Consider the following 288,358-nt stretch of genomic DNA (forward strand, 5'->3'; position numbering starts at 1 on the left):
GTGCAGTGGCTATCCAAGTGGTTGCCCGAATATATCCAACATCCTTAGAAGTTAATGAAAAATGTAAAATCTACATAAAGGGCAAAGAGAAGAAAAAGAAAGTAAGGGATCAGTTATTACAGGAATGGCAGAAGATCTGCAATCTGCATAACGGGTAAGCCAAAACCTTCATGTAGGCTCCGAAGGGCATAGCAGAGAGGGGGAAGAGATAAACTACTTTGTGACGCAAGCGCTGACTAGGCATCCAGTTTTTGGGATGTACCGATATGGGATCTGAAGGACGAGGTCTAGTGGATGCTGATATTGTGTGCCGGACGACGATTCAGAACACATAATCTTACTATGCGAAAGGTTCAAAGAATCGGGAACAAAGCAGCCTTTGCTTCGTTCCTGACTGAATGCGGAAATGTAGAACAACGGTTAACGGCAACAACGTATCGTCGCTATTATTAAAAGATAAAAGGACCGAAAATACTAGAAGAAATCATGAATGAAAAGAATGAGAAAGAAAACAAACAAAAAAAGTAAAATAAAACCGGAAGGATTTCCCCGGCTTCATTTGCATTAGAGTTGAAGCAACAAATCTGAAAATCCCGATCAACTGATTTTTTGCGGTTAAAAAATACCACAATTAATAATAAATAAAAATTCGCATTTCGATTAAGTTTCACCTTTGTTTCTATCAGAATACTTGTCAAAATCCAGTGACAAAAATCAGACCCAGTTCTTTGAGCATTGTGAGAATGTGGCAATGCCCATAGTGACGCTACGAAAATATCGAGCTCATATTGTTGCAAGAAAAAGAAGAAAATTCGATTAATAATTTGCGCTAATTAAATTTTGAATTCGTGTCTGGTAAAATTGATTGTAATACGTTGAGAGAAATTCTGAAAAACCTGCATGGAATTCCACAATGAAACTTCACAATGACTATTATTTAATACAAAAGTCTGCCAGAAAATATTAAATAGAAAGCGCTTAATCGCATAATAATTAAAGTGAAAGATTTTTTGTAGGAAAAATGTAACAATAAAAGCAAAAAAGCCAATGCGGTTATCTCAAATGGCCAAATTAAGCTCGTTTATCAGTAAAGCTTTTCGGAGCCAAATTTAATTTAAAATTCCTTGTCAAGATTAGTATTAAAAAAATTGAAGAAAACGAGCTTTGAACGTTTGAAGTCGATAATACCTTCCTACAGAGATTTTTTGGGTAAACATTTTTATATTATGTATTCTCGGAATTCGGGTAAAGTTCTTATCAGGAGATTTTTTGCAGCCCAACAACGGCCATCTAAAATCCTAAATTAACAATAAGGTAAATGTCGTTGCTCAGTGACATTTCAATTATTGGTAAGTGAGAACACTTGTCAAAATTCAATGACATAATATGGGCCTCGCAGCCTATGTGTTTCTTAAGGCAAAAAAGTGAAAATGTGGCAACCTCCAGTCCAGAGAGTAGTACTACGAAGATGTCTAATTCACATTGATACATATACCTCGTTAGAAGGTTATTATTTAATTTTCCTTCTCTAACACGGGCCAAAATTTTAAGACAAACAACTTTAAGGAAACTTTTCCCTACGTGGTGAGTTACAAATGAACCAGCATTAAAATACCCACTTACAGTTTACAGCGAAATCTTAAGCTTTGGACGGAAACTTTCGAAAACACTTTCTTGAAAAGAAGTGTGTGTCATACACCAACGAATTGTTAACACAGAATTTTATGTCCTACTAAGATCGGAACTTTGTGCATTTCTACTGCACCCGAGGAAGTTAATAGTTTGAAACTGATCCTTGTCAATAAGAAGACTACGAAAAATTTAATTTTCTCTGGAGCTCTTCTTTTAATAAGTGATTTTACTGGAGTGTTGTTCTACATTGAAGTAGATGAATATTATTGCGAGAAATTGGAAACGTTGTCGTTAAAAGGAAAATACTATATTACGTTTTCTTAGAAAGAGATTGCAGTCGAGCCATTTTAAGTGGCAGTTTACATGCTCACGAAAGTCCCAATTTACCCCGTAAACTCCCAGCAATCAACCGATTAAAGTACGGACACCTAGAACTTTAACCCCTCGATATTTCCACATTATCTAGATTAACTTTCATGTAATTCGGAAATTAAATTGCAGCATTGCCATATTGCATCGGCAACAATATTACTTTCAGCTTTTCACGTCACACGATGGATTCACGTGTTATTTATCCTGTTATATCGCAATGCCATTATGTCGTTACGATTTATATGCGGATATTAACGTCAGTGTGCATAATTGATCTCTGTACGAAATAGTTCAACTAATTTTACTCTTAACGAGTGCTCTAGCAGAGTTATGTTGTTCATTTGCTCGCGATACTCGCGAGTTCAATTGTCCAAGAGAAAAGCGAATAACACATTTCGCATGTAAAAACGTTTAAAAAATTAATTCGAAAATGATGGTTCACTAATGAAAATTTAGCTTTCCTTTGATAAATAGTTCCGTTAACGGATTGCGAATTCAGGCATCTGCGCCAAGGAATTCTGCAGGAAGATGTGGCCTTCATTGGACAGCTGCAGGCTGGCTTCATTGGACAACCAATTTCGTTCTCACTCGCACATATTCCTGTAAATCGGGCCCCAGGAACCTTGTTCTTTAGAAACACGTGAGAGTCGTAATAAAATTTCTGTCCAATAAATTTCCTTCTTGCTCTCACATGTTGCTATAGAGTTATAGACCCGTGTGGCAAAATGACCGACTCTTCCTTTGTCCGTGTTTTATGTCAATTTTCAAAAACGTTATCGCTCTAAGATTTTGACGATTTTTTGAAATTTTATGCAGTTTACAGAATATTCTAAGTTTTTGAAAATCTCCTCAAATTAAATAGCCTGTAAATTTTTTACAATTTTGGGCATTTTTGATAATATTCCAGATTCTTAATTTTTTTAAAATTTTTTAAAATCCTGTCACTTCAAGTATATTGTCAATTGTTGAAAATGTTACAATTTATGAAAAATTTGCAGCTTTCGATGATTTTGCACATTTTTAATAACGTTTCGCAACACGTGATATATTGAAAAACGTTGATAATGTAAACAGAGAAAGAATTCGACGGTAAATTTAATCGAGAAAACCAAACCCAATGGCTGACCAATAAATAATAATTAAGATCATTCCTGCTCCGTCTTGAATTTTATCTCAAGAAAATTGAATAGAATTGAATTTGTGGTTATTCCATTGGTTGCAGTTGACTATTACAAATAAAGAGAGAAACAAATTGAGCTTAAACATCCACGGAATGACGCATATAATTGCAGAAACGGTGCAAAAAATGAAATTAAGTTCTGAAATGTGAGCCAGTCAACATATGAAACAATTAGAAAAAATGACGCCTGTTTGTGCTAATTCCGCTGATGCCACATTTCCACATTTGCGAACTGACCAACATAAACCGTTGTTAACAATTAAAGAGATATCTGGACGCAGCAAAAAAACTGTCGACATCACTTTTTAAAAGGAAAATCGCCATGTATTAGAATCCTTATGGCGTCATTTAGACGTTAGAGATGCGTCACGCCCTGACACAGTGGTCAATACGTGATTAAGATGAAAGATGTCAGAGTGAGGTGAATTCCTCGGATTTCCTCGCCACAGATTAGTGCTTAATTGGCCACAAAGGGGAGATAAAACAATGCTATACTGGGTTTTTCTAGATAGATGGTGTCACCGAATGCGCCAAATTTATAAAGTACGAAAATGGAATTGTGGCAACGTTGAGAGTGATAGCATAGCAAACGGACTCCATTTTTTAGATGCTTGATGGATTTCAATATTTTGTTAATTCATTTCCTAAGTAAATGGACTGTAGCCAGGCTTCAAGGGCAGATCCTATTAGCATTGATTCCCTTCGCAAACCTTCGGAGATCACTGAAATGTTATTTGAGTCATTAGTGAAATTAATTCTTTATACACTGCGCTTCGGCCTGAAGCTGGAAGCTCTCTGATGGTCGTCGATATAAATGGCGGCAATTAATAATTAAACTAGGGGAAGGTCGTTAAAGAGGCACGTGACGTTGGATGAAAAATTCATCCACTGCAGGATCACTGTATTTGTACATTACACACATACAGGGTGTTTGATAGAGCGATTAAAAATTTTCAATGGTAGATAGATTGGGTTATTTGGAATCTCTACAGGGTGTAACAAATTCGAGTCTATGTATGGGGATCTCGGAAACGGTAAGAGATACAAGGTCGGTTGGAAGGAAATTTCAAAAATTAACCGTCGAGTAAAAATGCCGATCACACCAGTAGAAGCCCAGACAAAAAGTGGTCTTTATATATAATGTGTCATTATCAACTTTCTTCGAATAATGGTTTTCGAATTTTTTGAGAAAAACGAAAATCCAATTTTTCGGTTTTCATCTAATTTTTTAAATTCGCAAATAGGTTATTGTTAAGCGCCAAAATATGCAACTTTGTTTACATTTAACGGACTTTGAATCTCTTACCGTTTCCGACATCCCCATATATAAATTTGAATGTGTTACATCCTGTATAACAAATCTGCCCTTGCTTAGTAATACGCCTACGACCACTTCTAGGTCTATCTTGCAGAGAGTTAGTCTCTAAATAACGATTCCATGTGCGGGAAACGTCGTTTTGAGAAATGCCTATTCACTCAGCTACAAATCTCTGCAAATGCCCTTCTTCCACTAAAGTCACTATTCCTGTACGATCAATTTTTGGTATCACTTGGTGACTCATGGTTTTGCTTTGAAGTCTAAAAAAGCACTAGCCCATACCATCAAAATAAACCTTGAATTTTTTATTTAAGAAAAACATATTGAAAAAAAAACTTTTATCGATGCAAAAAGGGTACCAAGGTTAATGATAAACCATAAATATGAAGGTGAAATTCTTTTAAAACAGAAAAATCAGGTGATGGCAAAACTTTTGAAGCTATGTGTACTTTGGTACCTATCTGATTTGCAAGTTGCTTTGCAGAAATATACTGAATCTTTCTTCCAAACATCAACACTCCAATTTATCATATCCTGCCTGTAAATATTTTTCTTTATATCGACCATCACTCTTTAGTTCATCCCATTTCAGATTGTGGTTTCCTGCATAAGGCTGTTTACACAGGGTGTTTGATTTAAAGTGACGCAAGCTATTATCTTCGAAACCAAATTTAAAATTTAAAAAAGTTCCAAACAAACATTGCTTGTTTTGAAAGAGGATGTCCAACCCACATAAGCCAATTTCTACTCAAGGACATTTAAAAGACATTTCAATACCAACTTTGTTTTTTAATGGAACACACATTCTTTTCGGCAAATTTACAAAGAGCTTAAGAAATTTAGTATTTTTTGTTGGAAAAGGTTTTTTCTTTAAATTTGTCGTTTTCCACATATCAACAAAAATTGAAGTGGCACATTTAAAATGACACATGACTTAAATTACAAAAAAACTTTATTAATGGAAAATAAAAATTCATCGAATCTAAAAATTAATCCAAAATCATAGTAAAAATTATTTTTAAACATTTATCAGTTGAACAAATGCTCAAAATGTTCACCTTCTGCATCAAGAGAGATTCCAACTCTCATGGTAAATAATCTCGAAGTATTTTCAAGCATTTCTTCAGTGATTGCTTCACACATTGCTTTGATGCAGTTTTTCATATCATTTGGGGTTGTTAGAACTTACATCTAGAGCTGTACCCTTTTCTTAAAAATAACCCCAAAAAACGAGTCTAGTGGGGTCAAGTTAGGGGATCTGGATGGCCAGTTCACTGAACCATTAAATTCTATCCATTTTTCAGGAAAACCCCGTGGATCGTGAAAGTGGATTCGTCGGGAAAAAGCACATTGAAGAATAAGTTTTCGATCAAATCTAATTTTTCCCTTGCCCAAGTACGAAATTGCACCCACTTTTCAATATCGTTGCCATGTAATTCTTAGTGAAGGGAAATATGATATGGATGCAACTTATTCAATTTTAAAATGCGATGCACACTAGTCAGGAAAATGTCCGAATCTTTTGACAATTGACGGCAACTTTCATGGGGATCAACAGTTAGAGCTGCTAAAACAGCTATTTGGTTGTGTTCATTAGTGGCGTTTCTTACGACGATTTTTTTATTTGTTTCCACGTTGCCATTTTCAAGAAGTTTCTTATTTGCTAAAAACTTCAACAAAGTGCTCTTTCTTCAGTGAACCTTTGCACATAAATCCGATAAGATTCAATGCCGTTTTGACCCCTTTCTCCTTTAGCTGACACCATTTGAATTTTGTTTTCTTTAAAAAAGTTTTCTATTTTTCGCTTTTAAATTAACAACTCTAGCGGAGAAACAAATATTTAACTTTGTCTTAAAGGTTCCTTTGAAATTTATAAGCAAACTCGATATCCAAAAAACAAAATTTACGAGTACTTTCTAGTGAAAACATGGCTTTTTTGTTCGACTGATTAATATTTAAAAATAATTTTTACCATGATTTTTTATTAATTTTTATTTTCCAATAATTAAGTTATTTTCGCTTCTGATATTTTAAATGTGCCACTTTAATTTTTGTTGATATACGGAAAACGGGAAGTTCTAGAAAAAAACTTTTCCAGCAAAAAATACTTTATTTTTTAAACTCTTTGCCAAAATATGGTTTTCTATTAAAAAAAAACGAAGTTGGCCTTTAATGTCCTTTAAATGGGTAAAAATTTGCTTATGTGCGTTGGGCGTCCCCTTCCATAACAAGCAATGTTTGTTTGAAACTTTTTTTTTTTTTAATTTAGCTCCAGAGATAATAGGTTGCATCACTTTAAATGAAACACCCTGTATACAGGGTGGAAGAGCCAAATAGAATAAATTCAATATCTACATATTTCAACATATATGAAAAAAATACCGAACTTCGTGAATGCTAAATTCTGAAATTACATTTTGCGACGTAAAAATTTCATTCCTTAATTCAACCCCCTTTGTGTAACAATTGCAACTCCAAAATTTTTGACATTGGAAGTATTTTATTACTCCTTATTGAAAAAGTCTTTTTATTCTTTATTCAAAGCTGCTATAGTTTTAAACTTTATTGCAAAAAATAATAGAATAAAAATTCATGTAATTGACAAAATTCTCTATAACAAACTAAAAACTTAATAACTTATATCATTTCCTTGTTGATAACGTAATAAAATAGCAAAACAAATCAATCTCAACGTACTATGAGATGTCCAAAATGCATTTCTCGAACCTCTTAAACTCTTGAAAAATGTTTAAATTAACCAAACAACACATTTAAAAAAACAAAATAACGTTTTATTGGGTTTTTACTTTCAATTTGTACTGAATTTTTTCCACAATATCAAGAAAACAGATTTTGTTAGTTTTGTTGAAAACGTCGAGTGCAGTTTAGAAACATGGTTTGTTTAACACAAATGCATTAAATAACAATTTTATCGAAGATTAGTCATGGAAATCAAACACGATCACAGGCCGAAGTTGCTCATCTATCTCAAGAAAAATTTCCAGCTCTTCCAGCTATATCCCAAGATACAGTGAGTAAAAGTGAAAAGCAGTTTCGTGAACGTGGGCATGTAAGGCAGATAAAAAAAGAATCTTTCAATGCAATGAATAACGATACCAAATTTGATATAATGCTTGGTTTTATAGAAAACCCACATAATTCTAGTTGAGAATCATCTTTAGAATTCGATGTTCGTCACATCTCGATTCTTCGCGTACTGAAAGAAAATAATAATATCAACTCCGGAGCCTCAAGAAGACGATTTTGATAAAAGAATGTACTTTTATGAACAAACGATGCAAAGGTTGGATAACGATGTTACCCAACACGAATATGTTATGTTTTCTGATGAGCACATTTACACTTCATGGCTACGTTAATCGTCAAAGTGGTTATTTCTGGCCTGAAGATAATCCTTACTGGATTAGAGAATTACACACACAAAACCCCACAAAGGTTAATATTTGGGCAGGGATAATTAGAGATCAAATCATAGGTCCTTTCTTCGTTGATGAAAACTTGAATGGAGATAATTATTTAGCACTACTCCAATATAACATCGTACCAACTTCGGCCAACTTATATCCTGATCAACCGAGCCAACAATACTCGGCTAATTGAGCTCCACAGTAATTAATGTCCGACAGTACCTCGATTTAACTTTTCCAAATCGATAGGTAGGGTGACGAGGATCTCTGTGTGGCCAGCACGATTACCTGATCTTACTCCATTCGACTTCTTATAGGGGGATGTATGAAGAGTATAGTGTACAAAACTAAACCACGCGATTTTGCTGACATAAGAAGACATGCTTCAAATGTTGATTAACGTTAGAAGACATTTTTATTTACGATTAATGACGTGCTTCAGTATTTTTTTCATGTCTGTGGAAATATGCAGATGTTGAATTAGTTCCATTTGGTTGCTCCACCCTGTATGTCGCATAATCACTGTTGTGAGTCGTTCGTGGTCAATATCCAAGAGAAATTATCAAACTTTGCGAGTTGTAGCGGTAGTTGAACCCTTGAAACTTGGGGTAGTAAAAACAACTGCTCCCCAATACACTGGTCCTTGTTATTATTTCTCTCTCTCGCACATACATAAATGCATGATATTGATAATGCATAAAACAAAGATAAAATATACATTTTAGTTAGGTAATTAAATTCATTAAGAAGCTAAAGTACGTGTGTCACCAGGATTATCCTTTGGAAATCTTGCCATCCCGGTCCAGGTAAATCGTTGATCCAAGTTTTCGTTTCACCTTCCTGTAGCAACCTTCATCAAACGACACCTTTAATGGAAATCCACAAATCCCCTTGGGAGGTTTTTGTATTGAATTGTTGCTTGCGAGGCCCATTCGTGGGTGTTTCTTGCTTATATCTAAAACACAATAACAAATTGCCGATTTTTCCGTTAGAGATAATATGTAGTGGATTATTCGCCGAAGCACGCTAAATTGCTAATTTTGTATTACCAAGAGCTTTCATAATTAATTAATCAAAAACTTGATAAAGCTCGATAAAGGGACGTCGAAAACTGAAGAAGAAAATCGTAATTTCGGTAAATTGAATGGGCAAGACGCGTAAAAAATTAATCAAATATTTGTAAGTGGATTTCTTTTCCTTTTGCCATTTTGCATCAATAATCTCCTTGAGTGCAGCATTTCATAAAGCACGATGATTGTGGAGAAACATTAATCTTTCAAGGAATTACTTTAATCTAAATTTAAGGACAAAACAAAAAACCTTTTGTAACGTTTAATGTATAAAATGTCTGATTTGAACTAAGCTTTCTCCAAAGATTTAAATTTGCAGCTCTGCCATAAAATGAATTTTCGTTCCAGGGATGAAAAGTGAATTTGGCAAGAGCAATAAATTGAACATGAAATAAAAATTGGTCCCTTTAGGTCAAATAGCAAGTTCCTTTTGCAGAACAAAAGGGAAAAGGGGTTTACCCGAGCATCGTGAACTAGGTATATGTCTCCGACTGGATTGAATTTTCGGCTGGGAATATGATTTGCTCGCCAAGCACGGAAACTTCAGAAATTGCCATTATCCTATTTAGGAGACTTTCCTTCGATCTCTGTTTCTGATACCATAGAGTTTTATGTTGTATTAAGTATATCTCCTCCTTTATAATCCCTTGAAAAGGGACAGAAGAAAGGAAGAAGAGAATAATAAAAAAATGCGAAAGAAAAAACATTGATCAAAAAGTTGCACGGAGACACGTTTTTGCCACTGCAGCAAGGATGAAAAATTCCGTTATTTCACGTGCGCAACTCGCCCTTTGTTTCTAATACCACATAGGTTCATTTTGGACCAAATGTATTTTTGTAAAGAGAATAAACAGCAAAAAAAAAAGAAAAGAAAAACAAGAAAAAAAGAAGGAGAAAAGAAAAAATGAAAATGGAAAAAAATTAAATAAAAAGTTGCATGGATACCTTTTTTTTGTCACTTCAGCTAGGCTGAAAAATTCCGTTATTTCATGTGAGCGATTCGCTTCCTGTTCCAATCGTTGTTCCTAATACCAAATAGGTTCCTTTTGAACCAAATGTATTCTTGAAAGAGTTTAAATAGAGAAAAAAATGAAAAGAAGGAAAAGGAAAAAAGAAAAAGAAATAGAAAATAAAGAAATCACAAAAGAAAAAAATTTAATGGAAATTTCCATGGACACCTGTTTTTTTTGTCACTTCCGCCAGGCTGAAAAATTCTGTTATTTCATGTGAGCGACTCGCGCCCTTTTCACGTTTAAATATTTGATTAGGGGATTTATTTTTATACTTGATTCTTCTTGAAAAAGGGACGCTTTTAGTCAGCTCCCAGCTGCCTGCTTTCCGCCCGAAATCCGTCCGGATATAAAAAGATCTATGCTAAATCCTTTTCGTCCGATGTCCATTTTGTTGTTTTGGAAGTCTCATAAACTTTTTTAACTTATATCACTTTTGCATAAAGAGTATTAAAGTAGCTGCAATAAGTCAGGAAACTATTAAAGTTTCTAAAGAATAAATCTCCATTTCTGGTTGTTATGAAATCTCAGCTCAGCGAATTGTTCTGACATACTGAAATTCCCAATGATTAATACGTTGGCAAGTTAAGATGGAGATTCTATGGTAATTATGTGGAACTTGGCCTATATTAATAGCCATTAAGCACCTCTCGCCCTTAAATTGAAATGTTTATTCCGTACTCAATAACGTATAGAATTACTTGCTCAAAGCAATCTTTCACAATTTTTAAGATTAATAGCGTAGAAAACCTTACAAGAGAAAAAGTGGCTGGTTATTTTTAAGACCCTTTTTCCAAATAATATTATATTTTTCTTATTTTTCATTTTTTTTTACTTTAAAAAGCATGAAGAAAATGGCGCTTGCTATTTGCACCTACCTCGACATTGCCGCATTTCCAACTTCAAAGACCCTCAAGCCAGGATTTAGCATTGTTTCAAGGTAGGGTTTGTGACAAGTTATAATCTGCCTTGGAATTCTTTAAACCACATGTTGCGACATCCTGCAACGTTACAAGGTTGACCTCGCACTTTTGGTGGCTTCCTCTCCACTGATCCACAAAATCCAATTTCGGATCCAAAATCGATGGGCCGCGAAAATGGAAATGTGGCAACGTTAAAATTAGAATAAACGGACGCCATTTTTTCGAATTATTCGTCGATATCCTTGAAGATGATAAGCATGATTACTATGATCTTAATCCGTAATCCGCTATTGGGGCCAATTTTTCCAGGCTAAATCTTTGACATAAAGACATTTGCCACAAATCCCTCTAAAATATTCCGTCGACTTTCTCAAGTAAGCTGCTAGCATATTTCCTCGATCGCCCTTGCATGCATCAGGCAGTATTAGGTTTCCTTCGACATTTTTATTAAAGAATTCACGTTGGAGACGTGTTTAGACACATCAATATCCCTTTGCGACCATTAAAATGTCAACTCGAGTCTTATAAATTAAATATACAGGGTAGCACAACTTCGCGAGAACGTATGGCGCTCTCCTAAACCGTAACCGAAACAGAATCGATTAGATTAAAGCAAATATGCGCAATTCGATGCTCATTTAAGATCTGCTTTAAGATCGGAAATATTTCGAGTACCTGAGTGCTTTCAGGCACATCCGATTAAGGATTTTACCAGTCGTCCAAGTCGATCAATGTAGACCCCAGTCGTTCAGATCCGACTCTCACATCCCGGCCCTCCATATGCTAATATGGAGCCCAGTCCTCCAAATCCTACCTGGACATGCCAGTCGCTCACACCCAAAAGGGCGAACCTGGCCGTTCAAGTCCGAAAGTGGGAACCCAACATATAAGGTCCGAAGAAAAGACCTCCAAGACCTACCTAACGTTTACGTAACCGATCCAGTATCTCTTGTGGTTTAAAAGATGCCATGCATTTCCGCAATTTGCAACTTAACAACGCCCTGTATGATATGCGGTGTCACGCATAAAGTACGCATCGTTTGGGAGTTTTCTACTTATATAAATTTTTACTTCGTCTTGGGGCTCTACTTCGGAATGACGAGAAATGACATTCACATCAAAAGACAAATGACTATCTGTAACTGTCAAATTGCAATTTTTCTAGAAAAAATTAAAAAATTGTCTTTTTTTTTGAAAATTTTGAAAAACCACCATGAAATTTGACTGGATGTTACTGAAATGCAGAAATTCGGAAAAAAAAACAAAAATTCAAAATCGCCTGAATAACGTGAAAATTTGTGAATGAACGGAAAATCAGAAGTTAAGAAACTTTTCCCTTTGTGGTTTTTCCAAGTTCTGAGAAGTAATAGAAAATTTTGAAATTTCTTCTAAAAAAAATTGCAATTTCACAGTTGTAGTAATTTATTTTTCAAATTCGTTAGTAATAAATTCCCCATATGATGCGCAGTTTATGGGCGATATCTGTACATAGCTGTCTCAACGAATGTTGATTTAAATGGCAGCTTGAACTCCTGAGAAAGTCCTGGAGCGTGGAAAATCCTTTCAAAGGATCCTTTAGCTGCTTATGCAATTTTGTTGTTCCCAGAAGCTAGATTTCTCAAATCGCAGCGTTAAGACTCGTTTTCTTTATTGAGAACTAATAAGAGCTAAAAACAAACGTTCGACTGATAAAAACACTTAAATTGCGTCCCAATTTCCTCGCCTCAACTGAACTCCGATAATGATTAACTATCAGCCTCGCAGCTCTTCTCATTTAAATAATCCAGCTCGTTCTCAAAATATCGTATTTCAAAAAGTTATTTGGCCTCCATCCAACCGGTTCAAAGGCACGTCTTCAGATATATGCGGCCTAGAAATGATGGAAGTAAAATTACGAGATGTGCGTTGATTAAATCTTTCATTAAAGAAGGACTTGCTCGGCTAGATCGTATTCCTGTATAATATTTTAAATGTATGATGAGAGTCAGAAATGGCTGCTTATCGTCTTCTATAATGCCGAGGTGAGACCGCGGACAATGATGTATACGCTAATTCCACGCCAGACAGGGGCTGAATGGATGATGAATAAGGGCGAAGTGTCACAGGTCGAGTAACACTATACGTGTGGCTAAATTGGAAGTCATTAATATTCATCTTCAGCTTAGATACATAGAGGACTTATATATCTATTAGGCTCCTTACAAACAAGTTTGGAAATTGATCTAAAATCAGGTTTAGGATATATATCTAATGTCTAGAGAAGGAGGATGTCAATTTCCAATTTGCCAAGGAAATAATGACAAATATAAATAGACCATAAAGGATTCGAATAATACTGCTGAGAAAGTGGCCGCTTCAGAACAGCTCTACAATTACGAGATGGCCGCCCATCATTGTAATCTCGATGTTGCCATATCTCCAATGTCATGACTTGCATTATGGTAGGCGCTCAAAGACAGTTATTTCATGCATTTGTCAGAATGACAGTGAATTGGCCAATTTGGGCCTCAATACTAAACGGCTTTATGACAGGCAGGCAGCTGTACATAAAATCAACAAAATAGGATAATATTCAACTCCATTGTTAAATAATTACGTCATATGATATTGTTATCCTGCTGGACATTTATCCAACAGACAGAGATCGGTTAGGGAATATTCAGTTTGACCTTTCTTCATGTTAAGTCACTGTTCAATTTTTGAAATTTGTCACTTCCATACTTCCAACATTACTCTCATGTATGGTGGGTTGCGTTTAAGCCTCTCTCTCAGACTTTCATATCTAGGGCCGAAAATTAGCACTATGGAATATTTTGTCTTTAAAGATAAAAATTACATTTTCGGTTAGAGTAAAGTATGACGGAACGTGTTTTTTTTAACGTAAGGGAAACTATTATAAAGAATATCTGCTGAAAATACCAGTTTAGCACCCAGTAATCTACATATCTGGAAAGCGGCCAAAATAGAAATGTGGCAACGTGGAGATTGCAACAAACGAGCGCCATTAGTATTAGTATTTCTACTCAATTTGGTATACTGAAAGCCAATTATTCAACGCGTAGCAACGCTTTAAATAACGTTTTGCTCCCTAGTGATTTAAAAAAATGCAATCCGTTGACACCACCAACAGTAATAAACTCATGACATTTTTTTTGGTTGGCCAAAAAATTTAATTGACAACGTTGGTTGATCAAAAAATGCCATTCTCGTTCTCATATGGTCCTATAACTGGGCCCCAAGAAATTATCTAGAATCTTTCTGGGATCGATTATAAAACGACACGCCAAAATTCAGTGCTTTGGACCATAGCCGTCTATAGTTTGGTAGGTGACGAAAGGGGAAGTGTGGCAACGTGAAGATTGGATCAAATCAGCGCCATTTTATTTAATAAATTTGATTATATGGTTTTAACGTGCGAAAAAGCATCCAGCAAATTTGCTAAAAAATCAATAGCGAGGATCAATGGACTATAAAGGATTTTGAATAATATTATTGTGAACGTATCAGAGGGCCTTTTGTTTGGCCCAGCACTGGCTATAATCGGTCAATGCAGCTCCAGACGCCCCAATAAATTAATCTGTGGCAACTCTATAAGCTGAAACTAAAGTTTACTGGAACGGCGTTGATCTGGTTTTGAGACCCATCAAGGGCCGTAATCGGTTATCAATTATTACATTGTTTAATAGAGATTAATCCGCTAGAAGATCGAACATTGAATAAATGTATTCCGTTTGTTACAGATAACTGGGATTGGAATTCGAGGACCTTCTGCTGTCAAGCGGACGGCTGCAATTCGGCGACTCACCTTCGTCAAACGCGCATTAGCTTTGCGCTGGTAATACTCGGCACAGGCGCAGCAGCTCTTCAGTTACTATTCAACAGAGTTCACTGAAAATTGCACATTTAATTTAGTCTTAAACGATTCAACTCGGGCTGCGATTTGAAATGGTCATTTTATTGTAGGAATCGCAATCTTTCGTAGCTCTATTTTGATATTTAGATTCAGTTGGACAATCTTGGATATAATGTCGGTTCAGCTAAATCCGATCGGTATGCAGAACTTCTGTCAAGCTACTTTTATTTATGGGGTGATTCAAGTGCCAGTGGGGTTTAGCTGAGCCGGTTTTTGGACCTCGAGTGCACTGCTGGGTCTCAGTCACAGAACTTTAATGTTAAGAAAGCAAATACGTCACGTGCTTAATTATTCAATAAAACTTTAATGATAATCTTGGGCAAGTGGTGACTTGGGGACACCAATTAACCAAATCTGGTGGTCATAAATCATCACTTCACTGGCAAATGACAAAATGCAGGTACAGTGGAGAAATCTCGCCCAATTAGGGTTTTTGGCCGCAATAAATTCCAGTGCGCCAGCTGCACCGCATGAAACGACACAATTTAGGCCGATTTTGATCAAAGTTACGGTCTTTATGAGAAATTGGGAAAAGGTCATTTGCTTTAATTGCAAATTATTGGTGTTGTAATAAAGTATTTTGAATTATTTACGTGTGCATTCCAACAATAAAATTACACTCAAAAAGCGAGCTTTTCACACAACAAGAGGTAATATTAATAAAATACCACAGATTTTTTTTTAATCCATGGTTCATGCTACCTACACACAACAACATTTCTTGCGTTTTAAGTCGGAAACGGTAATATTCGTGGTATTTTATTAAAAATATCAATCGAAGATGTAAGTACAGTACATGAAAAATTCTAAATTGTTCTTAAAAACACATAAAATAGCGTTAAGTTAGTCTTCTTTAAAAATTGCTTATATTACTGTATGTATGTGTGTCACAAAATCTTTAAAGCACCGTTTATTTATCATTTAGCAAAAAGAATTATGCTCCACTTTAGGTATTTACTAATAAGATATGATATGCATTTTGAATTTAACTCTAAATTTACTTAAAAAGTGTTCGCCGTCACATTAGTTCAGTCAGTTCTCCCAATATGTAGCTGAAAATTTGACTTTATTTATAAGCAGTAGAAGACGTAGGTTACTAGTTATAAGTAAAGTGCGGATGTATCAGCAAAAAAAAATTAAATACGCGCTTAAAAAGCAAATAATAAAAAAAAATTTTTTAAACTAAAGTTTTCTTCGAAGCAATATCGATCACAGTTACTTCGAACAACTGACAGTTGCTATATGCTTCCAACGTAATTTTCTAAGCAGCTACGTTCCTAATTTCGAAATCAACGATGTTCCAAAATTGCTACTAAAAAAACCGTTTTCTCTTAAAACTAATTGTATTGAAATTTTATTTCGGTCCTCTATGGACGAGGCAGATCAATTTTAAAATTTGGAGCCTTCAAAAGGGACCGTTCCAATAATCAATAATCAGAAAAACTGTTTTGTTTTCCCTGCTTGACTAATTTGCTTTTTTACATTATCCTCCATTTTAGTTGCAATAATAACAAATAACTACAAATTTATATTTTGCCAGAAAAAGTCGAAATTTAGAACACATTCATCTGAAACAATTCGCAGCTGCCGTATAACGTAAATTAATCATCGGCTATGATCCTCTATTATTTTTTTGCTTTTACAATTAATTTCTCCTTTTAATCTTTTAATGACGAACACTACAAATCGAATTGTGACTAATGCTGCAGGTGCTCGAAGGTGCAGGGCCTTGCAGCGAGGAGCTATTTTAAGTGAAGATAGAAGCCGTTGGATGGTATCTTACTCAGCATAGGGTGATGGAAGTAGAAGATATTCTGAATTTCGAAATCATCAATCTCCCAGAAACTGACAAGAAAAGTCTGAACTACCTTTATAAATGCATCTGCTAGAAATCCGCGCTTTAGTTATAAATTTTGAATATTTTTCGTTTTTTAATTGTCCTGATAATGGATCAAATTAACGCAATATACCAAGTGGATGATTTGTTCAGTGTTTTATGCATAGATGAAATATATGATATGTACACAAGTAATAATTGTAAGCCATAATCTGTACAACCATTTAATACGATGATTATTGCATTCATTAATAATTGATTTATTACGTTAAACTCTATACATACCACAGATACCATCAATGTCCAAAGTTACTTAAGTACTATTGTTGAATTTAAACAAACCAGTTACTCGTGTTCTTGTCGATGTATTATGTGGTATTGCTACGCTTTAAAATTATTCTATTTTCAACACATACGCCATAGAATAAGAAGAAATATTACAGAAGCGCAACACATCCATTTGTATAATTTCGCACAATATATACACGACTAACACACTTAAGCATTAATGCACTGGACTCCCATAACTCTTCCTTATTCTATGTCTCAACTAATGTACCTAGTTTTTGGGCAGCTTTTTCTATAGTATACTTTAATTGAATTTCATTATTGTGTAAGAATATCAAGCTCAACGACTATATTATGGATATAAAAAAGGAGATATATCGATAGCGTTCTGTAACAATTAAAGATCACTATTAAATAAACCATAAGTTTACAAATTATATATGTTTTTAATTGATTTATTGTGCACCTAATTATGTAGAATATCGTGAATTGCAATTGTGAAACTATCATTGTGTATTTCAGCTAAATATTTCAAAATCTCCGCCAAAAAAGTACCACGTGATCAATATTTTTTTATTTTTTTATCTTTAACAAGAGATAAAGAAGTGCAATGGGTCATTTTAGAAAATAATCATCTAATCTTGACAGATTGGTGGCCAAATATTAAGTAATGAGCTACTTTTTTGCGAAAGATATAGGCTATTTTCTACATATACTGTGTAAATTTAAGGGAATACTTCTTACATAAAAATAAGAAAAAAAGGTTCTATAAACATATGTCCACAATCGCGTCATTTCCGAAATACAGTTTTACAACGTGCAAACCTTTTTAGGAATGCTGCTGATTTAAGAGAAATCAGTAGATGTGACGTTTTGTAGGAAAATCTTCAGGGTTTTAAACTCTAGAAAGCCAATAGCGCACCTTTTTCCAAAAAGATGATGAAAATTCCAGAAAGAAAGTTTCTAGTTTAGGACCGCTAGGAATTTCCAAAGAAGCTCAGAAAATGCAAGTATATTGTTAAAGTTTGTCATTATGCAAACTATAGTATGATTTTAAAAAAAACAGGTGGCAAATTTCAGATTTTGTAGGAGAATTTTTAGTTTCATGTTTAAGTTTCAACTTTTTAATGGAGTCAGTGGCGCACCAAGATTTGCAGAAATTTCAACAAGAAAGTCTTCATGTTTCTTTTAATGTTTGCCAAATTTCAAGTTTTTTAAAAATAATCCTACCGGTTGTACCAAACAAGTGTCTTGTTGCGTTTCCCAACTGGACAACTTTTCCCTACTAATTTTCAAATTCTCTGTAAAATCTCGATTTTTCAGAAAAATATCAAGTCTTGTGCAAAATCTCAAATTTTGTTCAAATTCTCAAGTTTTTTGCAATAATATCAAGTTTTGTGCAAAATCCAAAGTTGTGTACAGTCTTAAGCATTGTGCAATATCTCAAGTATCTTGCAAAATCTCAAGTTTTGAACAAGAATTTTCATAGTTTCTAATTGATACTAAAGATAGTAGCGTGCCTTGTTAGTAAAATTACCTGAAATTTCAAGGAGAATGTTCGTTCGATCTAAACGAATTTTATTTTATAATGAAGAGAAATTGCACCTCAAACGTGACGGATGATACTGGATTTTAAAATCTGGAAGCATTTGGGTTACTGCACTTCAAGCATCTGATTTGATTTCCCTCCTGCGGAAATGATATTTCCCTTGGCAGCTTTAACAAAAGAGATTTTCTAAAAGATGTGATGGGATTATTTAATGTTTTCTGTGGGTTTATTGCATGGCAAGTGTTGAGCAAAAAAATAATTTATGAAAAAGTAAAGAAATCTAATTTGGGTAATGTCAGGTTTAGAATCTGTATACGCTTTGTTGTTGAAATTTAATCACGAAGCATATGGATTCTGGCACTGAACGTACTCCTTTGTCCCAGAAACGTCCCGATTCTTCGTCGAACTTTAAAGATAAAAATTATAGTTTTAACTGAAACGAGTTCAAGGCACGAATCACCAACAAGATTTATTGATTAAGTAAATGACGAAACATCTTTGTCTCCTTTATAATCAGCAAACTTAATATAATCGCGCAAGTTTCTTTCAGATGAGACTTGCATCTAAACAACCGCGCAACATTGAACAAACTTTAAAGCAACTTTTGTGTTACGTGACTGGCAAGAAAAATAGAATTAACCACGGATATTTAGCTAATTAATAATTATTCTGGCCCCATTACTTAACGGACGGCTCCGAGCCACTTTCCTCCCTTGCAGCCTGACATTAAACCCAATAAATTCGAACAACTCATGATTGCAGGAGGAGCATCAATTTCCTCAACTGCACGTACAGGGTGGCCCATTTCTGATGGTTTTCGCCGGAATAGTGAAAACGGTTTACGTAATAGTGTGCTATTTTTATGTGAAACAAATCGTGCTGCTGACAAAACTTTCATAGTTTTTGAACTACAGGGTGATTTTGAAAAAAGAGCCGTTTTGGGACTCCCTCGTATTTTCTTTACTATCCAGCTTTTGAAAACGGAACAAATGGATTCTTAGGTAGAATTTTTCATAGAATTTAGAGCAGTAGTTAGTTTTTTTTTCTATACGTTATAGTTGTTTAGTTATTGACTAAAGTTGGGTTTTTCTGATGGAACACCCTGTATATTTTTCCTTAATAAAATTCTGCTTGTTATTCTGTTTTAGGAAATTTACAGTGTGGCCCATTTGTTTCGGGGTCAATCTGTAGAAAATTTATTAATTGTGCGATTTAGCGCGGATTTTTTTTAATTGTAGAGCTTGATAAACTGCACATTTTCAGCAAAAATGGCATGGTTGATATAAAATCCAAGGTCTACTATGACAGTTTCCAAAAGCAAAATTTTAATAAACCAGATTAGCGATTTTTTAAGGAAAAATCTGTGCACGCCACTGGATTGAGCACCCCTCAAAATCGGCCTTTACAACATTTTATCGAACAATTTTAAGTAATAACGATTTCGTAAAAGAATTAAAAATCCACATTATACATGTATATTTTAATGGATTTATACATGTACAGTGTGGAAGCTTTGGACGGAACAGTCCTATGTAAGATACCGAACACATGCAGCCAAAATCCTCGGACACGTCGATTTTTATTTTTTCTTGAGGTTTTTTTTATGGTAAATTTATGTATACAGGGTAGTCCAAAAAACAGATAAGACTACCAACTTTGTTTCTTGAAATGGAAACATCTGTTTTTTCATTTCATTTTTGAATTCTACGTAAAATTCTAAGTGTGTTTCATGTACCGTGTCCTATGCCTAAACGCAACAGATCTCGAGAAACTTACGATTGAACATATCAAAAACAAAAACTTTTGATTTCTTTTAAAATGTCTTCGGTTCTAAAAAGGACAGTTTCAATTTAAGTGAAATAGTATATGCATATTCCACTTGAATTGAAACCTCTCGCAGCCCACAAAAAAGCATCGGAATAGCTTAAAAAATTCCGCATATTCGTTAAATTTGAATAGCTATTTTTGTGGCAGTTCATTTCAAATGAAAATATCTTAAGAAAATATGTCGCTGTGTGTTGAAATATGCGCACATAAAGACAATAAAAACGAGAGCGTACAGGATCATCCACGATAGATGGGCTCATGGGCTACCGGGCGTTGTTGACAAAGTATCAAAGTTACACAAAACATCACCCAAATATATTTCTATTTTTAACCAAATTTTTCTAAGAAAACTACCGATTAAAGAAAAAAATATCGAAAATACATAAAATGCGTATATTTAGTGAAGAATCGGAAAAAGCATACATCATTTTGCTATATGGGAAGCACCGACGAAAAACGATAAATTTCCCGTTTAATTACAATAAAAGCAGTGGCGTGACGGGTGAAATTTTTAAGTAATAAACTACCACTGGCAGGAGCCACAATTATTCAACATTATGTAGCCATGTACCAGGATTAATACATAAAACAGCAAAGGGTTTATACGCCTACACATTATACCTATTTAAAGTTGGCATATCCGATTTCCCAATGCGGATAACAGGATTTTAAGCCCATCAACCGGATATTCGCCTCCTTTTCGGAATGAATTATTTATGTTTTACTTTAAACTCCGAATGGCCACATCTCCTCAATATCCCGGAGATTTGGACAACCGCTTTCGAATTCTGGTCAGAGATGCATCCGAAACTGGATGAACGGTATAATGTTTGTTGGGTTCAGGACACGTACTTGTTTAGGAATGTACAGGGTGTTTCTGAGTTACTGGGCGATTAAAAAATATATCGTTTTTATTTCAAAACTGTCGAAGATTCTCGGACTAGATTCGATATGTAGAATGCGCTCATGAAGTGCCACAACACGCCACAATACGCAGTACAGCGTGTTGAGCACTAATAATTCGATAAAAAGCACCAATATGCAACGGAAAAAAGAAAAATGAGCCGAAGGGCCCTTGATATTTTTCTGTCCTTTCCACCGTTTTGCCGTAAATTTGATTTATGTGATTTATCGTCCTTGAGCCAGATGCATTGGACTGTGAATCACTGGTAAATATATCACAGATGTGATATACGTCACGGATATAATAGAAATTAGGTTGAAATATTTGACGATTACATGACACGTGCATTTTTCAATTAAAAAAATAATTTCAAGTGCACCAGTGGCGCGCGCATTCAATACTGAATGACTGTCATTAAATATTTTTAAAGAAAAAAATAGTATGTCACGGCTTTTTAGGAAAATAAAAATAGTGTTTAGGTTCCCTGTTTAGCCCTGAGAAGAAAGCACCGTTGATTTTTTTCGTGGTGCACCTTTTTCCTTGCAAAAAATTAAAAACCATTTTAGAGTTCGTCACTAACTTAATCTAAATGCATCGGGAATGTCAGAACGACTAATAAGAATAGCATATAACAAAAACGTCAAAACGGCATATGAAATGAATGTGCTGATGAGAACATTCACAGCATATGCTATAGCCGTACTGTATGAAGGTGCTTTAAAGAATATAATACACACTTGTTTCTTACTAACAACTTTGCTTTTATTAAACAAAACAACCTAATATACATAATAAAATGAGCAAAATCAAACCAGGTACAAGTCGAACAACAACACACATGATGCCTTATTCATGCGCATATGGCACAAACCTTAAGTACTAAACGGGCTTCGCGAGATCACTGGTTTTATGAATATGTCACTTTTGTGCCTATAAAATAAAATTATCAGGTAAAACAAATAAATTGATTTATGACAAGCTCACCCTTTGGTATTCGTCTAAGTCTATGTCTGGCTACAGCTATGTAGTGATCTTTTTGCATTTCTTGCCGCTCCAAGGGAGTCCCTTCATGTTTTTGTTCAAATTTTTCTGCGATTTACTGAAACCGCTATCACAACGTCGATCTAAATTATTTAAGAAGAGTAAAACCACAACCACCTTAAAATGCAACTCAGTTGAATTTCCTGCGGCTTATGAGATTCCAAAACTTACTAGAATACCTATAATGAAATAGGTATAAGACTGCCAAGGAGAGAGAGGCATTTCTTCCAATTCTTTCAACAATTTTAGGGCAGGTTCGTACCCTGGATGCAGGTCCAAGGTGTGCCTGAAATGCACTTGAGCCTCCTGATAATGCCCATAGGCTTTGAAAATTTCCCCTTCGAATAAAAATTTGATAATACACGAATTAGGTAGGGCTAAATGTTCGTGTTTACCTAAAGTGAAATACTGCTGCCAAGCCCCTTTCTCCGGAGAGGCCACTTCCAGCGACCTACGCGTGAGGTATATGGCGTCGTCCAGGTACTGAAGGTGAAATAAAACTTTGGCTAAGTTGAGCAGGATTTCGGCGTTGTGAGGAGAAGTTGCCAGTGCTACAATTAAATTAATTATTTATTAGAGAATTTAAGTATCGACGTGGAGAAATATTGCTTGCCTCTTCGGAAGCATTCTATTGCCCTTCGGGGATCTCCTTTTATCCTCCAGAAATTCCCTAGTTGTTGCAACGTACTAACTGATTTGGGCTTCTAGAAAATCCATTTGCCTTTCAGTACTTCATTGTTTAGATTTGGACTATTGCACTTTTAAATTCATGCAAACAAAATTATTTATCGGCAAAGTTAAGTGGAAACGTATCACTGATCGACACCAAAATGTGATGTTCCAATTTTAATAGCATACCTGACTAAATGGAGATGACTAATGGCTTGCCGCACGTCAACAGCGCAGTACTGGGTATCGAATGTTCAACCATCACATACCCAGCAGAAGAGATTATTGTTTAATCATGAAATTTATCAACGAAATAAATGTAGTAAATAAACCGTAAACAACATCTAATTGTAGAGAATTCACTATGCATATCAATTTAGAAAAAAATGGCATGCGCCAATTTGTTTAGGGATATTTTCAGAGTATTTAAATAAATATTATTTATATTCCAACTATAATTCACAGCGCTAAATATAGTTGTCTTCGGATTGTCCGGGGAGGTTTAAATCACGCAATCTTCAACAATCCTTCTATTGTCCCTTCTTTCCTGCTATTGTCAAGAAAAAATCCGGGTTGGACGAAGTATAAAGATTTTTCTTGATAATGGCGAACAGAACTATCCTTTTATAAAACACGCATTTTTGCACTAATCATTATTAACCCCAAAAGATGGATGTGCACTAAAAAGACAATTCTCATCTTAAACCCTAACTTTATAATCATTTAACAAGTTGCGCAAGTATTTTTATAGAACTTTGAAATTACATCAACATTCAAATCAGTCATAATTGGGTCGCCATCCAAGCCCGATAAAGCAAATTTAATCCTTGTTTATTACAATCAATTTCACCAACATTAGTTTTAAGTGTCTCAAGTGATACAGACATGGGTTTTATTATTCACGACGCGCTGTTATCGTTGATAATACTGTTATTACAATACTCCAGGATCAATACCTTAAGTTGCTCAAACAACACCTTGGTACTGTCTCATGTGATTTTTCGGCACGGAGACCGAACTCCATCTAAAGCGGGATTGTGGCCAAGCAATCCTTATTACAATGAAAGTTTCTACGATCCGTACGGATACTCACAACTGACTAATGAAGGAAAAATGAGAGAGTATCAATTAGGAATCAATCTACGGCAACGCTATAGCAATCTTTTGAAGGAAACTTGGAATATTAAGGCGTATGAGGCCTGGTCTACCGACTATGACAGAACGAAGATGTCTTTGCAGCTGGTATTAGGAGGCTTATTCCCGCCCAATGAACCGGTGAATTGGAACGAGAACATCTTGTGGCAGCCAATTCCTTATAAGTATTTACCAATAGAACAGGATAAAGAATTGTCCTCTTGGGCTTGTCCAACAACCGTTCCTTTAATCTACGCTGATGCGTCAAATATGGCCCGACTACAGTCTTATGACGGACTGATTAAGACCCTTCAGGAAAATATCGGGGAAGACGTGGATTACATTTCCGCCTTGGATTTATACTTTGGAATGCGCATACAAGAAGAACTGGGTTTACCTTTGGAAAACTGGACTAAAGCTATATACCCCGAGCCATTAAAAAGATACACAGTGGACTTTTATTACATAGAAACTAGCACTAAGGAGCTAAAAACAGTGATAGCCGGATATATTTTGAAGAAAATCGTCTCAGACACCCTCAACAAAATAAATGGTAACCTTAATCCTCCAGAGAGGAAAATATTCCTATATTCAGGGCATGAAGTGAATGTTGCTACTGTTTTAACGGCATTGCAGCTTTACAAGCTGATAGATCCACCACCTTATGCTTCATACTTATCATTTGAAATCCACAATTTGAATGGAGTATATGGAGTTAAGATGTATTACGAGGATTACTCTGGCAAACAACCGCATTTACTCACATTACCGGGGTGTGACACCTTTTGTCCTATTGACGATTTTGTCACTCTTATTACAGATATAATACCGAAATCCGAAACGGAGTGTTACGGTGAAAATGAAATAATACCTCCTTTTTAATCTGCCGCAGTTTGTTTTCGATTAGACCCAAATCAAAGGTTTTCCCAACTTTAAATTTATAACGTCTAATGAACTCCATCATTGCTTCAGGCTCGACTATCGCCGGATGCTTCTCCCTGAAAAATTCCCCAAGAACAATTCATTGTCTACACAACTAAATACTGTAAAATAACAAATTTCCTACCTATTCACAACACCTACAAGATTGTCATAAAAGGTAAAATTAACGGGCTTTCCACAGGAGAGCTCATGATCGTTTTCCAATGAGTGCTTTTGCTGGATTATTCTTATATCTAAGCTTGTGTTATTTCCTTTTAGTTTTCTGGAAGATAATCAAAGTGGTAATATAATGCATTAAATAATGCCTATTTAATAAATTTGTGGAATACTGACAAAACAATAGCAGATGAATAAAATCATAGTTTTCTTACTTTCAATTGCACATTCTTTAGTCTGTTTTCAAGAGAAAATTAATGATATGTTACTTCCAGGGTACTTTTTAAATTCTTCTATTTGGACTCATCACCGTATCTTGATTATTATAGAAGATAGAACAAAAGATCAAATAGCACTTTTTTAGAGATTTTGAGTTAAAATTGTATGAGGTGCAATCATTATATAACTTATTCATGGTATAATTTCTTTGAATTTACAAAAATAGTCCTAGAAAACACCTTTCACATTGTTGGCATTACCAAGACCTGGGTGGAACGGCCTCAATGCACAGGAAGATGTAGTTATTAGAGGCTAAAAATTTTACAGGAGGGGTGAAGATTTGGAAAAGTCAGGATTTAGATATACATGCATATACATAAACATCTGCATATTGAGGGTTTCCAATACCTTATTACAATAGAAACTTTGTGCCTGTAGGAGCAATCTATTGAATGAAAAGTGATATTTTTGTGTGCATTTGATCTTATGATTTTACTTTCTTGAGAAGTGGATTCCACTAAAAAAGTGCCTTAAGAAAGTATTAATCATTTGCTGATTTCATCTTGAGTTGCCAAGTTATAGGGGTCAAGAACAATTTTTGAAAAAACCCTCGTAGCAAGAGAACTAAAAACCATAAAAAAATGTAATTTAGCCAATTAAATATCCTTTTGAAAATCAAGTCTAGAGAATATATATTAGTTTTCTAATCTCTTCCAGATCCTGAGAAAAACTTAAGTCCTATCGAAATTGGACCAGGTGTCTTAGATATTACATGTAGATTGAAATGGTTAAAACTAAAGTTCAAATAAACTTCCCAATACTTACTTTCCTTCTCCCACTTTTCTACCCTCACACTCACTGCACAGCCCTTCAGTTTTATACTTGATCCAAGTGCCTTTATAGCATTTAGTTGAGGCAATTATGTTGAAAATTGAGTCTTGGGTACATGGAAATTTAGTAGCTTCATTGTCAGACACAGGATTCCCAGTGAAGTCACTGAGTTCGCCCTCAACAATTTTTGTGCGATCCTCATTTAATTTCCACAGTGTGGAAGTGCGAGAATTGGTTGAGAGAGATTCGAAACATATTACATAGAAGATTGCTGCAAAATCAGATGTTTTATTAGAGAGCCCTGTTGTATTGAAATGTTGAATTAACCAATTGGGTGCAAAGTTATCTAATGCCTTACCAAGAAAATTAAAGGGAATTTTTGGTGAGAGTTTCATGACTAGGAACTAAGAAATATTTATGTATGAGTATTAGGAGGAAATCTTTTATTTAAGAAATATTTATGTATAACTACATAATGTGCAGTGATACTGGAGTGTCCATTAATTCTACAAGTTTATTTTCAGATTTTTCCTTTGGTTGGAAGCACAGAAAGAATGAAAATACTGGAAATTCGAAAATATAAACAAACTGGTACACCTGTCACCATTGTCAGGTCTTTCAGATCTAGTACTGCGTTCGGTTTTATAATCGGACGACTCCGATTGCTCGGTCATTTGACGCATTCAAAATGCCGTCCATCAGTTCTGATTGGGCTTCGAAGTGCTCCATAATAGCTTGTTGTGATTGGAACTTACAGAACAAGCGACCGCCCGGGTGTGTAAGTTGACATAGCCAAAACTTATAAATTACAGCAACCCTGTACACAGTTTGTTAGTCATATAGTGTAAAAGAGCGTTTTCTCTTAAGTTGCATCAAAATAAGAGAAATAACGTTTTACTTTGTCAACTTTTTGTCCTATTATTTTTTTGGGGTTTATTTCTAAATCTTTAGAAGCATAAATCGTTCTTCAAGTATCGAAAGGGTACTATAAATAGTAGTATTACTAAAAGTAAAACTCTTTGAGTTAAGCCCAGAAATTGAAGGCTTTACTAGCCAAAGCACAACCAAAATTTTTTACTTTGAGTAACATGTACTATTTTTTCCAAACAAATTTTTAATGAGCGTTAATTATATAAACCTTTTACTTTACAATAACATCAAGAACTTTTCTAAATTTGCGTTTTAGAAAATAAAAACTTAATTTAATTAAATATTTTCAATTCAGAATTCAAATGCCTTGCTTTCTGCAAGCTTTTAATTGACTTTAACAAAATACTAGGTAATATCAGTTTTGTTAACGAGACGCCCTCGAATTATTAAATAGTGCGATAGTGATTAAATAATTATTCACGTGGTAGACGAGAATTAATATGAAGATACCTCTACGGCCTTGTAATTAAATTTCAATTCAATTGTAAATATTTCAAGAATGAGATAATTCAGTCCCAACAACACCCTTACAAGGGTTCGAGTCCCACGTCAAATAGTACCAAACCAGGGGTGTAAGAAAAGTATAAATACCATTATAAAAAAAGAAATAACGTTCCAATGCGATTAAATCGAAAAAATTAAAATTTTACTCCACTTGTCAAAGATATATATATAAAATACAAATCTATATAACCAACCACTACGAAAACATATACACCTAAACTCTATCAACAGCCATACTGTAAATATAACAAGTCAATACTTTTTGTAATACTACTTGTGGTCACCAAAACAGACTTAATTCCAAGTTGAAAAACTTTCGTCAAAATGATTTTCGCATATTCCTGCATCACAGGAACCAACTCGGAAAGCTTTTCCAATAAATTTGTAACGACGTTCCCGTTTTCCGAATCCAGGCACGATAAAATGGCCGGTAACGCCTCATTTGCAGCTTTAGGATTGTATTTCAACCACCGAACAATTAACAGCAATACTAAATTGCGAACATGACCATTGGGTGACTCTAAAAGGGCGTACAAGTCTTGTGCCACATTTTCTAAAAGTTGCGGACGTTTATTGGTTATCTGATCGATTTCCTGCAATGAATTAAAACTGTCTTGGGTTTGTAGAGCACTTTTTAATTGTACCCAACGATCTGGGTAAGATTCTGGTATTGGCGGATTTACAGATCCTACAAGGATATCTGAGGGGGAATCTTGATCCGAAACTGGCAGAGATACACTGGAAAGCAGAGGCCGGACTGATGGATGGCTAAATTGAATATCACTGAAATTTACATTCTAGCTAGGAGAGATTCATTATGAAATAATTGTCAGAAAACTTACTTAAGAATTCCACCATTCTTTTGTAAAAATTTGGATCCTCCTGTAACGTCATGCACCATCCAATTCAAAATGAACGTCACAATTCTTTTAACTAAAACGCTTAACTCGGATCTTTGGCCATGAAAGTTCAACAGTGAAAAGAAGGACACCAACAATTCGTTTGTAGTGGAATTTCCATCTGTCTGATGAAACACATAAGGTTGTAATAGCTCCATTAGACCTAGCACTTGCCCGAAAAGAGTAAGGTGCCCTCTGTTTTTAAGCACCACCCATTCGTACTGTGCTCGGCCCTTCAATCCACCCGCCAGCATGGGAAGATGCCGTAACACCAACATTGGATGGGTGGCGGCCAGTTTTCTGGCGCACAACTCTAAATCTAAACTTTTCCTCGGCCAATCTTTGCTCCTGGGAGTAGAGGATAATGCGCTTAAGAGAGTGTGCGCAATTTTATCTATAGCGCTCGAACAGTTCATGCATGATATTTCCAAGGTAGTCTCAGGTTTCAGAACCACCTCAGCCTGTCCTGCTGAAGGCAGAGACATGTAAGTCATTAGTAGAAGTTCCCTACTATAGATATCACTTTCCGCGTCACGGCATAGGCTTTTTATGATTGTGGGTGCATGTGTTCCGACACATTTGAGTAACAATTGAAGTCGAGATTCCATTTTGGGTTTCCAATTTTCGGAATTGATTCGCGATTCTTCGATGATGTAATTGACAACACACGTGACCTAAAGGTTCGTACACGTAAATATTTATATGGTAGGTAAGACTTTGCGTACCTGTTTGTCATTTAGGCTTAAAACATCTTCAAAATGTGCATGTTTTGGAACAGCCTTGTCCCGTCCTTGCCATAATTTCGTATTCTTTGTCAATGCATTTAGATAATCCAGTACTGATACTGGGCACACAGCACCAGAATTCTTTGATAATAAATATGTTACTAAATTGCAGAGACTTTGCCAACTTGCTCTTTGTAAAAGCAGCGAAATTAGCAGCGGACGAAAATGGAGATTTCTCTTTGAGAAAAGTAGGTCCACCTTAAAATTAACATTCCGGTATAATCATTAAACTTATTGAGGGACAAATTATTGATGTCCTGTTGTAATTGGCTTATGTTCACGGAAACTGTGATCCTGATAAAGCCACCAGGACCTCAATAATTTAATCAATAAACCCACCTGCAACTTATCGCTATCAGAACTGGCAATTTCCAGTTCCAAAGCCGCTAACCAATCCACCAATAAACCGGTTTTTTCTGACTCTGGTTCATCGTCAAGTAATAATTTCCCCAATTTATCTCCCAAATTTTCAGGGAGGCTGAGTACGTGTTCGGATTTAATAGCAGTAATCAATGACTCATTGTTAACAACATCCAGGAGTTCTGTCATGGGCTTTATGTCTACATCACCCTTGATGACTTTAGATTTTAAATAATGCGACAAAACATTGGCGGCGCAGCAGTCGTTCGGCAACAATGGCAACAGTTTGATGGCAAACAGCTCCTTTTCTTTGTTAAATGCATCACTTGAAAATATTTGGCTCAATAAAGTAGAAAATGAATTATGGTCAATCATGGGGATTATGAGTAGGTGGGTGGGTACAGCTTTAATAAAATCGAAGAGTACATCTTTCAGCAACTTCTTGGGACTCAAACTCTGTAAAATAAATTAGAAAATGTAGAGTTCACTCAAGTCTTTGTTCGTAACGTATTCGAATCGACTCAAATAATGGAAATTTGCTTCACCTAAGGATAAGTGGGCGACAGGACGAAGCACGAAAGTGCACGATCATACAGGGTGGCGCACTTCACCTCCCGTCTCCTATAGCTCGGTTATCATTGACAGTAGGATTTCGATATTTTGTACACTTTACCTGTGTCTTAGGACGTACTCCAGGAAAATATTTTCAATTATACAGGGTGTCTCAAAAAAGTGTGACGATACCGAACTTTTTTTTTTTTAATTAAACACCCTATTTTTTTTTCACATTTAAATGCTTTCTATGATTGTCTACATATTCCTAAAATTTTGTTGAGATCGGTTAAATAATACCGGCGAAAAAAATATAAAACTGAAAAAAATTACATTTGCGCCTTTAGCTTGAAAAAATAATAAAAAATAGAGATAATGTCTATGTAAAGAAACTACTCAAGATGCTTATTAAGCATGGTTTAATAGTTTTATTAAAAAAGTTTCGATGATCGATATTGTACAGGGTCTCCAAAATTTAGCGTCACATTTTTCAAACTTCAAAGTGTTTTATTTTTCTTATTTTAAATTGGGACCCCCGTATATTTTAATTTAGTTCGATGCAGAATTCAATAACAAACATTTTTCGAATTACATGTCTGTCGCAATCCCTAACACTTCGAGAGTTGTTCGCGGAAAACCATTCCAATAGTAATTAAATTTATTTAAAAACTACGGTTGCTATGACAAACGAATTATTTATAGGACTTATTTTATAATTACAATTATCTTACAACCATTACACATCTAAAGTATGTGTTCGAAATGTCCTCCGTTCGGTTGAAGACACAAATTAAGACGACTATGGAAGGTCTTGTAACCTTCTGCAATTCATAAAAAAATCGAAGGTGGCTTTGAACAAATTTCAAATTATTTCCATTTTTATCACATTGTCAAACATTATTAGCACCATATTATTAATTAGTTAAGTTGACACGACCTACCGAAATCGGTGGATTGGAAGAGGAGGTCCAATTAAATGGCCTCCACGTTCACCAGATCTAACTAAAATGGACTTTTTTTTATGGGGCTTTGTTAAAGAAATGGTTTATAAGGAACCTCCAACCACGCCAGAAAACATGCAAGAAAGAATTATAAATGCATTTCAATGCATCACACCCGATATGTTACGAAGAGTTGCAAGATCGTTCCATAGTCGTCTTAATTTATGTCTTCAAGAGAACGGAGGACATTTCGAACACATACTTTAGATGTGTAATGGTTGTAAGATAATTGTAATTATAAAATAAGTCCTATAAATAATTCGTTTGTCATAGCAACCGTAGTTTTTAAATAAATTTAATTACTATTGGAATGGTTTTCCGCGAACAACTCTCGAAGTGTTAGGGATTGCGACAGACATGTAATTCGAAAAATGTTTGTTATTGAATTCTGCATCGAACTAAATTAAAATATACGGGGGTCCCAATTTAAAATAAGAAAAATAAAACACTTTGAAGTTTGAAAAATGTGACGCTAAATTTTGGAGACCCTGTACAATATCGATCATCGAAACTTTTTTAATAAAACTATTAAACCATGCTTAATAAGCATCTTGAGTAGTTTCTTTACATAGACATTATCTCTATTTTTTATTATTTTTTCAAGCTAAAGGCGCAAATGTAATTTTTTTCAGTTTTATATTTTTTTCGCCGGTATTATTTAACCGATCTCAACAAAATTTTAGGAATATGTAGACAATCATAGAAAGCATTTAAATGTGAAAAAAAAATAGGGTGTTTAATTAAAAAAAAAAAAGTTCGGTATCGTCACACTTTTTTGAGACACCCTGTATAATTGAAAATATTTTCCTGGAGTACGTCCTAAGACACAGGTAAAGTGTACAAAATATCGAAATCCTACTGTCAATGATAACCGAGCTATAGGAGACGGGAGGTGAAGTGCGCCACCTTGTATATTGCATTTTTTATTACCATCAAAAAGGGATAATATTAATGATACTTGCAAAATAATACCTCAAAACGTTTAAATCTTCGGCATGAGTAAATATGTTCACTATAATCTCAAGAAGGTTTAAGTTAATTTGAATTCTTTACGTTTAGATCAAAGAATTTATAAGCAGAGTTTCTAAAACTAATACGACCGAGAAGACGGATAAAGTCTTATTGATTACAAAAATACCATTAACTACAAGGAAATCTAACCACACTGTTTTATTCTATGCAGAAGTAACCATCAAGTTGAGACTCAATGGACAACGCCTTACATGAACGAAAGGGATTATTTGCGTTGTAATATATTGTTATTTTAATGACACAAAGATATTTAAAAAGAAATAAAATAGAAAACTTACCTTAATTAAACTTAAAATAATTTTGTCCTTGTCCCCCTTGAAATGTGGATTAAACAATAAGCTCAAATTATCCAAGATCGCCTTTTCTGTATGAGTTACAACATTGCCACTTTGATTTATTACCGGCAGCGCCCCTTTATTGTCCACGTCAACTGCCACATCCATATCTTGTGATGGGGGCAGCTGCATCTCTATAGCTTTCACGAAAATATCTCCCCCGACTGCTCCCCTTTTATTCTGCACTTCTACCAACTGAATCATGTAGGTTTTATCCAATACCGAATCCACCACCAGTTTCTGATCTAATATCGTGGCTTTATCTAAAGTATTCAAAAGTTTACTTATGGAACTTGTAGGTATGCCAAAAGACTGAATAAAGAGCACCAACTTCGGGGGTTCGAGTTTTTCAATTGCTGCATCGACCAGCCTAGGAACATTCGATCTGATCATTCTTAATTTCATCCAATCAGGTAAATAGGAAGTAGTTTCTGATGTGTCCAGAGAATAGGCTCGTGGATGGTCCATGTTAACGGGAAACCACACATTGAGAAGAGCATTGAAGGGCTCGAACATCCCCAAAGGGCCGTAGGTTAAAAGCACTATAGAGGCGTGTATAACTAACGGTTGCATGGCGCATTGCTCTCCAGTGCCCCATGAAACAATCACATACTCATTGTTATATGATTGATGCACGCTATAAGACTCCTCCACATTCTCTTTGGCTTTCATGGTGTAGAGCCCAAACAATTGCAGTAGATTTTTCAAAGTCGCACTATCTTCTCCGGGCAAAACATATGAGGCCACACTATGCCGCTCTATTATCACAGAAGACAAATCCGTAATCAAGTCATTAAGATCTGAGAAAGATTCATAGCAATCTTGAGTGCCTAAAAAGTTAATGTAGCTCGATACTATCACAGGATTAGTCTCGATTTGCAAAGCTTGCCGAAGAAACTGCACCAAAACCGGTTTAATCAACGCAAAGTGCGCGAAATGCTTTATATACTGAGATAACCAGTTCGAGTAACCATCAACTCCAACGTCAGAGTCCTCGGAAGGAGACAGAATCAGGCCTAATCCTTTCGTGGCCTGCACTCTGCTGGCGCCGTGATCTGAAGTCAACCTCCGAAAAAGGTATTCCAGTACTTCACAAGCAGATTGCGGGTCGGGACCATTCACTACTGCCCTCAAATGGGCTAAAAGTTGGCCATGTTTTGTAAGTTTTTCTGCAGGCGCTGTGGACAGTAAATATTCGCACAAACACTGTACAGGTAAGTGAGATAAGACTCCCTCCGAGCTGTGGACTAGTTCGGCCAGCCAAGGCATGTGAGCTGTACCTGAAATCGGAATTTGAAAACATCATTTATATAATATACATTTATATATAAAATAACATGATAGTAATAACAATAATAATAATTTTTATTCCAAATTCTGAATAGAGCTGAAATTCCTTTTCATGTTAATTTCACCCAATTTAAACAAGTCTGTACTCAAAAAAGTCTAATACGAAATCTCTAATAATATACAATGCCTCGACTTTTCCGTCCCAGACTAGCTTCTATACAAACATCCTGTGTATCCATAAAACTTGAAATCGAAATACTTTTTCATTTCAGCGTCATTTTTGAAGAAAAACCCTTCATTAAAGCAAGGTTTTTCCACAATTAAAAATAATCAAAAGAAAATCATCTTACCTCCTTGACGAGACATGATATCGAGCAGAAAATCCGGATGTCTGGATTTGCACAATAAGTGTCCGAGCCTATGAGAATTGTTAAGTGCCTGCAATTGGTCCAACACTGGAGGAGGAGGCCTTCTGGCATCACCAAAGGGATTCAGTTCCATTAACTGAGGCAAAAGCAGGCTGGTTTGCTCGTTAATTTCTGCCTTGGTACTGGCTGCGGCCAAATGAGATTCAAATTCTAGGATAGTTTGTTTTTCTAAGGCCAAAACTTGGAGTTCTTTACTAGCAAAGTCTTCTTCCACGGATATCATTGTAGGCGGAGGAAATTGAAAGTAACTAAAACATTTTTTTTAAGAAGGCTTGTCTTTACACTTAGACGATAAAGACCACATCCAGAAATGACACTTGAGTGTGATGTCGCATTCAAACAACATTCAATTGAACTCTTTGACAATTGTCCTATGTATTTAAATGGGAAAGAAACGTTGAATTCATATCCACACTTAGGTATCGTCTTTAAATTAAAATATTTCTACGTACTTTGTAATGCACATTTCCATAAACATTCTCAAAGTGGGATATTTATTCCAAGCCAAACTTCCGATAGCTAAAGGGTTGTGCGCCGCCAATATCAACAGCATCAACCACACTTTCCAATACATATTCGAAATGGCCAATTTAGGTGGCAGATAGCCATGTGGCAGCGTGATATTTTCAGGATAATTGTAGCTGCATAAGTTGAAGAAGAAGTCGAGAATTTCTACCTTGTCCACTAGTAAAGTCGGGCCGCAGTCTTGGGGCAAATTTGCCGCTCTTTTAATCAGCTGTTCAACGATGTCAGTAATTTCGGTGGGCGTAATAGGATGCTCTTTGGATATTCCTATTAGCAAGATTCGTAGCAGAGTGGCTTGCAAGAGGGGCACCTCACTTGCTAATCTCAGAAAGAGGTTGCGTTCGTTTTCGCCCGGCCAAGAGTCTACTTTGTAATAGTGTTCCGATTGTTCCAAAAATAAGACCTTAAAAAAATACATGTTATACCTCTACTTTTTTACCAATCAAATGGAAAATTTTATTGATTATTCACCATATGTGAGAGATCATTGACACCAAAAATCACTGGTGTAAAGTGATTATTGGAGTGGCGATAACATTTTTGAAGGTTTGTTCATTTTGTTTACTTCTTGAAATTAATATTTTCGTAACTTCAAATGGATCTCCACTACGCCATCTTTTTTCAATTAAGTTCAATTTTCAATTTCATCAAGTTTCAATTTATTAAAAAAATATATTTTCCAATTGACCAAGAATACGACTTTAAAATTCGTGAAAACTGGAGTACCGATACCACGAAACTGAACTCCGTTAAACCACCTTTCCCATAATACTCACCTTTAATAAGGCGTGATGAAAATCCGGAACACTCGGCCTAAACACCCTCAAGGCGGAGTCTTGAAGCCACGTGACGCACTCCCTCTGGATATTGGAAACTTGCATTTTAAATGCTTTTAAAACCGAAACGTCCCGTTTGCTTTGTGTGGCTGCGTCTCGCACTTGCGGACTAACGCATAACAACATGCACATCGACACCAGGTCAACTAGAGACAAGAACATACGTTCTCTGAATTCGTGGTCTCGTATGGCAGGCATCAAGTCCTTTCTTTCACGCAATAATGAGTGAACTACACTCAAAAGATTGAAATCGTGACGCAGAACTCTGTTAATTTCTTTGAGAAGCGCGCGTAACGAGCGCAAGTAGTCGTCTTTGTTCAGTAAGAGTTCCTGAAATATTTCAAAAGTAAAAATGTATCATGGGTTGATAAAAAGGGCTCTCTGATGACTACGTACGAGACAAATATCTGCTAAGGCATCAGCGGCATGATCAGGTTTGACTTGAAACAACGCTCCAACAACAATCAAATTATTAGGATTCCTCGCATTACTGAGCTCGTTGTAGATGGTATATTTTAATAAAGGGTATAAATTTTCCTGGAATGACACTACCATTTCCCTAAGACAGTTATTGAAGTAATTCACCATTGGTTTGTTCTTCAAACGCAGTTTGCTCAATTGCGCTATAACCTCTACATCACGTTGAGAACTGGCAGAACAATTGTAACATAGATATGCCAACAATTCCTGAGCAGGTTTCATTAATTTGTGGTTGTGTAACCAGGCTTCAATACGAGATACGCCTATTATTCTTATTTCGTTCAAACCACATGCCGTACTCAATAGACGGACGAAATTTTTGCTTATAGTTTCTGGCTGCTGTCTGCGAGCTAAGAGCTCTTTGATTGCTTCTAATACTATTTGTTCCACTTTTTCTTGCGCATGAGTGTACCTTGGAACGGTTTTTATATGCCAATTTTCCACCAGCGCTTTTTGCTCATTTGCAGCTGAAAAAAATTTAATTACTTAATATAAGAGTTTTGCATCTAGAATAAAAACGTACAGTCATCTTCATCTAAACTATTGATGGTTAAGGGGCTAGAAGTGTCTCTAGCTGCACTTGTCCAAGTTTCCAGTTTTAAAAGAGAGGAAGGTGGTGTTTTGGTATGAAATGCTGTAGTTACATTGTCTATGAATGGTTTGGCAAAAGGGCTGTCAATGATGATTCGGTCGCCTATTGCATCTTCCACATACATCTGAGAAAATAATAATAAATTATTATATTGTTGCTTATATTTTAAAACATTGATATACCTTGATAAAGGCCTCTGGCCAGTCATCCTTATCAGCGAAGGTGTGGCATATTAAATTGAGAAACAGTGGATTGATATGAATATTATTTTTATGTACTCCCTTTAAGCCTGCACTAATATCTCGTCTTAACACATTAACCATTGCATTAACTACATGCTCACTGACAAAAATATCTGGCTTAAGACTAGCGACTGATAATAGGGTCGACCATATCATTTTACATGGCTTTGATTTTATTGCTCGCAACCCTTTGATGACACCCAAAACATAGCCAATCTGAAATTATATATATTGATATATCTCATCTCATGTAAAATGTATTGAAACTTACTGCTTTGTCCATATTGCCTAATTGAACATTTTGCAAAACTTTGTCGAACACTTCTCCAATTTCACATTCAGTGGCTAAAGCTTCCCAAGGTTCCACACTGGAGGATCCACCAGGCATACGGTCAATTGGTAATAAACTTGAGCCAGCAGTTCCTCCTATTCCAGGCCTAGATACACCTGGTATGCTCACTTTTATTTTTTTTGAAGGAGGAACTGCTAAACTTGCTGAACTTGCATCTCTTTTAAGTTTATCAACAGGTGCTTTAAAAAATAAGTTTACACACAATTATGATTTATATATACCTGGCATACACAAACCTATAATGGCAAAGATTAGACTGACAAATTGCATTAGTGTTAATTTGGACAGATATCATTGCTTCTATATATTAGATGCCTAACAAAATGGTTAAATTCTAAAAACTTTGCATATTTAGGAGTGGATGGTAAATTTTGAACAATGCATTCAGTTATTAGAAAATTTAGTGAGTTTATCATATCTTTGATTACAAATTTGAATACAAAATTGGGCACCTCATCCACACTGGAAGAAAATTTATTAGGTAGGCTCATAATGATGCTAAAAACTTCACTGGGATAAGTTGGTTTAAAAAAAAGGGTGAGGATGTCAAAGGTTGTAATAATTTATATTTTGTGAGTATCTTAAGGTTTTAGAAAGTTACTTAGAAAAACATCAGAAATTTGAAATAGATGTGTTATTAAGATTCCATTAATGTTGAATGATATATATTACCTAGTTTTAAAATACGTTAAGCATGTTTAAGGGCCTCTATTCACCAATTTCTATGCTGATATATTTGCTATAATAATCGGAAATTAGTGTAATATGAATAGTAAATTTAATTTGAATGGTATTTATGTTAGAAAATATACTATCCAATTCTTATAATAGAGAGAGCTCTATCCAAGTGTAACTCAGTAAATTGAAAACCTTTTTCATCCTTTAGCATTTTATGGACTTCCCATATCATAATATCAGTTGAAACATATTACAATAAATGAAATCAATTCATTTTAAACAATTTGTCAGTCCCGTCCATGCTGGTGCAGATTCATAAGTGCCAAGTATACTTGGGATCCCATAAAAACAGCTTCCACTTATAACTTAATAAAATTTTATTCTAAGTTTTTAAATATTTGAAAATGATTCTACATTTCTCTAGGGTGCTGGCATTAAGCTTGAATCTAAATGTTTTCTTTGGAATGAAAAAAATTTACTTACCAGTGCTTGATGGTCCTGTTGAGTTTTTAGGTAAAGGAATGGCTCTTTTCGGATCATCCCTAGAAGTTCCTGGTTTCGCTCCAAGGGCGATAAATGAATCCGGCAACTGTTGAGTAATTTTGGCTTTGGGGCCTCTGGTACCCTGGGTAGATTTTGCTCGGTCCATACTCAGATAATAGTGGTTGTTACAGATAACTACCGAACCAATTAATAAACTTATTTACATACATTTAATTTATTTTATTTGCTAATTTTTACAATTTTACTATAAAATAAATTTGACTCAATGGGGAACAGAAAAATTAAAAATTGTAAACACTGACAGCTAAAAAACAAATGAAATAGCTTTGACAATGACATAAATCACAAATATCCCAGAAAGCATTGTCCGATTATTGACCCTTTTATTCACAAAGATACTTTTTTAATAATTTAAGGATTTTATTTAAGAATTATTTAGTTTCCTAATATCTTGAAAAAAACAAAAATTACAGAGGAATAATAAATAACGGGATTTGAGGTATAATGTGGACAAGTCATGTATGAAATCGCTCTGTATAATATAAAGTACTTTTGTATCAAAACAATATAGTGGATTCTCAGAACTACTAGCGACGTTGCCGTATTTCTAATTAGACTTATTCACAGAAGAAATGCTTGGCAAAAAATGAGGTTATGTTATATTTTACATCTTTAAAATATATTATATTTAAAAACTATTATAAATATGATTTAATTCATTAATTAATTGTAAAGTGCCACTTAAATTTCAAATACACAAACATGAAGGTTCTTACATGTAGAGGCCCCTTAAAGTACGGTTTTCTACCATTCCTATCTGAATTGTGGAGTAACGACAAATTGGCAAATGCAACATTAACAGAGCAAAAGGCAGCGCTTGAACCAAGTGTTCAATCTGAAACTGGATGGGACCGAATAAAACGAATGTTTCAATTTGAGTAAGCAGCAAATAACTCTAACATGCTTCTATTTTACATGTGTCCAAATAAAGTCCTTAACAGGGGTATTTTTTAGCGAATTTGGCAATGTTACTCATGAACTTCACACTGTGATGCAAGCTGCCTCATTGAGTATGCTGATTGGAGTGATATATGGTGGAACAAGGCAGGGTCGACATGCCTATGAGCAATTCATTAAAAATAATGAAGCAACAACATTTAGTACACCTTTAGAAGCAAAGGTATGTAAGTTTAAATCTCAAAAAATGAACTGTTCATGTGATTCTCTAGAAAAAACTCCAAGATGCTGTGAGTATTGGATTTGGTAAAGGCTCATTCAAGTGGGGTTGGAGGTTAACTTTGTTCACTACTACCTTTGTGTAAGTAGTTTAGTACTTTTTAAATTTCTTAGGGCATTAGATAAATTACTTCCAGAGGTGTATCAACTATTATTCAAGTCTACAGAAATAAGTATGGGGTATTAGACTATGTGTGTGCAGGGGCGATAACTGGGTCTCTATATAAATTTAATTCAGGTCCTAGAGGCTGGATTGTTGGAAGTGCCTTAGGTATTAGTAATATTAATAAATTATTCAAAAATGACAAATTTTTCTTCAGGATCAGTATTGGGGTTGATTTGTGGTAGTGTCACAATGGGCATTTTATACACAACAGGATTAACAATAGAAGAAACTAGATACTGGCAGTCAAAATTTAAGACAACTCGCGATGAACATTTCAAAAAAGGCTTAGAGCTGATGCGTGAAGAGGAAGATTTAGCAGTACTCAAGTTGCATAATGATGAGGTGGGAGAAGCAGGAAAAAGTTTAGATAATTTAGAAAAGCAAGATGATAGAAAGCATGTTGCAATAGTCAGAAAATAATGTTTTGTTTTTGTTTGTAAATAGAATAATATGAAACGCTTTGTATTGTTTTGAATTGAACAGAATTAGTAGTCCCCTAATATGTTCAGATCCCTAATGAATGTGAATATCTCTCTCCTCTCTGAGTGATATTTTCTTTGGGTTGTCTGGTAATTGCTAGACATATGCACAGAATATGATCTTATGAAAACACAGCTGGCTTACCAATTCCTCAGAAATGGCAATTCTAGCTAAGTAGCCTGAGACCACCATAGCAATTCTTTTGTATTGCTTGCTTAATCATATAAGAGATTAAGCTTTTTTTTTCTTTGGTTCTGTCAAGAAGTGCTTCTGGAATCTCGACTCTATCTCTAGTGTTCGACTTTTACCAAATAGTAAGATATCTTCAGTATTGGTTCAGGTTCCATAAAATCAATATAAGATCTCATCTGATCTTTATTATTATTTCATGTAATACAGTGTATATTTTGCTGTTCACATGTGAAATATTGTATGAATATCACCAATAAACACATACATAGAATAACAAATGCAATTCAGAAATCAACTGTGTTGTATTTACTTTCAGGCCAAAAAAAGTAAACTTAAATCAACTAAACTTTCAAATGGATTTGATTCAAATAGCTTTCACATTAACAGTAACCATTAAGAAACACACTAGCTGGGCATAATATAATAGTAGAAAAATACAATAAAGCTACAACAGCAAGAACATGGTCATATTTGAGCGCACATAATACTTCACCACATCAATAATCACCAACAACCAGTTGGTTGCTGATTTTATCACTTCAGAGTCATTACTGATTTTTTGTTAGTCGTTTAGGTCCTCTGCTGGGAGGGCCTTTTGGCTTGGCAAATTTAGGTTTATGTAAATTGTTTGTTGGATGCAGTTCTTCATACAAAAATTGTTCTGTTAGTTCTGCAGCTGTGTCAATTTCAATCTAAAAAAGTTTAGGGAATTAAATTATTGAATGTAAAAATAGGCGTTTTTATGCCTTCTTATTTATGTCCAAACCCAGATTGGCAATGCTAACAGTGAGTGGGTTTTTGCAGCTGGAGTACAACATTCTCTCTTTGACTGCACAATTGTACCCTGGCATAGAATATATGAATACTAAAATGTTAAATGTCATATGTTACTTAAAAATTCATTAATTACAATAGGTTTATTCACCAATGCTCTCTATATAATCTCCTTCATATGTGTGTTTAAATTTGTACAAATGATATCTGCCCATATCTGAGGGGATCTTTGAAGGCAATTTTTCAATAGAAATATTCTCTGCACAAACCAGGTGAATTGTTTCTTCAGGAATATCTATTCGCAACTGCAAGTAATTATAAGACCCCCTGGCCATATCTGCAATAGCTTGTTTAACTGCTTCTGTTAGAGGAAATGCCACTCCCCCTAGCGTTTGTTGTTTTGTGCTGATACTGATTTCAGTATTAACCTCTGTTTTTCTCAGCTCTTGCATTTCTTCCTCCCTCATGGATAAAGGAGCGGGAGCGGCGACACTTTTTTTATGTTTTTTGTAACCCATTAAAGTCACATCAGACTGAACCAACCAAAAATCAGGTGAAAATGTCCCAATTTAACTATTAACTCACCAGAGATGTACCATGCAATTCATCTTTGATTTGAGATGTGCCAAATTCCTGTTTTAAGGTGGCTTTAGTGGAGGCATAGAGCATTTTTTGACGAACTGCAGCTGAGTCTGGGGACCAGCTTATGAATAGCCATTCATATCCTAAGGAATTCTTATTGTCTAGTCTAGGAAAGTTAAAATTATGTTGCAAGTTTCATTTATTGCAATTAGGAGGTTATAGAACCTGTACAAGATGTAACAAGGCTGGTTTTCTTCAATCAAAGGTATCACATATTTATCATAATCTTTCTCCCAATTGTGTTTCTCATTGTGTTGGTCCTTTAACACTAATTGTTCTGTCGCAATAAGCGTTTTAAAAGAAATTGATGTTGATCACAAAATGTAATACATACCACTTTCTATGGAAACTTTGAAAACTCTAACTTTTCCATCTTTGCATTTTGAAAAGAACTTTTTAAGCTCTTCGTTGGCTAAAATTGATAATATTCTGCTAATAATAATCAGGCTACAAATTAGAAATTCTTACCTTTTATGCCAGTTTGGTGCGACATCGTTCCAGAAACAAAAAGATTAGACAGTGCAGTTTTACGCCTACAATAAAGCTCTATAAATAAACGTTCGGACGAATTTTTGAGGTTGGTTTTATAGTACTAATCTTTGATTTTTTCGTTATTTATGTGTTTATTTGCTCAGACTAATGTTGGTTTAGGTTTACTACACCTACTAAATTTTGAAAAAATCCAACTTTTTTTACGTGGCGAGTACTGACGTAAACATGTCACTGTCAGGATCAATTGTTTTTAGAATGAGCAGCGCCCACCACGGTTCAGTAACAAACACGGTAGTGTAAGGTTGAAAATTGTAATTATGAGTTCAGGGCTCATTCTTTACGCGATTAATTGAAAATATGTTTCTCAGGCAATAATTAGTCTAAAAATTTTATACTACATGACATATTTTTTATTTAAATTTTTACCGAAACAAATAGATTATTTAGCCGCCCTACTAGCACCATAGCCATATTTCCAATTTCCTTTACCGATAATTAATTAAATAACAATAATCATTAAACCGTCACTGTCAACTGACATTGGATGATAAACACAAGAAAAGAAGTAAATAAAGACTTTCATACAAATGTAAAATTAAAAATCATATGATAAGAAGACAAAAAGGCTGTCCTTTACATTGAGGTATGAATAAATAGCCTAACATCACAACTCAAAATAGTCTTGAACATCTCGAACATGGAAAACACTAGTTCCGCCGTCCTAAAAGTAGTTTCAGAGCCCAAAGAAGTCTCTCCGTTAGTCTTAAAAGAAAATTCCAAGGACTTTGACCATTCCAGTGTATGCAGTGGATCAACCTTTGATAACGACAATAATTCATTAGTAACGCAGCTGTTTTTGTAAGCGATAATTGCTTGAGACAAGTATTTAATTTGCAGGTACAGTCTCCAAGCATTGAAAGCTTTTGGAGTATACATGACATTGAAAATTTGTCTGAACTCAACATGGATGAGAACTCAGATCTATGTGTTAAGATTGATAATCCTGAGAAGAATTTGGAAACTATGGAAACTTACATTACATTTCGTGTCACTACTCGGGTAGCTAGGATAGAGTTTCCTAATCATGAGTATGTGGTAAGAAGGAGGTACAATGACTTTCTCTGGTTGAGGCAAAAGTTAATGGAATGTCATCAATTTTGTATTATACCTGTAAGTGTTCCATGTTATTTTTACTACTAATTTTATTATTTGTGCTCAAATTATTTACTAGCCACTCCCAGGAAAACACTCATTAATAGGACAGCTAGATAGGTACTCCAAAGACTTTATTTTAGCAAGGATGAAATCTCTTAACATGTTTATAGCAAGGGTTTGCCAACATCCCATCCTCAGTTGCAATGAGAATTTTAAAATTTTCTTAACTGCTTCACCCCCAGTAAGTTTATTATCCCAATTTTGTTAATTAATCATTATCTATCCCTTCCAAAAGGACTTTGCTACATATAAGAAAAAAAGAAGCTCTATTACAAGTAGCAATGGTAATCTAGCAACAATTAGCCAAGGAAATTCCTCTCATTCCCTTTTAAAAAACCGACACATAGAATTTGATAAAATGAAATTGTACCTCTCAATACTCACAGATAAACTATCTGCAATAGAGCGAATATCCAGTAGAATTAACAAAGAACACACAGATTTAATATCAGAGTTAAACAATTACTATCCTATATTCACCAAATGGGCGAACTTGGAGCCCCAGCTGTGCACAATGTTGGAGAATATTGGAAATGCTCATGAAAGGAGCATGGCTGCACAAAGTGCCTTAGTTCATTGCTACAATGGCATCATGGGAGTGCCTATTAGAGAGTTTTTGCAATACATTGAGGTAGTTCAGGAGACTCTCAAGAAACGGGAATCCTATCAGTATACCTATGAGTCATCATTGGATGAACTGAATAAGAGGCACAATGAAAAAGACAAGGTTTGTTGCTATATGTAGTTTGTATTGTTTTCTACATATCATTTCTCTTCTTTAGTTGTTAGCAATGTCCCAGGATGCACCAGCTCAAAATTCAAGTGGATTCACTATATGGAAACAACCAAGCAACGATGACAAACTAGAAAAACTAGGTGCGTGCATTCCACAATTGCTTAAGAGAGTGGAAATGTCACAAGATAGCCTGGAAATGGCCAATGAATGTCTGCGTAGTGACCTCAATGGCTGGCAGCCAGAAAAAAAACAATGTATTAAGAAAATCCTTTTAGATTTTGTTAATAAGCAGATAAATTACTACGAAGCTAGTGTTAATGCCTGGGAACATGTTACAAATGAAATGGTGACTGATCAGGGGTCTACAAGAAAGCAGAATAGCGCAAATACTAAATGATATAAAAAATGAGTTTTGTTTCATAAAATTTAAATTTTAGATCTCTTCTACATTCCAATTTTTATTTATTTATTTTTCATTATTATTTATAATTAATAATAGAGGAGTTAAAGGGCAAATGTGCCTTCTGATATAAACAAAAAATGGTTTATTTGTCTCAATTTTGTAAGTCAAGCAAATATACAGTTTTACTCTCGAAGTGATATGTTTTTTAGATTTTGTTGAATTGCATTATTTGTAGAGTTTATTAGTCCAATCATCATTTCTATTATTTTGTTATTGTTTCTTATGGTATATATAAATAAATACGGGTACCTACCGATTTCTATTTCATTTTTGAACGATACAATCGCATATTAGTTCCATTTTTTGAAACTTTTATATAAGAATAGGGTTCAACATATAATTGTGGAATATTGTTATAATTTTCTCATTTCTTTAACAAAAATGAAGTTTTATACTGAAATGGAAAAACATATAATTTTTTATGGACCATTCTTTACTTTTAGACAAAAGAAGCTTAATATTTTCATTTGAACGACCAGAATAAGATCTTATGTCACACAGTATGTCTTATTTCACTTACTGTGTCATTGTTAAATGGCATATTGTTCTTCTGAGTGGAGCTCTTCAATCAGGATATGAGATGGAAAGAATAGTAGTGATAGAAGAGAGTTTTCTGCGCATACTTGAGGCCTTCAACGTCTCCCAAAATTTTCTATTTTTCTATTTTGATATAAAACTTTATTTTTGGCAGTTTTCAAGGAAATTACGAAATTATAAAAATATTTCAATGCTGGGTATATGTTCCCGCGCCCATTATATTATGTATTATGGTATAAAAATAATAATGCTCTTCATATACTCTTTATTGTAAATGTAGAATATATTTACTGTTATTTCTTTAAAAATAATTTGGTTTATGTAAGTATGAAATCTCTGATAAATATATTAAATCAAAACTTTTGTCTTTATATTTTTTATTCTATACTGTTCGATTTCAAAACAATGTTTCTCAAAAAAAGGTGAACGTAAATTTGTCTATATTTGGTAATGTGTAAATTGGCCTTGTAGGTTGTTTCGCTTAGCAACATGCCGATATGCGCCCAGGAAACGAATATTATATTATCTTATACCATAATGATGCTAAGCGAAGCAACCTTGCCGGACATTAATTTTAACATTAACAAATGTAGACAAGTTTGTATTCGCCATATTTTTAAGAAACGTTGCACTATATTAGAAAGTACACAGATGTATGGTACATCGAAAATTACAGTACTTAATACTGTAATGTTCCTAAACAAAGGTACTTTGTTGTTTTGATTTTATCATTAACAAATGTAGACAAATTTGCATTCGCCATATTTTCAAGAAATACTGTTCTAGTAAGTAAACATTTCACCTTATAAAATACAATAATTATTTCATCAAGACATTCCAAATATTCTTTGCTAAATGTATAGTCATTACTGACAAGACTAGCAACAGTAAGTATACTAACTTTTATTTCTTATTCACTGGGGTAATCAGACCGAGGGCGCCACACACGTGGTTTTGTGGCCAGTGACGGTAAAGATATAACGCATGAGTTAAATATCAGTCAGCGTCAATACCATTTCGATTGAGAATATTAAATCACGAGCGAAGCCAGTTTCTTTTTTGGCCCCCATCAACTTTGTTTTTTCTTATGCGCGCCATCTTGGATGTTCGCATTTTTTAATTCAGCTCTTGTTTCTGACTATGATGATGCATCACATGGCGTATGCAAGACTAATTACGATGATGCATTACAAAATTCATCAATCAGTCTTGCGGTTTAGCGCAAATATCAAAAATCTTGTTTCTGCAAAGAGTGTCCTGGGAATAAGATCCAGTCTTTTGTTAAAACTTTTTTAACAATTCAAAGGATTAATGTCCATCCAAACAGTCAAAAGGAATGCATAAAATTACGGTTTAATTATTCCCAGCCCCATTCGCGAATCTCCAACCCGTATCTCATTTAAATGAATTTTTTTCAAAAAGAAAATCGCCAAGGAAACCAACTTACCTTATCGGTTTAAGACAGCGAAAGCCTGTCGAAGTTTAAAGGAACACGCCCAAGTGCGCTTGTGCTGACAACTGTCACTAGTCATCCCTGACAGGTTCAAGTTTTTGTTTATTATTATTATTATTTGTATTTATTGTAATGTTTAATAATAATAAAAAAAAGTGTAGGGAATATTGAGAGAAAAATCCAAGAAGACGTCTAGAAGGACACAAAAATGTACCAGAAGCAGTTAGAGTTTTTATTCAGGGACAATTATTCTTGAGGAAATAGCTGATAGTCCCTTAATGAATTTTAATTCAAACAGTATTAACAATTATTTGCTTAAACTCAAATGTTTAATGCAGCCAAACATACAGACCGTCAGATCTGAGGATTAACTACTAAATTTCTTCTAATTATTAGTTTTTAAATCAAATCAATTCAGTTTTGATCAAAACCCCTCAAGTTTTAAGTTGTAAAACCGTAATTGAAAAAAATTGCTTAAATGGTTTTATATTTTCAATATTGTTTCCGGAACTGGATATTTCATCTTCATGGGATGTTATAATGGTAAGTGCAAATTATAATTTATTATTCCATGCTACCATATCTGTAATGTATACACTTCAAGTTAGGTTTCAAGGTAAAAGGATCATACAGTGTTTTTTTTTCAACCTCCAATATAGGATTTTACATAGTAAATTTTAAATGATATGTTGAAGTTTGTTTTCTTAAAGTTATGAAGCTATATTTGCCAATAAAATCACAAAAGCTTAGCAAAAGTAAAAAATGCTTAAAATAATTATTTGTTTGGGGCACCAATTAGTTACAAATGGAGGTCATTTGGAAAGATAAATCTAAAATAAGTTTAGTAATGTCTACTTTGGTTATAAAGGGTGCTTTATGATATTTTCTTAAGACCATAAGCTTATTCATTATCGTTCAAGGGCAATAAAGCAGGTGCATTTTTCATCTTAGTAGAATAAAGCTGGGAAAATGTATTTACTGTAGATCTGTAGTAAGTAAATTTTTACCCAAGTAGTGTAACTCAACAACAATCTCAAATATAACCTTGCTTGCAAATGTTTGAGTGGTATTCTCCATGTTCCAAAGGAAAATATAATTATAAATTTGTTTCAATTTACAAGAAACTATCTATTAACTCGACTGTGCTGTTTGAGTTGTCAATATGAAGTTTTTTAAGTGTTAATACTTGAGTGTTCCAGATAATGAGCAATAAATAAATGCTTCCAATACCTCAAAGTAGTCTAAGTCCTCGATTCAAATGTGTGAATGTAATATATAAATATGTCAAAGAATTTTGGGACTGAGTGAGATAATTAAATCATCTTCAATTCATCCATACTCAAGATATACAGTGAAATCATTTATCTAATTATTTTGACACATTCTTCAGCCTATTATTGAAACAAACCAAATTTAATTATTATTTTGGAACATCTCACTTAAATAATGAATGCAAATCTGTGTTTCAAACCTGTTTATCCTGAAAAAAAAAAAAAAAAATTCATTATATAAAAAGTAGGGAAATGATTGGAAGTGTTTTTCTTCTAGATTTGAGTGGGTATAATCAAATATAATCTAAACCTGTACTACTTTCATTATGAAAGGGCCTTGCCCCATAAGTCTTTTCCTGGGAGTATTAATTTGGGGTGGAGTGGCAGTGACACAGCCAGGGCCATGTGATCGTAGCAGAAGAGTACTTAGTGCCCCAAGAGGTGTGCTGAGCACGGGACCTGCAGGAGCTAACTATACACAGGTAATAAATGCTGTGCTGTTGTTTTCTGTGTTGTATGGATCCTAAAATAGGGCTAAGTTTATTTGAATTTTGCTGTTTTAGGATAGCCACTGTGAGTGGCTTATAAAGTCTAACAGTTCAACAGAACGATTTATTTCTCTAACATTCCGAACCATGGGGACTGAGTGTGCTTATGATTATGTGTTTGTGTATGATGGATCTTCTTTTGCGGCCCCACTTTTAGGTAGTTTCAGTGGACGCACTGCTCCTCCAAAAGTCACTGCCTCATCTGGCAGCATGCTATTACTTCTGTACAGGTAAGCAAACTAAACAGTTACCAAATGTAGTTTCCTTGTTTATCTACACATTTAAAATGATGAAGGGCTGAAATGGTATAGTTTTAATAACCGAATAAACGATGTACATAATTGTTATTTATGCATAGCGGCCGTAATTTGGCGTTAATAATGCTTTCTAATGTCAATCACGGTCCTAGATAAGCGCTGCCTGAAAAACGCACGAATGTAAAATATATGAACAACTTTTTATAGTCGTCGCTATGTTAAGGCATCGCTCTCCTAGCAAATCCTAGTTTAGAAAGTAAACAAATAAACGCATCTCATTTCATGTCTTCGTGCCAATGAATGGGCATTCGACACTCATAATACCGCTGTGAGTATTAAAGATACAATAACATACTTTGGTGTTAAGCTATAATACTAAAATAACGATATCGTAGGACATAAAATGATTTTCGGATGATTCTTAAGTTCTCGGAGTGATATGGGGTTGTACTTTTCCCCTGTATATGCAATAAGAAATGGCAAAGACCGTATTTGACAAATTACTAAAGACACACACAGGTTGTTATTTTATGAAAGTACCTTGGTGGGGGCAGAATAACTAGTGATGTCTTTCATTGGTGGTTTTTAATTGAATGCATATTTTTTTATAATAGTTTTTGTATAAAAATGTAACTTTTTCATCTTTTCTGATAATATTTTGTTGAGTACTACACCCAGTGATCTTTCAGTGACACAAACTACGTGTTGGATGGTTTCCGAGCCGAATACACTATATCAGCCTGTCCTGGGAACTGCACTGGCAGGGGCTACTGTCTCAAAGGAAGATGTGTATGTAATGGAGCAGAATGGGGAGGTGCAGATTGTTCAAGACGACTGTGTCCCAATGGTTAGTTTTACTAGAGTAATAGACTTTTAATAACGATTCATAAAAACACTCACAGTTCAGCTTTGCCTTAAAATAATGCCCACTTAGGAAATTCAGAATATATATTTTTAAATAAATCTGCTGCATTAAAATTTCAGCGGATTGACCAAAATACGTCGATAAAACTATGGTATTCAAGCTCTTGAATATTTGTTAAATGTAAGGACTCATGTTATTACTTAAATATTGACGCATTGTGATCCTGCTGTTAAAGTCTTCCTCATTAGTAGATTTTTAATTTAATTTTATTGGCATAGATTGCGGCCGTCACGATCGGCCTGTTCGTGGTCATTGCAAGAAAGGGCGTTGTCTGTGCCGATCTGGATATTCGGGTCGGGCTTGTTCTCTTCCTGAAAAAGATCCTCAAGGGAACCGGTGGCATTTTTTGGCCCAATCCGGAGAAGGTCTTCGGCCACGAGCTGCACACTCAGCGGTCTACGTCGAACTTACAGATTCGCTGTATGTGTTCGGGGGATATGATTTGAATCATGTTTTGGGAGATTTAGTGGTGGGTTTAGATTTGAATTGTACTACTAGTGTTTTTCAAGCAAATAAGGTTTTGAAAATAGTTCTTAAAAAGCACCCATGTTTCGTAACTTTTTTTCAATTGGCGCGAGGGTAGCTATTATTAAAACACTCTGTGGTAATCCTAAATTGAAATACCGGCAAAACAATAATTGAAAAAAATATTTTATTTTCTTCAAGTCTATTCAAATATTTGATGCTGAATTTTTAGGTCTACAACTTCCAAAGCAGTAGTTGGAGGGATTTAGATGGAAACGAGCTTATGGACTGGGAATCCGTCGATCGGGTTGAACCTTCTGAGGCCGCCGATTTTATTGCACAGCAAGGTTAGGTCTAATCACATAATATTAAAGTTATTAAGGAAATTTCACTCAAACTAGCACGTAGAACGTGATGGGATTTCCAAATCTCAATATTCGATATTCCACATCTTAAGCAATGTATCCTAGTCATATTTCTGCATTTTAGGTTTCGAAACGTTGGGTCTTCCACGAAAATCCTTATTGGGAAACATCTTTTATGCCGTGGGTGACAATTCCAGTCGGTTTATGCGGCGACAAAGGCATAGCGGTAGAGGCTCTGGAAATGAAATACCTCTGGGACCTCCAGGAAGGTATGGACATGCGGCTTGTGCCGTTGCCAACGGCTTTGTACTATTTGGAGGCAAACTTGAGGATGGAAATTTGGCCAACGATTTATGGTAAATATGTTATGCATTTATATGCATGATATGATATATGTATGCCTTTCAGGTATTACAACGTCCAGACACGTCTATGGCACTTAAGAGGACAATTTTCTACCGAAAGTCCACCTTCGCTTACAAGACATACTTTGACTTGCGTGAACGACACTATCTATCTCTTTGGCGGTAGCACTCCTGATGGGGAGTTTTCGTCTCAGCTTTGGAGAGTAAAACTAAGACCGGACGATACCGAGCAGTGGGAAAAAGTTAAAGCTCGAGGAGGTAACACACATCAATAACATAACCAACCTGAAAATCGCAGATTGCAAACTGTCAGTACGACATACGAGTAGTTCTGGCGTCCTTTAAAAATTGTGCGTTCACCATATTTTCAAGAAACGTTATTTTAATCTGTAACAAATTCTTTGTAAATTAGGCGAGAAATAAAATAATATACAATGGGTATCCATTAGATATTGTTACAGTACTCGTTGACACTTTACAGACTTGGCAACTGAAATTGTCTAGTCTTTGTTAAATAGTATTGTAACAAGTCATTTATGGACTTCTGACTTAAATAGCTAATTCTGTTAGGAAAGCAGCTGGACATCAGAGTAGTAGCTCATACGACAGTTTATCACAATGCAACGAATTCTTTAATAGTCTACGGCGGAATTGTGGCGGGAGTGGCCCGATTCTCCAAGCTTTCTGACAGAACGTTTGCCTTCCAACTAGATCATAAGCACTGGACTGAAATACATTACACACGAGAACACTTTAGGGATAAATACGTTCCGAGAGAGAGAGCTTTTCATTCGGCTAATGTCTTTGGAAATTATCTCATTATTTTCGGAGGATATTCGCACAGGCATAATAAAGAAGAAATATGCTATGATAATCAGATGTATTTGTACCACTTGGGATGCCATACCTGGGTTAATACAGATATATTAGGCAACAACAATGATTCAAGGTAAAATCACGGTTTGTAAGCAACTGTTAAAAGAAATGATACCCGTCAGTCAATATTTAGTAATTCACTGCTATGACGGAATACAATGTTAGTTATTCTTACCTGTAACGGGACTATAACAGGTAAGGGTAAGTAAGCTGACTGACGCGGTAGCCTCGTCTTAGTTGATTTTGGCTCTCCTCAGTAAATACTGATTCAATTAATTTACTATCTCACTCTTTGTTTGCCAGGTATCCGAAGCAACAAGGTGTATTTGCTCACGCCTCCAGTGTTCGTAATTCGAATACTTTAATTCTCGTGGGTGGTTATCACGGCAACGTAAATAGTGACCTTTTGGCTTGGACTGCACCCTTGGCTTTACGGGGGATTCCACCGAAAGCGTGCACTCTTCATCAGTCGTTTGGCGAATGTGCTGCAGATCCGGAGTGCGGATGGTGCAGTGCTGATGACCGCTGTTATGGCAGAACCGTAGGAGCCAACTGCACAACTAACTTACAGACCGCCAGATGTCCAGGCGTATGTCCGGCGTTGCAGGACTGCCATTCATGTTTGATTCATGGACATTTACATGGTGGAGAAGAGGAAGTGGTACCCTTCTCTGCGTCTTATCGACTAGGTCAGTTTTTTGGGGCTTTTGCGAAATTATAATTCATAAATCTCGAAGTTGTGTAATAGATTTGTTCACCAAAAAAGCACTTCATCACATCTTAGTAACACCATGAAGTTAGGATTAGTACTATTGAGAGTGTCCCAGAAACATTGGTACAAAAGAGTATAGCGTACCAGCGGATAAAAATATATATAGAGGGTGTCAGTTTCTCGAGTTTAATCATCTCGGTAATCATAGAAGATACGAGCCTGATCAAATTGAGGCAAAATTGCGTAATTAGGAGTTCAATAATGTGTAAAAGTAGTAAAGCTATCTGCTGTAATAAAAATAATCAAAATATTAAGTAAAAGATTATCTTTAAGGTCTTGGTGAATGTGCATGGTGTGTTCAAAATGCACGATGCCATACTAGAGACGATCCTCATGGAACTTGTGGATCTCAAGTGGATAGTCCTAGCCAAACTTTGGGTTGGTGGGGTTCCCAAGGTCAAGAAATAAAAAAACCGTTAGACTGCGCTAATTTGGATCGTCGACCGGGCCTTACTTATATTAAGTATAATCATCCTCCGAATTATACCCAACCAGACAGTGTGACCACATTGAATGCCACAACCATTGGTAAGTAATATTGGACTGGATGCATTTTTTCGTATTAAATAGGGGGCGTTTAATTTTTTTGCAATTAATTTTTATTGTACGGGGTATAAAAGAGTTCTAAGGTCTGCCACATTTCCCAAATCCTTGATTATACATTTGAAGTATTTTACAGCTATAATTTCACACATTGTACATTTCCAACGAGAAGGAAAACACTTTACATCCCAAGAAATGTTTGGAACCTCTGGTTCAATCGATTGATTCGTAGATCATAGCGCGTTTGGTTAAATGGTAGGCGACCAAACCATACCATTATTATAAACAGTTTAATCCCACGCCAATCACCCTGTACATAATTTATGTTTAATTTAGATTACAACGGGGTCTTAAGCGTTTCACCAAGGAGCGACAGTATTACTGGCAAAATGGTTGCAACCTTAACCGGCTATCTTAGATTACCAGCTGCATGGAGTGAATCTATTAAAGTGTGCTCAAGTTATTCTTCAGCAACTGTAACTTTAGGAGAAACTAATGTAGCGAATTTTTCTACAGAACTGAAAGTTTGTCGGTAAGCACCAATCTACTTTAATTTTGCGCAATGTTCATTTTTCTCCGGTGATCACTTGGTTCATTTGAAAAATATAATGAAGTTAGGAGTAGTATATAAGAATGATTTTTAGAGATTCACCGTGGCCTGAAGGATTGCCAGAAGAACGCATTCCAGTTGATTTCCTCAGTATAAAAACTTTAGGACCTTTGTACAACCCTCATCAACTAAGCAGGATGGAGTTGCAACATTTTAAGCCTGATGAGACTCCAAAGGTTAGACATTATTTGCGCCATACAGGAATATTGAGTAAAAACACATACTTTTTGAACAAAGGTTTTTACCTTCGAATATCTGGAACCTTACGCCAATGGATCTTGTTCCCAATATGCAAACTGTTTGCACTGTTTGACGGATTCACAATGCGGTTGGTGTGAACTAACGTCTAGTTGCCAGTCTCGCAATGATAACGAGCAAGAAACGTGTAAAATGGACGGCGATTGGCGGTATTTAACTTTGATACCAGGCATGTGTCCGAACTGCAGCAACTTTATAAGTTGCACTTCGTGTGTCCAAACACAGTTATGTGAATGGTAAGTTAGTAATATTTTCACCAGGTGAGGATTCATCAGTATGTCGCATACTTATTTTTCTAAGGGGAATCTATCTGTATAGTGTGACACTAACATTTTAAATATAAAGAACATACACAATGTCCCTTTCTTTACAGGTGGGTGGAAGAGGCTCGCTGTACAAGAATGGGGCAGAGACCGGGATCTGTGGTGCGAATGGAACAATGTCCTACTCCCTGCTACCGAAGAAGTGGTTGTGATGAGTGTTTAGATCAAAAGGGAAGATGTGTCTGGTGTCAGGCTACACAGAAATGCTTTAGGTAATTAAAATGTTTCTATAGCCTGTCTAATCATTGTTGACTATTGTATCACCGTTTCTGAACTCATTTTTTTAACGTTCATTCTACTTTGATATTGATACTACAAACATATTCTGATATAAAATTAAAATACACACCTCATCTATGTTGAAATAGCTGTTTATGTAACTAGTTAAGAAATACATAATTATAAGTTAAATGACTTGTGATTGTTGCAAAACTTAGGACTATAAGTTGTGTCATCCTACGTGACGAACAGTCTAGCATCTTGGCTACTATTAACCGGTACATTTTTTTCTAGCTTCTCAGTATATACGAGTGAATACCAATTTGGACTTTGTCGCGAGTGGCTTGACCAAGCCTTTCCGTTGATAACCGCCCATGAAAATAGTTCTTTGACTCCGAAACCTCAAGAACGGTGCAAAGCTTGTACGGCATATACAAATTGTTCATCGTGCTTAAGCGCTCTAAGTTGCGGATGGTGCCATGACGTCAATAATCCAATGTCAGGAATGTGTGTGAGGGGAGACTTTCAACAACCGCACGTTGAATGCTCTGTGGCCCTTGGAGGGCGCGAAGCCAAATGGGCTTATGCACAATGTCCCGATGTCGACGAGTGCGGTTTGGGTTTACACGACTGTCACTCTCAAGCAGAGTGCACTAATACAGATGGGTCGTTTAGTTGCCATTGCAGAAAAGGGTAAGCTGTTGTGTCTACATCTGCAATGCTTACATAAAATACTACATTGATTGATTATAATTTTAAGGTTTAATTTGTCATGAAAAATGTCATACTTTTCAGGTACATTGGTGATGGAAGATCGTCTTGCGTCAGAACCTGCTACAATGTATGTGTTCATGGGACATGCCAAGGAGAACCCGATTACAAGTGCATATGCGACGTTGGATGGTACGGAGACGATTGCTCAAAAAACTGTGGTTGTAACAAACATTCAGCGTGTCCTGAAGGGTACCAAATTTGTGAGGAGTGCCAGGACAATACTATGGGAAAGTTTTGTCAGTACTGTCGGCCTGGTAGTTACGGCAACGCCACAACAGATATTGGGTATGAGAATGATAGTATATTGTGGTGATTAGAAACAAGATGAATGCAATCAGTTGATATACGTAATCAGCTTTGCTCATTGCTATTTTTCCATAACATCCGATATTTTTCATATATCAAAACTTAATTTTTTTGCTACAAATAGCGGAACTTTTACTGAATTCAACCATCGCTTACCGTTTCCTAGATATCAATAACACTACTTGAATATCCTGTATACTGACACAATTTGTTAAACTGGATAATGAACTTATCACTTTAGGTGCAAAAAATGCGAATGCAATGGGCATGGCGATGTAGATAATGGGGAATGCGATATTGAGACAGGAGAATGTTTCTGTCAAGATAATACTGAAGGCCAGCACTGCGAGAGATGTAGGCCAAACTATTCCGGAGATCCTAGGAATGGGCAACAGTGTTATTATCAATGCGAGGCCAGAGGGGTTCTGACAGAACCGAAGGTAGTGTGAAATCGCATGTTACAACATTTTCTATGTCTCCGCATTTAAATTCATTCATGTCCGCTTTGTTTTGTTTTGTGCATGAATCGTATCTTGAATTAGTATATATTTTTAATAAGAAATTCAACACAGATTTGAAGTTTAATCATGTAGATGATTCATTGATCGTGTATCATACAATCATATTTTCGCTTTTCCAACTTTTACCCTTCTAGGCATAGGTCCAATCTTTTTACTAGCTAAGATTTTCGATATCGTATTTCAGGGTCAAGGCATCAGTTCTCTACAAAACTATTTGCCCCCAAGAGGTGGTCCGCCCATTCGCGAGTGTCTGTGGATTATCAAACCAGATGTCGATTACGGCACACCAATAATTCAGTTACAAATTAATGCTACTCAACTAAACGTAACATGCGGTGAGAACGCAGTGTATGTCTATGATGGATTGCCAGAATTGGTAGATATGGGCAGTCAGAGTGCTTTAACCGCTGTTTTTTGTACTGAGGAAGCTACACCTACAGCCATCGTGGAGTCAAGAACAGGTAAATGGATTCTTAGTTGAGTATCTTGAGATCCTCTGCTGTAATACTAGAGCTGTTGCAGCTGACGTGAATTTTCAATTTGCAAAATTTGATCACAATTCATATTTTACATTCTCCTGAAAAGTGTGCGGAATTTGCGAAAATTCGTGGGTAAAACAAGACGAGGGTTATTTCAAAACTTGACTGGACTTCGTATGTTATTTCAGGGCACCTCACTGTTCATTATAAACAAGGCCCACCAAATGAAAGTTTCAGTGCTTTGTATAAAGTGCTGAGCTGCGATTCTTGCAGTGCTCCAAGGGTATGTCGCGAGGGACAATGTTTGTGCCAAGAAGGCTTTGTAGGGTCCTCTTGCGAGCAACAAATCTGCCCGGATAACTGTAGTTACGCTCTGGGGCGCGGCAGCTGTGACAAAAATTATGGCAGGTGTTTGTGTTCGGATGGCTGGACTGGGCCTGCTTGTAACATAACGTAAGTGTTCTTATTTAATTTACTTACAGGATGACACACTCCTGTAAGTTCTGTATATTTGGAAGTCGAGATGTTAGCTAAAGGAAAATAGTTAACGGCCAGTTTTATAAGTCACGTTTACTTACTTGGTTTCAGTTAAGCATTATTAGTTGACGATATTATCTCGTTTTACCCGTCACCGTTACTGACAATCAAAAGCTTAACCTTGACGCATGCCTGTGACACATCGCATCTTAAGGTTATTTGAATCTTAACATTAGATAAGTTAAATTTGGTTTCCCAATCAGTTATTTAAAATAATCTTACCTTTGTTCAAACGTACCGTATCGGTTCCTTATAAAACGCTATTTTTCTAATGCCGCCTCAGGTTTCACCTGTGGACTAGATTCGAATTTTTGTAAGTCACAACGTCGAGAACTAAGATCACGGTACTCATCTCTTTGTAACTTGCTTTAGGGAGACAAAATTGCAACTGGTGTTCATAGAACTTTTCAATACCGAACGGCTGTCAGATGGCTTTGATCATTTAAGAAAAACCCTTCCGCGTTTTGGTCATTCATTAGTTTCCGATAGAAGAGGTTCGCTGTGGATGTTTGGAGGATATTCTCTCAGCCACGGACCTTTGAATGACATTCGAATGTTTGATACCAAAAATATTAGTTGGATTCAGGTGATATATCGTAGCTCTTTGGGTTTATTAGAAGTTATTGATTTAATTAAATAATAGGTTACTGTGGAGTCCACTGCAGATGCCAGGATGCCTCAAGGGCGGTACTTTCATGGTGCAGACATCGTCCACTCGAAACAATCGATATTTGTTTTTGGCGGATTGACTAAACCTCATAAGAATGTAAAGAATAGGTACATATTGGTAAACTTTAAATGCTGTTTCATTTATGGGAAGTTTCGTTTTTCTCAGAACGCTTAACGATTTCTGGCAATTTGACATTCAAAATCAGCGTTGGAGCGAGGTAGAATCGCCTTACAGTCACTTAAAATCTATTTCCCCGTATTGGACAACAGACAAGTGGCCTCCGACACTCTACGGGCACACGTTGACCTTTTATAGAAATGCAGATAGAGAAGAATTCTTCATTTTAATTGGCGGAGACTCTCCTTATTATGGGTTTTTAAACACCGTATGGGAGTATACGATTGAAAGTAATACTTGGAGACCAGTGTCTACTAAAGGTAAAGAAATTTGGCTGCTACCTGCATAATAATTTAAATTTCACGTATACCTCACAGGAAAGGGCCCCCCAGGAGTTTTTGGCCACACCACCGTATTTCATTCTCAAACTAACAGTCTCTACGTATTTGGAGGCTATGTGTATGACAAGCAAGTAAGCGTAATGTCGAATAGTCTTTATCGTTTGGAATATGAAACAAAAACCTGGATTGAGTTAACCGGTAGTAATTTTCGGAACGTGGTAAGTAAACTTTCGACCTCTTTCCTCTCGTACATTCCTTTAAAGTTATGCACTGCTTTAGCCAAAGCCGAGATTTTTCCATTCCGCGGTCAGCATTGATCAATACATGCTGGTCTTAGGAGGACGGATTTACCCCTGGAATGCTACAGATGCTGTCTACGCCTTTTCGTACACTTGCAATCAATGGATAAACTTGATGACTAGCGGTGAGTTAGAGAATAGTTACTGTTTAAATTGCACTAAACAGGAACTCTTCCTTTGTTCAGCAGTTGAGAAGATAGGCCCTTTGCCCAGGCAAACTTATGCCCAAGCAATGACTGTGGAGCCCGATGGTGATGCTGCATATGTAATTGGAGGTTGGGGATTTGACTCTGAAGCCACTGTATTAAAAATTGGTTAGTTTACGAACAACAGTAATTTCTTTTAAAAAGGATACATCTTAGGGAAACTTCCATCTTTTTCTTTAATTATAAGTTCTGGAAACGGCATGCTTTTATAGCATTTCTATCTCTTACCTACATAGAATTGCCTGTCGATATTTGCAATCTCTTCTCTACCAAGTCGACCTGTCTAAGAGTTCCAGGTTGCGGCTACTGCGCAAATCAACTTAATAACGCCACTATATCTCAGATATGTCACAAAAACACACTGGAGTGCCCTCTTGATAGTGGGAATGGTAAAATTGTTTCTATGAAAAAGTAAGCATATCAACTGTAGTATTCCCTCATTTTATTTCCAAGGATCTCGTCTTTCGAATACCGGACATGTCTGCGAAGGTGCCGTTCAATATCCAAGTGGAAATTGTTCTTCCATCACCGATTGTGCCACATGTAGTCTTACTCCCGGTTGTGTTTTTTGTAACGGTACCAACTCGTGCGTTACTTCTATGGAGACGGAGTGTGCCTCTCAGGTATAAATTGTCTAAATTAATTACACTAAACGACGTTGCGAACGATACAAATTGGTTTAGGTATGTCCATTTAGTAGATGCGTAGCAACAGACTGCATACAATGCCATCAACTGCCTGGCTGCGAATGGAATATTTCTAGAAAGAAATGCGAAGTTTGTAAGTTGCCATTTATGCAATGCTCAGTGACAAGTTATCGAAGAATTTCTTTCCTTTCAGCTATTACAAACCACGAATCAACAAGTCAGGCAACGCCCATTATAGGTGTTTGTCCTGCTGCCTGCACCTCGCACCAAACATGTGTTGATTGTCTTACGGCTCCTGGTTGCCATTGGTCAACTCATTTGCGTGAATGTATAAGTTCCGCCTCTCAATCGGCTTATTGTGCGGGAGGTGTGTGTGGATTGGTTCTTGAAGAGAACGATTCTTCTCATTGTCCAGAGCCATGTCATGCATTCACTCAGTGCGCCAGCTGTTTACGGCACGGCCCCTGCGGATGGTGTGCAGCACCCGGAGAAGGCGGGGAAGGAATATGCGCGGAAGGAAACAGCCAAAGACCCATGAAAGGGGATTGTTTTAAGGTTATGGACGAGAATCAGAATTTGCTGGTAAGTTATATTTTGATGTTGTGATTGTTATTTTTACGATTGATATGCTTCGTAGGAAAGTGAAGCTGAACAAGACGACATAATTGTTAATGTTACTCTACAATATTCTTGGCATTATGTGAAGTGTCCCAAGGAAAACGAGTGCTTAAATGGACACCACAACTGTGCTGATGAATCAGAGATTTGCGTAGATTTAGACGACGGTTATGAATGCAAATGTGGGGAAGGTTACAAAGCTGGACCTGCAGGGTGCGAGCCGGTTTGCTTGCAAGGTGAGTTATATATTTTAGTTGTCAGTTGATTAATGAAGACATTTATTTTATAAGGCTTTCATTTCCTAATATGTAATTGATATACCTACTTGAGGTTATTTTACTCATTATTCTTTACTCATGTTGAAGCCAATAAGTAAAGTTTTAAATTTTGATATAACTATGTAGGTTGTGTTCGTGGTCGATGTGTCGCACCTTCCCAATGTGAGTGCGATTTTGGATACGTTGGCGCTAATTGCTCCATTCAATGTCTCTGCAATGGGCATTCAAACTGTGAAGGACCCGATAAGTTGGACTCTTGCATTGAGTGCTATAATAATACTATGGTAAATTAACCGTTTGATTGATACTCAATTTGCATTCAAAATTATGTACTTTCCAGGGTGACCGTTGTCAATATTGTAAGCCATTATTCGTCGGCGATCCTGCTAATAGAACGCCATGCGTGCCATGCATGGAGTATTGTCATGACCATTCAGCATATTGTGTTGACCCAGCCGACGGTATTCAACCCAGTGACTATGTTGACAAGGAAACATTACTCGCAACTTTGACTGTAGGACCGAAGACTGTGGCCCGGTGTTTAAGGTATGACCCAAATCTTGAACAAATTATTGCTAGTTCTATGCTGATTATTCGGCCTCATTTATTCTCAAAAAAGAGTATTTAAGACAAACTAAGGCTGCAAACTTGTAATATTGAAGATGGTAAATTTGATTATAGTATCGAGTTTCAATATTGTAAATTGTCGGCCTTGGCTTGCTATAAATCGTCCATGATCGGATAGGTGATTTCGGTCTGATTTTATATATAGTTTAAATAGTTTATTTTGCTGTGACATTCCTCAGTTTCGTCAGTCAACAATGACATTTTTTTAATATCTTTAGATGTTCCAATAATACCACCGGAGAAAGGTGCGAAAAATGCATCCCGGGAAATTTCAGGGGTTCGGAAGAACTTCGTGGTCCCTGCCGCCCCTGCGACTGCCACGGACATGGTTCCATCTGTGACGCAGTTACCGGAGATCAGTGCGATTGTCAGAATAACACTGTTAGCGATGAATGCGGCCAGGGCAGAAATTTGGCTCAGCCCTGCTGGCAGGTAAGGATGTTCCATGTTTTGACTTTTTCCATTAAATATTTCTTTAATTCTTAATCCTTAGTTAATTAAGAGTTAGAAAATATTATGTTTTTAACTTCTTAATGATTGATAAATAATAATTAAGGATAAAGAAGTTGGATAAACACAGCCTTGTATCCGAAATCTGTAGAAAGTCTTAGACACATGACATATTCATACAGGTATTTTCGAAGTAACGTCAAGGGAAAATCAAGTATTTTTACAGCTAAATGGTGTTCTATACTGTAAAAGCATTGGGCGAGGTGAAAAATCAGTTTCCTTCAAAAGTTTGAACAATAATTCCATTCGTATGGCATCAATACACTCATAAAAAAACAAAAATTACTTGGAGCTTTCGTGCTTTCAATTTACTTATTTCATTTCAATTTACAAATAAACGTACGGCATACTTTCTCTCGGACCGCATTACACAAGAGTCTATTACCTTTTAGGTCCAGTGCTCTAGGTGTCGAGAAGGGTTCTTGGGCACCCCGACTAGAGGCCGCCAATGTTATAGGCAAATGTCAGTTGACAATAAGATGTGTTTCGATGCCAAATCTATCGGTAAGTTGAATACTTAGTTTAAGTTCTATTATACTTTATTAAGGGCCAAACTACTAATATTTTGTTAAATTTAACATGAAACTAATGTTCATAGAAACCAAGCACATGAACAACATCCAGGCTTTATTCCAAAATTTCTCTGGAAATTAACCGGTAGTTAAAGTTGACAGCATATTAATAATTTACCTCTTAATGGTCAAAGTATTAACGTGCTGTTAACTTCAACTTCATACTAATTTTCGTAGAAATATTGAAATAAAATTTTAGCGTTAGTGAGATTCTTTGTTTCTATGAAAACTAGGGTGAAGTTCAAGTTGAACGGCATACTAGTAATATGGTTTTAATAAAAAAATCATACTGAAATAAGATTAATAAGATACTAACACTAAAATTTTATTTAAACTTTTCAGATGAATGCAAAAGTCCGAAACCACTAAACCCAGGGGAATTAGTATTTTTTGTCATTCAGCCTCGGTTCATGAACGTAGACATTCGAATCGTTATTGATGTGACATTTGGTAAACTAAATGTTTTTATGAGCACCCACGACGATACTTATGTGGCGTTCCCGAATGTGACCACTGGATTAAATGACATCCGTTTGAATGAGAATTACAGGTTGGTATTATTAATAGTAAATTTCAATTCTTTTGAATCAATTCCCTTCTAGGGCCTTTGAAAATGGTACACTGAGATCCGAGGACCTTCACATAAGTAAAGAAGCCACGGGGCTTCGTACTTACATCACAATCGTTCAACCTCGAACTATTTTGACAGTTACGAGTCTGGAGGCCAGATTGGTTATTACATTGCCTGAGGTGTGATACATGTAAATTATGAAATACGCTACTGTTCTGACCACTTACATTACTCCCGATACTAAGGCTTTTGCGCACATAATTAAAAGTAGCCTTCAGGAACTGACTGAAACATATCCCAATATGTCAATTTGGCTTTAAAGCGAAAAACCAACTGCTCTTTTGACCAACGACATACTACTAACACAACTAAACGGTAGAAGATCAGCAAGTATATTTATGTATGTTAATGAGGCATTTGAAAGTGTCTGATATAGAGGTTTACTTTCCGAATTATACAAACTTCAAATGCCAAAATACCTATTTTGTATAATCAAAAATGTATTGAAGAACACACAACTATATAGAAATAGGAATTCACGACTCTTCTTGTCTTTTTTTCGTCCAAACAAGTGTTCAGGGATTGTCGGGTTAACCTTTCCTTTATACTGTATACTGTCATAGTACATACAACCGTAGCTTAAAGATCAACAAACATATATACTAAACAGCATACACATTGCAATATGCAGACGATATTGCACTCATTGCACATGACAAAACAACAGAGAAAGCGGTAAAAAGATTTTAGACACTAACAGACAACACAATTACATGGTTCTGTTAATTGATGTTATATTATATATTAGTCATATACAGGGTGTTAGGAAAAGTTGGTACAAAATTTAAGATCAATGTAGTCAAAAAACAGTAAAAAAAGTTCCTATCAATATTGGTTTGACAGAGCACCGTTACTGAGATATGGCCCTCCAAAGGACTTTTAGTATTTGGATATTTGATAAAATAACTTTCTGGTTAAGATAATGAAATTAAAAATTCTCAGTAACGGTGCTCAGTCGGACCAATATTGATAGGAACTTTTTTTACTATTTTTGGCTATACATTAATCTCTTTAGTTTTATATCAACTTTTTTAAACACCCTGTATACGTATACAGGTATGAAAAGTTCAAATAGAAACATAAGGACTGCACAAGTTTTAAAATGCCTCCAACAAAAACCAACGAAGTGGGCAGAGCCAATCAGATCAGCGTCTTCACTTTGATGATTAGATTAGTATCGATTTCGCTGCTTTCGCGACAACGAAATTTTTTTTAAATATTACAGTCAAAAAGCAGCAATGTAAATAAATTAAAAAAAAAATTAATCCATCACTAGAATTTATGTTAGTAAAAATTCTGAAACGGTAAAAGATCTGGTAACACAGGACTGACGTCGCTCACGTCAACCACTAACCTTGCAACCCGCTTCGTCGGTCTTTGTCGGAGGCATATTATACCTTACGCAGTCATTCCACTTGCACAATCTCTATGTTTCCACTTGAACTGGTGATACTTGTATACATATATCACTTAGCGGAAAATTGTGTTTAGGAAAATCACAAGCTGGAAACTACACGTTTCTTCCTGATCCTGCAATCGGCTGATGATCAGCAAGCATCCTATGGTGTTGTGTTTTCGCGACAAGATCAGCTGCATATCGACTTATTCGTCTTTTTCTCTGTTTTCTTTTCCGTTTTCTTCCTCTTTCTGGCTGCCTGCGTGGTCGCCTGGAAGGCCAAACAGGCGGCTGATGCACGACATGCTCGCCGTCGCCACGTTGTTGAGATGCTCCACATGGCTAAACGTCCCTTCGCCTGCGCCACGTTGGACCTCAACACTAGGATGCCCAGTGGCAAGAAGAATGCCCATTATGACGTCAGACCCGTTGCCATCGAACCCACAGGTTCGTAGTTTAATCTTAAATTTAAGTGCTGGGGAAAACATGCAAGACAAACATACTTTTGGATGATTTTTGAAGCAAGATATTCTTGAAATGTGACGAAGACGTTTGGATTATTCATGGTGATGTGATAAACAACAAGAACTAACGTTCTTGTTAGTTCAGATTTCTACCCTACGTTCAGGCCATCAAATCACACTGAACAACTACGCTGACGTTTTGGTTGTTTAGAAGGCTGTAGACTACATGGGTAGACGCTTCCAAAAGTGCTACGGTCACGTCAATCTTTCAACTTTGATTTGTCATTTGAGATGTGAAGATCGAGAAGTTTGTTAACTGAGACAAAATAACGTCGTTTCTAAAGGCGCTATTAACTGCTGTAACTGCTAACGAAGATGTTTCCTAAAATAACTATAAGCTAACCCGAAAGCGTGTGGTTCTCCTTTAAGAGGGATCAACTGTGATTGTTTACAACTGCATGTGATCTCGGAAAATTCGCCCTTATCACATAACCATGAATGGTTTTGGTGATAATAAGTGCAATCTAAGTATTCTTGTGTGTGACTAATAATTAACGATTAATTAATGCTCAATTTCCTCGGTAGAGAAGTGTGCATCACGGGCAAAGCCAGTGGCGCATCTCTTAAGAGGATAATTCACATTATATCCAAGTACAATACTGTATTTTGTTCATGGCTAAACATCTGTATTTATTTTGTAGGCGATGGGGTAGCCGCTGTAGCGACTGTCTTCGTGAGTCTCCCCGGAGGACAAAATCTCCCTGTAAAGTTAGCTCTAGCTTCTTCCTTGATATTGTTAGTCCGACAATTTCCAACAAGTAGTCGAATATTTTTGAGGAGGCGATCTTTACACGCCATCCCTCCCACCTAGATATACTCATGGCATGTATATGTTTGTCCATATTATTATTATTTTAAGGTTTTGTTATTATTTATAAGAATTATACATCTGTTTTTATAAATCGAGATGGTTTTATTTTCCCACTCACAAATGAGCACACTGCTCGTTTGCACTGACATATTAAAGGGTCGCTTAATTTTAATGGAATTAAATCTTCAAATTTGTTGCATCGATATATAAGTTGATGTATTTTGCTTGCTGGCAGGTATCCATAGTTTCAAAGTTAGAATTTCAGAAACTAATGTTAATCATATTTTCTAAACTATTTCACATCATTGTGGCCAAATTTAACTCTTTGCGTGCAAGAACATGAGAGACCTCTTCAACCTCTAAGTTTCATTGGATATCAATCGGTTTGGATTTATTGTCCACATTTACTATTACTAAACAAATATTTACTCTTTGAAGGGTTTTGGGTGTCGCTGATTTGACTGATTTTGAGATCCCTTTTTATCGTGCCGTTCCTGACAACCAACCAAAAGCTCCTACTTGCAGAGCAATACCGCTCTTAGTGTCAGGTTTTCCACTACATAAAGCTTTTAATGCAACTTGGCTGTATAACCCCATGGTGGGGATGCATATGTGAGCTGTGGTTGAATGACGGTCTTAATGACCGTGATTTTGTTCCTCGTGGTCGGTTTGAAGTTTCTTTTTATCATGGGAAAAGCTTCGCCGTTATGTTCAGACTTGTATCTGCTCTTTGTGCCTTGTTCCTGGTCTTTTCTATGTGCTTTTGCCTCAGTAGTTTCTTATCCAAGTCTTGTCCTAGGCACGTTACCGTATTGCTTCATTGTGTGTCCTTGATTTCCACTTCATCTTTGACTCTCATCTTCCTCCTCCATTTGAAGGCGTGGTCTGGGTCTTTTCCGCCTTGACATCGATCTTCTACTTTGAGACCATTTTTCTAGTGTGGTAATTTCCTCCTGGAAGTACCTAACTAGCATCTATGGCCAATATTGCTGTGTTATATGCATATAGTGTGTCAAACTTTGGATTGCTTATAACTTTGAAGATTGAACATTTTTTAGAACATTCAAAAACCGCTTCGATAGAATGGATAGGGAACCAGTTTAATGGTGGTTACAAGTTTCTACGTGTACTCCTAAGGAAAGTAGTTACCGTAACTCTAAAATTTTAAATTGCAACATCTATCATGTGATATCTCATTTGAAAGGTCTTTGTAAACTGCGTATAAAAAAACTAGTTTCAATTAAAAAAAATAATTTTTGAGAAGTTATGGTATTTTTAATATAGAAATATCATATTTAAAAAATATTTTTAAAAACTGTTCAAAATATCCACCTCTATGTTTAGAATGCGTTTCCAATACTTTGAGAGATATTTGGGAAATGGTATCGAAGTTATCGAAAGTTTTTTTCTTCCTCCTAGAACTTCCAACAAATACCTGTGTCGTCTAAGAAACGAATTTAGACGCATTCCGGCACCACAGCCCCTTCATTCTCCCATTTGCGCAGGATCGCATCAATGAGCCCTAATGCAACAAGGTTTATAGTGAGAGTACCTCATAAGTTAGTGCATTCATCAAGTGATCTTAGAGCCTTCAAATGCTTTGATAAGTCATCAGAAAATTCACGTAATCCTGTGATAGATTCATGTGGACTTTTCTTTAAATTGAGCAGTGCTGCGACATGATTATGCGCTAATGCTTTATTATTGTTAAACCTATTCTTGATCAAATATCAGGCACACTACCCCCAATTGGGGGTAATGAGCTATTTGAATGTATGGGTGAGTCGAATGTGTCACGAAACTCGGTCCATTTATCATATTCCCCATGAAAATACGGAATCTGAATGGGAGGCAGTCGCAAACTGTTCATGCAAATGGTTGATATCAACGGATTGATTTGAGGTATCTAACAAACTGAGCTGTAGTAATGGTCCTGTTAAACGAACCTGCTAGTAGCGAACTTCTGGGTACGATTAAATAATTGGAAAGTACCAACCAAAGTGCAAGTGGTACAGGTTCATTTATGAGTGCAAGTAGCTCTTCAATATTTGTATTTCGATTTTTTCCGAAAGAGGTGTGTGCACCTGCAATGTCTTTTGCCCTGTACGTGTGGGCGAACGATTTCGGGAAATCCCCTGCACACTCGGTGAATTAACGATTCAAGTTCGCTACAACCGGAAAGTTTTACCATCATATAACACAAGAGACAAAAAAGTTCAAAATTTCAAAGTAAAGTTTCAAAATAAAGTCGGCTTGTAGCAGAGACAATATTAAAGTCATTGATACAGGGGGTAACAAAAATACAAACTTTTATCTACGAACTCCGCGCCACTTTTAATACTTTCCCGCACTAAAAAAAGATCCCGCTTACGTGAAAACGCGCTAATTTATGCAGTGCAGTTTAGTTCCAAAAATAGTGAAAATCGATAAAAGAAGGTATTTCGAAAAAACTATGTTCGTTTGAGAAATTCGGCGCCCTGCAGCGGCAAAACGAAGCAATATTGGATATAGATAGGTTTGCCTAGAACGCCTTCTTGGTCAAGAATTGTACGGTCATTTTTTCAGGGACACTCCGTATATCCCGTTCCCATTTCAAATCCGCCTGGTAATTTATTCTATAGAGAAACTGACCCGTATGCACCAGCGAATACGGCATCCAGTTGCCTGCATGTGCTCATTTACCCGTGCCGTGTACAAACGGCCACTTCTATTAATATGGGAACTTTTCATTTCAGCCTGTCTTCATCATCACCGATGCAGTTTCACAACCAGACGCAGGAAACTCGATTTTTCCCATTTAGGTCGCGGCCACAGCTGCTGAATTCTTAAAGTCAATGAATCTCCATGAACCCTATAAGAACTGCAGTCAATACACTTAATCATTTTTTCAGCCTGGAAGATGGACAGCCGCTTCACCACTCCCTGAATTCAACTTGCTCTTGTCCTGATAGAAGCAGTACCGAATAAATTATGGGTATAAATAATGGGTTTCTTGTGATGAGGTGACTCGGTCCATGCTGATGACTGCAAGATTTCCACTATCGCTTCATGAGGCCTAAGGGAATCGATTCGTTTTCAAGCAAGCAGTAGAGGGACCCGATGATGCTCTCAATGGACACCAGTGACACAAAATCTGAACAGACCATTATTTTTTTATCGTGATTGAGTATTATTTCTCGCAGTGAAATCGACGTCAAAATGATCCAATTTAACTATTACAGGTTTGAGTAAATAATTGATTAGATAAGAAAAGTTTTCGCGAATTCGATAAATTTGTTAGTCGTTTTAGTCTATGATCATATCGAGTTCGGTTACAACGTTCACGGTTATTCAAAATTAATGCGGGTCGCAGATGCGAAGTATTTAGGTGAACTTCTGCCGATAAGAACTATTCGCGCTCCCTTTTCCTGCTTAAAATATGTTAATGGCTTAGAGACGTTACCAAGGCATACAGGTATGTATGAAGAGGGCTTATCTTATCGTGTTTGCTAAAATTCCTTGTACCGACTTAACAGTGACCAATAACAAACGAGCAAAATTAAAACGTTCCGGATTTCCAGGAAGCTACTGATTGATTTGTATCATCAAATTAACCATCGAGGGGCATTACGTCACTTTGCGCTCCTAAGGCACAAAAAACGCGAAATTATCCCTCTTTTCCCGGCTGCCTTCATTAACCCCATTTATTTCTCTTAATTCCTCTTTCTTGCGTCCACTTTCCTTCTCGTTCCTACCCAGTTTTACCTTTCTCTCTGGTTTCACCGATTTCATTTCAATTCTAGATCGTTTGCTTGTGAAATTCAGAAAGTGGCTCTATTTTGCGGAACGATGTTGGATCACCTCAATACTCTTAGCCAATTTTTATTATATAGTGTACTTTATAAGGCCGAGAAGTGGTCTTTTGCAAGACGAGGTGTCGGTTTGAAGACCTGGTCTGTTAAGTCCCCGGATTGATGAAATTCAGAGACGTTCATGACGTGTCTGATGTATACTGTTTATTGAATATCAGTGAAATATTATGGCAAAAAACAGACTTTCGCTTAAAAATCTGGAATAATACATTCGTTTTACAACGTCGTGACATAATTTGGTTTTTTTCTTCCTCCGCCATTGATCTGGGTTCGAACCACTGAACTATTCGTGTTCAGTACGGAAATTGATCATTTTCAGGTCGGTCCAGAGATCTTCGATACGACGATAAACGATCATTCACGATTGCTTAAATGATTGAATTGTTTTCAACCATCATGGCGGTTCACGGCCACCTTTGGCACAAATGCCAAATAATCTGTACACAAAACTGAACTTGTTTGCGAAATATGGCGGTTTAGGGATTGGCACATGATGCATCGTTTTAAAGGACGTTTCATTCCCTTTCGTCGTAATAGCATTCATTTTGATTCACTTTTTCTATGTGGGACAACTTAGCAGACCTTTCGGAAACAATCAACCTTCGAAATTTCTGCTCTTCGTGAATTTAAATCTCGTTGTACCAGGTTATATCAGGGCCTTATTCCGATCGAAAAACTAAGGGTTCTAATTAATATTTCGGAAAGACCCGTATAGGAGTTATTAAGCAGAAATGATCAAAAAGAAATAGCAAACTACTTTTTGATACGGAATGTTTTCAATAATGGTGGAGGGTAAAGAAATAGAACTATTCAGCTAAGCTTGCCTCATACAAATGTTCCTTGTTTTCATTTTACAGGGTGCCAATTCTTTGAATTCGGCAAATTAGGAATGATAAGAGGTTTCTAAGTAAAATAAATTCATTTTAAAAATGGGTTTCTTCTTTATCAGTACCGATAACTTGAATATTTTTATGAATTTTGATGTTTTTTTAAACCCTTTTATATCACAAATAAATTCTGCGAAAAAAATTGCATTTCTAACCGTTTTCGAGATATTTTTAGTTAAGCGATTCTGCGTATTTTCACTTTTTTGCTAATATTATTTTTGTGGTACAATATGAAAATTTATTTGAACTAGGAGGCCTACTTACATAATCAATAAATTAAACGCAAGTTTTTAACTTTTTGGCCAGATTTTGAAGGTTTTCATTCCACCGTAGTTCCACGATGATCGCCCGTGAGATGGACAATAGAAGAAGGGACAAACTATCTCCTCTTTCACTAATATCAATTAGTTTCTTCTTTTTGAGTTAATTTCCAGGCCTTTATTTAACCGTTTTTGCATGGTTGTCATACAGTGGCAACAAATCCTAAACATTTGTGGGTCAAAGAAATATTCTTTAAAATAAGCTAAAATTCTTCTCAAAGGTCTGGAAAATTTGTTATGAGAGATGTTACCAAATTCTATTGGAACGTTCTGGAAATTGCTGTGACCATTTAAAGAATTAGAGATACGAAATCTTTCTAAATAAGCCACATTGATTAATCTAGCACCTTTTGAGATTGTTCTGGAAAATCCTGGAAGTGCTACATCTAAGAGATTATCTTTACAGTGTAATGAGAGGCAGATATTGCTCTATGTCACCTTTTTGAAACTAAGAATGATTTTTGTCTAATTTGCCGAAGTTAATGGAATCATACGTATAGGAAAAATTTTCTGATTTTAATACAAACCTTTCGGGCACTGCTGGTTTGAACATCTTCCATATATTGTATGCTATTTTACATAAAAACCTATCCAGCCTTCCACTTACAGAACTGAATTTTAGGCTCTAAATCTGCTACTACTCCTTTAATTCCCTGATAAATAAACCAATACAAAAACTTTCCCAAATTAATCAAAAGTCTATGTGCCCAGTTTTTCAGGGAATTGTCCCTTCTCTGGGCTTTTGTACTCAGAGAACGTTACCTGGTAAGTTCAATGCGAATCAACATTGTGAAAATACGAATTCTAAAGTTATACATTCAGTTTAGCCCAAATTACTTAGCTACTATTTATTACATTCCCAGTTAGTTTCAATTAAGCATAATATATAATTCCAGCTTTACACTTGTATATGAGGTCTTACTCCCAAATAGAATAGAAGAGAAATAGTAGATACAATATCGTCATAAAACTTTATTTATTATGTACGCCACTGACCTAACAAGCCACTGAACTTTTCACGCTCAAATAGGAAATCTCGATTCGATCATCATTTTTAGTGTGATCTAGAGACCTTCGATATGACGATAAACGAACATTCACGATCGCTTAAATGATTGAATTGTTTTCAACCATCATGGCGATTCATGGCCACCTTGGGTAAAAATGCCAAAATAATTCATACACAAACCTGATTTTGTTTAAATATTTATTACATATTGTTTAAATATGGCGGTTTAGGGATGGGAAGATGATCTGTCGTTTTAAAGGGAATTTGATTGTTTTCAGTGCATTTGCTAATCTACAGAGTGTTTTATTTAAAAAAAACGAAGGCAACGGTTAAAGCGTAATGGCATAGATATACAGAGTGTTCCAGAAACGTTGATGCCAATAACCGTAGTGTGCTAGCGGATAAAACAATAAAGCGATTGAGGTTGCTCCTTTTAAAAGTTGCTTGTTTTTATTCTGTAAATGTGTCAAAGTAATCATTGAATTCTGGGAATTGGAAATAAATGGAAAAATTTCTGAGTACGATAAATCCATTTAAAATATCTGTTTCTTCTTTATCAGCGCCGATAATTTCAATATTTGTGTGAATTTCTGCCCTCTACACTGTTCTACTACGTCAAAATAATATTCTGTGAAAAAACTTATGTCTCTATCTGTTTCCGATATTTGAATGGAGTTTGGACCTGGTCTTCAAGGCGTTTAAAATAGAGATAATTGTTTATAATTATAAAAAGAAATAACTTCTCTCATTGGTGTAATGAGTAAATTCTATGCAAATAGCTCGATACAATCAATTCACTAATATTGAGATAAGAAATTTGATTTGTATTCATGAGCAAACAAATTTTAGAAGTCGTCGTGCTGTGAAAATAATCGGAGTTCCAAATACAAATTGAGTGAGACTGGTTCGTTTTGTGCAATTCCGAATAATAGAATACCAAAACTTCTCATTGTGAACCAAGAAAGGAAAATCCAGATGTTCACGCCGAACGTACATGTGAAGCGGCGGAAGGTGTCGATGGTTGGCGTAAAGAACATCTATAGCCACCACGAAATCCTGATTTAGACCCATTAGACTTTTTTTTTTAAATCATTACTATACAAATCTTAATTAACAGCGCCGCAGAGCGACACAATTTTAGTTTAAGACTTGGAAAATGTAATAGTCTAGATCATCGACATGTCGAAAATTTGCTTTAGTATTATAATTCTTTTGTAACTTTCAAGGTGCATATTAACGAATGGATGGAATGAATGGAATGCATGGAACCACTCAATAGAAGATATCTCGAAAACTGGTAGAGATAAGAGTTTTAAATGAATTTATCGTTCCTAAAAATCCCCCGAGGAGCAATTTCAAGCCGGTAAATTAAAAATTGTTAGATAATTCCCGATTTACAGTACTGAAAAAATACTTTGACACCTTGTAGAGTGAAAACAAGCAACTTTTGCATAAGGCACGTTGAGCTGAATTGCTCTATTTTTTACTGTATACTCATTTGAATTATTGTTTCAGGGACACTCTGTATAGAAAACGCTGTTATTTAATTGGTTTCCGAAATTTTGCAGTTCATACAACACATTCACAAGTACGCTTTTTTTCCAAATGAAATCAATTTGTGACACATGTACTTTTTTGATGATTTACTGACTGTGAATAGAAAAGTAAAACTTGCAAGGAATAAATTAATCTACGTGCTGGACGATTAAAAAAAATAGTGGATTACACATGCAGGTGGAAAGTATAATACTTCTTTTCACCTGTCGTTTATTTATTTCCTTCTACCTCTTCTGTTTTTATTTATTCTTTTCTGCCTCTTCTGTCGTTTATTTATTACTCTTTTTAATTCTTTATTTCAGGAGACCTCTTTTGAAAGCCCAAGAAGGCAAACCCCAAAGGTATCACAATCCGACTTCCGCCTGGACGAACAGACATGGAAACTGGATACTTCTGTTTAATGTTATTAATTATTACAATCTCAACTGGCCATGCCCTAACAATTGAGAACAGGACTGCCAAATTTGAAAAGACCACCAACATTGAACTCAACGCATCAATAGAATACATATTAATTTACCCCGATTCTGCGGTGAGACCTGGCTCTAAAAAATACGAAAAAAAAACCATGATTACTTCATTAGGTCGTGAATCCATACACAGTTAAAGCATGGTCGACAAACGCCGACAAAGACTTGCCGATCCTGCTGGTGGTCAGGCAAGCCCGGCAAGTGTCTTCCTGGACCATCCCAGAAACCGTTGAAACTAGCCAAAAGAACAAAACTTTAGTGTTCCACAACACTTCTAAAACTCTGTGCCATGACAATATGGAGCATATTATTAACGCTGATAATTCCGGTATTCTATTACTGGTGCAGATCTAACTCACAATGCAATTATAATATTAATTTTCAGTGTTCAACGTCAACCCTCTACAGATCTCTCAAACCTTCATAGTGGCGATCTCCACATCATCGCCCAGAAATGTGACGATCAGCATCGTGTTAGCTGAAGAGAAAGATTTTTTCATGGATAAAGACACCAATTACACGGTGATGGTCTCGCCATCTCAATCCAGATATAAGTTCTTCAATTTTAATAAGAATGTGTCGGACACCGTCGTTATCGAAGTGGACTCGAATGACGACGTTTGCTTGACCGTGTCTGTACAGGACAGTAGGGTAAGCATGTTAGTCCTTGGATTTCGGTATCAAATGCAGTGCTAGTACGTCCCTAGTGCCCGGTCATGGACTCGAACAAAGACATTAAGTATGAGGGCACTTACCAGACGGTGAATAAAAAAGGCGCCATTACTATTGCCGTGAGTAAAGTGTTAATCATTTGGGGAAGACTCATGCTTTTATTTAATTTTACAGAAGAGGAAATTTCCTACGGGGTTTTTTCTAGTGATCGTTGCAAAGTCGGACGACTACGATTGCAGTCAAGAGAATTCTGTAATTCCAATTCTCAGATATAACATGATCACCGAAAATTCTATTGTTTCTAAAGTCTCATTTATGGTAAGGGACAGCATCAGCATATACCAGTACCTCATAGGTTGCTTGGCCACCTTGTCGGCGGTATTAGCTTTTGGGATCGTGTTTACTGGGATTACCATCGCGTTCAATAAATATGGCACGATATCTAAGTTTGAAGTCAAAGGTATGTGAGAATTGTTCTATAAAATTCTTCATTTTCAATCGAAGGAAAAACAGCTATAATGTGATTAAATCAAATTAAATTAAATTAAATTAATTCTTTCTCCCAGCAATCACAGTACGGGACTACATTGAACCAATTACCGAAGATGAAGTAAATGAAATTCTCTTATCAAAGAACCTTACAGTGAATACTTTCGCCAAGTATCCAAAGAGGATTAAACAAAGAGCATTCAATTATCTATCGCATACAGCCAGCATCGCTCTCTTTTACAGCATTCCTGTAATTCAGTTGGTGGTCACTTACCAAAGAGTAAATTAAATCGACATTTTTGCCTTTTACATAACTTATGTACACTTTATGTACTTCAGGTGGTAAACTTGACTGGGAATCAGGATATGTGTTACTACAACTTCTTGTGTGCTCATCCGGCACTTGGCTTCAGCGATTTTAACCATATTATTTCTAATATAGGTTACCTGATAATAGGGTTGTTTTTCATTATTGGAGTGATGGACAGACAGTATAAAATAAGAATTACTAAGGTAAAGAACTGTATAGGTATCAATTAGAAGTAATTTTTACCTAGTTCAAGATCTTAAAAGCCTCTTACCTACCCAATTCTTGTCAGCACCGGGTATCTATTGGCCAAACGTTGCTTTTGGCAGAAGATTGCTTTTTACACTGTTTTTAGGACCCTGGAAGTGATCATTATACATAGCGTTTAAATTTACCGTAGGATAATGGAATTCCAGTACATTATGGTTTGTTCTATGCTATGGGCCTTGCCTTAACAATAGAGGGACTTCTCTCTGCCTGTTATCATATCTGTCCCAGTCAATCTAATTATCAATTTGGTGAGTAATATTATAGATTGCAGTGAGAGTTAATAATTTATTTACTACCTCAATAATGGATTGTTAAATGTTGAATTTTTGATCAAAATAAATCTGGAATAGCCCGAAAAAATTCCACTTTTTAGACACCAGTTTCATGTATGTTATGGCAGTACTTATTATGGTGAAACTGTACCAAAATCGACATCCCGACATCAATGCTACTGCATACGCTACATTTAGTGTCATAGGAATAGCGATATTTATAGGTAAGTTAAAGAATTTGAGAGAAAAATGCTACAGGTAACTATTGCGTTTCCATAATATCCAAAGTGCAGCATGGATTGATCATCGTCATGATTGAATGAATGGAGGGGAGCTGGGAAGTGTCTACTAATGCATAGGCGTAGCCAAAGGAGTGGGGGCTAGAAGTGTTTGAACTTCTCTCCAATTTGGGGAGAAGAGGAGGATTTAGGCGTCCCCCAAGTTGTGGGGTCGAACATCTCAAGGGAATTCCTCACCAGTGTTGCGATATTCACCAAAATTGGCTGAAACCTCAACTCTCCCTGGATATTTTCAAATTGGAAAGGGTTCAAACACTTCAAACCTCTCCCCGATTAATCCGACATGGCATGATATTTTTTCTTAATTTGGTTTCTCATTCAAAGAAAAATTATTTTTTAAATATTTCCTACTAAAATCTAGGAAACTAAAAACAATTTGACAACGTTCGTATTAAAAGTCTCCAAAAATTCACAAATTTTTTACATTGGACCGATTTCGTTACTCTCACCGTTTCGGAAATACTAATAGTAGGCACACCTCAGTTCAACATCCTGCTGAGGTAAAGATTTTCCCTTAAGATTTTCTTCTCATTTCGAAAATGAAAAATCAATAGTACTCAGTTCAGGTTAGTTTAGTGGCATGTATGTATATCCTACAGTAGTGGTATATAGATCGCTAATAAGATAGGCCCACGTCGAGAGGGAAAATGATTAAATGGAGGTTTGCACAGTTTAGGCAATCTTCCTTTTAAGTTCAATTTGGTCTCAGGTACTCACAGTTCCATAACACAAGAAGATGTCTCGCATGACTTGTGGCTCGTCTTCTTTTTGAGAAGATGACTTTTGCTCTTTTCTCAGTGAGGTTGACAATGAACAAATTAAGCTTGTTAAAGCAGTGGTCAAGCCGAAGCTTTTTCCTTACAACTCACACTTTCATGCTTAATCTGTTGGTTTAGCCATGTGCTCGACCATAGGTCAAAAATATATTAAACTTGTAATTCTCCATAAACGGATTGTGTCAGTTTCCAAAGGCAAATTCTCTATAGTAATTTGCTGTTGTATTACGGGTCTCCAAAAAACTTAAAAACTGTTAATTTCGATAACAATATTTAACATTTTTATTCGTCAAGTATCGAAGGCATCGCCTGGGTGGCTGATATAAAAAAAATCATGCACAGATGTGTAACAACGAAGTAGTAATTTTGACTGCGATAGTTCTAGATCGAGTCCAAGTAGGGTAAAACTTAAAAAAAAATTGTATATAGTCCATAGTCGTGGGAAAAATAGAAATATAACTCGCAAGAAAGTTTCTTAATGCAAGATCTTGCGTGAAATCGTGCCCATGGGCCGCTGGCGGAAGCGACAATCACGCGAAGCCTAAAGTCAGCGAGTAATTAACATGCTAAAATTTTAATCCCTTAACTGAAATGGTTGTTTCAATAACAAGCGAAAAAACTCTTATCACACGAACGTGAAATGTTGCGCAGGAGCCTCAGTCGAGAGCGACAATCACACGAGTGAGTTAAGAAACTTTCGCTCGTTCACTTCTGTACTCGCGTGATTGCCGCCTTCGCCTGCGGCGAGTGGGCACGATTTTACACTCGTGCGGTTAGAGTTCCTTAGCTCGTTATATAAATAACTATGTCGGTCAAGGGGTTTCTAGGAAATATGGATTAAGTGGGGAATATGATTTAGATTGTTTTGAAAGATTGTTCCTCACACATTGAAGCAAATTTAACTCGAGCGACCGCTGGAACTGCCCTTAGCTTAGTGAAAGCGGCTGCCTTAGCCATCTTTTCAGATTATCAAACGTATGAGAACAAATGGAGGAATGTCACACTTATTGAAGCACTTAAGTCCCCTCTAACCTGAACTAACCTGAACTCATATCATCCATTGTACCATGCAGCTCGTTTTCCGCAACTGTTCGTTATCCGTTCAATTTTTCAATTCCAGCAATGGTGGGCATTTTAGACGGATCGCTTCTTATTTGGGTGATATTTCTAGTGGGATATTTTGTTCTAATTGTAATATTATCCCTGAAAATATACTACTTGAACTTTGCAGTGGAAGGAATAAAACAGTTTTATCACTCCATGCAGAAATCTGGATTCTGTAAAGACACTTTCTTTCCCTTGAAAAAAGGTACGTATACTTGTGCATACTAATTGAAAAAGCTTCATTAGGTGTGCTTACATAAGTCTTTCATTTCTAGCTCGCTTTGTTCTAGTCATCTTAGCGAATATCGCAAATTTCAGTATTCTCGGGGTCGGAGTGTTTGTTTACATTAACAATGTCACCGATTTCGGAACATTCCTCCTAGGCTTACTCCTGGCTAACACAGTCCTCCACATCTCCTTTTACACAATTATGAAAGTATGTATATGACCGTAATCAGGTTTCAGTTTATTAATACTGAGAGAATTCAGATAATCTATCACGAGAAAATATGCATAGAGTCATTCATCTTCGGGTTTTTGGGCTTGGGCTTCTGGATAACGTCCACGATCTTCTTTTTAGATGCAGCAACATTATGGACGGTGAGTTTTCGTTCCAGCAAAATTGATTCGAAATAATTCTCGATTTTCTTGTTTAATAAAGGTGACTCCTGCGGAATCTCGTCAGTGGAACCAAGGATGCATTTTCATGAGTTTCTATGACAAACATGACGTTTGGCATCTTCTTAGCGCCCCAGCATTGTATTTCACGTTTTTGTATCTCATGTACTTGGATGACGACCTGTGCGATAAGGCTCAGAAAGAAATCATAGTATTTTGATGACTTATTAGGAGTATTCATATTTAATTCAGAAGATTAAATTAAACTAGAGAAGAAGCAAAATCTGGCAAATGCCTTCTTTGCCTCCCTTAGTAGGAATCGACAAATACTTTAATGACACTTTGATAATGCAAAAATTGAGGTTTGCAGGTTATAGAGAATAAGGTAATATATATATTTTTTCATAATCATTAAGATTTTTGAATTTCATTTATGTTAAGAAATTTCAAACGTTGTGGAACTAACAGTCTCTAAATTTGGCTTTAGAACGTAGTTAATGACAAATTTACATTGTCGGTATGGGGCTTATGTCAATTGTTTCACGCGACTGCGTTCCAAATTTACTGTTGACATCACGTTTATAGAAGTAAATTTAAAAAATGACAAAGCCGTTTTATATGATCCAAGTCCTGGATTTATACCAACGTTTTGAAAATATACTTTAGTTGACTTTTGGCAATTTTCGAGATGTAGGTAAGGTTCTTAGTCCGCTGAGGATGTTATTTATTTCTTTAGATAAGCACGCATGTTTTATATCTAACCGTTTTAATTACATTTTTTGCAAAACTAAAAGTTTTTCTCTAAAAACCATAATTTTAATTGAAACACCAAAAAGTTTCACATATAAGTGCTTTATGTATGATGAGGGGAATTCTTTGGGGGAGTTTAACAACTTATTAATGCATGCCAAGTGTCGTCATAAGACATGGGTGTGATTCCTTATTTGCGACCTTCGCGGTACATTTTCTGAGTCTCCTCGGAGCTCATCATAGCGTTGGTCACTTCAGAGTTGCGTTTGCCATTATGCACTGGCAGACGATAGGGAATTACTGGGATTTCAACTGGTGGTACCAACTCCTTTGGGCGTAGTTGTGAAGCTAACCAACTGGCCAGTTGATGGGCACCTGGGCTGGCATACTGCAAGACAAATAATAAACGTTATTTTATCGTTCACAGTATTCATTAAAAATAATGGTGATCTTTGACCAACAGACAGGATGTCCGTTTCTGGGTCTTCACCATGAGGATCTCGGTAACCGTAAAAAATATGAAATCGGTTAAATTGAGGTAAAATTGCACAATTCGGAGTTCAAGAATGCGTTGTTTTAATTTTTTTTAAAATTCAATGAGTTTTGGATGCATTCAAAAAAACTTATGGTGGGAAAGATGTTTTTATTTTTTTCTCGGTTTATTTGACAAGGTAATTCAAAATGATTGGCATTTCATCGCTTCAACCTTTTCTCTTCAATTGCGTAGTGCCATATTTAAAATCTGACGTTTCGATTTTCGACCACCATCATCAATTTTGTTTTTTCATTACGGGAGGCATTTTGGATTTGCATATTTCTGAATTTAGTTCTTTTTTTAATTATGGCGATGTGTCACGCTTTGTCAAGACATCAGAAATTTTTTTGAAAATCAAAAAAAATTCCAAAGGAGGGAGGTTTTATCTGTGTTTTATCATTATTGAAACTTCGAATGCGTGTACTTCGACAACACGTGGAGTAATAAAAAAAAATTCAAATTAATTATCTCTATGAATTATAATTTTACAGCCCCCCCCACCCCCCCCACCCCCTCCCCCCCCCCCTATCATTTTACACAATCTAATTTGCAAAATTTCTTTTAGCTTTTGAGATACCGGGTCACATTAGTGCCCATTTTCGCGACTTTGAATGTGCTGTAATCTTGTACCTTATTAAGACGAGACCGCTACGACGTTAAGGCTTAAAAGCCACTGAATAAAAAACCACTCAAGTTAATTGGGTCACTTAAGATAGGTACTTACTTACATCTCTCTCAATAAGTTTATAATCTTCGCTAGAGGTTGGATAGGCCTTGGCGTAGGAGGTCGTTAGCGTGGACAAGCACAACATAAACAGCATGCTTTCTCTGATCATATTTGATCAAGGGGTAGGCCTGAAACATTATTTTGATCATCGATCCGTATATAATTTGTTCTCTTTTAGGCAGGCATGGGCAGCTTGGAAACGGAAAACCCTGGGAATAAACGTGTCCTATACGTTTGAGAAGATTGGTACTTTTTTTGGCAATGGTGCCTCAGAAAGGGCGAAATTGCACACTATCCTCAGTTAAAACAATTTGAGAATAATATTCATCCCTTGCTAAGGGCGCGGACGAGCACTCTTGTTAACGTTTCGGCGATAAATCAGTTCAGAATCTAGGAAAAATTAGTAAAAGTCATGTTGGTGATTAAGGTAAGTGGTTCTAAGGTTCTGAGGGCAGTAGCAGATTTGGCACCAAAGTGGTAATAAGGGGGCTGGTCCGAGCCCTTAGTAAGAGGTGAATGTTATTCCCAATTCATTTTAACTGAGGACAGTATGCAATTCCAGCGCTCCACCAACTCCTACTGGTGTGTGAGGCTTATTTATTAATATTTTATAAGTTATGCAATTCTTTAGCAGATGAAAAGACATTGACTGATCTATTCTCAACTAAATTTTAATATCCAAGGGATTCGAACTTCAAATTTCTTTTTCCTCAAAACATCCCCAGTTTCTGAGGTCGAAAGCTGCCCAATCAAAACTTTTGAAAAATTCTACTTTTTCTATTAAGCTGTTCAGAGTATTTCTGTCCACTATTGCCATGTCCACGTATCGCCTTTTTAGCAGGTCCGCTAAATTAATTCCACAATCATAAGCGTGATTGAAGGATTTAAAATCTTAAACTAAATAATGAAGAAATCGTGTTAATTTTTGTAGCTATCATTACGCATAGGTGACTGGCCCGTCGACTTAAGTGGCTGTGGAAGACATGCCAATGGCAGGACAGAAATCGGAGTGGAAAATCTCAAGTTTTTCGTACAGAGAACGCTAATTTTCACAAAGAAAAAATCGGATACATAAGAAACAACAAGCGCTCACCACAAAAATTCAAAATTTTCGTAAATCCCAGTCTCCACACTATGAATTGACTAAATATCACCCTAAAACTATCGCCAAACTCGCTCAGTCTCTATATAAATACACCCCCAGTCCCCTGCTACCCCTTCAGTAATATCTGTCCCTGCTCCGGACATTATTTCTAGGAGACACCCAGCAACGTCCGCAAATGCAAATTTTATAAGCATAAATTCGATTACGGAGCTTATTCCCTGAATTTGTCAGAGCAATTTCAGGGCTTCGCCACATTAATGATGCGAAGTCTCTTTTTTAAACGAATTTGCTCAGAGAGGTGGAAGATCTGATTCAATCGCTCCAAGCGAAACGTGAATGACCACGTGAGATTTTAGCTAAAGGACTGAAATAGCATTGACATATTCATGCTGCAAAACCGTTTATTGCCTTCATTATGCTAACTAAGAAACAATAAGTTGAATAAATTCCAGATCAACCCTCCTTATACTGGTTGATGTCGGACATAAACCTCATAACGTCTCTGGAGAATTCCGGATTTCGCTTATTCCCATTCAATTTTCCCAATCCGTATAGTTGCATAAGGGCACTGCTCAGTTCAGCGTTTCTTGTGCTCACAGAAATTGGAACTTCTTCCGGGGTCTCAGGGAGAACTTGGGGTTCTGAGGGGTAGCTGTAATGGAGTAGTTGCTTCCAACAGAGATCGGCTTCTCTGTTGTGCGAATCCTGGAAAATGTCGATGTCACAATGGAAAACAAATACGTGAAAGAAACTTACGATTAAATCACATCTTAATACTGTTGCGCTCAGCGTTGAAGTTAAACTGGCCATGAAAATCAATGGAACTATTGTTATCATCTAGAATCGTTATTTGATTATTAAATTTTTATTTAATTAGGCAAAAGTTGCTTACCTTAAATGAATAGAGGATGGAAACTACACTGTCGCCCCAGAGTTCTTATATTTGGGCCATAAGTTTTGCGATTTGGGCTTAAATACAGTCGGTTTCTGACGTGTGGATAAATTGGGTGGTAATTTATTGTACGTAAATACCCTCTTAGATCCTTCTACAAACAGCTATGAAGCATCAATAAATTATTATAATGATACTGAAATGGTAGGCGGGGCAGGATATTTGAATATTCCTTTAATAATGAACATGAAAAGGGTCATATAACGTTACATGCAATAATTAGAATCCCGATTATTTCGTGGGTTTTAGAACTGAACAATAAAATTTTATGCTACCTAGGCCTTAAGGGAGGTCGCCCAGAAGAACATGGACAAAATGAAGACCATAAAAATATAATAAAATAATCCACTTTTGCTTTGTAGAGAAATTTCATTTGACACTCAAGAATGTGCAGTCAAATTTCGCTACTCTGTTTGCCTAGAATTCTCCAAACTGTACAGGGTTGGTCCGTATATTTAGACAATTGTCTCCCACTTTCGTCATAAAAAAACGAAAAATTTTAAATCGAAAAGTTGTAGGGTTTATCGTAAATCGCCAGAAAATGTTACGTAACACAACAGGTGACTACTGTAAAGTTAAAAAAGGACACAAAACCGATAAATTTATAATGGAACATCCTGTATATTTCATATAAAAGTGTTGACAGTTGATTTAGCTGTTTTCGCAGTATTTGCACTTAAATATCGGGATTATATGTATTGTTTTTCCAAATCATAGTTAACATGAATCAATAAATGGACCGAATTAGTAATTATTACTTATTCGGCTGCCACATTTTTTTCATTTCGTCGGGGTTGTACGGAAGAGGAAAAGTTATAAATAATAAAGCCTATAAAGAAAGAAGTCAAAATTTGGAGGATTTAAGAGAAAAGATCCAAACAAGTATCGATTTATTAAATGAACATCCTGAGTTAAAAAAAAATGTATCGAACATAACGGCGGACACATTCAGCACTTGTGAATTTTGAATTTTCGTAAAATATTTATTTAAAAAAATGTTTATCTTGATATCATGGTGTTAAAACGCAATTTGCTTATTTTAGTTTTAAATTCATTTATTATTTCCAAGATAAAAATAATAAATTAATAAACAATAATTACTAATGACGGTCCATTTGTTTATTCATGGTAACTGCAATTTGGAAAAACAATATAATTCCTATTTTTAAATGCAAATATTGCGAAAAATGTTAACACGTTACACATCTACATTTTTATATAAAATCTACAGGATGTTCCCTTATAAATTTACCAGGTTTGAGTGCTTTTTTATCTTTACAATATTGATTTATTGTATTACGTAACATTTTCTGGCGATTTAAGATAAATCTTATAACTTTTGTATTTCAAGTTTTTTTTCTAATAAAAGTAACAGACGCTATGTAAATATACAGACCAACCCGGTACATTTTTCTTAAATAAACAATTCAATAGGCATGACTCCAAATACTGAAACGATTAACAATCCACATTTAGTAAGAGAAGTGCGGTCCCAGTATTTGGTAAAAATAAATATTTGGGCTCGAATTCTAGGCAATCACATTGTTGGACAGTATTTGTATCAATAAAATTTGGAGAAGGTTATTTACAACTATTACTAGAAGCTTTCCCTATAACTGAAGTTTTTGAAGGGTATGAAGATCTTACGGAAGGTGAATTAGTACGAGTATTTCAGCAAGACGGAGCTTCTCGTTTTTATGTAGAAGTTTGCTGCTTTATAAATATAATTTTTCCTGATCGCTGGATTGGTAGAAGAGGTCCTCTTGAATGGCCATCAAGGTTTCCCGACCTAGCCTCCATGGATTTTTTTATATGAGGGCATTTTAAATCTCAGATTTCTATGACTAGACCTGAATCCATTGAAGTTTTATGTCAATGAATTGTGTTAGAATATCACCCTCTTACCCCCGATGTATTTTCAAATGTTAGGGAACAATTTCAAAATAGACTGTATTATTCTTATTAGTTTATGGTGGTCATTTTGAATAATACATAAAATAAAATTAGTTGCATATTTTAATTTCACTTTTTCGTGCTGTGAATAATAAAAAAGGTCGCTTTAGCAAATACAGTCATCAAAATAAATCATCGTTATTTAAGCTGTTGAATACCTTTCTGAACAATACACCACTTGACCCTATTTCCTATTTAAGTTTTTTAATGGTGTGTATTAACATGTCCTACCGAATTTTCATAAATTCCATAATAAGCACGTTATTCGGGGTGTCTAGTTTCTGCTGGGTCACCCTGTATATCCTGTTCATCAGGAATGTTTTTTTTGCTAAAGTGTGACTTAAATTCAACAATACATCGTCTCTAATCCCGTTAATGTTAACTACGGCATTGACACCAACTACAAGCAATTCGTTCTATTTTGGATTGTTCACCGGGTAGAACAGATATTAACATGGGAATAAAACGTTAACACATAAAATCCCACGGTAAAGTTTAAAAACACACTGTATATTCTACCCAACAGGAGCTTGTTTTTTCAACAATCATTCTAAATCGTGATTTGAATTCGACAAAACATTGTCACTAATCCCGTTAACGTTAATTACAACGTTAACATCAACCACAAACAATTCAATCCGCTTCGGATTGTCCACCTACACGGTCAATCTTAAAATAATCGACTATCGAGTTCGATGCTACCACTTCTTGTTCCTATCGGTTATAAAAATATCAATAAATTAACCGATACTTGTCTTCCGAAGTTCAAGGCCATTCATTGCCATTTCAAAGATGCACCTCGTGAAATTCAGCCCGAATCCTGTATAAAATGAGCAAAAAAGTATTTAAAAGCGACTTTTCGGGGAGCAAGTTTTGTGTTTTGATGAGTACTGTTTAATATGTAAAGCAGACCAATCCACTCGCAGCAGCAAAAAAACTACTTTGTAGCGTCTTCTTTGGTATAAGAGCCGCTCTTCGGGACTTCTTACGCATTTTGCTCCTGCGACACTGACATTGAAGGTACTGCCTCCAGTACCACCGGGTGATTTGTTTTGGTATGTGCGTGTGCAAGTGCAATTTGTACGGGTCTCGTAATATTTGACGGCGTCGAAGGTTAGTGTACCTGCTTGTTTTAATTAACCATGTCTGCTCTGTTGCTGTCAGCTTTAACAAGGAACTTTATTTTTCGTTTATTTTACGGCAAATAACAGAATTTGTGTTACAATTTAGGGAATCCATAGTTTGTGTAACGAGTGGGACTCTGCGAGGTGAGCGGTGCCAGGTCCCTCAGTTCCGCACGAGTTACACAAAAATGAATTTTCTAACGAGATTCATAGATTTTTTCTTATTTCACAGTAGGACAAGGAAATTACAAAAAAATTGCATAAATTCTAACATATTCAAGTTTCGCTAAGTATTTGTAGAATCAGCTACCACTGAGTCACATTTTTTAACTAAACTCTGGAGTGAGGTACGTACTCCTATTATATAACTAGCTACGAAATGAAACACGTTTAGTCACGGGTTTCGTTTACACAAAACTCTAACTTAACTGGCCAAAAATAATGTTACACTTCATTAAGGAATATTTGGGCTAAAACCGACGTCAGCTCCGATTTGAATCTGTTTAAAGAGCAGCGTATCATTCAGCAAAAATATCAACAGTTGCACAACTATTGACTCGGCTGAAGCCGGTCAATGTAGGTAAAGCTCTGGAGCAATTTGTTACATATTTGTTATTTTGTCGATTCCTGTGCCGAGAGCTTGACACCAAAACTTTTGAAAATATTACAGTAATGTTACATAGGGTGTCCTGAAAAAAAGGTCAATTCGTTAACTACGCGTTCTTGTTTTCTTTCTTCAAAAATAAAAGGCAGCAAATTGGATTCCTGATTTTTTCCGAATTTCTTTTAACAGGGTATTAAATTTCTGTCATCTTTTTTCCTCACAGCTCCTTCAGTTTTTGAGATGTTAAGATGAAATTTACGATTTTTTCTATATTAATGATATCAAATGCATAAATTTGAAATATCTGTGCAGGAACAGCCCTGTTGCGGAATAAGGAACATTCTCTCTCGCATTGCGAGCAAAACCTGGACCTACCTGAAACAATAACTTTTGCGACTTCAAGACACGCCGGAAAGTGTCGCTTCTACAGGGGTGCAGAAGAAGTAGTTGCCCAAATTTTTATGGATTTTTTATTTATTATTATATATTTATTATATATATGGATTTAAATTATAGAGGTTGGGGAAATGCTCTTTTTCGTGATGGTAACATCTTAGTCAGTCTGGGAGTATGGAATTCGCGCAGATATAGGGAGTGACGTCTACTCACTAAAATCTCTTTCCTCACTTCAACTGGTGTTTCCCCCTAGAATCTCCGAATTATCATTAGTTCAAAGGAGGAGTTATTTCTATTGTTTCTTCTCATTTGCGAGTTTTACGCCTTGTTGTTCCGTTGTCAGTCGCTACATTCCTATTCTTCCAGGTACAATTGATTTCAGACTATTTCTATAGAGTGTTCCCTATTTTCTCTCTCCGACTATCTCTCTACGTTATTTCGGTCCTCGCGAATTGATGTTTGACACGTTTTTTTTTATAGTAGTATGGTCACTGCTTGACCCCTATTTGCGTAACGTGTTAACTCCTTGATCGATATATCCGCCTGGGGAAGATCAGGAATATTGATTCTCAATGCAATTTTTATGTCCCATTTCGTGGCGGACGCGTCATGTCTCTTATGAAAATTATGATTTTATTCTGTTTTGCTTTTAGGAGTTTCTTATGTTGCTGCCTAGGCCCTTTAATGCTGCTGAACCTCCCTTTTTTATATAGAAGTTAAGGAAATACTCTTTTACGCATGTTAGATGATTGGTAATAAGATTTTGTTCAGTCTGGTAATAGTACCCCCACTAAAAGCTTTTTTCTCTCTTCGTTCGGAGAGACGGTCAGATTACCATGACTTAAAGGGGGGCAGGAGAGTTGTAACTTAATTTTATTTTTTTGTTTGTACGTTTCGTTCGACTGTCTATCTACACTTTCTCTTCCTCCTTCTCTATTTCTAGTTTTCGAACAACGTCTTTCCTTCCTCTCCTTCTAATTCTTTTTTTCTTCATTATTTGTTGCAGTTCAAGGTTCTCCGGTACCACAAATGTTATGTCAGTATGTCCTGGGCAATAAAAAAAAAAGGTGCTTTAGTAAAGCTCTAAGTTCACAATACCAACATTTTGTTATTTTCTCTGTTGTTGATTGTTTTCAGGTATCTGTCGAACACCCCGTGACTGGTTGCTTGTGTGGTATAAAAATTAATTGCTGCTACAAGGCTAAAACCGTTCCTTCTGTAACAAAAGTGATGGCGTCAGTTTTTTGGAATGGAGGTGGGATAATTTTAATTGAATATTTCCCTCAAGAAAAAATAATTAACAGAGAATATTATACAAATTTATTGCAGCACTTGAGCGAAGAGATTAGGAAAAAGCGACCCCATTTGGCAAAAAAAATTTTGTTTCATCAAAACAGCGCATCAGTCAACACTTCCGTCACCACGATGGCTAAAATCAATTAACTTGATTTGGAACTTTTTTTTCAGCCACTTTATTCGCCAGATTTAGCCCCCTCAGATTATTCTCTATTTTCTAATTCGAAAAAATGACTTGGTGGAAAGAAATTTGCCACTAATGAAGAGGTGGAGCCCGAGGTTGATGCTTACATTAAAACATTTAAAGCTTCTTATTATAAACAGGGTATAAAAGCCATAGAACATCTCTAGGAAAAGTGTGTCACTCTCAAAGGAGACTATGTTGACAAATAATGTAATATTTTCCAATTTTTTTTCTTTAAGTGTTAGATCGGGTACTTTTGGGACTATCATCGTCCGGGGCAACGCCACTCTTTCTTCTTCCAATCACTTTGTCTATACTCTTCTGATATCCTATCGCGTTGTCACCAATCCTGATGTAGACATTCGAAAGAGGTGTTTTTTCTTCAGCAACGGAATTGTTCCTGCATATTTGCGTTTTCTGCTGAGATACTTCTTTTGTAACATCCATACGTGTATAGCCATCCTTGAGTGTTTGATCCCCTCGTCTTTTCGACATGATCTTCTATGGCCTTTCTTGTCGTGTTTGCCCCCATATCTGACGTTGCAATAGGTCGTTCTTTCGACAGACCAGGCACTCCCCAGTGTTTCCCATCGAACATTCATCGTTCTGCTTCCCACGTCTGCTATCTTTCTCACCCTCCTCCGGGGTTGGTTAGCCGGACTCAGGGGAGCAGGCATCCAGAAGTCACCACGTGGAGGTACGGATAGGCCTACAAACTGTTTCTCTCTCCGGTCTTTGACCCCCAAACTAGATTGTTTTTTCTCACGACGTGAAATCTTTCTCAGACATCCGGCTTGGTATTCTGTCCACTGGGTGGTGTGGTGCTGGCCCTCTTCGCCGTCGCGTCTTCGCCTATTGCGGCGAAGGCAAGAGCCCTACTGAGTACACCTACTCATTGCACGGCGCCCTTGTCTCCCATTAGGAACCGCCTTAAAGATTGACTTCTGAGCCCCCGAACTAACCTGAACTAACCTGAAACAAGCGCGTTTTCCTTCGTCGATTTATCGGTATAAAAACCGTCGAGTAGCGATAAAACTTGTCCCGCTTACGCAGCCATACGCAGCGCAAACCACTAATTAGTCACCTGAAATCCGAAGACAAGATTGAGCTATTAATTTCAAATCAAACATCAAGGCGTCAATAAACCACGATGCTAATGAGTTAATAATAGACCCTTCGAAAGTCTTTATGACAATCGAATGTTGGTGTCGTTGAACCGAAATTAACACAATATGAATCGCCAAAATATGTTGCTCATTAACATATCATTTATTTCTGCGGAATGCTGAACTTATCTCAAACCAGTTCAATGTATTGTTAATATGAATTATTCTTATTTCAGTCTCTTGGCTGAACCCGTCACCCTCCTACCTCACAAATTAACATTTTGATTCTCTTAGCGTTATCTGGTATGTTAACAAGATATCGAGTGCGAGTTCTGCCGGTCTATGTTAGTTTAATGCCACGCTAACGATACGTTATCTCCAGATCTAGTCACTTTTCTAACAAAGTACTAAGCCTCGTCCCATCCTCCTTATCTTGTCCGCCTCGTCTCCACCTTTACTCACAGTCAAATCTCAATTTCCTGCGACTGTGAGTCATTGGCAGGAAAACATAGCCGCAAATTTGCACACAAGGGCCGAAACCAAAGACTCATTTTTTAGTCTGCTTATCTTCCCTTGAGTTGTCGCCAAGTTCGTTGGCGTATCTAGCAGAATTAACGACTTAACGCACCCAATTGATATTCTGAATCGTCTTCAGTCTTCAAAAAATGTTGGTCAGTGGCACTCACGTTCCAAGTTCGTCATTCGATATTTTTTGGTTTGTATTTGATTCGCACGCATTTCAGATAGTTTTGGATTTTTCAGAGGGTGACTGTAGATGTGAACAACACTGATGTTCTGTGATAAGAAGATAATGTGCTGATAAGATAGAAGAGTAATTGTTTTCCATGATGGGGAGGCCATGTAGAGTGGTAAGTGCTAACGATGAGACTTATTCTGGCACTACTTTAGAAGTCCAAAAGTCTCGCATAAATTCGTTAAAAATTGAAGGAAATATTTTTCATGAAAATGCTGAAACACGTCAAATATTGCTTTGAGTTGTGCATTTTTCGACGTAACAGACTTGTACACGGAGTTACCCATGTAGTAGATGAATGTACTGTTTCACTTTTTTTTATGAAACCCCGTATATATTATGACATTTTTGAGTTCTTTGAAAAATTCTGAATATATTCATGTAACTCACCCATGTCTAAATTCAACAGTTTTCGAAAAAAATTACAAAAAAAGAAATTACGATAGAACTATTATTACTTACAAAATAACAGCATAAACTACTATAATGTAATGTAACTGTGCCCGTTGAGCTAACCCTATCCTGAACTAACCTGGCAGTGAGCAAGCCGCAATTCAAAATCCTCAAGAACTTTTCCTGTTATTTGAGGAGGTATTTGTTGAACTTTTCAAGTAATTTTATTTTTTAACTCTTCTATATTGTTGGGCTTATTTAAATACGCCCTGTTTCGGATAACGTCATAAAAAAGTCTATATGGGTGAGGTCAGGCGATATAGCAGGCCACTCTAATTGCCATAGTGTGCAAATATTTCAACAATTATTAAATTTAGACCTGAGTATGCTACATACAATATGTTTAGAATTTGCCATATAACTCAAAAACGTCATACTATACACGGGGTTCCATAAGAAAAAAAATGAAAAAATAAATTTATCTACTCATGTAGGAAATACAGGTAACAGGGTAACCCTGTATACAAGTCAGTTACATCAAAAAATAGATAACTAAAAACAATATTTCACTGTTCCAGCATTTTCATGAAAAATATTTCCCTTAATTTTTAACAAGTTTATGCGGGACTTTTGGCTCTCTATGTACAGGGCGACCGTTTGAAAGTGAAACACGCTCAGTTCTAAACAGCTAATAGAATTTATGGAAAAACGCTCGGACACGTAAAATAAATTTATTTTTGAGGGAGAAATATTTTAGGCTAATTCGAACTTTCCTATTTGCAACCTCTTAAGCGGGAAAGTGTTCATCTCAAAAATCTTCAATGGAAAAGGGATCGAGTGATACCTCATTCTGAAGATAATTTAATGTACTTTATAACCCCTTAGAGTCAAGTCTCTACTGTCAACGCAATCAAGATAGCGGCTTCCCAAAGATGCGCTAATTAAGTTATTTATGTTCAGTTATTTTACCTGTTTAACTTTACTACGGCAACAAAAAATTTTCGGGCCAAAGTTAAATAATATAGTAGAAAACAGTGGTCTTTACGCATGCTCAATAAAAATGCATTTAACAATTTACGACAATTTTACTTAACTTTAATTAGATTATAACGCAAAAATAGAAATTGTGTTGTACATTTTGTAAGTAAAAGTAAAGTTACTACTCCCATCGTTCGGAAATAAGTGTCCGATTTCGAATTTCTTTTTTGTCTAGAAATAAGTGCCCAATTTTGCCAAATATATTTATTAAATGTTTAAATGATTCAATAAACCTGAAATACTTAGTGTATTAAACTATTCCATCGCTAAGTACTCCTACCACTCATATTTCGTTTTTCGGTAATTTGATTTTTAAGTGATAAAAAAAAGTCTAATGAACTTAAGTCTGGAGAACGCGGAGGCCACTTCATGGGCCCTCTTCTGCCAATCCATTGCCCAGAAAATATTTGATCTAAATACTGACGAACAGTCAGTGCATAATGAAGTGCTGCACTGTCTTGCTGTAATATTAAATTGTTTTCCATGCATTAGTTATCGTTTCCAATTATCTCTATTAATGCCGGATAAATAACGTTTTCCAATAACTAAAGATACATTTCCCCTGTCAAATTTTCAGGTTAAAAATATGGACCTATCAGACAGTCACTTAATATTCCCGCCCCAACGTTCAATTTTTGCGGATATTATGTATGTACTTTGTGAATAATTGCAGGATTATCATCAGACCAGTAACAAGTTAAGAGAGAAACAGAGTGGTGCCGATTCACAATACCGTTCAAGAAGAAAGATCATTCGTTTGATACATTAAAAAGAAACTGTTGATCATTTAGAACCTGTTCTGATCTGTTTTTTTGTCAAAATCATCTTTATTAAGCTTTTACACTAGATGTATGATATATGGATGTAATTTTTATTTTTTTAAAATTCCTCGAATGCTCTTACGCTTGACACCACGTACCGCCTAACGGTAACTTTCTTGTACTTAATGCAGGGTATTGAAAGACTTGTCCCAAAATCACCACCTCAGTAATGTCATTTACTACCGCGTTTTCAACTTTTTGTTACCTGCCGACCAAGTTTTTCGAAATTTTTGCACTAACTGCAAAACGTATTTTGAATTCGCATGACGAATGGTGGTCTTGATATAATTGATTGAAGATTTGAGGTTTTATTATTGTAGTATATTGATTTTTCAAAAAAAAAATTAAATTATTCGCACCCTTTCAGCAATTGAGTATTCCATAATTGTTACTTTCCTTTCAATTTTATTAAGTACCACTTAAAATTTAGAACGCAGCGAAATAATATCCCTCTTTTTTCGACGATATTATTAATACTAAAATGTGTCGAAGTTATATTTTCCAATCAATAATAAAAAAATCAATAGTCATGTTTTTCTAGTACTTAGAAAAAATCCTTTTTTTAGCGTAATAAAAACAAGGTACAAAAAATGCCATTCAATTTACCGTAGTAAAGTACAACAGGTAAAATAAATGAACATAAATAACTTAATCTGCGCATGTTTGGGAAACCGCCATCTTGATTCTATTGACAGCAGAGATTTGACACACAGGGATTATAAACGACATTAAATTACCTTCAAAATGGGGTGTCACTCGACCCCCTTTTCCATTTAAAATTTTCGAGATAACCAGTCTCCTGCTTAAGGGGTTGCAGATAGGGGAATCCGAATTAGCCTGAAATGTTTCCTTCTCAAAAATAAGTTTTACCTGTCCGAGCGTTTTTTAAATAAATTCTTTTAGCTGTTAAGAACTGCGCGTGTTTCGTTTTAAAACAGCCACCCTGTATGAAGGTGCGTTGCTCAAAGTAATTTACTCTTCATCGGAGCAACTTTTCCTCTTGAATAGCGCGATGTCATATTTGAAATCCGACGTTTGGATTTTCCACAAGCATCATTAACTTTGTTGTTTCTTGACATCTAGGATTTTCAGTTCATCAATATAGTTCCTTTTCTGATTACAGTCAAGAGTTCCATGGAAATAAAAAAATAAGAACAAGTAAACAAAAAATATTAAAAGAGGCGATCGAAGGGCGCGCACCCTGGACTTTGAAGCCCCGCTCTCTGCGTTTTTTTTTTCAATTCTGCATTGATCTTAAAACGTCCCTACTTCTTATTTTGGACCTTAAAGTTCTGTTGATCTTAACGATTTTCGCGGCTCATTACAGATTAATAAATGAAGCCTTTGCTAGGCTCCCATAAATAATAATCTAATAGGGTAATATTTGGTGAACGTGCCGGCCAACGCATATCTCCATTGTTTTAAATGAATCTAGCGGGAAATATTTCAGACAAATAATCAGCCACTCTCCTGGCGGCGTGTGGTGGAGCACTACTTTGTTGGAACCAAAGTTTATTCAAGCTATTGAGGAAAATGTTGTTATCGATGTAAACGTAAGGTAAGTTCTTGAGGGATGGAAATACCCATCTGCCGGCCCCTATAGGTCCACATCTTTAGCCTCAAAGGTGTTTGTAGTCGACATCCTTAGTGTTCTTGTGGATTTTCAGTGGACCACACATGTTCGTTGTAACGATTGGACATACCTGAGTTGCTAGATTTACACTCATCACTGAATATCACGTTAAAGAGAAAATGGGAATTTTGTTGCAACAGTACCGTGATAATTCCCAAAGTCACTGGAATATTTTTAATTTTCAAACAGCATTTTCTTGAACTCCAAATTGCACAAAATGGCCCTAATTCAACCGATCTCGTATCTTTTATGGTTACCGAGATCCCTGAGCTAGAGAAACAGATGTGGAAGTAGGTCTGGATCGCATCATTGTAATCATGAAAAAATATTAATTAAAAAATGTGAAAATTTAAGATGGCGCCTATAAGAAAAAACAAAGTTGATGATGGTTGTCGAAAATTGAAACGTCGAATTTCAGATATGACGTAGCCGCGTTGCAGAAGACGAAGAGTTGCCCTGCACTAGCAGTCTACAAAAATTTTAAAGTTGTTTGATCTAGGTGTGTCTCCTCCTCCTCCTCGTATCCTTCACTTCAGAAGCTCAAGTTCAGCGACATGCCTCCAATAGTTTTAAAAGAAACCAACATATCCCGCCCCTTGACGCACCCACATTTAGAAGAAACGCTGTGGAACACATTCCAGAAGCCGTCAGCATGAAGTCGTCGTACATGGTTCTGGAACCTTACGGCAGTAAAAGCTTGCCATTGAGAGCTGCTGTTGAGAGGGTACTTGAAGTGTAAGTTTAGAGTTAAGACACTTTAATAAGAGAGGAGTGCAGTGTTGAAATATTCGTATTGGGAGAACTAGATGAGCGATAAGGCTAATACATGTGTGACTCAATATTTTCCTTAATGTGGCATAACGTGCATTAAATTTTGTAGCAGTGAGACCAGCAAAAGGCTTCCTTTGAGAGACGCTGTTGAAAAACGGCCATTACCAGAAAAATACCGAGACCAACCGTACTCCCAGAAGAAATTCCAATTGCAGCAACCGCTGCATCCAAACACTCAAAACAGTTGGGCCTACCAATCCTTTCACTTATTCCTTCAGCCAGCTCCTTTAGCGTATACCCCAGCGACTCAATATCGGAACGTCATCGCCCCTTATAGAGTCTCCAGTGGCTACCAGCAGCTGAGACCAACGCCGCTTGGGTTCCATCAGGGCCGAAATTTAAATTACGGTACTGAGTCACACATTTTCAATTGAAGTTCTTTAAGTCGTTCCTTTAGTCGTCCTTAATCCAACTGAAGAAAAGAAGGTGGTCTGCTACTTTCAAGCAGCTGCAGTTTATAGGAGAGAACCTCTCAAATTCACGGCCGAAGACATGGAACCAAGGTTGTGCACTCATATCATTTACGCTTTTGCTTCTTTAGATCCGGAGCACTTTAGTGTGGTTTCAAACGACGAGGAATATGATATCATTCAAGGCATGTAGCACGTAATAAACCACCATTGATTTCTACACAAACCAATTTATAGGAGGATACAAGTCGATCATTGCTCTGAAGCGATTCAACAGGTCCCTGAAGGTCCTTCTATCAGTAGGAGGCCCAAGGGATGGGACTTCCAATAGGTTTTCTAGGATGATTTCCAGTGCTAACAGGAGGAGAGATTTTATTCGCAGCGCTTTTAGTGTCGTAAAGCTCTATGGTTTCGATGGTATAGAAATCCACTGGGAGTATCCAGGTACTTCAAATTGGACAAAATTCCTTAACATGCATATGCGTAGAATTTTATTGTGGAAAAATTGATTTAAATCTTGGAAACTGCAAGAGTTGCGAGGTTGATCAAATGGAAAAGGTTCTGGGAAATTATTGATGAGTGGTGTATGTTCCCATGTGATTGTGTTCTCCAAGCTGCAGCAGGACGTTGATGGTAGAGGGCTTCAAGATCTTTCTTAAAACTCGTTTTTCCGCAATTTGTCCTACGCCCTCACCTACCTTGTATGTGATCGACTGAAAATGAGCCGAACTGGAAGTACTTAATAGACTCCAAGTCTGATATCATGTTTCAATCGATCGCATACACATGTAAATGTTTCACGTTCTGTAATTGATGAATTGTAGCCATGGAGGAAAACAGTCAAAACTACGAGAAAGAGCACTTTCAACTTCTATTGGAGGAACTTTCCGAGGTGTTTAAGAAATCTGGTCTCCTGGTGGCTCTTGCAGCGCCAGCTTCGAGATTTCACATAGAAGATGGGTACTACCCGTCCAGGCTAAATGACATTCTAGATTTTGTTAACATCCAAACCTACGACTTCCACAAGGAGAGAGAAGCTGTGGCTGACCATCACGCTAGCTTAAACGCTAGACCTACCGATGAGGGACTGGATATCTTCCTCAACGCTGTATGAATCTGTTCAATGGCAAATAAAAAAATTTGCGATATCACAATTCTTCCAGGATTATGCAGTTAAATTCTGGCTCAAAAATGGTTTATCCAGCGACAAACTGATCCTAGGAATTCCATTTTTCGGGCGCTCATTTACCTTGCAGTACTCCAATAACACTGGAATAGGTGCTCCTACGAAAGGTTTAGGTCGTGAGGGATACTATACCCAGAGGCCTGGATTTTTGGCCTATTTTGAGATATGCGATATGGTAGTGAATGAGGGTTGGTTCCAAGGGGAAGATTCCGATGGTTCTCCCTATATTGTCAGCGGAGATCAGTGGGTGGGGTACGATGATGAGGGGAGCATTAGAAAGAAGGTAGGAATGGACATTTTGTCTGGAACGCTTTTTATAGGGCTGCGGTTAAGTTTTGTTGAATAGCGAATGAACGGAGTATGAAGGTGATTCGTCCTCTCAGAGAGGAAATTCATTAACTCTTTTATCTCCTTCTATAGTTGAATGAAAGCATGTTTTCCATATAGAAAAAAGACATTTAGTTTGTTCGCAAATCACGCATTTTGTTGCAATTTTGACCAGGCTGCCATGAGGTCCACAGGAAGGTAATAAATCAGTTAGAAAATGATTAGCATGTCATTAGCTCTTGTCCATCATTACTCAACGGGCGTTAAAATATCAGAGGCGAATTGTAGCAAAATACTTGCGACCCAATCAAATGCATTGTGCAGATCCGTTAAACACAAATCCGCCACCATTTGCAAGTTCTTGATAATAACTCTTCTGGAGACATCCTGCTTATCTGAGTCTGCGTTTTCCCCTTAGATCTCCTACGTAAAGAAGCACAATCTTGGTGGGGTTTCCGCATGGGCAGTTGACCTGGACGACTTTAAAGGGCTTTGTGGAGATAGATGGCCCCTCCTAAGCTCTATCAATAGAAACCTTAAAGGTATTCCATCTATTGAATCACTCAGCAACTCTCCAGCTCAAACGCATTTTAGGAACATCCCCCTCCCTAATAACGGACCCCCAATCTCCAGTTAAACCCTACGGGAAATGTGAATCTGAGGGCTATTACAGCGATCCTAAAAACTGCGCTGCTTATTATATCTGCAAAAACTCCCTCAGCTACCATCTTTCATGCGGGAATAATTTAATGTTTGACCCGGCTACTGCTAAGTGCACTCCGATGCAGACCGATAAGTGCAAACCTGGAGAAATGGTTTATACTCCTCAAAGGCTTAAGAGTGTCAATGAGGAGGTGTATAGGGAGTCTCTCAGAAATGACGAGGTCAAAGTACGCAGCGAAAGTATCTATGATAAGAACTTGGTATTCATGAGGGTTCTTTCTCTTCAGGTAGTATGTTACGTCACCAATTGGGCCTTCTACCGAAAGGCTGAGGGGAAATTCGTACCAGAACACGTTGATCAGCGTCTTTGCACTCACATCATATACGCATTTTCCAGCCTGGATCCTGAAACTTTGCTTTTAAAGGAATTCGATTCCTGGGCTGACTTGGACAACAGTAAGAACGCTTCACACTTTATGCAGTTTAAGAAATTCCAAACTTATCGCGATTCCAGACCTCTATGAGCGAATTACTTCCCTAAAAGACTCCAAAGTGCTTCTTTCCCTCGGAGGATGGACAGACTCGGCAGGCGAAAAATACTCACGACTCGTCAGTGATGGGTCTGCACGTAGGAGGTTTGTAGTGGGCACCGTGAGCTTCCTGAGAAGACATGGGTTCAGTGGCCTCCATTTCGACTGGAATTACCCTATTTGCTGGCAAAGCAACTGCAAGAAGGGGCCAGCGTCTGATAAACCCAACTTCACTAAACTTTTGCAGGTAAATCTCTGATCACTGCTCAGGCTCTAGAACATTTTTTTTTTGTACTAGGAGCTGCAAAGTGAGTTTGCGAAACAGAGCCCTTCGTTGATATTGGCTGCCTCAGTGTCGGGTTACAAAGAGGTGATTGATGTTGCCTATGATTTGCCTGCTGTAGGCCAAGCGTTAGATTTCATCTCAGTGATGTCCTACGATTACCACGGAGCTTGGGAAGGCCAAACTGGGCATGTCAGTCCCCTGTATAGCCAACCGTCCAGTAAACACCCCCAATACAGCATTGTAAGTCTTTTGCTTACAGATTACAATTTTCTTCCTGCTCATAAAGAATTATAGAACTTTACCATGGAATATCTGGTCGCCAAAGGGGCTCCGCGACAAAAACTCCTCGTAGGGGTCCCGTTCTATGGTCAAAGTTTCACTCTCGCCAAAACAAATTCGCATGCAGAGGAAACCCCATCCAGTGGTCCAGGACAACCTGGAAAATATACCAAGCAACCAGGAATGTTGGCTTATTACGAAATTTGTGATAAAATAAAAAACCAAAATTGGGTGCACAATGCAGGCGCGTTCGGTTCGGGCCCTTATGCTTATTTGAAGGACCAGTGGGTCGGTTATGAGGATATTGAGTCTATTAAGGAAAAGGTCTGTTTATAAAGCATATCTGTGTAGAGAGTTGTTAATGCCACTTCGTTTGCAGGCAAATTACATCAGAACAGCTGGATTTGCTGGAGCTGTCGCTTGGACTATTGACCTGGATGATTTCAATAATAAATGTTGCACCGGAAGTTTTCCCCTTCTTCACAGCCTGAATGAAGCTTTGGGGCGAATCTCGGCTAGTCCTCCACGTGGAGATTGCACTAAACCTCCGTCACCTTCAACCCCAGCACCTCCTGAAACCACTACTGGTGTCGATTCTGGTAAAATATATCACAGTGGTTTGGTGGTTCCTAATTGACATTTAAAAGGGTCTGCAACATCTGAACATAATCATCATCATACGCAATGGACTACGAAGAGGACTACCACGTCTAATTGGTGGACAACAACAAAATCGACAACAGCAAAGCCTACAGCTGTATCAGTGTGGTGGACACCTGATGCTAGTAAACCAACCGTGTCTGCATGGTGGACACCTGAAACTACTAAATCAACTACTTCTGCGTGGTGGACCACGCAGTCCACTTGGTGGAGCACTAGTACGACTACTAAGAAACCGCAGACTACTCCTTGGTGGGAAGCTAACAGACCATCTACAACAAAGTAATGATTTAGGTTCAAATTCGTCTTATCTTCTGCATTTTTTTTCTTCACAGAACCACAACAACCACAACGATGAAGCCTAGTACATCAACAGAAGATCCGTTGGTACCTCCTCCTGCGGTTGTTAGGCCTGAGGGCGAGACACCTATAAAGAGCTGCGAACCAGGAGAGTACTTGGGGGATACCAACAATTGTAATTCGTTTTATAGGTGAGGATTTGGGGTTTCGCGGAACCCGAAAAACAGGCAAAAGGAAACGTGCCAAGTGCGTTTTAGCCTCAAATTTGTTAATGGAGAAAATTTTGAAATGCTCTTGGTTCCATTCCCAGAGTTCCCAGGAAAAATCAAGGAAAGAAAAAAGGGGTAATATCCCCATATCCATTCCGATTTACTTAAGTACATAACTTACAGGGGCATCAGAACTTCCCAGGAAAGGAAGATAATGTTCCCATCTCCATTTTTGGAATACATAAGTTATAAGCGCATTAAAACTTCCTTCCTAGGAAAGGAAGATAACATCCTTGTTGATTGGATTAAGTTACTCCCATTTGAGGGGACACTGAACTTTCGTGGTGGCAGTGGTTGTACTGATGTTGAATGTGAGGAGAAATGGTGTTGTTGTATCCTTGTCGTTGTTGTTTTTATCGTTGGCTTAGTTGCTGTTTTTTTACTGTGTGTATCATCACTAGCTATTGTTTCCTCCAATGCTAGTCTATTTTTCTGTTGGTAGATGTGATAGGAATAGTAGAGATAGAATTAGGCTTCTTACATCTTTCCCTTGTTTTGGGCATTTGAAAGCCATCCTCAGGAGTTTAGCCCGATTCAGACTTTTGCAAACTTCCAGGAGAAATGTTTAGTGTCGATACTTAGAATTTTTTACCAGTTTTATACAAGGTGATTCATCAATAATGGGCCAACTGAAAATTGGAGATGATACACGTTAAATGGTGGCGATTGGAGAAAATGTGCTTTATCCGAAAGTTGATAGTTTCAAATATATACAGGGTGTTGAAAGTTAAAATAAATTCATTTTTTTGTCACTAATTTGAAAATATTTCGGTTAGATATTTGGAAATGTGTAAATCTTTGTTTTTTTAGGTGACGAATAAGATGCGTTTTGCAATTTCCGCGTTGTTAATAGAAGGCGCCATTTATGATCAATTTTAGAAAATTTCCATTTCCATCCAACAGAATAACGATTGGAAGGTACGCCTACTTAATCATTTCGAAGAATTTTGATGCATTCAAATAACTAATAAACAAACAGATGGGGCGTGAAGGGCCTAAAGGGAGAAGCAATCAAATTTTAGGCGTTAGATTATTACTGGTCGTTTGTTCGGTTGCTAGTTATGTTTTTTTAATAATGTTTCAACGCCCTATTTTTATGACCACATAATTATTTTGTTTTCATTGTTTCTATTGAAAAGTTTTATTCATTTTTCGGTAAATTATGTTTTTGTAGATTGTTTTATTTATTATTAGATATGTTCTAATTTTTTTGCTATAATTTTTTTAACTCTGTATTGACACAAATAAAAAATTAAAATTTTTGAAGTGGTCCTATTTCTACGGACACCATTTATTACTCATTTATTATTATACCATTTATTTACCAATTTGATATTATTTTTTCACGTGGATTATGCCGTTAAGGTTGGATTAATTTTGGGGCACCCTGTATATTCGAAAGTATCGACTTTCGGATAAGACACATTTTCTCCAATCGTCACCAATTGACGTGTAGTATTTCCGGCTGTTGGTTGTCCCATTGTTAATGAATCACCTTGTAGACACGAACTGATAAAAGTCTTTATACCGGGTGATTCACGGTCGATGGTAGGTTAGACATTTCCGGAAGACTGATATCACGATCTTTCTGAAAATTTGCATAAGTAGACAAATGAACTTGCTCTATCAACTTAAAATATTTTTAGTAATGCAACGTTGCCGGTTCTGTCAGAAAGTACTAACATCTCCGATATTTTAAATGGAACACCCCGTATATTTTTTCATTTTTAGGCTCTATATTTCGTTCCAATATATATCCAATATATCGATGTTATCTGCACCGAGATTGGTGCAAGCCTCTCTATCCATATGAATATGCCCTAAAAACTATATTCCCTGTCGCTTAGCCAGCTGCTTATAAAAATGAGATTCCATCACTCTGAAAATGTTTGTCCTTAACATAGGTGCGTCGGAGGCGAACTGAAGAAACAGCACTGTGCTGGAGGACTACACTGGAATAAGGATCAGCACATATGCGACTGGCCAAGCTCCGCGAAATGCAAAGATTTGTGTAAGTATCCCTTTGACCAACTAGCGTCTTCCGGAACACTTTGCACCTGAAACCTCTTAGGCGTCTCTCACCCAAGACCTTTTACAAATTTACAGCTTATTCGTCCCTTACAAGCACCCGGAAGCCTGTCACACCAACCTTCAGCAATTACTACGAAATTGCATCTCCAACCACTCCCCTGTCTTCGATCCCAGACTTGGATTCATCATCATGCATGGACGGTGCATATTACCCACACGAACAGTGCAATCTGTTCTACGTTTGTTTGAACGGCCATTTGGTGGCCCAAAACTGTGCCCCAGGCCTCAATTGGGACCCAAATAGAGGAATGTGTGACTGGAAATTCAAAGTGCAGTGTGCAGATAGAAGAAGGCTCGCTGATAAGTTCACCGCGATGCATGCCTTGGCTGCCTCCAGTAAGAAGCTGAATTCCACAAGGAGTTTCGAGTTTTATTATTTTTGTGCATTTAGGACCTCAGCCCTATTCCAGCTGTCAGCGAAATGCCTTTGCCCCATTCCCAGGGGATTGTGGTCAGTATATGCAGTGCCTGTGGGGGAAGTTCGAGGTGTTTCATTGCGGGCCTGGCCTGTATTGGAACAGCGTAAGTCCTCGGTGTCTCAATTTTGAAGTTTTAATAAATTGCCATTAAAAGGAGATGAATATCTGCGACTGGCCGAAGGGCTCTCACTGCGACGACACCCAAAACGAAATAGACAACTCCGCCGATGGGTCAGAACATCTCCCATACGTTCCACCAACTACCTCCAAACCAGCGTCTACAACTCAATGGGAATGGAAGCCGCCAACCACAAGCGAGCCAGGAGAGAACCCTTGGGAGTGGCATCCTCCAATACCCCCTACCTCAGAACAGCCCCCCCTTTCGGAGCCCCTTAAACCAAAATCCGACTATTTCAAAATAGTTTGCTACTTCACCAATTGGGCTTGGTACCGGCAGGGCATCGGAAAATACCTGCCCGAGGACATAGACCCGGAATTGTGCACTCACATAGTGTATGGATTTGCGGTTCTAGATTTCTCAAATTTAATCATCAAGGCCCATGATTCTTGGGCTGATTTTGACAATCGTACGTAGCCTTCGCATTTCCAGGGGATGTTCGGCAGGTTCTTATTTTCTAGAGTTCTACAAGAGAGTGATCGGCTACAAATCCAAGGGCGTAAAAGTATCCATTGCTATTGGAGGCTGGAATGACTCCCAAGGAGACAAATACTCGAGGCTGGTCAACAATCCCTCGGCTAGAAGGCGCTTTATCGAGCACATTGTCAAGTTCTTGGATAAATGGGGTTTCGATGGATTGGACTTGGATTGGGAGTATCCCAAATGCTGGCAGGTTAATTCTATCCGTCTCGAACCATCACGAACCATCTTTAAAGGGAAACATTTAGGTTGACTGCAAAAAAGGCCCTGACTCCGATAAAGCAGCCTTCTCAGCCTTCGTCAAAGAACTAAAAGAAGCTTTCAGGCCTAAGGGCTATTTGCTGTCATCTGCAGTTTCCCCAAGCAAAACCGTAATCGATGCCGGCTATGACGTGCCCGTCTTAGGCGAATACCTTGATTGGGTGGCTGTTATGACCTATGACTTCCACGGTCAATGGGACAAGCAAACTGGACATGTAGCCCCATTATTCTATCACCCCAAGGACGAAGTGGCCTGGTTTAATTCGGTAAGATCGCACAGCCTGGAACCTTTCCGTTGAAAATTTAACAAATTTCAGAACTTCTCGATTCATTACTGGATTTCCGAGGGTATCCCAAGAAGGAATATCGTTATGGGTATGCCACTGTATGGTCAGGCATTTAGGTTGGAAAATGCCACAGAAAATGGGCTAAATGCCCCAGCTCCAGGACCGGGAGAAGCTGGCGAATTTACGAGAGCTGCAGGATTTTTGGCTTACTACGAAATATGTGATAATATTCAAAATAAGGGATGGAAGGTCGTGCAAGATCCCAAGAGAAGAATGGGGCCCTACGCCTATCAGGGTAACCAATGGGTAAGATTTTGTGATTACCTGCAAATGGTTTCTATAAATTTACACATTAGGTGTCATTTGATGACAAAGAAATGATCAGAATAAAATCTGAATATATCAGAAGAATGGACCTTGGAGGAGGCATGATTTGGGCCCTTGACCTCGACGACTTCAAGAACAGATGCGGAGGAGGGCGGCATCCCTTACTCACCACCATTAGAAACGTGCTTGCTGATGAAGGTATCATTAAATATACAGGGTGTCCGGAAAAGCACACTAATCTATTAACTATCGATTCTATGAGCTTTAAACAGTGCGAGCTTTAAGCAAATGTGATTCCTCAATTTCTTAAGCTCCAATTTACAGGATGATTTTTAAGTTGATACATTTTTTTAACTGTGTTTAGAAGTTAGTAAAACAAACAATATTTTCAATATAACTTAAAAATGAGAAAATTACATCAATTAAAAAGTCAACGCTTGGGAAGAAACTTATAAAAACGAATTTATTAGGTCATTTTTTTTTGGAAGAAAATTTAATTAGTGAACTGTATCTGAACCTTTTACAAAATACGATAGACCCTCTTCTCATCCAATTTCTGGAAAATCAAATTGATGAGAATGGTACCTAGGAACTTAATGAACACAATATGCATTCCCAATAAGATAGAAGACCCTCCTCACTATGCCTTAGTAGTTCAAAAATGGCTCATTAAACGATTTCTGGAAAAGTGGATTGACAGAGAAGGTTCATTAGAATGGCCAGCATAATCTCCAGATCTCAGTCAACTAGACTTTTTCCTAATGGGTTATTTAAAAAGTAAAAACTTCACTTGAAAGTATTCAAGAATTGATAAATAGAATTTTCCGGAATGTAAAAGTATTACTGGACAAACTTCGACCAATGTTCGTAAAGAATTTGAAAACGAACTTTATTATTGCTTCGCTGATAACGGCTTATATTTTGAGCTTTTAATAAAATGAATTATTGTACCTCAATAAGCTATTTGCATTAGGACACATTTTTCCTTCTAACTTCCGCCTCCATTAACCGATTTCAGTTTTCTTGGTACAGTTACATAGCAAATTGAATTCCGCTTGCAATAATGTGCCACTCGATAAGGGGTGCCATTTGAAATATCAAAGTGAGGATAGCAGGGGGGTGTGAGGGTGACTGATACAATTACCTCTAATGTCAAATGACAACTTCCCCCTAACTAGCCAAATACAGTTTTTTTTATTATTTAAAATTTTCCTCCCAATTAAGAGATATTTCTGGTGGTCCGTTTTTAAATTAACATCTTGTATAACGTCGTGCATTACACACAGGAAGTGTTAGAACCAATAGCTACACCATACATTTAATGTATTGGAAACGTGTTTTTCCAACAAGGCAATGCACGGCCACATATTCCTCGTATAATTATGGCTCATCTACAAGGTCGCAATATTAATGTGCTTCCTTGGCCTCCACGCTCTCCTGATCTTTCCTCCATTGAACACGTATGGGACATGACAGGAAGAAGAGTCACTGTACTGAGAACCCATGACGTTTTTTAAGAGAGTTACAAAATGCAATTCAAGTTACCTGGAATACACTTCCTCCAGAAAAAATTGACCATTTGCTTAGAAGCATACCCAGTCAAGTTTCTGAGGTGTAAATTCACAGGATGGTTATTCACATTATTCGAATTTTAAAGTCTTTCTGGAGAGAGGTTCACTCACAAGTTACAATATTTATTTTATACAGTGTTGTCAATGTATTTACAAAGTTTCATTAAAATACGCACATTATTTCTAGGTGTTGCAATTTTTATGATAAGTAGTATATTCATTGAAGAACCGCTTTACAGGCACCGGTCAGCCACAGCCAATTCCAGAAATCGATAACAGCGACGAGACGCCACCAGGGGAAATAGAGCCTGTTGAGGCAGTAGATGAAGAGTGGAACCCGCCAACTCACCAAGCCTCCACCATCGACCAAGCAGCCAATTCAGGGCCACAAACTACAGCCCACCCAATTGTAGACACCAACAGTGAATTCAAAGTGGTGTGCTACTTCACCAATTGGGCTTGGTACCGGCAAGGACGGGGCAAGTATTTGCCCTCAAATATTGATCCCGACTTGTGCACACACATCATCTATGGATTTGCCGTGTTAAACGGGGATGAGCTCATCATTAAACCTCATGATACCTGGGCGGATTTTGACAATAGTAAGCCTGATCTTCAATTTATTAAATCATAGCTCGTTGACCTGGTTTCCAGAATTTTATGAGAAGGTGACTAAGCTGAAAACTAAAGGTATTAAGGTGCTGATAGCTATCGGTGGATGGAACGATTCGGCGGGAGATAAATATTCTAGATTGGTGAACAACCCTGCAGCAAGGAGGAAATTTATTGCGCATGTTGTGGACTTCATAGAGGCGAACAACTTTGATGGTTTGGATTTAGACTGGGAGTACCCGAAGTGCTGGCAGGTAAACTGGTCGCAAAATTTGTAGTACCCTCAGAGGTAACAATGCTTTATTTCAGGTCGACTGCAACAAAGGTCCGGTTACGGACAAGCCCGCTTTTGCAGAACTTGTAAAAGAGCTTTATCAAGCCTTCAAGCCTAAAGGCTGGCTTCTTTCAGCCGCAGTGTCCCCTAGCAAACGGGTGATCGATGCAGGTTACGATGTAAAAGTTCTGTCTACATATCTCAGCTGGATTGCTGTGATGACTTACGACTACCATGGCCAATGGGACAAAATCACTGGGCATGTGGCTCCTATGTACACTCATCCAGATGACATTGACGCCACATTTAATACTGTAGTTTCTGAGATATCTATTTAGCAGCAAGTCTTCACGTCTAATTTACAGAATTTTACCATAAATTACTGGATCAAACAAGGCGCCAGCAGAAAAAAAATTGTCATGGGAATGCCCCTGTATGGGCAATCATTTTCTTTGGCCGACAATAAGGACAATGGTCTAAATGCTCCGACTTACGGAGGAGGAGAAGCTGGAGAAGATACTCGCGCTAGAGGGTTCTTGGCTTATTACGAGGTACCTCATAATTAGGCACTTGAATTAAACTGAGTTTTGACTTGCTATTGTTGAAGATTTGTACAAACATCATCAAAAAAGAATGGAAGATAGTTAGAGATAGACAGGGCAGAATAGGCCCCTACGCCTACTTAAGAGACCAGTGGGTCTCCTTCGACGATATAGGGATGATCAGGCACAAATCGGAATACATTAAAGCAATGGGGCTGGGGGGCGGCATGGTATGGGCTTTGGATCTGGACGACTTCAAGAATGAATGTGGCTGTGAAGAATATCCTCTGTTGAGAACCATCAATAGGGTGCTTAGGGGTTACGCTGTCCCTGACCCGAAGTGTGTTTTGGGCAAAGGTATGAGGCACATGGAATGCCTATAAAATTACTCGAACAAACAGGAAATTCTTTAATAGAATGTTACTTTCAGGCCAAGAAAAACCTCCTGCAAAACCAATTTCCAGCACGCAGAAACCTCCAAATTGGACAACAACGGCTTCGGTATCCCAGAAACCCACGATCAAACCTCCTACGTCCATGCCATGCCATGGAAATGCCTTTTTGCCGGACTCTAAAAACTGCAATCAGTATTATTTGTGCAATCAAGGTGATGAGGAACCGATCAGATAATAAATGGTACTACATGTGATGTATGCTATTTTAGGCCAATACACATTGCAGTCCTGCCCTAGCGGCCTGTTCTGGAGTAATCATAATTGCGACTGGCCGGAGAACACTCCTTGCCACCCAGATAGTACTACCCCTGAAAAACCCCTGGATACAGAGGAAACTACTGTTCTTGCCGTAGCTTCAAGCACCAGTTTTGCTCCCTCGATTCCATCTAGCACGCAAATATATCCAGAATATTCTGGGGAATATAAGGTGGTTTGCTATTTTACTAACTGGGCTTGGTATAGGTAAGTATACTGCATGCATGTGTTTAACTCTGCACTAACAGGGGTGTTTCAGGCAAGGGGACGGCAAATATTTACCCTCAGACATCGACCCCTCCTTGTGCACTCACATCAATTATGGATTTGCAGTCTTGGACTCGAGCACCTTAACCATAAAACCCCATGACTCATGGGCAGATATTGACAACGGTCCGAGAACGATATGCATTGGCCGAACCGTATTTCACAGAGTTATGGTTTTTCAGAATTCTACACGAAAGTCGTCGCTTTCAAATCGAAGGGCGTTAAGGTGTTGATTGCCATTGGAGGGTGGAATGATTCTCTCGGTGATAAATATTCCAGGCTTGTCAATGATCCAGAAGCCAGGGCAAAATTTATCGCTAACGTCATCGGATTCATCGAAAAGTGGGGCTTTGATGGGCTAGATCTGGACTGGGAGTACCCTAAATGTTGGCAGGTAGGCTATGAGAAAGCGGATTAGACAGGAAGTTACATCCTCACGGAGGAATTGTGGCCTTTACTTTTGATCTCAACGCTTCCAGGTTGATTGTAACAAAGGCCCTGATTCGGACAAACAAGGCTTCGCCTCCCTTGTACGAGAGCTCAGCGCTGCTTTTAAGCCTAGAGGACTTCTATTATCTGCAGCCGTATCTCCAAGCAAAGCTGTCATAGACGCTGGATATGACGTTCCAACCCTCAGCCAGTATTTCGACTGGATCGCCATTATGACTTATGACTTCCACGGCCACTGGGACAAGCAAACAGGACATGTGGCCCCGCTCTACTACTATCCAGACGACGTATATGACTATTTTAATGCTGTAAGAACCAGTCTAACTGCGCAGAGCTGAGATGATTTCATTTGATTCTTAGAATTTCTCAATTCATTACTGGATCGAAAAGGGCGCTGCTCCGAAGAAGTTGGTAATGGGAGTGCCTCTCTATGGTCAGTCTTTCAGCTTGGCCGATAGTTCCAAGCACGGGCTCAATGAGCCCTCGTATGGCCCAGGAGAAGCGGGAGAATCTACTAGAGCTGGAGGATTTTTGGCATTTTATGAGGTAACAATCAGTAATATCAACTAAATCACTGATTTCAGAAATTGAAGTCCATTTTTGACATATTTAAGTTAGACACGGAATGACGATATATAGAGTGTTTCAGAACTATGGGGTCAGGCTTCTAAGGATTGTTCAATGCAACAATAGAAAACATCTGAGTATAAGAACCCGTGTCCGCAAATGTCTGCCTAAGGCACTATGGCCTTATGACGCTTTAAGACATTTATGTGCAAAAATATGTTTTATCAAGTTTTAATACGTTTTATTTTAATTTGTCTGTTCAAAATAACACTACAGTAACTATTCAAAATGTCGTCCTTGAACTTCGTCAGTTCCAACAATATTGGACTGGCAGAGGTGGCTCAGTTTCGTAGCCTCCTAGGTCACCCGATCTAACACCTTTAGATTTCTTTCTGTGGGAACATGTGAAGTCTCTGGTTTATGAAATACCAGTGAAAACAGAGCAAAACCTAATTGCACGAATCACTGCGACATTTGAAGTCGTTCAAAACGATGATCAAATTTGTAACAAGTCCGCGGAAACCCTTTGCGTCGTTTAAACAGGAGCGATGAAGAAAACAGAGTTTAGAAATCCAATTTAGTTTTTTGTTATTATCTCAAAACTTGTTATTTGTGACTTAGGGTATTTCTGAAATCAGTCATTAAATTGATGAATTTTTGCATGGTCATTTGCTTTGGTTGAAGGTTTGTGAAAGAGTTAATACCAGAAGTTGGACAGTCAAAAGAGACCCTCTAGGGCGAATTGGTCCTTATGCCTATATGAATAATCAGTGGGTGTCTTACGATGACATAGCCGAAGTTAAGAGAAAGGTCAGTGATATGTTTTAATACATGATGAGATTAATTGTTGAATTTCCATACAGTCGCAGTTAATTAAGTCTTTGGGCCTGGGAGGAGGAATGATTTGGGCTCTGGATTTGGATGATTTTAGCAATAAGTGCGGATGCGGAAAACATCCTCTTTTGAAAACTTTGAATAGCGAGCTGCGAGGAACATCAACGGACATTGCAATGGAAAATTGCACTTAATTAATGTGATATTGACTATTAATGACGTTAACAATGCTGGGACCATTGATGAATCGACTTTCTTACTTAATATTTGAAGTGTGTTTTTGATTGGTTAATGGTGTTTATACAGAAAGATGCTGCGTGTTCGTTTGAATCCGCAGTTTCTTTACTGAGGGATTCAGTATGGCTTTTAGGGCTTTCCATTAAGATATTACAATTTTTAGGGTATTTAATTAATGGTTCTTTTAGAAAATTCATGGTGCTGTAAGCAGCCACGTGCTGATTATTTAGGGATTAATTTAATTTGCTTTAGAGCTTTTAGAAGTTAATAAAATGTGTATACGAATCCAGCACTATTTCTGTTGCACCAACACATGTCCAACATTATTAGAGCCAGTGTGGGAATCTTAAAAGCAGCAGGAGATTCAGATTTGATTGAAAAGTTGTGCAAATAAAAAACTAGCAAAATTGCTCCCGAGCCAACACATAAGATACGGCCGGCTGGAAAACGCAAAAGTTAATGCAATAAGTGGAATGCGACATAGGCGACGTAAAACAACATTTTATGAATTTCTTAAGTGATTTTTTCCAGTTTGACGGCACGTTAATAACATTTTTAAAGTGTATAAGAGGCGCACGCGTGCTTTTAACGCACGCCCTCAACGCATTGCAAGACATGACGCGCAGCAAAATGTTTTGCCGGGCTCTTATACACGAATATCATACATTTTTTTTAATACATCAGAGTTACAACTAATTGACTTTCTTAGGCATCGAAAAGTGTTACAAATCTGTCAAAGTGTTTAGACATGCGGGAATTGAACGTTCTAAGATTGTATCCCTAGCAACTGTATTGACCTTACGTGTATCGTGAAGACTGTTTTACGCACGCTGCAGCGTGCCTAAAATTTAGGTTACAAAGCATGCGTGATATAAAGAAATCCTGAGATACTTTTGAACATATTCAAGCTGATCTCCAGCAACTATTGTTGTTCGCACACCAGTGGTAAAAGTTCTTTACCTAATGAGCCGTTATGAATTTTCAGGTGTTCGAATGTTCAGAATTTTCGGTGTTACCACACATTTATGGAGGAATTAAATACCATCTGCTATTCTAAATGCTCATGCAATGTGGTAAAGAAATTAAGGTTCGTTTTTTTTTATTAAAAAAAATTGAATGAATAAAAAAGTGGATGAAAAAGTGCCTTAAGGAAGTACTGTTAGTTTTTGCAAGAAAATGCTAAAAAAATAAATAATGACTAATAAAAGCTGTAAAAAAATAATAAAAACGAAATTAGATTTTTTGGCTCCACATCAACGGGTACAATAAAACTCGACGTTGAATGCTATGGCAGTCTTTAATACATTCATTTTCGCTTAAAATACAACAACTTAGTCATTCAGATCCTCTTATCATTCATACCTAGTGACCTTGCGAGTAATAATTAAAATCGATATGTCAATAAACGTTAAAAAAAATCATCTTTAAACAAGCGCTATCATAAACAGATATCCAAAATTTTACAGGGTAATTCACCAACAAATCTACAGGGTAATTCATAGCAGTCCATGGCATATTGCCCATTCTTTATGTGCACTTGTTAGATAATGTCCTTTAATACATTAATGATGCTGCTGTTGTTTTCCACAACAAATCACCCTATAGGTGGTATATTTCTGGTCCTCTGGGATTATTAATGGTAAATTAATAACTAATAGATGTTGAAGATAACGCTTTGGAATAAAAGGGGTATGACTAATAAAACTGTTAGGTACGCTCATAGTTAAGTTTTTCTACTACTAGCTTTAAAAAATACCATTATTGAGTATGTAGAACGACTGGCACGTATGTATATGACTCATTATTTACCTAGGAAGCTAATGGCAAAGTCGGCTATACTCCCATTGTTGTTTCGTGTGGGATTGCCATGGTAATGAACACTAAATTGAAATGTGACCGTTAATGTTATGATTCAAGATGAGTTGCGTTTTCATGTTTCGGATTTAATTTATGGATAATTTAAGTGAGTTTATTGTCATTTTATCAAATCTCTTGGCAGAAAGTCGCTATAAATCTCGATTAATTGAAGAGTGGCGATGATAATTAAATTAGGATTTAAAGAAATGTCATTTGAAATTTAGGAAATTCGAACTAGTTTCGAAAATATCGGGAAAAATCTATTTTTTTCTGAAACAGCGTCCATTTTTTCCTGGACTATTTCATGAGTTAATTAAAAGTAATTGACACTATGTCAAAGCAGTTTTTTGTCCTCTAGATATGACAATTTGATGACGACATTGTCAGATTTAAAATTTCGCGTTTCTGTCAACGTTTAAATCTGACAATCTGTCATACAATTGACATTAAATATCGGATTCTAAGTATTCTTTTTATTGTGAACTCCGTAATATACGAAACTTAAACATGTTATTAGTTTCTATTAGATGTTGGTATGATTATTTATTAGCAGTAGTAGATACGAAATCAAAACTGTACTTGATTTGTAAATTTTCATTTTCATGAATTTTTTGTGCTTTAGGTGATGGTGACTAGGGCAAGAAAAAATGAATGCTTAAAATCCAATTTTTTAAATCCAGAACCGTACGTAAAAAATATAAGTTGGTGAGCGATTTTTTCTGTTATTTTCGGAACAAGCCGGAATTTTCTCAATTTCAAAACAACACATTGTTAAACTCCAAGCTACATCTTCTCCTCATATAACCGACCTCGTATCTCTTCAAATAACCCAGAACTCCTTGTATAAAGTCAAAAAACCTTCTATACACCAGGATTGTGAACTATTTATGATCGTTAGGCCTCAGCGCTGAGCTATTTCGGATTTAAACCTGACTTTCAGTCAAAATAATGCATTTCACAACCTTAGTGCATAATACACTATTATTATGTTAAGGTTAAAGGTACAATGTTATTAAACTGTCTAAAACAGCCAAAATTGCAGGTGACAATAGTATGATAAAATGTTAAAAGGGCACCTTAAAATTAGTATTTTTCATATATCGGAAATATCCCTACTTCATATGTTAATACTGCTAAAAGTTACAGACTGCTGTAGGTACACATTTAATATTGTCATTGAGTCGGTAGTAGAAATAGCAAAAAACAGCAAACAGCCACTATCTTTCGACACACCAAACCCTTCCACTCATTCTAAAATGGGCTTAAAACCTTGACATAAAGTAGTTGTGGAATACAAACTAAAAAATATTATTGTCAGAAATACTTACTGTCACCAAGACCAGCCTATCAACTTGAGATTTCCCTTACTTTAGGGGAAAACCAGTGACACACATACAATTTCCCCAAATTTAATAGTTTATTATTATTAGTATTTTACGTATTGCATCTGAGCAAGATAGGATATGACTACTTTTAAACATGCACCGGTATAAGCTTACAAGGACATTCCCGGGAATTCACCGATGACTAAAGCACTGTAGACAATTCGACGTCGTGCTGAAAATATCTCGCTAATATCGCAGTTCCAGCCGACGAAAATACAGGGTGTTTCTAAAAGACCTGTACAAAATTCTACCACTGATTTCTGAGGTGAAAACGTGGTGGTTTAACTCGATTTACTTTAGCCCAAAAGTGGACGAGTTTCAAAATGCAGGATGTTAAAGTTTAAATTAAAAAAAGGAAAAAAAAATTAGTTCGTTTGTAATGTTACTACCTGAGCAAAATATGCCATCGGGGGATTTTTAGCGACAAGAAATCAGAATCCGTTTACATTTCTGATACACATTATAACGCACGCTGTCAGCGTTAGGTGAACTCTCTTTAAAGAGGCATAATTTTTTATCACCCGGTATAAAATTTATTTAACTTTAAAGTACATATTTCTTGGTACAGGTGAAACTAAAAAAGTCAAAACATTCAATTAATCTTCAATTCTTATCAATTTTTCTAAATCTTCATGTTTTTATTTGACTATATCAATGTTTTATTTTTTATTTTGCTTGAATGAAATTGTACCTACTCAACCCTATTGAGTATAGGTATTTTTGACATTAAAGGTTCTTCAAACTTGGTGATAAATTTCAAAGTTTTGTGCCCTTTTAATTTCTAAAATGGCCGAAACATACACAAATATAGAAACAACAGACATGTTATTAGTTTATGGATTTTATTAAATAAAAAGCGGCGATAGTGTTGGGGTGTACAAGATGGTTCACATTCAAGGCATTGGTATCGCGGAAACTATAAGAGATACAAGGTTGCTGAATTTTTGTCAATTGTGCAACTTTGCCCCAATAACGACCTCGTATCTCTTATAGTTTCCGAGATCTCAATGATACGTCTCGCATTAGTACCACATTTCACTATACATGTCCGCAATCATTTACATTAATAGTACCTACGCAGATGGATCGGGCGAAGGAATGATGCTCCGGTAACCAAGCCACCGCAATCACTGGATTTAACTTCTATGGATTATTCTTTATGGGGATCTTTAAAAATTATGGTATACTCCATGGTCATAAATATGAAGAATTATAGTGATTAATTCAAAATTAAGTAAACAATTTAAAGAACGATGAGGAGTTGATGAATAGAGTATATTTTAACTTTTTACGTCGGATTAATCTTTGAATACAGGTTAACGGAGGTTACTTCGAACATGTACTAAAAGCGTAATTTTTTACACAATTAAATTTACGTTTTTAAATAGTTTGTAACATGTTTTTAAGTTTTGTTTTTTTCGTTGGAACTGGACGAATAAATACGTATGTACTTTAAAGTTATTTTTCAAGATCCACAGCGAAGTTTTAACTTTAAATATTCCAAGAAGGAATGTCCGTAGGGATTTGTACTAAGATACCTTTTTTTCACAAAATATATAGGAAAATACAAATTTATTCATAAATAAATTTTATACTGGGTGATAAATTTGTGGTGGAATTTTGTACAGACTTTTTAGAGACACTCTATATACGAGGACGGTGCTTCGTAGATTGGTTAGTTTAGACGCTGTAGTGAAATATCTACACAATACAAGGCAAAATAGTTCAAACCATTGTTTAAGCAATTCGCATGTTATTTATTGCGGATCTTATGATTAAATAAAGTTCGCTGAGCATCGCAAAGTATGAGAAGTAGTGTCGCTTATCGTCGACCCATGACCCATAAACCCATGAGTGTAATGCTATGATGTAGGTAGTGGTAGGTCCTGCAACTACACAAAACGGCGTTTTCTGATCGTTCCCAGCTTTGCACAACAAGATTACATCGAATTTAAGTATGTACGCATGTGTGGATGTGTATACAGGGTGTCTGGAAATTAGGAAAGCGAAACTAAACGTAAAAAAATATGCTACATAAACTATATTCTAAAACTAATTCGTTGCCAAAACACAAGATGTTAAAATTTTCAGATTATTTCAAATTTCACTTTACGAGCCTTTCAGTTCTTGAGATATCAACTTTTTTAAATTTTGTACGTTCACTGTTTTTTAGAATTTTCATGACTGCAATTCACAATTCAAAAAATGTTGTCAAAATCTACAGGGGGCTGGACTTTTCTGACGGGCAGCATTTCTTTAGCCACTCCAAGCTTGTGTTGCAAGCTGCTGACCGTCCCGTCTCTTATCTGAAAGTTCTTCAATTTTTATTGTTCACCATGAATCTTTTCCGCAACAATTTTCCATTTATTTGCAAAAATATTAAGGAATGCGTGAAAAAGACCAACCTATTTGTACCATAATTTATTATTTATTCAAATGGCAACGTATGGAATATACGCATTTCTCACAGGAGACTCGTGGGCATTCTTGGACGTTTTTGAAAATAAATAGTAAAATAATTGATTTTTTTCTAAAATAATAGGAAGCTTCAAGGTTTGGAAAACGGACGATAAGTGACATTTTAAAATCTTCGAGTGGTAAAAAGGTCGCTAACCATTGAAAAATTATAACCCTGTAGATTTTGACGACGAATTGTAAATCGTAGTCACGTAAATTCCAAAGAAACAAAACTGGATGTCTCAAAAACTAAAGGGACTGAAACGTAAAATTTTTTAAAATTGAAAATTTGAGTTTGGCTACCCAATATTAGAACACCCTGTATAACATGTATATCAAGTTTACACAAACCGACGAGGCTATTGGGAGGGTTAACTGCAATGCGCGTAAATTCCACTTTTCGACAAAAATGAGTGAAATTACATTAAATGTGTTTAATATTACTTTTCGTGCCGGGTAAAATGACGCAAAAGCTCACTTTCTCGTGCCTGAAATCACAAATTTGGAAGCACATGTAATTTTACTCGTTTTTCTTTTAACCCCCTCAAAACAAGCACATCATGGAAGAATGCTGGGAAATAATTACTTTTTTCCCAAGGAAAAAATGGTAAATTTATTGCCGCTGCATATTTATAACCCAGTTGAAGACGAGGCTGTAAAGGAAGCTAAGGCAAAAAATCTACCTTTTCGCTCAGTAAAACTCAAGATTCCTTCTCTGATCGGTACCCATCGGTTAAATACATTTTTCATTTTATTTTTGAGTATTTTTTTACATCCATTTGGATTTTTTATTTTTACTGCCTAGGCAGTAAAAAGCCTTTGTTGTCGCGTATCAATCAAATTTCCAGTGATTGAAAGACTTTACTGCCTAAGAATGAAAAATGACACTTTACATCCAATTTTATGTCACTAAAAGCTCGCTTTTCCTGCCAACTGGAGAAAAATAATATTTATTTAAAAATTTACATATCAAAACTATCTCATTTGACCCAAACCTAAAATGACTGTAATATATAATGCATTTCCTGTATTTGGCCATAACATAACTGATGCAATTGCGGACTTTTCAACCATCGAGGTATGTAAAAATGCTACTAAGAACGATTAAATTCCCTGCCAAAAGAACTCACTCGGTACATTAGACATCTGATTTTCTGGATTTGCCAACCACGACCAACAACTTCTGTAGAAACATAGTCATAGAACATAAAGCACTTTGAAAATAGACTGGTTTCGTAGTCCATGCGACACACAAGTAGTACACAGGAACTGAAGAGAGTATCATTAATACTCCCATGCCAGTTTCGTATGGGCTGGCAACCATTGGGACCACGGTGACGAAGATGGTAGCTAGGATATACGCCACGGGCCAGAAGAGGTTCACTTTAATTGGTCGTTCCAGGTTTGGTTGTTTCCAGCGCAACCAGGGAAGACAGAGAACGGACACACCAATGCTTAGCTAAGAAAATTTAATATTAATTAATAAATCAGTCGAAAATTTCTTAATTAACGAATACATTTATACAGGATCAACAACGCAATCCGTTTATTAGAAAATGTTTGATTTCCCACTATCACAGCCCAATCAAATTTGGTTTCTGGCCAGAATCTACTTCCGGTTCAACCGGAACTGACGCCATTTTGAAGATATTTTTCTTGGATTCAAAATGGTCAATTTTAGACTGAAACCAAATTTCATTGGGCTACGATAGTGGGAAGTCAAAAATGTTTTAATGAACTGGTTACGTGGATTAACCTGTATACAGTGTGGAACAGCCAGTTGGAATCAATTTAATGTCTACGATTTTCGACATATGTGAAAAAATATCGAAAAATGTCGATATTTGCATTTTGAAATTTCATCCTGCAACGTAAAAATTTCATCCCTCAATTCAACCCCTCCCTGGGTGACGTGACAATCTCCAAATTATTAAATTGGAAGTATAGGTTTATGATACCTTATTTGAAAGATCTCTTCATTCTATATTCAAAAATGATATGGTTATAAACTTTATTGCAGAGGATATTAGAAAAAAAAAATTAATTGACGAAATTTTCGACGACAAAGAAAAAACTTAATAACTAATACCATTTCGTTACTGATAATGCATGTTTTTGTAGAAAATGTTTGATTTTGTAGAACACCTCCAAGATTCTAGTCGACAATCATTTTTATAATCCAATATTAGTTATATCTCGACTTTTCGCATATTGAAAGAAAATAAAATGCATCGTCATGAAATGATACCAACTCAGGAACTTCATGAAATTAATTTTGATAGAAGGTATTTTGGGAATAAATGATGCAAAGGTTAGATTAACTATGTTATCCAACAAGAAAATGCTATGTTTTCTGATGAGTCCACATTTATGGTATACTTCATGGCTATGTTAATTATCAAAACTGTTATTTTTGACCTGAAGACAATCCTCATTGGATGAGAGAATTACATACACAAAACCCCGCAAAGATTAATGTTTGGGCAGGAATAATTGAAGACCATATCATAAGTCATTTTTTCATTGATACAAATTTGAATGGAGATAGTTATTTAGCATTAGTCCAAATAATGTATCAACTTTAGCAATCTTATATCCTGATCAAGCAAACCCATAAGTACTCCAACTTAACTTTTCCAAATAGGTGGATAGGGAAACGAAAATCGCTTGGATGGCCAGCACGATTATCCGATTTTACTCCTTTAGATTCCTTGGGGGGATATCTGAAGAGTATGTTGTACAACACTAAACCACTCAATTTTGGTTGTTGGCTTAAGAAGAAAGTATATGTTTAAATGTTGATTAACATTAGTAAGAAATGTATGTTTACGATTAGGATATTGCAAAAGATTCAAGGCATGCATTTTGAGTATTTTATATTACATTGAGATTAATTTGTTTTGTTATTTTATTACATCACCAATAACGAAAAAGTATTAATTATTGAGTTTTTAGTTTGTTATAAAGAATTTCGTCAATTACATGATTTTTCCTATTATTCTTTGCAATAAAGTTTAAAACCATAACAATTTTGATTGGAGAATGAAAAGATCTTTCAAACAAGGTACCACAAACCCATACTTCCAATTTAGAAATTTGGGGGTGGCGACTCTCACCTAAAAGGGGTTGAAATTTTTATAATACATTGCACGATGTAATTTCTGAATCTAGAATTAACATTTTTCGATATTTTTTCACATATGTATGTCGAAATATGCAGATGTGGATTTTATTCTATTTGGTTGTTCCACACTGTCTACAACTAGCGTTTCTCACTGGCTCAACCGCAATAAATTCTCTTTCAAGCTAAGATTGACTTCAAATGTAAGAAATATCGCTATCAAGGTCCAGCTAACTTTACCAAGATTACCACTATACTTTTAGGACGAAATTATAGGACATTTGCAACCTTTATATGGAATTTATCTTCTAGGTAAAGTTGCTTAGTACTTTGATGAATAAGTCCTCACCCATGTAGCAAATCCAACGTAATTAATTAGGGCATCGATGTCTGATACTGTTAGATAGAGCATGGATAGTAGCGCCTGGAACGTAAATAAAATGAAACTTTATTACTGCACTTTCATCAGGCATGAAGTTCTAAATAAGTCTCGCCGCCTTTTTATCTAAACTTTTAAAAATTTTCCATGATCATTTAGAGTCGCGTTATGTTAAAAAAAATAAAAATATATTATTAAATATACTGCGTGACATAGAAAAGAGAACACCCCGTAAAAATGATTTGATTTAAATAATTTTTGGTATGCATGTTGTTTACACCAAAACAAATACTTCATTAAAAAGTTGAACAAATTTAATTGTTAAAAACTAAAAAAAATTTAATAATTTGTCGGTCCTCCGCGGTGTCTTATACATTCCTGTACACGTCTAGGCATGGATCTAATGAGGTGATTGATGTCCTCTTGGGGGATCTCATTCCAGGCTAACTGGACAGCATGACACAACATCGCTAGGGTTTGCGGGGGATGGGGTAAATTATGCAACCTTCTACCTATAATATCCCATACATGTTCGATCGGTGAGAGGTCTGGAGATCGAGGTGACCAAGGTAGCAAATTGACTGCATTTTGTTGGAAGAAGTCCATAGTCACTCTAGCCACATGTGGTCGTGCATTGTCTTGTTGGAAAACTGGATCAACAAGAGTTTCCAGATAAGGCACAAGATGAGGTTCCAGGACTTCTTGGATGTATCGCTGGGCTGTCATACTGCTTCTGACGAAAACTAAAGGTGACCTGCTACCATATGCAATGGCACCCCAAACCATTACCCCAACAGTCTGATGGACATGCCTCTGTATTACAAACTGAGGATCCCATGTTTCACCCCGTCTCCTTCGTATTCTTGCCCGACCATCATGCATACCGAAACAGAATCTGGATTCGTCACTAAACACGATATTATCCCATTCCAGAGTCCAATGTATCCGTTCTTGGCACCACTGTAGTCGATTTTGACGATGATTTAAGGTGAGGGGTAACACGAGATAGGGACGGTAGGAAATCAATCCAAAACTTCTTATGCGGCGATAAATGGTTCGTATCCCAATGGGCCTTCCATACTCAGCGAACCACTGATCCGCCAGCGTCCTCGACGAGACGAACCTATCTCTTAGGGCCATAATTCGGAGTCGGCGATCTTGGCGTTCTGTAGTTCTTCGAGGTCGTCCAGTACCTGTTCTTCTGCCTGTTTGCCCTTCTTCGAACCATCCCTGACAGCATCTCACTATAGTGTTTACACTACGGTTCAATCTAGTGGCGATTTCCCTAAATGACAGACCAGCCTCTCGTAGACCCACTATTCGACCCCTCTCAAACTCGCTCAATTGATGAAAATTTCGCTCTATTCTGGTTCTAGGCATATCTCTACGCAGTTTCTAAGCACACTACACTCCAATAAATGTTATTTTCCAGTTGTATTGTTGATATTTTATTGCAATTTTTATATTTAAAAAAAACCTAAAATTCCGAATAACTCGTTAATACGTAGATAAATATGAGTGAAATTTAGATCGTTTCTGCTATACATATAAACAAACATGCATACCAAAAATTATTTAAATTAAACCATTTTTACGGGGTGTTCTCTTTTCTATGTCACGCAGTGTACTTGAGGAATGATGTAAGGTGGATATATAAAGGTGTTGAGGCTGGTTACTTCACTAATACACGCGAAAAAGAGCTCTAAAAAACTGAAAAGTTGAAATATCGCTGATTTCGGAACCGCATAAAAAACTGACTTCGAACGCCGGTATCTCGGCAACACGTGGAGCAATTGCCTTAAAATAGCTAAAATTAATCGCATCTATGCGCTCTATGTTGCCGTACAAACAGATTTGTAAAATCTCTTTTGGTTTCTCAGATACGGGGTCATATCAGTACCCATTTTTTCGATTTTGAAGACGTTGTAACGACGGTCTCTAAAAATGTTTTTTCAAGGCTCCATGAATTCAATTGAGATGTTCAGGATCAATGTGGAACCCATATCACTCCATTAAGCCGAAAAACGGAATATTGAAATTCTTGAAATTTTTTTTCTAAAATTTCCAAAAGGTGGATTTCCTCACTTTTGCCACTTTTCAAATTTCGAGCGCCGATATCTTGAAAAGACATGGAGCGACAGAGAGAGAGACATTTCCGTAAAAAATATTTCAAATTAGCCGCTTCTATGCACTCTATATTCCTAGAAAAAACGCATAATTCTTTTGGTTTTTCAGACACAGGGTCACATCATGACCTGTAGCTTATCAAGTTTTAACAGAACGTAAACTATTTAGTTACTGAGTGATCTGCAAGAAATCTGAAAATGATATTAGATACAGGGTAGTCAAATTTTAAAATAAAATATCAATTTTTACATCATTTTTTCAAATTGGCTACTTTATTGTGTGCCATTTCTGGTGAATTTCATCCTCTATCTACCTGCTATAATCGATTGCAACTAGTGCAATGGCAGATTTTCTCACAAATTTCCGTTATGTAAATTTTATATTATTTACTTCATATTTGAATGATTTTATTGACTGATTAATTTATTTTTGAAAAATATGTCTTTCAATTGTTTCAATCGTCTGCATTTTGCCGATTGCAAACCGCCAATGAAACAATAAAAAAAAACCTTTTAACGAGGTTGTATACCAACCATTGCCAAGACGGAAGGTGCGGGAGTTAATCTTTGAGCCTGAATCATTGTGAGGATTTCCGGCATTTGTCCTTCGCAAGCTCCAGCATAGAAGAGCCTGAAAAATTATACTTTGCTGTGCGATTCTCATGACATGTTATACAGTGCGGCTCTAAATTGTCCCCTCCCCTTGTTAACTTTTGAACAAATTATTTTTTTTTTTTAATTCAAAAGTAGCATTAAATAAGACAAAAAATATTATTTTTTAATTATTACTTACGTCGCCGGTAGCGCAAAATGGGCGATTTTTTTAAATTAAAATGTGGGTCGTGATACTTTAAATTAAAGATCTTTCAAAACTAAATTCAATGGCGTATTGCGATTCAAAATCTATCAATTCGTTTTTGAGGAAAACAGCTATTTTGGTAAAAAATTCAATACAAACCTAGTTAAACAGTACGTAAACAGTGAAAAAACTTGTTTGTTCATAGGGAATTGGTTTGTTTTCGATTTTATGGTTACAAACAGTCTTTGGTTATTTTTATTATTTTTTTAATTAAAACGTTTTTTGTTTACCAAAAACCGTTTGTGAACACAAAATAAAACAAACCAATTTGCTATCAACACACAAGTTTTTTCATTGTTTATGCACTGTTTAACTGAGTTCGTATTGCATTTTTTACCAAATTTATAGCTATTTTTCTTAAAAACGAATCGATCAATTTTGAAATGCATTACACCATTAAATGCAATTTTAAAAGACCTTTAATTTGAGGTGTTACTTAATCCATGTTTCAATTTAAAAAAATCATCCATTTCATGCTACCGATGACATAAGCAACATTAAAAAATTAAAAATGGCAAAAGATAATATTTTTTATTCTATTTAATGCTGCCTTTGAATTTTTTTAAAAATAATAATTTGTTAAAAAGTTAACTGGGACAGAGAGGGGGGGGGCGACAATTTAGAGCCTCACAGTAGAATACTTGCCTTGAAGAAGTGAGTAGGATTCCGTTTACGGCTCCGAATGTTGATAATGCCACGAATACTGGAATGGACAAGGCAAAAGGGCCGAAGACCCTGTTGGCAAACGATACAGCTACGGCTTTAGATTCCAAAATTTCTTCAGGCGAAAGGGTGGTGTAAAATGCTACGTTAGTCAAGACGTAGACAACTGTTACTAATGTGCATGATATGCCAATAGCCAACGGAAGATTTCTAAAATCAATCAATTAATTGTCCTGTTTTTGGAAAGAATATAGAAATGTTCGTACCTTACAGGGTCTTTTAGCTCCTCAATGATGAAATTAAGATAGTTCCTGGAGAGAAAATCTCACAATGCACATAAAACTATCTAAGGCACAAAAAACTTACCATCCATTGTAAGCAAAAAGTCCTGAGTAAAATGACAAGGCCAAGGACGTGACTTCTGATTTCGTATTGTCGAAGGAAAAATGAGAAGTTTGACCTGATAAAATAAAGAAAACAATTAGATGTTCAGTGGCCCTTTCTTGTACGTTTTGTGAATAATGCCCCCAATACTTCAATAGGAGATGTAGGAGCAGTGGAATTACATCCTTCAGTCAAAACTATACTGGAATATGAAATTAACCAGACACTTAGATTTTTCCAGAAAAAAAAACATAAAAAAATATTTACAGTGTTACTAGTTGAAAGTTTAATAAAATTGAATCTTGAGAAGTTAAAATTTTTCATGCGATAAGAAAATAATGGAAAGAAAATCCACAAATCTGCTAACAAAAAAAAAATTTTTTTTCGCGTAAAAATGTTTTAAATAAAAAACAACACATTTAGTAATGTGTAGTAATGCCTCCGCTAACTCTAATCACGGCGTCCATGCAATTGGACATGCTACAGATCAACACAGCAAATTCTTTCTGGGGCATTTGGTCCCACTCGTCATAAAGTGCTTGTTCTAAGTCATTTATGGATTGAAACTTAGAATGATTACAACGAAGATGTCGGCCCAGAATATCCCATTCATGTTTTATCGAGTTCAAGTCTGGATTCCTCGGGGGCCATAGTAGACAAAGAGGATGTACGCCGGTAAGTCTATGAGGTCATAATATTAGCACCTATCATTTTCTCACTCGTTGATTTTCGAAGTAGCTGCAGAACACCCTGTGACCAGTAATTGCCCATTTTTCAACACTTTATGAAGACAGTATCGTTGTATTGTTCCCAGCGCATCTGCCATTTCCTGGATAGATTCTGCTTGACCTATGTTCTGTACTTTCTGCCTGGTTTGTAGATGCCGTTCTCTCTGCCATTGCCATGTCTATAGAAGGTATTCTTACCGTAACTATAAGTCTTGGATTAGGAATCTTTTTTTATAGAGGCTAGGGAAATACTCATTTACGCACACCAGACCGTTGGTAATAAGGTGTTATTCGTTCTTGTTTCTTCTCTTCATCCTGTTGTCCACTCCGAAAACCGCCCCAAGCAATATTTCTCGTGAGAATTGGTGACCTAAACTAATCTGAATTGATTTGAATCAAAACGAATGAAAGGTTAATAATTAAATTTTGTAAAAGTTCCTCTTCTCGATGGCTGAGGAATGAGAGTTTTGTTGATATGAGTCATGCCATCATTCAGTAAATATTATTCTCAGTTAGTTTTAGCTGAGAGTACAACGTGTCTCAAAAATATACCGACAAACTTTAAAGGGTAATAGGAGACATCAATATAAACTTCTGTTCTTGAACAAACACATGCCCGCAAATGAGTCGTTTGAGCAAAAAAAGGCAATACAGTTTTGGTCTTTATAATCACTTTTTGTTCGTGTTAAACGTTGTTTTATTGATAAATAAACGATGACTTACAGAAATTGTTCAAAATGTTGACCATTCGCTTCAATACGAAGCTTGTACCGTCGGTTCATTGACTCGCGGACCTTATAGAACATTCCTGGAATAGCTTCTAGATATGTGCAACTGGCCATTATTCCTGATGAGAGATCTTCCTCGTTACGAATAGGCGTTTCATAGACCAGTAATTTGAGATAAGGAAAAGTCCAGGGTGTTGAGATCAGGAGAACGCGCGGGCCAAGCTACAGGACCTCCTCTTCCAATCGATCGGTGCTTATCGGTAAGTTCTTGAAATGAGAAATTAACGTATTTTTTGTTTTGCGGCCGCATGTTTATTAAAGAAAACAAGTTTATGTTAATGTCCCCCACTATCCTGTAAAATTCGTCGGTATATTTTTGGATCATCCTGTAGTGTGTAATTCCATCTCTCCAACAACCTCTACTGGTGTGTGGGACGTTATTGTCCAAAGAAATTAACATTGTACCTCAAAGGTATAGAACGTATTTATGTTCAGTGATGTTCGCAAGAAACAGATAAAGTACCTTTATATAACTGGTAAATCCCTGCTGCAATAATAATAAACAGTGCTACTAATTTAGCATAAGTAAACACATCTTGCACCCTGGTGGCCCATCTAACATCGTAGCAGTTGACGAATGTCAGGATACCTTTAAAAAAGCACCTAATTACTTAAGCTCAATTAAATCAGGAATTTGTAACATAAGACTGCGTACTAAGTCTATAGATGTTCTTAAGGCTCAGTTGTTCAATTATGACTCAAGTTCTGTTCGTCTAAACCCACCATTCGTTAATTCTCATGTCCATAAGAAACGCATTGCTGTTCCAGTTCCAGTAATCTAACAAATAAATTTCTTATGGGTATTCCTGACACGTGAGGATCAGGTTCAGGAAAATCGAGCTTGAGTCGTGATTCAACAACTCAGCTTAAATAAATCATCACCCACTTTAAGACTTACAAATACAGCAGACTGCCAGCAGCCTCGCAGCATTGTCTGGTGGCTCGCAGTCTACGAACATGGGCTTCATGACATACTGACTAAAAGTTAGGGCCACGATGGCTTGGGAACAGGGTCTGACTATCATGCACTCGATCCAGAGTCTCATGAAAGCCAAGATAGGGCCGAAAGTTTCCATGATGTAGGCGTAATCGGCTCCACTTTTCCTAATCATTGTTCCCAATTCGGCATAGCAGTAAGCCCCCACCTAGAGAATAAAGAACGGAAATTATGGGAAAATATTTCGGGTGTCAATACCTGTTCGTTTGAGAAGCAAAAGAGTTAAGTCAGGTTAGTTCAGGTCAGCAAGAAATTTCCGGCATATTTTCAAAAAATATATATATTTTTATTACCCTGTATGCATCTACATATAAGCTAATTCAGTACAAAATCATTGGTATAGAGCTGTATTTCATAATAATTTACATTGACATGTTTTTTGGAAAATAAATCAATAAAAGCTTAAATCATCCATTAATTCAGCTTAATTGCTTAATAAACTTTAGAATTTTGGCCGCACGCAAGATTTCGGTGGTTTTCAAAAGTTTGCACTCTTTGTTGGTTGGGCTGTATAGTGGAAGTTTAGCACCCTGTTTAAATGAGGTAAATTAAACCTAAAATTTATGGAATACTAAAAATATAAAAGAAGTTCAGGCCGGCAAAAGTCAACCCACGGACCCAGTGCAAAGAAATTAAGAGTTTCTACAAGAGTTGGTGGGACTATATGATGATATTCATGTAGAACTAGATTCTAATTGAAAAAAATCTCAGTTCAAAAATGTGAAAATTTGAGATGGATACTGTACGGAAAAACAAAGTTGATGATGGTTGTCGAAAATCGAAACGTCGGACTTCAATTATAACATCGCCACGTTGAAGAAGAGGAAAACATACATATAAGAGACTTGGTTTCATTGTATCATCATTTTTTTTCTCAATGCGACCCTGGTAAGTTTTATAGCAAATATCAAAAACAGGATTTTCTCTCTTTGCACCAAACTGCATGACTGAACCGTAACATATGATGCATCATCGTAATAAAAAGAAAAGCTGAATTCAGAAATATGAAAATTCAAAATGGCGCCCATTAGAAAAAACAAAGTTAATGATGGTTGTCAAAAATCGAAACGTCAGATTTCAAATATGAAATCGCCACATTGTAGAAGAGGAAAAGTTGCAACGATGGAGTGTCAATTATTTTGAATAATTTCGCCAAATAACTGAGGAAAAATAAAAACGTTTTTCCAAAATTTTGTTTTTTTAATACCTCCAAAAGTTATCGAAATATTTCAAATTTTGGAAAAGCTTTTTTGAACTTCAAATTACTCAAGTTTTTCCTACCTCAACCGACCTAATTTCTTTTAGAGTGGCTGAGGTCCCCATGGTTGAGTTCCAAAAACAAAGGCCTATATTCAAACGCAGCGGAAACAAATTATTTAGTTTATATACCCCTCGACTTTCATGTTTTATCACATAAAACCTGCATTGGTATATTTCTTACAAAATTTCGCTTTGGGGTAAATCGTGAATTAAATAATTCCTAAAAAGACATTTATTCTCGACCATTTTTCGAGCAAAAGCTTGCGGAAACCACCTACGCAGATGTCACTTAATTAAACATGAAGGTCTCGTAACTTGCGAGAAAAAAACGAAGAAACCCATCCCTTACTGAGCGCCATAAAAATACGAAGGTGGCTTTTACGAAACGAGTCACGTCTTAGTCCGAGGAGTGGCTTTCAGTGATTTTTTAGACGAAAATAGTTCAATCTGAATGGACCAGATGATTGGATTTACTACTGGCACAACTTAAAAAGAAAAGAACTATTCTTTTCCCAGCGCCAACGCAGTGAAGGTTCGGTTATGACTTAGGTAGGGTTTTCTTTCAATGGTTCGACAATATCGTTTTTTAATGAAGTAAAATGAAACCCAAATTTATGCATCAGTATAAAGACAACCTTTTGCCCGTTGGTGACTTTTTGGCAATTACATTTTCCAGCCGGATAATGCTCTAATTCATATGACTCGTATAACAAAACTATGGTTTTCCGACCACATCCATATGATGTAATGTCCCACAAAGAGTCCAGATCTAAACCCAATGGAGAATTTATGAGAATATTTAACTTTCAAGGTTTAAGATCAGGGACGGCGCCAGCATTGAGAACTTGAAGAAAAAAATTGCTGAAGAGTGGTATGGCATGAAATTCTTCAAGGAGAAATCGAAAGTATGAAGGGCCGTGTTGTAAATGTCATACATAGGAAAAGGGAAACCATACGATCGTGAAGGTGTTTTAATCAAAAATTTACGTGGTCTCAAATTTTTGGACGGGAATTTTTCATTTTGCCGTTATAAAAAATTTAAATTATAAAATAATCCAAAATCTATCAATTATTTGGGCATATTCGTTGGTTTCAAGCCCGTTCAAATAAATAACATTTGTTAAAAATTCGTTCTATTAACCTTATGAAAAAAATTAAGGGTGGTCCTATACTTTTTGGACGCACCTTATATGATAAAAATACTGCTTTTATCAAAGCTGAGAACACTTTATTCAGTAATAGATTGATACAATTGGCGAAAAATCGAACGTTTCTAAGTGATTCTAAGGAGGGCATTTGTCAGTGAATGAGTGCCTAAACCAAGCGAAACCTCTCGTAAGTAAATTCCCATGAAAGGAAGTACCTCCAAAAACCGTTTCGATCCAAGAAGCGAAAAAATTACAATGAACTTCTAGAAGCGGAATTGAAACTTACCATTGAAAAAATCCCAGAAATCGTCCAAACTAACAACGAAACGTTAACACTACCGGTATTTTTCAGCACCCCCGAAGGGGAGACAAAAATCCCCGAACCTATGATACTTCCCACAATCACCGTAATCCCATTCAGCAACGTCATTTTCGGTTTAAGGGTTATTTCCTCGTCTTGCTTCTTTTCGTTATCCATTTTTAAGACTTAACACTCGTCCACGTGCACACCTTGTTGGACGACGTAGATTCCCACAGGAAGAAACGGGAACACGTATTTGGGCGAATACGCGCTTCAAACAGACGATCAATACTGGACCATTGTGGAGACGCAGCAGGGCCCTTCTGGAAGGGTAAAGTTCAAAGACAAGGAGATTCCTCGCACAACTTATAATGATGTCTACCTAATTGGAAGATCTTACGTAACACACTGATGGTCTAGTGAGCTACATTTCAGCCGGTTATTATGCCCATTCAGCTCTTAGAATTGAGCAATTTCCTTTTCGTAATTTTCTATAGTTAAGCAAATTACTTATGTAGCCCAGACGCAAATTATCTTAAACTCGCGTTTAGGTTTGGGGATTTTACACAGGAAACTGCTAAATGGCAAGTGAATTTGATGCGAGCGGGTTGAAGGAAACCTTAGTCGAATGGGATTTAAGGGGTAAAGTTGCATTTGAACCGGGAAATGCGGATATAAACCAAGTCAACGGCATCATGTTCTAATTTGACTGTGATGGTGTAATACGGGGTGTTGTATTTTTCCAAAATTTAACCATGATTTTTTTTTTTTTGACCATGACTTTTGCCACGACTTTAGCCATGCCCAAAAACGCCTACTTTTGTCATTTAGCAGTTGCACCCTTTAGTTTGCTGAAGCTAAAGGAAACAAATTTGTTGCTTTCGCTGCTTTCAGCGCATGCGCTGAGCAAGAAGTGGAAGCAGTTGAGTTAACAAGGGCGCATTTGGACATTCAACTAAGTAAACTCTTTATTACAAATTCGATATTGTGTAAAAAAGTAACAAGTGATACTTTTGGATGTACGTTTAGGAACATAAATTTAGAACAAAAATAATATGTCTGATTTGAGATATCTACTCTCATTTAGAAAATGTGATAGTAAAAAATGTCCATCTAAATTGTAATAATAAACTTAACAAGCGATTTTTATTAAAGAATTGCGCAAAACGATAACAGCCAAAATTGATGATTCTAAAATATGCAAAATATATGAAGAAAAGGTAACACAATTAATATCTCGTATAATACATTTTTTTCTTTAATGACATCTACATCTTTTGGGCACGGAATCAATCAATTTTCTAATGTAGTCTCCATTTAATTCGTTCCAAGCAGATTCGATACCGGCAAAGGATACATCAGTATTACTGTTAGCTTCCGATTTAATTTTGGTGTCAATATAATGCCATAGCTTCTCAATTGGATATAAATCCGGAGACTGAGGAGGCCAGGCCATTATACTTAATATGTATTTTCATTAGTAATCCATTCTTCAACAAGGTTGGATCGTCATCGTGTTGAAATATGGCTGCCAGTGGCATCACTTATATGAAACGATCTATATTTCCAGTTATTGAAACAAGAGGACACATTCCAAAAGAAGAGAAGTAGCCTCACACCATAATGTTTTTTCCTCCATATTTCACGGTAGGGCAAATGTGCGAGTATATTTTATTCGGTCTTTTTCCACTAGGTCTTCTCACCTATTCCATCATTATTAGATGAATTGTATATAGATTAATCGCTAAAAACCACTTTTTCCAATCATCAACAGATTAGTAAACATGCGCGTGTAGAAATTGAAATCGGGCCTTTACATTCTTTTTTAAAAGCAAAGGTTTCTTGGCAAGATGACGTGCAGATAATTGGCATGAAGCAATTTTCGTCTTACTGTAGTCGAACTAATATTTACCGCACCCATTTCTTCTATCATAAGTTCGATAAAATTTTAGATCACAAAAATAATAAATTTTCTTTTGAGATTCGCAGCAATAATCTGGACATTCTGGGGGTGTTTTTTTGAGTCTTCCTGGCATGGTCTCTGGTTCAAATTCGCCAGAGAGTCTAAACTTCTTGATTCGGCTAACAATAGACTTATGAGGTTCTTCGCAATATAACATAGCCTTGTGCCGTCTTAAAATTGCTCTATCACTATTCTTTTAACTTCACGAGAGAAAGTTTTTGTTAGAATTATTTTAGAGCGAATAAAAATTTATATATTGTTAACTTATCAAGCAGAAAAATCAGATTTAATCAAGGCGACAAGTGTGGAATATAAAAGTTGCTATTTTTATGCATTCAAGGAGATTAAAAAAAATACGGTATACGTTCGGTGATATAAATAATTGGGCTCTCTTACTTCACAGATCCCGTAAGGAACAGGTTAGAATGTGCCGTACGTTATTCCAATGCTTCTGGCAGTGGGATAAATCCAATGCTGCTTTAGACACCACCGAAGAACCCACTTATATTTCAAATTGCTCTTTATGGCAAGTTGTCAAATCAAATGATGTTAAGAACGAAATTTTGCTCCAAGATTTCAGAAAACACAAAAATACAACACAAGGAGAAGAGAAAAGAATGCCATAACACAAAACTTACAAAATCAAAAGGATTTGAGTAAAAGAATTTTAATTTATGTTTAAATACAAATTTCAAATTTAAAAACATTATTTGAAAAAGAAGTGAATACACTTTTTTTTTAAGGTTTTATTAAAAAATTCTAGACCTGATTACATTTTCAAATCCAACCGAAATCTTTCGATTTTTTTAAAAATTAATTACTTTATGTTTTGTGTAGTTATATCGACGGACTGGTAGGGACAGGAGCACCAGCTCTTAAGAATCTACCCTGGATCCGAATGATCACAAACACAAATCGCAATGGTTTCGGCAATTAGTCTGGTTCGGACTTACCTTCATCCGGGTGAGTCGGAACACTGGTAGAAAGGAAGGTTCTTGTCTCCCTCTTCAATAGCCACGAAGATTACGTGGACAAGCAACGACAATGCACTATTAACGAAGTATGAGCGGCACAAATGGCTGACTATACTAGTTGTTATCGAGTCGTGCCGTGGACGAGAGACAAAGTAGAAGTGTCTTGAGAACGATATGGAGCATCAGAAGGTAAAAAAAGAAATGTAGGACACGCAGGAGCAAAAAAGGACAGTATTAAGGGGTCTAAAACAGAACATCAACGGCCCCCTTGCAACCACAATATCGGCCCCTAGAAGGAAACGCTCCGTGACGCAACACTACGTTTTATCATCTTTACGTTGTTTTTTTTTTAAGAAAAAACCTTTTCGTTTACTTGTAAATGAAAATAATCATTGCGATTTTATTATTTTATAATAGACTTTAAAAGAAATATACACTGTTCAAAAAACCATAGACCCCAAATCATGCTTTCAGTGTGGACATATGAGTGAATTCTAGAATGCACGCTAGAGAACTCGACATATCACAAATCCTATGGCCTGAAATATTCCAAAGCTGAAGATCCATCACTGCACAAACGACCTCTGGTTTCATAAATAATTTCCTCAATCGCAATAGCATATTTTCACATAATTTTAATAAACAATCAAAATAATTTAATCATACGTAGTATTACACTGAAAATTATCATTTATTCAATCATCATTGTAGCGCAATATGCATGAATGAAATTTGGGACAAAGAAAGCACTCGTGCACGTAATTCGTAGTGCACGAGTGCTATTTCTCTTCTCCAAGCTGCATGAGAGCATATGGACTTAAAATTATTTACAATTTTCGATGCTTGAGGTATATTCAGAGGAGAATTTTATGGACCAAATTTGCGACATATCTGTAGAATTCGGATTACAAGCATCTATAGAAATTTGATCGCGATAAAATTCGTCAGTGTCTATTACTGTGGTAATAATCGACACATGAGGACTTTTACCGAAAAATAGGTGATGAATGAAATTCTCACGAAAATAGGTCATTATCGTTATGCCCCGCTTAATATTAAGTGCCACTGCCTAACAATACACTTTAATAACAATTTGAACGATAAATTTACTCCTTAGTCTCACACGTTCGTTCATCGACGGCAGCAACCTCCACAGGCTTCAGCTCCTCAACAATACACTCAGGACTGGCTGCCATGACGCTAACTTCTTCATCGATCTCAAATCCCATCGTAGCCCCAATCTTCATGGAAGCCTGCTTGAAAGTATCACTCAGCTTAGCTTGGACTACATTAATGCACATGGACATCAAAGCCAATCCGAACACCAAATATATTATAGACCCGATCATGAACACCGGATCTCTAGGAACGTAATCACCGAATCCTATGGTGGACATAGATATAAATACAAAGTAAAAAGCTTCGAAGAAGTTCCATTTTTCGATGACCATGTACATTACCGCCCCGCAGAAGATGTAGGCCACCAAGATGAAGAGGGCTACGGAGATTGGAAGGTTAAATTCGTCGTCGATTTCGAAGTTCGAAATTGCGGGTGTTGTAGGTGTATCAGCCTGCTGTTGGCTCTCTGACTCTGCAACTTGAGGACTACTTGGGTCAAAGAGGGATGGCCTCCTGAACGTGGCGTAGTCGTACAGGTTTTGCGCTCCTTTGAAGATGTCCTGCAAAGTTACTCTGTTAAAATAAAATTTGGTGTTTCTTATGAGTGTCCCAAGCTAGAAATACTAAGGTTAAGGCTAAACTATAATACTACGTGCGTTAAACTGAGCATGAAACTCCTAGGAAAAACAGATCATTAGCATATTCCATTACAAGCCCGGAAAACAGCATTGTGTCGTGCGGATGTGACAGTTATCCGTGAGAAAGTGTGTGCGCACGGGAAAATGCGTTTCGGGTCTGTGACCACCGATGCCTTTCATTATTTAACCCTAAAGACGATTTTGAATTGAGTTACTTGCTGCAGAGGTAGACTTTTTTTGGGTTTGCAAACAAGAAAATCTTGCCGTTTTCTAAAAGCTCGTAGAAATCGACTCTATAAAGCGGAAAGTTTCGTTAAATTGCCTTTTGAGATGGATAAATAGCAATCTCGTTAATACAACCTTGTACGTTCTTTCCTTCTTGTCTTATTAACCTTTAGAGCTCACTTTTTTGGTTTACCTCCTGAATATTAAGGTGACAACCTCACATTCAAGGAATACCTCCAGATATTTGCTTGAATTTTGAAAACGATGGGCAAATTATAGTAAAGAAAATGTTTCTTGAATCTGAAAAAGGAACCGTGCACTTACGGAAACGACGCATTTTCCCGTACCTTTCCGGAAAAGTGTATTTTTCATTCAGTTATCTAACTGTAAAAACTCATTTTTAGTGTCGTATAATGAAAATATAATTTTCACGAAACAGTCAAAATTCACATTATCCTCACATCAACTCCCGAAGTTTTCCTCACTCTCCTGCAGCTCCCGGTATAGTAGAGTCGGCGTACAAAAGACCAAACGAATTTAATAGCTCTAGTGAAGAGCTTCCCAAAATCAGTGAGGGCTATCAGGAAGAGGGGGATTCCGATTAGGGCGTAAACTATAGTAAGAGCTCTTCCGTAGTCGGTTTTGGGGAACATGTGACCGTATCCTGAAAGCAAAAAGTTTTTCCATTTGAAATACATATGAAGGTGATTTGAATTTATGAGCGTGTTTAGCCTTATGGTGAGTAGAGATGAATTCAATTTTGCTCGAGAGGTCCTTGAATACACACCACAAAATAGGAAAAACTGCAAAAATTTGATGGTATTCATTAATTTTTAAATCTGATAACTATTAGAATATGGAGAGTGTGGAAATGGGGTTTCACAATTTCAAGGTACTAAAGGTCGCCATCTGCACATCCCCCTGATTTTTACCCCGAATTGGGGTTTATATGTATATTGTGCTTGGTACCTCAACTGGCCTAAAAACACACATAGGTGCGATTTTCTTGCCCCCAGCAGATTTTGGCTCAGAAAAGCGAAGTCTTTAGTTTCCCAAACAACCAAAGGTCACAGAAAATATTTACTCCACTTTCGTTTCAAAGACAACAGGAAATATGGCCTCTCCGGCACATAAACGACAGGAAATGAAATGTAAATAGACTAAAAATCCAATATTTTCGCACCAGACCTCTTATAACACATTGTTGGTTTTTTTTAGGGCTACAATAGAATTAATTAAATAATGGAACTCTAGTGCTGCGGTTAATTGTCCAAGTGCACTTTGTAGTGCAGGGTGTAACTTAAGTAATGCCAATAGTTTTAAGGGATGATTCCTTGTCATATTTTATGAAAAAATGTTCACATAAACATGTGTCCTAACTTGCATCGTTTTCGAGATACAGGGAGTCAAAGTTTTATTAAAAAATCGATTTTTTATTAATTATTCAAAAAGTTTTGCGTCGATTTTGATGAAACTTGGCATGTTTGTTAGCATTAATAAGGGGCTACGTTTGATGTTATTACATTTTAAATAGTAATTCCAGTGGCGCCGCCAATGGTTACCTGATTGATATTTATGGTGTGATTATTGTAAGCCACCGTTTTTTTCTGAATTTGATATTTGTATCAGATTAAACAATTAAAAATACAACTTTCTTGTCCTTTGACTTTTTTTGTAACTCGCTTAATTTTTGTGAAAAAAATTAAAATATCAAAGTACTATTTTTGTGACAGGTATTTTCTATTATTTTAAAAATTTAATTTTACTAAAATTTGAGGCAACTAAGAAATTCTTATTGGTATTTTTAAGATTTAAGATCAAAACAAGTTTTGTTTGTGGAATAAAAAGAAATTCCTGTGATAAGAAAATTCCGATGATTTTTCACATATTACTTCGATATTTTTATTTTTAAAAAACTTCAGGGCCAGATAACAACCCTCGGAAATCATTAAGCACAATGCAATCAATTCGTATTGCCATGAATTATATCTTAATTGAAGGGAAATTTCCGGAAATCTGGAAAAAGGCAAAATTGGTTCTAGTAGGAAAGCCAAAAAACCAAAGTGACACAATAACGTATGGGCCTATCTTCCTAATGTGTACACTGGGTAAGCTACTCGAAGCTCTGATAGAGGAGAGAATAATGAAAATAACGTAATGAAATAAACGCATTTCTGCGTTTTATTAAATATTATGAAAAAATCTTGGCATTATACCTATACATATATAAAATACAGAGAATCCAAGATAAGAATAAATATCGTTTATGCATTTAAAACGGATTGTTGATCCGTTCTTTCATTTTGGGAAAGAAATTGAGAGTATGAAAAAACAAAAAAAAAACGAAAAGTGTGATTTTTCTAATTTACTTCTCATACATTTCTTTCTTCTATTCTTTCTATTTTTTCTGTACTTTTTTTCTAGGTTCTGAGGACGGTGAGTAGGCGGTGAACATAAACAGGAGTGTTAGCCCTTTACTAAGAGCCCGATATTATCTCCGACTCTCCTCCATGACCAATCCATCTTCCTGGATAATTAATCTTGTTTGTAGGGCATACTGTGGTGGAGCACCAACCAATTAAAGATGTAAAAGATTTTCATTTAGTTACAGGTCGTTATCGATAGAGTTGGGGTACCTACCCCTCTTACGGGTACACGAAAAAACTTGCAACCTCTATTAAACTGGTTCTCCCTCCATTCTACCGAAACTGTTTTTCAATGTTCTAAAAAAATTTGAATCTTCGAAGTTATAATAAATCCAAAGTTTTAAAATTGATACACTGTATATGAATCTATAGTACAAATCACATAACTTTTTGTTCATGTCACAGGCTTCATATCAGCATTGATGCGATATATTTTCAAAATTAATATGTTGCAGTAATCTGTCAGGTATTGGTGCAACGCTATCAGTATTTAGCAGTATTGTTAGATTCAGAGCAAGTAATTATCATTACAGTAAACAAAAACGTAATAATAATAATTTTTATTGCTAAAAAATTAACAAGCTCCTTACACCGACTGTTTAAGAACTTGGGCATTGTATCAACAATAACAATAACAACACCGACAATAAATAACCAGGAGCACTAATTTAGTTCTCAAAAGAACAAATTTTTACCATAAAAATTTATGAACAAAGAAAACGAGGGTTTAAAACACCAAAAGCAACAAAAATTAATGAAAATTGATGCTTTCAGAATATCAGCTGTCAAAAACGTCAACAAAAATAGTGTTATGTTTAGACATTCAAATGTTTCTTTTTTTAGCATATTAAATTTATATGACTTGTCATTTTGGGTAAGGCAACTCTCAATTGTTATATTTGGTGACGTGAATAAAAAGTTACGTCACCGTTTACGAGATCCTCATGCGGATCATTTTTACCATGAGCACATTGTATTTATCACTATCGACGACCAAAATAAGATGAAATCAACTCGCTCGAAAAGCCGTCCAAATTCGCCAAAAACCGCATTGGAAAGCGGTTTTTGGGCGTAAAAATTTTAACAAAAGCTGAAGAGTGGGTGTTCAGGGTAAAACTGCTACCATCAGTTGGATTTGAAAGAAAGAAGGAAATCATCGGGATTATTTTTTCGGTAATTCCATCCCTCTTGTGGGGCTTTTATACATTTTGGAAATATTCAACGTGCCCCAAGTTTTGGTGGATTGATGTTTTAATCCACACTTTATCGCAAGGTATCAACATTATCACCAAGACAGGAACTTACCAATAGTCGTCACAATCGTCAAGCTATACACGATCCCATTTAGGAAACTCCAAGATCTCATTCCGCTATACTCCTTCATGCCTGCCTCGTGGGCACTGTGCAGCTCCTCCTCAAACTGCCTCAGCCTTCTTCGGGCAAAAGACTTCCAGTCATCTTCTCTGAAATTGTGACTCTTCGTCCATAATAAATCGATAAAGTCTCTTTTCACTCGTTTGACTCCACATTTGTAGTACGACTCAAAAGAGCCCTCTGTGAACTTGAACATGACGCCTCCTAGGCCGCAAAAGAGAATTATTAAGAAGAGTTCAAAGCAGCATTTGCGGAATGTAATTTTAATCTCTCTGTAGTCTCTGTGAAACTGTTTCTTGTGTAATTGGAAGTTTTTGAAGAAGTCTCTCACGCCCCCGGTTTTTAATTTTTTAACTTTTAAAGCGATTTCTTTAGCCCTCCCTGAGGCATCTATCGTCTTCCTCTGGACCACGTCGGAAGTTTTAGGATCCAGGACCTCGATTATTTTAGGAGAAGTAAACGAATCACTACTGAACGTCCTCCTGTGTCGGAGCGTCGGAGGCTGAAGGCTCGAGGAGCGAAACGATCCATTCATAGAAATGTTGAAGTCAGAATCCGAGAATTTCCTCCTCAATGTATAGTCGTCGTGTTGCACCTTCTCCAAGCTTTCCTGCAGCTGCTCCACAAACTTGTAAGGAGCCGACTGGCTTCTTTTAACCAACTTTTGTTCATACTTCCTGAACCTCTCCCGCCCCCTTTGAGCGGCAGAGCTTAAGGATTTTTTAGTTTTATTAAATATTGATACAAGATCGAGGTGAGCTAATTCTGAGAGACTTCCTTTGCTGTTTTCTGCGGGCTTCTTGAAACTACCTTGACGGCTTACGTTCTGGAATACAGAGGGTATAGGTGAAGCGAAGAGTGGGTGGTATTAGTGCTAAGGCCGGCGCCGCACCAGAGATGCATGAAACATGAGACATGCAACGTGAGATAATGTTGAACATGAGATATGTAGTAAATGCTGCTTTGGATGCATGATGGAGCAGGCCAATTGAATTTAACCGAATTTCGCATGAATTATCGCAAGCCAGGGCACCACTTGGGTGAGTTGCTCTGATTGGTGATATTTAATGCGATATCAATTTCCATTGGTTTGAGGTATTGTACCGCCGACGCAGTATGTACTGCGTATCTTATGTCTAATGTTGCATGTCTTATATCTCATGTTGGATGTTTTTTGTCTAATGTTGCATGTCTTATAGCTCATGTTGGATATTTTCTGTCTAATGTTGCATGTATTGTGTCTCATGTTGGATGTTTTCTGTCTAATGTTGCATGTGTTATGTCTCATGTTGGACGTCTTTTGACTTAAGTCTCATGTTGTATGTCTTATGTCTAATGTCGCATATCTTTTTTCTAATGTTGCATGTCTCACGCCTCATTCAGTTCTGGTGTGTGGCCTTGATAAAACAATTACCTCACTAGTACTGCTGGAAGAGTGTTCTTTGCCGTTTGTTGGAGGTTTACTGGTAGCGTTCTCTGAGGTTTTCGCCGTGTTAACACCCAAATCATCTCCCAGCATCCTAATTGGGGTGAGCTCTCTCTTAACCCCTCCATGAATTTTTCTCTTCGGCTTTGGTTTCTTTCTAGCAACTTTTTCTGGTATGTCGCTTGTTTCTGTTGTTACAGCTTTGATGTTTTTATCCAGAATCCGATCACCCTCCTCCTGTCCAGCGGATTGTAACCCTTCAAGGAGACCGACAACTTCTTCTACTTTTATGGGCATCGTTTCTTCATCGCTTACGTTACTGCTATTCACACTTCTACCACTATTCTCTTCTTTCTTATCTTGACACACTGATTCAGATTCCATTGCTCAAACACTAAATTTTATCGCGGGTTTCGTCGGCGGATATTTTTAGTAAAAGTTAAAAATAAATATAAGCTCGAGCATTATTGGTGACGACTTACCATGGCTGAGTAGGACGATGAGGTTTCGGGTTATGGCGAAATCGATAATTAACTAAGAGTCCCAATTACTTTTTTCTTACCTATAGTGGTGTAAATGGTGGCGCAAAACACTATGGAGTTCCATATTGTCCACACTTTGTCTCCTCTGTTAGCCTCGATAAATGCCTCAATTCTCTTGTCTTCAATGACTTGTCCAAAGAAGTCGTAAATCCTTTTAGTTGCCTCACCATTCCATTCTTCAGTTTGGTTCGACGAGGGCATCAACCTGGACAGTTTCGTTACTTCTTCTATCAGTGTGTATCTCAATGCTCGCAAATCGGGTCGCTCAACGCTCCCTTCATTCGGCTCTAAATTAAAAATTAAAATGAGTTTATTAATTTGTTGCTTAATAATACCCTCGAGTAAACATCGAGTTATATGGGATCATGAGTTGATTAGGAACTCGCGCATGAATAGACGAAAAATACTGGTGAGGTTCTACTTTGAGGTGGAATAAGAAAAGAACCTGCGATTAAACTCCTGAAGGGGAAATTTAGCACAAAAATGTGGAGTTACAAATTGGCCGAGGGAAACCTGGGGAAAATTGCATCCAGTGAATCGAGCCGTTTTATGGACAAAAATGATAATTCCAGAAAATTTAGAGTTGACCCTCTTTAGCTGCCCATCACACAAGTAGCTCTAATATTCAAATAATAGCCTCCGAAGGCAACTTAAAGTAGAATGTTGGCATGACAAAATCACTTAAAGGAACATGAGAAAAACAGCGTACAGTGGTCTAACAGCTCGGTAACGAAATTTTAGGCAAAAATTCAACAAATTTAAAATTTTCTCTTGGGCCGCTTACAGCTGGCGTTCTTTAATTTCGAAAATCTTTCAAAGAGGTAATCTGAAATAGAAATATAGGGCTCCAAGGTAACTTAGCGAAACACAGTGAAAATTTGTACCTAGTAAGGAAAAATTGAACAAATTTTGGATTTTCCCCCTTCAGTCGTTTGGAACTCGCTTGATTCAAAATTCCAAATAAACATTGTGGTAATTTGAAGCATAAATCTGAGGCTATAAAATGAAGTTGATAAACTTTGGGAAATTTGCTCAAAATAACCTTAATAGTTACTTAACTATAATAGTTTCCACCAGGATTCAGGCTTTTACACTTTTCGATATTTTATGTATTGTTTTTGCTGCTTCAAATATTCCTTATACATGTATTTGGTAATATATAGGATGTTTTATTGAAAGTAACCCACGCAATTATCTACGAACCAAATTTAAAATCAGAAAAAGTTTCAAACAAACATTGTTTGTTAAAAAAAGGAACGTCTAACGCACATTAAGCAAATTTTTATTCAAGGATATTTTAAGGCCAACTTTTTTTTTAAAAGATCACATTTCTTTTGGCAAATTTTCAAGGGACTTAAAAAATTTAGTCTTTTTTGCTGGAAAAGTTTTTTTCTAAAATTTCTCTTTTTCCAAATATCAACAAAAATTAAAGTGGCACATTTAAAATAACACATGATTTAATGACTATGAAAATGAAGATTCACAAATCCCAAAAATTAAGCCAAAAGTATAGTAAAAATTATTTTTAAATATTTATCAGTCGGACAAATATTCAAAATGATGACCTTTCGAATCAGGATATTTTCCAATTCTCAAGGTAAAAAATCTCAAAACATTTTTAAGCATTTTTTCAGTGATTGCTTCACAAGTTGCTCTGAGGCGGTTTTTCATATTACCCGGAATTGTTAGGACTTAAACGTAGACTTTTTCTTTAAGATAACTCCAAAAAAAAAGTCTAATGGGGTCGAGTCAGATGATCTGGGTGGTCAGTTCACTAGACCATTACGTCCTATCCATTTTTCAGGAAATCCTATAGATCGCGAAAGTGATTTCGTCCGAGAAAAACACATTAAAGAAAGAGTTTTTATTCAAATCTAATTTTTCCCTTGCCTAAGTACAAAATTGCACTAGTTTTTCAATATCGTTGCCATGTAATTCTTAATGAAGGGAATCGTAATGCGGATGCAACTTACTCAATTTTAAGATGCCATGCACACTGACCAGCGAAATGCTCGAATCATTTGACAGCTGATGGCAACTTACATAGCGATTAACAGTTACAGCTGCTAAAATAGCTATTTGGTTGTGCTCATTGGTGATACTTCTTACGCGTTTTTTGTTACTTGTATTACTACTTTCAAGAAATTTTTTGATTATTTGATAAAAACTTCGACGACTAGATACTCTTTCTTCAAGGAATCTTTACACATAAATCCGATAAACTTCAGCGCCGTTTTGACCACTTTCTCCGTAAACTAACACCATTTGAATTTTGTTTTCTTTAGAAAAGTTCTCCATTTTTTACTTTTAAATTAACAACTTTAGTTAAAAAAACAAATAACTACATTTTAAAGGTATCTTTGAAATTTATAAATAAATTCGATACCCCAAAAAACAATTACGAGCACATTCTATTGTAGTAAAAATATGGCTTTTTTGACTGATAAATGTTTAAAAGTAATTTTTACTATGATTTTGGATTAATTGTTAGAATTCGTGAATTTTTATTTTCCATTAATGAAGTTTTTTTCGTAATTTAAGTCATGTGTTATTTTAAATGTGCTACTTCAATTTTTGTTGATATCTGGAAAACGTGAAGTCTTAGAAAAAACTTTGGCACTAAAAATATTTAACTTTTTAAGCTTTTTACAAATTTATCAAAAAAAAATTATTTTCCCTCTAGAAAAAAAAACAAAGTTGGTCTTGAAGTGTTCTTTAAGTGACTGAATAAAAATTTGCTTATGTGCGTTAGACGTTCCATTTCATAACAAGTAATGTTTGTTTGAAACTTTTTTTAATTTTTAACTTGGTTTTGGAGACAATGGTTTGTCACTTTCAATAAAATACCCTGTATGTCGGCATCAACGGTTTATTGGAGATTTTGATTGAATTTTGTTGAGTTGGTATTATCACCAGTAGGTACACGAATTCGGCATTCCATGCCACAATCCGATCGGCATGATGTTTTTAAAGCGCGGCCACTCAAGGGTTAAACAGGAGTAAAAGCGAAAACACCGAAATATTTAGAAACAATTTAATTAAAATTACATTAGAGTGCAAAATTAACCGGACACTTAAATTTTTATATATTTTTTGCCACAAAAATGAAATTTTTCTAAAATCTCGTTTATGTTTTATTAGCCATAACGTTTTTTATTGTTTCAACTTGTTCAGATTACTTTTGCCTGTATAGTCCAGAAAAACTCAAAGTGTTAAAATTTGTTGAATATCAAGACAAAATAAACATCTCAAATTAAATACCATTATTTCAAGTTTTTATATCATTTTCGGTTTCAAAAAGTTTGCTTCTAGTGAAAATACAGTTTTCAGTTTCTTATTCTTTCAATAAAAAATTATGACATCTGAACAAGTAGCGTAAGCTGCTGTTCTGCAAGATGATGGACGAATTTTTACATCGCAAATATCTTAGGAATCCCTCGGAGGACCGTCTCAAATACATTACAACGATTCCGGAAAACAGGACAACTTCACCAAAAGGCCAGAAGAAGATAGACCAAGAACCAAAAGTTTAATTGAAGATCGCGTCACCACAATGCAGGTGTTACTCGACCGTGCATTGTTAGCTTCAGCCCTTGTCCAACAATTAAATGAGGACCATAGAAATGTCGTTTCCATTTATACATTTCATAGGCACTTAAATGAATCCGGAATAAACTCCAGATGCCCTACCACGGGATCTCTATTAATTGTAGATCACCGACAACAACGTTTTTTCACGCGAACATCTTCATTGGGGGGTTGAGAAATGAGGTGTAATACTCCTCGCGGATGAATCCAGATTGAACATATACTTATTTGATGAGTGATATAGAATTTGAAGAAAAGCTGATGAACGTTTTGCAGAATGTTATTTTCCCCCTAGAGTTCAACTTGGCGGCGATGATTTAATGGTGTGGGCAGGCATTTCCTTAAAAACACATATAGAACTTGTCACAATTCGTGGTGGTACTTTAAATGCTGAACGATACATTGAACAATGTTTGGAATGACATGTGATGCCATTTGCCGGTGAAAATGTTTGTTTATTGCACGACAATAGTCGTCCACACATTGTAAAAACAACGTGAGCAGATTTGAATGAAGTTGGTATTTTTTAATTATTGTGGCCTCCGAGGAGTCCAGACTTGCACCTGATAGAACATGCATGGGATATTCTGAGCTGACTTCTTTGTCGTAATCATACTAAATTTCAATCCATAAATGACTTAAAACAAGCCCTTTATGACGAATGGGAGAAAATCTCCTTAGGAAGAATTTGTCGCGTTGATCTGTAATATGCCCAATCACATTGGCCCCCTGATTTGGGCTCGCGGAGGCAATATACGTTACTAAACGTGTTGTTTTTCGTTTAAAACATTTTTACGTAAAAAAATTTTTTTCTCTTGTTAGATTATTTGTGAATTTTCTTTTTTTTTGTAATGTTTTCTTTTTTTTCCTTTTCATTTTTTCTTACTGAATAAAAAATGTTTACTTGTAAAGATTCAGTTTTATTGAACTTTCTACTAGTAACACTATAAATATTTTTTCAACGTTTGCTTTCTGGAAAATCTAAGTGCCCGGTAGATTCTGCACTCCAATGCACTTTGAATTGCGTTTTTACAGTTACGCGCAAGCGCTGGTATGTATTTTTTAGTCGCGACCACCCAAGGTTTAAACAGGAGTAAAACCAAATATACCGAAAAATTTGGGAACAAATCGATTATAATTACTTTAAGTGCATTTTTGCAATTGCACACGACCGCTGGTGTAACTTTTTAAGGCGCGACTGCCCAAGGACTAAACAGTAGTAATATCCAAAAAGATGAAAAGTTTAGATAGAATTTACATAAGAAACATCGACATGTTGAAAACTGAGGAGTGAGATGCTTTCAGTTACCTTCCAAAGCCTTGAAACTAATAGCGCCTCCGATAGTATAAATAATCAACACTATAGTCAAAAAACAATGAGTAAACCACTTCCTGCTGAGCACCTTCACCTTGTTATACAACCAATACGCGCACTTTTCACCAAATCCTAAACTACTCTTCGCAGTGCTTAATCCTAAATCCCTCAGCTGGTTAATCTGGTTAAACATAAATCGCGATGTCTTCCTTCCATAAGACAATTCTGGAGATTGGATCGGAACGGTTAAATGAGCTGACGGGGGTTTTACAAACACTTGAGGGGGAGGAATGATCAAAGTCGGTCTTTTAAACCCGACTTTTTTCTCAGCACTGGGAGTACTGGGCACCGTAACATCTGGTGGTGATGGCGTCACGGGCACGGATTTGTTACTTTCCATTTTACGAGTATAAACAATTTATGTTAACGGCTCTATAATTATTACGATAGCTAAAGTAAAATGAATCCAAATAGTATTTGCTGACCGGTTTTTTATTTTTGGAACGTGGCGCATCACGGGCTGAAATGGACGCGACTGGACCGCGGTTAACGCGCTCTTTTTTCACAAATATTAGTAAACAGGTTATAAATATTGTTTTGGGCGAAACTGAAAGCTTTCGGCGGCCACTCTTGCCTAATGCTATTCGGAGAAGTTCCAGTAGTAGAGAACATCACGTATCTATTCATTTAAAAACAAAAACACCTATCACAGCATAATTCATGGTTTTATATTTATTAGAGATATCTTATTTCTTTAGAATAACTCTATGGAGATGTGTTTAATTTAAATTACAAAAATACATAAATTACAAAGTGTCCATTATTTTCTAAACACAGCTAACACCCCCTGATTGTTGCAGCTAAAACTTTAAATAACATATTTGGTGTTACAGTTTCAAAAGCTTCAAGAACTCTTCTTTATAGTCGTTCTTACGCCTCAACAATATGGCAATAAATATGATTTTTGATGAAGTTCCAAAGAAAAAAATCTAACGAGGTCATGTCCGGAGAACAGACTGGCCAAGGATGTTGTGAATAAATACTTGTCCATTTACAAGAAATCTATGTGAAAGACGTTCCTACAGTTCTTGTATTATGTGCTGGTGCGCCATCTCGTTAGAGCCAACACTTATGTGTTAAAACCAATGAGAGATTATCCTCCAAATTCCTTTCAAGTAAGATGCGATAGCGTTCGCTATTAGGGGTTGTAGAAGAAAATACCACTAATTATTTGAGTGTTAAATATTCTTACTCACTTTTTAAATCTAAAGTGATATTGATGATCTTGTAGGAACGCGGTTCTCCCTGGACTGGTGATGTCTGTTTCTTCCACTGAAAATTACATTGTTTCTCACTTGACTCTCATCTAACTAAATCATTTTAAGTGGAAAATATTTGCCAGTTGCACATTTCCGTGTGAACCAAAATATTCTTTGCTTTTCATCGTTACCAGGTCGGAATCCTTGACAAATTCTAAATTTAAAGTAATTGACACGTACGCATACGTACTTTCACAATAAAATAAAGTACAATTAAGCGCTAGCATTTTCCACTATCTAAAAGGAGACAATGGGACTTATCATAACGTTATGTTTCGCCAAAATTGTCAAACCAAGCAAAGTATTTTTTTTTAAATCCACATACAGATTAAAGGCCGCATAGGTAATGGTATATAGCTGAATCACAGATTTAAAAGCTCATAATTATTTGTACCGCATTGTGTACGCATTTTGAGAACAAAACATTTTCTAGAAACAACTACAATATTGGAAAACAAACAAAATTCCTTTATTATATTAGAAAATATATATACATACTATGTGTGATTTCCAATCAATAAGTTAGAACCATACAGTAGAGTAATTACTAAGACGCAGTATCTGTGAGCTACTTCTCTGAAGATGCACTGGGTGGCTGAGAATTACGTATTGTGGCATTCAGGTCTTGTTCACAGTTAGCATATGCCATACCAATACCAAAACCTCCTCCCATCAGAATTGGCCACCTTTTTCGTTTGAAGAAGAGCAGCGAAAATACTGAGCCTATGACAATGCCACCGCCTGAAAGGGAAAAAATATTTACATATTATTTTGGACTTGTGTGGAGGTGCTAACTGCAAAACATAACAAACTGTAATGAAGATGAATGCACATAGTAGTAGAATAAACCTAAGAAAATTCAAGCTTATTGGGATTTCATGCCTAATTCCCATTCAATTAACTGAAGTACCTCAAAGATCAATTTGGATCCTACTAGATCTCATCAGTTGACTCAAGACCTATGATTGTTTACATATTTCAATGCAAAAAGAGGGCTAGCATCAGTCAGATCATGGGTGAGTTGCTTATAGGTAAGACATTACTAAAATATTAGAGTATTTAAATATTTCTATTTCTGATTAACAAAAAAAATAACAGATTTTGTAATCCAAACAGATGATTAAAAGGGCTTCTTTTAGCAATTAGTGACGTAATGAAATCAAGTACCTTCATATCATAACTGAGTTAATAAATGCTTTGCTTCTCTGGTAACATCCCATTCCTGGCAGAAAATTATGCACTTCCTAACTAACTACACAAATGTCTATTTTATATCTGACCAGCATATCAGGCAATTTTTATTTAAAAGGTTTTGTGAAGCTTGAAAAATCAGATCTATTTCTTGCTCATATCCATTTTAATGTCTTGTACTTTGATCATATTATCTTTCCCCAAGCTTTCATCCATTACCATCATTATTGCTTCTGAACACATTGTGGACATTGTAGAAAAAATGTTCATGTAAAGAATAACATTGAGGGAAACAGACAGTACCAATAAAAAACAAATTGCATTCTTCATCACTAAAATTAAGGTTCTTGAAGGTGAAGCTTTTGAGTTGAACAGATTGTTATAGTGAATTGTTCCACAATTATCTGATCCTGAAGAGTTCTGAGAGACCAAAGATTAATGAAGAAAAGAATGCAAAGAACTGGTTTGTAAGACACTAGAAGTGACGATTCTCTGCTAGAGCTAATAAATCTATTCTCACTTAGTGTTTCTAAGTATCTCCTCACATGTTTGTGATGACATAACAAGGTATATTAATTAAAAAAACGCAAGCAAAATTACTTACCGAATTTTATAGCAGAGTCTGATATACACCTATCCCATTTCCTTCCCAATTCCTCTTCAATATACAGAGGTGCACTCATTTTTGGTGGTCAAAAAGGCTAATTTCCTTACTTAATTAAGGTTGTATGTTAACTGCTGTTTCTTTTCGATTTGGCGGTGATGAAACAATTTTGAAGCACAAATTTGCCGAAAAAATTATGATCTTGTTAATTAACACTTGAAACCACCGAATACCCTTCCAAATTTTAACAAAACCGCTAGATTTCCCCTGACCTCAGTTTATGATTTTTTCCCTTTTGGTGACATCAACTTGACAAGTTGACCGTCACTAAGAGCATTTTCGTTTCGCAGGTGGTTCTGGTTACTTTTGACAAATGACTAATCAGATGTCGACACGTTTGCGCAGTCAATGCGACAATACGGTGAACTTTGCCAATTGTCCTTGTTTTGTTATGACATTCGATTAAGTTGTCCCGCTGTCGAGGTCTGGAAGTACTAGGCGTTTTCCATTGGGTGTCAGAAATAGGATTGCTACACCAAACTCGTCAAACAGGAACGTGATGTGTTTTATTAATCAACTTAGAATAAACTTATTTCTACTGTGTACAGAGTATGATTGTTACCAGTTGGAGTACATGTGGAGGGTGCGAGGCCCGGAAGAGAAAAGAGACCGTTGGTGATGTGATCAACGGTTTTATATGGTTTGGATCGAACTATCCAGAATGTATTTCCGGAAACCGTTACGGAAAATGTTTTCCCGCCGTTGTTTTAGTTCTCTACAGAACCGAGATACTGCTCTGGTTCGCAGTGCACTGTCACTGTCATTATTAGACGAGTGACACTGCACGCGCTGCTGGCTCCGCCACAAGTAGCAGGAGCGGAAATAGCGAAAGGGTTGGTTAGATATATAAACCCAAAAAGACCCTTAAAATATCTCTTACACACTTAGTCTCTCATACTCTTAAGCTCTTATACCCAAAAGCTCTTCAGCTCTTAAACTCTTATACTCTTACTCTCAGCTCTATCGAGGTAACGTACCACGATTATTACCCTCGGTATAGTACATACAGACTGTGATAATAAACGTAGCACTAGTTTTGTATAAATAAAGATAGTCGAGCAGTATCAGCGCGTATTTTGTATCTAGAACTAGTATCTTTGCCGGGTTAGAATACTGGTCCCTTCAGCGTGCTCACCTCGTGATGGAAAAACAGATCACCCCGTTAGCACCAACAACACGCCGCGTTACTACGAATCCCATCGGTAAACGCAAACACTTATAAACCCGACACCACTTAAGAACGTCGTGGTATTAGTGACCTCGCTCGTCAATGCTTTTTCTTAAGAAGGCTGTCAGCCTGCCCTTCATCTTATTGTCTCTTCTAATATTACATTTACAGAACTAAAAAAAAACTAATAAATCTCCGACATATTCATAGTTAATTTGACAACAAAGAAGTTTTATTTTTAAAAGATAATTTTTTTTTATCTTTTAAAAATATGATTAAAAATATTCAATTTAGACAAACAAAAAAGCAAAGTCCAATTACGAACTTTATTATAAACTCTTGCTGCACTCTAACGGTAATAACATGTATCACACATTGGATCACAAAGCAGCAACCGCACTGTGAGATTTCTGTTTTCTATTATGTGAGGTTATGTGTGTTTCCTTGACTCCTTTTGTGCAGTGTCGTCTAATAATATTGTTCATCTAATGTTTCCAGAGAATATTTCACTGAAAAGTAAAATTTGGTCAGTCGCTGCCGGTATTTATGTGTTCAAAAAGTACATTTGCTTTTTTATGATCTGTTTTGCAAGAAACTGAATGTCAAAGATGAGTAGCGATGGTGATAAACGTGTAGAAGCAGAGGTATGTTTTAATTGTATCTAAATGTACCGATCGTTATTAAATATTACGTTTCCTTTTTAGAAATTAACCAGGTTGTCGTTTCATTTTGGTACATCTGATTTTGATCAAGTCGTAACATCCTCAGCGTTTGTTGACAAAACATTGTTAGTAGAGGAAATTATAAACAATGACGAAATGATATTAATTACTGCACCTCGTCGCTTTGGGAAGAGCACCAATATGCACATGCTGAAGACGTTCCTCGAGATACAGGTGGACGAAAATGGACAGGCCATTGATCCTAAGGCTTCGATTAATTACAACATTTTCAAAAACAACAATTTATTAATTTTTCAACAAGTCAACTTTTTCGAAAAACATTTTGGCAAATATCCGGTAATACATACTAGTTTTAAATGTGTAGATGGCAGTAGCTATAATGCTATTCTGGATGATTTCAAAGAAGCGTTGCGCGACACTTTTATAAAACACAAGTATTTGTTGAAATCAAATAAGTTAGATAAGAGCCAAAAGAAAATATTTGATCTCTATTGTGATGCTGTAAAGTGTGAAAATTTAACTGAAAAACAAATTAAGTATGGTTTAAGCTTTTTATCAGAATATCTTTATAAACATTTTAATAAAAAAGTATTTGTTTTGATTGACGAATATGATGCGCCAATAAATAATGCTTTATTTGAAACAAACGTTGATATAAAGAAACTTAACAAATTGCTTTGTTCAATATTCTCTAATACACTAAAAGGTAATGATTATGTCTGTCGAGCCTTGCTTACTGGAATATCTTATTTTGCTACTGTCGGTTTATCTGGAGCCAATAACATTGAAAAGTTTATGTTTTTAAATGATCATCCGTTTGTTAAATTTTATGGTTTAACTGAGACAGAAGTAAATGATCTGTTACAAAAATTTTCTATAAATGAACAAGAAAGTGAACAAGTTAAATTAAAATATAATGGTTATTTTAGCTTGAGCGAAATAAAATTATATTCTTTATGGTCAATCCTGCATTATTTAAAGTACAAAAGGCTAGATAATTATTGGCAAAAATCTGGTATAGTAACAGAACTTGGTGATATTTTAAAAATTCCAATAATAAGATATTCAATTGAAATAATGTATGATACAAAACGATCTTATAAGTGTATACTTCTAAACACGATAGAATTGGAACATGTACAAAAATTAAAAAGAGTTATTTTAGAACCTACTGACTCACAACAACTAAGTCTTACTAATCCTTCTATATATCTTACGTTTCTTTTACAACAGGGGTATATCACGTATGTGAAAGAAGTGAGTGAATGCGAATGTGAAATAAAGATTCCGAATTTAGAAATTGCAAGGGAATTTCAAAACCACTTAGTAACTTTTTACGATGAGTCACTGAATCAAAGTATTGATAGTTGCGCAAGTGCAATTAACGTATTATCTCCAAATGCCGAAAAATCAAAGTTTGAACAATTCGTAAAGTCGTTTCAAAAAGTGATCGCTGCATCAAACCATAAGCATGAAAAAAACAATGAGAATACTTTTCATTGTTTGTTATTCAATGTTCTGCATAAAACCCACTTTAGATTTGATACAGAATATACTTTTGCTAATGGGAGACCCGACTTAATTTTGCATTGTGGTAATTTAGGTGTTATTTTTGAGTTGAAATTTAAGAAAACTTCTAAAGAAGCGCTAAAACAAATTATTGATAAAGAGTATTTTAATGTATATAAAACGAAACCATGTTTTGGTAAGGTTGAAGATCATATTTATGTAGGATTAAATGTAGAAACGACTCTAGATGTTAAGATAAGTTACCTTTGTAACAGCACTATCTTAGATCAGGTTGAACATATTTAATTTCTAAGAATTTGTAAAATTAAGTATTTAAATAATATACTAAGTATGTATTTTTTTTTTAGGCAAAATTTTCAAAAGATATCTAGCCTGTTGTCGCGGCGGCTGGATAGTGTGGGATTCGCCTACTACGCCTACCCACTAAAAAATCTCGGATTCCACGTATCCTGCGCCGACCCGGAACCGTCGTCCCGAGGGATATAACGTCGATGTCGGCGAAGGTTTCGGTGTCTTCGTTTCGTTTCCTGACGCGGTAGTTAGTTACGTAAATTGACTCGCGGAAAGAAGAACGAAAGAAAGCGGTTTCATTAGACTTTCCCCTGCTTATTTTTTGCAAATTCTTCCATTAATCAGCGCCAAAAGTTTTTTTTTTATATAACTTCGCCAATCGGATCATTTCACCCACGCCCTGTAATTTCTACTTCTTACTTGACTTGCCGAACACTTTCTCCAAGCTGTTTTTCCAGTTTTGCCTCAGCGAAAAGTCTTGGCTCCGCTGACCGGTTTCAGCCCCTTCCGATTTCGAGGTCCTGCCACGTTCTCCCTAAATTTTTAGGAAATTCCTGGTTCCAGTTTGACCCCTTCTAGAATCTCGCAATTAACTAACCTGAACTAATCCTTTAAAATCAAGTGTAATCTCAAAATTGCATAGAAACATCAAAAACTATTATAAATATTCTAAATAACCCGAAAATTATCTAATAATCCTAGAAAACCTGAGAAATGTCTACTTTCCTTAAAAAAAATAAATAGAAATGTCTAAAACTTCTAAAAATATCAATATTTCTGTATAATCATCAATAATTACCTTTACAATATCTAACTATTCTAATAGTAATCTATCCTATACTTATCTATAATCATCTCAAAATAAAGTAATATCAATACTTTCCTTAAAATACTTAAAATCTTACTATTTTCTTAATAATCTAATCTATATACAGGGTGAGTTTTTTAAGTGTGTCACGTAAATATCTGAAGTTATGAGTTTTAGAAAAAAAAGTTTCAAATAAAAAAGGGATTATATGAAAGGGAAAAACTTCTGGCATCATCACTGTTTCGATTCAAGGTCATCTTCAGGCTCTAATCAAGGTCAACTTTGTTTTTTCAAATGGAAACCCCACATTTTTTTGACAGATTCTGATTTGTTCAAAACAAACATGTTTTTACTTGAAACATTTTTTAAATTTATTTGATAGTTTTAGCACAAATTGACATTTTTAAAGAATTTTGTTCTAACGAAAATGCTTGTATCGATACATTCAAGAGAAGAAATTAAAAAAAAAAAACATAATTTTTAAACAATTTAATCAAATACGTGTTCAAAATGATTTCCTTCTACTTCAAGGCATTTAGCGATCCTCATTTTGAATGACTGTTGGATATTCCAATATGTTTCTGGTGGAATGTTACGACAAGCTACTCTTATTCTTTCTTTCCCGTTTTCAGCAGTTTTTGGCACTTCAGCGTAGATAATTTCTTTTAAGTACCCCCAAAGAAAGAAATCTGTAGATGTTAAGTCTGGTGAACGTGCTGGCCAGTTAACATAACCACCACGACCAATCCAATTTTTCCCGAACAACTGTTGCATAATGAGCTGGGCACCCATCATGTTGATACTACATGGTCGATTTAGATTTACTTCTTCCAGAAGTATTGGCAACTCATGTGCTAAAAAATCGAGATACTTTGCAGCACTAAGATTTCCATCGATAAAAAAAGGGCCAATTAAATGTTCTCCTACACAATGCCACACCAAATATTTACAGTCCATGGATACTGGTTTTCCACCTCTTGCAACCAATAGGGATTTTCAACAGCCCAGTAATGCATGTTGTGTCTGTTAACTTGCCCATGGTTTGTGAATCCAGACTCGTCCGAAAATAACACATTCGAGAAAAAATCATTTTGTCTGATTTTTCTTTGAGCCCAAGTACAAAAGGTAACTCGGTTTTGAAAATCGTCATCATTTAGTTCTTGATGAAGATAGAAGTAGTAAGGATGAAACTTATGATTTTTTAAAATTTTACAAACACTACTTTGTGAAATACCAGGCTCTTCAGCCAGCTGGCGAGTACTTACATAAGGATCAAGTGCAATGGCAGCTAAAATATCAATTTGATTGTCTTCATTTCCAACAACAGTCTTTGAGCGTGCTCTTTTTTGTGTTTCGACACTTCCTGTTGCTCGAAATAAACTAACAATTTTATTGACAAAAGTCCGTGATGGAAGTACGTTTTGTGGGAAATGCTCGGCATAACGCTGCACCGTTGCAGTAGGACTTTTACCTGATTCGCCATAAGCAAAAATAATTTCAATTTTTTCGTCTTTTGAAAATCGCATTGCTATTTTACAATATTTATTATTCTAAAACTGAATTAAAACTGTAAGCGAGTAGGGCTGTGGGTTCTCCTTGTTTACAAATTGATAAAACATCTATTTATTACGTTTTTTATTCTTTCTTTATTCGACCAGAAACATATTGGAATATCCAACAGTCATTCAAAATGAGAATCGCTAAATGCCTTGAAGTAGAAGAAAATCATTTTGAACACTTATTTGATTGAATTGTTTAAAAATTATGTTTTTTTTTTTTTTAATTTCTTCTCTTGAATGTATCGATACAAGCATTTTCGTTAGAACAAAATTCTTTAAAAATGTCAATTTGTGCCAAAACTATCAAATGAATAAAAAAATGTTTCAAGTAAAAACATGTTTGTTTTGAACAACAAATCAGAATCTGTCAAAAAATGTGGGGTTTCCATTTGAAAAAACAAAGTTGACCTTGATTAGAGCCTGAAGATGACCTTAAATCGAAACAGTGATGATGCCAAAAGTTTTCCCCTTTCATATAATCCCTTTTTTATTTGAAACTTTTTTTTCTAAAACTCATAACTTCAGATATTTACGTGACACACTTAAAAAACTCACTCTGTATATCTCTACTTATTTTCTAATATTTTACAATATCCATAATCATCAATATACAAGGTGTTACAAATAGTAGGCCAATCCGCTAACCACAGATTCTTTGAGCGAAAATAAGTCGACTTTCCTTATGCAACTTTTTTCTTTGGCGTTTTATACTTTCTATACAGAGTGTTAAAGTTATTAAAAAATTAATTTATTTGGTTAATAACTTCGGTACTTCTTATCGTAATTTAATGAAATCTTGTAGTTATGCACATTTCAAGGAGGCGTTCTTTTCCTATAATTTAGGTAAAAAAAATTAAACCGGAAAAGGGAAATTGGGGGTCACGGACACGTCCCCCCCCTTAAACTTTTTTTTGCGCGCGCCAATGGTGAACGTGTTTAATTTTTTAAACTAAATATTCTTTTATCTTAATTTTTTCATTCTTGTAAAATCTTGATTTACCACTTACTTTAGAAGATATTCCAGCATATTGTCTCTCAATACATGGTACCCATTTTTTATTTATGTATATCGGGAACTTATCGATTATTTATTCTGGTACAAAATGTACGTTGTGTTACTATTGAAAAATCTAGTAGATATCTGTGATGATGCGTCAGGTTACCAAGGCAACGATTAGCTTTTATTTATTAAACATTATTGAGAGTAACTTTTAATCTTTCTTGAAAATAAATTTATATTCTTACATTTATATTAACTATACAAAGGCAAATGGCTAATCGGGAAGGATTTTTATCATTTTCAGAAATGACTGATATGGTCTTAATAATGGGTATGTAGTCAAAACAAAAAAATTAGCAATAGTAATAATTTTTGATACTGTGGTAAATGATTTTTTATTTATAGGAAAATGCAGTTCTAATGCTAGTTTAGCAGCTAGATGTTATGCAGATACATTTCCTAATCGGTACCATCCAAAAAGAAAATTCTTCTCCAATTTAGTTAATCGTTTGAGGGAATCGGGAAAACTTAAGCAACAGAGGACAGGGCAATGTGGACGGTCTCGTTAGCTACAACCAAATCAAGAAAAACATATTCTTCAAATAGCGGAAGCAAACCCGGGCAAAAGTACTAGACTAATGGCTACAGAAATAAATGGGATGAACGAAAATGCACACGTTAACCTTGTTGATGTCCATAGAGTTTTAAGACAAAATTTATTATACCCATATCATGTTCAGAAAGTCCATGCGCTTCTACCACCAGACTTTTTAGCAAGAGTTACTTTTTGTAATTGGCTTTGCCAGCAGAATAACCATGACGTTAGGTTTCTTAGATTTATTTTATTTTCGGATGAAGCCACATTTACGCGTAATGGATTTACGAATATGCACAATACCCACGTATGGGCAGAAGATAATCCAAAAACTATTGTAGAGTGAAATCGTCAAGTAAATTTTCGTTTAAATGTCTGGGCAGGAATAGTTGACAATTTTCTCTTAGGTCCAGTTTTCATGCCTCCGCGATTAAATGCTGAACACATTTTTTTTAAGAAATTCATTTAGAGATTTACTAGATGATTTTCCCTTAAATGTACGTCAAAATATGTGGGTTCAATTGGATGGTGCTCCACCACATTACGGTCGAAATGTTAGGAACCATCTAAACATAGTTTTTAATAATCACTGGATTGGCCGGGGACAAACACCTATTCATTGGCCAGCTCGTTCTCCCGATCTCAATCCATTAGATTTTTGTTTTTGGGGATTTATGAAAGATTTCGTTTATATGGTTCCGATACTACATGAACAACATTTACGAGAAAGAATCATAGAAGGCGCAGAACAATTTAAGTTAAAACCTCAAATTTTTCAAAATATTCGTATCTCAGTAATAAAAAGAGCTCGGATGTGTATTGAAGAAGAGAGCAATTATATTGAACATTTAATTTAGATTCGTTCAATCCATTTAGTTGTAGTATTATTATTTATTTTTAACTTTTCAAAATCGTTGTCCGTTTGTTGAAATTTCTCAATTCACATAAAATTGAATAAAATCTAGCAGAAATACTTAGGAAAAGGTCTGTTTTACTTATAACATTTAAGATAAGTATGTAACAATATATCGTGTATTTAAAGATACGTTTCCGATATACTAAACGAAAAATAGTTACGATGTATTGAAAGGTAACATGCTGGAATATCTTCTAAAGTAAGCGGTAAATCAAAATTTTACAAGAATGAAAAAATTAAGATAAAAGAATATTTAGTTTAAAAAATTAAACACGTTCACCATTGGCGCGCGCAAAAAAAAGTTTGGGGGGGGACGTGTCCGTGACCCCCAATTTCGGTTTTCCGGTTTAATTTTTTTTTACCTAAATTATAGGAAAAGAACGCCTCCTTGCAATGTGCATAACTACAAGATTTCATTAAATTACGATAAGAAGTACCGAAGTTATTAACCAAATAAATTAATTTTTTAATAACTTTAACACTCTGTATAGAAAGTATAAAACGCCAAAGAAAAAAGTTGCATAAGGAAAGTCGACTTATTTTCGCTCAAAAAATCTGTGGTTAGCAGATTGGCCTACTAATTTGTAACACCCTGTATATTATTGTTCATTTGTCAATGTCAATTATATTAATTTAATTATTATTGTCATTTGCTCCCAGTACACTAGATAATTTATGATTTTATTTCAAATTTATATCATATTTTCGGACAGAAGGAGTATCATTTTGTAGACCTGTGTAATTAATATTCCAGCCTCTTTCCCACGGGTACCAAACCCTTCACCATTTTTCTCTCACCTACGTTGAAGGAATTCGTAAACAACTCTCTATCTTTTTCTCACGTCTATGTTAGGAGGAATTTATAGCCAAATTCTGTATCATTTTCACATAATATTAGTGAATTATCTTAACATAAATAAGGAATGCTCACATACAGGGTGTACCATTGAAAACTTTGCACCCGGCTTATTTTGAACCACGTTCCAAAATGTTAAAATTGCCGCGACACGTCCATCTTGTTTTCGAGGGGGACACATTTTAACATTAGATACAGACTCGCCAGAACAACCCCCTTCGCGGGGGCGCATTCAACTTTAGAATCTTAAATGGCACTCTAGGTCGAGTGACACCTCATTCGAAAGGGTTTTTAATTCTGGTTGTCATCATGTAATTTTTCTTTTCAATTTTAGTTCATCTGTTGTTGGAAAAACATTTTTACTTATGCTTAGAAATAAAAGGCAATTTTGTATTAATCATTTAATTAATTGTTTAAAATGCCAAAGGGAAAACTAAGAAAAATTTGAATTTATTGTCACTGTAAAAACTGCTTGTTTACAAATAAACGGTATTTTGAATAATGGGAAAAAATTGGTACTGATAACAAATTTACCAGTCAATATCTTTTAGTCGCTAGTCAGTTCTCAAAGAAAACTATTTAGTAGAAGTGTGTGTGTTTAGTAATTATTAATTCTAAAAATGACTTATTCGAAAGACGAAAGGGTGGAAATAATTTCTCTCTATTTTAAAAACAATGATAATGCACGGCTCACGGCAAGAATTTTTAATGAGCGTCACCCAAATACACGCACCTCCGATGTTTACGTCGCCAGTTTGGTTCAAAAGTTCTGTGAAACAGGATCAGTGGAAAATAAAAACGACAATTTCGAAACCCTGTTAGAAATGAAGTTATCGAAATTGCCGTTCTTGGTGATGTGGAAGTGGATCATAATTTAAGCATTCGTAAGCTATCTGAAATTTCGGGAGTTTCTAGCACACATTGTCAACGCATTTTAAAAACTTATAAATACCATCCTTATCAACTACAATTAGTTCAAGAACTGAATGAAGACGATCTTGACCGTCGTTTGCAGTTTGCGGAAGAGATGACTAACCGACTAGCAAACGATCAAAATTTTTTATATTCAACATGTTTTTCCGACGAATGCACTTTTTATCTGAATGGCTTGGTAAATCGTCATAACTGCCGTTATTGGAGTGACACCAATCCGACATTATTTAGAGAGGAACATACTCAACATCCGGAAAAACTTAATGTGTGGGCAGGAATTCTCGGAAATAAAATCATTGGACCATATTTTCTGCCAGGAAATCTTAATGGGGATATATATCTTGAGCTTTTGAATGACTACATTTATCCAAAGATTGTTGATACTATGGAAAACGATGACAACATTTTAGAAGACAATGTTTGGTTGCAACAAGATGGCGCACCTCCACATTTTACCGTTGCAGTTCGTCAGTTTTTGAATGAAAATTTTCCAAATCAATGGATAGGTCGCCGCGGACCTATTGAGTGGCCACCCAGATCACCTGATCTGACACCACTCGATTTTTTTTTTATGGGGACATTTAAAGTCTAAAATTTATGCCACTCAGCCGCAGTCTCTAGAAGAACTCAGGCGGCGTATCATTGAAGAATGCCACCTAATTACCCCCGATATTCTTAACAATGTTCGACGAAATGTTGAACAACGTTTTTATTATTGCATGGAAGTGGGAGGTGGGCATTTTGAACAATTAATTAAATGATTAATACAAAATTGCCTTTTATTTCTAAGCATAAGTAAAATTTTTTTTCCAACAACAGATGAACTAAAATTGAAAAGAAAATTACATGATGACAACCAGAATTAAAAACCCCTTCGAATGAGGTGTCACTCGACCTAGAGTGCCATTTAAGATTCTAAAGTTGAATGCGCCCCCGCGAAGGGGGTTGTTCTGGCGAGTCTATATCTAACGTTAAAATGTGTCCCCCTCGAAAACAAGACGGACGTGTCGCGGCAATTTTAACATTTTGGAACGTGGTTCAAAATAAGCCGGGTGAAAAGTTTTCAATGGTACACCCTGTACATCAGTCTATTCTATTAAAATCGAGTTTTTTGCGATTTGACTGAGATTGAGGAAAAAATTCATTGACGTTCAACAAAAAGGAATACGAATACATTTTTAATTGTTAATTTTTAATTTTTAACCTCCCAAAAAAATCGATTTTGGAAAACCATTAAATTTTTTTTTTCTATATTCGATAAAAATTGACATTCCTAATATAGTGTGTGGTGTGATGACTTGGCTAGTATAAACTAAATTAATCTTAAATTAGAGGCAATCGTTCTGAAATTAAGTACATGTCTCTTCTAAACAGCTTATATTAATAAGATAATAAATATGATGATGAAGATCATATACAGTGTGACCCATTTGTTTTGGGGTCAGTCTGTAAAAAGTTTATTAATTGTGCGATTTAGCCCGGATTTTTTTTTTAATTATAGAGCTTGAAGAACTACACATTTTCAGCAAAATTGGCCTGGTTGATATAAAATCCAAGGCCTACTATGGCAAGCTACTACAAGCAAAATTTTAATAAATCATATTAGCGATTTTTTAGAAAAAATCTGTGCACGCCACTGGATTGAGCACCCTTCAAAACGGGCCTGTACAAAATTTCATAGAAAATTTTTAGGTAATAACGATTTTGTAGAATAATTAAAAATGCACACCAGGTACTTATTTATTTTCAAAAATTCATAGTTGGCTATGGAAAACAATTGAAGTGTTTATATTAACTGTCAAACACATAAAGTCTAAATCGATATTAGAACTTGTTTGCACTTAATACAAATTAAATTATTAATTATTATAATTATGGAAAATTTAAGTGTAAGAGAAAAAACAGAAATTGTTCGTCTTGTTGGCGACAACGTGCGCTCAGCAGCAGAAGCTGCGGCAGAATTCAACATCAGACATCCAGATAGACCAGTAAGTCGAAGTACTGTGCAACGCATAAATAATACTTTCGATGAAACTGGATCAGTTTCCAAAAATTTGCTTAAAACGAGGCAAAATGGACGTCGTGGACTTTTTCAAAATAACAATCAAATTTTGCAATATTTTAACGACAATCCCCGAAATAGTATTAGAACGGCTAGTTTGGACCTTAATATACCCAGAGAAAGTATAAGAAGATGCCTGAGACAAAACAAAATAAAAGCTTTTAAGCCAAAATTTTTGCATACGTTGGAACCAGGAGATGAAGAAAGAAGATTAGAATTTTGCTATTGGCTGCAAGGAAAATATCTAAACAATGATAACTTTTTAAACGAAATTTTATTCACCGACGAAGCCACCTTTACCACAAATGGGGTGGTTTCGAGTCAAAATTGTCGTCACTGGTCAGCTCAAAATCAAGAATTCACAATAAATGCAAGGAGACAATATTTTCAAAAAATTAACGTTTGGTGTGGAATAATATGCGACAGAATAGTTGGTCCCTTTTTCTTTGACGGTAATTTGAATGCGGTTGGGTTTTTTAATTTTCTTGAAAATGAGTTTAGGAACGCATTAGATGATTTACCATTAAGGCATCGCCTTAATTTAAAGTTACAGTTAGATGGTAGTCCTATTCATAATGCTCGTTTGATAAAAAACTGGCTAAATGAAAATTTCGAAAACTCTTGGATAGGGCGAAACAGTCCTTTCTGTGAGTGGCCACCGAGATCCCCGGACTTAACCCCGTTAGATTTTTTTCTTTGGGGTTTACTTAAAGAAAAAGTGTATAAGTCAAGACCCCAAAATTTACAAGGACTACAAGCTAGGATAATCCGTGCTTGTGTGGAAATTACTCCACAGCAAATACGAAATGTAATTTTGAACATACGCAAAAGGAATGATAAGTGCATTGGAGAAAATGGTGGCTTGGTAGAAGTGGCATAAATGTAGTTGTTTCTTGTGATGTAATTTTCATTTTTGTTTTGTTTTATTTGTTCTGTATAAGCCTAAGACTATAACGAAATTGTTTAATGTTACAATTTGTTTTTCCATAGCCAACTATGAATTTTTGAAAATAAATAAGTACCTGGTGTGCATTTTTAATTATTCTACAAAATCGTTATTACCTAAAAATTTTCGATGAAATTTTGTACAGGCCCGTTTTGAAGGGTGCTCAATCCAGTGGCGTGCACAGATTTTTTCTAAAAAAATCGCTAATATGATTTATTAAAATTTTGCTTGTAGTAGCTTGCCATAGTAGGCCTTGGATTTTATATCAACCAGGCCAATTTTGCTGAAAATGTGTAGTTCTTCAAGCTCTATAATTAAAAAAAATCCGGGTTAAATCGCACAATTAATAAACTTTTTACAGACTGACCCCAAAACAAATGAGTCATACTGTATAAATGTGTGTAAATGTATGTAAATATGTATGTTAGCAGAATGTCAAAGCATATCGGTAATACATGCTCTGATCATGTTTCAATGCTATTTCGTAAGAAATCTAAAATATGAAAGAGAAAGTTTAGAATGTTAACATATCATATCAAATATCTGAGAATGTATATGGGGCTGAACCTCATGTGAGAGGATTGAAAATTATTTCTATACATGGTTCTCTTTTGGTTCCTGACACAATCCTTGTAAGGAAAATTACAAATTTCATGTATTTTTGGAAAAAAACCTGACATTGTAAAAATATTTTCAACCCGATATGACTTTGACCAAACCGGAAATTGATCCTTACTTGATTTTTAAAAAATAGAACATAGCAGTTTTTCTTATGAAAATGGGTTTTTTGTCGAAAATAAACATACATTTCATAATACAACATAATACCGATTCTTAACTGTTTTTTATTTTTATAACTTTTTCGATACTTTTAGAGGTTTACTTCAACTCAATTATTGACAAAACTGTTTTACATAAATTAATGAAGTAAATTTTAAATTACTGGAAATTAACAAATGTTTATAAACAATTAAAGAATTAAGAAATTTTGTTAAGACTGTAACTAGTCGCATCGGACTATTTCCTTAATTAAGATACCCGATGCTACGCCCCTGTATTTGTAATTTCGTTTTAGTTCCCGAATCCTACTAGGTTTTTTTTCTGTAAGTTAGTTTAGTAATAGTCACGTGCATTCAAGGAATTCTCAGCGTTAGCACCCATCATCTCCAGATGGTGGTTGTTTTATGATTGGGATTTCTAGCAATGTTCTTTGTCGGAGCCATACTGTCCGTCCAATTTAAACGCCGCTCCGCCGGCCTGGCCAACGAAGGCCCAGTCGGCTATTCATCTGGACGTTGCGCGTTAACACGATGAGTAGCCGGGAAGCCGACAATTGCTTCTAAGTTAGGGGTACGTCTATGAGTACCGGCCCTTAACTCTATTATTTAAGACCCAAAAAATGTAGAAATCTCTCTCTCATCTATCATCTCTCAGTGCAACAACATCACGACCAAGAGACTGTGAGATCCTCAGCTACCTCGCGCACCCCTTTCCGACTTGTAATACCCACTCCGGGCGTGAATTATTAAGTTAGTTAAGTGCATTACTTCGTGTATTGTTCAATAGTGCAATAAATGAATTGTAAAGTACTCCCGAGTTCATTGTCCGCGAGTCACGAGATCCTGTAAAATATTCACGAGGGTGGTACTCGCGCCAATCGAGGAACGAACCCCCTAACCCGAACAAATTTTTTTTTTTTAATTATAGAAATTTAAAATTCTTAAAATCAAAAAAAGTCTTTTTTTTTTTCAAATAGCACCCTACAATTATTTTTACACTATTAGACCAGTAGAAATAAATTAACAAATAGTATATGCATCGTAAGCATAAAAAGTTAATACTTTTTGAGTAAATTGAAAAAAATTATTTTATACTGCATAAGCAATAAATATTTCAGCGCACTTTTACATAATCATGTTGTTTAATGTTTTTTTTTTGTTTTTTTGCAATGTCAGGTTTTTCCACAAAACAAAAATACAAACTTCAAAAATATATTAAACTTGTAATTTTCCATATATGAATTGTATCAACTCTTAAAGGCGAACCCTGTATATGTATGCAGTGTGTCCGGGTTAAGGACTTACCATCCTTGTAAAATTTTTATGTCTTGGCCAATTTTAAAGTTTTTCTTTAATTAGGTATTCAAAATGCGCATTTGTCTAGTAGATACTCTCCACCTATAGTCATGGCCAACTGCATGCATTTTTATGGGATCAAATTTCAAAAAGTGCTATTAGAGCTTTTTTTAGAATAAAAATGAAGACAGATTCTCAGATAAAATGAACTAAAACTCACTTTTACTGATTTTCATTTTTCTGCTATACAAATTGTTCGAGATAGTCAATAAAACATGTAAAAAAAGTGGCAAGAAACGTTTTAAACCATAATTTCTTCATATACTTGAAGCTGAAGATCAAAATCTAAAAATGGAGTTTTGTTTATGGCTGCAGGGTATGTACCAAGAAGATCCTAACTTTTCAAAAAACGCCTCATACACCGATGAACTTACGTTTACGATAAATGTTGTGTGTCGACACAAAATACTTTGAAATCCAGTTATAACAATATTGGAGGGACCGTGGCTATTAGGTCGTTATAGCCGTTGGTTGTTATATTCGAAAATAAATTTTATTAAAGTCACATATATAAAAATGCTGTCTTTTTATACAATACATACTTACTTATTTTATTTAACACACAACTTACATAAATGTGTATTGCATACAAAATTATAAAGTCTTAAAAAAATTATTTATTTTACATTGTTTTGCGCATTTACAATTTTCAAAATAGGAATTCTCAAGTTTTTGATCAATAACAGAAATGCTTTTTAATAATTGTTAGTAATCAAAGCCTTCACAAGTAACAAACTTTTTTATTAATGAAACTGCTTCTAAGGCCTTGATGCATGATGAATTGCGTTTACCCCTTCTTTATTATCACTCTCTTCTATTGCTTCAATTGTATCAGTGTCAATGCTTTTGACAATGTCAGCCTCATTTAAATCTTACCAGGTTTTTAATTTGTTATCAATGTTTGTAAATTCAAGCAATCCGTTATCTGTTAATATTGAAGCAGGATTGATAAGTTGCATAAGTTGTGCTAAGAGAATGTTGTCTTCATCATCGGAATCATTTTCATCATTTGTACTGTTTTTTCCTAAGACTTGCATGTCGAAAACAACTTTAAATAGTTTCAGGAGGGACTTTCTCCCAGGCCACAGTATCATAAGAATAACATTTAAAAGTGCTACAGTGACTTCTTCTCCTAGTTCTATTTTTTTAATCATCTCCAAAAGTTGCATTTTACGGTAATGAGTCTTGAGTGGATTAATAACATCTTAATTCAAAGATTGTAAAATGGAAGTGCAATTTGCAGGTAAAAAATATAACTTAATTGACTTTAAATTTTCAACTTTTGGATGAGTAGGACAGTTATCTACAATTAACAAAATTTTGTTGGCAATTTCCTAAGTTCACTCCCGAAGAAATTTTGTAAACAATTCACTTGTTATCCATGATTTTTTGTTATGTTCGTATACAACCAGTAAATTTTTCATATTCTTGAAACGTCTCGAATTTTTGCATTTTCTTATAACAATCAATTTTCGTTTCTCACTTCCAGTCATGTTTGCCGCAATCATTATAGTTATCCTTTCCTTGGACATTTTCCCTCCAGAAAATGTTTCTCTTTTAAATCTTAACCTTTTGTCTTACGTCATTTTATGAAAAAGATCCGTTTCATCAGCATTAAAGGTTTCATTATCATCATATTTATAATTTTTTGAAAAACATTTTTAGCCATGATTCTGGAATAGTTTTATTGACGCTTCCTGCTTCTCCGAATATTTTTTCAAACACAATGTTATTACGGGCTCGGAATCGGTTTATGCATGCATTCTTTGGAACATTGGTAGTTTTTTTGTTCAATAAAGCTCCAAACTCATTTGCTTTTTGCTTTAGAATAGGACCGGTTATAGGCACGTTTTTGCTACGCTAATTTTCAAAGCACTCCAACAGGCACTAATTCAAATCATCATGACGAACGCTGCGAAGTTTCTTTCTTTTCAGAATGTTCTTGTTATATGCTTTCTTAATTTTATCTTCATTTTTCTACATTCTTGAAATTATGGAATGTACCACTCCGAACTCCATTGCTAATTACGTATTGCTTCCTCTATTTTCTAATTGACTTGCCATAGCTCCTTTTTTTTTCAAATAAAAATCATTTCCTTTTTCATTTAGGCGTTGAAATTGATGCCATTTTATAATGCTTTGGGCTTATAGAATGTACCTAAAATTGTTCGAAAATAAATCGAAAGAAATGAATGAAATTACTTTTACCTGCAGTTTCAGGTGTACATACATATACAGGGTAGTCATTTAGTGCGGTCTCGGAAGATTACGGCTAAATAATTTAATATTTTGAATTTCTTTTTTTTGCGTTGCATAGAACTCGATTATGGGTAGATTCTAAAATTGTTTTCGTTTTATACAGGGTGTTCTAAATAAGTGAAAAATATCAAAGTTATGTTTTTTTAAATAGAACACCCCATATATTAATATCGTTTTAGATTTCTTGAGAAAAATAAATGTAAGTTTCATTAAGGTTTATTTGTCCTAAATCTTAAGGATTTCGAAATAATTAAGTTTTTTTAAAAAAATCATGCAATTTTAAAAACTTTGTTTTGAAGCAAGTTTAAACTGGAGTTAATCGAAATTCATACCAAACCTTAGATATGAGACGTATTTTATGCCAGAATTATTAAAATTGAAATATCTCATACAGTGCGTCCAAAAAATAACATGAAAATTGCATTCTCTTTGAAGGGAAATAACTTGCTTAATTTAAATAGGACACCCTATATTTTATTACTTGAAATAAGAGATAAACATATAACTAATCAAAAATTGTTACACCTTCCTATTCCTAAATGTACAGGTTTTCTTCGAAAAATAAGATTTAAGAAAAAGTAGCAAAATTAATAACCGCACTACCTATTTTTATTTAATTTAAATGAATCTCTTTTAATGAACACTTAATTACAAACAATTTTCAATATATCCTCCATTCTGATCAATGCAAGCTTGAAGTCGAGTAACATTTCCACGACAAACATTTTCCAGAATATCCCTATTTGCTCTAATAGAGTCAAAAACATAGCGGATTCTGATTTTCATATTATCTCTTGTTGTTGGAGGTGTACTATAAATAATATTTTTAACATAACCCCACAAAAAAAAATCTAGTGGGGTAAGATCGGGCGACCTGGGGGCCCAGGATACAGCTCCTCCTCGACCAATCCATTTATTTGGATACTCTTGATTTAGGAAAGTCCTCACTATACCACTATAATGAGAAGGAGCTCCATCATGTTGGAACCATATGGAACGAATAATGTTTAAAGGTATGGTTTCCAACAAATCTGGCATTTCATGTTCTAAAAAATGTCTATACATCATTCCCGTCAGATTTTCATTAAAAAAATGTGGTCCAATTAAATGTGTTCCAAGTATTCCCGCCCACACATTGAGGGACCAACGATGCTGATTGTCTAATGACCTTATTAGATGAGGATTTACATTATCATAGTAATGAAAATTGTGACGATTGATAATACCATTTTTGTGAAATGTAGCCTCATCGGTGAACAAAACCGTCTTGAAAAAATTGTTATTTTGATTGTATTTGTTCACACCCCATTCAGCAAATTCTCTGCGTTTTGCAAAATCTCTTGCATCGAGTTCTTGATGCAATTGGTAGTGATAAAGATGAAATCTATTTTTTTTTTCAAAATATTGTGAACTGATGTTTTGGATATTCCAAATTCCTTGCTAATTTTTCTTTGGCTGGCGTTGGGGTCTTCAATCACATGTGCGAGAACTTGAAAGTTATTTTCTTCATTATTTACGGTTTTGTTTCGTTCATTTTTTTTTATAGGCGAGAGAGCCAGTTTCATTGAATCTTTGATATAATTTCAAAAATGATTTTTGAGTTGGGTGTCGTCGATCAGGAAATCGTTCAGCATAAAGTCTTGAGGCAAGCAAAGGATTTTCCTCTGCTCTTCCCAAAGTATAAATCATATCAACCATTTCGTTCATAGGAAAATTCATTTTAATGTTATACTAAAATTTAAAAAAAATGTAGCAAAGCTATAATTAAAGTTAAAATACATACCTGTAAATAAAAAATAATCATTAATCAAGTTTTGACATCGACTTAAATAAAGGAAATTGTAAATATGTTGCCATTTTGGAGGTAACCATATCAACCGATATAAAAAGTAATAAAATTTACTACCTTTTCTTAAATCTTATTTTTCGAAGAAAACCTGTACATTTAGGAATAGGAAGGTGTAACAATTTTTGATTAGTTATATGTTTATCTCTTATTTCAAGTAATAAAATATAGGGTGTCCTATTTAAATTAAGCAAGTTATTTCCCTTCAAAGAGAATGCAATTTTCATGTTATTTTTTGGACGCACTGTATGAGATATTTCAATTTTAATAATTCTGGCATAAAATACGTCTCATATCTAAGGTTTGGTATGAATTTCGATTAACTCCAGTTTAAACTTGCTTCAAAACAAAGTTTTTAAAATTGCATGATTTTTTTAAAAAAACTTAATTATTTCGAAATCCTTAAGATTTAGGACAAATAAACCTTAATGAAACTTACATTTATTTTTCTCAAGAAATCTAAAACGATATTAATATATGGGGTGTTCTATTTAAAAAAACATAACTTTGATATTTTTCACTTATTTAGAACACCCTGTATAAAACGAAAACAATTTTAGAATCTACCCATAATCGAGTTCTATGCAACGCAAAAAAAAGAAATTCAAAATATTAAATTATTTAGCCGTAATCTTCCGAGACCGCACTAAATGACCACCCTGTATAAAATTTGGGGAATTCCTTAGTAGCACTCGGGTATTCACCAAATTTCCCGTTACGATATTGGCCAAAATTTGTCGATCTTGTTACTGGACAGTCTTTATAATCGGAGAAAAATGCAGCACAACCTGAAGATTTTCAGTCGTTATAACTGATTTTGCCGTTACAAACGAAGTCCTATCCGAATATTTTTATGTTCATTTACATGTAATTCCAAACAACTGACCAACATTTGGTTGCTACACCCGAATTTTCGTTATAAACGGATTTTACTGTAGTAGAAAGTGGAGTGATCATAATCCGAATTGGATGATCGAATGTAAACGACAATACTCCTAAAGAGTAAACATTTTCTGTGGTGTTGTACCAGGTATACCGGTATGAAGTGAGCGTCAGGATATAAATGTCTCGATATAGGGCATTTGTTGTAAACAAACTTTTTTTTTGTTTGCTTGGTTGATATACAAACTGACAAACATATTTAGTACAAATCAAGTCCTTGAACAAATAACACTATATTATTTCATTGTGCCAAAAATGTCGAATTTTGTACCACAAAATGATGATTTGCGGAAAACATTAATTTTTTGCTTTCATTTGAAGAAAAGTGCTGCAGAGTCGCATCGAATGCTTGTCGAGGCATATGGTGATTATGCTTTATCAGAAGCAACATGCAAAAGATGGTTTCAACGATTCAGAAATAACAATTTTGATATGCAAACTTTAGAACGTGGCAGACCACCAAAAAAATTTGAAGACGCCGAACTGCAATCAATATTGGATGAAGATGACACTTTAAGTCAAAAGCAAATGGCAGAAATGTTAAGTGTTGCACAACAAACAATTTCTGATCGTTTAAAAGCTATGGAAAAGATCCAAAAATGTGGAAAATGGGTGCCGCATGAATTGAATGTAAGACAGATGGAGAACCGAAAAAACATCTGTGAAATTTTGCTTCAAAGGCACGAAAGGAAATCAGTTTTGCATCGAATTGTTACTGGAGATGAAAAATGGATTTATTTTCAAAATCCTAAACGGAAAAAATCATGGGTTGATCCGGGACAACCATCAACATCGACTGCAAAATCTGATCGATTCGGTAAGAAGGCAATGCTGTGTGTTTGGTGGGATCAGAAAGGTGTGGTGCACCACGAGCTTTTAAAACCTGGTGAAACCGTTAATACTATTCGCTACCGACAACAATTGATTAATTTAAACAATACGTTGATCGAAAAACGATCAGAATGGACCAGAAGACACGGGAAGGTAATTTTGCTCCATGACAACGCACCTCCACACAAAGCAACACCGGTTCAGGATACCATCAAAACACTTGGCTGGGAGTTGCTACCCCATCCGCCGTATTCACCAGACTTGGCTCCTTCGGACTACCATTTGTTTTCATCGATGGAACACGCATTGGTTGAGCAGCACTTCGATTCCTACGAAGAAGTAGAAAATTGGATGTCTAATTGGTTTGATGCCAAAAAGGCACATTTCTATTGGCGTGGTATCCGTAAATTGCCAGAAAGGTGGTCAAAATATATAGAAAACAATGGTCAATATTTTGAATAAATTTTATTTTTCTTTCCTTGTTAAAATTGGTGTTTTATTTTCACAAAATAGCGCTTATTTCATACCGGTAGATCTGGTATATCAAAAGAATATTGAGCCATATTTTTTCAACGAAAATTTGAATACAGCTCGTTTTTTGAAATCTCTACAAAATGAATTTATTGACGTACTCGATGAGCTTCCTCTTGATTATCGCTACAGTTTACATTTCCAACTTGCAACAAATGATAATTTTCTCAAACGCTGGATCGGACGAAATTTTATTTGTTGGCCGCCGCGATCTGCGGATTTACGCCTATAGACTTTTTCTTTGGGAAACAATAAAAATAAAGCTTATGCGACAAGATCCCGGACCCGCGTAAAGCTTTGTGGGCACATTAAACAAACTTGTTGGACTATAACTCGACATCAACTAAGTAAAGTATTGAGAAATACTCATCGACGTATTGAAAAATGTATAAGAGAATTTGGGGGGTTAATTGAAAATGCTAATGTTTAATTCAAAAAACTGTTTTGTCCCAGTTATTAATTGATTATTCTAAATTTAATTGAAATTAACATTAACTTATTGCCGCAAGGTTAGTTTTTAGTACTTAAATAGTACAAAATTCTTTAGTACTAGTAATACATTTTTTCTTGAACAACTGCCAATCATTTTTATTGTTAAAATAATTTTTTGCCAATTTTAAAACTTGTTTACATAAAAAAACATGCTTTATTAATTTTCTCGAACATCCTGTATAGCAGAAAAATGAAAATTGCTACAGGAGGGTCATTCTAATTGAGAATCTAGCTTCACCTTGATCTTAAAACAAGCCCTAATAGTACTTTTTGAAATTTGATCCTATTAAAATGCACGCAGTAAGCCATGATTATGAGTGAAGAGTCATCGTACCCATTAGACAAATATGTATTTTATATATCTAATTAACAAAAAAAAACTTTAAATCGGCGAAGAAATTAAGATTTACGAAGGCGGTAAGTCCTTAACCCGAACACACTGTATATAGGCGTTACAAAAGCCATTACAGTATTAATAAAAATACACGGAGATGTTGCAGAGTCGGACAACCAAAAAAATCTGCTTTAGAAGAGCATGCGCTTTCGGTTGGCCATAGTAAGATTCAACATTCACTTCAAAAAGTCAAGAGGTGATTCCATTAAACCACGGCTTAAATAACTGGAAAATATTTCCAATTGTATTTTGACCGGCGATGAAGACCTTCGCAGTCTAATAAATTGTGAATGATACACTTTTTAAGACGCCCTGTATATAACTTCAAAATATGTGCAGCACTTCTTTCTACAACTCTCGTGTTTAACTTTTTTACTCTAACTCTAATTTTAAAAGAAATGTCGACCTTTGTCACTATTGGATCACACTATGAATCTTGATTAATCTGTTTTAGTTATTCTTCCGGTATGTTTACTAATTTTTTGGTCCCTTGTATATTAAATGTAGTTCCCGAATGAATATGTTAACCATTAATTTAGGGTATAAATGCTGTATGTCCTTTTAAAGTTATTCTGATTGAGCTAAGTAATAATTGAAACAAACGACTACTTACCTAGTTAAAAAAAAAATTCAACAATTTGTCCAAATTTAATATAGTTTAATAAAAAATATATATTTTAATGTCGATCTTAATTATTAATCTTATATACTATATATGAATAAACATTTCTAGTAATTTTTTATAATATCATAAATTAAACTGGATAATAGTTGAAACGTGAATTTTTAGTACTTAAGTGTGAAACTACGGGCTACGTAGGTCTTTTAAGAGGAAGCCGTTAACAGATTATTCTTTATGTTAATTCTTGAATTGTACGCCATGCCCTTATGCAAAAATGCGTGGACGGGCGAAATATATGCTGTACATGCTTCTCTTTTAGGTACCTATCGTTATTTGGTCGACTCTTTGCCAACTAAAGTAAGTTTCTTATGCAGTTCAAAATCATGAAGCAATGTTTTAACTATTGTCCAATTTACATATAGGTATATATTAAAAACTAGTGTATATTATTTGACAATCAAAATAATCGCTGCTCCATTAGTAATACACATTGCAATTTGAAGTATTATCAGTGGAGAAGGAATATAGCCTTCAGGTATTGTAATTTTCAAATCAAATATTTTAATTGATTTTCTAAATTATTCTTAAACGAAACAGTTTTGATCCAAAGGTTATATTCCCTATCTAACGTAAAAAACGCTCAAAAGGGTGAATTTGATTGTGTGATCGTCTCGGCCATATTATACTTGAGTTTTGTGACATAGTATTGTAAACTATAAATTACTGGCCAAAAAAGAGGTTTTTTGCCGTTGTGCTCGGCCCAATTTTTATATATTCCTCTGTAAATTGCCATGCAAAAAACAAATGCATTGCATCAAAATTGAGAATATCAGCGTTTGTGTATTCTTCCATTTTGATTCAAAGTTTCACATTAATTTTGCTACTAACAGCCACCGAAAAACAAAAACGTACAATAACTATCATTATTAACAAATAACTGTCATTATTTCTTTTCCACGGCCAACTACGCGAATACTAAAAATTTACCAGAATGAATATCTACTATTAGTTTCACATAAACTTAATTATTTCGAAAAAAGTTTGGAATAGGTAACCCTAACACAGTTCGATAAAGAATTACATTTTCCACTTGACACTGCTTAAAGTTATAGGGTGTCCCATTTAAAAAAACAACTTTTGCAACTTCAAAAATGTAAATGTTAGGAGCTGAATTTTGGACACCCTGTATAATACTAAGCCATATAACTTGTGAAAGTGTGAACCTAGACTATGTATTGACATTCTGCAAAATATGGAGATTATGTCTTTAATAACTGCGGAGATATGCAATTTTAAAATTGGTCATTACAGAGGGACGTTTTTCATTCAAGGTCAAATATCTCAAAAACGGTAAGAACTAAGTATAGAACATTATACAGAAAATGTACCTAAAATATTATATAGAATCTAAAAATAAAATAATATACTGGGGGTTCTATTTGAAATAAGCAAGTTACAGCTATTTCCGGTTAAACCGGAAGCGACAGCAAGTTGAAAATATTTTTTAAAAATAGTATATGTCGAACTCCAAATTTTCAAATTCGTATCACTATTCAGATCCTAGTACACTTCTAATGAACGGTTTGGGTGAATAACCCTGTATATTACTCGCCCTTGGAAAAATGTGGTAATTTCTTTATAAAAATTCTGTAAGAGCACAAAAAGTTATAATAAAGTAAAAAATTTAATTAATTTGCCTCGAAATGTTTGGAAAATAATAGTAATAAAAAACCATCCTCAGGAATCAACTTTCCACACCCTGTATATAGAAAACAAAGCCCCTTTTGATATACCTTTATATGAAGTTTTTGTCATATTTTGGGGCCTAGAATACGTGGTTGAATTTATGGTACTATGTTCAGTGACATCTTGTATAATAACATCTCTTTATTGATGAGAGATGGAAAGTGTTATACAGATACATACTTCAAGAAAAAAATTTTATTATAAATAAATTACAATATAAAAACGACTAGATAACACTTATTAATACTAACTACCAAAGGAATTCTAAGGTATATAACATTTCGTAAACACCAGCTCAATAACTAAAAAATAAAATAATTCAGGATTATCATAAGGAAACAGTCAAAGGTCTTACAATTGTCCACCGCCGCCTGCATTTACCAAAGCCTGCGCCTGGGCCTGAGAAATTGTCGCAGAAAATGGATCGAACCCAAAGGAAGCCGACTGAGATTGAGCTTGGGATATTGCACTAACTCCTCCATGTCCGCCTGCAATCGCTCCCGCTTGAGCTATCAAACGGTTTTATTAATTAAAGAAATTCGCAAATTACCTAACTTCGCAACATTTTGGGAATTTTGTCATGAAACATAACATTTTCAGCAATAAAAGTGAAATGACATTGATGCTTACCTTGTGCCTGAGCTTGTCCGCTATACCCCCCTGGATGTCCTCTGTATCCTATATTGTATCCTCCTATCGGGTATCCCCCATGACCTCCGTAGTTCCCTTCATACCCATGACCTCCGTACCCACCTAGAATTCCGTTAAAAAGTGGGTTTCCCCCGTGTTTCTTCAAATGGTGGGGAGATGCTTAACGAGGTAATCTGTTGAGCTCTGAGAATACGAAGATAGTGGCATGAAGTTGTTTGTTGTCTACGTGAAATATACAATGCGTGCATAAAGTATGGAATAACTTAATTTTCTCGGTTTGGAATTAAAATAATAAAGATTGCTTGGGCAAGGCGACTTCAGTTTAAAATTGAACATCTTTTGGTTGGATAACATTAGTTGTGACGTCATCATCGTTTCAGATGTGACGCCAGTGTTACATTTTTTATGGTTTTTAACAACTTTATGAAAAAGGGTGCACTTTTTTCCAATTAGAACATAAACTATTTTATTATGTTCCATAACAGATTTTTTGATAAATTTTCAAAAACATATTTTTTAACCGGATATTTGTAGTTAAATAAAACACACATCTCCCGTTGTTCGCACTCTATCATCATAGCCGATCATCATAACAATTTCTATTCTTTGTTATGGTAAACGCATTGTAATAAAATTTTTATTTGAAATTAAACCTTCACGAAGTCAGACCAAAATTAACAAATAGGAAAATTTAAACATTATTGGAATGTTGTGCATTAAATGAATAAAAATGCATTTTCTATGAAAATAAGTAAACAAGTCTACCAAATAAATCAACAAAAGATTACCCTGATTCATTTAGTGGATGTCTATCTTTCATAACGATAAAAGAAGTTGCGGTACCTAACAAGCTACCGCAAAGAAAAATATGATTTTGAGAATTTTTAAAAAAATCAGTTATGTAACGTAGTAAAAAAGTTTAAATCTTATGCGTAAAAAACGACACCATTTCACATAAAATTATCAAAAATCATTAAGAAAATTTAATACTGATGTCATATCTAGAACAATGATGACGTCATAGCTAATATTATCTAACCAAAACATGTAAAATATTAAGCTGAAGTCCACGCGTCCAAAAGTTTATTTTTATTTTAATTCCAGATTGAGAAAATTAATTTGTTTCGTGCTTTATGTACAGGATGTTTCAATTTAAAGTATTTTGACAAGAAAAACTTATTTATTGAGTAGATAGAAGAAAAGTGATTTAGGTGTCATGGATTCGATTTTCGAGAAATGTTTAATGTCAGAAACCATTTCCCGATATCGTCACAGCCCACTTAGATATAGAAGGTTTTTCGATTTTTGGCCATTTTGAAAACCACCAATAACTTTCTTATTTATTAAAGTATTGGAATTGCGTAAAAAACATAATTATTTTTTGAGAGGAATCTAATGGAGTGCTCAAATTTTTTCTGCTGTTCACTGTTTTCCTACAAATTGCTACAACCTCATTTTTTCAAATATAAATCATATGTAGCCTTGGTACACAACATAACAGCAACAGCAATTTTTATAGAAAACTTATGTTAAAAAAACTAATACGTTGTATTTTCAAAATAGTTAAAAATTGAAAAACCTTCTATACCTTGGTGAGCTGTAACGATGTCGAGAAACGGTTTTTGACATGAAACATTTCTCAAAAATTGAGCCTGTGACATCTAAATTAATTTTTTCTATCTAATCAAAAAATAGGCTTTTCCTATTGAAACACCCTTGACACACTAAATGTATGACTACTATGAGGGCTGTTATACCCCACACCCCAAAATACCCTATTTGGCACCTATTCCCAAATCATATTCCCTTTACCCTCAGATACCTACCTACCCCCAATCACCACCAAAAAATACACTGCACTAATCTTTTTGCCTCACCCAAATCATCGGAAAAACTTTTAAGCAAAAACCTTCTCAAACCTCCATGTAGGTACCTGGGGAAAATTAAATAAATTTATTCAGAATTTTTTTTTTATTTAGAAATTTGAAATTGATTTAGAAATTTAAAATAAAAATACGTAATTCAAAATAATATTTTATTGTTCTCATACTTCTTCATTTGAATTATTACTGCTATTACCACTACTACTTGTTTCTATATTACTATCACTACTACTCGGTGGTGAGGGTAAATTTCCAATTTCCTCTCTGAAAAAACATTAAAGAATTAATGTGGACATTTCGTACCAAAAAGTCAGAAGAGACTTTTTAAAAGTATTATATGTATATAAAATGTTACTATCACGTTGCCTTATTACCTTAAAAAATGTTCTAATTTCCTTAAGGCAGCTGTATAATAAACATGTGTTGAAAATCTAAGTACAGCTTGCCTTTGATCTCTATATGTTATTTCTATTGTACCTTCTTGTTGGTTGGATGTATAGCCATTTATTTGTTCTAATAATATTGTATACTGAAGTTGATTATCGGTACAAGAAAACACTATTTTTTGTTCTCCTTGTGTTACAAATTTTAAATTAGCATCAATGGCTAATATGGGATTCGATAATTCTAGTCTGCATGGATGGTTCATTTTCAGTCTCTTTTTTAGTTTACCCAACTGGAACCTTTTCCACTCTTCTACTAAGATTTCGTCTGAAAATGAAAAGATTATTTTGTGTTCAAAAGGTGTTCATTATAATTACTTTTCATCATAATGATTATAAAAAATCACTTCAGATAAGTTAAAGGTTAGTGTTATTGTTTAATGTGAAATGTCAAAATAAGGGCGTGCGTAGCGTTGGCCAGAATTTTATTATTGATTGATGCAGCAAACTGTAAGGTAGGGAAGTTATTCTTATGTAGTATATCTTTTTGCCATAAGATGGCGCGACCATATTGAAAATATACGTAAAAAGTTGGAAGAACGAATAAAGGAGTATTTATAATGAATTCATTAATGCAATTTACTGTGTAGATTTGTCTCGTCAGCTTGTCAATATCTCTGGCTTCAAAAACAAAATTATTCTTCATGTGGATTTTAGTAAAACTGTCACTACTCCAACGGGCGCCTCAGAAGGAACGAAATAGATAGATACACATAACTATTGTTTCAAATCTAAGTTTTCATCACGATGTACTAATAAATACTCTAAAAGAGGAAATTTCATGTTTTAAAGTGAGTTTAATCTGTTATATTACTGTTACACTTACGTCACACGATTATATTGTTAATGTTTTGGTTATGTTATAAAATTTTCGATATGCTTTTGTTAACATAAAATAGGTAGAACACGTGGTTGAATTATGGCACTATGTTCACAGACACTGTTTAGTATTTTTTTTTAAATTATAATTAAGTATGTTAGTGTATCCCGATGCTGCATCAGCAGTTTACGTTGGGAATCACATCAATTTCTTTATTGGCCAAACATCCGAGTTTAATTGTTGACCGCTTCGCCGGCAATAACTAAAAGGAATCATTGTCCAGTAATCTAAGCCGTCAGGCGCTAAGGTGACTCATGACTGAGTAGCCAAAATTGCCATGCTTATCAAGGGTACGCCTATTAACAGCGTATACACAGTTTATTTTTTAATCCCTGTAAAATATGATTATGAAGATCAATATACTTTGAGTTTATGAACCGATAAGTTGTGGCTGGTACTGAAGCCAGCTATGTTGTTTCAATTCTTAAATACTACAAGTATTTAACAGACACCTTGTGTAGGATGTCTCATTAAAAAAATTATAATTATAATTTATTGTGACAAAAACTAGAATTCAAATTCATGTGTTGGATAATGCTTTCTTTCATAAGGCAAAATTTATGAAAGTATCATTTCCATCAGACACATAAATTATTTTTCGATAGATATGTTTGGTCTAGTCCCTCCAGGATTATATATATAAACACACAGGTTTGATGTGTGGGTGTCTGGAGCGATGCTTGAAAAATTGACTCTTAATTTACGTCTTGATACAACAAGACACTCTTTTAAAATCTATCGGACCGCGCACATCAGAAAATAGAAAATCATTAGTAATTAGTGTGTTTTCTTTAATCCTCATAACCCAATAGGTTATGGGCCCAGGTGTAACGCCGAAAAAAAATTATATTAAAAAAAAAGGGGGAAGAACTAGTAAACAGGTGTTTCAAAAATTTTGTGCAGTTTAGTGATTGATAATAAGAACGATGCAAAACTTTAAAGTGAAACGTTACATTAAAGCCTTTGATGGAGACCGATACAGTGTTTGGAAATTCAGAATACGTGAATTATTAACTGAACTTGATGTGATTAGTGTTATCGACGAAGAAATCCCAGAAGAACCTACTGAGGACTGGAACGAGGCTAACTTAACTGCAAGAGGTACTATTGTCGAATTTTTATCCGACTCTTTCCTCAGTTTTGCTCAACCTACAAAAACTGCAAGAGAAATAATACAGAGCTTAGATGCGATCTATGCTCGAAAAAGCGTTGCCACTCAACTTACTCTCCGGAAAAGGTTAATAAGTTTGAAACTAAATGCAGACATTCCATTAATCAAGCACTTTTCGATTTTTGATGACTTAATAACGGAATTACTGGCTGCTGGAGCAAAACTGGAAGAAAGTGATAAAGTATCACATTTGCTCATTACATTACCCACATCATATGATGGTGTGATTACAGCAATAGAGACTTTATCAGAAGAAAACCTTACCTTAGCATTTGTTAAAACTAGACTATTTGACCAAGAAATAAAGATAAAATAGCAAAGTGCCGATACCAGTGCGAAAATATTACATGCTGAAAGGAACAACAGCAAAGAACAAAAGAAAACAAAATATTTTCGCACTGAAGCATACAAAACAAAATTTCCAAATAAACATCAAAATTCGAAAAGACTAAAGTGTTATCAGTGTGGTAGAATTGGTCACGTTAAAAAGGATTGTTACCACTACAAAAGGCAAATCCAACGTCGGGAAACTATCAATAAACAAATAACAATACAATCAGTCCAATTAGAGGCCCCAACAACATCTCACGATGGTTTTGCATTTATGGCGGGCAACCATGGATCACCACATGACGAAAACAAAATCTCATTTCTTGTGGATTCGGGAGCTTCAGACCATATTATCAACAGGAGTGATTTATTTTCCAGTTCCTCTGACTTGATGACTCCAATAAAGATATCGGTAGCAAAAGCCGGATCTTATATAAAAGCTACAAAAAGAGGAACTGTTAACGTCATCAGTAATATGGGAATTGAAGGAATTCTGGAAGACGTTTTATATTGTCCAGAAGCACCTCACAATCTTTTATCAGTGTCCAAAATGCAAAATTCCGGAATGACAGTTGTCTTCAATCAGCAAGGAGTTGAAGTATACAAGAATGGCAAACTGATACTAAGGGGTAAAGTATTGAATAATCTATTTATTGTAGTTTTTGATATGTCTTCAAACTCTGAGACTTTTAGTAAAGAAATAAACAGTGTGGGAATTAAAGAATTCTATAAATTATGGCATCAAAGGTTGGGCCATATTGGTAAATTTAAGTTTAATGAACTAAAAGGTAAACAAATGTTTGAGGACACAAATTGTATATTAAATGTGATACCCGATGACGATATATGTGAGGCCTGTATTAAAGGTAAACAAACACGGTTACCTTTTAAAAAGGCAAAGGACAAGAAACACATAAATCGTCCATTATTTGTTGTGCACTCTGATGTTTGCGGATCAATAACACCCTCCACATTAAATAGCAAAAACTATTATATTACGTTCATAGATGACTATACTCACTATTGCGTAACTTATTTGATTGCATACAAATCTGAAGTTTTTGCTATGTTTCAAGATTTCGTTTCAAAGAATGAATCTCATTTCAATTCAAAGTTAGTGCACTTATATTGCGATAATGGTAGAGAGTACCTGTCAAATGAAATGAAAGAATTTTGTGTTCAAAAAGGTATTTCTTATCACTTAACAGTCCCAAGAACCCCACAGTTAAATGGCGTATCTGAAAGAATGAATAGGACGATAGCTGAAAAAGGGCGAGCTCTAATGAACACTGCTCAATTAGAAAAAGTGTTTTGGGGAGAAGCCGTTTTAACAGCTACCTACCTAATTAATATATCACCGACTAAAGCACTTAAAGAAGCCAAAACACCATATGAAATGTGGCATGGCAAGAAGCGACAGTTAAAATATTTAAGGGAGTTTGGTTCGACAGTTTTTGTTCATAACAAGATATTAAAAACAAAATTTGATGATAAATCTTGGAAAGGAATTTTATTAGGGTACGAACCAAACAGTTATAGAGTGTGGGATGTGAGAACTGAAAAGTTTGCAACAGTTCGGGACGTAATAGTAGATGAGACTAATTTTTTGGTATCTAGACCTATGAAGACAGGGTCTAAAGGGGTTGGTATTGAAAACTCCAGGTTTGAAACTGATGATGGGTTAGAAACATCAGTAGAGTCTCTGAAATCTGATACATATAATAAATCAGATGTACTGGAACCTAGTTCTAGTAAAAAAGGAAAATTAGACAGCGAGTCTAAGGAACCGCAAATGACGGTCGATAAAAGCCTTAATAAGGATGATAAAAATGAGTCCTGCGAACTCAGAAGGAGTGAAAGACTTAAGTCTATTCATCCTGTGTCATATGATGAAGAATCTATTGACAAAAATTATTTATTATGTGCACAAGTTTATGTATGCCAAGTTCCTAGTTCATATCAGGAGATTAAAGAAAGATGTGACAGGGTTTATTGGGAACAAGCAATCAGAGATGAAATTGATTCACTTACAATTAATAAAACATGGACTTTAGTGCCAACACCTGTAAATAAAAATATAGTTGATTGCAAGTGGATATTTACAATTAAAAACGATGAATTTGGTAACCCATCAAAGTATAAAGCTCGATTAGTTGCTCGGGGTTTCAGTCAAAAATATCTAATAGATTATGATGAAGTTTTTGCACCAGTTGCAAGAATTTCAAGTTCTAGATTCATGCTGGCTCTTGCAAATGAGTATAATCTATTAATACATCATATGGATGTAAGAAAAAATATTTCCTTCAAAAAAAAAATTAAAAAAAACACGAATTTAAGCAAGATTTCTTTATTCGACCAAGGTTGGGAAGAGAATGCCCTCCCATACAAGGTGTCGGAGTCATCCCCGCGCATCTGTTTATCTTCAAAAACAACCGCTAAACCTTCCACATTCTTCCCACGCTTACATCCCTTAATCATTCTCTTCACACCCCTATATGATAAAACAGACCCTCTTTATCTTTTAAGGCAACGATCTACTTTAACTAGTACAAGTTTAGTCAATCTCCATTGGGCACTCATAGGTGTCTGTGACATACCACATATGCCCAGGGATAAGACGTAGCACCATCCTTGTAAGATAACAGGTTTATTGCTCTTGCCTTAAATGAACTAATAACCAACCCCTGTATCACTTTCATTAAGAAAGCTCACATGGACGTAAAGACAGCATTTCTAAATGGAAAATTGAATGAAGAATTTTTCATGAAAGTGCCTGAAGGAATAGTGTTATATACCTTCCTATATTGATTGTGCTCTATGCTACTTTCTCATAGCAACCTAATAACATGCTATCAATGTTTTACCTAACTATCTATGAAGAATAATCAACTTCAACCAAAGGTCGAAGTTCTGTTTAGTTCCAACTAACCACCCCTAATGCGCTAATTTAGATAAGTTAGATGTCATTAGTCTTCCCTATATATATATATCGAGTATGATTATAAGATTAGAATTAGTATTCCGACAGAGGCCTTTTCAAAAACGAGTAGTCTAGAGTGAAGTGTTGCTGAGTCTAAATTCATACCATTTTGAAAACCATCTCAAGAAATAAACAAGTTGTTAGTGAGTTACCGAATCAGTGAGCTGTCTTATTCCTGACTAAAACAACCCCGTGGTGCCCACCACGTATAAAATACCGGCTGGTGTCACAACACCTAAAATTTGGTGTCAGAAGAGGGATTTTGCTAGCTACAACCGTGGACAGATAGCCTTACTACAAGGTTCCAAGAAGTTGGCGGATTTCAATCCCTTGAGCACAAACGACCCACCAGAAACGACCTACTACACAAAACGCTGTTCGTGTAACGATTTGGTAAGCGATCTTTCGACTTTGTTTCGTACGAAGTGATTCCTATTTTTCCCATCCTCTTCAATTTAATCAATAATGGCTACCGGAAATAATCCAACAACAAACGGGTTCCCATTACAATTTTTATGTTCTCTGATTCCTAAATCATTTGATGGAAAAAGGCACGAATTTCACGAGTTCTTAATTAACTGTAACAATGCAGTAGATTTGGCTATTGGCAATCAAAAAAAACCTCTTCTAGCGTTTATAATCTCGAGATTAACCGGGAGTGTAAGATCCCAATTACAAGGAAAATCTTACGATAACTGGAAGGAACTAAAAGATATTTTATGTGCCTTCTATCAAGATAGGAAACACTACATTCAGTTAATGGAAGAATTAAATACTCTCAGACAAGAAAAATCCGAATCAATTCTAAATTTTCATGAACGAATAGATAAACTATTGACTCGAATTCTAAGTTCCATTAATTTCAATAATGAAAACGAACGAATAGGCAAAATAGTAACAATCCAAGAGCTAGGGTTAAACCGATTTATCCATCATTCCAAACCCGATATATCGAGATTCCTCAGAGCACAAAATTTAACCGACTTATCTGAAGCACTCACTAAAGCAGTTGAAGAAGAACGCGCAATTAATATTTCTAACCAAGAATTTATGTCACGAAATTCAAAATATTGCAGTTTTTGCAAGAAAAATGGCCACAACCTTCGGGAATGTTTCCGGAAAACGAATCATCCAGTACAGTTCAATAAAAGAGAAGACCTTAGGCCCCTCTCTCATCAAAACAATAGCGCACAACACAAAATATGTAACTATTGCAAAAATAAAGGGCATCTTATTAGCGAATGTCGGAAACGTGAATACAACAATCGATTTAAACAAAACAACCAAAGAAATCCCGAAGAAAATAATCCATCTCGCCAACACATAAATTTAAACTACCAGTCCTCCCCAGGAAATGCCTCACTGGTGGAAATGGACATTCAAGAGGCATAACAAGCCAACATCAGTCCAGTTCATTTAACACAAATTCTAATTCTACCAATTTAACCACTAATTCTACCAATTCAAGTGCAAGTTCTAACCCAATTCCGAATATTGTCGAATCAAACACTACCATTTCTAATCCTACAAAATCAAGTTCGAATACTATTCCAAATATTTCCAAGTATACCTATCAAAATTCTAAAAAATTGCCTCAATCGCCATTACCTATTTTAGTGACACATAAAAGTATGGTGTACATCAAAGTACACTTTCAAGGCATTCCATTCAAATTTCTAGTCGATACCGGAGCAAGCGTTTCATTGATCAAACTTGCCAAATTAAAACAAACTAAATGTACATACAACCCATCCGAAACATTGTCATTAAGCGGTCTCAGTCCAAATACATTGGTTTCAACTATTGGTAGTATAAATGTACCATTGGAAATCAATCGAAAAACGTTCAGTGTAAAATTCCACATTATCAAGTCCGAATCGAATTTACCATTCGATGGATTAATTGGTAATGACTATCTTCAAAACCAAATGGCTAATATCTCTTTCGAAAAGCAAACCCTGTCAGTACAAAGTTTACCATTTCCGATTCCCTTGCGAACCAATTCTAACTCATTGAACTCAGAGATCTACTATCTCCATCCCAGATCCGAAACTATTATAGAAGTCGAAATAATCAATCAAAATATAACACAAGGTATAAGCCCAGAAATCCAAATCTGTAATGGAGTATTCTTAGCAAAATCAATCCTAAAGGTAGAAAAAAATAAAAGTATCACCACCATTTTAAACACAACGGACAAACATGTACGGGTAAAACGCATCAAATTATTATTAGAACCTTTCAATGAAGACAATTCCCTTGTCTTTAGTATCGACATGGATACCAATGTCGAAGCAAGGAAAAGGGAACGCATCAATCTATTAAAGGAAAATTTACGGCTAAATCATTTGAACCCCGAAGAAAAATTATCCATTTTAGAAATGTGCTCGGAGTTCAATGATATATTTTATCTACCCAATGACAAGTTAACAAGTACGAATACTGTACAACACAGTATTACTGTAAGCAATCCGACACCCATACATTCAAAAATATATAGATACCCTGAAGTACATAAATCGGAAGTAGACAAACAAATGAAAAAGATGCTTAAGCAAGGCATTATTCAACCATCCGTGTCTCCTTATTCAAGCCCCCTTTGGGTGGTACCTAAGAAACTCGACGCTTCAGGCGAAAAAAAATGGCGTATCGTCATTGACTATCGCAAGTTAAACGACGTCACAATAGGCGACTCCTATCCCTTGCCGAATATAGAATATATTCTGGACCAGTTGGGACACGCACAATATTTTACAATCTTGGATCTTGCCAGCGGGTTTCACCAAATCGAAATGAAATCTGATGACATTCCAAAACCTGCATTTTCAACACCTTTCGGACACTTTGAGTTCACCAGAATGCCATTTGGGTTGAAAAATTCTCCAAGTACCTTTCAGAGACTGATGGACACGGTTCTCACTGGCCTACAGGGATTACAATGCTTCGTATATCTTGACGACATTGTCATCTATGCTAGTTCCGTCAACGAGCATAAAGGAGAACTAAGAACCATCTTTGAACGTCTACGATCCAATCAATTATTACTTCAGCCAGATAAATGTGAGTTCCTGAAAAAGGAAGTCGTTTACCTTGGCCATGTTATTAGCAATAAAGGTGTAGCTCCAAATCCTGATAAAATACAAGCCATTTCTTCATACCCTACACCAAAAAACCAAAAACAAATCAAGCAATTCCTTGGGCTAATCGGTTACTATCGAAGATTCATTAAAGATTTCTCTACGATTGCAAAACCCCTTACCTCACTTCTCAAGAATAATGTATCGTTCATATGGTCTCCTAAAACTGAAGAATCATTTAAGACTTTCAAGAGAATCCTGACTACTGAACCAATCCTACAATATCCCGATTTTGGAAAACCATTCATACTCACGACTGACGCCTCCGACTATGCTATAGGCGCTGTTCTTTCCCAAGGTGATGTCGGGAAGGACCTGCCGATTGCATATGCTTCTCGGACACTAAATAAGGCAGAAGTGAATTATAGCACTACAGAGAAAGAAGCCCTCGCGATAATTTGGGCAACAAACCACTTTCGCCCCTATTTATACGGAAGGAAGTTTCAAATTATAACGGATCATCGTCCATTAATTTGGTTATTTAATTGCAAAAACCCATGCAGCCGCCTCCTACGATGGCGCCTTAAGCTCGAAGAATACGATTATGAAGTCACATACAAGCCAGGCAAAGTAAATTGTAATGCAGACGCCTTATCCAGGAATCCAATCGAAAATCCGGTAATGTCTCTACAAGCCAAGTTCAATCAGACATATGATGAGTTCATAAAATATCATTATACAAATAAAAGTGTCCCAGATATCGGAGTTATTAAGGACGATATATTCGCTAGATTTCCCAACGCCTTGTTCTATTCTAAGGACTTAAGCGAGAGTAATGCAAGTTACGAAAATCTAAGGTGCAGACATGATTTAGACATTCTAACTAATGACACGAACATGTATGATACACTACATCTGAAAAATGCGTCTAACGAACAGACATTTTTAATGATCTCCAAACTCAACCATTTTGATAAATTAGAATACCCAAATATATTCTATTCATTATTAAGTCTGAGGAAAACACTTTCGAAATTCAAAATCAATAAGATTTATATAAAAAACCCAGTTGATCATAATTCTAAATTAAAACTAGAAATGTTTCTGGAAATGATCGAGTTTTTGTTCCGGAAAATTCACGTCATCTTAGTCGACAAACCAAGATTCCAACCGAGAACGAAGGAAGAAATCCAATCAATTCTGGAAGAAAATCACTGTTCTTCGATATCAGGAGACTCAGGATTTCTAAGAACGTATAAAAGAATAAAAGAAAATTATAAATGGCCAAATATGAAAAGCGACATCAAAGAATTCATTAAATGTTGCCAATCTTGTCAAGTTAATAAAACTAATCATAGACCAGGAAAAGCACCAATGGAAATCACCACTACCAGCTCTCGACCGTTTCAACGACTAGCCATTGACATTGTAGGACCACTAACTTTAACTGAAAAAGGCAATAAATTTATCCTTACAATGCAAGATGACTTGACGAAATATTCATACGCAAAAAGTCTTCAAAATCATGAAGCAACAACAATTGCCGATCAACTAGTGCAATTCATAAGCATATTTGGAATTCCTGAATCAATTCTTTCAGATCAAGGTTCTGACTTTTGTTCCGAAATTATTAAGGAACTAAATCGACTGTTTCGAATAAAACACGTTCTGTCAAGCCCATATCATCCACAAACTAATGGTGCATTAGAACGCAGTCATCTTACCCTAAAAGAATATTTAAAACACTACATAAACGACTCTCAAACTAACTGGGACGAATATGTTCAGTTAGCCATGTTCACATATAATAGCCACATACATAAAGCAACCAATCTTACTCCTTATGAACTATTGTTCGGATGCAAGCCTTTTATTCCCAAAACTATAACTGAAAAACCCGAATTTAAGTACTCTTACGACGACTACTATTCTAATTTAAAACTAAAACTCAATAAGGCATATGAAATTGCAAGGCAAAATTTAATTCAAAGCAAAGAAAGGTCAAAACAATATTATGATCGTAACTCCAGAGTGATAGAATTTAAAACCAATGACCTTGTCATAATTAAAAACAAGAATGTCAAACCAGGTTTGAGTAAGAAATTAAGTCCCAACTACAAGGGTCCATACAAAATCATAAAAGTAAATGATAACAACACTGTCCAAATTCAAATGAAACCTAACAAAATCGGCACTTATCACAAAGATTTATTAAAACATTTTTTTTCAGATAACTAAGATGAGTAAACCAGCTACGATCATTATCGCTCTGCTACTATATGTTCCTTATTCTTCCACTACTAAACTATACACAGACTACCCGATTAACGATACTTCAGGTATATTTTACCACGACCTAGGTCATGCAAAAATCACGACTGATCAATTTACTTTACTCTCCTTTAAAAACATCTCATTCATAATGCATAGACTAAAATTTATAAAGACAACGACAGACATGACTACTGTCCTTTGCTCCAACAGTCCTAAATTAAATCAATGTCAAAAACCCTTGAGCCTAATAATTTCACAAATACCAAAACTTGAATCAAAAATCGACACTATAACTCATCTCGTTGGACACACAAAAAGAACCAAACGTGGTTTATTTAACGGCATTTCTTATGCTTTTAACTGGCTATTTGGTACCCCCGATGCGGCTGATGCACAATTTTATTCCGATTCAATTAAAAATTTGAACAAACAAAACGATGAAATAAAAACGATGATGAAACAACAAATTCACATCATTTCCAGTGCTATTGTAATGTGCCGGGTTCGAATAACTATACGCGAGTCAAAAATATAACACTTTATTAACTTCTCGATAATACAAGAGCGGGAGCGAGGCGTAAAGACCCTTTTATGTAAGTGTTTTGTGAAGATGAGTCGTGAAGGTTTCTGCTGGACTCTCTTAACTGCTTGACTGCCCTATTTATATAAATGATATCTACGTGGACTTTGCCAAAGTACATCAATAAGGGTAGTTTGAACCTTAAACAGTACTGAGACTTTGAGTCTCAGCTAATTACAATTTGATGGGTTGCTTATATTAGACAAAGAAATTGTGTTTCTACGTAGACATACATTCTAATTAAGTTCTAATATTGTCCTTAGGTTTCCATGAGGAAATAGTACAAGAAATAATGTAAGAGGTTAATACATATATGATATAATAATACGTATGCGTAAGCCGGGGTGCTTTACACCTCCCCCCTTAAAAGATGAATTCTAACAGAATTCATGTAAAACTATAAGCTGTTTATAGATTTCTACGCTTAACAAATATAGAAGGTTTATATAATAATAAAAACATACATACTTATACAATATCCTAACTAGAATAAGGAGGAAAGATACATTATCAATCTGAATTAGTTTTTAAATTTGCCAATCTAGAACTTCTTCTAGGTAATCTCTCTTCACTACCAAGTTCATCTGTTCTGATCTCAGTGATAGGAATAGAAGGTTGAACTTCATTAGTTTTTTTGCAATAATTAAAGGTAATGCAATTTGTTATTGAACTTCTTTCATGGTTATGATTTTTGCAATATTGTCTAAGGTATTTATAGATTTTGTATGCCAGATAAAGGATGAAAAGTTTTAAAAAGGTCAAAAATACGTACGTAAAATAAGAACTTTGGAAAATTTTTGATAGAGGTGTTGATTGATCAAGTTTGTTAAGTTCATCATCTAGTTTGCTTAATTTATGGCTTGCAATATTTAAACTTTCGCGGTCCAATGAAAAAGAGTGATAGGGTAAAAGAGTTTCATTTATCTTGTATTCAAGTATTTTTTCTCTTTTGCAACACTGGTCATCAGTCAAATTAAATGCAGGAATAATTGAATAAAATTCTTGTTCGAATAAACTTGGGTTTCTGGCTTTTAAAACTGTGGTGGTGCTAAAAAGTTTGCAGTCCTTTTCTAAGGTAAGAGTTCCCATTTTTGTCAGTACCTGATCATGAGGTTGTGAATTTTTGCAATTTAGAGTTACAGTTGTGTCCTTGGGTAGGATATACAACCAGGAGTTGATTTTTTGAAGAGGTTGCCACATTTCTGATAGAGATTGCATAATTCGAACATCGCAAGTATTGGATACTGATCCAGGTTTTAAAATGATTTCTGATTCGCAGATAGGTTTTGAGTAGGTTGAGTATATGGGTAACTTGTTAATACAAAGATAAACTTTTGTTGACAAGAGTGTGCAATCCGTGAGATCGTTTAGAGTACAATATGCATTTCTTTGTTCGGATAGTGCTAAATAGTTAACTGAGGGTAGAATAAAGAGGTATTGATTATTGTCGGTTAGCGTTGGTAGGGAAATAAGTTTGAACAGATTGAATTTTTGATCGTTTACAAGGGGAATCTCTAGGACAAAAATTATGTTGTTTTCTGAAAAATGATAATTTATATGGGTTAATGATAGGAGTTCCTGGATATGTTGGCCTTCTAGAGGTAACGCGTAAGAACAGGAAGAAGGTAAATGCGGAAGCGTTTTAGATAGTTCGGCGAGGAATTGTTTTGGGCTTATGATCATGGGATGTACTTGATTTGTTTTAACTAAAAGGAGGGCATCAAGAATTGAAGTAAGTTCGTTATTAAGTTCGCTTATAACCAATGTTAGGAGAGAAATGTGTTCATCGATTCGTTGTTTTAATTTCAAATCAGAGTTATCTTTAGCTAGACTGTAAATTCTTTTTAGATTAGATTCAAATGATTGACTATTTTTGTCGATATTGGTAATTGAAGAGTTGAAGTTCTCTAGTGTGCTCCTGACTACTTGGACTTGGGATTTTAGAAGCTCTACAAAATGTTTATCGTCAGCGTTAACCTTGTTGATTACACTAGAATAGTAGTCGGCGTCGTTTTGGTCTAATGTACCGAAAAGAGTTTTAAATACAGTTCCGAATCCATTGAATAATCCTCGTCTAGTTCGGGGTCCATTTGACAAGTCTATGAGACTGTCATAGCGAGCTTTTAATGATGGTAATAATTGTTTTGCTATATTGAGCGAGGTATCACATAGGTAATGCTTGGTAATATGAGCGGGTGAACATAGTTCGGATGTATCCTTAATATTTAACTCGACGAGGTGCACTTTATCAAGGAGGGTATTGAGGTTTAGGTATGAAAGTAACTTCCATGAAGAATCAAGAAACTGGGAAATGCCCATATGGTCGTAATAAATTCCAGGTGATGTTATTATCGGGCGAATTTGCAATTTGGAAACATCCTGGCGAGTGGGGTTGATCCCATCCAGGAGTAGGATGATTAACCTGCAACAAAGGCTAATTTTAACCTGTCGTTGTGTACCGTTACTTGTTTATTGTTTACTAGGATTGTTGAGTTGACAGGAGAATTAATTTTTGTGACTCTATAAGGACCGTCATAATTTCGTGTTAGCTTCTTGGATTTACCTGGACGCGTGACATTATTTTCGAGGTAAACACTATCACCTGTTTTGAAGACTGCTGGCCGGGAATTTCTATCGTATCGGATTTTATTTATTTCTTTTGATTTAATTAAGTTTTCACGGGCTATCTGATGACTTTGTCGGAGTTTCAGAGTTAAGTCATCAATATAATTTTCGTATGTATATTTGAATTCCGGTTCTTTAGTTATTTGTGATGGTAAGGTGGGTTGGAATCCGAAGATTAGTTCGAAGGGTGAAAATTTAGTGGAGCTATGGACAGAATTATTAAAAGAAAAAGTTGCAAAGTCTAACCAGGAGTCCCAGTCCGTTTGATCCAGTTTGACGTAGTGCTTTAAGTAATCCGCAATGGTGAGATGAGTTCTTTCTAGGGCTCCGTTAGTTTGTGGATGATATGCGGTAGTCGTGATGTTTTTGATCTTGAAGAGTTTTGAGACGTCTTTAAGAAGTTGGGATGTAAAGTCACGACCTTGATCTGTGAGGATCGATTGAGGGATACCAAATTTACAAATGAAATTACGAACAAGTGACTCAGCGATGGTTAGGGTTTCGTGATTTGGGATTGCGTAAGCTTGAGTAAATTTAGTGAGGTCGTCTTGCAGGGTTAGGATGAATCTGTTACCGGATATTGTTAAAGGAAGAGGTCCTACTATATCAAGGGCTATTCTTTCGAAAGGTTTTTCAGCAGTAGTGGTAATCTGCATTGCTTGTTTGGTTTTCTTTCTAACAAGTTTATTTTTCTGACAGGAATCGCATTCTTTCACAAATTTTTCGATATCATTCTTCATATTTTTCCAGTTGTAACATTGTTTGACTCGGTTGTAAGTCTTATGATAACCTAAATGGCCTGATGAAGGGTTTGAATGATTTTCTTTAAGTATGATCGGAATTAAATCGGTCGAAGGTGAAACAAGGACGTCATGAAAAATATTTATTTCTATTGCAGTATTCTTAAAGATATATCTAAGCATTGCTCGTATTTGTCTGAAATCGAGTTTGTCAAAACAGATACCTAATCTGGGAAGGTTTATTGACCTTATGTTCAGTGATAACAGGGTTTCCTTTAATTTGGATAGAAGTTCGAATAGGATTTTGTAAGAACTCTTGTCTCGAAATTTTTGTTTGTGAATAAGGTAAAAAATATGTGTGTTGGTTTCGAGAAAGTGTTCGATATTACCGATTTTGGGATTGAGTGCTTGTAATTTGGGTTTGTGGTTGAATTTGCTAGTCAATTGGTTGAATGATTTCTCGTCAGAGGACAGGTCTTCTGGGATGCAAATAACGTAGTTACCGGGTTTTGACAGAAGAGTGCCGTTAGACTCGGTGATTTTGTCATAACTTATCAAGGTTGTATTATATGTCTTTAGGAAGCTGTCGTATTAGATATTTGTGGTCACTAGATTGATAGGACTCGTGATATCTTGGTTCAGGGTAATACGACTTAACGCGTCGGCGACTTGATTGGTTTTTCCTGGTCGATATTCGATATGATAGTCGTATTCTTCCAGGAGTAAACGCCATCTGATTAATCGAGAACTAGGGTCTTTGACATTGAATAACCAAGTTAGGGGTCTATGGTCTGTATATATGTTGAATTTCCTGCCGTATAAATAGGGGCGGAAATGTTTTACGGCCCATATTATGGCGAGGAGTTCCTTTTCTATCGTGCTATAGTTGGATTCACTTTTGTTTAAGCTGCGACTAGCATATGCTATTGGGAGATCATGGTTGATTTTACCCTGGGATAGAACAGCACCAATGGCTAGATCACTGGCGTCGGTTGAAAGGTTAAAAGGGGTAGAGAAATCGGGAAACTGAAGAACGGGCTCGTGAGTTAGAGCTAGTTTTAGCTGATCGAATGTCTGTTGTTGTAAGCTAGTCCAGATGAAGTCTGTGTCCTTTTTTAGGAGTTTTGTGAGGGGTTGAGTTAATTCACTGAAATTGGGGATGAATCTGCGATAGTAGCCTGCTAGGCCTAGAAAAGCTCGGATGTCCTTTACGTTTTTTAGAATGGGGTAATTTTTGATGGCTTGAATTTTGTTAGGATCAGGTTTTACACCAGTTTCAGTTATTAGGTGTCCCAAATACATGACTTCCTTACGAAGGAACTCACATTTTTCGGGTTGTAATTTGAGGTTGTAACGGGACAAGCGTTCAAAGATTTCCTTTAGACGAGCATTATGAGTGGTGAGATCTCCAGCGTGGATAACGATATCATCAAGGTAGACGAAACAGCGGTAATTTTGGATACCGGCAAGGACGGAATTCATAAGCCTTTGAAAGGTAGAAGGAGCATTTCGCAGACCAAATGGCATGCGTTTGAACTGGTAGTGTCCGGAAGGGACAGAAAATCCGGTTTTAGGCGCGTCATCCGGATGCATTTTAACCTGATGGAATCCCGATGCTAAGTCAAGAGTTGTAAAATATTTAGAGTGACCCAATTGGTCGAGGATTTCAGTAATGTTTGGAAGCGGATAAGAATCACCAATGCTGATATCGTTTAGTTTCCGGTAATCGATTACTAAACGCCACTTCCTTTTTTCGGGTTCCAAAGATTTTTTTGGGACGACCCAGACGGGGGAATTCCAAGGAGAGTTTGATGGTTCGATCACGTCTTGTTCTAGCATCTGTTGAATTTGTCTGTTGACTTCGGCTTTATGAACTTCGGGGTAGCGGTAAGTTTTGACATTTACTGGAGTATCGGATTTAGTAGGTATTTTATGCATTATTAAGTCAGTGTGAGACAATAAATCTCTCTCTAGATGGAATATGTGATTATATTCATGACATAGTTTAATGAGGGATGTCTTTTCTTCCTGGTTCAAATGATCAGTGCGTAAGCGCGTCGAGATTTCGTTAAGACGGCTTGGGTTAAAATTTTTATGTATTGGTTCGATATTGAGAATTTTTGAGTTAGTTTGGGGGTTTGTTTCTGTTTCTATTTCTTCGATTTCAAATTTAAGTTGTGTGATTTCTATAGGGTTTTCAGTAGTATTCATTATTGAAGTAAGAGCTTGATTATTGTTGTCAATCGAGACTAGACTCTCGCATAGAAACACGCCATTGGCGATTTCGGATTTTGGAAGAATACCTTCGCGATTTAGAGGAGTGTTCAAGACGTCTATTTTGACTATGTGTTCGCATCTTGGGGGAATAGTGATTGGAGATGTATTACTTTTAGATGTCGGTGCATCTGATGGGCGAGAAATATGAGAAATTGGAATCTGGTGTCCATTTATCAGCATGAGATCATGTTTGTAGTCAATAGTAACAGAATGTCTTTTTAAGAAGTCGTTACCTAAAATGCCTTCGAATTCGATAGGGAAGTCGTCGGAGACGGCGTGGAAGACATGAGGTTTGCCATTAAAGATATCTGCCGAGAAGTATGAATAAGATAAAGTTTTTGATAATTGATCGATTGATTGATTTGAATCGATTCCTTTAAGGGAAATAGGCATATCGTCGTAATGTGCAGTTCCATTGACTAAATTTCCGATTTTATATAGACAAATGGTTGCACCGGTGTCGATTAGAAACCTACACCGTTTTTGCAACTCGGGAATGTCTAGGTATACGTAAGGGGTAAGGTCTTGAATATTTACGACTGAGATTCGGCCTGGATGAGGTTCATGTTTCCCGTCGCGGCCGGACTCGAGCGGGAAACTCGAGAGTTTGTTGGATTGCTGTTGATGCGTTCGGCTAAAAAAGGATTTGACTGTGGGTTATTGGAGGTGTCTCGTTTAGAATTATTATATTGTCTTTTTCGACATTCCTGTATAAGATGACCCGGTTTTTTGCAATAGTTACAGATTTTAGAGGTTTGAACTTGACAAATGTTTTCGCTAAGGTTCTGATTTTGCCTGGAGTAGTGTTGCGGTCGTGAAAATTGTGAAAATTGAGAGTTTTGAGATCTAGAATTTTGGTGGAAAGTTTGATGTAGTGGTTGAGCGATTGGGTTTCTAGATGTACCTGGATAATTTTGATTTGAATATTTTAATCGACAGTTCTGAGTAGTATGGCCACTTCGATTACAATTAAAACAATGACGGGTATTTGAATTGTTGATATTCTGATACTTAGATATTTCTTTGAGCGACTTAATTTCCTTTTCCTCATTTAGGGCTATCTGGACAGCGTCTTCTAACGACGTGGGGTTTCTAGCCTTAACTATTAGTGCAATTTCGCGGTTTAACCCTGCCAAAAATACACTAAGAGTTTGTTTCTGTAAAAGTTCAGTGCACCCTTGACGATGTTCTTCACTTGTAGTATCGTCTAAGGTACCCAATAATTTTATGTAGCAATTCTCAATTTTATTTGCAAAGGAAATTACGTCCTCGTTAATATTTTGTCTACACGAATGTAACTCAAGTTGCCATTGGCCTTGAGTTCTCTTGTCAGAGTATGCATCGAATAAATATTGTTTTAATGTGGGCCAATCTTCGAATATGCGATTTTTTATAAGAATTCTGGCTTTATCAGTTATTTTCGATTTTATGATTGTGAAAAGGATGGGTTTTTGGGCTGGTCTGACCAGTGACATAGCTAGAGAACAATTATCCGTGAATTCGTGGAGTTTACTTCTATCGCCATCGAATTTAATGAGCATTCGCTCTGCCATTTCTAACGAAATAGATTGAGAAGCAGAATTGTTAGAAGAACTTGGATCAAGCATCATGATTTGGTAAAGAGAGAGTTGGCAATATGGGATAAATAAGGTATATAAAATTAAAACAGGATTTTCTTAAGATACACTTACATAAGAATTGGTCGCTGCATAGAATCGTAGATTTTTGCGGAGCTGGAGTTTAGAAGTTGATTTGGATTTGTGGTAGGTTCCTGGGTCCACCCTGGATTTCTTACAATAACAGGAACGGAGATTTGATAGTCTTCGTCGGAAATCTGCCTGGCTTTGATTTTGGAGTCTTGTAGAGAACGTTGTCTGAGTGCTATACTCGCGTACCAACTGACACACTTTTGTATGGTTACGTACGCACCGTACTTCTTTTGGAACTTTTACGGTAATGTAATCGAACGTATCCCACTTCTGACACCACTTTTGTAATGTGCCGGGTTGGAATAACTATACGCGAGTCAAAAATATAACACTTTATTAACTTCTCGATAATACAAGAGCGGGAGCGAGGCGTAAAGACCCTTTTTATGTAAGTGTTTCGTGAAGATGAGTCTGAAGGTTTCTGCTGGACTATCTCTTAACTGCTTGACTGCCCTATTTATATAAATGATATCTACGTGGACTTTGCCAAAGTACATCAATAAGGGTAGTTTGAACCTTAAACAGTACTGAGACTTTGAGTCTCAGCTAATTACAATTTGATGGGTTGCTTATATTAGACAAAGGAATTGTGTTTCTACGTAGACATGCATTCTAATTAAGTTCTAATATTGTCCTTAGGTTTCCATGAGAAAATAGTACAAGAAATAATGTAAGAGGTTAATACATATATGATATAATAATACGTATGCGTAAGCCGGGGTGCTTTACAACGTAAATTCGCACGCGTAATTCGCATCCGGCTCGAAGGACCAAATTATCATGGAAGTCAAATTCCTCCGATGGCCAAGTGTCCACATTCTGAGTTAAAAAGTTTGGACCCTTCCACCAAAGATCGAAAGTACTGAGTTCGGATGGGAGCATCCCTTTGCTACCACAATCGGCAAGATTATCGGTACCAGGGATATACAGTGGATTACAAAAATATTCGGACACCTACTAGAATTCGTTTATTATTGGGTTTAATAGACTATGTATTGAACGGGCAAGAAAAATTTAATTGCCAATAAATAGATTAAACCTTACATACTAATATTTAATAAAGTCATAAACAATAAATATATACAACTATGGAAATAATAACACACCTGTTTAAATTACATTTTTATCAAATCACAAAAATATGTAATGTACCTATCTTATGAATTAGGATAAATTAACTGATATTCGAGCTTATTTGTATTTCTCATGAAGAATTGTATTTGTTCTGTACTAACTCGGCCTTTGGCCCAACCAATAATACTAACTTAACCTTGGCCCCACAGATAAAGTAATTAAGCCAAGGTCCGGAGTTTTTCCAATAGACATTGCATAGTAATTAGTTTTGTAATCACCCCTCTATTTGATTAGATATATACATAAATACAGCTTGGGGGTAAAAACACGAACTCTTCCCAATAGACTCTCGACCAGAATAGTTGATTATAGTAGTGACTAGTAGAACCAACGCGTTTTTGTTGTCAAAACCTATCTCCCTGCATCGGGGTACATAACACTAATTCCATAATTTTTTTTCGATTTCGATGGTTTGTTTGGAAATTAAGGTCATTTTATGGTAGGAAAAATATTTTAGAAATTTATCATTGAATATTTTTTGTTTAATTCTTTCAAATATCCATTTAAAACGGTAAGTATAATTAATTAGATTTGCTGTCCGAATATTTTTGTGATCCACTGTATGTTGCCTCGTTCATTAGTCCTCGAGGAACACGGTTGCCAAAAAATTAATAAAACACCTTATTATATGATAGAAATTGTATTTTTTTTGTTAGATGAGTTGAGATACGGAGTCTCATAAGTAAACATAAAAGGAGAAGTAATTTGGATGTAAACGTACAAAGCATAAAGCTAATCCATGGGAAAATCCGTATTCAATCCTTGATAGTTTGGTGAATGAAAATTAATCAGTGAGTTGAAAAAAGAGATGTCAGGCTCAAGGAACCCAGCTAAAAAGGAATATATCTCAGGAGTAGCAATTATCGTGTAGAATAGGGCTTCTTTAAGGGCTTTTTTTTTCTCACAGATTTATTTCCCAATTTTATAAGTCTTTTTAAATTAAACTAGGATTACTGATCCTTTTATTCTGATCAAAGGTAAACGATATAGTGATGGTGAATCTCTGCCCTTCACTAATTTTTTTCCAAGGAAAACAAATTTTATAAGAAAATATACATAGTTAAGTACCTTTTCAACAAAATGAGGATTTTCCGCCCCGGAAGTGAACATTGACACTTGTCCTTTCCGCAGCTCCACAGTTACATTTGCCTGAAGACTATCCAAGTAAATTCCCAAAACATCCTTACTGCAGTCGTTGAGGTAAAGCAGCGATATGTAGGGAAAAGATTCATATGTGTGCTAAGAAAAATCGACATTTCACATGCTTTTATTATATAATCTTCCTAATTAACCAGTACCTTATCTACATGAACGTGCCAATATTTATCGTGAATTCTCATACCAGCTTTTGCTGTGAACCTTGAGAAAAACATCAAACGTGCCAGAAAAAGTTTAGTCGCATCCAATCCAAACGATTCTGTAATGGTTTTTTGGATTTTTTCCCTAAAATGTCCAAGTGTGAAACATGAAGGTAGCGTCAATTAAAAGGTCTTTACCGGACAGATCTGTAAATTTTCAAATCAGTGGGGTTGATAAAGTTCGTTTTCATGCTTTTGTAGAAGTTAATGAAGTTTTCTCCATGAGATAATGCACCAGAATGTAGGTCTATAATTGTTAATTGTATTGAAGATAATCCATGTGGAGCTGCTGATATTCTAATATACCTTTTTTGCCAACCACAGTAAAATATCTGTCTTATATTCTGTGATTATTCGATCACTGACAAAGTGACCACATTTCTTTGGAATGCAGCCAGTGTACTGTTTTACTTCATCCATATAGGATTTGTCGCACTCAACGTGATGCCCTCGCCCATCATATGTGTAATCAAATGTTGCTAAAACATTTTTTAGTTTATTCTGTGATAATAATAAATAATTGTCCTTAATAATAAATAATTGGCCTAAAATTGTCTCTTTCCCACATTTTGAGAAGTATCATACATAAATTAAGACCCTAATTATGATGATTCTACTAAATATTCTTTGCCCACTAAACTTTGGTAAGGGGCCATATTTACTATAGGAATATGTTAAGAAAAAGGTAATAGGAGGTAATGCTTAGGTGATAAGGAGTAATTGAAACTTACTAGAGGACACCTTTTCCCTTCAACTCGTATTGTGCAGTTTCTTCAGGATGAAGCTTCGACGTCTCCTTAGCTTTTCCTGCCTTTTGCAGACCTTCAATTCAGTGCTCATTGTCCTTTATGTATGCTAGGAAAAAGGGAAAAAATAACTCCCTTCTTTTTAAATATTTAATATTTAATTTATAAAATTATATTTATGGAGTAATAGAATGCCCGGTCTACACGAAGCCACCAGAGCAAGTGCCCTTCTTCCCTTCTTCAAAATTCCCTTTTTTTTACCTAAAACCCTAAAAGTGCCCGACATCGTCTATTCTCTGTCTCCCTGACAGTTCACAAATTTTAGCATTCCAAAATGAAGGTGTAGCCTCAGCTTATAAAGTAAATAAGTTCGATATGCCTACAATTACAAACTACTCAAAATAGAACACTATCATTAATATCTAATCCTAAGAAAAGGGGCCCTTGTCCTTATCGCCGGATACGATGTCGAAATATGAAGGGAATGCTTTAACTATAACTATAGAGCCTTTGGGTTTTCAAGAGGGACTAAGAAAATCAATATATTTGACTGAGGGGAAATGATCAAACTTTGTTAAATGGAGACTTCAAGATTATTACGATAACGAATAGAGGTGTTGTATTTAATTGAGCAACAATTTTAATTTAAACTTTAGCTGAAAGCAAAATTATCAATAAACTTCAAGGTTATAGAAATTTGTAGATGTACTTAAGGTTGCGTTATAAACAGTAACAAAGTTAACAAGAGCAATTAAAATTCTTCAAATAACTTTTTAATTTTGGACCAGATAAACTATGTCCCTTCTTTTATTACAAACAATCTTAAAATACACAGTATATCACAATATAAAAAAAGTAGTTACTCACATATTTTAGTCGATCAATTTCTATTGTTGGTAAGCCTACTGAGCATAATCTAATTTTTACTTTAGATGTATCGAAAAATTCTTCCTCAAAATGGTGTCAACATAGAACATTACTTGTGTTTGGAATCCAGTCAAGCTTTTTTACAAATTTAATCCAAAATTCTCTTCTATTTGCATCCTTGGGAAAGCTAAAAATATTTTTCTATATGAACTTTCATAAAGAACACTATGGAGGGTTTGTTCACGAATGCGTTTTAACACGTTGAGCACGGGTGTTAATGGCAAAAAATATATACTGTTGGATACCCATCCAAATCATCTGCTATGCCTCATCCCAAACGAAGCGATAACCAATATACATAAATCACTCAACTTGAGGGATGTTCTGGTTTGACCGTGAGAACCATTAGATAAAAATATTCTCGAGTACTCTTAACACACCATGACTCTGTCGCCACTCACCTGTCCTAATCAGTAATCCCGCCCTTCGCAGAGTCACATGTGTTAAGACGTTAATTGCAAGAACCTTTTAAGGTCTGTTTTTTCTCATTCAATCTAAAAATCCCAAGTTCGTGGCAACCTACCAAATCTGTGTTCTGATTGGTCAACTAGAACAAAATGGGTTGAAACCAAATTCTGCTCATTTTCCCTGTTTCCTTTTTTTGGTCAGAGATTTAAAGTGGAACTCGAGGAATAAACCAAAATTCAACCTTCCTCCAAATTCATACTTGAGATTCGAACGCACCCAATACAGTTAAAGTTATCATAGATTTTTAAATATAGACTTGTTGACGTTAACAGTAGTGTTTTTCTCGACCATTGTCCTGATTTTTCGTGGCAGTATCCACGTACAAAAGAATACCTGGTGTCAGAAGTTTTTCCCTTAAGACTCTAACAATACTACGGACGAGAACTTTTTCTCTATTGTTGGGACCGTTACTGAGCGTGGATCTCGCGCTCTCTCGTTCACGGTACACTCGCCACTCGGACGGTCTCTCTCTCTACCACCGTCTAGACCTTCCCGTGTTGTCCGGCGAAGTCTGGAACGTACCTTTCTAGAAGGACTGCCGAGAGATATAAAAGGTCGTCGTGACGCAGCACAGGGAGAGTTTTATTCAGTAGCGTACATCGAGGCAAAACATAGTAAAGACAGTGAAAGAGTTCTAGTGCAGTGTAGTGTTGTTTAGTATTTAGTGTATTTTTGTATTGTAGCGTTTGTATCCATTAAAGCTTTATATTTGTTAAGCTCTCAGACCCAACATCTATTAACTTATTCGGATAAACCGTAATTTATAAACATTATACATTCTTATTGGTGTAATGTACCCTTAGGTTACGCCTATGAATTTTCACTACTTTAGTGGTATGTCCTGGATGGCCATATGTTGGGAACCCATTATCTTTCAATAAGGGTTACCCTTCATAAAAACTTTCACTCCTTTTCCTCGTCAAGGCAAAAGTTTAAAATATCCACATTTTCCTAAATCTCACTACAGCTGCAACACCCCCGTAAATCATCTTTTCTTACCATTATCTTGATGTTACGGGTTAAGGATTTAGAAAGTTACCATCTGTGGATTGTCTTGTTAATTGCCTAAAACCGGAGTACGCCTATGAGTACTAACCCCCAGATTTGGTACTTAAGATACCCCGAAGCTTGTAAAACCGACATAACCATTATAATAATATAACTCGCCGCTCCCGGATTTTTGTCACTTCCCTCATTAACTCTTGGCTCTCTCTATTGAAATGTCAGTTTAATTCCAAGATCTTTAGTTTTGTAAACGATTAAGGGTTGTGTGTGTCATAACGAGTGGAATAAAAATTTACCAAAGTGCTCCCGAGTTTTGTTTCGCGAGTTCCATTACATTGGAAAATATTATTTATTTTGTAATTTTTCGATGTTTTTTTTCGTGGCATAACATTGGTGTCTCGCCGTCTTTAAATAGTAAATTAGAATATATGGACGGTAAGGCATTGATGTGATACCAAATTTTCCAGTCAAAACTTGTCAGTTTTTATTATTCAAGTCAACACCTTGATGCGAGTGATAATGTCGGTTCATCAAAACACGTAAAAAAAATACAACTTTATTCATGTAATGTGGCCGTGTGGAACTATACGTGATTTTTGGATGCAACACTTTTATTCAACTTCTCTATTACACAAGAACAAGAAAACACTAAGTACTGGTTGTGGCTTCTTAAGCTGGCTGATGAAGAAGGACTGCTCAACAGGAACTGCCGGCTAAGGGGTTCTAAGTTGTTTAAATACTACTGTTTATCATGTCATTAAGGGTAGTTTGCAACGGGATACGGACTTTTAACCCAGTTAATTACTTATACTGCACAAAGAAATAACAATCTATGTGATTTTCATAGGAAAATGGGTATTCAATAAAACACAGCACTAGCTGTTAATACAAGCTGGAGTGTTTTTGTTTTATTTTCAAAAGGCAAGGGCAGTGTATTCGAAGACTAACTAATAAGCCTTTTCTATATGGGGTATGTACGTCCTATTTTACATTTTTGTTTATTTTATCTAGTCATCAATATTCTTAATGAGTCTAGACGTTTGCTCTTAAATGAAATCTAATATTATTATTTATTCTTTTTTGAATCTAGACTGGCGGGATACATAAATCTAATACCATCTAATGTAGCAAACATCCTAATTTTTCTGTAATATGTTTAGTTGCTTTAAAATTATTCCATGAGAATTATGATGATACGGAGGGTACATTACATTCAGAACTAACATGCATTGTATGTGAGATTTCGGAGAAGAATTAGCAAGCTAATCCTGCAGCAAAGATAACGGAATAAACAAGTCCCTGCTTCCTACAATAACTTCTTATTTATAGTCTACTATGACGCAATAATACTTTGTGTTGACGTTGCAACTATAAGGATTGTAACTTGCATGCAGTGTCACTTGCGCTTTGTACGTGCTAAAGTAAAGTAATCATTAGCAAACACGGGTGATAAAAAGGATCAAAAGCGTTTAGAGCAAATGTGGGATTCTTTGATGTCTGATGAAGATAGTATGAGAGATGTTGTGGAGTTCGACGATGTTTATTTATCCGATGCATATGAACCTTCTTCAGGCGAAGAGGAGAGCAGCGAAAAAGAAGTTATTGTGAAGTGAGCTAAATTATCAAATACAATTTTGAATGGCGCAAATGAAGCAGGTCCTTCAAGCAAGTGTAATGTGCCGGGTTGGAATAACTATACGCGAGTCAAAAATATAACACTTTATTAACTTCTCGATAATACAAGAGCGGGAGCGAGGCGTAAAGACCCTTTTATGTAAGTGTTTTGTGAAGATCAGTCTGAAGGTTTCTGCTGGACCCTCCTTAACTGCTTGACTACCCTATTTATATAAATGATATCTACGTGGACTTTGCTAAAGTACATCAATAAGGGTAGTTTGAACCTTAAACAGTACTGAGACTTTGAGTCTCAGCTAATTACAATTTGATGGGTTGCTTATATCAGACAAAGGAATTGTGTTTCTACGTAGACATACATTCTAATTAAGTTCTAATATTGTCCTTAGGTTTCCATGAGAAAATAGTGCAAGAAATAATGTAAGAGGTTAATACATATATGATATAATAATACGTATGCGTAACCCGGGGTGCTTTACACGAGAAAGACAAGTGATTCTGAAATTTGTGTTACAGATACGGTAATTATAAATTTTTATAATAAACTAAAATTCACTCAAACTTTATCGGTTTTTAAAATTTTTTATTGATCAGTTTTCAATTTTTTTGACTGTTTCTTTACAGGTTGGAGATACAATAGAAGTTGTTATTGCACATTATGCTGCCACGAACGATAGTTCAGTCTTAATAAAAGAGTTTCTGAATAACTATGGTGCTCTCAGAAAGACAGCGAATTGAAATTTTAATGTTGTTGAGTTGCAAAGATAAAGTAAGGAGTCAAAAAGAAGTTTGTGTGTTATTTAATGCAAAGTATTCTGATAATCCTATTGTGCAATCAACTGTCAGTAGAATATTTCATAGATTTGGAGAACATGAAACCGTACGGGGTTTACCTAAAAGTGGCAAATCACAAGCTTTAAGTGAAAGTAAAAAACTTAACATACTCCTAGCAATTAATGAAAATCCACATTCGTCAAGTACAGTAAAACCTCTCGTTACGGATACCTCTGTTAAGCAGACAATTCCCTTAAGCAGACACGTTTCAGAAAAAAAAGCTCCTAGGTACTTTTTTACATGTAGAACAAACTCCCATAACCAGACACTAATAAACGGACGCGGGCACTATTTTTGGTACCAAAAAATACAGAAACCTCTGTTAACCGGACTTGATATTTTATTAATGAAACATATAATGTTTCGTAGCGAATTACCCGAATTAGTTTTGTGAATTTCCTATTTTTTGTTTTAATGCTGATGCATTGAATTAATATTGAAAAAATCTATCGAGTTCAACTGGGTTGTTGGATGGCTTTTTTACAATTTTGCAAAAATTAACAATTAACAATTATTATAACTTAATCATAATTGTTATAATTTAATCATAATATTGATACCAAGTAGTTATTGTTGATCTTTAATATAATAATTATCATAAATCTTTAGAGTTAAATAAATAAAGTTTAATTCATATCCTGTTACAAAATTATTTAGTCTGGAAAGAACTATTTATTTGTCAGTTATGGTTGTAATCAAAACAGAGAAACCAATACTAAAGGTTGCAGGTGATACGATCCCTGCAATCTAAGGTTGGGAAGGCATTTAGTTTTAGATTTTGAAAGAATAAAAGTGATAGAGAAGTGAATGCATGTAATACAGTTTTTTTTGTAATGGCGCTGAGTAAGAGGTTTTTTAGTTTGAAGGAGAAAATTAAAGTTATTAGTGCTAGTGAAAAAGATAACTTATCCGTTTGAAAACTTCTCCAGAAATTTAATATCGGAAAAACTCAGGCGACAGAAATTGTAAAAAACAAGGATCACATTCATTTAAAGTGGAAAGCAGGAAACGTGAATACAGAAGAAAAACGAAGTTTTTTGAAAACTGAGGGACTTAAAGTTGACAAATTGTGTTGTGATTGGTTTTCACGTGCTCGAAGTCAGAACATTCCGATATCAGAAACTTTAGTAAAGGCTAAAGCTCAAGAAATAGAATACAAACTAAATCTTACCAATTTTCGAGCTTTTAATGGTTGGTTGGAAAAGTGGCGTAAAAGACATTCAATTAGTTTTAAGTGTATCTCCGGAGAATCAGCTGATGTCAATCAGGTAGACGTAGACCAGTTTAAAATTAAGCTTCCATCATTGCTCCTTGGGTACCAGCCAGAGGATGTGTACAATGCCGATGAAACTGGTCTTTTCTTCCGCACTTTGCCTGATAAAACTCTTACTTATAAATCCCAAAAATGTTCTGAACGAAAACTTTCCAAAGAAAGGCTTTCGATTTTGTTTTGTCCCAATATCGCAGGACACAGAGAAGAATTGCTTGGGATTGGAAAAGCAGCTAGACCTAGAGCATTTAAAAATGATGACGCTACATTGATGGAATTGGATCCAGAAGATAACATTCCACTTTCCACAATAGCGAATATAGAAAAGTATTCCAAAGTTATGAATCTAATATGTTAAGGACTTTTAGGTTATTGTTTCTTGGCGTAGTTTGCTTAGTTAATTTGTTTTGTATTTTTATCCCTTAAGTTACGCCCATGGGCATCGATACGTATTTGAAGGATTCCATCTGGGCGCCAGACCATCGTACCCATCAGGCCATATCGAAGGGGCTCTTTATGGCTGGGAAATACGCTACTAGTCAAAGGAAGCTTTCTAAATTGGACCTTTGCCGCGATCCGCAATTCGGCGGATCGCAATACTTCAATGAAAGCGACTTGTATAGGTATTTGCCAGATGGCGGCGATTTTATAACCTTAGGCGCGACCATTGCCCGCAATGGCGTCTGGTATTGGTGCGCCCCTGGGTGGAGTTTCTCGGGTTTAGTACTTAAGGGATGATCGCAGTAATTTTGCTCTCTTTGACCAGTGCTCGCTCTAGACATGTGATCGTAAACGTAACTCGTAATCTTCCCAAATAAGCAAACTCCCACTTCATACTTAGACCAATACTTTACCATTATTTATATAAGTGAAATTTAATACAGTCCACTTTCGTAAACCAAATTGTTGTTTTCATGGTTTTCGTTTATCGAAGGAACCTCAACATAATATCTGAAAATTTTGATAAATTTGTTCAACTTGATGACAATACAGCGACGGAGGAAATACACTTTGACATTAACGATGTCATTGAGAACTTGAGTGAAGGAGTTGTAGAGGAAGAAAAGAACACATCCGATGATGAAATAATTTTTGAAAACAGACACAAAATTACTTCTTACAGTGAGGCTTTAAAAGTGGTTGAAGATTTAAAAAAATTTGCTAATGAAGACTATGTCGTATTCCAGCATCTTAAAAATTTAGAAGATTATTTTCAATCATGCTATTAAAAAAAAAATGTCAAAGATGCGTCAATCTAGCATGTTAGATTTTATAAATACATAAATAAGTGCTTTTTACGGCAGAGCCCTTTGTTCCTACATAATACCTATGTTGTATTTACATATTTTGTATATTTTTTATATTTTTAAGTTTTCTGTACTTTTAAATATATGTCGGAGATTTATTAGTCCTTAAGTTAGAATTGTACCATTAGAACCGATAATAGATGAGGGGCAGGCTGACAAAGCCATCTTGAAGATAAAGCATTGTCAAACGAGGTCACTACTACCGACATAATTAAGTGCCCACATGTGGGATTTGTCCACGAGAAACAGGGACTAGCAGGTACTCCCCTTGGGTCTTAAGGACCACCCAATCGGGGAAAGTTAAGAGGAGAAAAGGAACAAGTAGTTAAGAGATAGAAGGGCAGAAGGGCGATCGAGTAGTAGTGAATTCGTTAGTTTGCCTTTCTACTTGTGCTTTCTTAAATTATTATAACGTTAAACATGGAAAACGTTTCTAATATTACCCCGACATATACATGTTTTAGTTTAAATAAAACATACTTTGTGGTGTCATTTTTATTATACCCTCTATTAGACGGACACCTCCAATAAATGGACATGAAAGACAGAACCATGAGTGTCCGGTTATGGGAGGTTTCACTGTAATAGCTTAGTTCTTATTACGATACTAGTCAGAGTGCCGTACAGAGATTGTTAAAAAACGAGGGTTATCACTCCTATAAAGTGCATGTTGTTGAGAAACTTCTTGAGGATGATTACGATAGAACATTACAATTCTGTGAAGAAATGATGGCAAGATGTAATGATAACAATTCCTCGCATAATATTATCTTCTCTGATAAAGCTACGTTTTATTTAAATCATACTGTTAACACATAGAATTATCGATTTTGGTCCGCTGAAAATCCATACGGAATACACAAAGGACATACACCAAAAGAAACACCAAATGCCTTGCATTCTTTTGATATCAAAGCAACAAACACTAGTTTTTAGGACTACTTAGTACTATTTTAACGTTACTGTTAGAATATTCATTTATCAGATAGTTTGAAATTATTATTTAAAATGGTGTACACTTTGATCCGTCGAGGAGCAATAGATTGGCCAGCAAGATTTCCAGATTTTACTCCCCTCGACTTTTTCCTCTGGGGTTACTTAAAATCTAAAATGTATAAAACACCAATTAAAAGTATTCAAGAACTGAAAAACAGAATAACACTGGAATGCAAAGGTATTACCAGTCAAATTTTCATTAATGTTCGCAAAGAAGTTGAAAATAGATTTTATTATTGTCTCGAAAATAACGGGTCGCATTTTGAACACTTGATAAAATAATTTTTTCATTGTAAAAATCACAAAATTCAAGTGGCTGCCATTTTGGAATGGCTAAACGGAATGAGCTGAAACTTCGTAGATTAAAAGGTCTTTGCATGCCCTTTAAAATGAGGTATCACTCGAACCCCCATTCCATTTAAGATTTTAAGGGTGAGTCACCCCCTGTTCAAGGGAATGAAGATTGGGGATTGAACATCAAAAGTTGTTTGTCAAAAGTTGGCTCAAAAAGTTTCCCCCTCGACATCTCAATTGACGTGTTTTTGGAAATTTTAAAACAATAGATAATTCAAGAGTTGTTTAGGGTGGTTCGTTTTGAAGTGAAAGCACTGTATATAGTAAAGGACTTACATAAATGAGGTTTTCTTTGTCCGGAATACGATTTTCTTTGATAATAATTATTTTTACTTTTTTGATACCGAATATATGTATCATTAATAATTAGCATCAGTTGATTTTTGTCTAAATTAAACAGTTTTTTTGAGGTTTTGATAATGTTAGCTATGATGTCTCCACGTAAAATGGCACTATATCCAAAATGAAAAGGTAAAATATTGGTCTAATAAAACCCAAGCCGTACCAAACTCAAAATAATGAAAGTAATTCAAGACAAAGGTTTGCTTATTTTAGCATATCTTCGGTTAATAATATAAAACCTCTAACTTCAACTTTTAATCATTTTGTTTATTTTGCACCAATATGTAAATAATATACCAACAATATAGACTTCTATACCATCAAGTTCACAATGCACTTTTGCCTAAAATGAAAAAATTATGAAAAATTGTTGTTTTTCTGCATAATAAATATAATCAAAGATTAGGTTCAGACGGTGAATTGAATGACATTATAGTGCAATATATAGATAACAGATTAATATAATTTATTAATATAATAATTAAATAAAATAATTGATATAAAACCTCTAACTTCAATTTTTAATCATTTTGTTTGTTTTGCATCAAACGTTTCCCTATTTAATGCTATATCATCGGACCAAAGTCATACAATTACAAACTAGGATAGGTAGGATAATAATAATTTTAACACGTATTTTAAATATTACATTTTTGAAAAAACTAAGACTCCGGTGGTTATTAATGAAGGTAGTAATGAAGACTAATTGTCCATAGTTGATTAAATTGTAGAATAGAATAATATCTTGTATTAGTTTCTATTTTATACTTGTAACATTAACGAATACAAATAATTGGTGACGCGCTCTTCGTTTTTTATTTATTTGCATGTGTTGCGACAATTTTTAAAATTTGAAATTTTTACAGGAGATGGAATTTGGATCATATTATAACATATATATATTAAATTTATGATTGTCAGTCAAAAATCGAAATGAAAATAGCATTTAAAAGATTTTTTCAAGTTTTTGAAAATATTGTAACCCTTTAAAAATTATTTAAAAAATACATGAATATTCTTCAGAGTCTCAGTTACAAACTCGTTTTTTATTCATTATTGTGTCTCTTTTAGTTCCTGAAATATTTGAGTTTAAATTAATAAAGGTATTTAGTCGATCTTTTTTACATATTTCAAGGTCACTTTGAAAAATTGGCTCAAAGTCAAAGGGAATATCGTTTTTATAACCCAATACATCTATTTTACATAAAAAATTTGAAATTCCTTCTATAGGCCGATTCGCTATGCTTATCCTGCTGTACCCTTTGTCTTTGGAAGAAATGTAGTCTTCGAAATTTGGAATTGCTATATTCAGGTCCATAATGAGTAAGAAGCATTTTGAGTTCTTTTCGAATTGCTTGCGTTTTGACGACAAGAATACACCCAGAACGAAAAATTCAAGATAAATTTGTTTCAGTTAAGAGTATATGAAATATATTTATTCAAAGCTGTAATAATAATAACTACTCACCATCGAAGTACTTTGCAATTGATGAGCAGTTGCTCAGTTTCAGAGGTAGATGTCTCTTCAAAATGTACTTACCAAGGAAACTCGACAAATATGGTTTAAAAATTATAATAATGTGTGATGCTAAAACTTCCCATATGTATTCTATTTTTTCGTACGTCGGAAAAAAGCAACATGGTAACCAAGACCAGAAGCTCTCGATTCCAACTAGATATGTACTAAAGCTAACAGAGAAAAATCAAAACACAAAATGCAATGTGACAATAAACAATTGGTTTTCATCTATAGGGTGGTTCCTAAGATAATATTTTTTTTAATTGTGTATAGAAGTCATTAAAAGAAACAACATTTTCAAATAACTGTTTTCAAAAAACTTGAAAATAATAAAGTTACATCAATTCATCACAAAATGCATTATTCAATAATTTAAAAATGACCTAATAATATTGTAGAGCAAAATTTTGAAATGTTGGCTGTCATATGAATTTCTTATTTTTTGCACATTTTTTTCTCTTTTGTATTGTTATTGCCACATTTTTTTTGAATTTCTTGCATTTAGATTTATCAGTTTACATATTGTTAAAGAAGTTTAGCTTCAGAAAATTGTTTAAATTTGAAAATGGCACATTATGAAAATGACGAGCAGGTGGATATGCTATTTATTGTATCATCAAAGTGCGGTAGCAGCGTCGAGGATTTACGCAGAACGCTTTCCCTTACGAACTCATCCAACACCTAGAAGTTTTATAAATCTTGTTCAACGAGCTAGAGATGCTGGTGATTTTGCGGGAACATCATGGAGAGCGGGCAGGAAGACCAAGAAGATCTGAAATGTGCAAAGACAAAAACAAATTTTAAGTTTTGTTGGGAAAGATCCAACAACAAGTACTCGAGAGATTGCAAATCAGGTCGGAGTAAGTAAAAAAAGTGTGGGCAATATTGCCAGAACATCAGTTGTATCCTTTTCATGTTCAACGTGTCTAAGCACCACAGCCTGAAGACTTAGCCTATAGAATTCAATTCTGTGAATGATTTTGACAACAGCAAGAACATGATGAACATTTTTCAACAAAAATTTTTGCTACTGACGAAGCAACATTCACCCGAAATGGAAGTAACAATTTCAGAAATACGCATGTTTGATGTATTGATAATCCCTATGCAATTCGGAGAAGCAATTTTAAAAACTACTTTTCCATAAATGTATGGGCAGAAATTGTGAATGGATTACTTGCTGGGCCGTTCATGTTACCAGACCGTTTGACAGGCGAAATTTATTTAGATTTTTTGCAAAATTATTTGCCCGTTCTTTTAGATGACGTGCCACTGAATGTTAAACGAGACATGTGGCTTCCACAGGATGAGGCCCCTGTCCATTTTAGACGAGAAATGCGGGAGTTTTTGAACAATACTATCAATTTAGGAATCACCCTGTATAGAAATAGGTGAAAGATTATTAGATAAAAATTTGACTATGAGCGGCACTCTTCAGAAAAATAAGAGGGATGTTCCTACAACGTTTCTTAAATCAAAACACCTTCAGATACCCTCATCTGCATTCGTGTTTAATAAAGATATGATTCTCGTGTCTTGTGCCCAAGATAAACAAATGTGTTTTATTATTGAGCACAATGCACTTTGAAGATACAGTAAATAAAGGATGTGGTAAACCAGAAATCATCTTATTTTACAACAGCACAAAAGGTGGTTGTTTTAGAGTGGCACACCTTCGACCAGTTGTGCCACTCTAAAACAGTAAATGGCCTCTATTTATATTCTACGGAATGCTAGACGTGGCTGAAATAAACGATGCTAAGAAGATATCTAGGGCACAATATTTGACATATTTAGCGTAGTCATTAGTAAAGACCCACATGAAAAATAAATTGACAAATAACAGAATTCCAAGGAAACTTAAAACCGCTATAAGAGAATATCTTGAGTTACCAGAGGTACAACATGTAGAAACTACGACGCAAAATTCTCGCAGATATGCCATTTGTCCTCGCAGTTATGATAAGAAAGGGCGGCATGAATGTTTGACCTGTAAGAAAAAATTATGTGCACAGCACAACCTGGATATTTGTGAAGACTACTCTCGCTAAAATGAGAACGTAAATCGTTTTTCTGTTAACTTTTCTAATAACTATAGTGTTTCTTCCTGGTAATTGCAGAATTTGCGTCATTGTTTTGTATGCCAGATATATTACAATTGCTTAAAAATGTTTTTTCACTATAAATGATGTTTCATAAACGATTTCACCACATGCTGCTAAACAAACAACCTGATTTTTAAAAATAATTTCCAGTCCTAAATTAAATTGGATTACCTGTGACCTCACCGTGTAAAAATTGTTAAAAATTTACCACTGTGAGATTCTAGGGTTAATTGGCTCTCAAAATCTGCATAAACGACAAAGGGATTTTTTATCTTATACACGTATGTAATTTTTGAATTGAATTGAATTGAATTAAAAATTCATTTTTGGGGAATGAATCTTTATAATTATTTAATTTTGAACATAACTATTCATGAGTACTTACTTTCTGCTTGTTACAAAAATAATTTAAACATCTATCGCAAAGGAATAGTTTTCTTTTATATTTGCTAAGCTGGTGTGATACTGAACGAGAAAGATCTTTGATCGAACAGTAATGATATTTAATATCTCGATTATCAAATTCATCATCATCATCATTTTAAGTTGGTAACGCAACAAAATCACTTATTTTTAGATAATAATTATCTTGAATTAAAGCAAATTAACATGTGTTACATACTATAAACCATGCTAAAACTCCCCTATCGTAACCTAGACGTTAAGCACTCTTCCACAGCGTTCAGGAATATTCGAACGACTTAGTTCTCAACGCCTGGACCTTACTTATAAATGCATGCGGGATCGGAGAGCGCATCATCAGATCATCAAAGTATCAGAGTAAGCAGTAATCATCTAGCCTTTACATATACTGTAAATAGTCCTTATACAATATACTTGTATTTTAGTGGTCTTTATTATTTCGTTATATTTCACGGACATAACAACATGTTTATTAAATTTTTCTTTGGTTCAGTGGGCTGGTACTATATGAACATTTTTATTCAATTTAGTTAATTCTAAAGTATAAACATTAATCGAAATATTGTTAGATTTTTCAAACTTTACAATTTTATTTAAAGACATGGCTGTTTCTAGGTTCTCAGTGTTTAAAATATTTTTATAAGGATGGATAAGATGTAATATGGTCTTCCTTTTTGCTTAACACTGCCACCGACGCACCAGCGCGTCTAAGGTCGCAATTGTTTCTATGCATCGCAACTTACTCAGGCATTGGGAGTCGATGTAGATTGACGTGTAGACAATCAAGGAAGGTAATATATTGGAATTTTGCGAGTGGAGTTACCATTTTTTTTTCTACCGGTTTTTTCTGGAATGGATTTTAAAATTGAAGACAGTTATGACGTAGCAGGTCTCTCTAAACCTAACAAAATTAAACAAAGCAAAGAAAGCCTTCGTCCCCTAACAGATGCGGAACTCTTACGAATATTAGAAGAAAGCGATTCGGATACGGAAATTCCACATATATATGAAAAGTGGAAATCCAATAATGAGTCCGACGAATATGATATTGGTTCAGATGACAACATTGAAATAACAGATGAAAATGAGGACATAGAAATACCAGAAGACGTTCATTCAATGGATGAGGAAACTGCCAGTGAACGACGGAAACACGCAAATGATACAATTGTTGATTGGAATATTGTTCCGATTGGCATGGTAAATTATCCGTTTACGAAAAATGAGGCACTGCCAATTCAACCAACGGAAAACAATCCGTTGAAGCACTGTCCAAGCATAGTGCTCGAATAGTGAAAGAATGGTTGTTGTATAATTGTCTGTGATGTGATAAAAATACCACAGCAATTCTCGGATCTCTCAACCCTATTGGGAACGTGTGGCATCAATTAGACGTTCAAATTAGACATCAGATTACAAATAAAGAAACATTAAAAAGAGTATTAACTGAAGAATGGCTTAAAATTGATACACGATTTATAAAAAAATTAATTTCTTCCATGCCACGCCGATTGCAAAATGTTCGGAACCAAAAAGGAGGTCATACGAAATATCAATTTTTAGAAGGATTGCAATTTGTATTACCTTTTTTTGTTATTTTTAAACCGGCGTCCGAGTATTTTTGTGATTTGATAAAAATGTAATTTAAACAGGTGTGTTATTATTTCCATAGTTGTATATATTTATTGTTTATGACTTTATTAAATATTAGTATGTAAGGTTTAATCTATTTATTGGCAATTAAATTTTTCTTGCCCGTTCAATACATAGTCTATTAAACCCAATAATAAACGAATTCTAGTAGGTGTCCGAATATTTTTGTAATCCACTGTATATCCCTGGTACCGATAATCTTGCCGATTGTGGTAGCAAAGGGATGCTCCCATCCGAACTCAGTACTTTCGATCTTTGGTGGAAGGGTCCAAACTTTTTAACTCAGAATGTGGACACTTGGCCATCGGAGGAATTTGACTTCCATGATAATTTGGTCCTTCGAGCCGGATGCGAATTACGCGTGCGAATTTACGTGTTCAAATATAGTTCATTCTTGCATTTAATTATTTTTTTTGAGAAATTCCGCCTTGTCCTTTAGGGATCGTAGATCACTTCGGTTGCTTACTGGGATGCTCCGTGGCGGAGTGTACAGATGCCCCATTGTCTTGAGTTGCAATTCATTTACGCATTTTCGGCTATTTATGTTTCTTTCTTTTGATTGGAATGACGATATTTAACTCGCAAACAAATTCCGAAAGAATTTCTAGAGTTTTTCTTTCCTCGACCTTGAGCCTACTCTGGGTATATACCTACACGATCGAATAATTATATGGTAATTTCCCGTATAAATCAATAATACATGTACCACGTGTATAAACAAAAACCATAACACGCTCCAGAATTCAGCACCTTCAGCATCTTTTTATTATATAAAGTCAGGTATTTAGCATAGGAGGATTATTATTATCATTATCATCAGTTAGTCTAGTTGCTAGTAGATCGAGAACATCTAATATAGTTTTGCCATTATTTGTAACTTTATTTTTCGAGATAAATAATTTTTTTTTAAGAAGTTTTCATTGAAAGAAAACTTAACTGGCGCAGTCGGTAAGATCCTTTCGGGTGTAACGGTAAAAAGTGAAAATTCGGAAAAGCGAGTGTTCGAGTGTTTACGACCCAGTAAAGAGGCGTTACATTTTCGAGATCTCCAAACACCGGCACCGTCTGTTTTTACAGTTAAGAAAGGATCGACATTACACAGACCTGGTGACTCCTGGTTAGCATCGCCTTTTGGACAACCCAACAATGAAGCAACCACTAGGACCACTACAATCCAGATAAGTAAATAGTATCTCTTCCCTGCGAGTAGAAACCAATACGGACTGACAAGAAACCTTGTAAGTCATCAACTTTAATTCTACACACACTGTATGAATTTGTCCCAGCTATAATAAGTTAATTTATGAAAAAATTTAAAAAACAGATTCTAAGTGATATTACCTATCTGCGTCTGAGAACTACTTCAGAAGCAAGTAATAGCTCTATCGAATATTACATTGATCAACTTTATAGTAACGTAACACCTACCCTTAGCACTAGTTTAGTAAATTCCTGTAATCAAGATAGCAAAGATAGGGCTGACGCCTTGAGGTCCACGGTCACTTTATTAAAAACCTTTGACGGAATTCTCGCCAAACTAGAGTCATTTATCGGGCAAATAGGTACATTTTATACCAGATATAACAACGATCCGTCTCAGCAAGAATATGTCCTATTGGCAATAAAATCAAAAATCTTAGGACAAGCTGAAGATTTTCTTCTGACCCGTCCAGATTAACAGAGCTGGAATGATATTAAAATTGCCCTTAAACAAAAATTCAGCGACCCTATAACAAGGGCAAATCTTCAACAACAATTGATATTCTTGTCAAAACGAAACGAGACCACACAAGACTATATATGTAAACTCAAGGCCTTAGTTATCCAGATCAACACAAAAATTTGTTCAAAAGTAGGTAATATAGAGGCACGAAACATTCTCATAACTCAAAACGAATTAACTACTACTCAAAATTTATTGGCGAACATTCCTAACGAATTATGAACACTGTTAATTGTCCAGCAATCTCAAAATCTCGATCAAGCAACCGATATTATCACAAACTACGAGATACTGATGAGTAAAAATAATTTTAAGAATAGTTATTTAACCCAAAACCGATCCCCGAATTTGAAACCAAACCCAAATAACAATCAGATTTTTCAAAAGTTCTCAAAACCAACGAATTTTCATTCATCAAGTTTTCAATCAATAAATCGACCATTCCTAGTGCAACCTCATCGATATATAAATCAACAACCCAAAAATTTCCCACGAAATCAAGTTACGAATCAAAAGAATTCGTATCAAAATCCCAATAGACAATATCCACAACCGATGTCCGGAGTTAACACGGCACCACCCCAGACGCATAAAAGCTTTCCTCAATCGAGCTTCCAACGGAATCCATCCCAACATCAGTTCCGACAACCTTTTTCGCAACAACCCCAACGATCCCAACCGAAATATACATTTCAGGAATTAACACACTTAGAAAGCAATGATTCTCATTCTGATGCAATAGATTTTTTAGTCGATAATGATGCAGGACAGGAGGAATACATTGAAGTCGCAGAAAATTGTAATGAAAATATTCAAACATCAGCCTCTCAGATAGAACCGCATGGATAAACATAAATAGCTTCCAAGTCAATCAATTACCCTATATCAAAATCCCTAATCTCCAAATAAAGTTATTGATAGATACGGGCTCTCATGTATCTCTTCTCAGACCCTCAATAGCCGAAAAACTATTCCCTGAAAAAATAAGACCATATAAAAGCACCCTACAAATTTGTGTAGGTACTAAAGAAACCACCCACCAAGTTAAAATTCCCTCACTACACTCTTACGGAATATTAGAATCTATCAATTTCATCCTTCACCCCTTCCACGAATACTATGATGGAATCTTAGAACTGAAAGATCTTTGTAATCTAAACCTTAATATAGATCTTAAAAATCAGGTGTTAAGAAATAATAACCTCGAGATTCCCTTTCAGTATCAGAAAAATTTTGAACAATATAAAATTGAAATCCCACTTCTTACATTACAGAAACCCCTGATAAGAACGACATTACCAAACGATACTACATGGATAATAAACCATTATTGCGATGAGCAAATTGAAATACAACCCACATTAATCACAGTTCATAATCAAGTATATACAGTAGATATTCTTAACCATTCCGACAAGTCCGTTATACTAGAATACGATATAAGCAAAAACTTGCTATTGAACTCCATAAAACTTAATAACTATGAAATCTTTAACTGAGAAATAACGAATACTCTTTCACACCCTGGAGCCCAAAAACAGGAATGTAGAAACATAAAATTAAAAGACTTAATAAGACATGAACATTTGAGTCCAGAAGAACAAATGCAATTCTTTAACTTACTAAATTCATACCAACAAATCTTGTACAAACCAGGTGACGCCCTAACTTTCTCAAATCAGGTTAAACACATTATCAACACCTCGGATGAAATATCAGTGCACGCCAAAAACTATCGTTACCCGTTTATACATAAAGAAGAAATTAATAAACAAATTAATCAAATGCTACAGAGCGGAATAATCTTCAGTCTTCTTATTCTCCATGAAGTTCGGCAGTATGGATAGTGTCAAAAAATGGACGCGTCCGGAAAAAGAAAATGGAGGATAGTGATGATTACAGAAAGCTAAATGAAAAAACGACAGATGACCGCTACCCACTACCAAACATAACAGATATTCTTGACAAATTAGGTAGAAGCCAGTATTTTACAACACTAGATCTTGCCAGCGGGTTTCACCAAATAGAAATGGACCCAAAAAGCATACCAAAAACAGCCTTCAATGTGGAACATGGTCACTATAAGTATACACGTATGTCATTTGGACTTAAGAACGCCCCTTCGGCTTTTCAAAGGGCTATGGACAACGTTCTCCGTGGATCGCAAGGAAAAATCTGTCTTGTCTATATGGACGACATCATTATTTATTCAACCAGCTTTCAGAAACATATTAGTTCATTGAAATCAGTTTTTAACAGGTTAGACTCATATAACATGAAAATCCAATTAGACAAATCAGAATTTCTTAAGAAAATGGTTGAATTCTTAGGTCACATCGTTACTCCTGATGGAATAAAGTCGAACCCTAAGAAAATAGATGCCATCAAAGACTTTAAAATTCTCAAAACCCCGAAAAAAATCAAGTCATTTTTAGGCCACATCGGTTATTATAGGAAATTCATTAGAAACTTTGCCAAGGTAACCAAATCTCTAACACAGTGCCTCAAAAAAGGCGCAAAAATCATTAACAACAAACCATTTCTAGACGCTTTTAACCTTTGCAAAAGTCTTTTTATGAATAATCCCATACTCCAATACCCCGATTTTAAGAAACTCCTTGTCTTAACCACTGACGCTTCAAACTATGCAATTGGAGCTATATTATCCCAGGGACCTATCGGGTCAGATCTCCCCATTGTTTATGCCAGTAAAACCCTCAACCCAGCTGAATGCAATTATTCAACCATCGAGAAAGAACTGTTAGCCATCGTTTGGGCAACAAAGTATTTCAGGCCGTACCTGTTTAGTCAGAAATTTACAATAGTAACCGATGACAAACCCCTCCAATGGTTATTCTCAATAAAGGAACCTAACTCCAAACTAGTCAGTGGAAGCTCAAACTGCAAGAATACGAATACAACAATCAATACAAAAAAGGCATGAAAAATTCGAATGCAGACGCACTATCTCGCCCATTTAGGGAATTAAATCCAGTCGAGGTTGAACCACCCTTAACACATGTCATAGCAATAGCATAAAAGAAAAAAAAACGAGGATTAATACTTATGGCATGAGAAAATTAAACATTTCTTCGAAACGCAGGAGAATCTGTTTGAAAAACCTAAAAAGATACCAATGGACGTCCCACATCAATATGAACCCAAAATTAAGATTTTATCCGATATTCAAGAAAAACCCCCAAAAGAGAAACCTCCAATACCAACGGTCACCAATGAGGATACTCAAACCACGTCCAGTACCGTAACCGCGAAAGAAATGAAAAATTCTGGAACAGAAACAATTCACAGATCACGAGAAAATCCTATTATTGGAGCACCTTATGCTAAGAAGAGCCTAAATACATATAAAAACCAGGTCATATTTAAATGGACTAACAAAGAAACCCCGTACACTATGACACAAAAGTTATTCGGCATAAAACAAAGGAAAACTATATTCATTAATGAAACCCTGGAGACAGAGGAGATTCAAAAACTTCTTGCAGAACAATTGCCGCCCAACACCTATTGTTTATTTTTCCCTCAGAAAGAATTGGAACTCATAATAATTAGGGTTTTACAGAAAACCTTCCAAAATACTGCATATACACTCGTTATATCTAATACATTACTAGAAGATGTAACTGACCCCGATGACCAGAAAGAAATAATAGAGAGATATCACACGACCAAAACCTCACATCGTGGAATCAGTGAAAATATTAAAAATGTAAAACAACACTATTATTGACCGAACCTTGAACGAGACGTCATAAACTATATAAACACGTGCGAAACATGTCAGAAAACGAAGTATGATAGGCATCCTTATAAGATCATATACAAACCCACACCAACTGGACATAAGCCCTTCGAACACCTTTACATAGACGTATATTCTATATCTCAACAGAAATATTTGACTATACTAAACAATTTTTCAAAATTCGCAGCAGCTTACCCTACGAATTAAACATCCATTGAGATTTGTCAAAATTTAATTAAGTTCTTCGCTCACCATGGAACCCCTTCTAAAATAACAACTGATAATACAAAAACATTTCAAAGTTTTCTACTTCAGGATCTCTGTCGAACCTATAAAATTGAACTGCACCGCACTACACCTTACAATCAAAATTCAAACTCCCCAATTGAACGTTTTCACTCAACCCACAAGGAAAGTATCGCCCTCAGAGATAATCATCGAATAAAAACAATTCCAGAATTAGTAGATCTTGCCGTCTTAAATTATAACTATAGTATACATTCCTCCCATGATTACAATCCTTTTCAAATCATGAAAAGAAATCTTAACTATCAATTACATTTCGAAAAGAATCTTAATCAACTTCAAACTGACTACATTTACGAATTGTCGGATATTTTTAAGGACCTCCACGAAACAATTAATCTAAAGTTAAACGCAAGAAAAACCAATGTATTAGCTAAACTTAATAAAGAACGAGAGGACGACCCTGAAATACCGGAATGTACCAAGCAATTGCTCAGCACTCCCGCTAAATTATCAAATAAACTAAAACCCAAATATCAAATAACCAACTGTCGAGGTCAAAGACATCCCAAGAACATTAAAAGACGGCATTTTCAGAACAAGAAAGATGAAGATTATCCTAGCACTTCTGCCGATGTTCATTAAAGCCCAGTACCGTATAAAAAAAATAACCAATCTTCTGCTTCCAATCAACAAGGAACCAGGTTACGTCGTTCATGGTCAACATCATGCTAATTATCACGTGAACCTAACAAACATTCGTAAGTGTTTAAAATCAAGAGAGCAAACTTTAACCCAACTTAAGAGAACTTTGAGCGTGACCCAGACAAACCATAATGCACTAATTTTAACACGAATTAATGCCCTGTCGACCAAAATTGAAGCCACAAAAACATTATTCTATACCAATAACCAGAACTAGAAGAGGACTTACCAACTTAGCAGGAAAGGTACAAAAATATTTGTACGGAACCCTTGATGCAGACTATGGAGCACGTTAAGACAATTACCTGAAAACACTATAGACAAATCAGAAAATCTTACAGCAAGATATCTCCTCAACGCAAACAGTAATTAAACGACTCAGCAAGAACATTGATACTCAACTAATCAACGTCATGGAGAACCAAAACAATGTGCAGATGCACCTAACTAACGTGACTCAATTAATGCAAACTTCGTCACTCACTATCAATTTTATACTATGCCTTGATAACCTAGACAATAACCTTCAGATTGTTGCTGACATCTGTGAAAATATACAAACCGCGATAGATTTTGCAAAGACCAATGTTCTACATCATAGCATTTTAAAATACAAAGAACTACGAACCCTTCTAGATCATCTCAGTCCCAGCAATAAAATCCCCTTTAACAATCGAAATAGCTCACGCCGACGTAACTATAAAAAATGACCTAATCATATTTCACATATCAATCCCTTTGATATCAGGAGAACCCTACATCCTCAATCAACTTTACCCCATACCTATTGGTAATCATGTCATGACAATATCAAATCCCTATCTTTTATGAACCACAAATATTTCCTTTAATCTAAAAACCATCTGCCCAAAGGTTGAAGGCCTCTTCCTCTGTGACCAATATCTCTTACGCACAGATGAGCCCTGTATTACTGAAACCATCAAACTCATTAAGCATTGCCCCATGATTCCCATCGTTTATAATAAATCCTCAGTCATTCAGTTCCCAGATAACTCCCTACTTGTGATACCGGCTTCAAAAGAAGTAATTGAATTTCAATGCCCAAATCAGCATACGATCGAAACCCTCACACAAACCTCACTTGTAACTCCTTTTGAATGTCACGCAAAAATTAAGAATAAGACTTATGAGATACAGAAACCCGACATAATTCAATTACGCTTAAAACTGCCACAAATCCCTATTGACGAAAACCTCAAAGAAAATATTGAACCCCTAAAACTTAAAGAAGTTAATTTTGATAATTTGCGCGAAGACATGAAAATTGCACGACAATTAAGTGCATCACTTAAAGGAATTCGATGTAGTAAGCACTAGTATATCTATTTCCTCTGTAATTCTTATCATAATTATTATAATAGTCATATTCCTGTATTATTATTATTATAAACCAAAAAGAAAAACGTGTATAAATAAAAACCATAACACACTCCAGAATTCAGCACCTTCAGTATCTTTTTATCATATAGTCAGGTATTTAGCATAGGAGGATTATTATTATCATCAATTAGTCTAGTTGCTAGTAGATCGAGTACATCTAATATAGTCTTGCCATTATTTGTAACTTTATTTTTTGAGATAAATAAATGTTTTTTAAGAAGTTTTCATTGAAAGAATACTTAACTGAATCTTATTTTTTCGTACTAGAGAAAACTGACCTTGCAGCGACTTTGAATACATATCAGCACTATCGACCCATATTTTTCGTATTAAATAAAATTCAAAGTGTGCTAAATTGCTCCTTATTTTATTTATCCTTAAATAAAATTTAATAGTTCACCTATCACCCCGCTTGATTTCTTCGTATGGGGGCTCGTTAAGAATTAAGTTTTATCAGCAAAATTTTGCTATAGCACAGAAACTGAAGGGGTTAGTTCTGGACGCATTTGCCGATATTACTTCACAAATGTTGACTACGGCGTTAGAATCGACAGTTTCAAGGTGTTATTTATGGTTGGAAAATAATGGCAATTTTTTCGGACATACGCAACAATAAAATAGCACACAGTGAAATTTATGTCAAAAATCATTTGTAATGCATTTTATTTAATTAGTTTTTTTAAATTTATGTAATACATAACAAAGGAGAATGATTGCTTTACAATTTTTATGGAAAAGATGTATTAATGAATAATACAATCAAAATCGTGAAAATTTAACGCGACAAAATAATAGCACATTTTGGTTTGATTTATCTCTGCGGTGATTCAGCGAATAGTGATTTGAAGTATTTATGCTTAAGTTTTTTCTATGAAGGATGAAATCCATACGTAATATAAATAAATACAAATATCATTCAATTTTCGAAGTTATGGGGCGAGGTACGAAGTGAAGAGAGAGTGAAATCGCTAAGATTTTATGCTTATGGAAAGAAAAGTATTCAATATTAAAAATTGCCAAAATTATGTGCAGAATACGCAAAGTAATATATAATTTAATTAAAAATCCCAGAAATTATGGCAAATAAAAAGGTAAGGGCCGACCACCAGCGTTAACAGACCGTGAGAAACGTACTATTTTGAGAGCAGCATCAAACTCTTTTGCTACGGCTAGAGAAATAGCTGATTCAGTGGGCATAAATACTAATATCAGAAACGTACAACGTGTACTTCAACATTCCTCAATCATACAACATCAAAAACTTAAAAAGAATCCACCCCTATCTTCAAGGCACAAAGAGGCTCGTTTACACTTTGTGACAAAACATCAGAAATCTATAAAAAAATTAAAACGTGTTATATTTAGTGACGAAAAGAAATTTAATCTCGATGGACCAGATGGGTGGAATCATTACTATCATGAGTCGAGAAAGGAAGAAGTTTATTTAAGTTGTCAGCAAATAGGTGGGGGCAGCTTTATGATTTCGGCCGGTATCGGGTATAAAGGAAAGACTGAATTGAATGTTATTAAAGGACGGTTAAATAGTCGTGAGTACATAAAATTAATTGATACACAACTTAAAAAGTATGCTACACAAATAACTTTAATTTGTGATGTCCAGATGCATTGGAACAAGGCATAAAAGTAATCCGTTCTTTGTTTATTTTTCGTCCGGGGGCAGATTTTTCTTTGAAATGGGCTAAGGTTTTTTTTTGGTAAAACTCTCCAAAAAAGTCCGCTTTCACCAGCATTATAAATTTGATGCGGAACCAATTTTTTTTCCTTTATCAATTGTATAAGTTTTTCCACGAATGGCACGACAGCGTCATAGTCGCTAGATAGTGATTCTCCACAAATGCTTAACTGACGAATATCAAATCTAGTCTTAAATTTATGAAGCCAACCAGAACATGCCTTAAAATCATCTTTTTGTGTAATTTCTTTATAGAAAAACTAAGCTTTCGTGCGAAGAATTTCTTTAGAAATTAGAGAACCTAGAAAAACAAAATAAATTCCTACAACCTGTATCAAAAATATGGAATATGTATATCTATTGTTCTTTCCTGCATAAACCACGTAAATAAAGCCTTTTCAACTTTAGGATTTTAACTGAACTTTAAACTTTTCTATTGGAAGGTCCAAAATCATTTTCATGGAGGTATTCCAGAATCTTGTTTTTTTTTGTTTTAATATCAGCCACAGTAGCTTTTCCAAAGCCATATTTAGATGTAATGCTTGAATAGCTTGCACCGGCATCTATATCTTTTAACACTTCAATTTTTTTTTTAATCGAGTGTTACGTGCTTTCTTTTTGACATTTTTCTGGGAAACAAGTCCAAACTGGATCTCTTACTACCTGCACACACACATTAGGGACGCTAAACACAATGATCTTTATATTCAAAGGTTTAACTTAAAACAGAGCGAAGGAACTCCCCAATGGGGCGATGAGAGTCCCACATTACCAATGGTGGTGGCGTAATTCAAGCGGTAACAACCAGCAACTCTTTTCTGATTAACGTTCGAATTATCGAGGTAGCGTTCGGACTAACTTATGATTTCGCCGTTCGGATTATCGCGTGTTCGGATTAACGTGTCTTTGGATTAAGGAGATTACACTGTATTTATGAATGGAATAAGATTCCTAGAAAATATATTAAAAAATGATTCAAATCAATACCAGATCGTCTTATAGAGGTAATAAAAAATAAAGGTGGTAGTACAAAGTACTAGCTTCAAAATGTATTAAGTTTTTTTAATTAAATAATTGTAAAATTAGTTATTTTTGAAAGATATGCTATTATTTTGTCGCCTTAAATTTTCACGATTTTGATTGTATTATTCATTAATACATCTTTTCCATAAAAATTGTAAAGCAATCATTCTCCTTTGTCATGTATTACATAAATTTCACTGTGTGCTATTTTATTGTCGCGTACTGTATGCTCTAAATTTAGTTGTTTTATTCGTATTCGTTTGTTGTTGTTTTTTCAATTTTTAGAACTTCTGTTAATTTAAATTTATTTGCTCTTTGTGTACTCTATTCAATTAGTGCATCAATTCAGTCATTAGATTATTATTAAACACCTAAATGACATACACCGTTAATTGATATAGCTAATTGTTTATTCTTAAAAATTAAAAAACTACGTACAGGTCCATAATAGAAATTTTCTTGATTAAGGCCGGAAAAAATACTAAAACGCAATTAAACCATAAAGTGTTATACGAGTACATCTGTAATGGGAACTTGCGAAACAAACTGAGGAATACCTTTGGCAGTAACTTATCGTATCGTTTGTAATACCCCTATGGTCACAAATAACATATAGAGTGTGACCCATTTAAGATGGAAACACCCCTGTAACTTTTACGTTTATAACTCGATTTCAAAGAACCAAGGCTCAAAAGATAGAGAATAAAAAACTATATTTATGCTGTAAAAATTGTTTTCTAACTCATCCGACCAAGGCCTACTATAAATAGTTTTCTACGTCAAAAATCTCTTCTTATCTCGGACACCCTGTATGTAGATAACTTCTCTGAAAATTTATTGATTTTTCAACCACATCAAAATTAAATGGAATCTCATCGTGTTTATTTAAATCTGTATTATTTTTTGGATAAAATATTCTATGACCTGTAGACTTTATACGGTGATTTTTCTCGCAATAATTTAGCAAAGTCTTTCTTTGTTTTGCACATTATTTAGAAGTGAAATGTTTTTATCAACTTTATCTTATTTTTTTAAATGGATTTTATAACCTGACCAAACTCCATAGTTTTCATTAATTTTAGAGAGATTAAACAGAGATGTACACATACAGTGGTGTGCAAAATAATAGCAGCGCAACAGCAGTTTTGCAGAGGGTTGATTATTAACTTAGGTAAAGCTTTTTGACTGATTAGATAAGTTAAAAAGTAAAACTTAAGAAGTTTTTGGAATTAGCATTTTAACACGTTGACTCTGCAAATGGCAAGGTCAATGTGAATAACTTACAAGTAGCGAGAGAATCATCATCATGGATAAGAGCTGGCGAGTTGAGTGAGTATCCAACATAGCTCGAGATATGCAGATAAAGAAAAAAATCGTTATGTAATGTACCCCAGGTTACGCCTATGTGTTTTCCTCTTGCATTATTTGCATTATACTTTCTCATGGAAACCCAAGGGCAACGTTACAACCTAATTAGAATGTACATTTATTTAGAAACACAATTTCTTTGTCTGATATAGCTAAATCATCAAAACTGTAATTAACTGAAACCAAAGGTCTCAGTACTGTTTAAAGTTCAAACTACCCTTATCAATGTACTTTAACAAAGTCTACATATGTATCTTATCTATATACATATATAGGGGAGGTCTACACAGAAAAATCAGAATTACTAGAAACGTTTTCGACACGTCTTCTCAGACACTCACACTTACACCAAAAGGGTCTTTGCTCCTCACTTTCGCTCTTGCATCATCGATAAATTAATAAAGTGTCATATTTTTGCTTCGTGTATTGTTATTCCAATCTGGCACACTACAGTTATATCCTTGCCTGTGTTGCTTCATTAATCTCAGGGTTGGCATTTCAGTATTGGACAAAGAACCTAATAGTGATTATTATTGTTTGGTTAATCCAGATGAAATGATTCTGAAGGGAGCCTTGATCTACATTACTGTATGAAAATTATCATACAAAAACAACACTCTCTATGGTCTATACGTGCTGGTGTCCTTGTCATGCATATTACTTATGAACTTAAGAACTTACTTAATCCGAGAATAGTGAGGTGTGTAAAATCTCTAACAAGGGGAGGACGCGAGTTTGGGGTCACAGATTTGAATGAAATTTTGGGAATATAGAGTACCCTACTAATATATACAATTTTTTTTAGTTATTGAACAAGGAGAAAATACAAAGTTCAGATTTAACATTTTTAAAAAATGTGAGTGTCAAAGTATATCGTTTATCATATTATGTGCATCATGCAGGAAACATTTATATTTGAATTGTTTTTATGATAAATCTCATATTAAAGATTGTTCTAAAATAGTTATAAACGAACAATATAAAATAAATTTATATTCAATTTGCAATTCTATAAGCACTGTAAGTCTTATAGTTTCGTAAATATTTTACGTAGTTTTCCTAAATGATGTGATTTTACCCGAACCTCAAAAAGTATTTATAGACAGATATTTTTATAACTAAATAAAATAATGTTTAACATACCAATTTCGAATCAATATATTTATTTTAAGTAATTATTAATTATTCGAATATTTTATTGATAATTAAACAACATTGAAATGAAAAAAATAAAATTAAAAAAAAAATGTACGGAGGGAGAATTGAACCCAGGACGACGGTGTAGCAGGCAATCACTTTACCCACCACGTCACGCCGATCATTGCTGAACGTTACAAACACGCAAGTATTTAAGACGCACAGCGCACCTTTAATGCCTTTTTTCTATTAAATGATTGAGTGTTGTATTCCATCTTTTTACTCAGGTAACATATTAATAGGGTACTCTATATCCCTAAACTCGTGTCCTCCCGTTGAAAGTATTGATTTGAGAAAACGGCTCTCAAAGAGGCAACGCAGCGCGTTTATTTGATTCTTAGATTTTTTTTTACTGAATGGAATTGGGCAAAAAGTTCAGGGTCCAATATAAAAATAGGAATACGGCGAATATTTCATTTCATTTCTACAACGTTTGGTGCTTCCTTTCAGTTTCAAACATTCAACGTGCCACACAATTCTTCTTGGTAAGTCGATTTAACTGTTTAAAAAAAAAATACGACACTCCTCAACTTTCTCATGTTTCTATATAGTCAGCTGCTACAGTCGCGAGATTAATTATTTGTCCACTAGCAGAATATTTAAAAAAATATAATAAAATCCAAATCACTTAAATTTATATGAGCTTTATTTCATAAACGAAAATGTGTAATTTTTATCTCAAATATGCAAATAAAATATAAACAATATCTTTCAAAAATAAATAACAAATTCTTAAAAACCAAAAACCAGAAGAGAAAAATTATTCGTCCACTGTCATATTTATGCGAAATGTCTCAATTCAGTATCGTGTAGAATATCCTTTTGATTTTATAACTTCTCCCAACCTGTTAAGCATGGACTCAACTAGTTTTCTGACAACTTCCACTGGGATTTTTGCCCATTCTTCCAGACATCTGGCTTTTAGCTCCTGCTTATTAAATATTTGATGTTTCTTTGCTCTTTCTTGCAGTTCCGATCACAAATGTTCTATGGTATTTATATCCGGTGACTGAGGTGACGTTTCCAACACTTTTGGTGTATTACGCAATAACTATTCCTACTTCCTACTAAATATCCGAGCTTTGTGTTTATGGTCATTGTCTTGTTGGAAAACTTATTTGTGTAAAATTCCCACATGATTTGCGCTTTCGTGTAAATTATTCTTAAGGATGTCTAAATAGACAAAGCGATTCATAATCCCGTCAATAAAATGAAGTCAACCCTTCCCGTATCAAGACATGCACCCCCGGATAATAACAGAACCATCTCCGTGTTCACTGTTGGAATTATATTTTTAGGTTTGTAAGATTTTCCTCGTTTTCTGTACACCAACATTTTTTTTGCTTTCCGAATAGCTCAATTTTAGTCTCATTCGTAAATATAACGTTTTTCCAAAAATTCTTTGGACCAGATACATTTGGGCAAATTCCCGGCGCTTCTTTCTCTTCACTTCATTAACAAATGGTTTTTTCGTATCTACCCGTGCCCTCAAACCATTGTTTCTTAATAATTTTCTTATTGTTGCAACATGTACAACTAGTCCGTAATGATGTTCATCGCTTTTTGTCAAATCTGTGGCCGTAACTCTTAGATTTCTTATCATTTATTTATCATACATTAATAATTCCTCGTTTCATGCCTTCGGTCAAGGCACATTTTCTTCCTCTTCCTGACAATGTTGCAGTTATTTTCGATGTTTTAAATTTTTTTTATAATAAATTGGACCGTTGATCTGCTTCTACCAACAATTTTGGCTATTTTACATTGCGATCTTCCTTCGTTATTTCATATTAAATAACGTTTAAAACGCTCTTTACGTTTTAACGTAAAAAGCGTTTTAACGCTCTTAAATGAGCAAGAACTTCAGAATATTTACGATCCATTTTTAAAATTAACTCGCCTTCTGTGAATGTGAATACTACTCAGATATCACAAATACTTTGTTCCTTTTATCTGGAGGAATTTTACAAAAAAAGAAATAAATAGCAAATATTTTGTTGGGCGAGCCAAGTGGATGAATAATTTCGCTTCGCATTATAAATTTAAAAGAATTATCATGCTTCAAAAAATGTTGATAAATATTTCGATTTTCTCCTAATTTGACAAAAACTTAATAATTTAATTGCGAACAGATTTATTTTACGTTAGAAACGACTTCTGTCTTTATTATGATCGATTTTTTGAAAATAGGTTAAGTGGACGGATAATTAATCTCGCGACTGTATTAATATAGTGATTTGAATGAATTGAAAAATGACTTGAAAATAGTTGAATGAGGCCATACAGTTAACGTAAAACTTTAACAGTTAACATGTAACTGCCAGGAGGAGCATAATATTACTCCCAGAAAATATATGCTGTAAGGTCACTCAATGCCAATTTTATACACTGGACCGTGTGATCCGAATTGGTCTGTTTTAACAGAGAAAACCTATTTCCCGATTAGAGGGAGCAAAATCGACTTAGATGTCACGGGTTCGATTTCTGAGAAATATTTAGGGGCAAAAACCACCAAACGATATTGTCACTGCCAATCGGGATGTAGGACGTTTTTCAATTTTCGCCCATTTTGAAAATTGCCGATAACTTTTTTATTTCAATGAATATTTCAGTTCTGTAAACACATTTTTAAGACATTTTTTCGAGTGCAATCCAATGGTTTACTCAGATTTTTTTCTATAGTTGTCGATTTTATCAGAAATACATAATTTTCTTTTTTTTTTAATGAAAATTATAGTGGGCTATGTACTTAAAAAAATGGCCGTGTTGAGATTAAATTATAGATTAATCATTTTAGATAATTTTAAATAATTTTATATTAAAAATTTTTTTTTCAATAATTTCAAAATAATTGGAGAAGATGTTCAAATTGAACATCTCCCAGGTGAATACATAGTAAATATCTTTTACGCGCAGAGTTACAGCTATTTGAAGTATTTATTCGACTGGTTTAATAACTGCAAAAGCTTGCCTAGTAGCCTCCTGCAATTTCTCTTTTATTACAATGGTTCTTCCCTTGAATATGATTTCTATTTTAAAAAAATTGCATTTCTGATGAAATGGAAAACTATACAAAAATCTGAGTAAGCCACTGTGCTGCACTTAAAAAAGTGCTTTAAGAATGTGTTTACAGAATTGAGATATTCTTTGAAATAAAAATATTATGGGCAATTTTCAAAATAACCGAAAATTGAAAAATGCCCTATGTTTGTTAGCAATAACGTAGAAAATATCGTCAGCTGGTTTTTACCATTAAACGTTTCTCAGAAATCGAGTCCATGAGATCTAAATCGATTTTCTTTGATTCGTTAAGAGGTGATGGGGAGGGCGAAGGGATGATTCCCCCACGTACCATTGAGGAAAGGGTAAGTGTAGCCGGTAAGGCAGAGACAGGAATGGTCCGGACGACATCAGTGCCCCGCCCGCGACGGTTACGTGAACCCAGGTTCCACAATATTATGTTCGTAGGAACTTTTTTGCTTAGAATTAAAAGTAAAATAACTTGTCGAAGTTTGTACATCTCCTCCTGAAACGCTCTTTATAAAATATTCTAAATTAAAATACTTACAATTAGTAGTTGTTTCCTTCTTTGGTTAAAATTGACGGGGAAATTCAATGTCTGTTGATAAGCAATACATATAGCATATAGTGTATCCAGCTTAAAAATGGTTGCATGTCACAAGTGACGTAATTTCATTGTCAACGGACCATATGGAACAACATGTGTCGTTGTGGAAATTTAAATTTCGCGCCATAAATTATGTTGGCAAGATATTGCGACGTTGCCGTTACTCAAACATCATTTTGCGATTTGTTTGACGTTTTATCGCTCTGTTCATATTTCAAATTTCTTGAATTTTTAAAAAGTTTCTGAGTTTTTACCAGTTTTCAAAACTGTTTTGAGAACAAAAACGTTGTGCAACCTACAGATGTGGAAGGAAGCTTTAAATACAATTATTTCTGAAATATGGCAAAACACTACCATCAAACACACGGAACATATAATTCAAGAATGGTACGAAAGGGAACATGTCTTGAATGAGGTTAGTTTAGGTTAGTTAATAATCAACGTTGAAGAAGATAGTGAAGAAAAAAGTGATCTTTTAGATTCAGAATGAATTATTATTTTTTACATTTTATTTTTTTTACTCTTAGCAAGATTTTCCTGTAACGCTGGGTATGATTATATTGTAAAAGTAATTAATTTACATTTTTATCTAATAAGCTGCTAGTACTACATTAAATAGTAAAACGAAAACACTTTTAAGCAAAACGTTTTCGACTAGTTAGAAGTTTAAACTTGATAATGCCGTAAGATATATCGTCTATATAGAATTATACTGTCGTAAGTGTCAAAATCTTGAAAACTGATATTTCTTTTTTTCTTGAAGAGTCTAACACTAAAGCTTCATAAAAAATATCGTATGTAATAAGTTTTTTCTTTGTTAATGTAAAAAATTTGGAATTACGTAGTCGTTAAATAATAATAATAATCGTAATAGTACAGTTAAATATTTGGACCTCATTGTTTCTGATACAGGTTAAATGTACATACGACAGTATAATTCTATATGGACGATATGTTCAGGTTAGTATAATAGTTAGTATAATATTTACAAGTTGGCAACGCAACGGATTTTCACCGCGATGACGTGAACCATTCTTACACTGGATGCACTATACATAATTCGTATGTGGATTGGAACGACCTATACAAATTATATTTTACTATAACGAATGTTGTGGGTTTTGGTTGGTGGGAGTTAGTGACTCAAAATTCTTGGATTTTTGGACTTTATTACTGTGATCTTAACAAGTCGAAAGTTTGAGCAAATCTAATAAATCTCACACGGAAAAAGCCCCTAACTGATTAATTGCTTTTGGTACTTCTATCGCGCAGCTATCAGTTTTATGGCCGAAGCGGCACCCTTTGATCCAGGTTGCTGATGCAGCGTCTGCCTGTAAGCCTTTGGGCTAATATGACACCTATACGTCATCATCCTAATCGTCATGTGTTGTGCAAAGTAACTTTTTTGGGGAAATAAAAAAAAAATTCGGAATAAATTTCTTTAATTTTTCCCAGGTAGGTACCTGGGGATTTGAGAAGGTTTTTGATACTTTTGCTTAAAAGTTTTTCCAATGGTTTGGGTGAGACGAAAAGATTAGTGCGGTGGATTTTTGGCGGTGACTGGGGGCTAGGTAGGTACCTGGGGGTAAAGGGAATATGAGTTGAGAATAGGTGCCAAATGGGTTATTTTGGGGTGTGGGATATAACAACCCATCTAGTAATCATATTGTACTAAAAATCCTGCCGTCTTCCCCTGCTGGCCCACAATCTCAGGAAATAATTTGAACAACCAATTTTTGGAATGATTTCCATTGTCACTTACCCATAACAGTTGCTTTGCTCAAGAACTATTGCTATAGCTCGAACATTATTTTGAAAAAATAGATTTTCTTTATTAAAAAAAATTAAGTGGAATTTATATTTTCTGTATAATTTACCTTGAAAACATCATAACGTTTTCTTATAGATAGCGGAGTATCAAAGTAACATTACTAAAATCTCTTAAGATAATGTATAACGGTTAGTACAATTCTACAAGCTCACATAACCGTTTAAGATATCTCAAGTCTGCGTATAGTGTTTGCGTAGAATACTGTACTATTAAACGCGTTAACCCTCCGGTAAAAGTACCAAAGATAATTAAGCAATTAGGGACATTTTCAGTGTGAGATTCGTTAGATTCGCTCAAACTTTCGACCTGTTAATGTCACAGTAATAAAGTCCAAAAATCCAAGAATTTTGAGTCACCAACTCTCACCAACCAATACCCACAACATTCGTTATAGTAAAATATAACTTAGGTGCATCTTTTGTTAGGAAATTATTACTTAAATAAATAAAATAACGGAAACTTCAAGACAGTTTTTTAAAAATATTTTCCATTTATTTTAATTAAATCAATCTTCTGTTTCACTTCCACTGCTGCAAAAAAAAAATCTAATAATTAGTACAAATTAATTTAAAATAACTGTTTTTTACTTCCATACGTTTATTTCTAAGCGAAATTCTTCTAGGGACGCTTCAGATGCAAACCGAAAATTGACTACGCTTTTATTTGATTTTAGCTCAATTTTTACCTAGTCGCTAGTCCGAACATATGCTTCAATTTGTTGGAATCTAATAGTTCTCGCAGGAAGATCCTCATCGTTGTAAGAAATAGTTATCAGTCTTCGGTTTTTGTCTACTAAAACTGTTGCCTCCTGTTCACCTAAATTTTTGTAATTCCCTGGTATATGTATGTATATACAGGGTCCTACAATAGTGCGTCAAGAACTATTGCTGATGCAACGTCTGCCTGTAAGTTTCTGGGATAATATGACACTTCCCTCCTGAAGACTGAAGCAGGAATGTCCGAATGGGGCCCGGCTTCTGTAGCTTCATCGTTGTCCTTAGGATAGAAGTCTGCGATACAGCGGCTCGGTACATGCGCCCACATGAAAGGGAATAATAGGCAATAGAAATGTCTTTTGAAACTTTCACTGAAGAGCCGCGGATGAAACGTATTGCATAAAAGCCGAGTTAGATGTTACAATTTTTAGTCGGTTAATTGAAATTTAATGTTACATTTAATTTTGCAGCTCACCAATGTTACGTTTTATCTCCGTTTTCTTATTTTGAGAGGTAGAAGAAAAGGAAAAATAATAATTATGTGATATCATAAAATGGTTTACATTGTTAAAATGGAATTTCCGTATCACTCCATTGTCTAATTGAATTTTTAACGTTTTATCGTTTTCATTGACTTCACTTATGACATATGGTCCCGTGTTTAATACTGCTTTTGGGGTATTTGGATTTCTAGATCTTTTTATTAATACCTTATCATCAGCCATATATGTTACGTCTGAGTTGCACGTTTTCAAGTTATTAAAGGGATTCTTCTGCCTTTTTCTCAGGTCGCTCTGTTTTTCCCGTACGGCTGTTATTTTGTTATAAAAAAGCATTTGATCGAATTCGCCGTCGGTTTTATAAGGAAATACCAAATTATAGGGCGTAGTCAAAGTGGAACTATGTTTACTTGAATTTTAAGAGTTTATGGCAATTAGAAGTGTGTCTTTTAAATCACATTGGTTGTGTTCTAAAAGATAGCTTCGTAGTGTATCGGTAATAGTTCCATGAAATCGTTCAATCATACCATTTGATTGATGGTGCTCTGAAGAAGTAAAATGCCACGTAATGTTTAATGAGTCGACAAAGCAATTGATTTTTTTGCTTTTGAATTCGCTGATATGATGGTTTTAGGGATACCAAAAAGGGAAAAATACATTTTCAAGTTATTAATTATCGTTTCTGGAGTTTTGTCATTTATAATATAGGCTTGGGCGAATTTAGTTAGATTGTCCACTATAGTCAGCATCCTTTTTTTTATCGAAAAAGAAGAGATCTACTGATAAAACCTCAAATGGTTTGTTTGGTGGCTCCATTACGTTTAAAGTATGAGTTCTATTCTTGTGATCGAATTTAGAAAGTTGCCATGTGGGGCACGCGACTATAAATTCAGCAATTTCTTTATACATGTTTTTTCATTTAAATAATTGGCGAATCTTGTCCACAGTTTCAATTCCTTTATGGTAGTTACTAGGATAATTATGATAGTCAAAAATTATTTTTTCTCCCTATAGGCGGTATAGTGACAATATTTTTGCAAGCGACAAAGGTTATATTGGGATGTAGAAAACTGAGCATCTTATAATAAGTATTACTATCGAAATACGGTACGAGATAGGTTTTATTTTTACGTAGTTTTAAATTCTCCAGAACTTTAAAGTTTTCTAAACAATGGTGTGGCTTAATTTTGATTAGAATGATTTCTCTATTGTGGTAGTTGTTTCGTAGTTTAAATATGTTTTCGAAATCTGAATCACTGATGTTAGGAAAAATGTTGTTGATGATATTAAAATGGTTTTCATTTTTATCTTTCTCGTCATAAATATATAAAATATTTTTATTATTAGGGTCCAAAATTTGATCGTTGGAATAGTTGAAATTAGTCAAGACTACGTTAGCTTTATTCTTTTGGAATTCCGCAAAGTTTGTCATACATTGACGAATGTGATTTATTCGAACTCTCGATAAAGCATCTGAAACTCTTTTTATTTTGCCGGATATGTGCTGAATTTCGAAATTGTATTAACTCAATTTAAGCTTCCAACGCGATAATTTTGAATTAGGATCTTTTAAGTTCAAAAGTCATATTAAAGGTCTATGATCAGTTATCAGTCTAAATTTGACACCAAAAAGATATGGCCTAAAATAATTTATAGAGTGATAATAATTCTTTCTCTGTTGTGGAGTACTTAATTTCGGTTTCGTTTAAAGTTTTGGACGCAAAGGCTATTGGCTGATCTAAGCCGGTGTCATTTATTTGTGACATAACAGCGCCGATGGCGAAATTTGAGGCATCGGTGGTCAAAGTAATTTGTTTTGAGAAATCAGGGTATGCTAATACGTTTTTGGATGTAAATAATTGTTTACATTTATCGAAGCATTTTCAATGTCGTGGGTTATGTGAAATTTTACGTTTCTTTTCAACAGGGTCGTGAGTGGTTTTGTTAAATCCGCAAAATTACCTATGAACTACCTATAATAACCGAGTAGCTCAAGAAATGATTTTACTTCAGTTTGATTTTGAGGCATCGGAAAATTTACAATAGTATCAATCTTTTTGGGATCTGGCCTAATGCCCTCAGGTGACAATAAGTGGCCTAAGAAAACTACTTGATCAGTTACAATCTTACATTTTTCGGGTTCAATTTTTAAATTACTCTTTTGTACTTGCTCAAAAATTAATTTGAGATTTTTCATTTGTTCTATAGTGTTACTAAATATCAAGATATCATCCATATATTAGGTCGTGTAGTATGAAATGAGTGGAATTGAATTGAAACTTTAGTCATTTTTTTTTCATATGAAATGTTTTTATTGTCAATCGAAATATGCACCACCATTATCAATACACTTCTGCCATTTAACGGGAAGTTCATTGATTCCCCTGCTGTAAAAGCCTGCAGGCCGGGAGTCGATAAACTCTTGGAAGGCAGCTTTGACAGCCTCGTGGGAGTTGAATGTTTTCCCTACCAAGAAGTTATCCAAATTTTGAAAGAAGTGGTAATCAGTGGGTGCTAAGTCGGGTGAATACGGTGGATGACGAAGAGTTTCCAATTCCAACTCTTGTAGCTTGGCCAAGGTGACTTGTGCGGTGTGTGGCCGAGCGTTGTCGTGCAACAATAGCGGTGCGCTTCGATTGACTAATCTTGGCTGCTTAACCGTCAGTTGCCTCATCATTTCGGTTAGTTGCCGGCAGTAGACATCAGCCGTAATCGATTCACCAGGTTTCATGAAGCTGTGATGGATGACACCTGCGTTGGACCACCAAACGGACACCATAAGCTTCTTTTGATGAAGATTTTTTTTCGCACAATGTTTTGGTGGTTCATCTTGATCCAACCACTGCGATGAACGTCTGGTATTGTCATATAGGATTCATTTCTCATCACAAGTATCAATCCGATTCAAAAATGGATCGTTATTATACCGGCACAACAAAGAAACACAAGCTTCGAGACGTCGTTCTTTCTGTATGTCGCTCAACTCATGCGGTACCCACTTGTCCAGCTTTTTCACCTTACCAATTTCAGCCAAATGAGTCAATATTGTTTTTTTGGTTACACTGAATATTAACGATAATTCGCTTGCACTTTGACGTGGATTCGCTTCCACCACGGCTTTCAGATAATCGTTATCCACTTGAGTTTCAGGTCGTCCACGTGGTTCATTTGTTCAGGTTAGTTCAGTTCAAAATTGCCAGAACGAAATTTTATGAACCAACGAGATACTGTTTGCTGTGAAGTGACTTCAGTACCAAACACATCATTAATATTGTGAGCCGTCTGAGCTGTTGTGGTTCCACGGTGGAACTCATATTTCATTAACACACGAATTTCACTATTTTGCATGGCTGCACAAAAATGTTTATAAAAATAAAAGTTTTCAATAATTTTTAACACTTTAAACTCTGATCGAAAGAGGAAGAATGTGCCTTTTCCACATAAAAAAGTCAAGTTCGAATATAGATTTAGAGTGAAGTTATTCGCAGTTGAATGTGGCATTTCGAGAATCTACTCATTTCATACTACACGACCTAATAGATGAAACATATTTTACCAATGTGTTCTCGAAAAATATCGTTCATTACTTGGGGCGTTTTTCAGCCCAAATGGCATTCTAGTAAATTCGAAGTGAACTTGCTCTGTCGAAAATGCCGTTTTTCGATATCGTCTATATTCATGGGAATTTGGTGAAAACCAGAAACTAAATCTATCATTGAAAAAAATTTGGATGTGTTCAAAAGGTCAAAAATGTCATTAATATTCGGCATAGGATATCTATCGTCGACTGTGATGAGGTTTCATTTTCGAAAATCGATTACAATTCTCCATTTTTTAACATTATCACTATCAGGTTTTTTTGGCACCACCCAGATGGGTGAGTTCCAGGAGGACACGGAGTCTCGAATTATTCCCTGTTTTAAAAGTTTTGTTATTTGTTTATCAGTTTCTTTTTTATGGATATGGGGATAGCGATAGTTTCGAGTATAAATCGAAGGGGCGTTGTCGGGGTTAGTACGAATGGAATTTTTTTGTTCGGCTGCTAAAACTTAAAGGTTCATCGGGTGGCAAAAATATATCTTCAAATTTTGCGTAGATTTCTTTTATTTCATTTTGCAAAATGTCAGGCAGATAACTTAATTTCAACTTGTTTAAAATTGTGTTAAATTTTCCAGATATTGTGAAACTTTTACCACATTAAACAGAATTTGCGGGTTTGTTTATTTGTGAAATGCCGTTGGGTGTTTGATTTAACACTAATAATGGGATTCTTTTGTGATTGGCAATTAAAATGTTTTCGGAGAAGTTAATAATATAGTTGTTTTGTTTCAAGAAGTCGTAACCAAGTATTCCGTCAAATAGTGAATTTATTGTTGTTCTATAAAATTTTTGAGGTTTGGAAAGTAACTTAAAGGTCACACTTTTTGTGACTAAAATCGGTTCATTATTGATACCAAAGATTTTGAGATTTTCATCATTACATAAGAAGGATTAAAGAATTTTATTTGGTTTTAAAATTGATATGGCCGCGCCGGAATCGATTAGTAACTTTAAATTTAGTGTTTTAATATGGGGATAAAATAGTGATTTGTTAGTCAGTTGGTAAATTCTAACTCCGGATGAGAGATCTGTCATAAAAAATCCTCATCAATTTCTACTTCAACTCCTTATTCATTACCCTCAAAATGGTTATTATCGCAATGAGTGTTATATACAATGTTTTCACTTTTACGATAACATTTTTCCACTTTGTGGCCGTATTTGTTGCAGAGTATACATTTTGGAATAGTTATTTTGATTGGTTGATTTACTGATTGATTCGCGGTATCCGGACCTGACAGAGGCTTTTGCACTCTAAAAGTATCGAACGCTTTATTTTTATCTTTTATGTTTAGTCTAGAAAAATTAAAATTTGTTTGCTTGAAAAATTGTTGATTTTCGTAGTCGTTCAAAATTTGCTTTATTTGAGCCAGAGAATTAGGATTATGTCCCCTCAACATTTGACACAGGGGTTCTTTTAGGCCAGTAGTGGCGGTTAAAATAGCGGTTTTATTGTGAAAATTATTCAAACATGTTTGCTCAGTAGTGCTTAAGCTCGGATCGTATTTGATAACTTTACTTATTCATATTAATTAATTTTCAACCCTTTCGATAAAACTTATTGGGTTTTCATTAGGACGTTGCTTAAAATGGCATAGTTCAAAGTTTAGACACTGTAAATCCAAATTTTCTCCAAATTGGGTGAGAAGAGCATTTTTAATCTCTATCCAAGTTAAAAGTTCTCTAGAGCTGATAAAATCAAGAGCTTTGCCTTCTAACCTGCTTTTGACAATAAAAGGGAAAATTGGCAGTTCTATTGAGTCAAATTTTGTATAAATGAAACCAACAGAGTCTATGAAATGATGTAATTTTGAAGGGGTACCATCGAAAACACTTATTCATTTAACAGCTTTATCGCAATTTACATAATTAGTTGTGTTGACTGAAACAGATGGCGTAGTAGCTGTTGCACTTGCGATAGTTGTTATTATTACGAATAAATTTTGAAAGAGAAAACAATAATTGAGCAAGCTTGCCGTAAGGTACAACGGGAGATTGAAATGAACAAATGGAAATGTAGGTTTTTCTCCGTTGTCTAAGAGTTTATTAACTGGAGCTTCGGCAATTGTGTTTTAGGGATAGTTAGGGACTTTTCAATGATAGCCATGTTAACTTAACGATATGAATATATTAGATAAAACTGAGTAAAAAGCGCGAGCACGACCCCTGAGTCTTCAGTCCACTGGGAAGCCAGGAAAAAAAGTGCAGTCCGCTTTCTCCCTAGCCTTAAATATGAACATCCATGGTCGTAAACCATGGGCGTACCATCTAAACAATACTTAAAGGCATTGGGACAGCCCTCCGCATGGAGCCGCTGCGTCCACATCTAGCACCCAGCCCTTGGCGAAGATCTCGCCAAAGGGAACCAGCATTGTACTTCCCATGCCAACAGAGCGTCGTGGAAAAAAAACAGGGTACCGGGTAACGCCAACCATGGGCGTACCTTAAGGGTAAATCGCCCTCGTGCCCCAATTCTTAATCCTAACTTATAGCATAATATTTACAAACTATGTACACTAAACGGTCTGACAAGCGGATCCCACAGAAATTAAAAATAGCGAAATGGATAAGATCATATAATTCGACTTACTCTGCAACAGTAGGGTGGTGAGAAACGCTGCACTTTTCAATGTCGAACGGCTTTACACTGGAGACAGTCCGAATTGTCAGGTGGTAGTTGGTCTCGGCTGGGGTTCAATTGACAGCAAACAGGTTCGCAGTTGCCTTTCCTTTTGGATCCGCTTTACCTTTCCAAAATCAAGTGGCTTTTCACTAGGGGCTTGCTGGAACTTTGTGAGGTATCTCAAGAATTCTTCCTTGTGGTCGTCGCGGCTTTACATTTCAACCAGCACTGTAGTGCACCAATTTTCCGGGTTTTCCCCATTAACGATAAAAATCGAGAAAAGGCTTTTCTTTTCCTGGGAACCCTACCGACTGCGCCAATTATATTTTACTATAACTGTCACGGGGGGAAGTTCTGTCACTCCCCTGGACAATATTGTAATTAGTGGGTTCTGCTTCCACGGCTGGTTCCAAACTTTTCGTTACCGAAGGACCACTCTCGTTTTTGTCAGACCGGGAGAAACTGAATTGAACTATGTAGGTGTTTGTTTGATTCTTTGTGAATGTATATTAATAAACTCTTAGCTTAAATTGTGTTTACAAGTGATTGGTGTCTGATGATTTCAAAGGTAATTTTAGACCTTTTGCTACTTTCTAATCTCTGATGAGGTCAAGAGTGAACTACTCTAAGAAATCGGTGGAAGACTCAATAGTGAGTTCCCACTACCCTTCCCATGTCGCATGGTAACGACTCTTTTTCAATTACTGAAATTGGACGTCCTCCGCGGTACCAGGGATTGGTCCTTTGTCTGCCTCTAGTTAGGGTTTTTTTCTTTTTTTTTTAAATCACCAGGGTTTATAACTTTCTCTATAACTATGGCTAATTGCAGCCAAAATCACAGATGTATTGCAGTGGGATTTTTGGGAAATTTTGGCAGTATATTTTTTATCTATCGGCAATAAACTGCTTCAGGGAACATCATTATGGGAAGGTTCCCAGGTTTATGATACCCTTTCGCCATAGTTTATTGCCGACATTTGGCATTCCCGAAGAAGTCTGATTGTTTTCAGACAATAACGAATGTTGTGGGTTTTGGTTGGTGGGAATTAGTGACTCAAAATTCTTGGATTTTTGGGCTTTATTACTGTGATGTTAATAGGTTGAAAGTTTTAGCGAATCTAGCGAATCTCACAGGGAAAAAGTCTCTAACTGATTAATTGTCTTTGGTACTTCTATCATACCGCTATCAGTTTTATGGCCGAAGCGGCACCCTTTGATCCAGGCTGTTGATGCAGCGTCTATCTGTAAGTCTCTGGAATAATATGACATATACCAGAAGTTCTTTTTTTCCAAGATTCGTAGGTTGTGGTGTTCCAATTTTAAGTTTGCCATTGTATTTATGGTGTTCCATTTAATTATATGTTTTTATTACTATTATTATTTTTACGACTCTAGTAAGTCAATTAGCTCGTCGGTGCTCTTTACCTCAGAATCTGAGGACGTATCAGATTCGGGGATAGCTCCGGATTTATAGTCACGTATCGCATCCGCTGCAACCACTGCAGAGTACCTCGGATAACCTTTTATCCCTTTCAGAGACACTATTTCGTAACGATCATTTTCTAGAACTGTAGATACTTTATATGGTCCTCCGTATTTTATTCCTGTTTTACGGCTGGCGACTTTGGAGTCTTTTTTTGTTCCCCGCCATAGAACCAAGTTGTCTATATTGTATTTGTTACTTTCTTTTCGTTTTTTATCGAATTGTTTTTTCATTTTTTTACTTTATAAATCCATTCTACGTTTTGCATTTTGTGCAACTTGTTCTCTATTTTCAAGCATTAAATCGTTTTGACTTAAATTTCCCAAACGATCTTTATTAAAGTCAAACATTAATGTATGAGGGGTGTAACCTGTGCTTTCATTGATAGTTATTCATGCTCCAAACAACAGCTGGTAGTTTTTCATACCACTCGTTCTCGTTCTGTATACTTGTGTTTATGACGTCCAAAAGAGTACGGTTATAAAGTTCAACTTGACCATTTGAGCGTAGTGAAACTACTGCATTCAGAATCAACTTAATTTTTGATTCATCACAGAATTCTTTAAATGTTTTAGATTTGAAAGCTTTTCCACGATCTGCGATAATACGTTTTGGTGTTCCAAACATGCTAAATAAATCTTTTAAACAATAAATTACTTCTCTTGAATTTGTTGTTTTAGTTGATCTTGCAAACAAGTATTTAGAAAATGAATCGACAATCATAAAAATATGAGTGTAATTTCTACATGAGTTGTAAAAAGGCCCTAAGCGGTCAATATGCCATGTGTGGAGGAGTTCCTTCGACTTAGGTATCGGGTGGAGAAAGCCTTCTTTTTTTCTGTATTGGCTTTTCTTATATGCACAATCAATACATGCATGGACGTATTTTTTTATAAATCGTGTCACTTTAGGAAACCAGAATTTGCTTTTTATTAAAGCTTCGCACAGTTTTAAACCAATGTGACCGATTTCGTTGTGGTGTTTTCTCATTATATTAAATCTACATATTTTTGGGATTAAAAGTCTCACTTCACCATTTAATATTTTTCTGTACACTTTGTTATTTTTAAGACAATATGTGGATTTTATTTCTTTGTCTGTGGTGCCTGATTTTAGTTTTTTGCGGATTATTCGAATTTGTTCGTCTTGTATTTGCACCGTAATTGCCCAATCGTCGATTTCTAACATAAAAACATTTTCCGTATTTCTGCTTAAGGCGTCTACGTGTGACATTTTGTACCCTGGACGATGTTCAATTTCAAAATCGTATTCTTGCGTAGCTAACCACCAACGAGCTATTCTCGCCACTAGTTTTTTCTTTACGAATGTGCTTCGTACTGTGCTACAGTCTGTAATTATCTTAAAATGAGTAGCATGAAGGTAAATTCGAAAACGCTTTATGGACTCAACTACCGCTAATGTTTCTAACTCATATGAATGATAAAAAGACTCATTCACAGTTGTTGTCCGACTATAATAAGCTATTGGTTTCAATCCGTTGTCTGTTTCTTGAAAAAGAATTCCCGCGATGCCTTTTGAACTAGCATCCGTGTGCAGTTCTTTTTTTGACTCCGAATTGTAGATTGTTAAAACAGGTTCACTTACTAATATAGATTTTATTCTCGAAACTGCTTCGTTTTGTCTTTCGCTCCATTCCCAACTTACATCTTTTCTTAATAAGTTTTTTAATGGAGACACTATTTCGGTATGATTTTTAATAAATTTTCTAAAGTACTAACCGAGGCCTAAAAATTGGCGTACTTCATGCACATTAGAGGGGTTTTAAAGTCTTGAGTAGCTTTTACCTTCTTGGAGCTGGGTTTTATCTGATTTTCACTAATTTCGTACCCTAGAAAATCAATTTTAGTTTTGAAAAAATAACATTTTTCTAAATATAGCTTTAAATTATTTTCTTTACATATGTTCAAAATGGTGTTGAGTTTTTCTATGCCCTGAGATGCAGATTTAGAAGGGATTAAAATATCATCTAGATATACTAGAATTTCTGAATAACGCAACGGACCCATAATGCTATTTACCCATCTTTGAAAAGTCACTAGCGCGGTACATAAACCAAATGGTAGTCAGAGGAATTCGTATTGACCGTCCGGTGTTATAAATGCGGTTTTATCAATAGACTCTTTATTTAATAGGATTTGACAATACCCTTGCTTCATGTCTAAACTAGAAAAATATTTATATCCGCCTAATTGGTTGATCAGGTCTTCTATATTTGATAATGGATATCGATCTTTTACTGTGATGGCATTTAGTTTTCTATAATCGATGCAGAGCCTATGGTCCCCATTGAGTTTTTTTTTAACAAAAATTGCAGGACTAGCGAATGGCGAATGACAGGCTTGTACTATACCGGCGTTCAGTAATTCATTTATTTGCTCATGCATAATTTCCTTTCCTTTTTCTGATAGTCTGTATGGCTTATAATATATAGATTGTTTTGAAGTTAAAGTTATAGAAAATTCAGTACCATTTATTGTGCCCAGTTCGGCAGGCGATTGTGCAAAGCACGATTGTTTTAATTTTAATAACTCGAATAATTGATTAAGGTCTTCTTCCACAAGATTGCCGTGTTTTATCTGGAATGTTTCTATATAATTTATTTGTTTGGTTTGTCGGTTACTCCTTTGCTCATACTTTGACAAAGTTATTTGATTAGGTTTAATTTCTAGCATTATGTTTGGTTGATTTAGTATAGATTGTCCTATGATAATATCAATATCGTTCATTTGTGTGTTTACTATTGTTATCTCTACATGTATCTCGATTTTATTTATTAAAATATTGGCTTTAATTATGCCTTTTGGGATCACTATTGACCCGCCAAAATTTTTAATAACTGTTTTAGAGGGCATTAATTGTAGTTTTGTTTTATTTAATACATTTATATTTGCAACGTTTATTGTACTTCCCGTATCTAAATACCCTCTAAATGGAATATTATTTACTACAACTTCTACCTTGTATAAATCATTTTGTGCTTTCCCTACAATGTTTGTTTCTTCAATGTTTTTTGCCTTATACCAGCAACTTTCTTCCCGGTGTCCCGGTTTTTTGCACACGCTACATCGCCTCAATTCTAGAATTTGGGGCAGTCCCGATTTTCTTCTGCGGCAGTCTTTCGTGGCATGGTTGGTGAGCCGGCACAACGCACATCTTGAGGGTCCTGCTGACTTCGAGGTGGATGGCCCGCTCCTCTTCCAGCAGTCCTTTGGCGTAGTGGCCTAGTTTTCCACAAACATAATTGTTGAGGTTCCTTCGATAAACGAAAACCACGAAAACAACAATTTGGTTTACGAAAGTGGACTGTATTAAATTTCACTTATATAAATAATGGTAAAGTATTGGTCTAAGTATGAAGTGGGAGTTTGCTTAGTTGGGAAGATTACGAGTTACGTTTACGATCACATGTCTAGAGCGAGCACTGGTCAAAGAGAGCAAAATTACTGCGATCATCCCTTAAGTACTAAACCCGAGAAACTCCACCCAGGGGCGCACCAATACCAGACGCCATTGCGGGCAATGGTCGCGCCTAAGGTCATAAAATCGCCGCCATCTGGCAAATACCTATACAAGTCGCTTTCATTGAAGTATTGCGATCCGCCGAATTGCGTATCGCGGCAAAGGTCCAATTTAGAAAGCTTCCTTTGACTAGTAGCGTATTTCCCAGCCATAAAGAGCCCTTCGATATGGCCTGATGGGTACGATGGTCTGGCGCCCAGATGGAATCCTTCAAATACGTATCGATGCCCATGGGCGTAACTTAAGGGATGAAAGTACAAAACAAATTAACTAAGCAAACTACGCCAAGAAACAATAACCTAAAGTCCTTAACAATAATATTCTACCCTAGACCTTTTTTCGGGATTACTCTGAACCAAGTCCTTCTGGGAACTTTGGTAATTGTCCATGGGGGTGATGAAACCTGCATATAATTCGTCGGGTGTGGTGCACTGGAATGCACGGGCGTTTGATTGCAGATCCTGAGGTAGACCTCGAATTATGCATGACATCGTAGCTTCATTGTCAAGTCGACACTGCTGTGTAAGATTTAATTTGGCGTGGTAATAATGAGTCATGCTTTCATCGGATTCTTTCCTTCTAGCGACTAGCTCTTCCAATAAAACGGCGTAGTCAACGCATCTCGGAAAATGCCTGGGATAAGGCCATTTTCCATTCAGCCCAGGTCTTTTCGTAATTTTCTTGGCGGAAAAACCGCTCACGTGCAGACTCTCTTAGTTTCATCTGCATGTAGGCGGATTTTTCGTAATCGGTCCATCCATGAATGTGGGATAATTGCTCTATTTTATTTAGCCAAGACATTACGGTGTGGTGGCGATCGTCGAGATCAAATGGAGGAATTATGTCGCTTTTAACGGTTAATTTTGTGGCGTTCGCCTCCGTGTCGCTGGGCCTGTTTTCACTCAAAAAGTTTTTCAGACCTGTAGCAATCAACGGTCTCGGGTTAGCTCCAAATTTCCTTTTTAGGGCGACGGTGATCTGTTTTTGTAGGTGTTTTTCGAGCAAATCGTCAAACATTTGTTCTTATTGCATCCCCTCCTCAAATTCCTGATTTTCACCCATGTTATCCATTCTCACTTCACTTAAATTTAATTGTTCACAAACACAAACTAATATATACACTAACTTAACGAAAAAAAAAATTAAAAAGTAATAAAATAGTCTTACGAATCCCACTTCTGAACTGGCGGGGGGGTTATTTTAATTAAACGCACGCACGTGTTCTGAACAACTTTATTCTATCCTTTTCTGGAATCGAATGAGCCACCGTACCAAAGATGCATCAGGGTCACTCCCGAGTGCATCTGTTTATCTTCAAAAAGAATTAACACACACCATTCCACCTTCTTCCCACGCTCGCAACCCTCAATGACTCTCTTCACACTTATGTTAGGACAAACTAATAAGTGAATCGTATTCTGCATTTTATGTTCTAGCCAAGATGATAAACAGACTCTCTATCTTTACGACTAATGGTTTATTCTAATTTAATACAGGGCTAAACAATAAGGGGTATATATGTACTTAATTATGGGAAAGGTTATAATATAAGTGAAATTCTTCTAGTGACTCTTTTGACGGAAATCGAAAATTGATTGCGCCTTTGTTTGATTTTAGTTCGATTTTTATTTGGTCGCTTGTCCGAACATATGCTCGATTTGTTGGAATCTAATAGTTCTTATCGGTAGATCCTCATCATATTAATAAATATTTATGGTGAGATTATATGGTCTGGAAGGGTGAAGAATTGTGATGGAGGCAAAATGAAATAAAACAGTGTGGTGAAGTTCCAGTTGAGACGTTTAATGCCTAACTAAACCCAATTTATCAGTTATCCAAAAACGGTTTTTCTTATCATAAGAGAATGGCCACTCAGCGGTTGACTAAATCGCACAGCTGTTTTGGCGGTCTTCTCATCAAACAAAAAGGAACATAAACTATTATTATTTTTGCTCAAGAGCTTACACTATTTCAACAGAACTGATTAGTTGCCCAAACTATGGCTAACGTTTCTTTTTTGGTTGTACTATAATTACATTCGGCTTTATTAAGAGTACGCGAGGCATAAGCCATCGGTAAGTCTCTACCGATGTCCCATTGTGATAACACTGCTCCTATTGCGTAATCTGATGCATCTGTAGTTAGTAAAAATTCTTTTTCGAAGTCCGGATATTGAAGAATTGGCTCTGTAGTGAGGATGGTTTTGAATTTTTCGAAAGCTTCTTGAGCTTTAGGTGTCCAGAAGAATAGTACGTCTTTCTTTAGAAGTTGAGTTAAAGGTTTCGCGATTGCTGAAAAATCTTTTATAAATCATCTATAGTATTGTTTTATTCCTTTAAAAGTTTTTGGCACTGGATAGCTAGATTTTCTCCGAATTGGGTGATATTCCTTTATCACTGATGACGTGATCCAGATATAATACTTCTCTGCGCATAAATTCGTACTTATCTGGTTGTAATAGTAGCCTGTTCGTGCGCAATCGATCGAAAATGGACCTCAATTTTTGGGAATGTTCATTTAGCGAACTTGCGTAGACCACAATGTCATCGAGGTACACAAAACACTGTAACCTTTGCAATCCTGCGAGAATCCTGTTCATCAATCGCTGAAAGGTGCTAGATGAATTGCGTAATCCAAATGGCATTCTGGTGAATTCGTAGTGTCCGAAAGGTGTTGAAAACGCTGTTTTGCCTACGTCTTCAGGCTTCGTCTCGATCTGATGAAATCCGCTGGCCAGATCCAAGGTTGTGAAGTATTGTGAATGCCCTAACTGGTCTAATATTTCTTCAATATTGGGGAGAGGAAATGAATCACCAATAGTGATGTTGTTCAATTTCCTGTAATCTACCACAATTCTCCATTTCTTTTCGTCGGATGCGTCCATTTTTTTTTATATAATCCAAAGGGGGCTGCAATAAGGTTAAGCGGAGGGTCGAATGATGCTTTGTTTTAACATCTTCTTTACTTGCTTGTCGACTTCTTGTTTATGGACCTCTGGGAAACGGTATAGTTTTGTGTTGACAGGCGTAGGGTCAGTGACCTTAATTTCATGTTGGACCGCTCTAGTATAAGTTAATTGATCATCGAGTAAATAAAATATGTCGTTAAACTCAGAACAAAGATCTAAAATTTATTTCGTTTCTTCTGGATTTAGATGTTCTAACCGTAGATTGTCCGCTAAGAGGTTGAGTCGGTCTCTATTGTGATATTTCGCGTCATTCGTTGAGTTTATGTTCAGAATAATTGAATTGTTTCCTCGGAAGGGTTCAAGTACTAACCTGATATGATTAATTTTGATTTTCTTTTCTGTCGTGTTTAATATGGTACTTATAGCTTTATTATTTTGAACTTTAACTAATGATTTAGCTAAGAACACACCTGGACAAATTTCGATTTCGGGACAAATACCTTCGGTCATGTCGGTATTTAGGAAATCTAGCTCGATAGTAGTTTCAGATCTAGGATTTAGGAAGTAGGTATGTTCGTTTGATGGGTTGGAATTGGAATATAGAGGAATCGGACAAGGAAACGTATTTAAGGTTAGAGCCCGATTTTTTAGACAGATATTAGCTTCTTTGTCTTTTAGAAAATCATTGCCAATGATACCATCGAAAAGTATATTTGTTTCGGCTTTTACAATGTGAAACTTTACAACTAGATTTTTATCATAAATTTCGAGAGGAATTTCGATACTGCCAATAGTGGCAACGGGAGGATTAGCACTGAGTCCATTTAGAGTTAGTACTTCCGAAGGATTATAATTTGACTGAGTTTGTTTTAATTTCGGAAGTTTTATTAAGGACACGCTTGCACTAGTATCTAGAATAAATTTAAAATCGATGCCTTGATAAATTGCTTTTATGTACACTACATTAACAGTAATGACAAAAACATTCGCCTTGTTGGAATTTATATGGTTTGGGTTTGGCTTTTGCGAATTCAATTGTCGAGGTTTAGAATTAGACATATGAAGATTTTCGTTTTGGTTTTGCGATTTAGGATTTAGAGATTGAGAGTTAGAAAGATCTAGAATTTGGGTTGGTGTTTTGAATACTTGGGATATGGAATTAACCAATTTTACGCCAGTAAAATGCTTTGATCCACAGGTGTGGTGCTCACCTGAGAACTTTTTAAATGTAATTTTTTGTGTTTAAATGTACCCCTGGTTTGGCATTTGAAGAATTAGGTGACGATAATCCTTGTGAATTTCCTTGAGGTTGTAGTTTTTTATTATTGTTATATTCGCGTTTCCTACATTCACTTATTATATGACCATTTTTCTTACAGTATCGGCAAAATTTATTTGAAGGATTAGGCTAATGAGGACCGTAAAAGTTACGTTGTTCTTGTGAAAAAGCGGGTCGGTTATAATTAATGAATGTATCTTTTGGTTGTCGATTATAACAGTTTTTGATGTCATGACCACTTTTGTTACAGAATTTGCAGAATTTTTGGTTTTTTAGCTTAAACTCTTGGTTAGATATGTTTATGGCGCGTTCCTCTTCGATGGCTTTAGAAAGTGCTTCCGAAATTTCTGTAATTTGTTGTGACCAGGGGAACCGTGAAATATCTGGTTTAGAATGGTGTATAAAACGGTTTAAGGCTAGTTCTTTAATTGTTTCTACTTTCCCAATTTCTTCACTCCTGGATTTGTAAGTTATACTATTTAGAAGTCTGACTATAATTTTATCTACTCTTCCATGGAATGCGACGACCGATTCTGAATGATTTTGCTTTAAGGTATTTAATTCCTCCATAAGTTGGATGTAATGTTTTTTATCTTGATAAAAAGAGGATAGTATTTCTTTTAATTCCACCCAATTTTGGTAGATTTTGCCTTGGAGTTGTGCCCTAACGCTTCCGGTTAACCTTGAGATTATAAATACAAACAGAGATTTTTGTTGATCTTCTGAAGCGAGTTCTACCGCATTGTTGCAGTTTGTCACGAATTCGTAATATTCCTCTCTTTTGCCATCAAATGGCTTGGAAATGAGAGAGCAAAGGAAAGATAACTGAAACTGCCATTATTGAATTGATTCGGGATTTTATATCAGGAAAAAAAAATGTAATTTTGGTATGTACATACATTGTGTCTTCCCACTTAACCAACCTGCGAAAAATTCATAGTAAATTCTCGGTCAGTGGGCACTTCTACCTGCCTTGCGATCAAGATTTCGGTTTGGTCGAGAAGAACAAGAAGTTCTTTAAAGACATTTTCGTTCCAAATGATTGGAAAAACGTTATAGAATCGGCAAGGAAACGACCACCTTTTAAAGTAATCCAAATGTTCATTGCTGACTTTTATTCTACAGACAATTTGGAAAATAGAATAACAAATCGAAAAATATCAACAAATAAATCAAAAGTTGAGTGGCTAAAGATACAATGGCTCCTTTATAAGAATTTTGATCCGTGCTGTATTTATTACAAATACACAAACAACAATGATGTTTTATTCGATTCAGTAGATATTGCTAGAAGAAACTCAACACACAACTTTTAAAAAATTCAACTAAATGTCCTCTACCCAAAAGGACACAAAATTGACACAAAGAAAAAGAGATTTTTTAGAACTTGCTCCATTTATTCCACCAATATATCACCAGTTCTACAAAGATTTGAAGACCTCAGAAAATCGGTCAGAAGAAATTTACCCTGAAGAAGAATTGAAAAATTAGACCGTTTTGAAAGTTTTCTAATAAAATACCTTAGAACTTGAATTGTGCACTTTTTCAGTAGGTATGTAGCACCAAGCAAAGCGACTATCCAATAGTTAGGTAAAACTATGTTGAAAGCACGAGTGGCCTAACTCACATGTTTTTTCGTAGAACAAAGTTAAAAAGAAAAAAATTACTCCTCTACATCGAGCTTATTGACCCTGCTAATAACTTCAAGGCTATTTATTTATACATATTATTTATACTTTGTGACATAAAAATAACTTCGTGCAGAATTTTCATTATCGATTTAATGGAAATTTTGTTTTTCGGCTTAGGCCACTATTGCGCTCATAGACTCATATTTTAGGAATAATTAAACGCCCCGCTTCGCCATATTGTTCAGATCATTAACTTTTCTTGAATTTATTATTAGGGTCAAGTGGTGTAAAAATGAGACACGTAAAATATGAGTAAAAAATGAGACATTCGAATAATGCTAGAAAAAAAGTACATTCTGGCCGTTTTCTTATTATAAATAGATAGTAATACTTGTAAAGAAGTCATCCCCATAATTTATTTCATTTTTATTTGATAAATGAAGAGATACTGAAATTAAAAATTTATTGCTCAATTTCGCGGTTTAAAACTTTTTATGTGCGCTAAAGGACTTTTGCCGCACGGCCTCGGCGCGAACCGATAGGAAGTTCGAGAATATTGTTGCACACGCACATAAGCCACAGGTGGGTGTAGGCAATTCAGTTTCGGTTCAAAATTCGTTGTAGAGTGAAAAAGTGTTGTAAAGTGTCGTTTTTTGCGAAGATAAATTTGAAACACACACAAAAGTAATAATGAGACAACCCAGGGGAGAATATGAGAAATAATATTAAGTTATTTTTTGATTTCTATTCGCTACAAATCGAAGATGCCAAAGAAGTATGCCGAGGAAGACCTTAAAAAAGTGATGAAGTTAGTCAAAGGAGGAGACGTAACCTTAAGAAATGCAGCTAAAACCTTCCACATCGGTAAATCGAAGCTTAGTCGCTACATTCATAAGAAGAATTCAAGCAAACAAGAGAGGAAAACATCCTTATCGTTAGAGGCAGAACAAGATTTAACTTCAAAGTTAATAACCATGGCTCAGTGGGGATTTGCACTAACCAAGCAAGAAGTGAAAGCAGCAGTTCAAACATACGTGCTACAAAACAACCTGACAACGGCTTTTAAATCTGGCCGCCCTGGTGACGACTGGTTTACAGAATTTTGCAAAAGGAATAGACATAATCAAAAGAAAATAGAATAACTGGAAAAGTGTCGACGTTTAGCCACTAGTGACCCATTTATAATTTTTGAGTTTTACGACAAGCTTGAAAAATGCATACACGACCTAAATACTACATCATCACAATGTTGGAATCTTGAGGAAACTTCCTTTTCGATGGATCCTACCAGAATAGAAGGAATAGCCGCAAAAAAACAGAAAGTTCGTAGAAGTATTGAAGATTCTGTTAAGGAGAACGTGACAGTGATGGTTTGTATATCGGCAAGCGGACGTTCATTGCCTCCATTAATAATATTTCAAAGCCAAAATCTGTGGATTTCGTGGAAAGGTACCAATGATTTAGAAAATACCATGTATGAAGTTTCTGACAAAGGTTGGATAACAACAGCTATCTTCAATGAATAGTTTATCAAATTTTGCACACTTATAACAAAGAGACCACTTTTTGTTTTTTTGGATGGCTATTTGATTCATCTGAATAAATATATCATAGAACTAGCCATTAAAGAAAACATCACATTATTAAAGCTGCCTGCACATTCTACTGACTTGCTTCAACCATTGATCGAGGTTGCTTTAGTCCACTAAAATTAAAATGAAATGAAAAACTAATTGACTGGCAACGAAACAATAAAAGAAAATGAATTAAAAGCGAATTTTTCAATTTGCTTTGTTCGATTTGGGAAGAAGGAATTTCAGAGAAAAATGTTATTTCTTCTTTCAAATCAACAGGGATTTTTCCATGTTCAAAAGAGAAATATTCGATAACTAGGTTAGATCCTACAAAACTAAAAAGGTATGAAGCTTCAAGGTTGGAAAGTAATGACCTATTAGATATACGATGTAATCAGTTAGAAGTTAATGACACTACAGAGTTATAAGACTTCAATATGAGCTCAGTCTCCAATGACAATGAAATTTATTTAATGCCTCAACATGAGAACGAAGTTCCTGTGCCGCCTCTACATGAACCAAGGGACACTAATTCTACTTTTGAAGCCATCCTCTTGAATAAAATCACTAAAACTCCTTCTACTACAGTGAAACGTCGTAAAGTAACCAGCGGTAGTCAAATACTTACTAGTCAAGAATATGTAAAACTAATTGAAAATATTGATAAGGACAAATAAAAAAATAAAAATAAAAAAAGAAGCAAGAATAGAAAAACTAGAGAACGTAAGAAATGGCTCTCTACTAGTTCAGAATCTAATTCAGAAGACGCGATTCAGTATGCTGATGAAAGCGACATCGAAAATACGACGCTAACTCAACTAGTAGCAAATGAAATTGACACAGAAACAGCTGATAGTGAGCCAGAAATGCCACTAGCAGAGCTTCTAAAAGTAAGGCCACATAGAAAAATTCCGTGAAGAAAAAAGAAAATATAAATCCTGAAGATTTTGTTTTGATTAAATTAAAAAAATAAAATAAAGATGTACAGTGAAACCTCTCATAAGCGGACACCGTTGTCTTTTTTGTCCGCTAGTGGGAGGTGTCCGCTTGTGGGAAGGGTGGAAATGAAAATCAAAAATAATACTGCATATTTTTTATGGTTTTAAAAAACTAAATTAAAATAAATTCGAATTTAGTATACCAGGTTACTTAAAGAGTTAAAAAAATCTAAAATCTTTGATTGTTTCATTGTTTTTTGTCTTTCCTTGAGTAAACAACTTTGAAAATAGGATTCTACACTTTTAAGTTTTTGAAATGCCACAAAATCATCCTGTGCAAATATTTTTAAGTTTTCAATCACTTTCAGGGCTTCACTATAAGATTTTATTGAAGAATTTCAGTGATTATAACTTCTTCTTCATCATTTTCTTGCATATTTTGCTCACGCTCTTCTGAAAGTTCGTAATCAATGTTGCATTCATCATCAATTTGCAATGTTCTTCTGTCTATGTTTACGTATTCTGACGGTCCCACAGTGCTACAGACTTCTTTGCAGTTTCTTATGACACTCGCCAAAAGTGACAAAGGCAGGAAATCTTCTTGTTCATATTCTTCTTCAGAGGCAGGCAAAGAACTTTCATTTTTCTTAAATCCAGCTTTAGCAAAATAGTTTTTGATAGTGGCTTGCGATACATTATTCCAAACCCTACGTACAAAATACAAAGCTTCCAGAATATTTATAGATTTAGCCAATTCTGAAGCAGATAAAGCAGCATCTACTTTAGTTAAAATATGTTTTAAAATTAAGTCTCGATAAAAGAATTGAACATTTTTAATTATGCCTTGGTCTAAAGGCTGACACATCGATGTACAATTGGGGGGTAAAAAACATATTTTTATGTTTTCTAAATTAAGGTCCCGAGGATATGAACCGGCATTATCCAAAAATAAAAGTATTTTTCTATTCTGGATCTTCATTCTTCTGTCTATATCTAAAAGCCATTCCTTCATTATATCACGGGTCATCCATGTTTCGGAATTTGACTTCCATGTAGCTGGCAAATCTTTGATAGGAACATTTTTAAGTGCGCGTGGACGGGCAGCTTTTCCAATAACCAATAACTTTTCTTTTTCTCCAGCCATACTAACACAGAATAAAATAGTGAGCCTGTCTTTTGACATCTTGTTACCGACACATTTTTCAGATTTAAGTGCCAATGTTCTGTCTGATAATGTTCGGAAATATAAACCACTTTCATCTGCGTTGTAAATGTCTTGTGATTTGTATCCCAGAAGAAGAGATGGCAACTTTTGTAAAAATTAACTGACATCTTGAGGGTTAATATCTGCCGATTCGCCAGATATAGATTTAAAACTTATATTGTGCCTTTTTCTTCATTTTTCTAGCCAACCATTAGAAGCACTGAATTGTTCGTATTTCAACTTGCAGGCTATTTCTTTAGCTTTAGCTTTTATCAGTGGTCCTGATATTGGAACGTTCTGGCTTCTTATTCGAGAGAATCAATCCAGACGTTCTTTATCAATTTTCTGCGGAACATTTTTTAATCTATCAAGTTTTTGCCCTAAACTATCACCAGATTGCCACATTTTATGAAATTTCTCTTTTTTTTGTAAAATTTCTGCTGCCTGGGATTTTCCTATTTTAAACCTTAAAAAAATAAACAAAAAAATATTTAAACTAAGTTTTTGTTACTAACTTACTTCTCTGCTAACTTTCGTACAGATAAATTATCCTTTTCAGCAATATTTATAAGTCCTATTTTTTCTTTTAGTTATAAATTTTTTTTTAAAAAGCGCCATGATGTGTTTCGTTTCTTACGACACTACGCAATAAAAATTAAAGTCGTGTTTACTAAGAACCAAATAAAGGGAAAGCCCCGACATTCATTTTTACGGCAAATAACGTAACTAAAATAATATATACAGTCCAATCGCGATAGTGTGAACACAAAAAATCCTAGGGTAGTTCATACCAACGAGGGTGTTCACAGAAAAGAGGGTGTAACTAAATAAGTTTTTTTAATAATAGTTTATTAATAAATACCAAACCAAATTATACATTTCAAAGATGAAAGAAATCAGTAATTTTTTTTTTGACATTTTTTTGAGAAATTTTTGCCATTACTGCTTGTTCGAGAATCTTTTTAAGAGTGATTATTTCACTTATATTCATTGAATTTTGATTGCACCATTCTATGGCCATATTTAATGCTCTAATTACATCGGAATGGCTAATTTTTTCAATATGTGTACCACTTTCATTGTCATTGTCGCTTTCATCTGAAGAAACATCTTCCAGACCAACAACTGCTTTCTCGTCTTTAGTCCAGTCTTCCACATCTGCAGCACTGTATTCAGCCTAAAATTACAGTTTATCATTATTTTGTCGACCTCGGAGAAACATGTAATCTCATTGTGTATTAACTTACTGGAGCAATTTCTTGTAACAAATTTATTGTATCCTTAATGGCATCAGGGACAAATGCCTTTTCATTCCTTAACTTTAGCTGTAAAATACTTAGAGGAAGGTTATCTTCATCTTCATTTTCCTTATCTCCATCAAAACCTGAAAAAATGTTTTTCCAGCATTTCTTAATAACTGTTACATCTAATTTATCCCATGCTGCAGACAAATGTAGAATTGCATCTTTTAATGAAATTTTCTTGAGAGCTACCGCTATTGCTTCTTCTGATGATACAATAGAACTAAGCAAGCTCTTTCTATAGTACACTTTGGTGAGCCTTAAAATATTTTGATCCATTGGTTGTAATAAAGGAGTAACATTGGGCGGCAAGAATTTGACGAAAATCATCCCGTCTTCAGTTGTTAGTTCTGTTGCTGGTGGATGGGAGGGTGCGTTATCCAAAAGGAGAATTGCTTTCTGTGGCAACTTCTGAGCACGTAGAAAGCATCTCACCTACAAATTAACAATTTTGGAATATTGGCATAAACAGCATATATCACAATGAACACAAGTGATTTTAACTCTTACCTCTGGTACAAAATGTTGAAAATACCATGTCTTGAAGAGGTCTTCTGTCATCCAGGCATTTTTATTGCTTTTATAAACGACTGGGTTAATAAAATTTTTGAAACACCTTGGATTTTTGGATTTCCCAATTACTAGAGGTTTCAATTTATGACATCCTGAAGCATTTACACACCCCATAAATGTCAGTCTTTGTTTTGAAATTTTTAAACCAGAAGCTGTTTTTTCAGCCAATGCGACATACGTTTTGTCAGGTAATAACTGCCAATACAATCCTGTCTCGTCAGCATTGTAAATTTGGTGACAATTTAATTCATGTTCTTCGATCATTCGTTTTAGGTTCTCTTTGAAAGGATCCACTACATCTGGATTGGATGATAATTTCTCTCCTGTGATTTTTAAAAATCTTATGCCACGACGATGCTTGAATCTCTGCAGCCAACCATCACTAGCTGTGAAAATTGTATTCATTTTTAAATCTTTGGAGAGCAACAATGCTTTTTGTTTCAACATATCTCCTGATACTATTAAATTTTTTTCCCTCTGCTTAAGAAACCAGTCGTACAACTTTTGCTCCAATAGCGGAAATGCTGACTTCTTTAAAGTACATTTTTTCGATGGTTTCAACGTGTGAGTCATAGTATCCATAATCAAAATTTTCTTTTTTTTTATCCCACAAATTGTCGATTTTGCTACTCCGTACTTTTTGGATAACATCGTGACAGACATCCCTTTATTATGCTCTTCCAAAATGTTGGCCTTTTCTCTCAAACTTAAAAAGGTTTTCTTTAATTTACCCATCTTGAGCTGAGTATTTACAGGACTATATTTTCTTCTGATACGTACACGATTACACATACACACACGACGTACACAATATTTCGAGACACATAAAAAGAAACTTCCCGCAGCAATAAACAAATGTTACACACGATCACTAGAAAAATGCTGAAGTGTTAAATAGGTTTTAGTAACGAAAAAAAGTACGTCTCGTAGTCTCGTCGGAAACCGAATGTCACATAATATAAAAATGCATCAGGTTCACCCCAAATGCATATGTTTATCTTAAAAAGAATTAATAAACAACATTCCACATCCTTTTCATGCCTACAACCCTTCATTATTTTTCTCACACTTACAAATCTCCAATCACTTTCTTCACACTTACGTTAAAACGAATTGATAAACAAACCCTCATCTTTTATGATCAATGATTTATTATAATCATAAGAGTTGCAAATTTATTCTAAAAATATAAAAGAACAATAATAAATAATAACTACTTGGTATTTATAATAAATGATATGCAATTAATTTATAACACAAGCAAAAACTGAGACAGAAACGTTATAAATGCACTTGTTCACACAATCGAAAGTGCACGCTGTTCACAGTATACGGCGTTCAATGTAAATAATTTCGTGTTCATACCACCGAGCTGTTCATATTAACGCATGTTCACACTACCGCGATTGGACTGTATTTTTGGCCGGTCTTCGGAGTTTCACGTCCAGTTGTGGGAGGTTTTTTGTCACTGCAGAGAAAATTGTAGTGTTCGTGTCCGACCGATGGAAGTGTCCACTCATGGGAGATTCTTTTACATAGAAAAAAGGTTTTAACCTTACAGTTTCAAGGAAATTGTCCGGTTATAGGAGGTGTCCACTTGTGAGGAGTGTTCGCAAAGAGAGGTTTCACTGTACATTACTTGGCCGCTGTAAGAAATCTATTATCCCATGATGAATTTTCTGTTTTTTACTTTGATGCAAGGGTAATAAATTTGTATAACCTGCAGTTTCCTGAAATAAATAATTTTTAAAGAAGGACATTATTTTAAAACCACCAGCGTCAAATTTGCAAAGAGGAACTTCAAGAATGGCCGAAACGTTTGCCTTTAGTTGACTTTGATAAATTTTTAGTTTGTTAATTTTTTTTTTTTGCACTTTTTAGAGTCACATGTTAAGCCTGACTATTACTTTTGTTTTTGCAAAGTATAGCAACATTTACTCTAAATATACGTCAATATTTGTTGTTCTTCCTTAATAAATACGTTTATTATAATATTTCTTTATTCGGTATTTGTATTAAAAAAAAAAATCTTCTCATTTTTACCCTTCGCGTACTACTTTTAGTCTAGAGGACAACGCGGCCACATATGAAAATCATCATTATACAGGGTAATTCAAAAATCGATTACGAAACTTAAGGATGTGATTCTACATAATAAAATAATAGTAGTCTCATATAATTTTTTTTCGAAACGTCATTGGTTTTCGAGTTACAATCCGTCAAATTTAAATTTTTATGTTTGTTTTTTTAAATTATTTGTTGACGCAAAATCCGATATGATTAATGTTTGGAGTATAAACCAAGTCGATTACGCTCCATTATTTTAGTAAAAATTAAATTCGATTGTGTATCGCTAGAGGGTATATATCGCTTCACCTACATTGAAAATTGCTGTCAGTTTAAAACATCCAATACAATCATTTATGAAGCTATTTAATTTTTAAACTTTAAAGAACTAATAATGGTTAATCAGTATTCAATTATGGAATATTGTGATATGCATTTTTGTTATGGACGAGTGAACGGTAATGTAGAGTTGGCAAGAAGATATTATTTGGACAGTTATCCAGATAGAAATATATCTCATGCTCAAACATTTTCCAGCGTGCATAGGAGGCTTGCTAAATATGGTTCCTTCAAAATTTTTAATGGAAACAGGGGAAGACCTAGACACACTAGAACTGTGCAGCAAGAAGAAAGAATTTTTGAAATCATTGAAGATAATCCAGGTATCAGTACTATAAAAATTGAAAATGAGGTACGTGACAACCAGGCTAGTTCATGGAGGGTCCTAAGAAAAGAACAACTCTATCCTTTCCATTCGCAAAAAGTGCAAGCCCTTTATGACGATAATCGGCCGAGACGATTTGAAATGTGTAACCAGATTCTAGCTAAATATGAACGCAACACAATCAAATAATGGGCCTCATTTTATTCACTGATGAAATTGGTTTCACGCGTGATGGCATAACAAATCTGCATAACATACACACATATGCCTACAATAATCCTCACAGTGTAGTAGAAACAAAACATCAGCGTAGATTGTCACTAAATGTGTGGGCTGGGATAATAGGAGATTACCTTATTGGTCCCCATTTTTTTGATGGCTCATTAATTGGTGACTTATACCTAGATTTTCTTCAAAATCGACTCCCATTGTATCTGGAAGATGTGTCATTGGATATAAGGGCCGACATGTGGCTTCTTCAAGATGAAGCCCCGTCCCACTTTAGTGTTCCTGTGCGTGAGTATTTAAATGCAGCGTATCCAGACCGATGGATTGGACGAAATGGGCCATTGGCATGGGCGGCGAGGTCTCCAGACCTTAATCTTATGAATTTCTTCTTCTGGGGCCATTTGAAGCAATTGGTGTATGCTACTTCGGTCGTTGACGCTGAGGATCTTCGTTCACGGATAACAGAGGAGTGCCAAACTATTAGGGAAACACCAGGAATTTTTCATCGCGTTAGGCGGCATTTTTTGAAGAGTGTTAGGAAATGTATTGAAGAAAATGGGGGACATTTTGAGAATCTTGTTTAGTTTCGTTTTGATGTTTTATTTTAAACTGACTGCTTTCGCATAATTTGATACCTACTAAACTGGTAGCTGATGGTAATCGGTTGGGCAAAATTGACTTGCGACATCATTTTTAAAGACGATTTACGTGTAAACGGTTAGATTTAACGAGTTAAATAAAAAGTATGTTTTTTAAAAGTTTTGCATGGTTCTTTCGGATAACTTGTTAAAAACGAGTGTAGCTATCAAAGGTAAAAAAATATGGCAGAAAAATCATTTTCTATGTAGGTAAAGTGCCCTCTAGTGGCACACAATCGAATTGAATTTTTACTAAAATAATGGGGCGCAATCAACTTAATCTATGCTGCAAATATTAGTCATATTGGATTTTGCGTAAGCAAATAATTTAAAATAACAAACATAAAAAATTTAAATTTGACGAACTGTAACTCGGAAACCAATGACGTTTCGAAAAAAAATTATATGAGGTTCTACCATTATTTTATCATGTAGAATCACCTCCTTAAGTTTCGTAATCGATTTTTGAATCACCCTGTATTTAATTTGAAATTTTTTGAGAGGGAGCGGATATATTTCCGGATATATAAAATCTTATTATTTTAAATTCGTGATACTCCAAATGGTCTTTTTCTATTACTAATTTTTCACCAACATCAAAAAATGGGTGAGTTACTCCAGATATTTTTTTGTAAAGTGTTGTAAACATTTCTTCAAAATTGGTAATCTCTAAACGTCATTCTTTTAATACATCCGATTTGCTCCTTGTTGGGTTTGGGGAGCCAATTTATTTAAACCCAAGATATAATACAAGTAACGACTAATAACTAAAGAACATTTCACTGCACTGTAACGTTCTCACGACACTATATCTAACTCTTAATCCGACTTTGTCTCTGAATGAAACCGTGCTATTTCCCAACGACCTTTTATATTTCTTGACCATGTTGTCTAGAAGGGTCTGACCCTTCTTGACGTCGCCGGACAATGAGGGAAGATCCACGTGCTATCTAGACGGTGGTAGAGAGAGAGCGCGAGGCTCGCACACAGTAACGGACCCAACACTCCTTATAAAAGCTACAAATTGTTTTCCTCGTTCTTTGATTTTCCGATCTAAATGCATTTGATTAAAACGATCTATGAAACTTCTAATATCTAGTAATTTATCCTTTTTAAAAATTTCCCAGTTTGCCATGCTCTAAAAGACAACAACTAAAATTTATTTTTTGTAATTTTACATCATTTGGGTACCTGAATAGATTTAGAAACGAACTCAACATTATAGATTTTGGGTGCATTTATAGGTTTTTCAGCACGCAATTTTTTTACGAATTTGTTTGGTTGGTAACGGTGATGTAAAACAATTTATGTGATAGAATTTGGATAAAATAAAAGGCAACTAAATAAAATTTCATTTTTCAATTAACATTTTACCGACTATGACAAAAAAATCCGTAAAATAACTTAACCATTTTTCTTACTCAACAATGTCATAAAAACGGCAAATTACAAAAGATAGTATAAAAAAACTCGTTTCATGGCCACTTGTTTTTTAAATTTGAATTCGTGCTTTAAGAATTGTCTTATGAAGCTTGTCTTTCAATCTACTATTAATTAAATTAATTCAGTTAAAAATTACGTCGACTTACCAGTTCTTTTTTCAAATTTAACATTTCATGGAAATGTTTCTGTTTTTGTAATTCCAGTTCAAATTGCAGTTCCTGTTCCCTTTCTCTTTTTTGGGATTAAAGCTCATGTTCCCTTTTTTGGAATTCTAGCTCTAGTTCTCGTTCCCTTTTTTGGAATTCTAGCTCTTGTTCTCGTTCCCTTTTTTGGGATTGTAGCTCTTGTTCTCGTTCCCTTTTTTGGAATTCTAGCCCTTGTTCTCGTTCCCTTTTTTGGAATTTTAGCTCTTGTTCTCGTTCCCTTTTTTGGAATTGTAGCTCTTGTTCTGGTTCCCTTTTTTGGAATTCTAGTTCTTGGTCTCGTTACCTTTTTTGGAATTGTAGCTCTTGTTCTCGTTCCCTTTTTTGGAATTGTAGCTCTTGTTCTCGTTCCCTTTTTTGGAATTTTAGCTCTTGTTCTCGTTCCCTTTTTTGGAATTGTAGCTCTTGTTCTCGTTTCCTTTTTTGGAATTCTAGCTCTTGTTCTCGTTCCCTTTTTTGGGATTGGAGTTCGTAATACATTTCTATTACAGATACTTCTTTCTCATCCAAATTTTGAATTTTTTTTTCTAAAAGATATGCTTGAAAATACATTATACAGTGTGTAACATATCATCATGCAGATATTTGAAGGGGTGGTAGTACAGGGTAAAATATGAAGAAAATATTAATATATGTATGGTCAAAAGCACACCATTTTTGATATATAGGGTGACAAAGTTCAATTTTTTGAAAAATATTTTTCAATTTTTTCGTACGTCTAAAAATAACTTACTGAAACTTCATATCCCTATGTTTTTTACAAACATCTATAAGAAAACGTTAAAATCGTTGATCTCTATATACAAGGTCTTATGTTTTCCAGGGTCACGTGCTATTTTTTGCTTCTTGACTTCTTTTTGGAACAGCTTGTATGAACTTTGATTTCATATTTAAATTCATTCTTCATTTCTTTTTACTTTATGATTTTCTGCATTATTTTTGTACCTTTCACCATGTGTGAAAAATTAGCATAAATAGCTACCGATGCAAGTTACAAAAGAAGTAAAAGAAGCAAGAGAAAAACTGAAGCATTTCATAATAAAAATAAAACTAGAGGAGTTACAGAAATTATATCCTCCTCTTACTAAGATGCAAGATTTCACTCTGTGCCTTATTTCTCAGACTGGCAGGGTCTTTCAAAATATCAGGAACATTGCGAATAATTTCACATAATTCCTCGACCGTGTCAATTGGGGTCTGATATACCAATGATTTAGGATGTTACCAGAAAAAAAGTCCAAGCTATTTAGGTCTGGAGACTTAGAAGGCCATGGCTGAGGTCCCCCTCGACCAATCCAACGATTGCGATAATGTTGGTTTAGGAACTCCCTTACTTGCATATTAACCCTTAAAAGCCCCACGTTACATATAAGTAACACAAATAATGGTAACTGTAGTTTCACTTATTATAGATAGTTACTGCTTTGTTCACGAGATTACGGCATTAATATCATCAGAAAAGATGTTTCTATCAGTTTAATGTGTAATGAAGTGATTATAGGTTATGTGCCTGTATTTATTTATCAGCAAAGTTGCAGTATTGTTTGAAAACAATAAAAAATGGACATACGATTGGAGTAAGTATTCAAACAAAGACAATTTTATACATTTAATGTTTATAAGGACTGGAAAAACCTTAAAACACAAGGTAATTTCGCCTACTGACATCAATTTTTCAAAGCATAATTTTTTTTTGCATAAAGGGGCTCTAAAAGTCACCGTTACATATATGTAATGCTAGGCTATTCAACTACTATTTATTCTTCATTTTCTAGAAAGGGATTTACACTTGAAGAGGCTCTTCAAATATCCTACAGTGAAGACCTTGACGTAGATGTAATATACATACATGTATATTGAACCTCCAAAAGTTAATTCTTTTATTGATGAAGAATCCGGGGATGAGGACGTCGAACTAGGCGATTTAGTCCATCTTCCTGCTCAGCAGCTCCTGGCTGGTGAAACAATAAAATTGAAAAATTGCTCTACGATAGGCATAGAAGAAGAAAATATTTTGTTACAAACCTTACAAGTTAGTACTCATCGAAACGAGTTCAAATCAACTCCAATTCAAAAAAATTGCCGCGAAAAATTTAATCACAAATGGACTAAAGGAATATTTCAAAATGTGAACACCCAATTATGCCCGATTATTCCAAATATGCTAAGCTTTCGCCTGTAGAATTGTTTTAATTATTTTGGAATAGTGATTTGTTTTAGTATTTGGTAGATGAAACAAAAAAGTATGCATCCTTCAAAAATCATGCGGATCTGCGTTTGACCGTCAATTATATTGAATGGCTATAATGAAAGGCCCGGTAAACGATTTTATTGGGACTCTTAGTCAGATATGGGAAATCCTTTGGTGAAAGATTCCATGAGAAGGAATAGATTTTTTTCAATTCATGCGGTATATACACTGCACCGATAATAACCATTTAGATTCTAACGTTAAAGCAGGAAAAATCCGCTCACTAATGGACAGATTGAAACAATCATTTTTAAAATATTTTGTACCCGAAGAAGAAATCAACTATGATGAATCAATGGTTAAATACTATGGTACACACTCATGTAAACAATTTATTAGGAGGAAACTAATAAGATTCGGTTTTAAAATGTGGTGTTTAAATTCGAAAGACAGTTACCTAATAAATTTTGATCTTTATCAAAGAAAAAATCCTAGATCAAATGAAACTGATGAGGTGTTATATGGTAAAGCAGCAGCACCATTAAAAATGATGATCAGGGAAATGCCACAGAGTAAAGTGAAATTGCCCTATCGGATTTATATGATAATCTAGTTACAAATGTTAATTTTCTGAATGGTATGCGCGATGAAGGATACTGGTGCACGGGAACCATTAGGGAAAACAGACTGTCGAAAGAAATACCGCTTCCAACAAAAAATGACTTAAAAAAAATCATATCGTGGTGAATACCATTCTGCGATTGACCGAGAAACTGGTATTATCTTTGTGCGTTGGGTTGACAATAATATTGTAACAGTTGCATCAACATGTTACGGAACTTTCTCAAGTTAAAAGGTATTCTCACAAAGATAAGAAAGTTATAACAGTTGGAAGACCTAATTTGATAGGTAAATATAACACAGCGATGGGAGGAATCAATCTGAAGGACGAAAACATAGGAAGATATCGCATTGCCATACGTTCCGAAAAAGTGATGGTGGGCAATATTCAGTTGGCTTTTGGATGCATCCATACAAAATGCATGGGTTCTTTATAAAAAATCTGGAAAATCGATAAGTCAGATTCAGTTTAGACTAGATATAGTAAATACTTATTTTGCGAAATATGGCCCGGAAACAAAGGGCGCCGGAAGACCATGTGCATCACTCTCATCTAGTCAAGGAAGTAGAGTAGGTGACGATATTCGATACGACAAAATAGATCATCTACTAGTTTACGTTCCAAATAAGAAGAGATGGTGATATGCTATGGAGTTATGTACTCCTAGTGCCCGCACAATGTGCAAAAAGTGCGATATTGGACTTTGTTTGACATGTAACTTACAATTTCACACTAAGTAACTTCTATGTATAATATGTTTGTAACTTTTCCTTGTGTGTAGGCTACAAAGAATGTTAAAACCGTTCACATTTCCGTTTACAATTGAACACGGCAATGTAATAGCTTAGCGTTACATATATAGGTAACACGGTTTTTTCTATATGTTTTCATAAATAAACTAAAAAAAAACATTAAATATGAGTTAATTTAAATATGTAAAACTTCGGATTTAACATTTATTATAAAATGTGACAAAAATAATTAATTCGGGCTTTTAAGGGTTAAAAGGAATTGGTGCACCATCGTTCATGAACCACATTTGGTTCCTCAAGAGAAGAGGTACCTCTTCTTTGTTTTTTTTCTTGAAATGGGCAAGCTCAACTATCAGCACTTAATAAACACCTTAAAAACACTTTGAAAACACCAAAAAGTAAAATTAACCTTGAACTTAATTTAAACTTACCCTCAGCTTACTTAGTTCTTTACTCTCAATATTTAATATGCATCGGTAGCTATTTAAGTAAACGTTTCATAAATAGTGAAAGATACGAGAATAGTGCAACAGATCAAAAAGTTAAAGAAATAAAGAAGGAATTTACATTTGAAATCAGAATTCATAGAGAATGTTCCAAAAAAGAGTTAGGAAGTAAAAAATAGTACAAGACCTAGGAAAACATAAGGCCTTGTATATGGACACTAATGACTTTTGATATTTTCTTGTAGAGGCTTTTAAAAACCATGAGGAAATTGATGATGACGAAATTTCAATAAGTTATCTTCAGGCATACGAAAGAAAATAACATAAAATGAAACTTTTCCATTTTGTATATTAGAATTTTCTTCTTATTTTACCGAGTACTACCACCCCCCGAAATATATGCATAATGATCTATTATTAGATAATAGATCTATTATTTGTAGTAGTTAAACAATTAAAGAATTTACCATTATTGTTGATGAGGAATATGTTTCTTCATTCGTTTCGGGACTTTTTGAACAAGTGACAGATGCTATCAAGAATTACTAAATTGAAAAATAAAATTGGTTGTAATATTGGTTGCATACTAATAAAAACCAATAATTTTAATATGCCAATAAATTATTACGAAATCGATAGATTTTACACCTTAAAATTATTTTGTATCTGTCGGTTTTTATTATATTCTAAAAATGTATCATGTTTCTTTCTGAATGACACGTCTAGAAAACATGTATCAAGTAATTGTTATTATAACATTTTTTATCAAAAATTTATTCAAGTATGACTCATTTTAATAATTCGAAAATTTATTGGTTTTGTTAAAAACCAAATTGTTCCGAACAGGCCCATATAGTACAAACTTAAAAACAAGTCGAAATGCTTTGAGATATTTGCAACAAGGTAAAATCCTTAAAAAAGTGTTGTGTGCTGAAGGGGCGTTACTAGTAGTAACATGATTCCATTGAAAAATATTTTATTATATTAAAAGGATGATCCAGTTCTATCACAGTTGAACATGTTACATGACTTGAAGAAATTATTTGTCTTCGGAAGTAATTGGAATTTTCCAAGCTTGAAAAAACTTTGTCCCAGCTTAAGCTATGGTGAGCAGCGAATTTGAATTACCCTGTATGTAAAAAGTGTTATGGCTTCAAAATGGCATCAAAAAGTGGGCTATATGGTAAGGTAAATGGGGGCTAAAATGACGGAACTAATACTAAAAAGGACATTGATAAAGTGCTTGATTTGAACAATACAAGTGCATTATTTATAAGTCACAAATCCGATGGTTAGTCATGATAATCACCCCCCCCCGCTTTAAGCGTTATTCTCCAATGGTATGTATGTCATATTATCCCAGAGGCTTACAGGCAGACGCTGCACCAGCAGCCTGGATCAAAGGGTGCCGCTTCGGCCATAAAACTGATAGCGGCGCGATATAAGTACCAAAGGCAATTAATCAGTTAGGGACTTTTTCCGTATGAGATTCCTTAGATTTGCTCAAACTTTTAACCTATTAAGATTACAGTGATAAAGTCCAAAAATCCAAGAATTTTGAGTCACTAACTCCCACCAACCAAGACCCACAACATTCGTTATAGTAAAATATAACTCATGTACATACTTCGCAAGCCACCGAAAAGTAATGAAGCTACATAGAAGTTACGACACGTTGTATTAACTGCGCGCAGGTGTATACTTGCCTAAACCAGCCATATTTATATTTCGGTTTTGGTCTCTGTATTGGTCCAAGTGCATTATTAACTTCTCAGTTTTTACAAAATTTTTAACGAAATGCAAAATGCATGATTCTACTTCTTGGGGACCTCTTGAGGTAATAGATTCGCTCCGTTTATACATAAAGACTTCATTTATATCTAAATGATGAATCCGTAAGCAATAGGTCCAATGCTGCCGCTTTTAGTAACAAATTCTCGTGGATAAGATAAGTGTGGGTAGTCTTACATATAGTCTTAAATAACAAACCTACCTTTAAAAAATATAACACTTTCAAATACAAATTTCCTAACAAAATAATATATTCCTTAATAATACATACCTTCAGCGGTAGTACTAGCCATCTCATAGCACCAATGTAGCAGCTTTTAAAAGTAATTAAATATAAATAAACCGTAATATTTTGATATATTTACTAAATACACGTTTATTGCTTACACAGCAACCCTCAAAGTAATAGTGGCTTAACCCACAGATATTTGGATTAGGTCACTGTTGCACCAACTATGAGTGATGGAATCTTAAACGCAATAAGTAAGTACACTGCTGCCATTTAGTAGTTAACACGAAAATGTGGCTTAGACTACTGTTGTTTTAAAATATAAATTTTCGGGATTAGTAATAGGCAAAAATCACAAAATTGCAATTTTGTAACTTAGGCCACTGTTGCGTTCACAGACTCATATAATGTGTACGTTTCCCTACAAGTAAATGGAAGCTGCTAGCTTTAACCATGTTGCCGTTCGTTTCTTGTGGGAAGGATGGAGACATGCTTTGACAATAGTTTTTACTGACCTTAAACATAACCTCACTATTTAATTAAAAACAAAGTCATCACGTGTCCGTTTACCTCTAAAATCAGTTAATTTCACCTCAAGTTTAGCAATTTGTCCTTAAAAATGAACCCAGCAATCAGCCATCAATTCGAAGAAGATCTGTTTGTTAATCCAGTGGAGGATAACATTATCAATGAGGTTCTCAAATTTATGAAAATCCCACAAGAAGAAAACTATAGCTCATGTTCAGAAGACGATGATTTTTACGATTACGATGAACAGGAAGGTTTCTACGCCAAAGGGTCCCATTCAAACCAGCAGCAATACTCCAATAAACTAAGCACTTTTCCTGTGTGTGGTGTGTGAAAACCTTTTTAGAAAGTATGTCAATAAGGTAAATGTGGATAAGTATGAAGTAAAGTCCTTGTCGGACCATGAGGACCATAATTATTAATACTGAGTTCCAAAAGCTGTGTGATAAACGACAAAAAACATTTAGAAAACATAGGCAAGTTGCCTGCCCAAGTTACTAATGTCTCCATGTCCAAACCTGAGATGCATCAGTTAAATCTTGAGATTAGGCAAGGCATACTTTTTTCTCTATACAATGATTTGTTTTGATTGAGGGTTGATTGTTTCAGACTTCATCAACTGGCTTTTCCTATTCAAATGGAGTTGTGGCAGGAAGCCTACAAGGTTGTTGAGGACATCAACAATTTAATGAATATGTCCAACAAAAAAACGTGTTCCCAAAACTATGGCTAATTATTATCAAAAGTTAGCCATAGTATTTTGGAAGGTGGGAAATTACTTATTCCATGCTGTTGCCTTTTTCAAACTGCTGCAACTGAGCAAGGAAATGAAGAAGAATATCACTCAGGAGGAATTGCAGAAAATGGTTCGCAGGTGAGAAAAACTTATGGGGGAAAACTATATCAAGAATGACTTTCATCTAGATATACAAAGAGTTTTTGTTTAAGAAAGGGAATAATATTATAAGTGGTATTGAATCATGTAAAAATAGTTATATAGAATGGTTCATAAAAAAAGTTATTTTGTTGAATAACTTAAAAACTTCACAAACAATAAGAGTATGTCTCTGAATTCTACAGGAAAAACTCTATAAGGATGTGTTTTTCTTGGTTCATTAATTTAAGCAATGATCAAAATATTTTCAGAATTCTGGTAGCCACCTTGGCAATTTCACTGCCCTCTGCTCACCCAGAGTTTGATAGATTCATTGAAACAGACAAGTCACCCCTGGAAAAAACACAAAGGTTAGCCATTCTTTTGGGCCTAACTCAGCCTCCCACAAGGGTCAATCTCTTAACAGATTTGGTAATAACTAAAAATTCCTATAAATTTTTTATATCTTCAAGATTCAATTTTTTAGGTTCTTGTTAATATAGTTAACCTGGCAACCCCCCAACTTCAAGATTTGTGTAATTGGCTGGAGGTCAACTTTAGCCCCTCAAATTTGTGTTCAAGAGTCTATAATGTGAACCAACAAATACAGACAGGTATTTATTGCATGCATTGCAATAATGTGCAATTCTATGATATTTATAAATTTCTTTGGACGAAAGTGGAATTACTCTTTGGCAGAATATTCCAGCTCTGCAAGATGTGACTTTAGTTCATTTGGTTCGACAAGTGGCCTATTTTTACCAAACTCTGGAATTTGTAAGGTTGATTGAACTGATAAGATTTACCATTCCATTTTACCTGGAAAGATTGCTTATTGATTGTGTGAGACACAATGACATTCAGGTATTAGTTATTTTGGGCTCCCAATCAGTGAAAACGTTTATTCATTTGAACAATTTTGTCAGATTCACATTGATCGTGGAAAACAATGTATCAACTTTGGAATCGATCTGAGCGAAAGTCAAAGAGAGGATTTCCCTGAAGGATCTGCAAGTAATGCGTTCGGAGCAAGTTCGTAACCAACTTGTGAACATGTCCACTGTCTTGAACAGGGCTGTTAATCTCATCGATCCCAACAAAAAGGTGACTATTGTAATTCTGTACAGTTAGCACAGATTATTTCACTTTATGTTAATGTCTAGATGGAATGAGAAAAACTTAGGGATATAATGATTTAAAAGTATCATGAAAACAAGTTGAAGGAACACCAAAATATTCTCCAACGGCACAAGATTATTGATGACTGGAAGGAGTGTATTGAGAGGCTGAACACCGTGCGAGAGGAAGAGGAGCAAAATCGGTATTATTTCTTATTTGCAATTTAATTATCGTCTCATATAAAATTTGTGGCAGTTTGGAACAATTTTTTTTTTTTTTTTTTCGAGGAAAAATCTTCAAAAGACACCCAGCCTGTTGTCGCGGCGGCTGGATAGTGTGGGATTCGCCTACTGCGCCTACCCACTAAAAAACCTCGGACTCCACGTATCCTGCGCCGACCCGGAACCGTCCCGAGGGATATTACGTCGATGCCGGCGAAGGTTTCGGTGTTTTTGTTTCGTGTCCCGACGCGATAGTTCGTTTCGAAATTCGATTCGCGAAGAAAGGAATGAAAGAAAGCGTTTTTCATGAGACTTACCCCTGCTTATTTTTGCAAATTCTTCCATCAGCGCCAGATTTTTTTTTTTTTTTTTTAATATCACCCGTCGTATCGTTTCACCCACGCCCTGCAATCCCTACTTCTCACTTGATTTACCGAAAACATTCTTCCTCCGGACCGTTTTTTCAGTTTGCCTCATTTGTTCGTAGGAAGCTTGGCTCAGTTGATTCGTATTGTTCCACCGACTTCCAAATTTGGGGTTCTGCCTCGCTCTTCTGGAATTTTGGGGAGCTCCTAGCTGCTCGATCTTCGAAATCGTCGTCCCTGGTTCCAGTTAGACCCCTTCTAGGATCTAACAGTTTAAGTTTTTCACATTACTTGACGGTATTCCCGAATTCCGTGTTTCAGTGAATAAATCCGTTCACCATTTCGTCCAAGAAATGCAAGTTATTCCTGAAAAAATCAAAGCTTTTCCTAGGATTTTCGTGAGAAAATCGGCCTATCGGCTTTTCTAAATCCTGCCGTGTTTTTCTGGAATTTTGAGAAGCTCCTAGTTGCTTGATCTTCGAATTTCGTCGTCCCTGGTTCCAGTTAGATCCCTTCTGGGACCTCCCAGTTTCGGTATTCCCCTTTACTTGGTGGTATTTCCGGATTTCGCGGCTTCAGTGAAACAGATTCCTCTTCGTCGCGTTATCTGAGAAACACCCCAGTTATCCCTGAAAGTGAAAACTTTTCCCCCAAATCTGGAGGAAGGACCTCGATTCGACAGTCCTTTCTTCCTTCGGACCGATTTCGGTTACTGTCCCCCGACCGTAGGTTCCCGCATCGGCTCCTCGCGCGGTTTCTGGAATTTTAGTTTGTTTGTGCCCGATGCCGATCGTGCGATGCCTGGATTAATTTCAAGAAGAATTCGCAATTAAAGCAGACCCTTTTGTCCGAGCAACTGGTGCGCGGAATTTTCCTGTTACGATTTAGAAAACATAATATTTTCTTGGAGACCGTTGTCCGAAATTTTGAAAAAATAATTTCCTTTGGATCGATTGCTTTTCCGACTACTCGTCCGTGGATCATGCTGAACGGGAGGCGCGTTCCGTCCTTTCTTTTTCTTTGACCATGTCGGAAATGACTCGGCTACATCTGTCCCAATTTTCTTTTGATTCAAGCATTTTCTCGATTAAGTTACTCGGAGTTAGCGCGTTCACGCATTCTCGCAGCTCGTTTCTGCGAGTTTCGAGAACCGGGCACTGGAAAATGCAGTGTTCCGCGGTGTCGTCGACCCCGCAGACTTCGCATTCCGGCTCGGTTTTCCCGATGCGATGCGTGAAAGCCCTAAAACTTCCGTGCCCGCTCAGAGCCTGAGTTAGGTAATAATTCAGGCGTCTGTGTTTGCACGATACCCAGACGTCCAGGTCAGGGATTAATTTCTTAGTCCACTGTCCCTTTTCTTCTAGGTTCGTCCATCGTTCCTGCCATTTCCGAATGGTTTCCTTTCTGATGGATTTTCTGTCCGCCCCTGTGACCCGCGGAAGGACGCTGAGATGCGTCCTTTCTTCCAAGAGGAGGTCGATGGGGGGGACGCCAGCAAGGACTTGTACCGCTTCGAAGGATACAGTTCGATACGCACAGATGACCCTCAGGAGTGCCTTTCTTTGCACGCTCAGCATCATGTGCGCGTACTTTTTGATATTCCTCATCCATCCCCAAATCGGGGCTGCATAGAGGAGCGTCGACTGTACCACTCCGTAGAGCAGCTGTCTTTTTTGCGTGGACGGACCGTCCATCGTCGGCATGATCCTTTGCAGTAGACTTAATTTCTTTAGGCTTTTGTCGCAGATGTTTTCCACGTGATGCGCGTGGTACAAGTTTTCGCCGAATTCGACCCCCAAATATCTTATGGATTTTCGAGGTTCGATTCGGACGCCGCTCGCCAGAAAGAATAAATCCTTTCTGTTCCTTTTTCCGCTCAAAATGACTGCTTCGGTTTTTTCGGGGGCTATTCGAAGCGAATGATTGGTCAGCCATTGCACGCAACGGTTTATCGCGCCGTCCGCTTCGCCGATTAGTTCCGTTCTATCGGAGCCGCAGACGACGAGCGCGTAGCCAATGGGCGTCGTCCTCTCGGATCGGCCCGCCTCCAAGATGGGGTCGTACATTAAGTTCCGCAGCAGCGGCCCGAGTACCGAACCTTGCGGTATGCCCATCGCCATGTTGAACTTGGTCTCTTTGTCTATTTTTACGATTCTATTCGTGAAGAAATCTTTTATTATGTTAACCAGATAGTTCGAGATATTTCTTCTCGCCATTTCGTTAATTATGCACGTCCACGAGGCGCTGTTGAACGCGTTTCTTACGTCTAGCGTAATTAACGCGCACCAGCGTTCTCCGCGACGCTGATTTTTTGCATCGCGGACTACTTCTATGACTCGCTCCATGGCGTGCATCGCGGACTTTCCTTTTTTGAAGCCGAACTGTACTTACGACAGCGGATTCTTCGCCGCCAGTTCCTCCTCAAGACGGGTCTTGATGAGGTGTTCGTACAGCTTGGCCGCAGCATCGATCAGACAAATAGGCCTGTACGACCCCAGTTCTTCGCTATTCTTGTTCGGTTTTAGGAGCAAGATGAGCTTGGCTATTTTCCAGGAATCCGGAAATTCCTGGTTTTCCAACATCTAATTTAGCACTCGAAGCCATACGTCCGGATATGCTTCGAAGCTATATTTGATCGCTTCCGCCCCCAGACCGTCGGGCCCCGGGGCTGCTGCATTCTTTAATTTGCAAGTAGCCGCTTTTACCTCTTCCTGCGAGAAAGGCGTAAAAACGACTGGCATTATCTTTGCCGGTATGTGGCCGGGGCCCCTCGGAAAAAGGTGTTCCGCGACTTCTAGTTTTCTTTTGGCCGTCAATTCGAAAGGATTTCCGGGTTTGAGTTTCCTCATGACGATCTTATAGCCGTCTCCCCAGATATCCTCGTCGAGTCTCGTGCACAATTCGGTCCAGCTCGCTTTTTTTCGCGAGCTTATCTCCTTGTGGAGGGACTTTTTCGCGTCTTTGTACCGTTGCCACGACGCCTCCTTTTCGACATCCGCGACATTCGGATTTCCGCGTGTACGAATCGCGCGACGTCTGGCTTTCACGCAATTCTTTCTCATTTGTTCGACTTGTTCCGTCCACCAGTACGGATTCGACTGTCCCGTTGCGACGTTGCGGTTTTCCGCGCACGCCGCCCGAAAAGCGTCTTTCATGAGCCTAGAGATCTCTTTTCCGCCGTTTACTTCGGGACGACGTTCCAGTAGATTTCCAAAGGCTTGCACGAATTTCTGCTTGTCCGGCTTGTAGCAACCGGTCAGTCGAGTTTTTCGCGCCAAAATGCTGCCAATTTCAAAACATATGTGTTTATGCGGTGAACACGGCTCATTTTCTAGGATTTGCCAATCAACCGCGTGATTTACAAGTCCCAGACTCACGAACGTGACATCGATACACGTTTTTTGATTTCTTCTCACGAACGTGGGTTCTCCAGTGTTGAGAGTCACCATTTCTAGGGCCCCCACCATCTGAGACTACGCTCCGTCCCTGGCGTCTTCAAACGATGCTCCCCAGTCCGGGGATTTGACATTAAAATCGCTCATTAAAATTAATTCGCCGTGTCGGCCGGCAGCCACTTGTTGCAAGTCGTTCAAATATCGATCGAAATGCTCCATTGTGCAGTTAGGCGAAATGTATCCGGCAATTATTGTATACTCTTCTCCGAAGAGTGCAATAAATCCGTCCCCGCGCGTTACTTTCGAGAACCTGGCATTGTTGGTTCTCACCCAGATGGCTACATCACCCAAGTTGTCGCCCATCCATTTAGGGTTGTTTTTTATTAGATTTTTGTTTGGCTCGCTGGCCACAATTAAATCGACATTTCGCTTAGCCGCTTCAAGAAAAGCCATGTTGTGTGCATTAATCGAATGATCGGCATTGATCTGTAGGATTTTTGTTTTGAATTTTACTTTCATTTTATTGCAAGTTATTTATGAACAAAACTAAACTGGAAAGAATAGAGTTGTTGCAGAGAAAAAAGGTTTTAGGAAGTACGCTTTTTTTTTTTGAAAAGAAAAGTGGAGTTCGTTTTTTCCGATTTTTTATTGACGATCTTCCGTGATCGTCGTGTCGTTGTCCGTGGCCTTTTCGCGCCGTTTCGTGAGGTCCTGAAGTTGCTGTTTGGTCCTCTTAGCCGCCCGCGCGCCGTTAAGAGCTTCCCGAAATTTGGAGCACTTACTGCTTCCCGGCCAGTGCCCCTTTACTTTGCAGAGGACGCACGTGCAGTCCTCTTCTTTTTTAGGGCAGTTTTTCCTCCGATGATCTGGTTTTCCGCACCGGAAGCAGCATTTCCTGCGGTCAGGACCGTTGCACGTAGACGTCGCGTGGTCGTACGCCCAGCACCTCGTACACCGCTCGATTTTGAGGTGCCGCTCCAGCTTGCACCTCACGAGTCCCACGCGAAGGGGACTCCCGAGAATTTTTACTGTGTGCTCTTCCGAGAGCCGCACAGTAACCGCTTGTTCGGACTTCGCGTACGGGCACATTTCCCCGATCGCGACGTCCGTCTCTTTAAGTTCCGGGACTACTGCTTTGAGTCCCTTTAAGACCTCTTGTTTAGAGGCCGCGGCATCCATGCCTTTGATAAATATCGAGGCTTTCTCCTTACGCTCCTTAAGGAGACGGACGCTTTCTTTGCCCAGGGACTTTTCGATGTCCCTGCCGATTTTTTCGAGCGCCGTCTCGTCCTTGTCTAGGGTAATCACTAAGTTACCCTCGCCGTTGGCCTGTATGGTTTTAATTTTGTCCCTGCTGGTGTTGCCACCCAAGGACGAGTTAATTTTTTTGATCGTATCGGCCGCGCTTTCCTTCTGTTTGTTAACGACGATCGCGTACGTCGCAAAGTTCTTCCGTTTGATTTGTGAGGGCGTTTTTCCCTCTGATGTCTTCGAGCGGGTCGTGAAAACCCTGATCTCGGGCCCGTCGCGGAAAATGAACTGAATCATTTTCTTGAAGCTTAGCACTGACATCCCTTTTACGTGGTGCAGAGCCAGTTTCTTTTCGTGGCCGAATTCGCTTTTCAGTTTAGCCATTTTTTCGAAAATGTCCCTTTCCCCGGTCGGGACGTTAACTTTGACGATCCTCTGTCCTGAGGATTTATCCGCTTTTTTTGACTTAATTTTCACGACCTGCTCGAGGACGTCAAAATCATCCAGTTCCGCGAGTTCCGGGTGGCGGCTTTTGAATTGTGACTGAATACTCTCAGTCATTTCGCGGTCGTCTTGTTCGATGAAGACGACTTTTGTTTCCTCTGGAAGATTGTCTTCCCGAGGGTTCCCGATTACCACCGAAGTGGTCGCGAACACGGTGTTTGACCAGGTCCTGAATTCGCATTGCTTCCAGGCCTGGTACGAACGTTCCGACGGGAGTTGCTCGACCGTCGCTTCTTCGCCCGTTTGGACGCTAATCTCGCGCGATTGCGGATTAGCCGTTCCGATCGTTTAGGTCCCGATGAATGCTACCGAGACCGATTTTTTTGGCACACCGATGTTTGCCGCTTGTCTGAGGAAAATTTGCTCCCCCTCATAAAGCTTGTCGGTAAAGTTTTGGATTTTTCGCGCCGATTGCTTGATCTCGCGCTTGGTATTTCTATTGGCCCTAATAAGGGCCATTAGGTTCCTCCCTTCGAGAAACATGGCGTTAATGAGAAGCTTAAGCTCCTCGATCGCCTGGTTGCTTTCTGTTTTTTTCGCGGCTTTTTTCACGGTTTCGCACCGTGTCGTCGCTTCTCGCGACGAAGATTCCCCCGAACTGGAAGAGGACCCGCTATTTTTTCGGGAGGACCTCTGCTTCCGCGGCCTTTTCGGGACCCATGCCCCCGCGGATTCTTCTTCGCTGCTGCTTTGCAGCAGATTGACCTCCACAATGGAATCCATTGTGAGGGTTTTCGCGAATTTTGTTACTTTCAAGGCCAAAAGCAGAAAGACCCACGAAAAAGAAATATCGATAAAATAAACAGTTGGCCACCAGATGTGGGTGCCCTAAAAAGCTTTGCGCCCCGAAAGGGACGATTTATGGCACTTGCGTTCGAGCAAGTACCTTTTTTTGCCAATTAAGATTTTATGACTTACTCAGAGATACTTTGTTATGCACAAAACTCCACGTAACTCACAAAAAACAAAATGCACAAATTACACAAGTAGTTCCTCGTAAAGTACTCGTTTCGCGCTATCCGTAGTCACAAAAATCAGAAAATTTGAGCTACTTTAGCCGCTTCCACGAGCCGATTTACGCCGGAGCGATTGGCCTACGTCTTTCCTTGACGCTTGTTCGCACCGAACTAGTTTGGAAGAAATACAGCGTCAGCAAATGATGGCAGAACAAAAACGTTTAGAGGAGAAAAGGCAGGAATGTGAACGCAGAAGACATCAGAATAAAATTGAACAGATCAAGCCCAGATATTTACAAGAGAAGCTTCAACAAGTGAGTCTTGAACTCGCTCTTCATTTAAATTTAATCTATGTAGGATATCGGTTTAGTAAATAACACAATTATATAGTTTTATATGATCTATTATCTGCTAAGACCACTCGGAAAGCAAGCCCAAGACGCACTATTATACCATTTTCTATCATCCCTATATGTAAACCATACGGCCCCACTAAGGGGACATTAGACCCGTCAACATCACCTTAAATCTCATAGATAGTGTCTATCCTCCACTTTAAACCTAAATATAATAAATATAAAGCTTTATCTTAGTTATAATATTGGTTGAGTTTTTGTCGACTTTAATAGCATTTTGGTGTTCATAACTCAACAATCTACATGAAATAATTATTTAAATCAGTCTAACGGGACATGGCCAAAAAATTCTAAAGTAAAATGGATGAGGATGATATTAAAAAGCTTGATGCCGATCAAATCGCCGCCAGGGAAGCCGAGGAATTGCAGAAAGAATAGGGTGAGTTACAGGCTAAACTCAAATTCCAAGAAAAAAAGGTATGTGCTCATATTGAATTGTATTTTAGTATGAGTGTTGAAGGTGTGTTTTCTTAGGTGGACTACTTTGAACATGCCAAACGCCTAGAAGAGATACCGCTATTGCAAGAGAGTCTTAAAGAAAAACAATTGCAAGATCAACAATTCTGGGAATAGCAGGAAAAAGAAACAATCGCTGCTGCGATCGACGAACGAAAATTAGCAGTTCGTCCATATAGAATTATACTGTCGTATGTACATTTAACCTGTATCAGAAACAATGAGGTCCAAATATTTAACTGTACTATTACGATTATTATTATTATTTAACGACTACGTAATTCCAAATTTTTTACATTAACAAAGAAAAAACTTATTACATACGATATTTTTTATGAAGCTTTAGTGTTAGACTCTTCAAGAAAAAAAGAAATATCAGTTTTCAAGATTTTGACACTTACGACAGTATAATTCTATATAGACGAGTTGCTACTGGGGACTGATTGGCCCGAATGAAGGCTAAAAAGGTAAGCAATTACTCGTGCCTTAATTATACTTGAATTGCAGATTGCTAGATCCAGTGTGATATCTGATCAAAGTTAACTTTTTGATGCATTATACATGAAGATTTAAAAATTCTCTCAATCTATCAATATTTTATGATTTTTGAAAACCTTATAGAGTGCACATTTTTGTGGGCACAATTTATAGGTCACTTCCGGGTTTGTGATATCTTCACAAACAAAATATTGGGAGCAATTCACTGTTTGTTCGTGTTCGTAACATGTTTTTACTGTCTCAATGTCGTTTAAAGACGAATTTTTGGCAAAACTTAAGAAGGAAAGGCAGTCACTGTACAAGAAGTTACGCGATTTTGAGAAGACTCTATCTGAAGGACGATGTAAGAAACTAGCTGAACGAAAACAAAAGCGCAAGGAAGAGAGATATGCTCAGTGGCTCAAAGACAAAAAGGAAGAGGAGGAACGCAAACGAGAAGAACAAGAAAGGTATTTATTGTTATACAGGATGTCGAGACAGTGATGGAAAAGCCGTTGCCATCTACCATTTTAAGATAAGAACTTTTGAAAAAGCGACGAAGAATTGACACCTTGTACTCTAGGTTGTATTTTAAGTACATTTATTCAACATGTTATTTAAAGGCGCGACGAAGAGAGAAAAGCACGCAAGAATAAAAAACGCAAAGAACGTTTGGAGCAAGAAAGAGCCCAAAAAGAATAGAGAGAGCGCGAGGACCGAGAAAAAAGAGAAATGTTAGAATGTTCTGTCGCCAAACAGACAACAAAAGAAGAGATCGGTGAATTTCAGTTTGGTAAAGGTGTGTACCCTTAATTATCAATGAATTTCTTTGTAGAGCGCAAGTTGCTGGAAGAAAAAGACAACAAGAATGATAAGTCGAGTGGTTGGAGGCGGGCGAATGCAGGAGGTGTCGAAAAAGATCAGAGAAAAGGTCCAGAATCGTCATGGCGAACGGCTGATGTATCAGGAGACAAAGATCGGGAATCGCGTAAAGAACCTAAAAAAACCGAAGTTGGGACTCCTTGTATGTTTATTTTTATTGCAATGATAATATGTTTGAAAATAATATTTAATTTCAGGCCACCGCGCTAATCCGAAATTGTAGAGAGAGTTGGAGATAGGGCGGTGAAAAGGAACGTGATTCGTCTCGGGATAAAGAGAGGGATCGTCAAGATGACAAAGATTGGTGTAAAATTTCCCGTGGTGTAAGTGGCTTTTATAGAGACAAGAGAGACGACAGAGATAGAAAGGAAGATAGAGGTAAATGCAGTCGAATAAATAGCCAATACCGTGCATAGAAATAAAATTGGTCTGTTCTTTTAATTTCAGGTTTTGACCGGAGAGAAAATATAGATGGACAAAAGGGGGATTATCGTGATGGTGGCAGGCTATACAACCACGATCGTGATAACGACAAATCTCGTGGCTACGATTCTGAACGTTGTTTTGAACGTCGAGATGGGAGGTATGTTCGTATTCTACAGTGTTATTCACGTAGCCTGTTTTCTGGATTTTCCGAAATTGTATTTTGACGGTGGCTGGCGACTACACATTTTATGTGCTTCAAAAACTGAACGTTATAGGGGTAATCGTAGAGGCGATGAACGCGATCGTAAACCCACTGATAGTGGAAATTCCTGGCGTTCAGTTCGTGCAAACGATGATACATATCGTAGAGGTCCTCCGTCTTCCGTAAGCGGAACTCCACGTGAGGATGGGTCAGAGTAGCATAACGACAGCACAGTTCCACGGCGTGACGAGGCAATGAAAAGAGTAGATGACAAGAGAGGTCCTGCTGAGGAAAAACGTCCTGCTTCTAAGGAGAAACGTAAGCTTTTGAATGAATCATATTTTTTCATATTAAGATTTGAGTTTCCAGCAGCCCAAAAGTCTCAACCTACGGCCGAGAGCGAAGATGGATGGACCACGAAAGACCGACGTCGTTAGAATACGAGTTAGAACTTTTATTTTTAAGTCAATTGAAATTAAAGACAAATTATCAAGGTACTGTTGTTATGCAGTTGTAGTCTTTGATAAGATTGGCTATTAAAACGCATAGTTAGCGAAATGAATATTGAAAACAATTAGTTATAAATAAAACATATTTTTGACTCGGATAAAAGTTTAGAAACTTTTATTTATAAAGAGTTAATATTACAAGAAAAAGAAACTTAATATTTGGTACCATATCCTTTCGAGTTAAACACTGCCTGACATTTTCTAGGCATTGAAATCAACGAGGTTCATACACGTTTCCTTAGGAATTTGTTTCCACTAGTCAAATATTATTTATAAAAGTTCAGCCTTGTTACGAATGTTTCTCAAACAGATACGCCTATCTAGGATTCCCCATAAATGTTCATCCATTTTAAATCGGGGGATTGTGACGGCTATTCAATTACATCCGCTCTTTCAGAATGAAACCAATTTTTTATTAACTTGGAAGTATGTTTTATTATGAAGTACTAATATTGGCAATTCACCTAAAATATTTTGATACGTTGAGAGGAGTAACATGAATGAAAAGTCTTTAAACTTTTGTCAGCTGAAAAAACTTAACTCGCCTCAATGATAAACATATACAAATCCAATATAAGAAACAAACTTATACAAAAATTACACGATTAGTGAATAAGAATTTTATGCATATAAAAATTCTAAACTTTTGCCCGCCACTGTACATGTTTATTACCAATATTGCTCTTTTTTAGTTCAAACCAAGGTGTCTAGCAAATGGTTCATTACAAAATAAAATATCCGTTTATTTTATTAATGTACGAATTATGAATATTAATCTTACTTATATAGAATTAAAGTTATTTTTAATTTAAAAAATTGTATGACTTCTATTTGCTGTTGATTGCTAATTGACCTCCTAGTCCTGCACAGCTAACCGCTCAAAAAAACGAAGTATCACATAAACTTGATAACATATATGTATAAATGAAAATTTTAAAACAGCTATTGCAATGTACAGGGTTATTCAAATGTCTCGCATAAATTTTTTTTTTTTTTTGTGAATGATTTTTTCGAAAAACGCTGAAACACGTAAATTCATTGAAATTACTGTTCAACTTTTGGTGATAACATTAATCCCTTATTTACAACCTCTTCATCCCCAGCTACCCCAACTTTTTTTTCAAACGGCAGCCTGGGTCATATGGAGGTTCTATGAAAATGTCTTCAAAAACTGTATTCGATGGTACCAAAAAAATTTGAATTTGCTCATTCAGTTGCGATAAAACAAGGGCTAATTGTTTTTTAAGGACAATACCCTTTTTAATAAAATGAGTTATTCTAAATAGATAATTACCACTTCCGTAATTTGATTTAATATAGTAAATGTTGAAAATGACCTCCACCTTCCACCTGACATGCACCAAGTTTAGAATAAATAGTATCTACTGCACTACAAATATTTTCAGCTAGAATATTATTTATCTCCATCCTTATCCTATGTTTAAGGTCCTCAATGTTTTCGCGTCTATTTTGTTACATCCTCCCTTTCCTTTAAATATCCCAATAGAAATCACAAATTTGAATGAAATTTTAGGAATACACAGTACTGTTCCGGACCAATCGAACACGAGAAAAACCAGTCGAATTGACTGACGCCAAATTTCTTCCCACTATAATGCTCCGAGCCCAACGGAGCTGGTCGTCGGCAGTTACTTTACTTCGAACTATCGAAAATAGAGAAACGGTTAGGATATTTTTCTCTGAATAGAAACGAAAATTTTATTTTAAAAATGCCGATTACTTATAGTGTTTCCGAAAAAGTCCAAATCATTAAATGATATTACCAAAGTCAAACTTATCGCCAAATTAGAGAATCTTTTTCGGAAATGTTTCGGGAAGAAAATAGACCAATTCCCTCGTCGACATTACATTTAATTGTTCATAATTTTGAGACATTGGGATGTGTTTCACCCAGCGCACATCAGAGCCCTGTTGAACTCGATGAAGACGTCGAGTTCACACAGATCCAAATCTGTACTATGGCGAATAAAAATCCCACTTTCTGCAGCGAAGGCATTGACGATGAAGACTAGTGGTTCGTATGTCAGGAAAGTTCTAAAAAAAATGGTTACCGATCCTACAAATCTCAAAAACTCACGAAGTGTTTCCCGCAGATCACTTTCGCAAAATGGAATTTTACGAAATAGTAATAGAACGTTTGAATTGTGATGACAATTTTCTCAGGAACGTTGTCTTCACGGATGAATCGACCTTTCCATTATTAAATCGACCTAATTCGGCTTGTGTGTGATATTGGTCTCGGGAGAACCTGTACAAGTTTTTTTATGTTCATACTCAGTATCCTCAAAAATTGAACGTCTGGGGAGGCATATTGGGTGAGAATATGATCGGTCCATTTTTCATGGATGGAATTTTGACTGGCGCGAAGTACTTGGACCTGCTTCAAGAACAAATAGTACCCGAAATTCAAAAAATTGCTGAGAATCGATTCTGTGAGACCTGGTTCCAAAAAGATGGATGCCCTGCTCATAATAGTCGTTTGGTCATGGAATTTTTGTCTCAGACGTTCCCCCAACGACTTATTACAGGGCTATAGGGATTATTTTGTGGCTAGCCAGATCTCCAAATCTTTCTCCAAACGATTTTTTTCTATGGGGGCACGTAAAATCTAGCATTTATGGTTTTGATAGGGCTAATAATTTGGATGAACTTCGAAGAAAAATCGAAAACTCATTCCAAAATAGTGGCTGCAACATGCTACGAAATGTTAGAAGGTCATTTTATGATTGGTTGTGCTATTGCCTAGGTCAAGAAGATGGGATTTTCGAACAACTAATTTAATTTTTTCAATTAATTATCTCAACATTTTTATCAGTCGGTGTTGGATACCCGTCCAAATCATCTGTTATGCCTCATCTCAAACGAAGCGATAACCAATACATAAATCGCTCAACTTGAGGGATGTTCTGGTTTGACCGTGAGAACCATTAGGTAAAAATATTCTCGAGTACACTTAACACACCGTGACTCTGTCGCCACTCACCAGTCCTTATCAGTGATTTGGCCCTTCGCAGAATCACATGTGTTAAGACGTTAATTGCAAAAACCTTTTAAGGTCTGTTTTTTCTCATTCAATCTAAAAATCCTAAGTTCGTGGGAACCTACCAAATTTGTGTTCTGATTGGTCAACTAGAACAAAATGGGCCGAAACCAAATTCTGCTCGTTTTCCCTGCGTCCTTTTTTTGGGCAGATTGAGAGTGGAACTCTACGAATAAACAAAGATCCGACCTTCCTCCAAATTGATACTGGAGATTCTAACGCACTTAGTTCAGTAATAGTTATCACAGATTCTTAAATATAGATTTGTTGACGTTACGGTAGTGTTTTGTCTCGACCATCGTCCTGATTTGACGTGGCGGTACCCACGTACAAAAGAATACCTGGTGTCAGAAGGCTTTTCCCTTAAGACTCCAACATCGGAATTCGTTTCTATTTTATTATTTTTAAATAGAATGAATTTTAATTTGGGCAGAGAAAATCCTTTCGTTTCAAAGAAAGAATGAAAGATGTAATTGTTGGGAAAATACCCAACATCTTCACCTCATAATAAAGTTCTTTCTTTGCCAACGTAAACCTTTCTTAATCACCCTTAAGGGCAGTGTTTCATTATCCGTGCACATTATCCGAATCCATGCACATTCCACACTCTTCCCACGCTCATAACTCTTCTCACCCATCATTTTTCTCACACCTTCATGGCACCGTATTGATAAGCAGTCCTTATTCCCTTGCATTAATAATTCACACTAATTGGTATAACTATGAGGTGGTAAAAATATATATGGATAATATAAGGTTCATATTCGGTGGGAAAATTAAGTTTTTGGGTTGGCTTAAAAACAGTCTCATATAGTCTCTCAAACAACACGCAACGCTTCTTCAACACCTCTCCAACTCTTTTTATATACTCCTACAGCCTTAGTAGGGTCTCAATACTGCTCTCAATTAAAATATAACATTTCTACTGTTTCAAAAGTCTCCCAATCGTCAAAGGTTCTTGATAATTGGTGGTCGCTTGTGGTTCTATAGTTTACCCTAATTTTACACTTTGTTATGACTTTGTCACCTGTGCATTCGTGTTGGACATTTAGTTAAATAAAAATAAGTGTTTTGTTATCAAGTGTGTTTGTTCTACATTGGTTCAGCACCAAATAAGCTGTGGTCCTTCGAACAAAAATAAGATATAGACAAATGAGATACAGTTCACCTCGGCACTGTCAACCAACTGTGCCTCCCTTGTGTCTGGGGTGAGACAGCAAGCATCACGCAAACTTGCCCCGTTCAGTAATTCCAAGTTCATTTTAGGGATTGGCGTATTTTATTAGAAGTGCGGTCACCGCCGTGTACACTCCACACGTATCAATATTGTACTGATTTATGTTAAGAGGGTAGGTTTTATTTTAATAAAATGCACGCACGTGTTCTCAAACAACTTTATTCTATCCTTTTCGGGAATCGAATGACCCACCATACCAAAGATGTATCAGGGTCACCTCCGAGTACATCTGTTTATTTTTAAAAGAATTAGCACATACCATTCTACCTTCTTTCTACGCTCACAACCCTCAATCATTGTCTTCACATTTATGTTAGAACAGACTGATAGGTGAATTGTTTTTTGCATTTTATGTTCCAGCCAAGATGATAAACAGACTCTCTATCTTTTATGACAAGTGATTTATTCTAATTTAATACAGGGCTAAACAATAAAGGGTACATATGTGTTAGAGTAATTAAATATTTCACCAATAGAATTATAAGTCGATCCTATTTCTTCTTTTTCTGACTTAATACACTAGGCCGATGGCCCAGTGTAACCCGATATTAATGATGTTAATATAAACAAGGGTCTGAGCGTGGTTCAAGGAAAAAGAAGGAAGGGCAGTTAGAAAGATGATTTTGTTCGGGCCTCTTGGCTCCAGATGAGTTTTCCGGTTTTTGTTTTTTTTTTCTTTATTCCGTTGGAAGGTGAAAAAAATAAAGAGTGCTGTCTGCGGAATAGTCTCATTTTAATCTACCTACTAACATATGTACTTGATTATGGGAGCTGGTTATAATATTTATTTACAGTACTAACTGGGCACTTGTCCTTGCGTGGGTGTGAGGGAGGAACAGATATGGATATGATTTGGGTAGTAGTCAATTCGACTGATTTTTCTCGTGTTCGATTGGACCGGAACGGTACTGTATAGTTAGCTGCATACAGTCGCGATATTAATTATTTCTCTACTAGTAGAATATTTAAAAAATTGGAGTAAAATCCTAATTACTTAAATTTATATGAACTTTATTTCATAAACGAAAATGTATCATTTGTATCTTAAATATTCAAATAAAATATTAACAATATCTTCCAAAAATAAGGAACAAGTTTTTAAAAACCAAATACCAAAAGAGAAAAATTATTTGGCCACTGTTATATTTATGGGAAATGTGTCAATTCAGTCTTGTGTAGGATATACTTTTGATTTTATAATTTCTTCCAACTTGTTAGGCATTGACTCAACTAATTTTCTGACAACTTCACTGGGATTTTTGCCCATTTTTTCAAACATCTGGCTTTTAGCTCCTCCTTATTAAATATTTTATGTTTCTTTACCCTTTCTTTCAGTTCTGACCACAATTTTTTCACAGGATTTATATCCGGTGACTGAGGTAGCGTTTCCAACACTTTCGGTGTATTATACAATGACCATTCCTTAACTATCCGAGTTTTTGTTTAGGGTTATTGTTTTATTGGAAACATATTTATATAAAATTCTCGTATTATTTGCACTTTCGTGCAAATTATTCTTAACGATATCTAAATAGACAAAGCGGTTTATAATCCCGTTAATAAAATGAAGTCGACCAATCCTGTATCAAGACATGTACCCCCAGATAAGAACAGAATCACCTCCATGTTTCACTGTTGGAATTATATTTTTAGGATTATAAGCTTTTCCTCGTTTTCTGTAAACCAAAACTTTTTTTGGCTTTCCGAATAGCTTAATTTTAGTCCTCTCCGTAAATATAATGTTTTTTCAAAATTCTTTGGACAGATACATTTTGGCATATTTCAGAAGGTTTTTTCTGTTCACTTTATTAACGAATGGTTTTTTCGTACCTACTCGTGCACTCAAACCATTGTTTCTTAATAATATTCTTATTGTTGTAACATATACAACTAGTCCGTAACGTATTTAACACTTTTTATCAAATCTGTGCTCGTAACTCTTCGATTTATTGTCACTTTTCTAATATTTCTCGTTTTATGTGTTCGGTCGAACCACAGTTTCTTCCTCTTCCTAGCAATATTGCAGTTGTTTTCGATGTTTTAAATTTTTTTATAATAGATTGAACTGTTGATTCGCTTCTACCAGCAATTTTGGCTATTTTATATTGCAATTTTCTTTCGTTATTTAATTTTATAATCAACGCTCTTAAATCAGGAGGAACTTCAGAATATTTACGACCCATTTTTGAAAGTTAACTCGTCTTCTGTGAATATGAATACTACTCAAATATCACAAATAATTTGTTCAATTTATCTGAAGGAACTTTACAAAAAAGAAATAACAAATATTTTGTTGAGGGAACCAAGTGGATAAATAATTTCGCTTTGCATTATAAATTTGAAAGCATTATTATGTTCTAAGAAATGTTGATAAATATTTTAATTTTCTCCTAATTTGCCAAAAACTTAATAATTTAATTGAGAACAGATTTATTTTACATTAGACGCGGCTTTTTTCTTTATTATGATCGATTTTTTTGAAAATAACTTAAGTGAATGAATAATTAATCTCGAGACTGTATTAATATGGTGGTTTGAATTAATTGAAAAATTATTTGAAAATAATTGAGTGGTGCCATACAGTTAACGTAAAACTTTAATAGTTAATATGTAACTTCCAGGAGAAGCTTAATGTTACTCCCAGAAAATCCATATGTACAGGGTGTTCCATTTTCGTTGTAATCGTGGGATGTCTCGGTTATTAATAAAGATAAAGAGATGCGGTTTTCGCGAACCTTTGTCACCTTTTAGTAAAACTAATGATGACGTTAACAAAATTGATCCAGCTATCTTAGTTTTCGCACTACAGGGCGTTTTTGAAAATATTGTATTTTGGGACTCTTCCTATAGTTTGAATATGTGTTAAGTTATTGAAAATGTATAAACGGTGTCGGATAAAGATTTTTACGAAGAATCCAATGGCATACTCAGATTTTATTTATAACTCTTAGTTTTCGGGATATGGACCAAACTTATGTTTTTTTTAATGGGACATCCTGTATATTTTTACCTATTTTGATTCCTCTAATTTCCCCCATTCCAAAGGTACTAAACTCGATATGGTTATTTCAAATAATAATGTCAATAATTGACATTTTCTGAAAGAGGATATTACGTGGTGTGCCATGATCAAGAGTCAACCATATTTAAAACAATAGAATATTTAACTTATCTATTGACATTCGCGATTGTCAGAATTTAATAATATAATTTCAGTTGTGTTAAAGTTACCTTTGTATTTATATTATGTCAGTCAATATGAATGATAATCAGCAGTTTGAAAACTATGAAAATTATGATATGCTCCTAGTTTTTGCAATTTGTCAAGAGAATTCCAATGAAGCATCTGAACTTTATTTTAATAGGTAGATACTAATTGACTTATTTGTTAACGGACATTTATATCTTTTCATTGTCTAAAATTAGGTATTCAGAAAGACGCCAACCAAATAAAATAATTTTTTCGAGATTACGGCAAAATTTAATAAACTTCGGATCTTTTAAGAAACCCAGAAAAATTTTATACAATAAAGAAAATAGAAATAATGAAGAAATTAACGTCTTGGCCTGTGTCAATTTTGAAGAAGTGACTTCATGCAAAAAAATTGAATTCAAAATTGGAGTCTCAAAAACTAGAGTGCAAAAAATTTTACGTAAACATAAATTTAAACCATACAAATGTAGAGTAGTTCAGAATCTGCATCTTGGAGATCGCGAAAAACGCATTAAATTCTGCCGGTATTATTTAGAAAGAGCCAATGTTGATCCAAATTTTTGTCGCCAAATTATATGGAGTGATGAATCTTATATATCTAGTGCTGGAATATTTAATATTCATAATAACAGACACTGAACACTTCAAAATAATCATGTGATGCTACCTCGAGAGCGGTAAGGACGATTTGGATTTAGTGTGGCGTGCTTCATACTGGGAACTAGGGTCAAATATGAAATCTTTGAAACAACACTGACTGTAACACGATATGTAGAAATATTACAAGGCATATTACCTGAGTTGTTAGAGGATACCTCTTTAGCTCAACGAGATGATATATTTGATCAGCAAGATGGAGCCCCGTCTCACAACTCAAGGTACACAAAGGCGTTTTTAGATGAATACTTTCCTGAAAAATGGATAGGGACGCATGGACCTGTGCTTTGGCCACCCAGATCACCTGATCTTTCAGTCTTAGATTTCTTTATATATACAGTGTGTCCGGGTTAAGGATTTAACACTTTCGTAAAACCTTTATTTCTTAATCGATTTTGACGTTTTTTTTTTTGTTAATTAGATATTCAAAATGCGCATTCGTCTAGTGGATACGATCCCTCTTTATCCATAATCATAACCAATTACGTGCATTTTTATGGGATCAAATTTCGGAAAATACTATTAGGGTTTTTTTTTGGATAAAAACGAAAACAGATTCTTAATTAGAATGACCTAAAACTTACCTGTTCCGATTTTCATTTTTCTACTGTACAGGATTTTCGAGAAAATCAATAAAACATGTTTTTTACGTAAACAAATTTTAAAATTGGCAAAAAAATTTATTTGAACAATAATTAACTAAATTTTGATATTTTCAATCAACCCCCCAAATTCTCGTATACATTTTTCAATACGTCGACGATTATTTCTCAGTACTTTACTTAGTTGTTGTGGAGTTATGCTCTGACAAGCTTCTCTACTAGTAATACGAGCACAAAACGTAAGATTTTTTTTATTCCAGAATACAAGTTGTTGAAGAACATTGCAATTTTGTTCTTTCAATTATGTCAAAGTGTTTTAAACATTAGACAGATATTTTTTTTTTTTTTTTTATTAAGATTATAGTGCCTCAACTACTTAGGTTATTGGCACTCAACATACATTTGACAACATACGGTTTACAAGACGTTTCTAGTACATGTACACTTCGAGTAGACATAAAATTACATTTAGATGGAGTTAAAAAGATCGATTGACTTTAGAAATTCTAAGGTTGCTCTCTGATCTACGGTGGAGTGCCAGTTCTTGTGCAGTTCATCCTTAATTCGGAAAGAAGCCCTATTGGCACTATAGACTGGACACTTTGTGACGATATGGTCGACTGTCAGCAAGACATTGCACCTATCACATTTTGGTGGGGGTGTCCTTTCCATTAGGTGACCATGAGTCAGTCTTGTATGTCCAATCCTCAGTCTTCTCATGGCCACAGTGCCTTTTCTATCTAGTTGGAGTTGTTTAAAAGGGAGCAGCAATGGTTCGATTCGTGACAGTTTTGTGTTGGATAGGCTCCAGAGGTTTTGCCACTTACCCTCAATAGCCACTGTGAAATGTTTGCTTGCGTCCTTCGGTAGGTAAAAATGTTGCTCTATGGTCCGAGAGCGGGCCGCATTTCCCGCACTCGAGTCCGCTAATTCGTTACCTGCTATTCCGATGTGTGATGGGATCCATACCAAGTGAATTTTGCAGTGGCTGGAGGATAAGGTATGGATGTCTTCTTGGATGTTTTGAATTAGAGAATTCGGGCTGTAAGGGTCCTTGATTGCTTGTAATGCACCTAGTGAGTCCGAACAGATAGCAAATGTTTTGTTGTCACCGTTCATCCCTTTCACCGCTCTATATATTGCGAACAATTCACCCGCATAGATGCCACACACATCCGGAAGACCAGAGCTCGCCACCAAGTCGCGCGCGCTCGTGACTGCCCAACCCACGCCCTCCTTAGATTTAGAGGCATCCGTGTAGAGTATACTGTCCGGTGCAAATGAGTCAATGATTTGTTGAAAAGAACGGATGAGAAGGATAGCTGGCGAGTCTCGTTTGCTGTATTGATGAAGGGCCAAGTGAAAGTCCGGCGGTATCCTACTCCATGGAGGGGTGGATGTCACATAGTGGTTGAAGCTCGGATAGAAGTCGATATCCTTCAGCAATCCTGCCAGGGCGTGAGAAATGGGAGAAGGAGACCTCGATGT

At 35.7% G+C, this 288,358-nt stretch overlaps 16 protein-coding genes, 2 long non-coding RNA genes and 3 pseudogenes across 22 annotated transcripts; 10 read left to right on the forward strand and 11 right to left on the reverse strand.

Annotated features, from left to right (window-relative positions):
• Positions 1-353: 353 nt before the first annotated feature.
• Positions 354-138,803, reverse strand: LOC136411058 (uncharacterized). The gene is made up of 5 exons (XM_066393464.1): positions 138,322-138,803; positions 136,839-137,733; positions 133,569-133,771; positions 132,249-132,804; positions 354-394 (listed from the first exon to the last, which is right to left on the reverse strand). Exons 1-5 carry the CDS (start codon positions 138,715-138,717, stop codon positions 354-356), a joined length of 2,091 nt encoding a protein of 696 aa, XP_066249561.1. The 5' UTR covers positions 138,718-138,803.
• LOC136410854 (venom acid phosphatase Acph-1-like) lies at positions 23,832-25,116 on the forward strand. Its single transcript, XM_066393211.1, has one exon. It carries the CDS (start codon positions 23,847-23,849, stop codon positions 24,975-24,977), a length of 1,131 nt encoding a protein of 376 aa, XP_066249308.1. The 5' UTR covers positions 23,832-23,846; the 3' UTR covers positions 24,978-25,116.
• On the reverse strand, positions 25,187-38,859 carry IntS1 (integrator complex subunit 1). Its single transcript, XM_066393206.1, has 14 exons — positions 38,548-38,859; positions 37,306-37,565; positions 36,975-37,250; positions 36,724-36,916; positions 36,117-36,667; positions 35,661-36,050; positions 34,812-35,287; positions 34,282-34,607; positions 32,585-33,921; positions 29,701-30,177; positions 29,302-29,559; positions 28,520-29,250; positions 27,892-28,460; positions 25,187-25,299 (listed from the first exon to the last, which is right to left on the reverse strand). The coding sequence occupies exons 1-13, from the start codon at positions 38,711-38,713 to the stop codon at positions 27,902-27,904; spliced, it is 6,000 nt and encodes a 1,999-aa protein (XP_066249303.1). The 5' UTR covers positions 38,714-38,859; the 3' UTR covers positions 25,187-25,299; positions 27,892-27,901.
• Positions 39,268-40,426, forward strand: 140up (RPII140-upstream gene protein). Its single transcript, XM_066393152.1, has 5 exons — positions 39,268-39,506; positions 39,583-39,748; positions 39,798-39,886; positions 39,942-40,075; positions 40,125-40,426. The coding sequence occupies exons 1-5, from the start codon at positions 39,331-39,333 to the stop codon at positions 40,388-40,390; spliced, it is 831 nt and encodes a 276-aa protein (XP_066249249.1). The 5' UTR covers positions 39,268-39,330; the 3' UTR covers positions 40,391-40,426.
• Positions 40,926-42,725, reverse strand: twf (twinfilin actin binding protein). Its single transcript, XM_066393212.1, has 7 exons — positions 42,527-42,725; positions 42,393-42,470; positions 42,224-42,335; positions 42,002-42,164; positions 41,568-41,949; positions 41,389-41,507; positions 40,926-41,334 (listed from the first exon to the last, which is right to left on the reverse strand). The coding sequence occupies exons 1-7, from the start codon at positions 42,549-42,551 to the stop codon at positions 41,191-41,193; spliced, it is 1,023 nt and encodes a 340-aa protein (XP_066249309.1). The 5' UTR covers positions 42,552-42,725; the 3' UTR covers positions 40,926-41,190.
• Positions 43,112-45,864, forward strand: LOC136410853 (sorting nexin-7-like). Its single transcript, XM_066393210.1, has 5 exons — positions 43,112-43,391; positions 43,448-43,720; positions 43,782-43,946; positions 44,001-44,492; positions 44,548-45,864. The coding sequence occupies exons 1-5, from the start codon at positions 43,248-43,250 to the stop codon at positions 44,896-44,898; spliced, it is 1,425 nt and encodes a 474-aa protein (XP_066249307.1). The 5' UTR covers positions 43,112-43,247; the 3' UTR covers positions 44,899-45,864.
• Positions 48,503-65,706, forward strand: Megf8 (multiple EGF like domains 8). Of its 3 annotated transcripts, none has more exons than XM_066393521.1 (39): positions 48,503-48,707; positions 48,789-49,003; positions 49,720-49,877; positions 50,174-50,424; positions 50,653-50,767; positions 50,910-51,141; positions 51,194-51,408; positions 51,721-52,099; positions 52,330-52,715; positions 53,072-53,326; positions 53,678-53,873; positions 53,986-54,127; positions 54,189-54,445; positions 54,583-54,744; positions 55,046-55,444; positions 55,547-55,810; positions 56,073-56,271; positions 56,537-56,813; positions 57,020-57,284; positions 57,652-57,681; positions 57,741-57,954; positions 58,012-58,145; positions 58,204-58,475; positions 58,533-58,714; positions 58,776-58,920; positions 58,981-59,109; positions 59,238-59,390; positions 59,455-59,624; positions 59,685-59,781; positions 59,842-60,230; positions 60,286-60,502; positions 60,671-60,828; positions 60,885-61,090; positions 61,390-61,603; positions 62,074-62,185; positions 62,596-62,803; positions 62,856-63,003; positions 64,376-64,727; positions 65,446-65,706. In XM_066393521.1, the coding sequence occupies exons 1-39, from the start codon at positions 48,552-48,554 to the stop codon at positions 65,613-65,615; spliced, it is 8,223 nt and encodes a 2,740-aa protein (XP_066249618.1). In that variant the 5' UTR covers positions 48,503-48,551; the 3' UTR covers positions 65,616-65,706. The 3 variants fall into 3 exon arrangements, with proteins under 3 accessions (XP_066249618.1, XP_066249619.1, XP_066249620.1); XM_066393522.1 differs by having other exon boundaries at positions 58,984-59,109; XM_066393523.1 differs by lacking the exon at positions 57,652-57,681.
• LOC136410984 (SID1 transmembrane family member 2-like) lies at positions 68,772-79,272 on the forward strand. Of its 2 annotated transcripts, none has more exons than XM_066393379.1 (14): positions 68,772-69,069; positions 73,542-73,771; positions 73,824-74,037; positions 74,095-74,360; positions 74,417-74,500; positions 74,556-74,841; positions 74,948-75,150; positions 75,210-75,383; positions 75,578-75,695; positions 75,821-75,943; positions 77,915-78,103; positions 78,174-78,334; positions 78,388-78,498; positions 78,560-79,272. In XM_066393379.1, the coding sequence occupies exons 2-14, from the start codon at positions 73,616-73,618 to the stop codon at positions 78,734-78,736; spliced, it is 2,262 nt and encodes a 753-aa protein (XP_066249476.1). In that variant the 5' UTR covers positions 68,772-69,069; positions 73,542-73,615; the 3' UTR covers positions 78,737-79,272. The 2 variants fall into 2 exon arrangements, with proteins under 2 accessions (XP_066249476.1, XP_066249477.1); XM_066393380.1 differs by lacking the exon at positions 68,772-69,069 and adding an exon at positions 72,995-73,045.
• On the reverse strand, positions 79,306-81,691 carry LOC136410985 (uncharacterized). 2 transcript variants are annotated; one of them, XM_066393382.1, is made up of 3 exons: positions 81,622-81,691; positions 80,530-80,656; positions 79,306-79,654 (listed from the first exon to the last, which is right to left on the reverse strand). In XM_066393382.1, exons 2-3 carry the CDS (start codon positions 80,635-80,637, stop codon positions 79,457-79,459), a joined length of 306 nt encoding a protein of 101 aa, XP_066249479.1. In that variant the 5' UTR covers positions 80,638-80,656; positions 81,622-81,691; the 3' UTR covers positions 79,306-79,456. The 2 variants fall into 2 exon arrangements, with proteins under 2 accessions (XP_066249479.1, XP_066249478.1); XM_066393381.1 differs by lacking the exon at positions 81,622-81,691 and having other exon boundaries at positions 80,530-80,660.
• Positions 82,048-82,561, reverse strand: LOC136411083 (uncharacterized). Its single transcript, XM_066393488.1, has 3 exons — positions 82,526-82,561; positions 82,390-82,470; positions 82,048-82,338 (listed from the first exon to the last, which is right to left on the reverse strand). The coding sequence occupies exons 2-3, from the start codon at positions 82,468-82,470 to the stop codon at positions 82,087-82,089; spliced, it is 333 nt and encodes a 110-aa protein (XP_066249585.1). The 5' UTR covers positions 82,526-82,561; the 3' UTR covers positions 82,048-82,086.
• LOC136410860 (uncharacterized) lies at positions 85,513-94,467 on the forward strand. Its single transcript, XR_010752291.1, has 3 exons — positions 85,513-85,651; positions 90,011-90,117; positions 94,387-94,467. It is a non-coding gene; the product is annotated as an uncharacterized lncRNA (long non-coding RNA).
• On the forward strand, positions 91,768-109,810 carry Cht10 (Chitinase 10). The gene is made up of 39 exons (XM_066393427.1): positions 91,768-91,862; positions 93,705-93,812; positions 93,858-93,933; positions 94,387-94,622; positions 94,768-95,066; positions 95,116-95,313; positions 95,366-95,572; positions 95,953-96,236; positions 96,292-96,597; positions 97,060-97,183; positions 97,236-97,531; positions 97,592-97,760; positions 97,819-98,081; positions 98,133-98,360; positions 98,415-98,723; positions 98,779-98,998; positions 99,047-99,341; positions 99,395-99,550; positions 101,533-101,639; positions 101,735-102,055; positions 102,111-102,241; positions 102,293-102,725; positions 102,778-102,989; positions 103,045-103,323; positions 103,375-103,650; positions 103,701-103,869; positions 105,482-105,844; positions 105,897-106,108; positions 106,164-106,442; positions 106,494-106,679; positions 106,736-107,027; positions 107,101-107,277; positions 107,335-107,587; positions 107,640-107,773; positions 107,830-108,041; positions 108,127-108,405; positions 108,458-108,643; positions 109,349-109,474; positions 109,528-109,810. Exons 1-39 carry the CDS (start codon positions 91,768-91,770, stop codon positions 109,690-109,692), a joined length of 8,661 nt encoding a protein of 2,886 aa, XP_066249524.1. The 3' UTR covers positions 109,693-109,810.
• Positions 116,315-128,790, reverse strand: LOC136410859 (large neutral amino acids transporter small subunit 1). Its single transcript, XM_066393215.1, has 9 exons — positions 128,174-128,790; positions 125,381-125,627; positions 124,946-125,071; positions 122,949-123,042; positions 122,849-122,893; positions 122,565-122,792; positions 121,595-121,691; positions 118,905-118,979; positions 116,315-116,893 (listed from the first exon to the last, which is right to left on the reverse strand). Exons 1-9 carry the CDS (start codon positions 128,363-128,365, stop codon positions 116,573-116,575), a joined length of 1,425 nt encoding a protein of 474 aa, XP_066249312.1. The 5' UTR covers positions 128,366-128,790; the 3' UTR covers positions 116,315-116,572.
• Positions 138,804-145,544: 6,741 nt separating the features above from the next.
• LOC136410858 (MICOS complex subunit Mic10-like) lies at positions 145,545-147,157 on the reverse strand. The gene is made up of 2 exons (XM_066393214.1): positions 146,893-147,157; positions 145,545-145,838 (listed from the first exon to the last, which is right to left on the reverse strand). The coding sequence occupies exons 1-2, from the start codon at positions 146,969-146,971 to the stop codon at positions 145,666-145,668; spliced, it is 252 nt and encodes an 83-aa protein (XP_066249311.1). The 5' UTR covers positions 146,972-147,157; the 3' UTR covers positions 145,545-145,665.
• A 1,449-nt stretch (positions 147,158-148,606) lies between these two features.
• Positions 148,607-150,819, forward strand: LOC136411059 (uncharacterized). The gene is made up of 3 exons (XM_066393465.1): positions 148,607-148,764; positions 148,825-150,473; positions 150,681-150,819. Exons 1-3 carry the CDS (start codon positions 148,720-148,722, stop codon positions 150,817-150,819), a joined length of 1,833 nt encoding a protein of 610 aa, XP_066249562.1. The 5' UTR covers positions 148,607-148,719.
• Positions 150,820-174,771: 23,952 nt separating this feature from the next.
• Positions 174,772-175,520, reverse strand: LOC136411084 (uncharacterized). Its single transcript, XR_010752298.1, has 3 exons — positions 175,393-175,520; positions 175,006-175,342; positions 174,772-174,895 (listed from the first exon to the last, which is right to left on the reverse strand). It is a non-coding gene; the product is annotated as an uncharacterized lncRNA (long non-coding RNA).
• A 25,313-nt stretch (positions 175,521-200,833) lies between these two features.
• Positions 200,834-203,452, forward strand: LOC136411060 (tigger transposable element-derived protein 6-like; annotated as a pseudogene).
• Positions 203,453-209,501: 6,049 nt separating this feature from the next.
• On the reverse strand, positions 209,502-210,891 carry LOC136411061 (uncharacterized; annotated as a pseudogene).
• Positions 210,892-251,551: 40,660 nt separating this feature from the next.
• LOC136411063 (tigger transposable element-derived protein 6-like) lies at positions 251,552-252,310 on the reverse strand. The gene has a single exon (XM_066393466.1). The coding sequence runs from the start codon at positions 252,308-252,310 to the stop codon at positions 251,552-251,554; it is 759 nt and encodes a 252-aa protein (XP_066249563.1).
• Positions 252,311-259,526: 7,216 nt separating this feature from the next.
• On the reverse strand, positions 259,527-265,582 carry LOC136411064 (golgin subfamily A member 6-like protein 2). Its single transcript, XM_066393468.1, has 3 exons — positions 265,561-265,582; positions 259,774-260,014; positions 259,527-259,707 (listed from the first exon to the last, which is right to left on the reverse strand). The coding sequence occupies exons 1-3, from the start codon at positions 265,580-265,582 to the stop codon at positions 259,527-259,529; spliced, it is 444 nt and encodes a 147-aa protein (XP_066249565.1).
• Positions 265,583-266,105: 523 nt separating this feature from the next.
• LOC136411065 (eukaryotic translation initiation factor 3 subunit A-like) lies at positions 266,106-275,606 on the forward strand (annotated as a pseudogene).
• Positions 275,607-288,358: the final 12,752 nt, after the last annotated feature.

Source organism: Euwallacea similis, chromosome 9 (genome assembly GCF_039881205.1).
Source record: "Euwallacea similis isolate ESF13 chromosome 9, ESF131.1, whole genome shotgun sequence".
Taxonomy (NCBI): Eukaryota; Metazoa; Arthropoda; class Insecta; order Coleoptera; family Curculionidae; genus Euwallacea; species Euwallacea similis.

Coding starts and splice junctions, on each gene's coding strand:
- LOC136410853 (XM_066393210.1), top strand. CDS start 43,248: ATGGAAAACACTAGTTCCGCCGTCCTAAAAGTAGTTTCAGAGCCCAAA. Junction 43,392..43,447: donor ATAACGACAATAATTCATTA/GTAACGCAGCTG, acceptor TTTAATTTGCAG/GTACAGTCTCCAAGCATTGA. Junction 43,947..44,000: donor TCTTAACTGCTTCACCCCCA/GTAAGTTTATTA, acceptor CCCTTCCAAAAG/GACTTTGCTACATATAAGAA.
- LOC136411083 (XM_066393488.1), bottom strand. CDS start 82,470: ATGATAACAATAGTTCCATTGATTTTCATGGCCAGTTTAACTTCAACG. Junction 82,339..82,389: donor TATTAAGATGTGATTTAATC/GTAAGTTTCTTT, acceptor GACATTTTCCAG/GATTCGCACAACAGAGAAGC.
- LOC136411058 (XM_066393464.1), bottom strand. CDS start 138,717: ATGGAATCTGAATCAGTGTGTCAAGATAAGAAAGAAGAGAATAGTGGT. Junction 133,772..136,838: donor GACGATTGTGACGACTATTG/GTAAGTTCCTGT, acceptor TTTTGCTTTCAG/GATACGGTCACATGTTCCCC. Junction 395..132,248: donor TGCCGTCGATGAACGAACGT/GTGAGACTAAGG, acceptor TTCCGCATTCAG/TCAGGAACGAAGCAAAGGCT.
- LOC136410858 (XM_066393214.1), bottom strand. CDS start 146,971: ATGAGTGCACCTCTGTATATTGAAGAGGAATTGGGAAGGAAATGGGAT. Junction 145,839..146,892: donor AGACTCTGCTATAAAATTCG/GTAAGTAATTTT, acceptor TTTCCCTTTCAG/GCGGTGGCATTGTCATAGGC.
- LOC136410859 (XM_066393215.1), bottom strand. CDS start 128,365: ATGGATAACGAAAAGAAGCAAGACGAGGAAATAACCCTTAAACCGAAA. Junction 122,793..122,848: donor GAGCTAAAAGACCCTGTAAG/GTACGAACATTT, acceptor GATTGATTTTAG/AAATCTTCCGTTGGCTATTG. Junction 116,894..118,904: donor ACGTTGGATTTGCTACATGG/GTGAGGACTTAT, acceptor AAATTTTCTTAG/CTAAGCATTGGTGTGTCCGT.
- LOC136411064 (XM_066393468.1), bottom strand. CDS start 265,582: ATGGCTAGTACTACCGCTGAAG. Junction 260,015..265,560: donor GGCTAGTACTACCGCTGAAG/GTATGTATTATT, acceptor CATATCTTTTAG/AAAAAAAAATTCAAAATTTG. Junction 259,708..259,773: donor GAGCTACAATTCCAAAAAAG/GTAACGAGACCA, acceptor ATTCCAAAAAAG/GGAACGAGAACAAGAGCTAA.
- LOC136411063 (XM_066393466.1), bottom strand. CDS start 252,310: ATGGCTGGAGAAAAAGAAAAGTTATTGGTTATTGGAAAAGCTGCCCGT.
- Megf8 (XM_066393521.1), top strand. CDS start 48,552: ATGAAAGGGCCTTGCCCCATAAGTCTTTTCCTGGGAGTATTAATTTGG. Junction 54,745..55,045: donor GCTACACAGAAATGCTTTAG/GTAATTAAAATG, acceptor ATTTTTTTCTAG/CTTCTCAGTATATACGAGTG. Junction 56,272..56,536: donor GGGTTCTGACAGAACCGAAG/GTAGTGTGAAAT, acceptor ATCGTATTTCAG/GGTCAAGGCATCAGTTCTCT.
- 140up (XM_066393152.1), top strand. CDS start 39,331: ATGAAGGTTCTTACATGTAGAGGCCCCTTAAAGTACGGTTTTCTACCA. Junction 39,507..39,582: donor AAACGAATGTTTCAATTTGA/GTAAGCAGCAAA, acceptor GGTATTTTTTAG/CGAATTTGGCAATGTTACTC. Junction 39,887..39,941: donor TTGTTCACTACTACCTTTGT/GTAAGTAGTTTA, acceptor AATTACTTCCAG/AGGTGTATCAACTATTATTC.
- LOC136410854 (XM_066393211.1), top strand. CDS start 23,847: ATGGGTTTTATTATTCACGACGCGCTGTTATCGTTGATAATACTGTTA.
- LOC136410984 (XM_066393379.1), top strand. CDS start 73,616: ATGGAAACTGGATACTTCTGTTTAATGTTATTAATTATTACAATCTCA. Junction 74,361..74,416: donor TGTCTGTACAGGACAGTAGG/GTAAGCATGTTA, acceptor GTACGTCCCTAG/TGCCCGGTCATGGACTCGAA. Junction 78,499..78,559: donor ATGCAGCAACATTATGGACG/GTGAGTTTTCGT, acceptor TGTTTAATAAAG/GTGACTCCTGCGGAATCTCG.
- LOC136411059 (XM_066393465.1), top strand. CDS start 148,720: ATGTCAAAGATGAGTAGCGATGGTGATAAACGTGTAGAAGCAGAG. Junction 148,765..148,824: donor ATAAACGTGTAGAAGCAGAG/GTATGTTTTAAT, acceptor TTTCCTTTTTAG/AAATTAACCAGGTTGTCGTT. Junction 150,474..150,680: donor AAACAAATTATTGATAAAGA/GTATTTTAATGT, acceptor TTTTTTTTTTAG/GCAAAATTTTCAAAAGATAT.
- Cht10 (XM_066393427.1), top strand. CDS start 91,768: ATGAACTTAAGTCTGGAGAACGCGGAGGCCACTTCATGGGCCCTCTTC. Junction 96,598..97,059: donor AGGGGAGCATTAGAAAGAAG/GTAGGAATGGAC, acceptor TTTTCCCCTTAG/ATCTCCTACGTAAAGAAGCA. Junction 102,242..102,292: donor CTGGCCTGTATTGGAACAGC/GTAAGTCCTCGG, acceptor TGCCATTAAAAG/GAGATGAATATCTGCGACTG.
- LOC136410985 (XM_066393382.1), bottom strand. CDS start 80,637: ATGATCAGAGAAAGCATGCTGTTTATGTTGTGCTTGTCCACGCTAACG. Junction 79,655..80,529: donor ATAAACTTATTGAGAGAGAT/GTAAGTAAGTAC, acceptor TTTGTCTTGCAG/TATGCCAGCCCAGGTGCCCA.
- IntS1 (XM_066393206.1), bottom strand. CDS start 38,713: ATGGACCGAGCAAAATCTACCCAGGGTACCAGAGGCCCCAAAGCCAAA. Junction 34,608..34,811: donor ATGGAAATGTGCATTACAAA/GTACGTAGAAAT, acceptor AAAATGTTTTAG/TTACTTTCAATTTCCTCCGC. Junction 33,922..34,281: donor TATCATGTCTCGTCAAGGAG/GTAAGATGATTT, acceptor TTCCGATTTCAG/GTACAGCTCACATGCCTTGG.
- twf (XM_066393212.1), bottom strand. CDS start 42,551: ATGTCGCACCAAACTGGCATAAAAG. Junction 42,336..42,392: donor CAAAGTTTCCATAGAAAGTG/GTATGTATTACA, acceptor TTATTGCGACAG/AACAATTAGTGTTAAAGGAC. Junction 41,508..41,567: donor AGATTATATAGAGAGCATTG/GTGAATAAACCT, acceptor TTAACATTTTAG/TATTCATATATTCTATGCCA.